The sequence below is a fragment of the Stylophora pistillata genome, chromosome 11 (assembly GCF_964205215.1).
Source record: "Stylophora pistillata chromosome 11, jaStyPist1.2, whole genome shotgun sequence".
NCBI lineage: Eukaryota > Metazoa > Cnidaria > Anthozoa > Scleractinia > Pocilloporidae > Stylophora > Stylophora pistillata.
This window is the reverse complement of record NC_142529.1, coordinates 23,534,895-23,744,894: the sequence shown is the minus strand read 5'-3', so window position 1 is coordinate 23,744,894 and position 210,000 is coordinate 23,534,895. Positions and strand designations below refer to the sequence as shown.

At 37.7% G+C, this 210,000-nt stretch overlaps 15 protein-coding genes, 6 long non-coding RNA genes and 2 pseudogenes across 25 annotated transcripts; 10 read left to right on the top strand and 13 right to left on the bottom strand.

The window, feature by feature from the left end:
- Positions 1-2,592: 2,592 nt before the first annotated feature.
- LOC111347674 (uncharacterized) lies at positions 2,593-7,047 on the bottom strand. Its single transcript, XM_088738066.1, has 6 exons — positions 6,904-7,047; positions 6,374-6,451; positions 5,776-5,931; positions 4,833-4,934; positions 4,431-4,722; positions 2,593-3,645 (listed from the first exon to the last, which is right to left on the bottom strand). Exons 1-6 carry the CDS (start codon positions 6,904-6,906, stop codon positions 3,467-3,469), a joined length of 810 nt encoding a protein of 269 aa, XP_088594192.1. The 5' UTR covers positions 6,907-7,047; the 3' UTR covers positions 2,593-3,466.
- An 8,476-nt stretch (positions 7,048-15,523) lies between these two features.
- On the top strand, positions 15,524-19,015 carry LOC148720709 (uncharacterized). 2 transcript variants are annotated; one of them, XM_088739505.1, is made up of 5 exons: positions 15,524-15,640; positions 15,902-16,094; positions 16,911-17,183; positions 17,644-17,716; positions 18,231-19,015. In XM_088739505.1, exons 1-5 carry the CDS (start codon positions 15,599-15,601, stop codon positions 18,616-18,618), a joined length of 969 nt encoding a protein of 322 aa, XP_088595631.1. In that variant the 5' UTR covers positions 15,524-15,598; the 3' UTR covers positions 18,619-19,015. The 2 variants fall into 2 exon arrangements, with proteins under 2 accessions (XP_088595631.1, XP_088595632.1); XM_088739506.1 differs by lacking the exon at positions 15,524-15,640 and adding an exon at positions 16,181-16,266 and having other exon boundaries at positions 15,806-16,094.
- An 8,494-nt stretch (positions 19,016-27,509) lies between these two features.
- Positions 27,510-31,795, bottom strand: LOC148720708 (uncharacterized). Its single transcript, XM_088739724.1, has 6 exons — positions 31,652-31,795; positions 31,121-31,198; positions 30,523-30,678; positions 29,579-29,680; positions 29,177-29,468; positions 27,510-28,391 (listed from the first exon to the last, which is right to left on the bottom strand). Exons 1-6 carry the CDS (start codon positions 31,652-31,654, stop codon positions 28,213-28,215), a joined length of 810 nt encoding a protein of 269 aa, XP_088595850.1. The 5' UTR covers positions 31,655-31,795; the 3' UTR covers positions 27,510-28,212.
- Positions 31,796-36,863: 5,068 nt separating this feature from the next.
- On the top strand, positions 36,864-42,429 carry LOC111342910 (uncharacterized). The gene is made up of 4 exons (XR_015993372.1): positions 36,864-37,003; positions 38,699-38,775; positions 39,223-39,376; positions 39,871-42,429. It is a non-coding gene; the product is annotated as an uncharacterized LOC111342910 (long non-coding RNA).
- Positions 42,430-44,542: 2,113 nt separating this feature from the next.
- On the bottom strand, positions 44,543-48,373 carry LOC111342907 (uncharacterized). Its single transcript, XM_022950032.2, has 6 exons — positions 48,255-48,373; positions 47,525-47,602; positions 46,517-46,672; positions 46,187-46,288; positions 45,675-45,966; positions 44,543-45,329 (listed from the first exon to the last, which is right to left on the bottom strand). Exons 1-6 carry the CDS (start codon positions 48,255-48,257, stop codon positions 45,127-45,129), a joined length of 834 nt encoding a protein of 277 aa, XP_022805767.2. The 5' UTR covers positions 48,258-48,373; the 3' UTR covers positions 44,543-45,126.
- Positions 48,374-67,374: 19,001 nt separating this feature from the next.
- Positions 67,375-71,801, bottom strand: LOC111342898 (uncharacterized). The gene is made up of 6 exons (XM_022950024.2): positions 71,647-71,801; positions 70,912-70,989; positions 69,770-69,925; positions 69,440-69,541; positions 68,940-69,219; positions 67,375-68,584 (listed from the first exon to the last, which is right to left on the bottom strand). The coding sequence occupies exons 1-6, from the start codon at positions 71,647-71,649 to the stop codon at positions 68,382-68,384; spliced, it is 822 nt and encodes a 273-aa protein (XP_022805759.2). The 5' UTR covers positions 71,650-71,801; the 3' UTR covers positions 67,375-68,381.
- Positions 71,802-78,183: 6,382 nt separating this feature from the next.
- LOC148720707 (uncharacterized) lies at positions 78,184-89,122 on the bottom strand. 2 transcript variants are annotated; one of them, XR_015993330.1, is made up of 6 exons: positions 88,996-89,122; positions 88,142-88,219; positions 85,258-85,307; positions 84,589-85,038; positions 82,590-82,697; positions 78,184-78,360 (listed from the first exon to the last, which is right to left on the bottom strand). It is a non-coding gene; the product is annotated as an uncharacterized LOC148720707 (long non-coding RNA). The 2 variants fall into 2 exon arrangements; XR_015993329.1 differs by lacking the exon at positions 88,996-89,122 and having other exon boundaries at positions 88,142-88,864.
- On the top strand, positions 80,688-83,412 carry LOC111319478 (uncharacterized). Its single transcript, XM_088739101.1, has 4 exons — positions 80,688-81,146; positions 81,492-81,569; positions 81,967-82,306; positions 83,192-83,412. The coding sequence occupies exons 1-3, from the start codon at positions 81,025-81,027 to the stop codon at positions 82,298-82,300; spliced, it is 534 nt and encodes a 177-aa protein (XP_088595227.1). The 5' UTR covers positions 80,688-81,024; the 3' UTR covers positions 82,301-82,306; positions 83,192-83,412.
- Positions 89,123-94,304: 5,182 nt separating the features above from the next.
- LOC111342906 (uncharacterized) lies at positions 94,305-96,664 on the bottom strand. Its single transcript, XM_022950031.2, has 4 exons — positions 96,500-96,664; positions 96,075-96,152; positions 95,368-95,646; positions 94,305-94,518 (listed from the first exon to the last, which is right to left on the bottom strand). The coding sequence occupies exons 1-3, from the start codon at positions 96,619-96,621 to the stop codon at positions 95,388-95,390; spliced, it is 459 nt and encodes a 152-aa protein (XP_022805766.2). The 5' UTR covers positions 96,622-96,664; the 3' UTR covers positions 94,305-94,518; positions 95,368-95,387.
- A 2,120-nt stretch (positions 96,665-98,784) lies between these two features.
- On the top strand, positions 98,785-101,435 carry LOC148720706 (uncharacterized). The gene is made up of 3 exons (XR_015993306.1): positions 98,785-99,163; positions 100,469-100,537; positions 101,420-101,435. It is a non-coding gene; the product is annotated as an uncharacterized LOC148720706 (long non-coding RNA).
- A 9,234-nt stretch (positions 101,436-110,669) lies between these two features.
- On the top strand, positions 110,670-113,424 carry LOC111342897 (uncharacterized). Of its 2 annotated transcripts, none has more exons than XM_088738975.1 (4): positions 110,670-111,381; positions 111,890-111,967; positions 112,287-112,549; positions 112,934-113,424. In XM_088738975.1, the coding sequence occupies exons 1-3, from the start codon at positions 111,260-111,262 to the stop codon at positions 112,513-112,515; spliced, it is 429 nt and encodes a 142-aa protein (XP_088595101.1). In that variant the 5' UTR covers positions 110,670-111,259; the 3' UTR covers positions 112,516-112,549; positions 112,934-113,424. The 2 variants fall into 2 exon arrangements, with proteins under 2 accessions (XP_088595101.1, XP_022805758.1); XM_022950023.2 differs by lacking the exon at positions 112,934-113,424 and adding an exon at positions 112,718-112,867 and having other exon boundaries at positions 110,733-111,381.
- A 12,632-nt stretch (positions 113,425-126,056) lies between these two features.
- LOC148720705 (uncharacterized) lies at positions 126,057-127,316 on the bottom strand. Its single transcript, XM_088737664.1, has one exon. The coding sequence runs from the start codon at positions 127,314-127,316 to the stop codon at positions 126,057-126,059; it is 1,260 nt and encodes a 419-aa protein (XP_088593790.1).
- LOC148720704 (uncharacterized) lies at positions 127,316-128,303 on the bottom strand (annotated as a pseudogene).
- A 4,060-nt stretch (positions 128,304-132,363) lies between these two features.
- Positions 132,364-134,423, top strand: LOC148720703 (uncharacterized). Its single transcript, XR_015993393.1, has 2 exons — positions 132,364-132,600; positions 132,732-134,423. It is a non-coding gene; the product is annotated as an uncharacterized LOC148720703 (long non-coding RNA).
- A 2,351-nt stretch (positions 134,424-136,774) lies between these two features.
- LOC111342908 (uncharacterized) lies at positions 136,775-138,506 on the top strand. Its single transcript, XM_022950033.2, has 4 exons — positions 136,775-136,983; positions 137,195-137,272; positions 137,900-138,186; positions 138,333-138,506. Exons 1-3 carry the CDS (start codon positions 136,862-136,864, stop codon positions 138,150-138,152), a joined length of 453 nt encoding a protein of 150 aa, XP_022805768.1. The 5' UTR covers positions 136,775-136,861; the 3' UTR covers positions 138,153-138,186; positions 138,333-138,506.
- Positions 138,507-146,574: 8,068 nt separating this feature from the next.
- On the top strand, positions 146,575-152,059 carry LOC111342905 (uncharacterized). 2 transcript variants are annotated; one of them, XM_022950030.2, is made up of 4 exons: positions 146,575-146,817; positions 147,318-147,395; positions 147,633-147,943; positions 150,722-152,059. In XM_022950030.2, exons 1-3 carry the CDS (start codon positions 146,696-146,698, stop codon positions 147,898-147,900), a joined length of 468 nt encoding a protein of 155 aa, XP_022805765.1. In that variant the 5' UTR covers positions 146,575-146,695; the 3' UTR covers positions 147,901-147,943; positions 150,722-152,059. The 2 variants fall into 2 exon arrangements, with proteins under 2 accessions (XP_022805765.1, XP_022805764.1); XM_022950029.2 differs by lacking the exon at positions 150,722-152,059 and adding an exon at positions 148,124-148,474 and having other exon boundaries at positions 146,601-146,817.
- An 18,393-nt stretch (positions 152,060-170,452) lies between these two features.
- Positions 170,453-171,787, bottom strand: LOC148720702 (uncharacterized). The gene is given in 3 exon segments (XM_088738979.1): positions 170,453-170,735; positions 171,022-171,099; positions 171,575-171,787. Coding segments are annotated over 3 exon segments (411 nt in total). The 5' UTR covers positions 171,697-171,787; the 3' UTR covers positions 170,453-170,524.
- Positions 171,788-177,615: 5,828 nt separating this feature from the next.
- LOC148720701 (uncharacterized) lies at positions 177,616-179,974 on the bottom strand. Its single transcript, XM_088738978.1, has 5 exons — positions 179,793-179,974; positions 179,240-179,317; positions 178,803-178,880; positions 177,970-178,385; positions 177,616-177,782 (listed from the first exon to the last, which is right to left on the bottom strand). Exons 1-4 carry the CDS (start codon positions 179,912-179,914, stop codon positions 178,013-178,015), a joined length of 651 nt encoding a protein of 216 aa, XP_088595104.1. The 5' UTR covers positions 179,915-179,974; the 3' UTR covers positions 177,616-177,782; positions 177,970-178,012.
- Positions 179,975-182,758: 2,784 nt separating this feature from the next.
- Positions 182,759-183,594, bottom strand: LOC148720700 (uncharacterized). The gene is made up of 2 exons (XR_015992974.1): positions 183,463-183,594; positions 182,759-182,911 (listed from the first exon to the last, which is right to left on the bottom strand). It is a non-coding gene; the product is annotated as an uncharacterized LOC148720700 (long non-coding RNA).
- A 3,356-nt stretch (positions 183,595-186,950) lies between these two features.
- On the bottom strand, positions 186,951-191,005 carry LOC148720699 (uncharacterized). The gene is made up of 2 exons (XM_088739490.1): positions 190,372-191,005; positions 186,951-189,347 (listed from the first exon to the last, which is right to left on the bottom strand). Exons 1-2 carry the CDS (start codon positions 190,462-190,464, stop codon positions 186,960-186,962), a joined length of 2,481 nt encoding a protein of 826 aa, XP_088595616.1. The 5' UTR covers positions 190,465-191,005; the 3' UTR covers positions 186,951-186,959.
- Positions 191,006-196,369: 5,364 nt separating this feature from the next.
- On the top strand, positions 196,370-197,326 carry LOC148720698 (uncharacterized). The gene is made up of 2 exons (XR_015993100.1): positions 196,370-196,477; positions 197,172-197,326. It is a non-coding gene; the product is annotated as an uncharacterized LOC148720698 (long non-coding RNA).
- A 2,741-nt stretch (positions 197,327-200,067) lies between these two features.
- Positions 200,068-202,402, top strand: LOC111342903 (uncharacterized). Its single transcript, XM_088739725.1, has 5 exons — positions 200,068-200,231; positions 200,689-200,766; positions 201,127-201,204; positions 201,624-202,048; positions 202,234-202,402. Exons 1-4 carry the CDS (start codon positions 200,110-200,112, stop codon positions 202,003-202,005), a joined length of 660 nt encoding a protein of 219 aa, XP_088595851.1. The 5' UTR covers positions 200,068-200,109; the 3' UTR covers positions 202,006-202,048; positions 202,234-202,402.
- Positions 202,403-203,021: 619 nt separating this feature from the next.
- LOC148720697 (uncharacterized) lies at positions 203,022-206,186 on the bottom strand (annotated as a pseudogene).
- Positions 206,187-210,000: the final 3,814 nt, after the last annotated feature.

Below are 210,000 nucleotides of genomic sequence, written 5' to 3'. Positions count from 1 at the left end.
TTTTCACTTCTTTTAAAATTAACACATGTTCAGTGTCAAAGATCGTACTACTGATGCTCTAAAATCCATGGTAGTTTATCAATTTTCTTGTGCGGGATGTAATTCCCGTTGTATTGGCGAAGCTATTTGCCACTTCTTTACTAGGATAAAGGAGAACACGGAAAGCGATAAAAAATCGCATATTTTTAAGCATTTCAATATATCTCCTTCATGTAAGAACAAATACTCCCTTTTCTTGCTTTAGTATTCTGGATTCTGCTAACAACGCTATTGATTTAAAACTCAAAGCTTCTTATATTAATAAGATCAGACTTGAACCTAGTCTCCCTCGCAGCGGTTTTTTTTTTTGGATGTCACGCAACACTCCCCCAAAAGAACGGCTGCTGACAACCAAACTACATTCCTTTCTCATTGTTCTTTCGGTTTGGTCGCGGTCTATTGAACAGACCAATCACATACCAGAAAATCTGAATGACGTAAGGTTTCACGCGAAAATGTGGATGTGGCAGATGATCTAGCTATCATGTCGGGAGAAACACTGAAGAAATTTGTCGATGAGAGCTCGAAATGTTTCGCATGTTCATCGTTGTGCCCTGGTAAAGATAGAGTATATAATTTGGGAAAACTTCTCACAATTTGGTTGAAATTATAGAATCTACGCTTAACATAAACGTCAACTGCTATGCCAACGACACGAACGCTAGATTGTTTGAGCGGTTGTTAAAGTTTCAGCGAGCAACTGAGAAAGAAGAAGCTAAAAACTGAACTGAAACTCTTTATTCGTACTATTTCAAGAGGTTGCTACAGATTATAAAAGTCAGAATATATAGGAAACAATAAATTACATCAATAATCAAAAGGAAATGCAAGACGCCTTTCAATCTAGGCCAAGGGCTAAACGCTTGCTTCGACATACAGATGGAGATCAGGAGGAAAAAAGCGCGTGCTTGCAAACCGGGCGAAGCTTCGAGAACACTGCAATTTAGGCCGGCCAACGTCTCCTACACTACTTGTACTTCTTCATTTGCCAGTCCGCTGCTAGCTGGAGCGAGCCCGATTAGTTATGTTTGTGGCTTCTTATCACCGGTACAGGAAATCGGCCCGAATCATCGAGTGTTTCCGCACGTTGGTACAACGCAACAACAATAACAATAATATGACCACTTTCATCGGTAACATGGTCAAACACGAGCGGGAGTGCTTGATATATTAACGATTTCCCGGATCCTGTAGGCAACTTAACAAAAAAATCTTCTTTCTCGACTAAAATCTTTTAATTGCAAGCTTCTGGTGAGCATTAAGCTCGAAAATTTTGAACTTTGACGATGCTTTGCGAAAAGCTCCTTCAAGCACCGCCATTTGTCTTGTGTTTTCCACATGAGGATCGCGATAGAAAACGATATCTGATAGGACGAGTCTCAAAAGGTGAGTCTGGTTCGAAAAGGTTCCTGAAAATGGAACCCGAGCTGTGATTGGCCAATTCAGAGAAAGGAATGTAGTTCGGTTGTCAGCAGCCGTTCTTTTGGGGGAGCGTTGCGTGACATCCAAAAAAAAAACGGCTGCGAGGGAGACTAACCTGAACCCTGAACGTAACAAACAATTACAGCATTATAACACTTTTCTAGTGTTTTAGTTCACACCTTTGATGTTTGGTGTCAAGTTGTAATTAGTACCCGCTTTTGTATTACATCATACTGTAAATATTTTATTCATCTACTTGACTGTTACATAATTACTCACGTTCTGTTGCTCATTGATTGAAGATGGCATAAGCATGCCGAAACATGTCTCTCAAAAAAGTTGTCTATTTCTTACAACTTTATTTCTATTGTGCACATATCCTAAGCTCATGATATCTGTGTCCTCCAGGAAGCAGGCGACGAGAATTGAAAAAGTTGCTAATGTCCTGTATAGAATCTTCCCTCGATAGATCACAAAATTCTTCAACACTGATTTCATTAGTTGCCAATACAATTAAGTCAGACGAGAATACCGCAAATCAGATACGGTGAACCAAAATTTATAACCCTTTTAGTAACACCAGCATTGTGAATAAATGTTGATGATTATCGGAGTGGACTTTTTATCAGATTGTAGGAGTATTTTGTACTACCAACAAAGGTCTTTATTTTGTTTTTTCAAGCGGTACGCTTAAACTCAAGATAAAAATTGAGGATATTTAGAAGATGGTTAGATATCTGTAGCAAATATCAAGAAATTCATGTTTATTCCGATCCGAAAGAAGGTTACAACAGTGACTAAAAAACGAACAACGAAACTGCGAGGTTAATAGTTAGATGATGCAATAGAAGAGCAGGTGTAAATCCCTAGAGAGTGTCACATGATCTTATCTAACGAATACCCTCAATGAATGATATTCAAAACTATTTAAAACTGGACTGTTATCACGAAAGACCGAGAACGTCTTCGTGGGAGCGGTAGTTACCAAAAATTTTTGGAAACGGGCACCTGCCCATTCTACCGAGACCCCGATATTGTGATTCCATGTGTTAGGTTCCATTCTTCCCCATAACCTCTCGACCAATCAAATGAAAGACAAAAAAAAAAACAAAACAATCACGACTAATCCCCCACTTTTCTCTGCGCGCTCCGTGTATTTTGGTTTGCATTTAAAGTATGACACTTGAGCGAAAAATTCTCTCACGAAGGAAACAGAAAAATATTTTTACTATAGATAATCGCAATGAAGCTAGAATAAAAACTGAAAAACGAAAAGTAGATATTCTGACTCTCGCAGGTGCGTTGTGTTTCAACCAAGTGCCTTTATTTCCAACTAAAAGCTCTTCTAGTTACATCTACAGTTTATACTACCAAATCTAAATTGTGTGGCTTATAAAATATGGTGCGATTAAGCCAGTGGACTTAGTTTATTTGTCTAAGTACTAATTCAGCTTTCTGCGGAGTAGCTCTCTAAACGCCAGGTATTAAAAACGCTCCACCGCAAGAAGAACCGTGCTAATGGACATTAATATTTCAGTATCCTTATCGTTATCATTTTAACTTCAGCTAAGATGTAAAAACCTCAAATACAATTAAGGACACTTTCCATCTTACTAAAATTTCTGATTAAGCGAATTGAAATTCAAGCACAACATGTTCCTTATCCAGAACCATTTCTACGACATGATCTCTATTCCTAGTGTCCTATTAACTTTCTCGAAAGCTGAGGTACGTTATCGATTGGTTTACTGATATCTTATATGGAAGCCAGTTTTCCAAGTACCAACAACATATAAAACTAAACATGTTAAAAATTTGCCGAAAAATGATGTTTGTAGTTGGATCTCACGTTTTAAATCTGGATGAAAAAAAAATAATCTGCTTTAGATCATAGGATTTCAAACTGGAACTGAATTTTAGCTCAAAAGAAAGCGCCACTGGATTAAGCTCTCATTGAAAAAAAGATTACTATTACATTTTGACACTTGGTTCGAGAGAGAAGAGTCTATCCTCTTCGTGTCACCCATCTACAAACTCTGCGACAGATCGGCCGTCGGACATTATGGCATACACGACGCCAACGGCGGTTCCTTAACACACGTCTGCAAATCCGTCGGGTTACCCAATTACATACCCGGTTACAAACCCAGCGTCTGACTCTACGTCCGATTTGGCGTCTCTCACCTAATAAACACGAGGGGAAATGTAATTAGTGCAAAAATCACGTTCCGTACATCTTACTTGAGTTCTAGTTGTGCGTTGATCAATTCAATACTTCATCACCACCCCCATCCCCCTCCATCCCCCGGGCATTTGTACTTTAGCAAGATTGGCGAATTCAGTTTTTTAATGAAGGATTCACTAAAAAAAAAACTAAACTACGTGTATTCCTAATAAAAGTCTTGACACATCAGCATGAAATTCTCCACCAAGGTAATGTTTAAACTCTCCCCCCTAAAAGGGCCTTTTGTGTCAAATACCTGTGTCCGAATTAGTGTCTATATAAATCATGTATGAGCGCATGAATTGTCCCCAGGATACTATATGGCATACCAGCCTATGGTTAGCACACATCCTCATTTCGCACTTTTCACAATTGTTCAAAAACGAAGTTGCCTTAGAATCTCAAAGTCTAGAAACCAAATGGGAGCGTATGAGGGACCAATATGGCTAATTCCAAGCGGAAAACATGGCCCACCTCGCTTGCTGGAGAGTAAATCAGGACACATTTTTCAATACATGTTACCTGCACGCAGAGCCAGTCATCAGTTTCATTAGGTAACTTATTATTTTATCTGTCATGTCAGCGAGGAATAATATTGGAGAGATGATTCTTCCTTTTAACCAATTTTTTCTCTTGATTTGCGGTATTTTGTCTAAGAAAAGGACAAGAGATGCTATATCCACGTCCCACCATTAGCCTGGCCTCGATCCCTTACCCTACCAAAAAATTATTAAGTATAACTTACGTGCGTTAGCAATGTCATCTAGGTCGCTTATTTCAGGGAAATCATCGGCCCCCTCGTCAATGACTCCATCAACATCCTCATCATATTCCACATCAGCTTCCATTTCATTTGGGTTCATAGCTTCCTCGTCATTTACGTTCATAGCTCTGCTTACGACCACATAACTTGGCAGATTGGCACACAAATCCGCCATTTCATCACTCAGCACTGAACGATCATCAAGAAGTCCCACAACCTTCATTTGCACTTCAACTGAAGTAGTTGGTAAGTCTTCGCCTGTTCCAGGAGTTTGCTGAGTATATAATGAAACAAGCTTATGAGAATTAGGAATCACACACGCCAAAAAAATTTTAAGGCTGACGGTAAGAGAGCCAGGGTGAGAGCGTAGCTAATCTCACTTACCGTCTCTAAAGCTTCCTTTAAAACAGCGGGTGTGGGAGTTTCATGGACTGAACTCGCCATATAGCACGCCTTATCTTCTGCCATATGAATCATTGTCATTTGCTGCATGAAAAATAGATCCAGCTTTAGTCACAACTTTAAGGAAAAGCAAACACTAAAGAGGACACAGATGCAATGAACTGAGAAACTTAACATGATAAAGATGTATGGATATGGCGCAATATCCGAATTACTATGCTCTAATGCGTTTTACAACATATAGTGGGATCTGTACCAGACTGCATCGAGAAGTTTACAATGGCTTTTTTTTCAAAGAAAGTTTTGTAGGTACTCCCAATTTAAAATAGGCCATAACATCGGGAGCTATGTTCCCTACTCTTTGCGAGAGGTGCGTTGTCCTTTTACGTTACTTGCTAACCAGTGCAGAGAAAATGCAGGAGACGGTGACCAAAGTTTTCTCGTCCTTATTTGAGTAGACTAGAACGTCTAAACATTTGCAGATGTCGCAGCAAAGGCAGGATATTCTCCTCAGTTAACTTAAGACTCTTAGTGTGGAACGGGATAGTAACAAGAGCCCTTGACCTGCTGCACGGCAGTCCAGTGCTCCACAACCTGAACTAACCAGGTGGCTATTAATGTCATTGGAAGAAGTAGAGATACAGGTATATTGCCATACTTTTAAAAAATAGTAACAGTAATCTGGTACAAATAGGGAGAGCTAAAAAAAACACATGATGGGTACAGCAAAGAAGTCCTTAGACAACTTATCGGTGGAAAGGTTTTCAGAGAATGAGTTCAGTATTATTAGAATGAAACGCGGTGCATAATTATATGAACAGGGTACGAACAGGAAATGCCGACGGAAATTCAAACCTCTCTTACTCCCTTTCACCAAATTTACCCAAACCTGGGATTTAATTCACCAAATACAACTAAAAATTACTCTTTTGAAATCGTAGATTATATCTCCTGCTGATTCATCAGACGATGTCTTCGATACGTGGAAAGTCTCCGTTCCCTTTGTGATGTCGATTGCGATCTCTTCCTTAAATGTTTTTCCGCCTTCCGACAACTCCAATGAATACTTACTCACAGAGCTCTGAGAACAAAGAGGATTTCATTTAAAAACAGGACGATTCACTTCGACATATCAAAAATAGATGTCCAGTTCTGCTACCTTTAGTCAAAAACCAAAAATAAAAGGTTCATAGGAAGATTGACGACACTTACTCAAAAACTGTTTTTTTTTTCAGCATCATATTTACTAAACTATGGAAAACAGAAACTGAACTTGGAACGACCGATCTTTATTCAAAAGGAAAAACCACGTATGAAATAGCCCAATGTTAACGTAGTAAATTTTTAACTCCTCAGCACCAAAGACTCTGCCGACTGGTGACCACACATTTTTTTGGTAGGCTCTTCGAGAGAATTTCAACTTGAATTAAGACCATGTTCATGCTCTCTTTGATAATTATCATTGTCTTTGTGCCTGACAAAGTATTTTAACTGCAAGGATATCATATCACATGATCACTTACCTTCTCCTCTGATATGAAAAAGGTTGAGTGAATAGATACGACCAGCAAGGCAAGACACGAAAACAACAACTTGAATTTCTGTGCAAAAACAGCTAGTCAGTAAATGAACGCAAATTTCGTTGAGGGTTTATGAAATGCTACTTTTACAGCAATATGTTTTGTTTCTTGATGATATTTTAGCGATTGTTTCATGAAATGATCCTCGAACTCCCAAAAATACTCGAGGTTATCATACGCAGGCTTGTCGTTGTGGCAAGTTGCTAAACCAAAAATACAAAGGCGACCTCAAACAAAATTCCTTAGGATCAGAGATTATTTCAAGGATCTTATACTTGCTTCGTCTAACATGAAACGTCCAAAAGAAGGAGCTATGCGTGCATTTCATAGAGCTCACTTAAAAGTTCAGCACTTACGAAAAAGTAACTTGGACTCAAAATTCCCTTTGAGATTTTCTCCAGAAAAAAGGGAACATGTTTGATGTTTTTTGATTTTCAAACAATGTTGTAAAATGAAAGTTTAAATCAACCTACCATTCTAGCTTTCCAAGGTGTTCTATTCTCTAAACGATCAAGTCTCTCTGAGTTTTTCTTCAATTTGAAGATCCAATCTAGAACTCTGTGAAAAAGTCTAGTAAACCACTCCTTTTATATCACGTGCTAGTGATGATTGCAGGCCAAAAAATAACTCATTGCGTGAGTCATTTTAGTTGACAATATAAGGAAGCATCTCCTTATCTATTTCATCCGTTTCAGACAAGATACTGATAGTGGTTTTTTAACTTCCTCTTAAGCTAACATCGGCTAAAGTTTATTGATACGTTGATACAAATTTTGTTAAGAAGTAATATACTTTTTCAGTGTCCTTTGGTACAGCTTTATAAACAATCAAATATGTCCTTTCTTCTATATCAACCTTAAAATGCTCTTTCATCTTGATATAAATTTTAAAGTGGACTGTTATCGTATTGGACATGAGGTTTAAAGGCTTTGTAATAATACTTTGGTAATATCAACCGATGTGCCCCCTTGTTAGCTGTTTTTTTTCCTTCTTTTTTTTGGTGACGTGGTGCTTTTAGACCAATCTTACTTAGCAAAACAATATTCGATGGATTACAACCTTCCAGATGTTACGACGTAATGAAACTAGGAGAGAAAAGTTCTCGCGAGTCATTTGGTGTTGATCTTGTTTTCTCCTCTTAAACTGAAGTAAAGGTATTCATCCGTAGCTAAATGTCATATTCTTCCAAATTGTCTTGGTACATACTGTATATGAAAAAAGCTCTTTCAGATGTGATGTACATTATCCAGGGAGAGGATGAGGGTAATGTTCCTTTTATAGATCAATTAATCAATATCAATCGATGTTTTATTTAGACAGGTAACGTCTAAGAGCTGTACAAGCTCGATCAAAATACGTACGTGAATTCTTAAAATATAAAGATTTACGTAATTTACATATTTGAACAATTTATAGCTAAAGAAAATTTGCTATAATCTGATACGTATTTTAAAATCTTGTTAAAATAATGGTGGAACAAAATGAGAAAATAGTGAAAAGTCTAATGTTATAAGTTTACTCTTAAAATAAGCGATGTTGATGGCCTCTTTCCGCCAGACTGTTTCAGTGCATCATACTGAGATCACCAAGTTCTCAACAGCACTAATTTAGATGCAACTACAACTCAGTTAGAAGGAAAAACTGCAAATCAGATATAGTGAACCAAAATTGAAAACTTACACTATTAATAAATACTTGATGAATATCAGAGTGGACTTTTTATCAGATTATTACGGTATTTCAAGTGGTAATCTGAAAATCAATACAGATTTAACCTCGAAAAACTTTCTTTTCATAGCGGAAGGTAAAGTAATTGGCCGAAAGTCTCAATATATTGTTGAGTATCGGGTAATGTAAACTGACAGACCTATTATCCAGAGAAACCTATGGTAGAAGGAGAAATTGCAAATCAATTATGAAGTGGAACGAAGAAAACTGGAACATCCGCGCTGCCGTTTATATTACCAATTGTAAATGGAGAGCTGGTGGAAAGTACTGGAGTGTGTTAATAAGATTTTACAGAAGTGTGCGGTTCGATAATCTAAGTGGTAAACTGAAAGGCAATACACTGTTGCTGAAAAAACTTCCCGGTAATGTCAAACCATGAACAATTCCCGCATTAAAGAGGCGGCTAAAATCTCTTCGAGATGAACGGACCTTTTCACACGTATCTGGAAATTGTTTGTGATTGGTAAACATTTATGATAATTTATATAGATATCTCGGCTCCTTTTCATAGCTTTTTTTTTTTTTTTTGGAGAGTCCAGTATTTTCTTCGACAATTCTTCTTGGTTCTACGCCAACTTTATGAGGAATATTTGCTGACTGATCAACCCATTGATGAGAAATAATTGTGTTTTTTTTTTCTTTTCTGGAAATCACAACTTAAAACTGTCCCTAAATACCATTAGATATCTTCGAATGACAAACGTCTTCTTCAAAAGCCAAATATTAGAACTCTAGTCACTCTCGGTGACCGCTCGTTTGAGGTCGCGGTACCCAAACTTTGGAACAGTTCACTAGCGAATATCTTAAGTTCCGCTATTGTAAACTATTTCAAACACTTGCTGAAAATTTTGCCTATTCATCAGGATAAAGAGGGATATGGCTCATATGGTCGCCATTAGCAAAGTTATAGCTTTTTAATTTTTTTTTTTTTAACTTTTTTCACTTTTTCAGACTTTGATAATTTTCATTGTTATTATGTTTACCGTAATCTTATTTAATTTACTAATCATTTCCAAGATTTGTTTATATATTGTGAACCTTGATTGTCTCTGGTGAACATATTCATATTGTTATGAAGTATTTAGCTGGTTCCATATAAGTTAGTCATTCGTTTAAATATATTTACTGCAGGAATTCCAAGTCCGAAATTATTTAGGTTTTATTTGTCACGATGGGTCTCTAAATTATGCCATTCTTGTCTAACGTCTATTATCCATTAGTGAACGTGCTTAGTTTGTCTTCTGAACTTGCCTTGATCATGAAGCCAAACGAAAGTTGTTGTTTTTGCTTACACAGTCAAAGACTGGTTCAGATTATTGGAAGGTAAACTATGTTGCCGTCCATTTGTGTGCTTCTCGAAAAATAGGTCTGCGTTAACAATGTGATAAAAAATGTTTAGTCCTCCAAGGTCAGTTGGCCAGCCTGCTTACTCGTGCCTACCGAATATGCAAGCATGTACATTAGAGTTTTACTTTGTTGTCGGTGAGCATCAAAGAAGAATGAGAATCAATGTCTGAGAGTCTAAGAGAGTAGTCAACCAGAGTTAGAATTAGAAGACAAGAGTTACCCAGATTGAAGAGGCTTTGGTGTAAGAAAGATTATCTTTTAGATTTAAAAAGACTAAGAAAACACTGGTCGGGAATCTTTGGTGCCTTTGGTGAAAGCGTGTCGTAGAAATGCTTTTAAAACACTGCAGTTGATTTAATTTAGTAATTCTTTCACTATACGTAGATTTTAACAGTATTTCAACTATTATTTAGTTTCACAACACTAACTAAAGAACTATGATACAAAATTCATATACTAGAACAAAGCTTAGGCATAATCTGATAACAAAAAACTTTTCCGATATTAAATCAACTGACTCTCATTTTAGAGAATACAACAGACCATTGCAAGCTTAAAAATAATTATCGTTATTATTTCTTTGCGTTAATCTCAGCTGCCCCTTGCTGTAATTAGCAAAACATAAATTTTCGACTCCTCTTCGCCCGACGAAGAGTGGCAGGGTGGCCGTCTAAACTTCAAAATCAATTGCACCAGTTTTTTGTTGTTGTAAGGGTTAAAAAAAGAAAGGATGCGAAAGATTGCCTTCATTAATAACGTGGAAATTAATAAGAACAACACTTGACAAACTGGAAGTTTAAATTGGTGTTTTCTTAATAATTATGCTCTAATGCGCTTAACAACACTTTGTGGGGGACTTTGGCCAGACTGCATTGAGCTGTTTAAAGAAATTTGTGGCGACGAGGCCATGCCACAACACCACGAGCCACGCTCCCTACTCTTCGCGAGAAGTGCGTGAGCTATTTAACAACCTCTGCTGCAGGAGACGGGACTTACGGTTAATCGTCCTTTCCTGAGGAGACTAGAATGTCTGACCATTTTTTTTTGATGTCACTACGAAGGCAGCACATTTCTCGTCTATTATTTTAAGACTTTGAGTGTTGTATCGGTCTGGGGCTAACACCTTTGATCCTCCGCATGGCATTTCGGCGCTCTACAACCTGAGCTAACCAAGTAGTTACCATCGTCATTAGAGGAAGTAGAAATCGTTTCTCACACAGACTTATAACGGAGTTCACAGAGCGAGCAGAGTCCCATGCTTATAAAAAGGTATGAATTTAGCGTAAAGAAACGAATAACGAGCGGCCAAAGAACTACTCTAACAACCTACTGGTGAACAGCAGTAGATAAATATGTGAATAGGGTACGAACAGGAAATGCCGACGGAAATTCAAACCTGTCTTTCTCGCCTTCATCGCCTCTACCAACCCCTGCGATCGTATTCAAAAAATGCGACTAAATATTTACCCTTTTGAAATCGTAGATTATATTTCCTTCTGATTCATTAGGCGATGTCTTCGGTACTTGGAAAGTCTCTGTTCCCTTTGTAGTGTCGATTGTTATCTCTTCCTTGAATTTTTTTCCGCCTTCCGACAACTCCAATGAATATTTACTCACTGAGCCCTAAGAACAAAGAAGATTTCATTTCAAAACTGGAGAATTTACTTCGACGTACATGTATTTAAATGGTTCTAATTTCGCTTGCGAAATAAGCACATTAAATACCCTTGGTGATTTTACGCATAGTAAGCTTTACACGTGATATATGATGCATCTACTTTCTAGGAACTATACAGCTTTTGTGCACCATTGGAAAACACCCAACAACATTATAAGGACATCTCAAGTGCTTATTTTGACGAACAAATATGTTCAAATTGACTTTAAAAGTTCACAGCGGTTCGAGGCGCAGTCGATTGTGTCACTATACACACTGTTTGTTACTGTGCTGACCAACAGTAACATAGAATCTATTTATCTTATATGATTAAATATAAGATCATAGCCAAGAACCATTCTAAATTGATATATCATTCAGCTTATCCTATGATTTTATCTCAATTACCTTTTCCTTTGCGACAGATGCCGATAAGGTGAACTGAACGATGACAGTCAGAAGAGCAAAGCTCGAGAAGAACAACTTGATTCTCTGGTTGACGAAAGAAGATAAAGTTTGAACTACGGCGAGTCATAATTTTGGACTAACCAGCGCTAGCCGGTATTCCTCTCTAGCTCGCAAGTCATATAACACATAAGGACGTAATGAATTACCAAAGCAAAATAAAATGATTTTATGCTCCCCAAAACGCGCAGCTAGAGTGATTCAAACTAAAAAACCTTCGCAAAATCGCGAATTTGAAATCATGGGAGGGTTACAGGGTTAAAACGAATTAATGAATTAATTAACGTTTATATAGCGCAAATTAACATGTGGATATGATCAAATGTGCCTTACAATACTGCGCGGGGGACTTTACCAGACTGCCAGTGGCAGTTTACAATCAACAAAGGCAAATTTGTTGGGGCAGATCCCATCACAGTAATCTCGTGATGTGCGTTCTTTAACGTCCCCTACCTAATCAAGTTATCTTATTAAAGATGCAGGAGACCGGACCTACGGTTTATTCGTCCTTATCCGAGAAGACTAGCTAGAATGTCTATCCATTTCTTGATATTGTAGAAAGGTAGCACATTCTCCTCAGTTATTTTGAGACCATGAGTGTTGAATTGGTCCGGCCGGGGACCGAACCCTCGACCTCCCGCACAACAGTCCAGCGGTCTAACCAATTGAGCTAACCGGGAGGCGGTAAAAACACCCCTACTAGACGACAGCGGCTTATAATATCAGAGAAAGAACTGGTTCATTCAAATTCATTCAAAACATATCCCGCACAACAGTCCAGCGGTCTAACCAATTGAGCTAACCGGGAGGCGGTAAAAACACCCCTACTAGGCGACAGCGGCTTATAATATCAGAGAAAGAACTGGTTCATTCAAATTCATTCAAAACATATTAAAAACATTCTAGAGTGATCCTCCTCCGGTCTATCGATAAAGACAAATTCATATGAAGTAAAACTCCTGCCATCTCGATAAAGTTTCCTGTTGACTTAAGGCCGTGTCTCGCGGTTTCTTAAAGGATATACTAGCGTAGAAACTGTATGAATCGCAGTGTATAACTTATCCTTTTATATCATCCGTATCTAACAAACATCGTGACAAAATGATAGAAGTTGAACCATGTTTCAGCACTTTGGAATGTGCTTATTGCTGAAGGCTGGTATGGGATGGCTTAACAGTTCCTTTGCGGAAAAATCTTGCTGGAGTTAATACGGCCGGAACTTCTACTGGTCACTATGTCTCTTAACTTGGGCGACATTATCTCTCATACTCTCCAAGCTTGTCCTAAGAAAGACAAAAAGGCTAAAAATGGTGTTCAAAAACCGAAGTCTCTGCAGAGAGCATCCTGAAATTGAAGCGCCGTTTTCCTGAATTCGTAAAACGGGCGCAAAGGTCAGACACGCGCAGGTTCCCTTTGTGGATAATAACAAGTTTAGTATTTCAGGAAGAAACATGATGGGGACGTGTCCACTCTCTGTCGCTTTTGCAGTAAGTATGAGAAAAGGACCCTGTAATGTCAAGTCGTCTGTCAGTTTTTAGCTGAAAGGCCTGATCTTCTACAAACCTTTCCTCCGAATTTGGCAAGTTATTGTCCGAATCACTTACCATGAAAGACATAAACATGACCTGACTGATTATGAAATTTGTTGCATTTGTGTTCGGAATTTTTTCCCCTAAATCATGTGTTTTGTGAACGTATCTAAGTTCTGGTTTTCTTATTTTCCATTTAACCCGCGTTGTAATTCACCGAAAGTATGGGGAAGCGTCTTTATTTTGAACGGCTTTGGCCAAGAACGCGAGGAAAACGCGTAAGAGATTTAAGTCTTGTTGCTGAATAGTTGAGAGTAGCGTGACAAATTTTTCCTCACGAACTTAGCAATACCGACACGTAATAAACCCGTTTGCAATTTTTTTTTAATGAGTAGCATTACGTTTGTTATTGTTCTTACGAGGAGCTTGTAAGTGATTTTAGAACAGTTGCCGAATACGCTTAACGAGTTAAGGAAAACGGTGTTTACATTCTGAAAAGTGCTTATCGAAAATTTCTACAATCGATGGCCAGTTCTAAATCCCCTTGATTGACTATAAACAGGGTTTGAGCGATACTACTGAAAACAACATCAACAAAGACAAATGATAAATAAAATCTTCCTCAACTGCAGCCGAAAAAGAAAACAACAACAAAAGAATCAGGTTTTGTAAACTTTGATTAATTTCCATTGACGAACTTATAGAAAACATAACATTTTCTCTAACTACCTCTGCATCACTTTACATTATATTTTAACGGAGGCTGAGGAATTTTTAAGTTCTAGAATTACGATTACTTTCCACAGCATAAAACAAAAAAAAAAAAAGAAAAAAAAGAAACTGTTATATCGGTTGTCCCAAGTTCTTCATCAGCATTTGATAGGTGCCGGGTATTCATCTAGACCTACTAGAGATGAGAAAAAAAAATCAATCATAAGAATCGACGAGGGTCACTCTTAACTTTTTACACCCTCACATTAGTATGTATATTCTCCATACTGTTTTCTTTACATTCATCGACGTGCTGACAAGGAGAATATGAATGACAACAAGAAGCTGGCACGTCCCATTTCTTATCTTTTATTTTTTGCACTCATCTTCGCCAGGCATTTGATCAGTGAAATGGTCTTCATTCACCGCGAAATCTACGACGAAAACGACGAATTATGAAAACACGACGACCACAGCGAAAAGGACGGCTAAATGGACTCCGAAAACGAGGTCGAATGACCACACGTCTGAGCCTGAAGGGTCTAAAGCGGCTTAAAGGGTCAGCTGACTTTTCCATTGCTCTTATGTCATCTCGTCGCCATCATCGTCATTGTCAAATGCTCTCTCGTCTAATTCCTCGTCTCCGGCTGCCATATCGTTTTCACCGAGTGAGAGAGAAAGAATTCCAAGAGATAATCATTAAAGAACTGTTTGTTTATTTATTCTATTATCTATTTATCTGCGATAAATAAAGTTGCTGGCCCAGTTCAGCTTTTTTAAAGCTAGTTTAATGGGGACTCGTATAAATAAAAACAATGATCGATCACAATACCGAGAGCTAAGTTCGGGGCCTACGATTTATCGTCCTTATCCAAGAAAACTCAAACATCTAGCCATTTGCGGATGTCTTGACCCTGAGTGTTAATTGGTTAATTGAATTTCATATTTTCACAATTTTTTCCCACGTAGAACATTTGACTGCGCTTTTCCAAAACTGTCAGTCTTGCGTCAGTAATCAGAATAATTGTATCCACTTTAACGTAACTTCTGGGAATTTCCTTATCATCGTCCTTTGGGTCTTTTCTTTTCATTAAAGTTTTTAGTTTCTTTCATTTATCAGTGGCTCTAAAGAGAGTATACCCTCGAGAGTTTGTTAAAAAATAGATTAAAAGATGTTTTGTTACCTTTAGGATGAGCATCTAAAGGGATCCTCTTAAAGCCTCGTCCGTCACATAATGATGCTAGCTTATATACACGTAGTTTGAATAGAAACAGTATTTTTTAATCTAATTTTGTTGAAAGCAATTTGATTAATACATATTATTCCCATATCAGTGGTTTTAAAGAGTGTATACTCTCGAAATCCTATAAAAATAGAAAACGCTTGTTGAGGAAAACACCTGTTAGTCTTAAAGATATTAGGTCCCCTTAAATGTTCGTCCTTCGTGTGTTAGTTTTATCAGAAAAACCATACAGTTTGAGAATATTTACCATCGTCAATTCCCAATTATTTCTATAGCTTTTCCTCAAGGTATAAATAAGTTTTTTACGTATTGCAGATAGTTACGCTTATTCTTTAATTTCAGTTTACTAAAAAGGATTTAATTACTACATGCCATGTCCATATCAGTGGCTTTAAAGAATGTATACCCTCGAAAATATGTTTAATAAATAGTGCCATTTGTTTCAAACACTTACCTTAATTCGATCATCGATTGTTGTGAACAGGGCATGAGATCTGAGTTTAAAGAAATATTGATTGATGCTTTTTCAGTGAGTATTTGAAAGTTTGATTCCCTTGTTTGCAAACCTGCATGCATCATTCTTTCCTCTAATAAGAGGCCAAACCTATGAAGTACAGTACTGGTCTCTCGAGATGGTGGTAACTTACTCTTGAGCGGCCTACTGGATAACAGTAGTGAGTCATATGTCCTGCACTAACTCTGTCTTTCATAAAGATTAACAAACTATCCCTCTTATATTTGTAAAACTTGTTAACAGTCACACATGTATCACTTTATTCTTAACTTGTAGGAAACAAAGAGATTTTCTACACTTAGCACAGTTCACAAACGATGCCCCCCTGGTCCAACTGTGATGTACTTTGCCGGGGGATACTTGAGAAGATCTCTTGATGTTTTGGAATGTTTTGATCCTCAGACACTAAAATGGACCATTCTCTCCCCATTGTCTGTGCCAAAGAGTGGTCTTGGGGCTGCTTATGTTGGTATGGTAATGATTATCCAAAATGACTAGCTACCATCGAATCCTCCATTATTATTAAAATGAAGGTGAGGCTCATTTGTCTTGAAGGACAAAGAGAAAAATCATCCACAAGGATTCAAATCTCAGACTGATGAATGTTTTGTGGTCCAATGCTATTCCTTTGAGCCGCATTGGTGAGTTAGGTCATGTATCAGCAATTCATCTGCATCACTAATTCTAGAATGGAGAAATGATATCTTGGTCACTCTTGGAAGTGGAAGGGCTAACTGTCAGGTTAACCTTGATTGCATTAAGCTACAGAGCCTTAAGCTCTGCCAGCTAAGCCTTGACCACCCATTTAGGTCACAAGAATCAAGGAAATGATCACCAACTAAGTTCTTGATTGTTAAACAAGTTCTCCTAGCCAGCACCTCAGGAAATGTATAGAGAGCAGTGTGGAGAATATACATACAGATGTAAAGGGTGTAAAGAGTTTTATCAAAAACTGGATCATTGGATAATGCAATTCAAGACTTTTTATTGGCTTAGCCATTATGGTATATGAGCCAATATACCATCATCTACAAATATGGTAAGCCCACGTGTCGGGTCAAGATTAAAAGGGTGCTAAAAAATTTAAGATTTGGTAAGGTTTGTCGTGGGGACGTTTTTAATAAAACAATTATTCCACTCGCCCTTGTTGGATATGAGATCATTATAGCCAACTCGGCGCTACGCACCCCGTTGCCTATCTATCATCTCATATCCAACAAGCGTGAGTGGAATAATTGTTAATTATAATTCAATTTTGTATGAAGACTTATCCTCCAATCTACAGATAACATGCTGTTTATAATTGATGGTCGTAACAACACTTCATCTGGGAACATAGACACATCTTCTGTAGACAGGTATGATCCTCTGCGAGATGAGTGGAAGTCTATGGCACCCCTCAGTGTAGCACGCAACAGGTTGGGTGTGGCTGTCATTGATGACTGTATTTATGCAGTCGGTGGAGGAAATGGGAACACATTTCACACATCAATGGAGAGATATGACCCAAAACAAGATGAAAGGACAACAGTTACGCCACTTAACTTTCCTAGAATAGGTAGGTTTTACATATACTTTGCAGAGATGCTGTTCCAAGCTGAAATTGCTCGGGTTACCAGTTTTACCAGTTGGTGAGCGGGAAAAAAACTGTTGCTCAAAATTAACAGCTTAAGTCACCAATTTGGCCACCTGTGTTCAAAAGTCACTAATTTGGTCACCTGTGTTCAACATTTTTGGATACAACACGATACATATCCATGCTTCATTGTAATCATTTTCACTTTTTTTTCTGGCTGAGATTTCAACCATTTCAATTCATTGAAAGTATAGCTTGGAGACCTGTTAAAACACTGCCGCAGCGTTAGTTTTGTTTAGTCCAGTCGCCATATTATCAAATATGTTTTCATTTCCAGTCCTTTTCTATGAAGGGGTCATGTGTTTGAGCTGTTTTTTTTTCGCACAATGTAGTTGCAGTAATGATGCTGTATTGTTTGATATTTGTTAAATTTTTTTCCAAGGTGTAGCTGTTGCTGTACTTGACAGAAAGCTTTACGCAGCCGGAGGATTTGATGGAAGACACAGACTTAGGAGGTTAGTGAATGTAAAGAGATGTTTGAGTGAGATGCTGTTTTTCACGTAGTTTGCTCAGAGGAAGTGTTTGCTTCAGTGAAAGATGTTGTTAGTCAGTGAATGACACTAGTGTACTCAAATGCTCCTAAGGAGAGTCAAAAAGAAGACCTTCTGATCAGTACTTCAGATGCTCTATGTGTTCTTTTTTCTTTTTGTTTTGACTGACTTCTGCTGCTTTTTGCGACTGCATCGCCAACGTTGTCAAAAAATTACGAACTTTTTAAGCCCACTCCACGACTCCCCTCTCTCCTACGCCACCTTCTGATGTGAAAAAGTAATTACTATAACTATTTTGAAAACTATGATTCTGATGTGCTTCAAGACTTACTAAGCCGCGGCTGTAAAGCTGCTCTCTCGGAGGATCTTTTCTACCCATCCATCAACGCCCCCTCCCTCCCCTCCCCCTCTCCCCCTCCCCCCTCTCCAACACCGTTCATATTAATAAGGGAAAATGTTTCCCTGAATTTCATTTCAGCGCTGAATGTTATGACGTGGATACTGATCTGTGGAAACTAGTGTCACCGCTAGTCGAGCGTCGTAGCGGCGCAGGCGCGGCCTCGTTGAATGGCTTCGTGTATGCCATCGGCGGATATGACGGCGAAACACAATTAAACAGTGTTGAACGTTATAGCCCAGCTTCGGACACATGGATAACGGTTTCGCCTCTAATACACAGGAGAAGTGCACTTAGTGCCACTGTTTTGTGTGGGAAACTTTACGTAGTCGGAGGTTACGCTGGAGAAGGGTTTTTGAACACTCTCGAGGAATACATCCCTGAACAAGATTGCTGGAAGTTGGTTAGCAGTATGAACCTGGGACGTAGCGGAGCGGGAATTGCAGTAGGTTGGAAACCTGCCACCTAGAGCCCTTTATGATTGAGGTTCAAAAAGTAACTAATTATTATATAGGTTATGCTTTTTCCCGCGCTGTGATTGGCTTAGAAAACTCGTGCCAACCTCTCAACCAATCAGATGCGACATTAAAACCAATCGCGACGCGGTCGCTTGCGTTTCCCCGCGCAAAGTGCTGATGGTATGTGTTCATTTTGCGTTCTCATTGGCTCCCTTTGACTGAGGCATTGTCCATTGAGTATCGAATCCCGGTTAGCAATGGGTTTCTTTCTACCCCATGACCCCTCGACTAATCAAATGCAAGACAAGAACACATTCGCGACTCATCAGTCAATTTCTCTAACCAAGGAAACAGAAAAATATTTTCACTATAACTGATCGCAATAAAGCCAGAATAAATACTGAAAAACAAGCGTGGACATCCTTACTCACATTTGCGTTGTATTTTAACCAACTGCCTCTATTTCCAACGAAAAGTTCCTATTCTTAGATGGACAATTTATGCTACCAAATCTAATTTATGTGGCTTATGAAACACGATGCAAACTGGCCATCGGACCTCGTTTCTTTGTCAAAGTGCTTGATATTCAGCTTTCTTTGGTGTAGCTCTCTAAACGTCAGTTGTTTAAAACGCTCCGCCGCAAGAAAAACCGTGTATATTATCAAGCCAATATTTCAGTATCTTTATCGTTATTATTTCATCTTCAGCTAAGATGTAAAAACTTCAAATACACACAAGGACGCTTTCCATCTTGCGAAAATTTCAGATTTAGGCAATTGAAATCCAAGCACAACATGTTCCACAAAACATCAACTTTTGGCAGTATTTCTTTTGGTCGTTAGTGTGAGCGGAAATTCTAGAATAATTTCCACCAATGACTTCTAATTTACTGCTAACTTCATCGAAAGCTGAGTTATCGACTGGTTGACTGCAATCTTAGATGGAAGCAACTTTTCGTGGTATTAATGTATGAGAATGAACATGCAGATAATGTGCAGCAAAATATGTTTGTAGTTGGATTTCACGTTGAAGCCTGAAAATCGATCCACGAGTCTGGATAAAAGAAAAGCTGTTTAACGCTATTTCAAACCAGAACTGAATTTTCGCTCAAAGGAAAGCGCCACTGTCACATACCCATCAAAATTTTTACACTTGGCACTTGGTTGGGGACAGGAGAGTTAACCCACTTCGTATAAATCAGTTACAAACATTTCTACAGGCCCGTCGTCCAACGGTTTTGCAAACCTGAATCCAACGGCCCTTCCTAAACACACGGGGGCAAACCCGTTGTGTTACCCAATGACACACGCGGCGACAAATCCACTTTCTAACTGCACGCGAAATTTGGCGTTTCTCACTACGAAACACGAAAAACAAAATAAAATTAGTGTAAAAGTTGCTTTCCGTTTTGCGTACATCTCCCTTGAGTCTCAGTTAAGCGCCCATCAATTTGGAGAATCATCCCCAGACCCCCTCCCTATCCCTCCGCATTTTAACTTGTTAAGATTAGTTCATCTTTGCTTGCCGAGAAGTAAATCAGGACACAAAGTTTGATTTATGTTACCTGCACGCAGAGCTAATCAAGTCGTAAGGTACCTCATTGTTTTATCTGTGATGTAAACAAGGAATAATATTGGAGATTTTTAGCCAATTTTTTTCCTAATATGCGTTATTTTTTCCAAAAAAAGAAGAAAAAAAAAACAGGAGTTGCCATTACAACATTCCACACTTAGCCTTACCTCGACCGCTTACACTACCCCCCAGAAAACACCTCTTATTCAATACGACTTACGTGCGTCAGGAATGTCATATAGGTCGGTTATTTCAGGGAAATCCCTGGCTTCCTACGCGACGACTTCATCAGCATCTTCATTAGACTCCACATAAGCCTCCTCGTCATTTGCGTCGATAGGCACACAAATCCGCCACTTCAGCGCTCAGCACTGAACGATCGTCGAGCAGTCCCACAACCTTCATTTGTATTTCAGATGAAGTAGTTGTTAAGTCTTTACCTGTTTAAGGATTTTCCTGGTTATATAATTAAACACAGTGATGAGAATTAGGTATCACGTGCGTGAAAAAATCGCAAGGCTGACGGTAGGAGAGTCGAGCTGTGGAAGCAATTCAGTCTCACTTAACCGTCTCTACAGCTTCCTTTAAAACGGCGGGTGCGACAGTTTCATCTACTGAACTTGCCATCTAGCAAGCCTTTTCTACCGGTCACGGATGAATCATTGTCACTCACTTGCTGCATGTAAAATAAATCCAACTTCAGTCAAAATTTAAGGGAAAAGCAAACAGCAAAGTGAACACAGATACTAACTGAGACACTTGACGCCCTGGAAGTTTAAATTGATTAAACTTATATTAACATGAATTAAACTCGTATCACTAGAAGAAGTGACGGCGATAACAGTACTTTTACATGCGGCATTCTCTAAATGAATGTGCCCTAATGCGCTTAACAACACTTTGGGAGACTTTGGCCAGACTGCATTGAGCTATTTAAGGAACTTTATGGCGACGAGGCCATGCCATAACACCAAGCCATGTTCCCTACTCTTCGCAATCGAAATGCGTGGGTTATTTAACGACCTCTGCTGCAGGAAACGGGACCTACGGTTAATCGTCTTTTCCTGAGGAGAAAAGGATGTTTGACCATTGTTTCGATGTCACTGCGAAGGCAGCACATTTCTCCTCCATTATTTCAAGACTTTGAGTGTTGTATCGGTCTGGGACTCAAACCCTTGACCTCCCGCATGGCATTTTGGCGCTCCACAACCTGAGCTAACCAGTAGTTATCATCGTCATTAGAAGAAGTAGAAATCTTTTCTCACACAGACTTATAGCGGAGTTTACAGAGTGAGCGGAGCTCCACACTTATAAAAAGGTATGAATTCAGCATAAAGAAACCAATAATAAGCGGGCAAAGAACTACTTTAAGAACCTATTGGTAAAAAGCAGAACATAAATATGTGAACAGGGTACGTACAAGAAATGCCGACGGAAATTCAAACTTCCCTTTCTCGCCTTCATCGCCTCTACCAACCCCTGCGATCGTATTCAACAAATACGACCAAGTATTTACCCTTTTGAAATCGTAGATTATATTTCCTGCTGATTCATTAGGCGATGTCTTTGATACCTGGAAAGTCTCTGTTCCCTTTGCAGTGTCGATTGCGATCTCTTCCTTGAATTCTTTTCCGCCTTCTGACAACTACAGTGAATATTTACTTACAGAGCTCTAAGAACAAAGGCGATTTCATTTCAAAATACGAGAATTTACGTCGACGTACATGTATCTAAATGGTTCTAATTACGCCAGTGTAAAATCAAAAACCAAGAATGGTTGGCCACTCTGACTTAGAAATTCTAGTTATTGTTGAGGTAACGTTTGCTGCACTCAAAAAGAAACAAAAACTTAACTTGCGAACGATCTTTATTAATCTTTAGTGGTTCTTCAAGAGAACTTGGAGTTAAATCAGGACCCTGTTGATGTTTTCTTTCTAAATTATCATTTTCTTCCTTCCAGTCAATGTATTATTTGAATTACTAGGAAATGATATCAAGTGATCTCTCACCTTCTTTTCTGATATCAAAGTGGAAGACTGGACAAGTACGACCAGCAGGGCAAGACACAAAAACAACAAGTTGAATTTCTGTGAAAGGGTGAGCAAGTCAGTAAATTAACGCGAATTTCGTTAATGGCATATGAAGTGCTATTTTCAAAGCAACATGTTCGTTTCTTGGCTGTATTTCAGCGATCATTTAAACTCCCGTATATCCTTTGGCAAAAAACATTCCGGCAAGGTTGCTTCTGCGTAGCTCTGTCGTTGTTGCAAGTTTCCAAACGCGAAATAACTGTATTCCGTGTTCTTATCATACCTTGCTAAAGCAACTTTCATCATTTGAATTAAAGATTATTTCAACATTCTTATACAAACTTCGATTGAAGTGTTCTGTTTTAAAATGGAGCTATGCACGCATATAATGGCACTCGCACAATCCTATTTGGTTGATGTTTCTCATGATGTAAAAAAGCCTTATAAGATTTTCTCTAGAATAAAGGATGCATAGTAGATATTCTTTGTTATTCAGAATCAAGTGAAACGGGAAGTTGAAATTAACCTACCATTTTGCCTTTCCAAAGTGTCCACTTCGTTTAACGGTTAATTCCTTTTGAGTTCTTCAATCTGCAAATCCAAACTGGACCTGTGTAAAAAAGTCTAGTAAAAGTCTAGGGATTTGGATCCAGTTTCAATAGATGGTAAACACATGAAATTGGTTAAACAAACCAAACTCTAGGATGTTACCATCTCCGAAGATTTTAAATGGAACGCTCACATAACTGAGATTACCAAGAAAGCAGCAAAGAGAACCTATTTCCTTGTTCAGCTAAAAAGAGCTCACGTTCCACCAAAAGACCTTTGCCTCTTTTATACGGCATGTGTACGATCCGTAATCGATTATGCAGCACAATTTTTTCATTACTCTCTCCCTGAATACTTCCATCAGGAACTAGAACGTATTCAGGAAAGATCCATGAGAAGCATCTGTCCTGGTATGCAGTACGAACAGGCCTTAGGTATTATGAATCTTCCAACTGTGAAAGACCACCATGAAAATATGTGTACAGCAACATTTCGCAATATAATGAACGATCCTCAGCACAAATTAAGTAAACTTTTACCACCCCGCTATGTAAGCTCTCATAGGTTAAAGTACGAGCGTTCCTTTGCTTTGCCACTTTGCAAGACAAATAGACTTAAAAACAGTTTTTTTATTGCTTCGGCCGGAATAGTCAACAGCCACAAATAATGTACAAGTTCCCCTTACGATCAACTACGCACTTTTTCGATAATAAGATGTATACATGTACATACTAATTTTTATTTTATATCTGTGAATACGCAATTCAGTTTATGCTGCTAAACCACTCCTTTTTATATCATGTGTTAGTGATGATCACAGCCAAAAATAACTCATTGCATGTCATATTTTTATTGACCGTATCGCTTTAATTGTGCATGTTTTATCATTTTCCAACAAGATATTGAAACTGGTTTTGATGCGTCTGCTTTAGCTTACATCACAGGCTGCCCAAGCTCTCTTTGAGAACCACACAGGGAACACAATTTGCATATCGATTTATAAGCATTTGTATGGGATTTTCAACAAGATATCCATGGAGATAGTTAAAAGTGAAAATACTAAATAAAAATGGCTTACCTTATTCCATACGTGTGTTGTTTGCTCCTGGTGTCGTTATTTTACTGATTTAACTTGATTTAAGCGTTTTTTTTTTTTAAATCAATGATTCAATATGACAAGCTTGGATATTTTACGCGGATTCAATGAAACTTGGAACAAAGATCTCGTGAGTAGTTTGGTGTTGATTTTATTTGACATCCTAAACTGAACTAAAGGCATTTATTCTGCACTGAATGTCATATTCTTCCAAGTTTTTGGTGCAAGTTAGTCACAACAAATAAAGATATAAATTTCGAACTGATGATGATAACTTTATTTCTATAAGGTCGTAGTAGTAGCATGTATGATAAATATTGTAAGAAACAGACAAGTTTTTTGAGAGACATGTTTCGACATGCTTATGCCATCTTCAATCAATGAGTAAGAAAGATCTTAAAAAAGTTTCTTAAGATCTGAAGAAGATCTTAAGAAACTTTCCCACACTTTAAAACGTAATTCTTTTCCTTCGCATATTATTCAAAGAACTTTCAAGAAACAGTAAATTACATCAATAACTAAAAGGAAATGCAAGACGCCTTTCAATCTAGGCCAAGGGCTAAACGCTTGCTTCGACCTACTGATGGAGATCAGGAGGAAAAAAGCGCGTGCTTGCAAACCGGGCGAAGCTTCGAGAACACTGCAATTTAGGTCGGCCAACGTCTCCTACACTACTTGTACTTCTTCATTTGCCAGTCCGCTGCTAGGTGGAGCGAGCCTGATTTGTTATGTTCGTGGCTTCTTATCACCGGTACAGGAAATCGGCCCGAATTATCGAGTGTTTCCGCACGTTGGTACAACGCAACAACAATAGAGAGCTTTAGATTCGAGTGCGAGAACGAGTACGAGTACGAGTTTTAACCGCGCGAGATCTGGCACTAGTATCTCGTACTCGTAGTCGTGCTGACGGAAAATGTAACTTTAGATTGTAAACAAATGTATCGATCCGAGTGCGAGGGCTTTACTGTAACAATCTCACCATGTTTAGCCAAAAAATTATCCTAGAAGCATCCGTTTACCTCCTTAGAGATGAAGAGATCGACAAAGAAGATTTCCTGGCGATTTATGAAATCACAACGATGAGAAGGCAACATCCTTACAAGCAGTATGAAAGGATTGACGATGTTTTTGACGCCATTTCTCCTGAAGAGTTTGCAGCCGAGCTCAGGTTTGACATCACAGGATTGTCTCTCCCTCTTCGGGCATTAGCAATTCCAGAAATGTTTACTTGTGCCAATAGCACGGTATGTTCAGGAACGAAAGGACTGTTGATTTTATTGAAACTTTTTTCTTACCCATGTCGTCCCTCGCATATGATTCCTCGCTTTGGTCGTTCAATGCCCAATATGACAATAATTAATGAGAAGCTAATAAAATGTTTCAGTGTTCAAGGTTTTATCATAGTGTTCGGCGATTTTCGTCCAAGATATACCTCTCTCTTTTAAGTCTGGTCAGTACTTGTGAGGCTCTTCAACCAGTACTTCTCTGAGAAGCATAGTTTTGTCTTTCTTTTCCAAATAAAAAGTTCTTGTTTCGCCATCGCTACGAATTGAAGAAAGTCGGGAAAGTGTCAACCACATCACAACAATTCACTGTTTATATCTCTCATGCATGGTTTCAAAGGGTGAAAGTGCTTTTAAGGCCCTCATTTTTCAATTTAAATTTATTCGACTGCGATATGTTGTTTGCGTGTGTAGACCTCAGAATTTCGTGAAAATAGGTCGACCAAAAAGTATGAAAAACGAATGGAATCAGGGTTTGTGATAACATTCAATTCGATAAAACCTCTGTATACGGCTTTAAGTTTCCTTTTACTGACTTAGAAAAAGACTAGGATAAGTTTAAAATACAAAATACTCACCTTTCGAAACTCGTTCTCTGGAGGACGACTTCTGATCAAAGTCTCGTTGTCGACGAGCGGCGGACGACGAGTTTCCCGCTCCCGTGACAGTGTCACGGAGAACTACGCATGCGCAATGTGAGCACGCTAGTAAACTCGTACTCGTACTCGTTCTCGTACTCGAATCTAAAGCTCTCTAATAACAATAATATGACCACTTTCATCGGTAACATGGTCAAACACGAGCGGGAGTGCTTGATATATTAACGATTTCCCGGATCCTGTAGGCAACTTAACAAAAAAATCTTCTTTCTCGACTAAAATCTTTTAATTGCAAGCTTCTGGTGAGCATTAAGCTCGAAAATTTTGAACTTTGACGATGCTTTGCGAAAAGCTCCTTCAAGCACCGCCATTTGTCTTGTGTTTTCCACATGAGGATCGCGATAGAAAACGATATCTGATAGGACGAGTCTCAAAAGGTGAGTCTGGTTCGAAAAGGTTCCTGAAAATGGAACCCGAGCTGTGATTGGCCAATTCAGAGAAAGGAATGTAGTTCGGTTGTCAGCAGCCGTTCATTTGGGGGAGCGTTGCGTGACATCCAAAAAAAAAACGGCTGCGAGGGAGACTAACCTGAACCCTGAACTTAACAAACAATTACAGCATTATAACACTTTTCTAGTGTTTTAGTTCACACCTTTGATGTTTGGTGTCAAGTTGTAATTAGTACCCGCTTTTGTATTACATCATACTGTAAATATTTTATTCATCTACTTGACTGTTACATAATTACTCACGTTCTGTTGCTCATTGATTGAAGATGGCATAAGCATGCCGAAACATGTCTCTCAAAAAAGTTGTCTATTTCTTACAACTTTATTTCTGTTGTGCACATATCCTAAGCTCATGATATCTGTGTCCTCCAGGAAGTAGGTGACGAGAATTGAAAAAGTTGCTAATGTCCTGTATAGAATCTTCCCTCGATAGATCACAAAATTCTTCAACACTGATTTCATTAGTTGCCAATACAATTAAGTGAGACGAGAATACCGCAAATCAGATACGGTGAACCAAAATTTATAACCCTTTTAGTAACACCACCATTGTGAATAAATGTTGATTAATATTGGAGTGGACTTTTTATCAGATTGTAGGAGTATTTTGTACTACCAATAAGGTCTTTATTTTGTTTTTTCAAGCGGTACGCTTAAACTCAAGATAAAAATTGAGGATATTTAGAAGATGGTTAGATATCTGTAGCAAATATCAAGAAACTCATGTTCATTCCGATCCGAAAGAAGGTTACAACAGTGACTAAAAAACGAACAACGAAACTACGAGGCTAATAGTTAGATGATGCAATAGAAGAGCAGGTGTAAATCCCTAGAGAGTGTCACATGATCTTATCTAACGAATACCCTCAATGAATGATATTCAAAACTATTTAAAACTGGACTGTTATCACGAAAGACCGAGAACGTCTTCGTGGGAGCGGTAGTTACCAACAGTTTTGGGAAACGGGCACCTGCCCATTCTACCGAGACCCCGATATTGTTATTCCATGTGTTAGGTTCCATTCTTCCCCATAACCTCTCGACCAATCAAATGCAAGACAAAAACAAAACAAAACAATCACGACTAATCCCCCACTTTTCTCTGCGCGGTCCGTGTATTTTGGTTTGCATTTAAAGTATGACACTTGAGCGAAAAATTCTCTCACGAAGGAAACAGAAAAATATTTTTACTATAGATAACCGCAATGAAGCTAGAATAAAAACTGAAAAACGAAAAGTAGATATTCTGACTCTCGCAGGTGCGTTGTGTTTCAACCAAGTGCCTTTATTTCCAACTAAAAGCTCTTCTAGTTACATCTACAATTTATGCTACCAAATCTAAATTGTGTGGCTTATAAAATATGGTGCGATTAAGCCAGTGGACTTAGTTTATTTGTCTAAGTACTAATTCAGCTTTCTGCGGAGTAGCTCTCTAAACGCCAGGTATTAAAAACGCTCCACCGCAAGAAGAACCGTGCTAATGGACATTAATATTTCAGTATCCTTATCGTTATCATTTTAACTTCAGCTAAGATGTAAAAACCTCAAATACAATTAAGGACACTTTCCATCTTACTAAAATTTCTGATTAAGCGAATTGAAATTCAAGCACAACATGTTCCTTATCCAGAACCATTTCTACGACATGATCTCTATTCCTAGTGTCCTATTAACTTTCTCGAAAGCTGAGGTACGTTATCGATTGGTTTACTGATATCTTATATGGAAGCCAGTTTTCCAAGTACTAACAACATATAAAACTAAACATGTTAAAAATTTGCCGAAAAATGATGTTTGTAGTTGGATCTCACGTTTTAAATCTGGATGAAAAAAAAATAATCTGCTTTAGATCATAGGATTTCAAACTGGAACTGAATTTTAGCTCAAAAGAAAGCGCCACTGGATTAAGCTCTCATTGAAAAAAAGATTACTATTACATTTTGACACTTGGTTCGAGAGAGAAGAGTCTATCCTCTTCGTGTCACCCATCTACAACCTCTGCGACAGATCGGCCGTCGGACATTATGGCATACACGACGCCAACGGCGGTTCCTTAACACACGTCTGCAAATCCGTCGGGTTACCCAATTACATACCCGGTTACAAACCCAGCGTCTGACTCTACGTCCGATTTGGCGTCTCTCACCTAATAAACACGAGGGGAAATGTAATTAGTGCAAAAATCACGTTCCGTACATCTTACTTGAGTTCTAGTTGTGCGTTGATCAATTCAATACTTCATCACCACCCCCATCCCCCTCCATCCCCCGGGCATTTGTACTTTAGCAAGATTGGCGAATTCAGTTTTTTAATGAAGGATTCACTAAAAAAAAAATTAAACTACGTGTATTCCTAATAAAAGTCTTGACACATCAGCATGAAATTCTCCACCAAGGTAATGTTTAAACTCTCCCCCCTAAAAGGGCCTTTTGTGTCAAATACCTGTGTCCGAATTAGTGTCTATATAAATCATGTATGAGCGCATGAATTGTCCCCAGGATACTATATGGCATACCAGCCTATGGTTAGCACACATCCTCATTTCGCACTTTTCACAATTGTTCAAAAACGAAGTTGCCTTAGAATCTCAAAGTCTAGAAACCAAATGGGAGCGTATGAGGGACCAATATGGCTAATTCCAAGCGGAAAACATGGCCCACCTCGCTTGCTGGAGAGTAAATCAGGACACATTTTTCAATACATGTTACCTGCACGCAGAGCCAGTCATCAGTTTCATTAGGTAACTTATTATTTTATCTGTCATGTCAGCGAGGAATAATATTGGAGAGATGATTCTTCCTTTTAACCAATTTTTTCTCTTGATTTGCGGTATTTTGTCTAAGAAAAGGACAAGAGATGCTATATCCACGTCCCACCATTAGCCTGGCCTCGATCCCTTACCCTACCAAAAAATTATTAAGTATAACTTACGTGCGTCAGCAATGTCATCTAGGTCGCTTATTTCAGGGAAATCATCGGCCCCCTCGTCAATGACTCCATCAACATCCTCATCATTTTCCACATCAGCTTCCATTTCATTTGGGTTCATAGCTTCCTCGTCATTTACGTTCATAGCTCTGCTTACGACCACATAACTTGGCAGATTGGCACACAAATCCGCCATTTCATCACTCAGCACTGAACGATCATCAAGAAGTCCCACAACCTTCATTTGCACTTCAACTGAAGTAGTTGGTAAGTCTTCGCCTGTTCCAGGAGTTTGCTGAGTATATAATGAAACAAGCTTATGAAAATTAGGAATCACACACGCCAAAAAAATTTTAAGGCTGACGGTAAGAGAGCCAGGGTGAGAGCGTAGCTAATCTCACTTACCGTCTCTAAAGCTTCCTTTAAAACAGCGGGTGTGGGAGTTTCATGGACTGAACTCGCCATATAGCACGCCTTATCTTCTGCCATATGAATCATTGTCATTTGCTGCATGAAAAATAGATCCAGCTTTAGTCACAACTTTAAGGAAAAGCAAACACTAAAGAGGACACAGATGCAATGAACTGAGAAACTTAACATGATAAAGATGTATTGATATGGCGCAATATCCGAATTACTATGCTCTAATGCGTTTTACAACATATAGTGGGATCTGTACCAGACTGCATCGAGAAGTTTACAATGGCTTTTTTTTTCAAAGAAAGTTTTGTAGGTACTCCCAATTTAAAATAGGCCATAACATCGGGAGCTATGTTCCCTACTCTTTGCGAGAGGTGCGTTGTCCTTTTACGTTACTTGCTAACCAGTGCAGAGAAAATGCAGGAGACGGTGACCAAAGTTTTCTCGTCCTTATTTGAGTAGACTAGAACGTCTAAACATTTGCAGATGTCGCAGCAAAGGCAGGATATTCTCCTCAGTTAACTTAAGACTCTTAGTGTGGAACGGGATAGTAACAAGAGCCCTTGACCTGCTGCACGGCAGTCCAGTGCTCCACAACCTGAACTAACCAGGTGGCTATTAATGTCATTGGAAGAAGTAGAGATACAGGTATATTGCCATACTTTTAAAAAATAGTAACAGTAATCTGGTACAAATAGGGAGAGCTAAAAAAAACACATGATGGGTACAGCAAAGAAGTCCTTAGACAACTTATCGGTGGAAAGGTTTTCAGAGAATGAGTTCAGTATTATTAGAATGAAACGCGGTGCATAATTATATGAACAGGGTACGAACAGGAAATGCCGACGGAAATTCAAACCTCTCTTACTCCCTTTCACCAAATTTACCCAAACCTGGGATTTAATTCACCAAATACAACTAAAAATTACTCTTTTGAAATCGTAGATTATATCTCCTGCTGATTCATCAGACGATGTCTTCGATACGTGGAAAGTCTCCGTTCCCTTTGTGATGTCGATTGCGATCTCTTCCTTAAATGTTTTTCCGCCTTCCGACAACTCCAATGAATACTTACTCACAGAGCTCTGAGAACAAAGAGGATTTCATTTAAAAACAGGACGATTCACTTCGACATATCAAAAATAGATGTCCAGTTCTGCTACCTTTAGTCAAAAACCAAAAATAAAAGGTTCATAGGAAGATTGACGACACTTACTCAAAAACTGTTTTTTTTTTCAGCATCATATTTACTAAACTATGGAAAACAGAAACTGAACTTGGAACGACCGATCTTTATTCAAAAGGAAAAACCACGTATGAAATAGCCCAATGTTAACGTAGTAAATTTTTAACTCCTCAGCACCCAAGACTCTGCCGACTGGTGACCACACATTTTTTTGGTAGGCTCTTCGAGAGAATTTCAAGTTGAATTAAGACCATGTTCATGCTCTCTTTGATAATTATCATTGTCTTTGTGCCTGACAAAGTATTTTAACTGCAAGGATATCATATCACATGATCACTTACCTTCTCCTCTGATATGAAAAAGGTTGAGTGAATAGATACGACCAGCAAGGCAAGACACGAAAACAACAACTTGAATTTCTGTGCAAAAACAGCTAGTCAGTAAATGAACGCAAATTTCGTTGAGGGTTTATGAAATGCTACTTTTACAGCAATATGTTTTGTTTCTTGATGATATTTTAGCGATTGTTTCATGAAATGATCCTCGAACTCCCAAAAATACTCGAGGTTACTCATACGCAGGCTTGTCGTTGTGGCAAGTTGCTAAACCAAAAATACAAAGGCGACCTTAAACAAAATTCCTTAGGATCAGAGATTATTTCAAGGCTCTTATACTTGCTTCGTCTAACATGAAACGTCCAAAAGAAGGAGCTATGCGTGCATTTCATAGAGCTCACTTAAAAGTTCAGCACTTACGAAAAAGTAACTTGGACTCAAAATTCCCTTTGAGATTTTCTCCAGAAAAAAGGGGACATGTTTGATGTTTTTTGATTTTCAAACAATGTTGTAAAATGAAAGTTTAAATCAACCTACCATTCTAGCTTTCCAAGGTGTTCTATTCTCTAAACGATCAAGTCTCTCTGAGTTTTTCTTCAATTTGAAGATCCAATCTAGAACTCTGTGAAAAAGTCTAGTAAACCACTCCTTTTATATCACGTGCTAGTGATGATTGCAGGCCAAAAAATAACTCATTGCGTGAGTCATTTTAGTTGACAATATAAGGAAGCATCTCCTTATCTATTTCATCCGTTTCAGACAAGATATTGATAGTGGTTTTTTAACTTCCTCTTAAGCTAACATCGGCTAAAGTTTATTGATACGTTGATACAAATTTTGTTAAGAAGTAATATACTTTTTCAGTGTCCTTTGGTACAGCTTTATAAACAATCAAATATATCCTTTCTTCTATATCAACCTTAAAATGCTCTTTCATCTTGATATAAATTTTAAAGTGGACTGTTATCGTATTGGACATGAGGTTTAAAGGCTTTGTAATAATACTTTGGTAATATCAACCGATGTGCCCCCTTGTTAGCTGTTTTTTTTCCTTCTTTTTTTTGGTGACGTGGTGCTTTTAGACCAATCTTACTTAGCAAAACAATATTCGATGGATTACAACCTTCCAGATGTTACGACGTAATGAAACTAGGAGAGAAAAGTTCTCGCGAGTCATTTGGTGTTGATCTTGTTTTCTCCTCTTAAACTGAAGTAAAGGTATTCATCCGTAGTTAAATGTCATATTCTTCCAAATTGTCTTGGTACCTACTGTATATGAAAAAAGCTCTTTCAGATGTGATGTACATTATCCAGGGAGAGGATGAGGGTAATGTTCCTTTTATAGATCAATTAATCAATATCAATCGATGTTTTATTTAGACAGGTAACGTCTAAGAGCTGTACAAGCTCGATCAAAATACGTACGTGAATTCTTAAAATATAAAGATTTACGTAATTTACATATTTGAACAATTTATAGCTAATGAAAATTTGCTATAATCTGATACGTATTTTAAAATCTTGTTAAAATAATGGTGGAACAAAATGAGCAAATAGTGAAAAGTCTAATGTTATAAGTTTACTCTTAAAATAAGCGATGTTGATGGCCTCTTTCCGCCAGACTGTTTCAGTGCATCATACTGAGATCACCAAGTTCTCAACAGCACTAATTTAGATGCAACTACAACTCAGTTAGAAGGAAAAACTGCAAATCAGATATAGTGAACCAAAATTGAAAACTTACACTATTGATAAATACTTGATGAATATCAGAGTGGACTTTTTATCAGATTATTACGGTATTTCAAGTGGTAATCTGAAAATCAATACAGATTTAACCTCGAAAAACTTTCTTTTCATAGCGGAAGGTAAAGTAATTGGCCGAAAGTCTCAATATATTGTTGAGTATCGGGTAATGTAAACTGACAGACCTATTATCCAGAGAAACCTATGGTAGAAGGAGAAATTGCAAATCAATTATGAAGTGGAACGAAGAAAACTGGAACATCCGCGCTGCCGTTTATATTACCAATTGTAAATGGAGAGCTGGTGGAAAGTACTGGAGTGTGTTAATAAGATTTTACAGAAGTGTGCGGTTCGATAATCTAAGTGGTAAACTGAAAGGCAATACACTGTTGCTGAAAAAACTTCCCGATAATGTCAAACCATGAACAATTCCCGCATTAAAGAGGCGGCTAAAATCTCTTCGAGATGAACGGACCTTTTCACACGTATCTGGAAATTGTTTGTGATTGGTAAACATTTATGATAATTTATATAGATATCTCGGCTCCTTTTCATAGCTTTTTTTTTTTTTTTTGGAGAGTCCAGTATTTTCTTCGACAATTCTTCTTGGTTCTACGCCAACTTTATGAGGAATATTTGCTGACTGATCAACCCATTGATGAGAAATAATTGTGTTTTTTTTTTCTTTTCTGGAAATCACAACTTAAAACTGTCCCTAAATACCATTAGATATCTTCGAATGACAAACGTCTTCTTCAACAGCCAAATATTAGAACTCTAGTCACTCTCGGTGACCGCTCGTTTGAGGTCGCGGTACCCAAACTTTGGAACAGTTCACTAGCGAATATCTTAAGTTCCGCTATTGTAAACTATTTCAAACACTTGCTGAAAATTTTGCCTATTCATCAGGATAAAGAGGGATATGGCTCATATGGTCGCCATTAGCAAAGTTATAGCTTTTTAATTTTTTTTTTTTTAACTTTTTTCACTTTTTCAGACTTTGATAATTTTCATTGTTATTATGTTTACCGTAATCTTATTTAATTTACTAATCATTTCCAAGATTTGTTTATACATTGTGAACCTTGATTGTCTCTGGTGAACATATTCATATTGTTATGAAGTATTTAGCTGGTTGCATATAAGTTAGTCATTCGTTTAAATATATTTACTTCAGGAATTCCAAGTCCGAAATTATTTAGGTTTTATTTGTCACGATGGGTCTCTAAATTATGTCATTCTTGTCTAACGTCTATTATCCATTAGTGAACGTGCTTAGTTTGTCTTCTGAACTTGCCTTGATCATGAAGCCAAACGAAAGTTGTTGTTTTTGCTTACATAGTCAAAGACTGGTTCGGATTATTGGAAGGTAAACTATGTTGCCGTCCATTTGTGTGCTTCTTGAAAAATAGGTCTGCGTTAACAATGTGATAAAAAATGTTTAGTCCTCCAAGGTCAGTTGGCCAGCCTGCTTACTCGTGCCTACTGAATATGCAAGCATGTACGTTAGAGTTTACTTTGTTGCCAGTGAGCATCAAAGAAGAGTGAGAATCAATGTCTGAGAGTCTAAGAGAGTAGTCAACCAGAGTTAGAATTAGAAGACTAGAGTTACCCAGATTGAAGAGACTTTGGTGTAAGAAAGATTATCTTTTAGATTTAAAAAGACTAAGAAAACACTGGTCGGGAATCTTTGGTGCCTTTGGTGAAAGCGTGTCGTAGAAATGCTTTTAAAACACTGCAGTTGATTTAATTTAGTAATTCTTTCTCTATACGTAGATTTTAACAGTATTTCAACTATTATTTAGTTTCACAACACTAACTAAAGAACTATGATACAAACTTCATATACTAGAACAAAGCTTAGGCATAATCTGATAACAAAAAACTTATCCGATATTAAATCAACTGACTCTCATTTTAGAGAATACAACAGACCATTGCAAGCTTAAAAATAATTATCGTTATTATTTCTTTGCGTTAATCCCAGCTGCCCCTTGCTGTAATTAGCAAAACATAAATTTTCGACTCCTCTTCGCCCGACGAAGAGTGGCAGGGTGGCCGTCTGAACTTCAGAATCAATTGCACCAGTTTTTTGTTGTTGTAAGGGTTAAAAAAAGAAAGGATGCGAAAGATTGCCTTCATTAATAACGTGGAAATTAATAAGAACAATTACGTATTCAGCTTAAATTGAATAAACCCAACCTATATTGCTTTTGTTACATATTGTTGGGTTGCAATGACGTAAAAACGTCTACAACACGCTTTAACAAATGCACCAAAGACTCTCCACCTGTATATTCTCCGTCTTTATTAATCTAAAACATAATCTTTCTCGCATCAAAGTCTCTTCAATCTGGGTATAACCCTGATGTTCTGATGCTAACTCTACACTCTTAGACCCTCACACATTGATTCTCACTGGCAACTAAGTAACCTCTGAAGTACATACTTAATTATTCATCATTGGTTGGCACGAAGGAGCAGGCTGGCCAAATGACCTTGGAAGATTAAACATTTTTTGTCAGATCGTTAACCCAAACCTTTTTACGAGAATCTCACCAATGACGAACGACGTACTTAATCTTTCCGAACACCCGAATCAGTCAATGACTGTCTTGATTTCAGTGTGCCACTAGAAGAACGGGAAAAAAAGCCTTGTTTAGTGGCACATAATATTCCTATAATCTGACGAAAAGTCCTTTCCAATATTCATCAAGTGTTTATTTGTAGTATTGGGGTTGTGAAGAGTTCTAAATTTTGGTTCACTATTGCAGTTCTCCCCTTGAACCGAAGTGTTTTCGCTACTAAACTAGTGCTTAGAATGTGACGATCTATCCAATAAAACTTCCTACAGGTAGTTGAAAGCTTTTGAAATTCTCCTCACCCTCTGGTTGTATAATGTATATCATATTTGAAAGAACTTCATTTGTTGCATACAATCTATACCAAAACAATTTGCAAGCATATGACATTCCGAGGGATAAAAAAATGTATTACATCCATTTTGATATCCCTTGTGATCCTTGCATTCTGATTGTCTCTCGCCGGTGTGATTTTTTTTCTCAAGCTATACCATTTCAAGATCTAAATCTTTTCCAGCCAGTGAGACAAGAACCCGATGGAATTTCGAGGCTTGTTTAAAGAGTTCAGTCAAAATGTAGGGAAAAGAGGGACAATGTTTGAGCTTTTTACAAACCAGCTCAACATAATGGATCAATGAAATACTTGTACAGACTAAAAGACTTGTATTGAGCGACTGAATTTTTTATTTCAAAATAGATGTAACAAAGTGGTACTCGAACTTCGTGTCGTGCAATTTTGGTTTGAAATCATACTTGCGATTTCAAATCAAACTCTCGCTGCACGCTTGATTGATTTTGGAACAACGATATGATAACAGATCAAATTGCACTCCACTCAGTACAATTAACATTAATTATTTCAGTTTAGGAGCTTAAAATAACACTAACATCCTCAAATATCAAGGGTTATAATCCACTAATTATTTTTCTGAAGCACGGTTGGTCTAAACGTACCACACGTGCCGAATATAGGACTGGGGAACATCCGGTGATAATAACCAAGTATGATTACGCAGTTTTCAAACCTCACGTCCATAGCAGTTTTCAAACCTCACGATAGCAGTTTACATTTAAAATTCAATTCAATGGGAGAGAGCATTTTGAGGTTGTCACAGAAGAAGAGAAATATCTGTTTATTTAATTTATTCAGAGAACACTAAAATATGAACATCCCACGCAGTAGATGGTACTCGGTTATCGTTTATGTAATTAGGAACAAATGCATTATTATTCAACGAGAAATATATATACCACCGTATCGATATATTTTAGCCGATGTTAGTTCAAGAGGACGCTCAAAAACCAGTATCAATTTCTCGTCTGAAACAGATGAAATATTACGTCCGAAAAAGATGGTATAGATTAAGCACTTCTTTCTTATATTGTCAATAAGAATGATAAACGCAATGGGTTATTTTTGGCCTGATATCACCACTGACACATGATTTAAAAGGGGTAGTTTGCCAGACTTTTTCAGATAGTTCCAATTTGGATTTGCAAATGGGAGAACTCAGAGAGACTTAACTGTTTAAAGAAGTGGATTCTTTGAGAAGCTAAAATGGTAGGTTGATTTTAACTTCCATTTTAGTAATATATGTAGATATCAAATAATATCAAACATGTCCTCTTTCTTCTGGAGAAAATCAAAATGCTTTTTCTTCAATGCAGTTACATTTTTAAAAATCATTGGTTACACTTAAAAAAAAGTAATGAATTCTTCATTCTTACACTATTATGGTGTTATAAGCTGGGTTACTGCTTAAAGCAACACAGTATCTTGGATATTCGTTGTAATAGAGATAAGAAATTATGGCAAAGGATCTCTTCCACCAACACTGCGTTGAGCGATCTCTTACCTCCCCAGAGAACACGGCAGTTGAGAACTAGGTCGCATAATTATATTTTGCCTAAGATCCAGACAAGCCGTTTTAAATCGTATCAAGAAAAGTGGCTCAAATTTGATAACAATAGGCTTTGTTAGACGGCGAGAAATGACCCTATATGGCCATTTTTGAACAATGGCGCAACAGCTTCAGAACACACGAGGGATTTGTCGAAGCTTCCGATTAGCATACGAGCGGGAAATTTAAACGCTCGGAAGACTAGACTTTAGTTTAGAACTATGACGACTTTAGTTTAGAACTATGACAGTTTCTGGACAAAGATTTATATGGGGAGAGGTGGTCTGAATGAGACACAACGTAATTTGAATTCTCGATGTGTGCATTGCTACATTAGCGGTCAATTTTTTCCTGGGGTAGACCACTGAGAGTTGACTCGACGAGACAAATTTACATACGTATGATGCACGATCCTCGCAGGAGGATCGTGCATCATACGTATCTAATACCGCAGTTCAAAATATATGAACTTCAAATATACATTGTATCAGACAAATCTACGCTACCCACTTCCCCGAAGCGGCTAAGTCAGCGTTTAATTTTCCCTTGGGGTACTCCGGTGACAATTTATCTGTCGTGTGCAAATATGCGCTACCTACTCTTCCAAAATAGCTAAATTGTGATGCCAAAAATTTTTTTCCGATTAGTCACGAACTTTTTCTCGTCGCTTCGGCTAAAGTCCCTCAGCGCTACAAAGAACAAAAGGACTATTGTTTACTACTTAATGTGTGAATTTGAGCCGGAACAATAGACCATTTCTTGATACGATCAGTTTTTATTAATAGATGTCTTTTCAATAGTAATTAATACCTTTTCTTTTTTCTTATTCATTTTATTCATGTTATTCATGTTAATTGTAGCACGTCTGTTTGCACAATGATTCTTAATAAAGACCTTTATTATTATAAATATTATCGATTATTTCGCTGCGAAATTTTAGTGTAAGAACTTCAGAAATTATCGACTAGAATTTCCCAAACTTTTCGCTGAGAAGGACAAGTCCGCATGTGTTTGCTTCACGAAAATTGTAACGAGAAACCAACTGGATTTTCATTTAGATATAAGCTTTTAACCAATCAGAGTGCGCGTCGAGTCTAAGTTATGTCATAAAGTCGTCTATGTTTATAATAGGTATGTTATAAAAGGCAGAGCACATTATTTGGGGTTTAGTACTTGCCACAACGAAAGACCTGCATATCATATGAGCAGTCTCGGGTGTTTTTGGGAGTTAATGGATCATTTCATGAAAAAATCGCAGAATATCACCTAGAAACAAACACATTACTGTGATATTAGGGTTTCTTATACCCTGAACGAAATTAGCCTTTATTTAATGACTTGTTGTTTTATCACAGAAATTCAAGGTGTTGTTTTCATGCCTTGCCCTGCTGGTCATATCATCCACTCAACCTCTTTGATATCACAGAACAAGGTAAGTGTTCCTTTGATATGACATCCCAGCAGTAAATATACATTGTCGGGCAGAAACACAACAAGAATTAAGAAAGAGGACATTAACGAGGTCTTAAATTAACTTCAAATTCTCTCGAAGAGAAAACTAAAAAAAATGTATGGTCACCAGTCAGCAGAATCCTGGATGCTGAGGGGTTAGAAATGTATTGCCTTAACATTGGCCTGTTTTACATATGGTTGTTCCTTTTGAATAAAGATCGTTTGTTAAAAGTTCAGTTTCTGTATTGTCATAGTTTGGTAATTGTTGCGTTGACAAACAACATAATTTTTAACTCAGTGCCATCAATCTTCTTTTCAACCTTTTATGTTTGGTTTTCGACTAACGATAGCGGAACTGGATCCATCTACCTGTATGTACGTCGAAGTAAATCTTCCTGTTTTCAAATGAAATCCTCCTTGTTCCTAGAGCTCTGTGAGTAAGTATTCATTGAAGCTGTCGGAAGGCGGAAAAATTCAAGGAAGAGATCACAATCGATACTACAAGGGGAACGGAGACTCTCCACGTACCGAGGACATCGTCTAATGAATCAGCCGGCGATATAATTTACGATTTCAAAAGGGTAATTATTTTGTTCGTATTTGTTGAATGAACCACCTTTACCTACCCAGGGGTAGGTAAAGGTGGTGAATGGGAGGTTTAAATTTCCGTCGGCACTTCCTCTTCGTACCGTGTTATGTACTGCGTTTCATCCCAATAGTACTGAATCATTCTCTAAATACCTTTCCATTTTGCAAACAGCAAAATACCTATCGCATTTTGCAAACAGCAGCGCCAAAAACTAATAAGTGACCTTGTTAGACTCTACAACTGATTCCTTGATCACAAAACGAATCCTTCACTAAATTTTTTTCTTGCGTGGGGCATTTGAACGCAATTTTGACCCAGAATGGTGGGAATATGAACCAACCAGTCTTCCTGAGGTTCAAATGCACAGGGGACGGGGGGGGGGGGGGAACTGGTGAGGTTTTCAATTCATCTACGCTCAACTAAAACTCAAGTTAGATGTACGGGACGTGATTTTTACACTAATTATATTTCTTTCGTGGTTATTAGGTGAGAGTTGCCAAATCGGGCGTAGAATCAGACGCTGGATTTGTAACCGGGTATGTAGGTGGGTAACCCGACGGATTTGCAGACGTGTGTTTAGGAACCGCCGTTGGCGTCGTGTATGCCATAATGTCCGATGGCCGATCTGTCGCAGAGTTTGTAGATGGGTTACATGGAGAGGATAAACTCTTCTGTCTCGAACTGAGTTTCCCAGTGTCTTAACTTTTTTTATAATGAGAGCTTAATCCAGTGGCGCTTTCCTTTGAGCTAAAATTCAGTTCCATTTTGAAATCCCATGAGGTTGAAAAGATAATAATGTGCATTTGGCTTAATAATATACACGGATCTTTCTGCCAGAGAGCGTTCCAAACACCTGGCATTTCGAGAGCTACGCCAAAGTAAGCTGAATAAGAACTTTGAATAGGATAGGAGGACCAATGTCCAAATCGCACCGTATGAAGCTCTGCAGCAAAAGGATACGTGCCTATTAATATTGAAAGGCAAAATGGACATAATCATTTCATTATCATTATTATATTTATGAAAATTATCAAATTCAACTTCAGTCAAGATGTAAAAACTTCAAATACCATCAAGGGCCCTTTCCATTTTCAACCAACTTAATTGCAAACACAGCATGTTCCCCAGTAAAAATGAACCTTTGTACCTTAACTTCCTAATTGTTTGTAATGACATTCCAATTCCATTGCCCTAATACATTATATACTTCTCTGATACCACAACTTCTACCTCAACATAAATCAAGTATCCATGCTTTAAATACTTCCCAATTACCGTTTCATCTTGCAAAATAAGCAGAGCAAATTTCTTATCGCGAATTTTGTCACGATTAAAACAAACCTGCGTGTTTTTGTGAGCCACAATTCAGTCGGATTTCACTGAACAATACACTGAATGTTAAAATTACCAACTTCAAGTAAGTGTAAAATTCGACCAGCCGAACTATTTCAGTATGTGGAATTTTGCAGATTTTGAACTTTGATGATTTGTGAATTTTGAAGTCTTGACATTTTGACAGCCTTTAATCAGTCTTGTTCAGCGAATCACATTATTTGAATCATTCTAACAAGGATTCTGATTTGCATATAGTAGCCTGTTTTATAAGAGTATAGAGCATGCTGACTACACTTTTGTTCTCTTTGGAAATAATTTTTTTCCGTCACCTTTGATCATCACCATTTTTACCTGCCTAGACCCCATACCTCTGTTGGACATAAGTAAGCCTCCAAGTTGACTCAATCACCACACCATTTATCTGATTATTATCGCCAAACTAGTTTCCTTAACTCTTTCTTTTGTGCTCCTGTGACCCCCTATGAAGTTCAACTCGAAATTCTGTCTATTCCGAACAACAAAGCACATGAACTGTACTCGTGTCCAACTCGTATTCTGAAATCCGCTAGTAGTATTCTTTTTTTTTCTTTAAGCAAATATATTTAATACTTCAATTGAGCTTGGGAGTTATCCTACCAAACTTAAATATGCAAAGGTAATTCCAATATACGAAGATGGTGACGAGATAGACCCTAATAATTACCAACCCATCTCACTTCTCTCAGACTTTAATAGAATCTTTGAAAGATTGATGTATGTACCTCTCAAATCTTACTTAAGTAAGGCAGATATTCTTGTTCCATCTCAATATGGCTTTAGAGAGAAACACTCCACCCGGCATGCGACGCTAGACATTATCAACACTATTCAAAACAACATGGACAATAAGTTGTATACCTGTGGCATCTTTATAGACTTAAAGAAGGCAATGGACACAGTGAATCATGAAATTCTTCTGCAGAAATTATATCATTACGGAATAAGAGGAATAGTTAACAACTGGTTCTCTTCTAATCTTAAATTGCGTTCGCAGACAACTAACTTTGGCCCCTATATTTCTGAAAAGGCTCCGATTGATGGCGGCGTTACCCAAGGCTCTTTTCTGGGGCCTTTACTGTTTTTGTTGTATATAAATGATATTACAAATTGTTCAGAGAAGTTCAAGTTTTATTTATTTGCCGATGACACCAGTATTTTATATGGTAGAAAACCCTAAATCCCTAGAATTAGAAGTAAACGTTGAGCTAACCAAGCCTCGTGGATGGCTGACAGCAAACAAATGAACTCTAAATGCTAAAAAATCTAATTATGCGATATTTCGAAGTTATAGAAAGAAGCTATCTTTCCAACCGACGATAAATATTTTTGACATCGATAAAATGTCATATTCACCATTAGAATGCAAGGATTATTAGAATGCAAGGATCATGTAAAACATCTTGGTATACTCATTGACAAGAATCTTAACTGGAAAACTCATATTGATCTCATTGCTCTAAAAATTACCAAAACCATTGCAATTGGTATGATAACTAAACTGAGACACTTTGTGCCCCTTTCTATCATTGTCAAGTTAAATCATTCTCTTATTCTCCCCTACCTTACTTATGGAATTAGCTGTTGGGTCAAGCGTCACAGTCAACTTTGGATAAGCTTCTTCTCCTTCAGAAGCGGGTTATTCGTTTTATAAACTTTTCTCCAAAGAGTGAACATGCTATTCCTTTTTTTGCTAATCTTAATATCCTGCCTGTTCATTTTATTTATGTCGAATCTGTTTCTTTTTTAAATGTATGATATTCAAAATAAACAAGCTCCTCCCCGTATTCAAAATCTATTTACCTTGGTCTAAGATATACATTCCTACAACACCAGATCAACAACTACCAACAAGGTTTATGTCATGTCTTCTTAGGAATTCTTTTTCCCACTTTGGCGTGTAGCTATGGAATGCCTTACCTGACAGTATTAAAATATCTGCCTATAGAAATTTATCTAAAAAAACAAAGACATCAAATACTTATTAATATCTTCAAACAACAGAACTTGTATCTTACACAATCTTTAATTCTTGAAATAGTTAAAAATTTGTAAACCCCATCAATCCTCTAGCTACGACCAGTGTAGCGAAGTCTCTTTCTATTTTCCTGTTATTATTATCAGTAAATTATTTTGCTTTTTTGATTTTAATTTATTATTTATTGCAATTTGAACTACTGTTTTCTTAGTGTAATCTGAACTGCTGCCAATTCGAAATCTTTGTAAGTACCTAGTGATAAGCCTAACTTAATTATACCTACCCGCCTCGACTAGTTTTTAACTAATTGTGGGTAGGCACTTCTCAAATTGTAATTGTAAAATTGTAAATTGCATGTCAATAATCAAATTGTAAATCATAGTGTTTGTTTTTGATGGCGGTAATACTACGATGATCAAAGAAATCTTCCACTGATAACTGTAAGAGTTGTTTGTCAATTCTTGGTTGAGCAAAAAACTTGTTGAAAACAACACTGGGATCTGGTACAACCTCATCGTTTTCAATTACGGGTGAATATTAAGGTTAACGTTCATGCTAAATCCGCTCTTATTTGGTATTAAAGGCTTCATCAACTTCCAGAATTGAGCATTGGATGTTGTTTTTGATGATGCTGTGTCGTTGCAAAATTGTTTTAGCGATTTTCTTTTCAAGTTAGTCACCACGTTACGTTAAATTCTAGAATTGGACCAATTTTCATCTGTGGGAAAGCGACGATATTTCTTCTGAAGGTGATTGCGTACCCGGATTTGCTTTTGAATGTTGGGGTTAATCCATGGAAGTTGGTTACTTCTTTGTCGTATAGATTTTAGTGAAGTGTGGATGTCGACAACTTGATCGTAAAGAGACGACCAGTGAGACCAGATATCATCAATGTTATCGTAGACGTACGAGCTGTCCCACGGGACTTTATGTAAATCAGAGAGAAAGGCCTGTAAGTTCACGTTCTTGAGTGAACGAAAGTCTATCGTTCTTGCTTTAGGTTTTGGTTGTTTTTGTCTTCTGATAATGAAGATTAAATCGTGATCACTTATGCCAAGTTCATGACGCGTGCACTGTAAGTACCACCTGTTGTCCCACACTAAGTCTTAGAAAAGTTTTCTAAGGCTTTGTATGGGACAATGAGAGGTACTTACAGTGCACACGTTTTCCGCTCTGTTATGTAAGGTGCCACTTTTAAGAAGTCTCTCGGGATGTGAAGCAAGAGCGACGTCCAATTGCGTTTTAGAATGATTTTTTGTTCTTGTCGCTTGTTGAATAGTGCTAGTTAAGCAGAATTGTCTCGCAACATTTGTGAGTCCTTTGTTTGGGCCATTTTGGTTTTCAGGAGTATCAAGCAAATTCGTATTAAAATCGCCCACAAATATAATTTCCTTGCGTTTTGTATACATCTTTTCTGCAGGTATAGAATCCCAAATCATGCACTTGTTAAGTGAACGGTAGCAGGCACATAAAATAAACTAGGTATTACCACAGCGTTTCACATCTAGGTACTGATTGATTCCATTCCTGGTTCCGGGTTTTTTCTGTCGGTAAACGACGATGTTCGATCTGATGTAAATTAATAGGCCCCCTACACCTTTCTCTCTGTCCCTTCATAACAATAGCAGATTCCATACTAAATGTGGTTCATCGAAGAAAGATTACAAATACCCCAAAAGTAACGAAAAGCAAAGTCTTATTTTTTTCGCCAGTGAATCAAACGGCAGGAAAATGACAAACCATTTAGGTGCAAGGCTTGGGGCGTCTCGAAAATCAGACCTATCATTGTAATTGAAAAATATATAGCGATTCGGTTTATGATTCGCCTTTATTCTCTAACACGGTACCCAGTCCCTTACATGCTGCAATTACACTATTCACTTTTCATAAACTCCTGCCTGGCTTGAAGTTAAGATTTTATTTTGAAGCCAGTTTAACACACTATCTTTAATTTACTTTTAGACCTTTCCTTATAACTAGAAGCTTGAAAGCAATCTTTTAACCCTTTAAGTCACAGGATTTGATTGTAAATTCTTCCCTCTAGCAGCTCCGCATTTCCTTGTGAATTAGTTATGAAAATTTTATACTGGATCAATATAACAAGTTCTAACTGATAATTTTGAGTTTTCTCATCACCTGTTTGCTGGATAATATATGGATATTATGGGGAGTTGAAGGGTTAATAGCGTTGTAGCAAAATCAATTCTTCTATCTGGGACCATTAGATTGGAGGAACGAAAAAGCTAAACAAATGAAAATGTTTAATTTCAACCGGGAAGTTATGACTAAATTGGAAAGAGCCTTGGGATAAGCTAACTGGTTAAAGTTCCATTGAATTAGTGTAAAGCAGTTCTCAACGCTTGTTTTAACATATAAGTGATGAATAGACCAGTTTATCCAACCAGCCATCTGCAAACACGCTTGCATCCTCTTTTCCGGAACTTTAAGCACCTCCTCCTCAACCTGTTGAACAAGTCGGGAACCCTTCTACAAATCCGTCTTGTAGCCCATTTACACACTCTTTTACAAGCCCTTTTTTTGAGTTTGCGTAGGAATCCCTTCCGTCTTAGCTTGCGGAAAAAAGCTCGTTTTACACCTTGTACAAAGAAAAAGAAAAAATGTCACCAGCGAAAAGAACACAAAACGAAAATTATCCTGAAGTTTCTGAAATTGTATGGGAGGCGTGGTGGCCTGGTTATTAGTGCACTGGACTCCCGATCGAAAGGTATGAGTTCCAAACCTGTCCTAGTCATAGCGTTGGGTTTACGTCCACCTTACGTTGTCGCTTTTTCTTCTTTTTCCGAATCATTAACATTTTGCCTAAAAAGTAAGGAGGGGACATCTTAAATCCATCTCACCCCACCCTACTTCGTGTACTTATTCTACTAGGTGCGTCAAAGATGACAAAAGTCTGTGACACGGCTAACTCTGTAACACTTACGTGTGTAAGGATTGTCAATTGTGTCAACTATTTCGGGTTCATCGTTGGCGTCTTCAACAATGTACTCATCAGCTTCCATATCAGCCTCCATATCATCTTCCACAACCGTTTCCTCGTCAGCTTCCTCGTCATCGAGGATCACAGCGCCATTGGTGACGATATAGATTGGTAGATTGACACACAGTTCTGACATTTCAGCACTCAGCGCTGAACGGTCTTCAAGCTCTCCCGCTACCATCATTTGGGTTTCAGTTGAAGAAGTTGCTAACTCTTCGCTCGTTCCGGGAGATTTCTAACAATAACGTAGTAATACACAGATATGAAAATCGGAAATCGAGCACGCGAGAGTCTAAGAATCTAAGGCAGTCTTAGTGGTAGTAATTCAGTCATTAGCATTTTAGCATCGAGGGAAGGGTTTTACGAGAACCCCAACGAACACAAGGGAAATCTCGGATTCGTAAAATTGGAGATTCTAAAACGCATTTGCACTTTGGGTTTGAGAGTACACTCACCATTTCTAAAGCTTCCTTTAAATCGGCAGGTGTGAGAGTTTCATCGATTGAATTAGCGATATAGCATGCCTTTTCTGCTGGCAAACGAACCATTGTCACTTTCTGCATGAAGGAAAAAAAAAAGAACATCACTGAAAGCCTTAAGGCAAAATAAAAGGCTAACTTTCACTTCTATAGGGCCGAAAGTGAAGCCATTAAGTTGCATTGGGTGATTTATAGGAAAGGCAAGGTATTTTCCAGGATGGCCTCTTCATCTGGCACAAAACTGCCTCGTGCCTTCCCCCCCTAAAAAAACAATCAAACAAACAAACAGATCACATCGATGTTTACCCTTTTAAAATCGTAGATTATATCTCCTGCTGATTCATTAGGCGATGTCTTCGGTACGTGGAAAGTCTCTGTCTCCTTTATGGTGTCAATTTCAATCTGTTCGCCAAAAGTTTTTCCACCACTTGACAGCTCCAGAGAATATTTAGTCACAGCACTCTAGGAAGAGCAACGTTATTATAAAAGCGTGAATACACATTTTCCTTTTTTTCCGGAAATTTAGATTGATGAAAGTTCTGTATCCAACAAACTTCGAAACCGGAAATGCAATTAAAAATCATATATATTTAGTAACAGGGTTCATTTTTCAGGGAGTGCGCGTGGAAGAAAATATTCTTCTGTTCAAGACCTTTGAGGAGCCTTTAGGAAGACAAAAGCTCATCATCGCCTATGATGTCTAAGGGTATCCTAGGATATCCAATTCACACGTTCTCTAGAGAATGGTTTTATGGATAACAACATCGTAAGTGTTAAGTATTTAAAAAGCTTTTTGTTTACATGCAAATTTTTTGGATCATCGATAGTAGGTTTTCAGGATGAATTTGTTTACATAGACTATACAACTAAAGTGGAACCTTTTTTCTTAAAAGAAATCTCCACTAGTGGAATAAATTGTTGTCAGATTATCAAAAATCATTTGTCACATTTTAATATGTAAACAAAATAATTCCATGTGCGAAAAACCGTAACGTGTATTGGCATTGTGAACCTGGAATTCCACGCGTTCTACTGTGTTGGATCGCGTGAAGTTTTACTGTTGCTACTTAATTAACCGCATGCATGATTCCCTTACAACTCTCATGAACGGAAAAGCCATTCGTGGAGATATATGTGGCAAACGAACGTCGTCACAGATCCAAAATGGCGCATATAGGAAAATTCAAATACCAACACCGATGGTATCTGTCTGCGGTTTTCATGTAAATTCTGGTTCTTGTTCTTAGTACTAAAAGGTATTTTCATATGTTTTACCTCCTTGAGTAACAAATCAAAATATGATCTTGTTCTTACCTTTCTCTCCGCAATTAAGGACATGGATTGGACAGTGATGGTCAGCAGAGAGAGACACGAAAGTAACAGCTGTAATTTCTGGTGTAAAAAGATGGGCAACAGCAAATTAGTGAATGAAGGAAGGCAAATAATGTCGATGCTTTCTAAATAGCACCATTCCTATGAGCTCACTCCTGCTTGAATTTCGGGAACTTTTTCACTCGAAGTACTTTTAATATGTTCTCCCTGGCTCCTAGATGAGAAAACCAAGGTCACTAACTGGCTTTCATCATCCCCCAGTGATAAAAAAAACAAAAAACAAACAAACTGTGTCTGAATGTTAGCTTGCAGTAATGTACAGAAAACAAACGAACAGGCCTTTCTTCTCTTCTAATGTAGGCGAAGGAACAATTTTGGAAACGCGAATTTAGCCAGTACTCGAAAATATAATTGTCATGCTATTATAGCAATGATATGAGTATCTACAAGCTACTGCTGCTCAGCTTCTAAACAAGCACAGAACCCTACCTTTTATATATAAAAATTTACGTTCTTCTAAGATATACAACCAATAGGCGGAGTTGAAAAAAATCTCAGGGTAGGTACTCTTCAGAAGGATGGCATTAAGTCCGGGTTTACTGTAGGGCTTTGGAGAAATGGGAACGTGATTCGGAGTTCTAGATAGGAACAGAATATGGACTGGAATCCTGGAATCGAACAGAGAGGGTTTCAGGAAATATCAGTTACTTACCATCTTGTACTTTACAAGGAGTGGAGTTCTTGTTGAGTCTTAGCCCGCTTTATGTAAGTTCTTCCTTGATCTGTATAACTTCTGTCAGACAGTGAGAAAAACTGACTCTTTTATACCATTTATGGATTGTTTCTACCACCTATATCATGACGGAAAAGTTGGTCAGAGTTGTCTTTAAGGTGTTTCAGCTCTGACATCAAATTGAATGAGGATGTTGGAAGAATATTGTTCTGTTGCCTAAATATTTTTAAGGACACGATTTCTTTGACGCATTTTTTTAACAAACGAGTAGGTTTTTACCTTGATTGAAATACCAGTCTAAATACTTTAATACCACTCCGAAAACCACCATATTCTAAAAATATCATGAATACATTTTTAGAGACAGGTTGCTATTTTTATATCGTGATCTAAAGTTTTCGTGAAATAATCACAGTTGCAAGACAGATTTGCCATTTTCTTAATGCAATGTCCAAATCTGTAGAATGTATGACATAATTTGGTCAAGCTGAAATTAAACACATTTGCATAGATCGCTGTCTTACCATTCAAGTGCTGAACTTTTTCCAACCCAGAACCACTTTGTGTTTTCTGATGGCCGATATTTTTTTTGAACTAGTATTGAAAAAAAAAATGGTCGAAAAGAACTCCGACTACCATACAGCTACGTATAAACTCGCTTGTTTTCATAAAAATTAACATTTTCATCGGTAATTCTTTCTTATATTCTGGGGAAAAAGCAGCAGGCTATCAAGGATCTCACTGTGTTAAATGCGTATTGCCGATATATCAATAATATCTAAATAGACAGGTCTACCGTCTCGTACTTCGTGTCAAATTGTTTCTTCCCAAAACATTACCGAATTTACCACTTTCTCCTTTGAAACATTTAGACATTTAAGTGTACTATATTCTTCATTGACACTACTTTGGCTTAGCTATAACATATTCTCAAACTGTTGGCACATTTCAGCCTCAGGTTTTTAAAGTGAAAAGACTTTTATAAAATTTGATGATTGCGCCTAACAAATTCTTGTTTTGAAATTATATTTTTCCTTCGCCGGGAAGGCTCTTTCTGCGTAAGTTCGTTGAAAATAAAACTACAACGTAAATGATTACGTAAACAGAGATCTGCTGATATTTCAACTTCATTTTTGATATCTGGTAGTTCGGTGAAGTGCAATATGCAATATTGAAAAGATCTCCGAGGAACTAGGTTCTTGTTTTAATTCACATTAAAATCTGAAGTTAACGCATTCGGAGTTGCTGTCGTAGAGTTGTCGTTCAGATTTACTCCTGAAAACTTGTTTTTGGGAACATCATTTTTAAAAGGACCTAGACACCTAAATTGAAATTTGTATTTGTAAGAAAGACGAATTAAGTGGATCCTGAAAATACATTGTAATTGATAATTAATTTAATTTGCCAGCAGTTAAACCAATACAGGACTTACTGATGTCAACAGGTCACAACTTGATATGGTTTATCACGATCACGTTGATAAGGAACCCATTCGCCGTTTGCGTATATTTCCAAACAAATGCCCTTTGGTTTGACGAATTTCCTGATATTTTTTCCAAATGAATGTCTTATTGTTTGTTTATGCTTTTTTGACAATAAAAAAAGTTTGTTTATCGTATCTCGAATGAGACAATATTGTTTTAATTAATCACTGATTCATTTCACCAACAATCTCTAACCGCGATCTTTTTATTTTTATTTCGCTGGGTATTTTTGACTCTACGCACTTTGTGACTGGTTCCTACAGGTGATATTTAAGGGATGTCGTATAAGTAGCATCAATGACAATTTTCTCTCTTTTTCTCACTCTCTACTCTCTTGTGGGAAACGAGAATAAAAGGCCCACACTCTCTAAGTATTTTGTCCAGATTTAATCGTCTCTCTCCCAGAGACTGAAAAATACAGTTCCGCAGTAAAACCTCACTCATCAAAAAACCTTACTATTACGGTTCTAAATACCTCGAACGGAGGTATTTAGAACTGCACCAATGCCTCTTAACTTCTTTCCCTGATTTGTCTCGAAAATAAAACTTGCGTCTTTTTCTTGCAGAAGAAAGTTGATCTAGTCGCCGCGTTTTCCCGCCCTTCAAGAGATAAATTTATTCTAAGTACCTTGACCCTCTTTTATGGCCATGTTTATTCAAATTTGCCGTCGTGAGTACTTTGGAGATTTTTAAGACTCTAAATTGAAAACTGTTTTATTTGAAGTTCTATTTAGTATCAGCGGCGCATCCTTGAAAGTATCCCCCCTCCGTTACTGCTGTTATGGGGAACTTGCAAGTAATTTCAGAACAGTTGTCGTATACACTCAAAAAGTTTAGGAAAACAATGTTTACATTCTGAAAAACACTTTTCGAAAATTCCTGTAGTCGATGAACCGTTCAGAAATTTTTGACGGGATGGACTAGAAACAGGGTTGGAGCGATATCACTGAAAACCAAATCAGCAAAGAAAAAAAATCTACCTCCACAGCCCAAGAAACAAGTCAAACTGAAAAGAAAGAAAGGTACGAAATACAAGAAAAAAATGATCAGGTATTTGTAAGCTTTGATTCATTTTTATATTATATATTTAGCTTCGCCTAATTATCCCAGGCAGGGAGACCACTACAGCTTTAGCCAATTACAGCAGATCCCGCGTTAATGACAAGGCCACAATCAGTAGCTGGATGTCGCATTTTGTTTTTCCGCTCACCTTCACTATCACGTAAATGGTCTTCGTTAAACGCGAAAACGACGAATTATACGATGACCTTTGCGAATTAAGCGACGAAAACGAGGCGAAGGCGTCTGGGCCGTTCTGCATATTGTCTAAATTCTTTTCTACTAAGTAAGCTCCAAAAAAAAAGCTTTTAAGATAGATATGTGTGGGTATGCCAGCTGGCTGAGCTCGGTAGATGAAATAGTTGTTGTTAAAACACTTACCTAAACAACTCCACAAGACTTTTAAAATGAACGTCAGTGTACTTAGTGCTTCCGATGAACTGATTAAACCTATGACTACGTTTGCCAAAACAATTAAGAACTTTCGTCTAAAGCAAGGTCAGTAGACAAACTAAGCACTTCCACTTATAGAAGTTAGACAAAACCGTCACTATTTGGAAACTCAACAAGATAGCTTACTTCAAAGTAAATTCGGACTTTGAATTCATGCATTGCAACCAAATTATAACTATAAAAGAATGACTAAATCATACTTAACAGACTAACTAATCGAAAGTGACTGACCAACTAAACTAACAAAATTCACTTCGTAACAGTTTAGATGTAGGTTCAGTGCTTGGATTTCATTTTTACGTTTTAGAAGAGGAGGTGTAAATTCTTGTATGGCTTCTGAACGGTACCTCTTCTTAAAAGCGAGTAGATGTATGTTTGTCTCACCGACAGATAAATAAAATATTCCTCGATATCATTTCTGAAATTTAAAACCACTGATCATATGGGCTTGGTATGTGCTAATCAAATCTATTTTAATGAAATGAAATTGAAGTAAGTGTTGCCATCTGCGAAAAAAAGAAATGCTAATAAATACAAAAATCGAACCTTAAGGAAAAGCTATAATGGAAATGATAAAGAATTTCAACGAGTAAACACAATCAAACTATATGGTTTCTCTAATAACATCATTACACGGCAGAAGAGCGTCAGTAGGGACTCAGGGCGATTTTCATCAGTCTTTAATAGCAACAAGTGTATCCCTTTGACTATTTTTACCGATTTTCGGCGGTAAACAATTCCTGATCGGATATCGAGTGATATGGGGATCTGAATACAGGCATTGCATTCCCGACAAGACAGTACGTATTTCCTATTTCAAAGTATTTATGCGTTATACAACTGTGAGCTTAACAGTGTTGCTGCGCAACCCCTGTGTTGCAAAACAAATTTCCTCAATTTCAATAAGCTGCTTACTTTCAAAAAATACATAAAAAAATGTATTGCCTGTAAATGGATGAATAACAATCAAATGTATTTAAACATATACTTAGAATTATAAAAAATAAATCTCAGAATGAGTGTTTTCTTTTTCTTAAAATCATTCTCTCTACAAAATAATTAATGAATCTCATGTGTAATTTTACTGTCGGAAACACAAATTGTTAGTTGGCTTATGAAGCGAACATCTTCTCTAGTGAGTGGGAGTATGTTTGTCTCACCGATAGAAAACAGAATCTTTCTCAAAGTCAAACGTGGTCTTTAAAGCCTCTGATATGGCCATGATGGTGTTAACCAAATGTTTTTAAATGAAATAAAATTATAATAAAGCAAACAAAAGGAGAAACATAAACCTTAACCTTTAGGAATTCATATGGAAATCATTTTGAATTCAAACAAACAAATATTTTAAGCCATATAGCTCATCTGATAACACGCATCGTTACAGGAAAGACAAACCCTTAGGGAGAACATTAAGGTAACAAGTGCATTCTGTAATCTAATTATTTTACAGATTTTCTTGGGTTTACATTCTTTAAAGCCCCTGATTTTCTAAATATGTGTTAAGCTACATAGGGCATTCTTGAGTTTATTTTTCACAGATTTTCAAGGGTCTACATTGCATGATCGGATATTGGGTGACATGGGGTTCTCAACACAAGGCAGCAATACGTATTTCCTATTTCAAAGTAATTTACACTCCATCCAAATTTGTTGTTATGCAACCAATGCTTATAAAACAAATTTGCTCAAATCTTTCATGGCTGGCCTGCTTATCTTTGCTATATGCAGAAAAAAGGGTATCCTGCTGAATAGATGAAAAAGAGAAAATCCATGAGTTTTACAATCATTTAACTCGTCAAAGCTGTAGAGTCCAACAACCAGAAACGTAAATTGCAGAATATGTGCTTCTTCCTTCTAAAAATCCGGTTTTCAAAAAAACATATATATGATTGTGAGTATTATCAAACTGTATGGTTTATCTGTTAAAATCATTACACGACGGACCCGATATCTTTAAGGAGGCTGGATATAGTTTTTTACTTTTCTGATGCAAGATATTTAAACTAAAATTACGAAGCTTAGCTTTAACGAATCGCGATCACATTTTCCCCTGAAATAAAAATATTATTGAAGAATCAGTTTGTTATAAATATATTGAAAAATTCATTGCCATGGCAACGTTGCTGGGTTGCAATGCTGGTTCCAAAATTAGCCTTGACGAATTTTTTTAAAAACTGGACGGTGAATTTATTTTAGATTTTGCATGCGTCCTTTGACTGTCTTGGTCTACTTGATTGTTAAGTTTAAAATAATTCTGTCAGAAAGTTTAAGGAAAAGATGCCTATTTTAGAATTCATCGTTAACTTTTTTTTCCTCTGACAGAATTTTTTCGAATTTTAGCAAAACATGCACAGAGTCGTTCAAAGTTAACATGCAAAAAATTTAAAAAATTCACAGAGCGGAATTGGAAATACGTCAGTCTAAAGTTTCAAAAGTCCGAAAATTTCGACTCGACAAGATGGGAAATTGCGTATGCGCAACATTTGTGTCACGCCACGATACTTGCTACGGAAGCCACGGGGTTTTAATAATAATAATAATAATAATAAAGGTCCTTATTAAGAATTATTGTGCGAACAGACGTGCAACAATTAACATGAATAGAAAGAATAAGGAAAAAGAAAAGGTATTAATTACTATTGAAAAGACAGCAATTAATAAAAATTGATTTAAAACGGCTTGTCTGAACCTTAGGTAGAATATAAATATTTATTATAAAAAGCACACCACCAGATCTCAATAGCATAAATAAAAACTGAAAGAATCAAACTTTGAAAAAGTAAGTCCAAATTCTCAATAGAGTAGCCATAATATTTACATATTCTTAAAATATACAACCTACTGCTAGCCTTACTAGGTAGATAATCAATATGAGTGTCCCAATTAACCATCGGCACTTGCTTAAAGGTAACACCTAATAGTTTCAGTTTTTCTTTCCTTCTTATGATCTCGAGTGGTTCAGGAGGCGTCTTGGAAGTCTTTCCTCGTAAAAGAAATTCCCATGTTTTCGTCAAGTTCACTTTCATGTAGTTCTTCTCGGACCATTCAATAAAGGATAGGACTTCCGTTTCGTATTCATCTAAGCCTACATTTGCCTCGATTGGTAAACTAATAGTTATATCATCAGCAAATTTAACTAGAAGATTCTTATCGGTTTTTAACAGCTTTGATATCGTTAATAAAAATCGAAAATAAGACCGGCCCAGGACTGTACCTTGAGGAACACCCCTATTTATAGAAACATATTCAGTACTATGACCATCGACAACAACTCTCTGCTTTCTATGATTTAAAAAACTAATAAACCAATTAATAATATATGGATTAATGTTAACTTGCTTTAATTTACTACAGAGGGAATTGTGGGATACAGAGTCGAAGGCCTTACTAAAGTCAAGTGAAAATATTCTGAAAAAATCGGCGTTACCATCAAGCCACTTTAACCATGTGTGTTGGCATTTAATTAATGCCATAGTAGAGTTATGGCCACCACGATAGGCAAACTGATCTAAATCATTATAATCATTGCAAACACTGGAAAGTTCAGACCTATAGACCAATCGTTCAAAAAGTGTCATGATAATAGCAGTAATAGAAATTGGCCGAAGCTGGGTGCAGCAAGTCAATGGAGACTCCTTAGGTATAGGCTTGATGTGTGTGCCATCTTCTAAGAGGATGGTACTTTATGTTGTTGCAGCGAGCTGTTAAACACATTGGTGACAACAGGGGCAAGCTCATGGGGAAATTATCTAAAAAGCCAGCATGGGAGCTCATCCGGGCCACAAGCAGTCCTCTTAAGCTTAGAAAGAAAGTGTGTGACAAGGTGAAGAGGTATTGTAGGTATCCTCGCATCATCAGGAAAATCAATTGGTGTAGAGGCTATATATTCAGGATCAGAGTTTATGCTACAAAAATATTTATTAATGATGTCTGGATGAATAACTTAGCTGATCAACTGGAGCTGAGTGTCTCTTCCAGTAATTTTATTGACAGTGGACCACCAAGCATGAGAACCCCTACCGGACATACAAGAATCCTGCTTGACAGCTTGTCGTTGATTTTCCCTTATAAGATGGTTGATTCTGTCCTCAAGGCCAACAGGGAGCGGCTTAGATCTCTTTCGCAACCTGTTCCTAAATTTCAAAAGTGTTTAACCAATGGTGAAATGAAAGGAGGATCACTTGAGGATATACGAACAGAAATCAGCGGGAAGCACTCGTTAAACATGGTCCAAAGGGTATTAGATAACCCATCACACTTCAATTCACAGTCAGTAACAGAAAAAAACCGCCTGCCAATCATGGCTTTCAAGCAGATAGGTCATATGAATTTTCCTATGTTCTCTAACATCTCTAAACTGTATGCTGCTACGTTTAGCCTTAGCAGATGTTCATGGATATGCAATAACCATGTCGTGGTCTGACCTAATAGCACTTTCAAAGACCTTGACCTTCTCCCACAGATAAGGAGTATTGGTAATAAAAACATCCAAGATATTTTCTCCTCTGGTCGGCTTTTTAACAATCTGAGACAGCGAAGCATGAACTAGTAAATCCTTGAATTTTAGCTGGTTAACATCCCCGGCAATAATGATTTTGCACTTTGGATCCACAGTCATTAAATGTTTACAAGATGTCGTCAGAAAATCCAACAGTTCCTCTTGATCATACGAGGATTCATCAAGATGGTAAACAACACATGCATAATAGACAGAATTAGGAGTCGAAACCCTCAGCCATAAACATTCAAAATCACTGGAAAGAGGACCATCGTTTTATTCGCCGAACGTCCTTCGCGCTCTTCCAAAGATATTTAATTTGCTAAGAGAGGTTTACCTTCTGGGTGGATTGCGCCTGGAAATGGCAGCTGCTCTATTTGCCTTCAAAGTGCTGGATTATTTTGTGCAAAGTGTCAGGATGTTTTGTTCCTCGTGGAGCTGATCGACGCGATGTGGTTGGCGATTTCCTAAGAATAGCGACAAGTGCTTCCTTCTCACCGTTGTTGTGAAGATCTTTTATTAAATGATGACTTATTTAAAATAAGTCATCGTAACACAGGCCGCTTTCTGCAATTTTCTGAATGATGTTTTCTTTGACGAGGAGCCCGTTATCGTCCTGTGAATAGGGCTTGTCGTTGAAAGTTTGTATGCGTTCGTGGGGTCCGTCAAGAAATGCCATGTCTACGAAAGCGAAGGAGGTGGATTTCACATTGCTGTTTTTTATAATATTAGCGCTTGTTAGCTGCTACGGGGATTCAAAGCATCGTGTACGTTGAAATCTTCATAAAAAACAGCTTGATACACAGAAGGGAGATTGCTTTTACATGGTTTTCCGTCAGGATCGAGAAGAGCGTTACCACCATTGGCGAGTGTTTTGATGAGTGGAAGGCTATCGGCGAAAAACACTTTCTTCGACGATCATGTTTCTTTATTTGAATTTCCAGCACATCGTAGGAGTGAAGGAGTGTCGAACACAGAAGAATTATAGCCAATTAAAACGGTGTGACAATGCGTACTGCTAGAGAGGAAAGTGGTAAAAGATTGAAGACATTCGCTCAGGAGTGTACTGGAACATTCTCTTTGAGCAAAGTTCTCTCACTATTCACAGTTTTGACAGTGACTTGTTTACATGAGAAGCGTAGCTGCTGATTTATTGCCTTCCGATCTCGGCTCTCTTTCCGTCAGCCTTACAATTTTTTTGTGTGATTCCTAATTCTCATCACTTTGTTTCATTATATAATCAGCAAACTCCTGGAACAGGTGAAGACTTACCAACTACTTCAGCTGAAATAAAAATGAAGGTTGTGGGACTGCTTGATGATCGTTCAGTGTTGAGTGCTGAAATGGCGGATTTGTGTGCCAATCTGTCAATCTATGTGGTCGTAAGCTGAGCTACGAACCCAAATGACGAAGAAGCTGATGTACATTTTGATGAAGATGTTGATAAAGTCGTTGACGAGGAAGCAAATCATTTCCCTTAAATAAGCGACCTACATGACATGGCAGACGCATGTAAGTCGTATTGAATAGGACTTGCAAACACTGGTTTTTTTTTATTTACCAAAATACCGCAACGTATATGTGCACGATCCTTCGCAGTAAAGCACTATTTAAGCAATAGTGAAAATCAGACCTGAAAAAAATTCAGGCCTGTACGGGATTCGAACCACTGACCTCTGCGATACTAGTGCAGCGCTCTACCAATTGAGCTAACAAGCCAACTGGGAGCAGGCCATCAAATTAATTCGACATAAACCCGTAGATGATAAATCAAACAACAAACATATGAAATACATATATATGATCTGCGGTTATGAAACGTATATGTGCACGATCCTTCGCAGTAAAGCACTATTTAAGCAATAGTGAAAATCAGACCTGAAAAAAATTCAGGCCTGTACGCAGTAAAGCACTATCGCAGTAAAGCACTATTGCTTAAATAGTGCTTTACTGCGAAGGATCGTGCACATATACGTTTCATAACCGCAGATCATATATATGTATTTCATATGTTTGTTGTTTGATTTATCATCTACGGGTTTATGTCGAATTAATTTGATGGCCTGCTCTTGTTAGCTCAATTGGTAGAGCGCTGCACTAGTATCGCAGAGGTCAGTGGTTCGAATCCCGTACAGGCCTGAATTTTTTTCAGGTCTGATTTTCACTATTGCTTAAATAGTGCTTTACTGCGAAGGATCGTGCACATACACGTTTCATAACCGCAGTTCTGTGACGAATCCGCGCCACAAAGGTGGGTGCCCCCTAACACAAACAAAACACAGAACATAAACGAGTCCGAGAACACACGCCACAATACAACTAAACGTAGGCCTAGAGATATTTATTATGCTAATAAAACAATAAAGCGACTAACAATAACGATAATACAATGATCTAATTAATTTACAGGAATACGCTAACTTAAACTACAGTACACTAAAACTATTTACAAGATTATTACTATTAAGATAAAAAAAGGTTTTTTTTTTTTTTTAGTTCAGTTCGGTTGGGTTTCACCTTACGCCCGCGTCCGTGTTCTTCTCTTGTCCACAAATCACCACGCTCCACCAACAAACAGTGCCCTGCCAAAACCAAACTCCCGTTTCTCCAACCAGGTTCCTGTCTCACCAGTTCTCAACTTTGCTCGTTTCCTTCGTTTCAACTTTGCTTCGTCTTCTGACAGCTTTGCAGTTTTCAACTTTTTACTTCTTGTAACTTGACTCGCTCAGACTTGTTATTGAATTAGTTACTATCTCTTCTTCCTTTAACTCACAGTCTGGTAGATTCTTTGCACACCCGTTCCCCCGCGAATGGTTTTCTACCGTGAAATGGAACGATTGTTCTGAATGAATTTCTCAGAAATGATACTGTGCCGAGTCTCCGTTGACTCAAATTTTTCCACGCTCTTCGCTCGTAACTCACAAACCTTCACCTCACTTCTTCAAAAAAAACCACACCGTACCAAACCACCCAAATCCTTAAATACACATGGACGCAAGGTGCCCGAAAAGAATGAAGAAAACTATTTGATATACACAATAAAGGTTAATTACACAACAGTTTACACAAGTGAAGAATAAAAATTACGTAACAGATACAAATAATCACGAACTACACTGATCTTAAGAGAATAAAAAAAATAATTTACATTTAATAAATAAATTCCTAACACTTCCATGACAAGTTCATATATATGTATTTCATATGTTTGTTGTTTGATTTATCATCTACGGGTTTATGTCGAATTAATTTGATGGCCTGCTCCCAGTTGGCTTGTTAGCTCAATTGGTAGAGCGCTGCACTAGTATCGCAGAGGTCAGTGGTTCGAATCCCGTACAGGCCTGAATTTTTTTCAGGTCTGATTTTCACTATTGCTTAAATAGTGCTTTACTGCGAAGGATCGTGCACATATACGTTTCATAACCGCAGTTCATATCTATGTATTTCATATGTTTGTTGTTTGAAAATACCGCAAATCAGGAGGCAAAAAATGTTGAAAGGAAAAATTAGGAATTATTCCTTGTTTACAGCATAGCTAAAACAATAAGGTAACAGATAACATGATTGGCCTAGCGTGCAAGTTACATGAATCGAACTGTGTTCTGATTTACTTTCCACCAAGCAAGATGGGCCATTTTTCCAGCTTAAGATTGACCGCCTCGGTCCCTCAATAAGAAAAATGTGCTCCTAGCTGATTTCTAGACTGGGAAACTTTATGGCGGCTTCGTTTGTGTACCATTGTGGAAAGTGTGAACTGCCCTTGTATGCTTACCACGCAATAGCGTACCATGCAGTATCCTCGGGAGAATTCATGCGGTCATACATGATTTATGTAGACCCTATGCGGACAACCACGGGCATTAGACGCAAAAGGTCTTTTCGGGGAATTCAAACCTTGCCTGGACGGGGAATATAAAACTGAAGGGGTAAGACTTTCCAGAGGACTAAACGTGCTTTAGTTTTGTTGTAGTTCAAAGGAGTTGAAAAGAGTTCTTTTGGCCAGCAAATGGCTTAGAACGAGAAGTTTTATATCGCATTTTGCGAAAATCAGCGTCAAAAACTAATAAGTGACGTGACGTTGCTAGATTCTACAACTGATTCGTTGAACACAAAACGAATCCTTGACTAAATTTTTTTCTTGAGTGGGGCATTTGAACGCAATTTTGACCCAGAAAGGTGGGGATATGAACCAACTAGTCTTCCTAAAGTTCAAACGCACAGGGGACGGGGGAGGGGTGGTGGTGAGGTATTCAATTGATCTACGCTCTAGTTAGATGTACGGGACGTGATTTTTACACTAATTATATTTCTTTCGTGGTCATTAGGTGAGAGGCGCCAAATCGGGCGTAGAATCAGACGCTAGGTTTGTAACCGGGTATGTAGGTGGGTAACCCGACGGATTTGCAGACGTGTGTTTAGGAACCGCCGTTGGCGTCGTGTATGCCATAATTTCTGACAGCCGATCTGTCGCAGAGTTTGTAGATGGGTGACACGAAGAGGAAAAACTCTTCTGTCTCGAACCGAGTTTACCAGTGTCTTAACTTTTTTTAAAGGAGAGCTTAATCCAGTGGCGCTTTCCTTTGAGTTAAAATTAAATTCTATTTTGAAATCCCGGTGCACGAGGTTAAAAGGATAATGATAACGTCGGATCGTTCTGGTGCAGAGCGTTCCAAACACCTGGTATTTTGAGAGCTATGCCAAAGTAAGCTGAATAAGAAATTTGAAGGGGATAGGAGGTCCGATGGCAAATCGCATTGTATTTTATAAGGCACTTAATTTAGATTTGGTAGCACAAATTGTCGATGTAACTAGAAGAAATTTTTTGAAATAAAAGCACTTGGTTAAAGTACAACAAACTTGTGAGAGTCACTACATCTATCCTTTTTTCAGCTTTTGGTCCGGATTCGTCGCCAATATCTATAGATAAAAAATTTTTATGTTTCCCTTGGTAGAAAAATTTCGCTCCAGTAGCATAAATGCAAACTAAAGTAGATGCAACGCGCGTGAAAAAGTGAGCGACTAGTCGCGATGGTTTTTTTTTGTATTGCATTTGACAGGTCGAGAGGCCACTCTCTATTTGAAATAGAAAGTTGAATTTTTGTTGTGAGAATACACTGACTGTTGTTTTTGTATGTATGATTTATTTAGTGTTAGACTGGGATGCAGCACATTATGTAGACTATTTATAGCATTTTGTAATACGGTCATTTTATTTTATTTTATCTTATTTTCGTTGTAAACTATTCAAGCAGTAGCAAAAAAAAAAAGAAAAAAAAAAAAACCTGGAAAAACATATAGGCTTGTACGGGATTTGAACCCATGACCTGAGCGATACCGTTTGCAGTGCTCCACCAACTGAGCTAACAATCGAGGTGGAAGCTCCTAATTTCGGTTGGTCCGTTGTAAGCTCATGAGTGAAAAATTGCTTACTTAAGATTAGAAAATATTACATGTTTTCTATTTCAAAGTAATATACACTCCGTCCCCCAATCGTTAGTTTAAATTTGTTGCCGCACAACCCGTGTTAAGAAAGCAAATCTGCCCAAATCTTTGATGAGCCATTCACTTTCGATACATACACAAAACATGTATCACCGCTGAAAAGATAAATAAAAAAAATCTATGCGAAAGCCTTTTTACTCCAAAATCAAATGATTATAAATCTTTTTACAGATTCTCGAAGGTCAACTTTCCATGATGAAATATCGGGTGAAATGAGGATCGCGACAAAAAATAGAATGAACGACTGTGAATATCTGAATACCATACATAAGTGGTATACTGAAACAAGTTTCCTCTTGTGCGTATTGCATATAACTGCTTATCCAGCTAAGTAGAACATGGTCGAATTTGTATTAGAATTCACATTATTTCAGCTTTTCATTACAGTTACATTTCATTATCGTCAAGTATTTATTTTTACGCGTTTCCATCAGTGAAAGGAAAGAAACTAAAAACCTCAAAGGAAAGCTTTAAAAAAAAAATCAGGAAGTTAACCGAGTAAATACCCACAAACTACGTGTTTTATCTACTAACACCATTACACGACAGGCAAGCATTCTTGTGTCTATTTTTACAGATTCTCAAGGGTCTGCATTCCATGATCGGATAAAGGGTCGCATGGGGATCTGAAGAAAAAATCAGTTTTAATATCACCAAAGAGTGGGATGCATAAAAGCAATGCTTTTTGGGGGCTTCTTGATTGGAGAAATTTAGTTGGACAAAGAATTTTCACTTATATCCGGATATTGTTTGAGAGACGAAAAATTTTCTAATAATTTGCGATTAAGATATATTTACTACGATTCATAATAATTTCGGGATCAAACCAGGTGTTTCCTTAATCAATTCTTGGTTTCTATGCCAAAACTATGAGAGTATTTACCAGCTGATCACCCCAATTATAGGGAAATATTTGGAGTGACCCTTTTTTTTCGCAGTTCTCGTGTCCACAATATAAGTGACGGCAATCTTTCTCACTCTCTCTATTTTAACTATTACAAGAAAAACTTTGGTCCAGTCGATTTAAGACCGGGCTGTGCTGATCACGAATTATATTTTTGTAGGTGCGTTACTTAAGCGTGACTGCATTCCTCCATCGTGACTTGTATACGGGATTTTTTAAGAGGTTAATCCTCTTATTTTGCAACGGAATAAAGGCCTGTTGGAAAATTAGTCAGTTTCATGAAACAGAGGAGTCGTGGAACTCAGTACGGCGTGCGTCTGCAGCTTAGTTATACGGCATCCCAGGTGATCTTCATGTTCCTGTGCATTCGGCTGTCTTTCATCGATCCATAAAACATACGCCTTGAGCAGTTTGTTTTCTAAATGGCGTGTAATATAGCTTGCGTTTATTTACGAGCCAAAATTCTTCCAGATTTCACAGAACTGAGTATTAAGACTAAAAAAATTAAAGGCTAGTCTTAAATTAATCGACCTGCTTAACTATTTCAGTTTGTGAAGTATTGCAGATTCTGAAATTGATGGTTTGTGAACTTTGATGGTTTGACATTTTGACAGCTTTAGTCCTGTTCAACCAATCCGATTATTTGAACCATTCTAACAAGGGATCTGATTGTAACGTGTTTTGTGAGAGTTTACAAAAAAATGAACATAGTGCACATCCTCTGATTGGTCAATTTAGTCTCCAAGCGGATGCTTTACCAGGTTATACAGCCAGCATATAACCAGTTATGTCATGAAAGCAATATCATGTTTTTTTTTCTCCCGGGCTCTATTTAACAATTATTCGCCGAAGGCGAGGTGAATATCGTCGAATAATCCCCAAGACGAAGTCGAGGGATTATTCGACAATATTCACCGAACCTGAGGCGAATAATTGTTTTAGTATAATTTCAGAGCTGAACAACAGGGACATTTCTAAAATTACACCATTTAGTAACATTTATTAACATTTTAGTTTAACATTTTATATAAACCGCGTGGAGCGGTTTATATAGCGGCATATAAGGAACCACTCGACCAATCAGATTGCTGGAAACTCTTTGTTTAGCTCTGAAATTAGACTAAAACGTGATAAAGCTACTTGGGATGCTGAGCAAACACTCTCAGAAACACTCAGAAAGCTTATAAATCCCTCGCCCTCCGCTTAGGAAGCGGCTAAAGCGCTCAAGGAGTAGGGGAAAACGCTCAACTATATCTCGTGTTTCTCCCTACACTTTTTTCGTACTTTAGCCGCTTCCTGCGTGCGCAGAGGAGAAACAAAGCACAGCCTAGGCTTCTCTATTGTTAATTATCTCGAGCAACTTTATTTTATTTGAGTGGAATTCCAGACGGGAGGAAAACTCTCGAATAGAGAAAACCAGAAAAACTAAATCATAAAGAGAAACAGACTGAAAAGAAGTCACCTTAACCACAACCAAAAGGAAAAAAGGTCAACAAAGTCACAAAAAAACAATAGCAGAGCTTGGTCTATGAACTTGATTTATTTTTATCAGTTCGACGCCGACTTAGAGAAAATCACAAAATGTGTGTTGACTATTTCTGCATTACTTCATTCCCATTGTATTTTAACAGCAGCTGGACTCATACGTTCTACAAGTATCTCAATATTCTTAAGCGTAAACTGCTGTTTATCGCTGTTCCCAGTTCTCTAGATTGGCATTCATCAAGACCTGTCAAGGAAGAGAAAAGACAAACAGAAGTTCTAATGATGGTTATACAGTATGTATATTCTCCATACTGTTCTCTACACATTTCCTAAGGAGAATTTGTTTAACAATCAAGAGCTTCTTTAGTTGGCGATAATTCTCTTTATTCTCGTGGCCTTTATAACTGATTCAGGGTTGATATTGTAAGGAGAATTTAGATGCTAGTCACTCTTAGAGGTGGTCAAAGATCAGTTCACGTGTGCCCTCATGGCTCATTTTAGTGCAGCTTAACTGGTGTCTATGCGACGAATGCTCAAAGCGTTTAAGATACTTTTTCTTTTGTGATTAGAAGTTACAAAGCTCGTCACGCAAAGCGCGACTGCAAAGATGACCACCATGATGTTGTCCCATGAGATTGTCTTTTTTTAAAGGCCTTTATAATTTTTTTTAGTTCAGGAGGGAATGATGATGAAACGAAGGATGATCAAAACGAAGGATTACCAGGTATGTTCCTTTCAATTCTAATTTACTTATTTTCAAAAGAATATCTTCTTTAACTCAAAAAAGAAAAAAAAAGTGAGTATTAAGTAATTTCAGTAACGCAAACCAGCAGATTAAAAACAAAACAAATTGAACTACAAACGCTTTTCGCAGATCAATTTGTGAATGTGACGCATTTTCTAGATCATGGGATCATGGCGTAAGAGCGTGCGTGATTGCGTAAAATGTCACTTTGCCTTTGCTAATATCACTAAAAGAGACAAAACCAGCTGCACATCCCATTTCTTATTTCCACTCACCTTCACTTAAGGTGGCTCGTACCGGTTTTCATCTTTTTTATGGTTTGTAACTTTGAAAGAATACAACAGAAAGACTAACCAAGGCCAGTTGAACACTTTTACGGGATTGAATTATATAATAATTGGTTATCCCAAAATAGGTGTCATTTCGTCCCCAGCAGTTTCCATGGCAACGCTTTCATAAGCGTATTAAGACGCATTTTTTAGCTTGTGGCTTCAATAATTCGAAAACTAACCCGGTGACCCCGTGATTTTTTTCAGTGATTGCTTTTGGCACTTGAAAAGGAAAATGCACAAAGTTTTTTAAAAAATTCTACGGAGCGGAATTTCAGAAAAGCTAGGAAAAGGCAATTTTCACACATCGCAAATTTCCTTCCGTAGAATTTTCTATTTTTTTTCTGATGATTCCTTTCGACGTTATTATCATATTGGAACAATAAAAAGAAGGGGTCACCGGACTTGTTTTCATGCAATAGCTTTCGTGAGCTTAGCAATTTCCACGCGCGTTCTCGCGCATTTAAAAATCTGGATTCTATAAGATCGATATTTGCTCATGATCTGTTTTAGCTACCGCTGACAATTGCGTGTGCTCGCGTGAGCACCTACGATCTGATGCTTACAGATGTTTACTGCTAAGAAAATCATTAAACAGCCGTCAAAGACAGTCTCCCATGCTCATCTTAAAAATCCTACACATGACTTCTGGCTATATCATATTATTTTCCTTGAAGTTTCAAAGTCTTCTTCAACTTCAGGTAGATTATCCTTCACTTGAGTTCTTGTTTTTTCGCCGTCGCAAGATTTCATATCGGTTGAATATTTCTTTTAAATGTGAAGTGAAGCAACCTTTACTTCTCCGAAAATAGTCCTCTTTATTTTAGTTTCTATCTCCTGCATTCACTGTGGCCGCTCAACACATCAATTACACGCTCTTAGGAAAACTTCTCACATAAGTAGAAAAAAATCCTTGCGCCGCCATCTTTGTTTTAAATTTTCGTCTTTTAATCTCGCGTTTCTTTCGCACGTTTCTCTCGCGCGTGACGCAAGAGCTACCTGTTCCCCGCGCGAGGAAACTGGTACGAGCCACCTTAAATGATCTTCGTTAACGGCGTTTACCGCGAGGATTTTAGCGTCCACGTCCACGTGCACGTCCACGTGCACGTCCACGTGCACGTCCACGTCCACGTCCACGTTCACGTCCACGTCCACGTCCACGTCCACCTTAACGGCGTTTACTGCGAGGATTTCAGCGTCCACGTCCACCTCCACCTCCACCTCCACCTCCACCTCCACCTCCACCTCCACCTCCACCTCTACTTCCACCTCCACCTCCACTTCCAAGGGGGTCAGCTGACTTTTTTATTGTTCCTACGTCATCGTCTTCGCTAACTTCATTGTCGAATGCTCTTTTGTCAAACTGCGCGTATTCGGTTGCCATACCGTTTTCACTAAGTGAAAGAAAGAGGATTGCAAAAGATAACCATGAACGAATAAGTTGTTTATTAAAGCTGATTTAAACGGGGACCTTCGTCGCATAGACGCCTGTTAGGCTGTACTAAAATGAGCTCTGAGACCACAGGTGAATCTTTTGACCACCTCAAAGAGTGACTAGCATCTTAATTCTCCTTACAAAATCACCCCTGAATCAGTCATAAAGGTCACGAGAATAAAGAGAATTATCGCCGACTAAAGAAGCTTTTGATTGTTAAACAAATTCTCCTTATCAGCACCTTAGGAAATGTGTAGAGAAAAGTATGGAGAATATACATACTGATGTTAGGATGTTAACTGTTAAGAGTGACCATCATTAGAACTTCTGTTTGACTTTTCGCTTCCTTAACAGGTCTTGATGGATGCTAGCCTTGAAAATGCATAAATGGAGAACTTGGGACAGCGATAAAAACAGCTCTTTACGCTAAAGAACATTGGGATACTCCTAAAACGCATAAGTCCTCAGCTGCTGTTATAATATAATGGGAATGAAGTCAGGCAAAAATGGTTAACGAAACTTTTGTGATTTGCTTTAAGTTGGTGTCGAGCTGATAAAAATAGATCAAGTTCACAAACACTTGGCTCTGCTGCTATTGTTTTCTTGTGACTTTGCTCAGGTTTTTTTCTTTTTGGTTGTAGCTGAGGTAAATTCGTGTTAGTCTGTTTCGCTTTATAATTTTGTTGTTTTGACTTTCTCTTTTCGAGAGTTTTTCTCCAGTTTGGGATTCCACTTGAATAAAGTAAGGTTGCTCGGGATAATTTACAAATAGAGAAGCCTTGCTGTGCTCTGTTCGCTTGTAAAGCACAAATGAAGCAGCTAAAGTACAAAAGAAGTGAAGGGAGAAACACGAGATGTAGTTTTCTCTACACTTCTTGAGTGCTCTAGCTTCTGTTTCGTCAAATTTACTTATTTTCCCACAGGTCGCTACTCCGATGCCAAATGAATTTTTCCTTCAGTTGGCTTTGATGTTTTTTTTCCCAAAACGCTGGTACACTGATAGAAAGCGGTGTCGGGTTCTGACGAAGGGCTACCGCTCGAAATATCAGGTGGTAAAACCAAATTATCTTGTTATACCACCCACCGACGCAGCACCATAGAAACTTTATAAGCATACTCTTATCATTTGAAAGTCGGGTTTGTAACTCAGTACTGGAAAAGCAAAACACCACAGAACATAATCAAACAATGCACTACAGGCATGCAGTTAATTCGACACAACGAAGTTTCTTTATTAATATTATGCCCTTAGACTCTTTAGGATACATCTACATCAAGTGCTACCGAACAAGTTGACCCATTTGTGCGAACCAAAGAAGGACCACCGCTTTTAAAAAAGCAAAAAAAAAACCAAAAGCAAAGTCTTACTTTTGTCAATGAATGGAATGGCAAGAAAATAACAAACAATTGGGCGCGAGGCTTGGGGCGACTCGAAAACCGGACCTATCATTGTAATTGAAAAATACATAGCGATTCGGTCTATGATTCGCCTTTATTCTTGAACACGATACCCAGTCCCTTACATGCTGTACTTACACTGTTCGCTCCTCATAGACTCCTATTGCCTAGCTTGAAGCTAGGATTTAATTTTGAAGCCAGTTCAACACATTATCTGTAATTTACTTTTAGACCATTCTATGTGATAAAAAGCTTGAGAGCAATCTTAAGTCCCAGGATCTGATTGTAAAGTCTCCCCTCTAGCAGCTCCACATTTCCTCGTGAATTAGTTAAGATAACAGCTTCTACCTAATAATTTGGGTACTCTCATTACATCTTTGCAGGATAACGTATGGATATTATAAAGAGAAGTTACTACCGAAGACAACATAGCGGCGAATGGTGGAAAAGGAGAGAACGGCGCAGGCTGGAAAACATGGAGTGCTGTACACCATGCAGCTACAGACCGAACACAGTGGAGGAGAGACGTCCAAACCTTATGTGCTTCCTGGCACAGAGAGATAAGGTACGTAACAATCACTTGAGAGTTTAAGGGTTAATAGCGTTGCAGCAAAATCGATTCTTCCATCTGGGAGCATTACTTTGGAGGGACGAAAAGGCTATATAAATGAAAATGTTTGATTTCAACCCGGAAGTTATGACTAAATTGGAAAGAGTCTCGGGATAGGCTAACTGGTTAAAGTACCATTGAATTATTTAGTAAAGCACTCCTCAATGCTTGTGTTAAGATAAAAGTGGAAAATAGACCAGTTTATCCAACCAGCCATCTGCAAACACGCTTGCATCCTCGTTTCCGGAACTTTAAGCACCTCCTCCGCAACCTGTTGAACCTGAAGGGAACCCTCCTGCAAATCCGTTTTGTAGCCCATTTACACACTCTTTTACAAGCCCTTTTTTTGAGCTTGCGTAAGAATCCCTTCCGTCTTAGCTTGCGGAAGAAAGCTCGTTTCACACCTTGTACAAAGAATACGAAAAAATGTCATCAGTGAAAAGAACACAAAATGCAAATTATCCTGGAGTGTCTGAGATTGTATGGGAGGTGCGGTGGCCTGGTTATTAGTGCGCTGGACTCCCCCACTAGAGGTTTGGGTTCCAACCTTTCCAAGTCATAGTGTTAGGTTCTTGGGCAAAATACGTCCATCTTACGTTGTCGCTTTTTTTTTCTCTTTCCGAATCATTAGCATTTTGCCTAAAGAGTGAGGAAGGGGGATCTTAAATCCATCTCACCCCACCCTGCTTCGTGTACTTATGTTATTAGATGCGTTAAAGATGACAAAGTCTGTGACACGGCTAACTCTGTAACACCTACGTGCGTAAGGATTGTCGACTGTGTCAACTCTTTCGAGTTCATCGCTGGCGTCTTTATCAACGTGCTCGTCAGCTTCCACATCTGCTTCCATATCATCTTCCACAACTGTTTCCTCGTCATTAAGGATCACAGCGCCATTGGTGACGATATAGATTGGTAGATTGACACACAGTTCTGCCATTTCAGCACTCAGCGCTGAACGGTCTTCAAGCTCTCCCACTACCGTCATTTGGGTTTCAGTGGAAGAAGTTGCTAACTCTTCGCTCGTTCCGGGAGATTTCTAACAATAACGTAGTAATACACAGATGTGAAAGTGGAAAATCGAGCACGCAAAAGTCTAAGAATTTAAGGCAGTCTTAGTGGTATTATTTCAGTCATTAGCATTCTAGCATCGAAGCTAGGGCTTTACAAGAACCCCAACGAAAACAAGGGAAATCTCGTATTCGTAAAATTGGAGATTATAAAACACATTTGCACTTTGGGTTTTAGAGTACACTCACCATTTCTAAAGCTTCCTTTAAATCGGCAGGTGTGAGAGGTTCATCGATTGAATTAGCCATATAGCATGCCTTTTCTGCTGGCAAGCGAGCCATTGTCACTTGCTGCATGAAGAAAAAATAAAGAGAATATCGCTGAAAGCCTTATAGCAAAATAAAAGGCTAGCTTTCACTTCTATAGGGCGGAAAGTGAAGCCACCAAGTTGCATTGGGTGATTTATAGGAAAGGCGAGGTAGTTTCCAGGATGGCCTCTTAATCTGGCACAAAACTGCCTCGTGCCTACCCTCCTAAAAAATGAAACAAACAAACAAACAAATCATATCGATATTTACCCTTTTAAAATCGTAGATTATATCTCCTGCTGATTCATTAGGCGATGTCTTCGGTACGTGGAAAGTCTCTGTCCCCTTTATGGTGTCAATTTCGATCTGTTCGCCAAACGTTTTTCCACCACTTGACAGCTCCAGAGAATATTTAGTCACAGAACTCTAAAAAGAGCAACATTATACTAAAAGCGTGAATACACATTTTCCCTTTTTTTTTGAAACTTAGATTGCTAAAAGTTCTGTATCCAACGAATTTGAAACCGGAAACTCAATTAAAAACCATACAATTTTAGTAACAGGGTTCACTTTTCAGGGAGTGCGCGTGGAAGAAAATTCCTCTGTTCAAGACCTTTGACAGGAGCTCATCATCGCCTGTGATGTCTAAGGGTATCCTAGGATATCCAATTCACGCGTTCTCGACAGAACGGTTTTTATGGATAAGAACATGGTAGGTGTTAAATATTCTAAAAGCTTTTTGTTTATATGCAAACTTTTTGGATCATTGACGGTAGGTTCTCAGGATGAATTTGTTTACATAGACCATACAACCAAATGGGGACCTTCTTTCCTAAGAGAAATCTCTACTAGTGAAGTAAATAGTCCATTTTACAGTTATGTGCTTGGTTGCCAAGCCTTTTAACGGGAGTGAGGTTAGGAGTGACCTTGTTATCATACAAACCTCGCTGCCTTTCAAATGGAAATTACTTTGTTATCATGCTAACTAGATACAGGTCTCTATCACGACAACGTCACCTTCAGCCTCACTCCAAATCAAAGGCTTGGCAACTAAGTACACAACTGTAAAATGGCCCAAAATACTTTTTTGTGCGAAAAACCGCAACATGTATTGGATCTATAAACCTGGAATTCCGCGTGTTCTACTGTGTTGGATCGTATAAAGCATTCCTGTTGCTACTTAACCGCATGCATGATTGCCTTGAATGAAAAAGCTATTCGTGGATGATCTAGTGGCAAATGAACGTCGTCACAGACCCAAAATGGCGCATATAGGAAAATTCAAACACCAACATCGATGGTATCTGTATGCGGTTTTCATGTAAATTCTGGTTCTTGTTCATAGTACTGCAAGGTATTTTCATATGTTTTACGTCCTTCAGTAACAAATCAAAATATGATCTTGTTCTTACCTTTCTCTCCGCAATAAGGGAAACGGATTGGACAGTGATGGTCAGCAGAGAAAGACACGAAAATAACAGCTTTAATTTCTGGTGTAAAAAGATGGGCAACAGCAAATTAGCGAATGAAGGAAGGCAAATAATGTCGATGCTTTCTAAATAGCACCATTTCTATGAGCTCACTCCTGCTTAATTTCGGGAACTTTTTCACTCAAAGTACTTTTAATATGTTCTGTCTGACTCCCAGATGAGAAAACCAAGGTTACTAACTGGCTTCCATCATCCCCCAGTGATAAAAAATAATAAAAAAAAAAAAAACTGTCTAAATGTTAGCTTGCAGTAATGTACAGAAAACAAACAAACAGGCCTTTCTTCTCTTCTAATGTAGGCGAAGGAACAACTTTGGAAACGCGAATTTAGCCAGTACTCGAAAATATAATTGTCATGCTATTATATCAATGATATGAGTATCTACAAGGTACTGCTGCTCTGCCCCTAAACGAGCACAGAACCCTCCTTTTTATCCAGAAATTTACGTTCTCATAAGATGTACAACCACTAGGCAAAGTTAAAAAAAAAAAAATCTCAGGGTAGGCACTATTCAGAAAAATGACATTAAGTTCAGGATTTGGGGCTTTGGAGAAATGGGAACGAGAATCGGAGTTCCAGATAGGAACAGGACATGGACTCATGGACTGAAATCCAGGAATCGAACATAGAAGGTTTCAGGAAATATCAATCACTTACCATCTTGTACTTTACAAGCGGAGTGGAGTTCTTGTTGAGTCTTAGCCCGCTTGATGCAATTACTTCCTTGGTCTGTACTCGTCTGATAACTTCTGTCAGACAGTGAGAAAAACTGATCCTTTTATACCATTTATGGATTGTTTCTACCACCTATATCATGACGAAAAAGTTGGTCAGAATTGTTTTTAAGGTGTTTCAGGTCTGATATCAAACTGAATGAAGCTGTTGAAAGAATATTGTTCTGTCGCCTAAATATTTTTGAAGACACGATTTCTTTGACGTAATTTTTTGGCAAAAGCGTGGGTACGTTTTTTACTTGATTGAAACCTCCCAGTCTAAATACTGGAATACCACTCCGGTAAACCACCATATTCTAAAAATATAATAACGTTTTAGAGACACGTTGCTATTTATACATTGTAATCTCAAGTTTTCGTGAAATAATCACAGTTACAAAGACAGACTTGCTATTCTCATAATGCAATGTCCAAATCTGTGGAATGTGTGAGATAATTTGGTTAAGCTCAAATTAAGGAAGTTTGCGTAGATCGCCTTCTTACCTTTCAAGTGCTGAACTTTTCCCAACCCAGAACTACTATGTATTTTCTGATAGCTGATATTTTTAAAGTTAGTATTGAAGAAAAAATGGTCGAGAACAACACCCATTAACCATACAGCTGCGTATAAACTCGCTCGTAAAAGTGGTCGAAAACAACACCGATTTACCATACAGCTACTTATAAACTCGCTCGTTTTCATAAAAGTGAACATTTTCATCCGTGATTATGTCTGATATTCTGGGGAAAAAAAGCAGACCATAAAGGCTTTCGCTGTGTTGAATGCATATTGCCGATATAATAATAATAATAATAATAATAATAATAATAATAATAATATCTAAATTGATAGGTCTACTGTCTCGTAAGCGGTTTCAATTTGTTTTCTTCCCAAAACATTACCGAATTTACCTATTTTTCCATAAAACATTTTTTAGACATTTAATTGTATTTTATTCTTCATTGACACTACTTCAGCTCTAGCTGTAACATATTCTGAAAGTTTTGGCCAATTTCAGTCCCAGCATTTTAAAGTGAAAAGACTTTTAAAAAATTTAAAGATTGCGCTGAACAAATTGTTGTTTTGAAATAATATTTTTCCTCCGGGATGGCTTTCTTTCTACGTAAGTTAGCTGAAAATAAAATTAAAACGTAAATAATTACGTAAACAGAGATTTGCTGATGATTTCAACTTTATTTCTGATATCTGGTGCTTAGGTGAAGCGCAATATTGAAAAGATCTCCGAAGAACTAAATTCTTGTTTTAATTCACATTGAAATCTGAAATAACGCATTGGATTATTATCGCAGAGTTGTCGTTCAGATTTACTCCTGAAAACTTTTTTTTGGGGAACACCACATTTAAAAAGGACCCAGAATCCTAAATTGAAATTTATTTTTGGAAGAAAGACGTATTAAGTGGATACTTAAAATATATTGTAACTGATAATTCATTTGATATGTCAGCAATTCAACCAATACAGGACTTATTGATGTCAACAAGCGACAGCTTGGTATGGCTTACACGATCACGTAGATAAGGAACCCACCGCGCCGTTTGCGTATATTTGCAAACAAATGCCCTTTGGTTTGACGAATTCCCTGCTTTTTTTTTTTCAAAATAGAAGGTAAAAATGTCTTATGTTTGTTCATGCTTTCTTGACAATTAATTAAAAGTAATTTTGTTTATCATATGTCGAATGAGATTATATTGTATCAGTTAATCACTGATTCATTTCACCAACAATCTCTGACCGTAATCTGTATTTATTTATCTATTTATCTATTTTTTCATTTTGCTAGGTATTTTTGTCTCTACACGCTTTTTGATCGGTTCTTACCGGTGATATTTAAGGAAAGTCGTATAAATAACATCAACATCACACACATACACATACACAGACACACATACACATAAACACACACACACACACACACACACACACACATTCACACTCACACACACACAGACACTCATAGGTATACATGTTGAGAAAGGAAATTCTGATAATCCAAAGCAGTGTTTGTTTATCCCGTAATGGCATATCATGTGAAAAAGTTGTAAGTGTCAACACTAGCTTTCCCACGACTTGCATGCAACTTTTCTACTCCAACCACATTTGACGTTAATTTAGCAAACAGGAAATCTTAATTTAAACTTCTTAACTACGACGAAATACATCCCAAATATTCAAAAAAAATACATCCCTGATATTCCAAAAAATACATTGATGATCACGGAAAATATTGCGGTCTAGAAGAGACAATAAACGTTGCAGGGAGAACAATAAATCTTGCCTTATGACAGACATTTTTAGCCAAAAAGGTTTCCTAATTAATCAAATGGCAAAATGCTCTCTTTGTGAAGAAAAGTTTTTTTACTGTAATTTTTCATAATATGCCGATCACACACCTGTTAAGATATTTCAGCCAGGAAAAGTTTTGTTTTAAATCACACGGCGGCGAGAGGCCATCGTGAAATGTTTGTAAGATTTTTGTCGCTTCTGTGGTTGATCACGATATGAACCAAAAAATAAACATTTTGAGTTTTGTCTCGCACAAATTAATTCGTTTCAAAAGGTATTATTCTTTCTTTAGTGTGTAATGCGCCCAATGATCTCTACTGCGAATGTCGAACTACGAAGATGCCTCGAAACAACCAATACGTAACTTCGGGTCAGAATCGGATAAAGTTCGAGGAAGTACGGTAAGAAAAGTTGAATTAAAGGGATACTACTCAAAATGTACATCTCCATTGAATTATGTTATTGTTTGAGAGAACAACTAATTTTCCTTAAAAGAAGGGTTAAAGACAACCGTGATCACTGAGTATGTAGAGTTCACCTCGAACTGAAGTATTTAGAATTGTACCAATGACTTTTCACTTCTTTTCCTGATTTGTCTCGAAGATAAAACGTCCGTCTTCTTCTTGCGGAATAACCGCCTCCCGGTTAGCTCAATGGATAGAGCACTGGACTGTTGTGCGGGAGGTCGAAGGTTCGAGCCCCGGCCGGACCAACACTCAGGGTCTTAACATAATTGAGAAGAATTTGCTACCTTTTTATAACATCAAGAAATGGTTAGATATTCTAGTCTTCTCGGATAGGGACGAATAAATGGAGGTCCCGTCTCCTGTAGGGTTGGGGTAGGAGACGTTAATTTCCCACACACGAGATTACTGTGTGATGGATGTCCTCCCCTGGGGTGGGGTGGGATGGGTGGGTTATTGGGCGCACTTAATTTGGAGCCTCGCTCTGTTGTGCGACCACTCTAGTGAAGGTGATTAAAATGAAGCCGCCGCATTTTCCCGCTCTTCAGGAGATCAACTTACTCTAAGTACCTTGACCCTCCTTTATGGCCATGTTTGCTCAAATTTGCCGTCGGGAGTACTTTGGTGATTTTTAAGACTTTAAATTGAAAACTATTTTATTTGAAGTTCTATTTAGTATCCGTGCAACCTGTACATGGGGAAGAAAGGCATTCTAAGCACCACATGGCAATCTGCGGTCTTTCCTTACACTTAGGTAGCACGGAAAGCCGCAAAACTCTTAAATAAAAGCTCATCTTTTAAACCGGCACTCTAAATTCCTCAGGTATCAACAAACGCTTTTCATTCCACTAATTTATTCGTGTTTTTCTCGTTGCCATGTTCCCACCAATAACGTAGCTCCATTTTCTGCCTTTAAAAGCACACACAACCCACCATTCCTCCATTCGCTCCGACGAAGGGCTAACGCTCGAAACGTCAGCTTTTATAACCGTAACGGTGGCCAATTTACCATTTCAACTTTGTTGATATATTCAAATTATTTCGTTACCCCCACCGACGCAGCCCCAAACAGTTTCTTTAGAAACTATTAGCCTTTATAACGTCATCCCTTACTAAAAAATTCAAGAAAAGCTACCGCAATTTACTTTTCATGGTCATAACTTTTGTTTTTTTAGTCAATTGACTTTCTAACTTGTGGTGAGGGTGTCAGACAGACTGACTAACTGACTGGCTGACTGGCCAACTAGCTAGTTGACTAACTGTCTGACTAACAAATTGATTGATTGATAGACTGACAGACTAACTGAGCAATTGATAAACGCACAGAATGACAGACTGACTGGTTGACTGACTCACTGACTCCCTGACTGACTGGGGGAGGTATTTGGATCAAATTATGCCGGGCATGGGCCACTGGCCGCTCAGAACCCCTGCACCATTACAGTCTATTCTGTGGCCAATTATAGACCCCATCTCAGTCTCTTGGGCAAACGCAACAGCTTTTTAGGCGCGAATATTTCCATTTTTAAATCCCTACATACAGGGCTTGAAATTGAGAAAAATTCCAAGTAACTTTTTGGCGACTATCAGAGAAAAAACGTTCGCCAAATGGAAAATGCAGTCGCCAGATAGTACAAGAACAGAAAATCAGATTAGAGCCTTCTTTAATTGGCATTGTTGTTCGGCTTCTGGTAGATTGTAGCTGCGGTTGTGGGATGGTGTGTCACGAAAACTCAGACCGCAGACGCCGAAAACTCAGACCCCTCGAAACTTCAAGAGATAAACTTGACCCATGATCACTCCTGGTAATGCCACGTATATTTTGACCTTTAGGGTCGTGATCCAACAAGCAGCAAAAACAAGGCCACAAGTTGCACGTTTCGCGTAATTGTCCGATCGTTGAGGATTAAAACATTTTAGAGTGACGCAAGACTTCAATTAGCTTAGAACAGTTCGAGGGGTGTGAGTTTTCGTAACACCGATAACTCCGACCCCTCGAAGTGCTCTCCAAACTTCCCAAGTGATCCATAAATCGACAGTGCACAGCTAAAAGCATGAACCAATTGTTTCACAACAGAGCCGGTAGAATTTTGCAACAAATCCGACGCGAAAGACGGACAACAATATCAAGAGTGATTGTTCAGTGAAGCGAATCCTGACGACGCTGATGCCGACTCCTCTTTCCCATTGTTTTTCTCTTTTTCTGCCTCATTTAAGAACTCTAGCCCAAGGGTGGCAAAATTGTCTTCGTTTTGGGACTGGTGGGCTGAGTCTCTGTTTGTATCCATTACTATCGCGAAATATTTTAGAATTTGAACAGAACGACAACAAGGATCTGTGCGACGAAGTACAAAAAAGTAAACAAACGTCCCTATCGGTTCTTCAGAATCACGCCACATTTAATACTTTAGTGTTAGAGCGAGCGCATTTGATCCAGTTAATTGTGAATGAAAAGCTCAAAATCAATGGGAAAAATGGAGGAAATCTAAGCTAAATAAAGTCTTGTGTCACTCTAAAATGTTTTAATACTCAATGATCGGACAATTTTGCGAAACGTGCAACTTGCGGCCTTGTTTTTGCTGCTTGTTGGATCAGGACCCAAAAGGTCAAAATATACGCGACATTACCAGGAGTGATCATGGGTAGAGTTTATCTCTTGGATTTTCGAGGGGTATGAGTTTTCGGGGTCTGAGGTCTGAGTTTTCGGGGTCTGAGTTTTCGTAACACCCGTTGTGGGATAGACCGAAATACTCGATCTTGAATGACTTAAAACATGAAACACAAAGAAAGAAACTTGGAAAGACTTTTGCATGATAATCTCACCTTAAGCAGTAAGCGAAAAAAGTAATAAGAACATTTCAGGGTTACTTTAACAGGAAAAATCTGTCACATCGCATGCAAAAAATCGTACGATACGAAGGCATCAAGCATTTATCAAACATGGCAGAGATATATTTAGTACCAGACCTCCTGTTCTCCATGTAAATCCGCTGGTCAGATTAAGCTGATTTTTTAGAGCGTGTTTTCGCGGAAAAATTAATCACTTTTGAACTGAGGCCGGAATTCCAGGATTTTTTGCTTGTTTTGTTTGTTTTAGTTTTCACAGGAAATTGATAACAAAATCAACAGTTGGTTCATAGAGAAAAACGAATACCAGATTTCAGGCCTTTTTAATATTCCAAATTGATTCATAGTCGCCAAAGTGGCGACTAAACTCGAATTTTTAGTCGCCAAGTTAAAAAAGTTTTAGTCGCATTGGCGACTGTATCGGTCGCAATTTCGAGCCCTGACCTACCAGAATTTTTTTACCCAAAAATCTGGATAATAAGCGACTCTATTCTAGCAACTTGAAAATGCGATCCCGGCGATCATAGTCAATCCAGTCATGAAAATGCGAGCCCATCGAAGCGGCGCATCCCCGTCAATCTCCCCTGTTGTTGTTGTTATAGGAAACTTATAAGTGATTTCATAGCAGTTTTCGTATACACTCCAAAAATTTAGGAAAACGATGTTTACATTCTAAAACACTTTTCGAAAATGCCTGTTATCGATGACCAGTTCAGCAATTTTTGATCGACAAGAAACATGGATGGAGTGATATCACTGAAAACCAAATCAACAAAGAAAAAAATCTACCTCAACAACAGCCCAAGAAGCAAATCAAACTTAAAACAAAAAAGGTAAGAAATACAAGAATGAAAGGGTCAGGTATTTATAAGCTTTGATTCATTTTTATTGATGCGAACGAGTAAGGATTCACAACTTTTTCTTCAACTATTTCTGCATTTATTCCCTCTAAATTTTAACACCAGCCGAGGAGTTTATATTAAGTTAAAAAAGTATGACAAGCTGTCTTGTCATGAGTTATCCATAGTTCTCCATGCATAGCTGCCAGGGAAGAGAAAAATCACACATATAAGTACTAATGAGGGTCATCCTTAACCCTGTACACCGCTAACATTATTCATATGCGGATTCTCCATACTTTACACATTTGCTGAGGTGCTGAATGACAAGGGGAGTTTGTTTCAGGAGCTGTATGTCGCATTTTTTGTCATTTCTTTTCCCACTCACCTTCACCATCACGTAAATGGGCTTCATTAACCGCGAAATCGACCACGAAAACGACGAATCCTACGACGACCGCGGCGAAGTAAGCGACGAAAACGAGGCCGAATGCATCTGCGCCGTTCTGCATATTGTCTACATTCTCCCCTTGTAAGTAAGCTCCAAATCAGCTTTTAAGATAGATGTGTGTGGGTGTGGCAACCAGCTGATCTTGGCAGATTAAACATTTGTTGCTAAAACACTTACCCAAAAAACTCCAAAGACTTTTGAAATGAACGTCAATGTACTTATTGCTTCCCATAAACTGATTCAACCTTTGACTACGTTTGCCAAACAATTAAGATAAGATCTTTCGTCCAAAGCAAAGTCAGTAGATAGACTAAGGACATCCATTTATGGAAGTTAGACAGGACCAATCATAAAAAAATGACTAAATCATACCGAACGACTAATTAATCGAAACTGACTGACTAACTAAACCAATTAAATTCACTTCATAAGAGAAGAACATTAAGAGGGACGTCTCAGTTCGAATTTCCTCGGTCTTTAAGAGCAACAAGTGTATCCCTTAGACCATTTTTTACCGATTTTCGGCGGTAAGCATTCCATGATCAGATATCGAGTGATATGGGGTTTGTATACAGGCATTGCATGCCAAGAAGACAGTACGTATTTCCTAATTCAAAGTATTTATGCCTTATAAAACTGTGAGGTTAATATTGTTGCTGTGCAACCGGTGTTTGTAAAACAAATTTCCTCCATTTTAATAAGCTGCTTACCTCACAAAATACATAAAAACAGGTATACGTATCGTCTGTAAATGGATGAATAGCAATGAAATGTACTTAACATATACTTGAAATTATGAAAACGTTAATTTCAGAATGAGTGTTTTCTTAAAATCATTTTTTCTCCAAAACAATAAGATAAAGTTACTTGCTTGCAACTCACGAGTAATTTTACTATAGGAAACACAAATTGCTATTTGACTTCTGAGGCGAACATCTCTTCTAGTGAGTGGGTGTATGTTTGTCTTACCGATAGGAAACAAAATCTTTCTTAAAGTCAACCGTGGTCTTTTAAGCCTCTGATATGGCCATGATGGTGTTAATCACATGTTTTTCAATGAAATAAAATTGTAGTAAAGTAAGCAAAATGAAAAAAAAAAAAAAAAACCTTCAACCCGAAGGAATTCTTATGGAAATCATTTTGAATTCAAACGAGCAAATATTTCATCTGATCACACGCATCATTACGCAAAGACGAACACTTAGGGAAAACATCAAGGCTTTTTTTACAGATTTTCTTCGGTTTACAACATTTAAAGTGGAGGTGCGGTAGCCTCATGGTTGGTGCGCTCGACTCCGGATCGAGTGGTCCAGGTTCGAGCCCCGGCCGGGACATTGTGTTGTGTTCTTAGGCAGGACACTTTACTCTCACAGTGCCTCTCTTCACCCAGGTGTATAAATGGGTACCGGCAATTTAATGCTGGGGGTAACCCTGCGATGGACTGGCATCCCATCCAGGGGGAAGTAGAAATACTCCTAGTCGCTTCATGCTACAGAAACCGGAGTTAAGCACCGGCCTAATGGGCCACTAGGCTCGTAAACAGACTTTACCCTTTTTACCTTTATAATATTTAAAGCCCCTGATATGTGCCAAACATGTGGTAAATAGGGCATTCTTGAGTTTATTTTTAGCTTTATTTGTAGCTTTAGCTACAATGGCGCCACATTATGGAACAGTTTACCACGCGATATAAGGAACGCAGAGTCTCTAGGGTTATTTAAACGTAAGATCAATGACATTCTTTAAGTCTAACGCACGGCATTCACGAAAAACAGCTTTAGTGTTATAGTATGTAGTTTTAATTTTAAATATCTTAGCGTATGTGATATGTATTTTTATAGGCTGATGAATTGATCATGTCTAAATAAAGATTACAATGCAATACAATTTCAGTCAAGGGTATACATTGCATGATTAGATATTGGAAGTAATATATATTTCCTATTCCAACCCATACTTAGAAAACAAATTTTCTCTAAGCTTTCATGGCTGGCCTGCTAATCTTCGCCGTTTACAGAAAAAAAGTGTCGCTGGTGAATAGATGAATGAAAGAAAATCCATGAGTTTTACAATCATTTAACTCAGTTATCAAAGCCACAAAGTTGAACAACCAAAACGTAAATTATAGAATAAGTGCTTCTTCTTTCTTCGTATCCGGTTTTCAAAAAAACCATATGACTGTAAATATTATCAAACTGTATGGTTTATCTGCTAAAATCATTAGATGGCGGACCCAATATTTAAGTCTATTTTTTGCAGATTTCTGAGGTTCTATACTTCATGACCAGATATCGTGTGAAATAAGGATCGCACCCAAGATTTTGATTTTAATATCACCCAGAATGGGATAGATAAAAGTAGTGAGCTTTGGTGCTTCTTGCAGTTGAGAAGTGAAGTTCCAACGGAGAGGTCAAAATGAAGACATCTCTTATTTTGGCTTTGTTTGGCTTTGTGCTCGCTGTTGGCTTTTCAGTCGCAGTACCTGAAAATGAGTTGGCCGACATAGCAGATGAATTTGAAGCAGAAAAACTTCCGGGGTAAGCTGGATCAAGAAAAATAAGTATAAATGTTAGACAGAGCAACAAAGTAGACTTCATAAAGATGCCACATTTCTGAGTTTCTCCTGTTTCTCCGAGAAGAAGAATACAAAACTGAATTGTTATGGAAACTTGCAATTTCTTGGAAGACAATCTATTTAGCTAACGTAGGGGGAGCTGAGATTTACAAGTTATTTTGTCTAAAAAAAATTCTGGAATCAAAATTTGTTATTAAGTATATTATTATCTTTCTGCCGGTGGATTATGCTTTAAACATTTTGGCAACTTAAGAGTTTAGCAGCGCAGATAGTTTTATGATTTTTTATTTTTTTGTTTATATTTCAGCGGATACGACATGAAAGCGAACGGTGGAGAGTTCGACGAGGAAGACCTAGAGGACGAGGATATGGCAATCCCTGCAATGTACGTCGAGGAAGAGAAAATTATTCTGATTACTAAAGCAAGACTGACAGTCTTGGAAGCTTGCACAGTCCAGCAAATGTTCCGAGTCGGAAGTCTCGGCGGAAATTTTAAATTAGTGAGTTTTAACACTCAGTGTCTCGAGATAACTGAGGAGAACTTGCTGCCTTTGTTGTGACACCTGCAACTGGTTAGACGTAATAGCCTTCTCGGATAAGGATGATAAAACGTCTCCTAAGTCTTCTCTGTAATGGTCAGCAAGGGCTTACACATTTCTCGCCATGGTGGGGAACGTAGCTCTTTGTTATTGATTATGCAGGTCCCCATTTAAACCAGCTTTGATAAACATTTATGAAATTCGCTCACGGTTATCTATTGCAATCTCTTCTCTTTCGTTTAGTAAAAGCGATATGGCAATCAAAGACGAGCAGTTTGACGAAAAAGCATTCGACAAAGACGATGATGGAGACGAAGTTAATGACGAAGATGACGTAAGCGCAGTAGAAAAGTCAGCTGAGCCCAATTGCTTTAGACGTATTAGACGCGGAATTTTGTCGTCCATTTCGTCGTCCATTTCGTCGTCCATCTCGTCGTCCATTTCGCCGTCCATTTCGTCGTCCATTTCGTCGTCCATTTTTTCGTCCATGTTGTCGTCCATTTCGTCGTCCATTTCGTCGTCCATTTCGTCGTCCATTTCGTCGTGCATTTCGTCGCGGTTAACGAAGACCATTTAAGCGAAGGTGAGTGGAAATAAGAAACCGGACGTGCAGCTGGTTTTGTCTCCTTTAGTGATGTTAGTAAGGGCAAAGTGACAATATACGCACGTACTCACGTTCTTACTCCATGATTCAATGATCTAGAAAGTGCATCACAAATGCGAGTTGATCTCCAAAAAAATTCTGTTATTTCTATTATTAGGCTAGTTTGCGTTACTGAAATTACTTAATACTCACTTTTTTCTTGTTTGAATTAAAAGAAGTGTTCTTCTGAAAATAAGTAAAATATAATTGGAAATAAATGTACCTGGTAATCCTTCGTTTTTATAATTGTTCGTTCCATCATCGTTCCTTTCTGAAGTAAAAATATAAAGGCCTTCAAAGAGAACGGAACCTTTGCATCTTTGTTGTACAGCTATTCGAAGACAAAATATGTGATAAAACAGTGTATTACTTAAGCGGATAAGTAACTAACTGGAAAACGCAGGAAAATTTCATAGGAAAACATTATGGTGGTCTTCTTTGCAGTCACGCTTTGAGAGACTGACTTAAAGAACTTCTTTCTGGGAGACTAACGGAATTGTAACTCCAAACCACAAAAGAAAAAAGTATCTTAAAGGCTTTGAGCATTCGTTGTATAGACATCGGTTAAGCTGCACTAAAATGAGCTAAGGCCACACGTGAATCTCGCTACAATATCCGTCCCCTGAATCAGTCATAAAGGATACGAGCGCAAAGAGAATTATCACCAACTAAAGAAGCTCTTGATTGTTAAACAAATTCTCCTTGTCAGCACCTCAAGAAATATGTAGAGGGCAGCATGGAGAATATAAATACTAATGTTCGGGTATTACGGGTTAAGAGTGACCATCTTCAGAACTTATGTTTGATTTTTGTCTTCCTTGACAGGTTCTGATGAAATATCAACCTTGAAAATGCATGATTGGAGAACTTGGGACAGCGATAAAACAGCTCTTTACGCTGAGGAATATTGCGATACTTCTAGGGTGCAAAAGTCCAGCTGCTGTTAAATTATAATGTGAAGGGAGTAATGCAAAAATAGCTAACGAAAATTGTTTGATTTGTTACAAGTTTGCGTCGATCTGATAAAAACAAACCAAGTTCACAAATACCTGGTTCTCTTGTTACTGTTTTTCTTGTGACTTTGTTCCCTTCAAGTTCTTTGTGTTCTTTTGGACGGTAGTTGAGATAATTTCGTTTTTAGTCTGTTTCGCTTTATGATTTAGTTTTTCTAATTCTCTCTATTCAAGAGTTTTTCTCCATTCTGGAATTCCACTAGAATGAAATAAGATTGCTCGGGATAATTAGGGACTTTAAGCAAACCACGACGGCGAAGGCAACGAGAACATGGAAAAACAATAGATGTAATTGGTAAAACAATAGCCCAGTACGTGCGTTTTAAAGCTTTGAACATTTCTTAGCCGTCCTATTCAAAACAAAAACGTGAAATCACTAAAATCTACGTCGCCTGCGAACCGAAACCGCGGCGGCAAATTAATAGGGAGCTTTAGCAACGACGACGGCGACGGCAACGAGAACGGCAGAAAACAATAGGCTTAATGAGCAAAAACAATCGCCTTGCTCGTGTGTTTAACATTTTGGTACATTTCTGTGCCGTTTTCGGCAAAACAACAACGTGAAATAACCAAACTTTATGATTTCTCGAGAACGTGAGCGCATGACGGTTAATTTTTCTTTCTTTCTGCTTACTTTAACGCTGTTCGTAGTGATATAGTCCCTGAATCGAATAGTTCGCCTGCATTTTCCAAGTGAAACACATCGGAATAACCTCGAAAGAGTTACAAAAACGAAAAGTTAGATTTCGACACGACGTTTTTGGTTGCCGTCGCCGTCGTCTTTGCTAAAGCTCCCTATTTTAATTTACATTTGGAACTCAGCGCTACTTTTATGTGTTATGTTGAGTTTGAGGTCTGGCACCCTATGAGACGGTAAACACATGCACTATTTTCGAAATTCTAACTTAAGCCCTTTCTATCAAGACACGCATACATCATTTAGATTTGCACGACAACTGCTGTTATTTGTTTCTTGTTGAAATTAAGAGACAACATTATGTAACTGTCTACATTGCAAGGGTGTCTCATGTGACACCTATTTCAGCCTAAAAAACCCACAATGATTCCCGATTTCCATTGCAGTGAACCGTTTATATAATAAGAAATCCAAAAATCCAGCATTCTGCTCCAAGAGCAACCCTGAAAAAGTGCCTATCTTTTAAGATCAAAACTTGCTCAAGAAATCAAAATTTTGCATTCAAAACACACCTCATGGCCAGATCTTGCTGTTTGACTGGAAAATGCCTTCTCACTTTATCCGCTAGACCTTGTTCCTCCGTTTGACGAAAGCTAGTGTCCCAAACACAACCTTTGGCTCGTTTATGACCGAAAACAATTCTGGGAAATTCCACCACAACTCGAGAAGGGAAAACCTCACATTTCCATTTTATTAGAATCGTGTTCGGGTCCCCCAGTCCTGCCAGCAAAATATCACATCCATCGAGACTTTTACCTCTTAAAACTGGCCCTGAAAGCCTTGGTAGGTCCTAGTAGCCATCTACAGATGGGCCAGAGAGACGACTTCACTTGTGAACTCGCCAAACTTGCACGAAAACAATTTAGCGCTCCAGTCTGCATGAAACCACCTCTCACCTCTGTTTTCTTTCAGAGGCTTGCCTCTACCCACATTCCGGCTTAATGATGCTGTCCTGAGGGCTTCTGTAGAGAGAAAATGTCTCGAAAAACACTAATAAACACGAGAAAACGAAACGATTTCAGCGCATCCAAACACGAGCGGTTGATCTGGGCCCATGGTGTCACAAAACCGCAAATATTGTAATGGATACTTCATATAACGACATACAAAGTGAGCCTAAGTTTTATTTGGTCAAATTATAAGGTTTTGTCTGCCGGGACAGGGTTAAAGTAGAAACTCACTTTTTAATCGATGTCTTCCGTGGCGTTGCCGTCATGACTGCTTACAGTCCCTATTAACAAATAGAGAAGGCTTGGTTGTGCTCTGTTTTGTTGTACTAAGCAATGAGTAAGCGGCTTAAGTACGGAGAAAGTGTAGGGAGAAACACAAGTTGTAGTGTTTCTCCCTACTTCTAGCTCTAGCCGCTTCCTTAGCCGAGGGAGAGTGATTTATAAGCTTTCTGAGCGTTGCTGAGAGTGTTACCCAACTTTCCAAACGGCTTTATCACGCTATAGAGCCCGCAAAAAAAGACAAAAAAACAAAAAAAACAAATACTGCTTTTATGACATAAAAAACACAGAAACATGAAGATTGCTCGAGATGCCTTAATACTAGGCAGCAGGCGCTCGACATACTGAATCCATGACTCCTCTGTTTCTTCAAATTCACTTATTTTCCCATAGGTTGCCATTCCGACGCAAAATTACAGATTTATCCTCGTCACTTAAATGTCAACACCCCACTGTAAAAAACCCAATAACAAGTCACGATGGAGGAGTGCAGTCACGCAAAGTCGCGCACCTACAAAAGCTTAAAATACCAAAGGTTTTTGTTTTTTGTTTTGTTAATTGTTTGTTTGTTTGTTTGTTTTTTTAATAAACCGGTTTTGAATCAACTGGACCAAAGTTTTACTTGTAATAGTTAAAACAGAAAGAATGAGAAAGATTGTCGGCATTGGTATTCTGGACACGAGAACAGCAAAAAAAAAGTCAAATATTTCCTCATAACTTGGTTCATCAGTTGGTAATAACTCTCATAGTTTTGGCATAGAAATGGTGAGGAAACACTTGGTTTGGCCCCCAAAAAGCTATGAATCGTGGTAAATATATCTAAATTCTAAATTATCAGAAGCTTCTACATTTTTCAAATAATATCCGGATATAAGTAAAAAGTCTATGTCCAACTAAATTTCTAGCTGCCCCTTTGACGTATGAACAGTCCATGGTTCGACATAATCACGAAACTTTCGTCTATATATTGCGTTTAACAAGAACAAGAAAACCAATGCTGACTACAACAATACTCTAAAGTGGAAATTAGAACTCACACGAAAAATCAATTTCAATATCTGTTCATTTTTCGGTTGATCAGTCGCTAGTTGTATCCAAAGTCTTAGAATTAATTTTGTTGCCTCTTTGAAGCGTGCTAGTTTATGGTCCGACATCATCATGAAACTTTCACACGTGTAGTGTGGTGGGGAGGGGGACTAACTAACCGAGTTATCACAGTTTGATCGTCGCTTCTGACATCTTGTCATAGAGACGAAAGTCTCAGTTCACGTTGTGATGTAATAGCTATTGCCATTTCAAAATCAAAAAACAATAAAAATTAAGAGGAGGACGTAACGTTTAGAGTTTGCTTCTCCTGTATTCTTGCTTGCATTTCACCTGAATGACCCTGAATCGCTTTCTTTGCAGGAGATTTTCGACAGCTACAGCTTACCAGACACGGAACGGATTTCCAAATTCACCAGAAGTAATGCTGTTTTTTTTCCAGCACGAGTACAAATTTACGTTTCCTTTCCTCCGAAATTTTCTTTTAAGCATTGGTGGATGTTAAATGGAAATTTCTTAACGCTGCTACTTAAGCGTTTTTGACTAATAATACCCAGTAATTAACAACAAACTATCGCCTTATTTATTTCTGCTCCCGCTTCCCGCCCCATGTTCTTCCGGGCTCCCACCCCCCTGCCACTTGCTTGAAATTCCTACATAGCTCCTAACGCGAACTTCTCCTTCAGTGAGGGGGTATACGTGTTTAACACCGATATAAAAACATAATTTTTATATTATAAAAAAATAAATTTTATATCGGTCTATAAAATATGTGCATGCATGGTACGTGTTCATCAAATCGTTTTTGATACTAAGAATATATGGTTTCGCAGTTCATGGGTCATAGGTTCGAAGCTTAAAGGTCTATTCCCAGTTGGCTTGTTAGCTCAATTGGTAAGAGCGCTGCACTAGTATCGCAGAGGTCAGTGGTTCGAATCCCGTACAGGCCTGGTTTTTTTCAGGTCTGATTTTCGCTATTGCTTAAATAGCGCTATCTACTGCGAGGATCGTGCATCATACGTATTAATTTGCATTTGTAAACAAAACCTTTTTCATTGGTTTTTATCGATAAACTGCTGGTTACCATTACCTTTAAACACGGCCAAACCAAATTTAGTCGCTTTCTGTGTTTTCAGGGACTGCTTCGTCGTTATTTGAGTGATTTCTTCGCTTGTCACGGATGCAAACCGGCACGCCATTTTTTCCCAAGTTGCTCGGAGGTAAATAGTAAAGGATATTTGGAGTTTGACTAGCCAATCAGAGCGCGCCTTCAACGCTATCCACTGTTTTAGTATATACTAATTAACAATTATTCCTCGAGCGCGCGTTGGATATGAGATAATGGATAGCCAACGCGGCGCGTAGCGCAGAGTTGGCTATAATCATCACATATCCTAGAAGCGCGAGTGGAATAATTGTTTTATTAAAAAAAAAAAAAAACGCCCCCAAGATATTATACAATTCTTCTCGACTTAATTTTATGGAAAGAAACCGGATGTTACATGAACAGATAGTAGATTATGGGTATATTGGCTCATATCCCAAATTAAGTAAGCCAATAAAAAGTCTAAAATTGCATTATCCAATAATCCACACTTAATAATAATATGTGTTAAACATGTCCAAGACTAGACCACAACACCAGGAGCTACGTTCCCTAATATTTACGATGACTGCGTGAGTTTCTTCAACGTCCCCAGATACCCAGGGACAGGTTTCCATGATACAGGAAACGGGAACCACCTTTAGCGTGAGTATCCGAGAAGAATAGCTAACCATTTCCTCAACGTACCTTCTGGGGATTATCTCATCATCGTCCTCTAGGTCTTCCTCGTCGAACTCTCCATCGCTCACTGTCGGGTAATCTTCACTGAAAATATTAGTAAAAATAAAAGAAAATCTTTGCTACAGCGACGTATTTTAAACATTCAAAAATTCAATGTTTTAAAAAGAACAATATTCAAATTTTCTTTTACACCAATTAGTCCGACAAATTCCCGATTGAGTTACGCTGTGCTCATCATTTGCAGTACAGCCAGTTCAGAATTTTGAATTACTTTGAAGCATGATTCACTGTCAGAAATATAATTCATTTATAAACTTATATTTAATCCCATAATTTTTTAGACAAGAACCATTGCCACACAAACCGATGACATATTGGAAGAAAAATACATTTTCAAAAATCTAACAAGAAAGCTATTAATAAGCTGGATTGTCCAAATTGGCAGAAGATGGAGTTATACTGTTCTCATTATTTCCCTTGCAACATCTCAGGATTGCCAGTTGGTTTGAACCAAAGTTTACTTACACGAGAATAACTCATTTATAAACTTAACTTTTGATTCAATGATTTTTAACCAGGAGCCTTTAATAAGTAAGTTGTTCAAATATGCTGAGGATCAAGTTACATTGCTTTTGAAGGACAGATTGGTGGAAAGTGGGAAAATGGAAATGGATCTAGTTTTTGGTTCCCGTTACTAGCTCAATGAATTGTCATCGAAGGAATGTCCTGATCCCGCCGCAATCTAATTTTCTTTCTTCTTCCTAGCGAAACAGGAGGAGCTCCGCAGATGTGGCACCCTTCTGAAGTCCATTTTGTTCATCTTCTTATCATTAATAACTGTTTTTCTTTATCCAACTTACCCTCGAAGATTTTCTGCTTCAAATTCGTGTGCCATTTCAGCCTACTCATTTAAGTAACTGCGACTGGAAAGCTAAAAGCGAGTACAAAGCCAAACAATGTGGCAGCTTTGTGAAGTCCATTTTGTTGATCACTGGTTTTATGGTTTTATATCACCCTGTATCTAATCATGGAATGCAGACCCTTGAAAATCTGTAAAAATTCGATTCAGGCGTGCTCGTTTGTCGTATATTGATACTATCAGATAAACCTTGTAGTTTGAGAATACTCACTAACCTAAGTTCGTAATCATTTTTAAAGGTTTCCTTTGGAGTTTTACTTTATTTCATTTTACTGATAGAAACATGTGAGAGTAAATACTTGTCTATAATGAAATGTGATGGTAAGGAAAAGCTACAATAGTGTGAATTCCACTATAAATTCGACCATGTCCTACCTAGCTGGATAAGTAGTTATTGGATTTGTGCAAGGGGATTAAGATAGTTCAAAATTGCTTCAGTGTACCAATTATATATGATATTCAGATATTCACAGTGGTTCATTCTATTTTTCGTCGCAATCCTCATTTCACCCAATATTTCATCAAGGAAAGTTGACCTTCGAGAATCTGTAAAAAATGGACTGAAGAATCTGTTTAGTTAAACTTAGTCCTTGACGTTTTTCCTTTGTTTTTGTTTTTTTTTTGTTGCGTTACGTTTCGGTACATATACACGAGGTAGAGTTTGGTCACGTGTTTTTTGGACTGTAGCTTCTCACACGTGTTCTTATCGACGAGCTTTTGCGGGCTTTAAACTCTTCTTTTAATCGTTTGGTTCGCCCAAAATGTAAGTAGGAATTCGATTGATGCTTGTTTTAGGAATTCATTTTGTTTATTCGTCTTGTTGTTTGTTTTCTTTCTCAGTTTTCACCGTCTTGTAACCGTTTTCATGACGCGTTCATACTATCAATTGTGATGGTCGAAAGTTAAAGGAATATTACGGATAACGCGCCAAAGTTTTGTGTTATCCCCAACATAGTGAAAAATTGTTTGTCCTACCAAGAGTAATTTGTTGAAGATAGTCCCTTTACCCGAATTTATTGAGGAATGATCGCTTCAAAGTAATCAAAGTAAGTAATCAAAAGTTTAATGTCTTTACGTGGGGCATGGTTACCCATATAACCCGAGCCAGAGGCTCATGTATGGAACGCAAGACAACAGCCCACCCCTCGGGAGGACATCCATCAAATAGTAATCTCGTGCAAATGGCATAAGCACCGAAAGAGCTCAAGTCTTGCCAAATGTGCTACCAGTAACTGTCACCACAGAGAATGGTGCTTCCCTTTCTACCTATGCGTTTTTGGACAACGGCTGTGCCGACACTCTCATTGATAGTGAACTTGCTGATCAGCTTAATCTGGAAGGACCTTTAGAACAAATTGGTATCAAGACGATAAGGAACAAAGAGGAACTGATAGAAAGTAAATGTGTGTCATTCACCCTAAGTCCTGTGGAAGGGTGTGGCCGCGATATCGATGTCAATTAAGCCTGTGTCCTGATTCTAATAATTTGTCAAAATGGAAATGTGAGGTGTTCCCTTCTGGAGTTGTGGTGGAATTTCACAGAATTCTTTGTGGTCATAAACGAGGCAAAGGTTCTGTTTGCGACACTAACTTTTGTCAAACGGAGGAACAAGGGCTAGCGGATAAAGTGAGAAGGCACTTTGCAGCCAAACAGCAAGATCTGGCCCTGAGGTGTATTATTAATGCAAACTTCTTGTTTTAGTATTCTGGATTCTGCCAACAACTCAATTGATTTAAAACTCAAAGAAGCCTTTTATATAAATAAGATCAAACCTGAACTTAACAAACAACTACAGCATTATAACACTTTTCTAGCGTTCTAGTTTACACCTTTGATGTTTAATGTCACGTTGTAATTAGTACACTATATAATTGTTCACATTCAGTTACTCATTGACTGAAGATGGCATATGCATGCCGAAACATGTCTTACAAAAAAGTTGTCTACTTCCTACAACATGATTGTAAATATTATCAAACTGTATGGTTTATCTGCTAAAATCGTTATACAACGGACTTAATATCTTTAGGCCTTAAAAGTGTATACTTTAGTTTACTTTTACAGATTTCCGAGGGTGTATATTTTATGATCACATATCGTGTGAAATGAGGATCGCACCCAAAATATAAATTGTAATATCACCCAGAATGGGATACATAAAAGCAGTGAGCTTTAGGGCTTGTTGCAGTTGAGAACCGAAGTTCCAACGGAGAGGTCAAACTGAAGAAATCTCTTGTTTTGGCTTTGTTTGGCTTTATACTAGCTGTTAGCTTTTCAGTCGCGGTAACTGAAAATGAATTGGCCGATAGAGGAGATGAATTTGAAGCAGAAAAACTTCGGGGGTAAGTTGGATAAAGAAAAATAACTATTGATGATAAATAAAGCAACAAAGTGGAATTCATAAAGGTGCCACATTTTCTGAGTTTCTGCTGTTTCTCCGGGAAGAAGAATAGGAAAATGGATTATTGTGAGAACTGGCAGTTCCACGGTAGACAATCTCTTCAGCTAGCGTAGGGGGGAGCTGAGAATTATAAAACATTTTCTCTAAAGAAATTCTGGAATCAAAAGTTAACTCAAGTCTTAAGATAGATTTTTATTTTTCTGAAAGTGAATTGTGCTTTGAACTTTGTGGCAACTTTATAGTGTAGCTGTAGAAATGGTTTTATTTCTTTTTCGTTTAAGTTTCAGTGGATACGACATGAAAGCGAACGATGGAGAGTTCGACGAGGAAGACCTAGAGGACGAGGATATGGCAATCCCTACAAGGTACGTCGAGGAAGAGAAAATTATTCTGATTACTAAAGCAAGACTGACAGTCTTGGAAACTTGCGCAGACAAAAGTTCTGAATGGGAAGTCTCAGCCAAAACTTTGAATTAGTGAATTTAACTTACCAACCAACACTCAGTTTCTCGAGATAACTGAGGAAAATTTGTTGCATTTGTTGTGACATCTGCAAATGGTTAGACGTTCTAGTCTTCTCGGATAGGGATGATAAAACGTCTCCCGAGTCTTCTTTGTAATGGTTAGCAGGGATTTGTAACGTAGCTCCCAGTGTTGTGGTTATTGATTACGCAGGTCCCCATTTAAACTAGCTTTGATAAACATCCATGCAATTCGTTCACGGTTATCTTTTGCAATCTTTTTTCTACACCCTGTGAAAGCGATATGGCAACCGAAGACGAGCAGTTTGACGAAAGAGCATTCGACAATGACGACGATGGAGACGAAATTAGTGACGAAGATGACGTAAGAGCGATAGAAAAGTCAGCTGGCCCCATTCACCTTAGACGCTTTAGACGCAGAATAGGGCGTAGAGTCAGACGCATTAATTATTCTTCGTATTCGTCGTGTTCGTCGTCCAATTCGTGGTCTAATTCGTCGTGTTCGTCGCGGTTAACGAAGACCATTTAAGTGAAGGCGAGTTCAAATAAGAGATAGGGCGTGCAGCTGGTTTTGTCTCTTTTAGTGTTACTAGCAAGGGCAAAGCGACAACATATGCACGCACCCAAGTTCTTACGCCATGATCCCATGATATAGAAAATGCATCACATTTACAAGTCGATGCAAAAAGCATTAAAGTGTTAGCAGTAATAGTTAAAATAGAAAGAATGAGGAAGATCGTTGTCATTAATTTTGTGGACACGAGAACGGCAACAAAAAAAAGTCAAATATCCTCACAACTGGGTTAATCAGTTCGTGATAAACTTTCGTCTATTGCGTTTAACAACAGGAAAACCAATTAATACTCACTACAGCAATACTCTATGGTGGAAATTAGAACTTACATAAAAAAATCAACTCCAATTTCTCCTCATTCTTAGGTTGATCAGTTGCTAATAATACCCAAAGTCTTGGAATTGACCCAGGAATTGGAATTAATTTCGTTGTCTCTTTGATGTGTGATGTTTCATAGTTCGACATTGTCATGAAACTATGGAAAATTTCCGACCACTGGAAATTGGTTCAAAAATAAATCTTGCCTTAAGCTTGGCATGTGAATAAGGAAACCACTTTTGTTCCGATGATAGGCAATGGTTTCCTTATTCACATGCCAAGCTTAAGGCAAGATTTATTTTTGAACCAATTTCCAGTGGTCGGAAATTACAGAGACACGCTCTTAAATGCAATAGACGTAAGTTTCATGATAATGTCGAACCATTAACTATTCAAACGTCAAAGAGGCAGCAACAATTTTTATCGGACATAGACTTTTCACTAATATCCGGATATTGTTTGAGAAATATAGAAGTTTCTGATAAATTACAATTTAGATATATTTACCACGATTCATAGCTATTGGGGGACCAAACCAGGTGTTTTCTTCACCAATTCTTGGTTTCTATCCCAAAATTAATAAACCAGGAGAGTAATTACCGACTGATCAACCCAGTCATGAGGAAATATTAGACTTTTTTTTTCGCTGTTTTTGTGTCCACAATATCAATGACGACAACCTTTCTCATTCTTTCTATTTTAACTAATATAACTAAAACTTTGGTCCAGTTGATTCAGAAACCTGTGCTATCAGCTTTTGTAGGTGCGTGACTTTCCGTGACTGCATTCCTCCATCGTGACTGGTATATATATATATATATATATATATATCTAAGGGATTTTTACAGTGGGGTTTTGCTGAGTGACGAGTATAAACCGGTAATTTCGCATCGGAATGGCACCCTGTGTGAAAATAAGTGAATTTGGCGAAACAAGGGAGTCGTGGATTCAGTATATCGAGCGCCTACAGCCCAGTTTTACGGCATCCCGAGCAATCTTCATGTTCCTGTGTTACTTTTGTCCTAAAAGCAATATCATTTATTTTTTTCGGACTCTACAGCGTGATAAAGCCATTTAAAATGCTGGGATAACACCCTCAGAAACTCTCAGAAAGCTTATAAATTGAAACACTCGCCTTGGGCTTAGGAAGCGGCTAGAGCACTCAAGCACTAGGGAGAAACACTTCCCCACATCTCGTGTTCCTCCCTACACTTCTTTTGTACTTAAGCCGGCGTTTCCTCCGCGCTTTACAACAGAACAGAGCACAGCCAAGGCTTCTCTGTTTGTTAATTATCTCGAGCAACCTTATTTCATTCTAGTGAAATTCCAGCATGGGAAAAAACTCTCGAATAGAGAGAACCAAAAAAACTAAATCAAAAAGAGAAACTGACTAAAAAGAAGTTACCTCGACTGAAACAAACAAACAAAAAAAAATTGAAGTGAACAAATCAAAGAAAAACAACAACAGAGCCAGGTATTTGTGAACTTGGTTTATTTTTATCAAATCCACGCGAGCTTAAAGCAAATCACAATTTTTTCGTCGGCTATTATTTCCCTTCAATTATATTTTGACAGCAGCTGGACTTTTGCATTCTAGAAGTATCACAATATTCTTTAGCGTAAAGAGCTGTTTTACCGCTGTCCCAAGTTCTCCATTCATGCATTTTGACGGTTAGCATTCATCAAGGCCTGTGGAGGAAGAGAATAATCAAACAACAGTTGCAATAATGGTCACTCGTTAACCCTTAACACCCAACATCAATATTTATACTCTCCATGCTGTCCATCATGACGCATTTCCTAAGGTGCTGACAAGGACAATTTGTTTAACAATGAAGAGCTTCTTTAGTCGGTGATAACTCTCTTTATTCTCGTGACCTTTATAACTGACTCAGGGGTGATATTGTAAGGAGAGTTTAGATTCTAGTCACTCTTCGAGGTGGTCAAAAGATTCACGTGTGGCGTCAAAGCCCATTTTAGTGCAGCTTGACCGGTGTCTGTGCGACGAATGCTCAAAGCCTTTAAGATATTATTTTTCTTTCGTGGTTAAGAGTTACAATTCCGTTAATCTCCTACATAGCTGTCATTTAATTTAGTCACGCAAAGCGCGACTGCAAGGAAGAACACCATGATGTTGTCCTGTGAAATTTTTCTGCCTTTGCCAGTTTGTTACTTATCCGCTTAAGTAATATGCAGTTTTATTATATATTTTATCTTCCAATAGCTGTACAACAAAGATGCAAAGGGTCTCTTCATTTTGAAGACCTTTACAATTTTACTTCAGGAAGGAATGATGAAGAAACGATCTAAACAAGAAAAAAGTAAGTATTAAGTAATTTCAGGAACGCAACTTAGCCGATTAATTAAAATAACAGACGCTTTTCGCAGATCAACTTGTAAATGTGATGCATTTTCTAGATCATGGGATCTTGGCGTAAGAATTTGGGTATGTGCGTATATTCTCAGTTGCTTTGCCCTTGCTAACATCACTAAAAGAGACAAAACCAGCTGCACGTCCTATTTCTTATTTCCACTCACCTTCACTTAAATGGTCTTTGTTAACCGCGAAAAGGACGAAATCGACGACGAACACGACGAATTATGCGACGAACACGACGAAATGGCCGAGGACGACGACGACGAATAAGACGTCTGACTCTACGTCCCAATCTGCGTGTAACGCGTCTAAAGCGAATGGGGTCAGCTGACTTTTCTACTGCGCTTACGTCATCTTCGTCACTAACGTCGTCTCCATCATCGTCATTGTCGAATGCTCTTTCGTCAAACTGCTCGTCTTCGGTTACCATATCATTTTCACTGGGTGAAAGAAAAAAGATTGCAAAAGATAACCGTCAACGAATTGCATGGATATTTATCAAAGCTGGTTTAAATGGGGGCCTGCATAATCAATAACAAAGTCAGACCACAATACAACACCGGGAGTTATGTTCCCCATCATGGCAAGAAATGTGTAGGTTCTTGCTAACCATTACAGAGAAGACTCAGGAGAAGTTTTATCATCCTTATCCGAGAAGACTACAACATCTAACCATTTGCAGATGTCACAACAAATGCAACAAATTCTCCTCAGTTATCTGGAGAAACTGAGTGTTGATTGACTAGTTAAAATTCACTAATTTTAAATTTTCGCTGAGACTTCCCACTCGGAACATTTGACTGTGCAAGTTTCCAACACTGTCAGTCTTGCTAAAGTAATCAGAATAATTTTCTCTTCCACGACGTACATTGCAGGGATTACCATATCCTCGTCCTCTAGGTCTTCCTCGTCGAACTCTCCCTCGTTCGCTTTCATGTCGTATCCGCTAAAGCATAAATGAAAAAAAGAAAGATCATAAAACCATTTATACTGCTTCACTCTAAAGTTGCCAAAAAGTTTAAAGCATAATTCACTTTCAGAAGAATAACAATTTATTTAAAAACTTAAATTTTGATTCCAGAATATTTTTAGACAAACTGTTTTATAAATCTCAGCTTCCCCTATGCTAGCTAAATAAATTGTCTTCCAAGGAATTGCCAGGTCTCACCACAATCTAGTTTGCTATTCTTCTTCGCGGAGAAACAGGAGAAACTCGGAAAATGTGGCATCTTAATGAAATCTACTTTGTTGTTCTATGTATCATTTATAGCTAATTTTCGTGATCCTACTTACCCCCGAAGTTTTTCTGCTTCAAATTCATCTGCTATCTCGGCAAACTCATTTTCAGGTACCGCGACTGACAAGCCAACAGCGAGTACAAAGGCAAACAAAGCCAAAGTAAGAGATGTCTTCATTTTGACCTCTCCGTTGGAACTTTACCTCTAAAATGCAAGAAGCCCCAAAGCTCACTGCTTTTATGTGCCCCATTCTGGGTGATATTAAAATCTTTATTTTGAGTCCGATCCTCATTTCACTCGATATCTGATCATGAAGTGTAGACCCTCAGAAATTTGTAAAAAATAGACTAAAGTATACACTTGTAATGCTTAAAGATATTGGGTCCGTTGTGTAATGATTTTAAGAGACAGACCATATAGTTTGATATTATATGCAATCTTAAATTTTTTTTTTGAAAACAATTTTTTAAGAATGAAGAAGCACTTACTCTGCAATTTACAATATTGGTCAACTTTGCAGCTTTGTCGAGTTAAATAGTTGTAAAACTCATGAATTTCTATTATTCATCTATTCAGCAGCGATACTTTTTTCTATATATAGCAAAGATAAGCATGGGTTGTACAACAACAAATTTGAATGGAATGTAAATTACTATGAAATAGGAAATGCGTATTTCTTCCTTGTATTGAGATCCCCATATCTCCCGATATCTGATCATGCGAAGTAGACCCTTGACAATCTGTAAAATATAAACTCAAGAATGCCCTATTTACCTTAACACATATTGGCACAGATCAGAGGCTTTAACGAATGGAAACCGAAGAAAATCTGTTAAAAAAAAAAAAATTAGAATATACTTGTTACTTTGATGTTCTCCCTAAATGTTCGTCTTTCCTGTAACGAAGCGTGTTATGAGATGAGTTATATGGCTTAAAATATTTACTCATTTGAATTCAAAATGATTTCCATATGAATTCTTTAAGGTTTAAGTTTTTTTCATTTTGCTTATTTTACTACAATTTTATTTCATTAACAAACAGTCGATTAACAACGTCATGGCCATTTCAGAGGCTTTAAAGACCATAATTGACTTTAGGAAAGATTTTGTTTTCCATCGGTGAGACAAACACTTTACACCCACTCACTAGAGGAGGTGTTCGCTCCAGAAGCCAAATAACAATTTGTGTTTCTTCCAGTCAAATTTCACCTGAGATGACTTTGAAATAGGCAATACTCGATATTGAATCAGAGAATGCATACCGCTGAAAATTGGTGAAAAAATAGTCTAAGGGATATGAATAAAGGCTGATAGTTTCTAAAGAAACTGTTTGGGGCTGCGTCGGTGGGGATAACGAAATAATTTGAATATATCAACAAAATTGAAATGGTAAGTTGGCCACCGTTACGATGATAAAAGCTGACGTTTCGGGCGTTAGCCCTTCGTCGGAGCGAATGGCTAACGCTCGAAACGAAGGGCTAACGCTCTAAACGTCAGCTTTTATAATCGCAACGGTGGCCAATTTACCATTTCAACTTTGTTGATATATTCAGTCTAAGGGATACACTTGTTGCTCTTAAAGACTCACGAAAATCGCACCGAGTCGTCCCATTTAATGTTCTTCTGTCGTGTATTGATGTTATCGGAGAAACCAACTAGATTGATTGTGTTAACCCTTTGAAGTTCTTTATCTTCTCCAGAATAGCTTTTCCTTAATGTTCAATTTTTGTTTATATTATAATTTTTTGTTTTTGCAGATGACAACGCTTACTGCAATTTCATTTCATTAAAATAGATTTGATTAGCATATACCATGCCCATATGATCAGTGGATTTTAAATCTCAGAAATGATATAAAGGAATATTTTATGTATCTGTCGGTGAGACAAACATACACCTACTGGCTTAAGATGTACGCTTCAGAAGCCATATGAGAATTTGCACTTCCTCTTCTAACACGTAAAAATGAAATTCAAGCACTGAACTTGCGTTTAAACTGTTATGAAGGGAATCTAGCTAATTTAGTTGGTCAGTCAGTTTAGATTAGTTAGTCTTTTCAGTAGGATTTAGTAATTCTTTTATAGTTAGAATTTGGTTGCTATGCATAAATTGAAAGTCCGAAGTTACTTAGGAGTGAGCTATAGTGATGAGTTTCCAAGTTGCGACGGTCTTGTCTTCCATAAGTGGAAGTACTTAGTTTGTCTTCTGACCTTGCTTCGGACGGAAGTTCTTAATTTTTTTGGCAAACGCAGTCAGAAGTTGAATCAGTTCATCGGAAGCACTGAGTAGATCGACGTACATTTCAAAAGTATTGTGGAGTTGTTTAGGTAAGTGTTTTAACAACAAATGTTTCATCTGCCAAGATCGGCCAGCTGGCATACCCACACATATCTATCTTAAAAGCTTTTTATGGAGCTTTCTTAGTAGAGAAGAATGTAGACAATACACAGAAGAGTAGAGACACAATTTCGTAGTTGAAGCGAGTGTTTAGCAGCATTATTCATTGAGAAACATGTAGTGAGAACCAAAGTGTGAGTGTCTAGGAGATTGACCAGAGTTACACAGAATGGGGTGAAGTTGGATCTTGGTAAAATTGTGTTTTGGAGAACCGTCAAATTCGAGAGTCCCTCGGTACCCGACATTTGGATAACGTACTAAAAAATAACCTACATCTTTTTCCTTCCTTTCATCTCTTGGCAGTCTGTTGGAGCATTTAGAAGGTAAACAAAAAGGCATTTTTAGCTTAAAAATATTATTTTTTTACGCCAACAAAAGCAGCAGCTGTTTTTTTTTTGTACCGTTTAGATTTGGTGGCATCTATGTTCAGATCATTACCAAATTTAATTGCAATTTTCGAACGATTAGGTTACCCCTGGAATCTCAACACGGAGGAGGTAAGGTTTTATTGCAACAAATCTAAACTCGCGCTAGAGAAGGTTTAACTATCCTTAACTATATAATAACTAGGTTGGAAAAAGTGCGATTCGAACAAACATCGTGGAGGTGTTCAAAATGGTGGATGTAAGTAAAGTTTGGGGGAACATGAAAATTGGCTGACTACCCAGCCACGTATTGTGCTTCCTTATATGACACTTTATGAAGTATTGGTGTAGAATTTCTTATCAGATGGTAGGAATGATGTTCACGCAAATAAATGGTTGTATTTTGGCTATCTAAGGGACATATAGAACGACTGTAAATACATGAATATGATATATTTGAAGTGCAGCTTAAAGAATAAAAGTGATCATCGCAGTTATGAACAATTTTCGAGCAGAAGAGAGAAGAGAAAAAAAAACCTGAAAAAATTTATTAAGCTTGTACAGGATTTAAACCCATGACCTCTGCGATACCGGTGCACTGCTCCACCAACAAGCGAACTGAGAGCTGCTCCTTTTGTTGGCCCATTGTAAACACGTGAGTGAAATATTGCACTTGATAGTTAAGACTAGAAAGCAATGCATCTTTTCCATTTCAAAGTAATTTACACTCCATCCCCCAATTGTTAGTTTAAATTTGTTGCCGCACAACCTATTTTTACAAAAAATGTGCTCAATTCTTTAATGAGCCATTTACTTTTGGTACATACAGAAAACGATATGTCACTACTGAAAAGAAAGATGAAGAAAAATCCATGCGTTTTATAATCATTTAACTTATCAAAGCTGCATAGTTAAACATATGTATTCCCTTCTGGGTGATATTAAAATCTATTTTTTGGGCTTGATCCTCATTTCACACGATGTCTGATGATAAAATCTAGACCCTCAGAAATCTGTAAAAAATAGACTTAAGTATACACTTGTAAGGCTTAAAGATATTGGGTCTGTCGTGTAATACTTTAAACAGATAAACCATACAGTTTGATTATATTTACAATCATATATTTTTTTTTGAAAACCGGATTTTGAGAAATAGGAAGCACTTATTCTGCAATTAACGTCTTTGTTTGTTCATTTTTGCAGCTTTGATCAGTTAAATGATTGTAAAACTCATGAATTTTCTTTTATTCGTCTATTCAACAGCGATACTTTTTTTCTATATATAGCGAAGATTAGCAGGCCAGCTATGAAAGATTTGAGAAAATTTGTTTTGTAAGTATGGGTTGTACAACAACAAATTTGGATGGAATGAAAATTACTTTGGAATAGGAAATACGTATTGCTTCCTTGTATTGAGATCCCCTCATCACCCGATATCTGATCATGCAATGTAGACCCTTGAAAATCTGTAAAAAATAAACTCAAGAATGCCCTATTTAGCTTAACACATATTTGATTCATATAAGGGCTTTGAAGAAAGTAAACCCAAGAAAATCTGTGAAAAAAATGGAAACACTTATTACCTTAATGTTCTCCATAAACGTTCGTCTTTCCTGTAATGATGCATGTTATCAGATGAACTATAGGGCTTAAGATATTTGCTCGTTTTTTCTTTCATTTTGCTCGCATTGCTGTAATTGTGTTTCATTAAAAGCATTTGATAAACACCACCATGGCCATATCAGAGGCTTTAAACTGACCACGACTGACTTCAAGAAATATTTTGTTTTTCTTCAGTGAGACAAACATACAACCACTCACTAGAGCAAATGTTCGCTTCTGAAACCAAATAACAATTTGTGTTTCTTACAATAAAATTACACATGAGAGGACTTTGAAATACGCGATATGTACTGTCTTCTCGCGCATGCAACGCCTGTATTCAGATCCCCATATCACTCAATATCTGATCAGGGAATGTATACCGCTGAAAATCGGTAAAAACATAGTCTAAGGGATACACTTGTTGCTCTTAAAGACAGATGAAAAATCGCACTAAGTCGTCTCACTCAATGTTCTTCTGTCGCGTAATGGTGCTATCAGAGAAACCATATAGATTGATTGTGTTTACTCGTTGAAATTCTTTATCTTTTTCAGAATAGCTTTTCCTTAAGGTTCAATTTTTGTTTTTATTATCATTTTTTGTTTTTGTAGATGACAACACTTACTTCAATTTCATTTCATTAAAATTGATTTGATTAGCACATAACATGCCCATAAGGTCAGTACGTGGTTTTTAAATTTCAGAAATAATATCAAGGAATATCATATTTAGCTTTCGGTGAGACAAACATACACCTACTCGCTTAAGAAAAGCGCACTTGCCATTGTTTTTCCGAACCGATAGACGACAAGTGGTGACAGTCCAAAGTTCCCTGTCAGACCCTTTTGATGTTGCTTGTGGTGTGCCGCAAGGTTCAATCCTTGGACCATTGTTGTTTGTGCTGTTCATCAATGATTTACCTACTGCTATCAGAAAATGTAATGTATTATTATACGCTGATGATGCTGTTGTTTTTGCAGCCCGTAAGGACATAAAAATCTTGGAGGAAATTTTGAATGCAGAACTAGATGAGGTGAATAAATGGAATCTCAGTAATTTTCTTTTTATCAACAAAAGAAAAACAGAGTTTCTAATTTTTGGAACTAATGCTAGGCTTTCTAAGGCTACTGACACAGTAGTTGTCAAAATAGGGGATTGTGAAATAAATAGAGTTTATGATTTTAAGTATTTAGGCATCGTTTTTGACGATGGTCTTACGTGGAAAGACCATGTTCGTTATGTTATTTCTAAGGTTGGTAAAAGAGTTGGTGCCTTAGGGCGCCTTAGAAGGAATATCACTATACATGCAGCTTTTGAGATGTATGATTAATTAATTTTGCCCATTTTTGATTATTGCGATGTTGTTTGGTCCAGCTGCAATAATGCAGATATGGAAAGTCTTAAATCTTTGTAAAGGCAGGTCTCGAAAATTATAGTTAAATCTAAATGGGGTAAAACATCCACCGACTATCTTAATTTTCAGAGTTTAGAAGATCGCCGTAACACTTATATTTTAGGTTTAGTGAAGAGGTGTTTAAATAATAATGTACCACAGTTTTTAAAAAAGTTTTTTTAAGTTGAATAAGGAAGTCATTTCAAGAGAAAAAAGAAGCAATTTTATATACTTACCTTCAGTAAGAACTGAGACCGCCAAGAAAATTTTTTATTATAATGGCTCAGTTGTGTATAATAATTATTTATTAAATAAGAATCAGTTTTAATTGTTATAATGTACTATTTTAATCTTAGTTACTTAGTTTCTTATTATTTATTTTTAAAACTTTTTGTTAGTTTTTCATTTAGGGCTCCTATTGATAACAGATATAACTTTAAGTATTCTGAAGGGATTACCGTGGTTAAAGAAAGGTTTACTACTACTACAAACCTTGCATATGCAGATGCGCTAGCTGCGTCTCGGATCGCCACGCGTGCGGATAGGCGCGAAGAAGCTTGTAAGAAGCTTTTACGTACCCTGACACCATCAAACCCTGTTTTCAATATTATCAAAAGCCGCCTCGCTCAACCAAGTAACAAATACAATCTCAGGTCTTCTTCTACTAGTTATGTGAAAAGCACAAAAACTGATTATGACCGTTTTGGAAAGTTTGTAACGAACAATTTTGCCACTTATTTAAAGCAAAATGTATAAAAATCCATTATTTACTATTGCTTTTTTTAAGCTTACTTCCATGTATACAATTTGCTGACTATACCTGTAGTTCAGATTTTCTGCAAGGGGTATAAATAAACAAACATTGACATCAAGAAGATGTACGCTTCAGAAGCCATCTAAGAATTTGCACTTCCTCTTCTCTGAAAACGTAGAAATGAAATTCAAGCATTGAACCTGCGTTTGAACTGTTAGGAAGTGAATTTAGTTAGTTTAGTTGATCAATCAGTTTCGATTTGTTCGTCTGTTCAGTATGATTTAGTCTTTCTTTTATAATTAGAATTTGGTTGCCATGCATGAATTCAAAGTCCAAAGTTATTTAGGTGTAAGCTATCGTGATGAGTGTCCGAGTTGTGACGGTCTTGTCTAACGTCCATAAGTGGAAGTACTTAGTTTGTCTTCTGACCTTGCTTTGGACGAAAGTTCTTAGTTGTTTTGGCAAACGTACTCAGAGGTTGAGTCAGTTCATCGGAAGCACTAAGTTACATTGACGTTCATTTCAAAAGTCTTGTGGAGTTGTTTAGGTAAGTGTTCAATTAACAAATATTTTATCTGCCAAGATCAGCCAGCTGGCATACCCACACATATCTATATCAAAAGCTCTTTTAGGAGCTTCATTTCTTAGCAATCTATTGGAGCATTTAGAAGCTAAACAAAGAGGCGTTTTTTTTTTTTAATTAAAAACATGACTTTTTGCGTTAACAAGAGCAGCAGCTGTTTTTTGTACCGTTTCGATTTGCGCTAGCGACTAGGATACTTATTTTTCTTCAAAATGGTGGCATCTATGTAAGTTCAGATCATTGCCACATTTAATTGCAATATCATTATCGAACGGTTAGGTTACCTTTGGAATATCAACATGCAGTAGGTAAGGAAGGTTTCACTGCAACAAATCTAAACTCGCAGTTAACAAGATTGAACTATCCTTAGCAATAGCTAGGTTGGAAAAAGTACGATTCGAACAAACCTCGAGGAGGTGTTAAAAATGGCGGATGTGAACAAAGTTTGGGAGGAGTATGAGGAATGCCTAATCATACAGCTACATTTTGCCCTCTCTTATATGGCCCTGGATAAACTGTTGGAAAAGATTTCCTATCAGATGGCAGGAATAATTTGCACGCAAATAAATGGTTGCATTTTGGTTACCTAAGTTGTATACTGAACGATTCTTAGACGTTTGTTGTGTAGTATCGCCGAGTATTTTTACGAGTTGTGGCGTATTTTGACGAGCCCGTAGGGCGACTCAGAATACAAATAACGAGTAAAAATATTCAGTGATACGAAACACCAAAACGTCTAATCCAACACGCCAAATTTTTATTTCAGTGCGGGCGAAATTCTCGGAAATTTATTTACGGGGAGTGCGTGACATAAGTATGCGAAGCTGCACGAAATTGGCGCGTTGTCGTGTTGCTGTTTCTATTTTCTTCAATAATTCATGAAATTTCATTGTCATCTAACTGTTTTCGTTCGATTTATCTAATAACCTTGAATCAATATTCGCCGGCCATTCCAACTCTTCGTCTCCAAGGAAATAATTTAAATTGTCCGCCATTTTTTTTTTGGAACTTTTTTTTTTTAGCCTCCAAGTAGTCGCTTGCGCAATGCGAGAAAGCCTGTCCAACCGGTTCTCTGGAGTACAAATACCACTTGATATTTGTACTCGTCTTGGGCGTTATTTGTACTCTACGGAGTGTGGCAGGATAATAAATGTATCTTATTAGACGTTTTGTTGTGTAGTATCGCTGAGTATTTTTACGAGTTGTGTCGTATTTTGACGAGCCCGTAGGGCTCGTCAAAATACAAATAACGAGTAAAAATACTCATCGATACTACACAACAAAACGTCTAATAAGCAATTTATTATCCAACACGCCAAACTGTTGTTTCTGCGGGCGAATTTCGCGGATATTTATTTACGGGGAGTGCTTGACAGAAGTATGCAAAGCGGAACGGAATCCGCGCGTTGTTGTGTTACTGTTTCTATTTTCTTCATTAAAAGAAGAAATTTCCTGGTCGTCGAGCTGTATTTCTTCCTTCCATTCATCAAATGAACTTGGTGTTTCGTTTAGTAAATAGGCGTTGCCTTTGATGGCAGATATAATTTAATTAACACAACTCGTGATTGACATTAATTCCTCACAATGATTTAAAGTGTTAGCTTGTCGTGATTTAAACCAGTTTTTCAGAAGAATCAGTAAGAGAGAGATGTCGATTTTTGTATCTGTTCGCTTACCCGAATCTGCTAACCTGAAGTGAGAAACCTGTTTTTACGACCCGCCAAAGAAGTAAGTTTCCAGTCATGTTTTCTTGAATTTTGCCATGAGATTAAGACTAAATTTACGTTTTCTGATTTCGAATTACAAATGTATTTCTCTTAGATCGAATAATCATTAAAGTTTGGATAATATTAAACGGTTTGTGGTGGTCGTCTGAGCTGACCAGTTCCGAGTTAGGAAACACTTGGATCTATATTTGCCAGCCATTCTGACTCTTCTTCGTCGAAAATATGATTGAAATTGTCCGCCACTTTTTTTTCCGTAACTACAATCCAATTCTTCGCTTGCCGCGGCGATGCGAGAAAACCAGTTTAACCGGTACTACAATAGACGAGTACAAATACCGCGTGATATTTGTAGTCGTCTATGGCGTTATTCGTACTCGTCTAGGTGTAGTTGGATAATAAATGAATATATAATGTATTTGAGCTGCAGATTAATAAATGAAGATGATTGTCGTCGTTATGAACACTATTTAAGCAGTAGCGAAAATCTGCCTGAAAAAAACAATTTAGGCTTGTGCGGAATTTGAACCCATGACCTCTGCGATACCGGTGCAGTGCTCCAACAACTGAACTAACAAGCGAACTGGGCGCTGGTCATTTTGTTGGTCCGTTATAAACACGTGAGTCAAATAATTGCATACTTAAGACAAGAACACGAAACGAATTTCCTATTTCAAAGTAATTTACACTCCATTCCCCAATGGTTAGTTTAAATTGGTTGCCGCACAACCCGAGTTTACAAAACAAATGTGCTCAAATCTTTGATAAGCCATTTACTTTTGATACATATAGAAGACAATATATCACTGCTGAAAAGATAGATAAAAGAAAATCCATGCGTTTCAAAATCATTGAACTTATCAAAGCTGTATAGTTAAACAAACGTAAAGGTAAATTGCGGAATGAGTGCTTTTTTCCCTCAAACTCCATTTTAATCAGGACCATATGGTTGAAAATATAATTAAATTAATTATATGGTTTGTCTGGTAATATCATTACACGACGGACCCAATATCTTTACGTCTAACAAATGTATTCTGATGTCTTTCTATTTTACTATTTTTTTTTTTTTGTTACAGATTCCCGACTGAAGGCCAAATTTCCCTGATCAAATATCGGGTGAAATGAGGATCGCGACAAAAACTGAATGAATGACTGTGAAGACCTGAATATCTTATATAAGTGGTATACCAAAACAAAATTGATCTATCTTGATCTTCTTGTACGTATTGCATAACTGCTTATCCAGCTAAGTAGGACATGGTCGAATTTATAAGAATTCACATTATTTTGGCTTTTCATTATCGTTACACTTCATTATCGTCAAGTATTTATAATCTCGTGTTTCTATCAGTAATATTGAAATAAACTAAGAACCTCAAAGGAAAGCCTCAAAAATAATTAGGAATTTAAGAGAGTTATTATTTTCAAACTAGATGGCTGAAAATGTCTGTCATGAGGCAAGATGGCAAGATATATTGTTCTTACCACAGGAGGCCCACACAAGCGACACGCCGCTTGTGTGGGCCCCCTGTGTTCTCACTACATATCTTATTAACCAAGCGCGAGGGCCGTACTGGGAGAATATCGGCCCGAGGTCTTGACAGTATGGACCGAGCGCAGCGAGGTCTATACAAAAAAGACCTAGGGTCGATATTCTTCCAGTACGGTCCCAAGCAAGCTTGGTTAATAAGAGATTTATTATACGACTGAAGTTCAAAGGGACACAAGTGCGGTATCATGATTCGGGACCATTCGGGACAGTGCCCGGTCCAATACTTAGAGAATGTTGGGCCGGAAATAGAGCAATTTGATTGGTTGATTTTAGTTATTGGCCCTCTGACTGCCCGAGTCGTGTAATAAAATGTATTATCGTCTCTTCTAAAGCGCAAATATTTTCCGTGATCATTGATGTATTGTTTCCTCACGTAACGTCAAATGCTGTTGAAGTAGAAAAGGTGGACGCAAGTCGTGGAAAAGCTAGTGTGACGCAACTTTTTGACATTAGCTGGCATTTTATTAAACAAACACTGCTCTGGATTTTAGAATTTCCTTTCTTAATATATATATATATATATAGTGTACTCTAGTTTGAGCACTCTGGCATGGCTTAGACGATACCACAAAGGTTGGATCGTTTGGGGTGACCATATTGGTTCTCCTCCATCCTAGCATTAGCACTGCACTGATGAGGCCCAGAAGGCCGAAACAGTACTGTCTGCAGTTAGTTATATATATATATATATATATATACATACATCCGTGTGTCTATGTGTGTGTGTGTGTAGAGAGAAAGAGGAAAAAATTGCCACTGATGTTATCTACACGACTTTCCTTGAATATATCACCAGTAAGAACCAATCAAATAGCGTCCAGAGTCAAAAATACCATAGCCAAATAAAAAAAGAAAAAGATTGCGGTTAGAGATTGTTGATGAAAAGAATCCGTGTATAACTAAAACGATAGTCTCGTTCGAGATATGATAAACTATCACCTCCACACAAATGAATTAAGTATGTTAAACTTTTTTATATGTCAAGAAGACATGAACAACAAAAGACATTTTCATATTTTATTTGGAAAAAAAAAATCAGGAGATTCGTTTAACCAAAGGGCATTTGCTTGCAAATACATGTATACGCAAAAGGCGAAATGGGTTTCTTGCCTACGTGATCCGGCATGATAAACCATATAAAGCTGTAACCTGTTGACATCAATAGGTCCTGTATTGGTTTAATAGCTGGCATATTAAATCAATTATCAATTACAATATATTTTTAACGTCTCTTCAATACATTTTTCTAGCAAACAGAATTATCAATTTAGGTGTCTACGTCATTTTAAAAGTAGTTTTCCTAAGTGGTTCAGATTCCCATATCATCCGATATCTGATCAAGGAATGTCTACCGCCGAAAATTTGTAAAAACTAGAATGACTGAAAGATACACTTGACGCAGTCTTAAAGACAATTATCAAAATCGTAATGAATCTTCCTAGTAAATGTTCTTCTGTTGGGTACTGATGTGATCAGAAAAACCTTATAGTTTGATAGTGTTTACTCGTTGAATTTCATCTTTTTTTGTTTGGAGATGGCAACACCTACTTCAATTTCATTTCATTAAAATAGATCTAATTGGCAGTGGTTTTAAAGTTCGCGAATGGCATCAAGAAATATTTTTTCTATCTTTCGGTGAGACAAATATTCAGTCACTTGCACGGTTCAGAAGCCATATACACCGAATGCAAATATGGCGTCCAATTTGAATTGCCATTGTTCTAGACTGACTAGCGTCGTCTTCACGTGGAAACTCAAAAGGATTATTACATGTGAGAGGGGCTAGTCATTCCAGAACAATGGCATTTCAAATTGGACGCCATATTTGCATTCGGTGTATAAGAATTTGCATTTCCCCTTCCAAAAAGTAAACATGAAATTCAAGGACTGAACCTACGTTTAAACTGTCGTGAATTATTTTGTTTACGTGAAGGTGTAGTCTGATCGTCCGGGTGAGTGTAGTCTTGAGAAGGACTGCTGTCGGTGGTAGTGACTGACGTTTCGACAACCTGTGCAGAAGTCATCATCAGAGTCAAGTGAATGATTGTTGTCAGTAGAATGTTCTTATTCCAGTTCGTGTGAAGTGATCGGTTGGTTTTGCCGTGATGTTATTGGCTGTAAGACTCAAGTGACGTTTAGTTTAGTTGGTCAGTCAGTTTCGATTAGTTAGTCAGTTTGATATGACTTAGTCCGCATTCTTTAAAAATTACAGTTTAAAGACTATACATGAATTCGAAGTCCGAAGTTATTTAGGTGTACGCTGTATTTTCATGGGTATTTTGAGGGGTGGAGAGATAGACATTTTTATCCAACAAAAGGGACGTTATTTAGTTTAGTTGGTCAGTCAGTTTCGTTTAGTTAGTTCAGTATGACCTAGTCCGCATCCTTTGATAATTAGAATTGAAAGACTATACATGAATTCAAAGTCCGGAGTTATTTAGGTGTACGCTGTCGTGATGAGTTTCCGAATTGTGACAGTCTTAATTCTGGCTACTAAGTTTTCTTCAAAATGGCCGCATCTATATTCGAATCATTACCATATTTAGAAGCAATTTTCGAACGGCTAGGTTAACCCTGACTTGCGTAAGCTCACGAAAAGAGCATTTAAAAGCAAAATTCAGAAGTTGCTTTTGACTATACTTGGGATTGACGACTATTATGTTGACGCCCATTCACTAATATTGAAATTCAATACCAATGATTATCGGAAATTATAACTGTAGTGCTTCACTCACATCCGTTTATATATCACAATTTTCTCCTCTCTACTTTCCAGTCTGCTCTACATGAGTTTGATTATTATGCCTTGTTTTAACTCATTAGTAATATTATAGTATTTAATTTGTCTGACAACTGTACTTATCTTTTAGCTTATAATGTAGTAAACTGATGCATGGCTTATAACCCCAATAATATTGTAGTAATGAATACTCTTTCGTTTATTGTAAAATCTCTTTAGTTTATTGTGGTAATTAAACTTCTTTAGCTTGCAATGTGTAGTATTTACTTATTTAATTATTACTAATACCCGCCAAGACTACCTAATGCTATATGCGGGTTGTGTAAATTTGCTTGTAATGTTCTATAAAATAATGATAAACAAAAAAAAAAAAAAACCTTTAGAATCTCAACGCGCAGTTAGTAGGGTTTCACTGCAACAAAACCTTTGGAATCTCAACTCGCAGTTAGTAGGGTTTCGCTGCAACAAATCTAAACTCGCACTAAACAAGGTCCAACTTTCCCTGACTATAAATAGTTAGTTTGGAAAAAGTGCGATTCGAGCAAAGATCGGACGTCGGATGTAAATAAAGTTTGGGAAGAGCATGAGGAGTGGCTGATTACACAGCCACATTTTGGCTCCCTTATATGGCACTTGATAAAGTATTTGGAGCAGATTTCTTATCAGATGGTAGGAATAATGTGCCACAAATAAATGTTTGTATTTTGGTTATCTAAGTGATATACTGAACGACTGTGTTTCTATGAATGTATCATGTATTTGAACTGGGGATGAATAAACCAAGATGATCATCGTAGCTCTGATACTATTTAAGCAGTAGCGAAAATCAGCCTGAAAAAAATTTAGGGTTGTACGGGATATGAACCCATGACCTCTGCGATAACGATGCATTGCTCTACCATCTGAGCTAACAATCGATCCAGGAACTGAGTATTTTTGTTGCTTTGATATTACTTCAAAACCATATAATTGGTAATATTACCAAATTACTGTGTATGGTTTATCTTTTAAAATCATTACACGACGGACTCAATACAAGATCTTTAAGTTTAACAAGCGTATTTTAGGTTATTTCTTTACAGATTCTCGAGGGTCAACCTTCCAAGATGAGGTATTGGGTGAAATGAGGATCGTGACAAACAAAATAGAATGAACGACTGCGAATATCTAAATATCATGTAAAGTGGTATACTGAAACAACGTTGATCTATCTTGATCCTTCTGTACAAATTGTGAATATCTGAATATCATAGATAAGTAGTATACCGAAACAATTTTGATCTATCCTGATCTTCTAGTACATATTGTATAACTGCGTATCCAGCTAAGTAGGACATGTTAGAATTCATGTTAGAATTCACATCATTTTAGTTTTTCATCACCATTACTTTTCGTCATCGCCGAGAATTTATTTTCACGTGTTTCTATCAGTAAAACGAAAGCTTTAAAAATAATTGGAATTTAAGCGCGTAAATATCTCAAACTACGTGGTTTGTCTAACAACATCAATACACGACAGACGAGTATTCTTGAGTCTATTTTTGACAGATTTTAAGGGTTTGCATTCCATGATCGGATACGGGGAGATATGGGGATCTGAAAGAAAAATCAATTCTAATATCACCCAGAATGGGACGTATAAAAGCAATGATTTTGGGGGCTTTCTCCATTGAAGAAGTCAATTTCCAACTGAGAAGTCAAAATGAAGACCTTTACTTTTTTGGCTTTGTTTGGCTTTGTACTGGCTGTTGGCTTTTCAGTCGCAGTAACTGAAAGAGAGTTGGCTGACATAGCAGATGAATTTGAAGCAGAAAAACTTCGAGGGTAAGTTGAATAAACAAAAACAACTATAAGTAATGAATAAAGCAACAAAATGGACTTCACAAAGGTGTCACATCAACGAGGTTCCTCCTGTTTCTCCAGGAAAATGAAAATAATACTAGATTGTGCCGGGATCAGGAAATTACTCCGATATCAATCCATTGAACTAGCGTCGGGAACTAAAAATTAGACCTATCTCCATTTCCCACTTTTTTTGTGCATCTTTGGACAACTCACTCTATAAACACCGGTTAATTAAAAATCATGTAATCAAACGGTTAAGTTTAAAATGAATTGTTTTTGTGTAAGTGGACTTTGTTTCATACTAATTGGATTGTTGCAATGGAAATAATAAGAACACTGTAACTCGATCCTCGGCTGCATTTGAACAAGTACGCTTATCTACAGCTTTCTTGTTAGACTTTGAAAATGCTTTTTGTTTTAATATGTTAGTAGTTTTGAATTGTGCCGCAGCGGCAATGATTTTACTTTGCATCTTAAATGTTTTTAGTGAAGAATACATGACAGAGAACGATGGAGAGTTCGATGAGGAAGACCTAGAGGACGATGATGAGGCAATTTCCAGAAGGTACGGTGAGGAAATGGTCTGACTTGCTTCTCGGATAACGGTGCTAAACCGTAGGCTCTCTCCCCTGCATCGTCTCTGTGCTGGTGATCAGGGGACGTCAAAGAACCCCAGGCACTTCTCGCAAAGTGTTGGGAAGGTAGCTCCCAGTGTTGTAGTTTGACCTTGTTAATGTTAATCAGGCCTCGATTTAAACCAGCTTAAATGCTGAACTGAGTCAGCCTGTCCAAATATCACACACAAATAGATATAAATAAATGAACAAATAAAGCACCAGTTCGTCCACGATTATCTTTTATAATTCCTATTTTCTCATTCTCAGTAAAAACGATATGGTAACTGAACACGAGGAGTTTGAAGAAGGAGCATTCGACAATGATGATGACAGAGACGAAGTTAGTGACGAAGATGACGTAGGAGTAATAGAAAAATCAGCTGATCCTTTTCGCTTTAGACGCCGGTTCAGACGGCTTAGACGGCTTAGACGGCTTAGAAGGTTCAGAGGGCGTACAGGCATTCGACCTCGGTTTCGTCGTAGATTTCGCGGTTAACGAAAATGACGGAATGAACAAAGGTCTGGTGAAGGTGAGTGGAATAGAAGAATTAAAGAAAAAGGAATGGCTGATTTTTTGCGCAGATTCTCCTTCTTAGTTTCTTGGAAAAGTATAGAAAAAATACGTATTGATTTCAGAGTGTAAAGTATAAAGAGTGACCCTCATCAGTAGCCATGTTTGATTTTTCTCTTCCCTGTAGGTCTTGATCAATACCCTGCTTGAAAATGCAAGGAGATCTTAAGACCACTCGTGATAAGACAGCTTGTTCTACTTCTGAAATATAATGAGAAGAAAAAGTTGTGATTTGCTTCAAATTCGCGTCAATGAAAATAAAGAACGTTCACCAATACCTGGCTGTATTGTTTTTGTTTGCTTTTTGTTATTGTTTTCGTTTGATTTACTTTTTGGGTTGTAGTTGAGGTAAAATTTTGCTGCGCAGCGAGCGTAGCGAGTGAGCAGGATCATAATCAGGATTGGAAAAGAATATAGGGGATGAAAATTCTCGAGTTCATCACTGTTTTAACCAGAGTGCAGTGTGCCACGATTGTCGTCTTTAGTGTACTGCGTTACATAGCATTAATACTGTAAGGACATTTCCTATATGTACTTTCCTAAGTAAAGACAAGTGAACTAATCGCGAGTATTGTATGATACATCTACTATCTTGATCACCGAATAAAGGACAGTCGAATTAGAGCAATGAAACGAGCCACTTGATCAATGAATAACTCTACCTTGCGTAAGTTGACACGCCGGTAAGACGGAAAGCAGAAGGCAGTGGACTGTGTGACTCTTGCCATTCGCTAACGATATAAAATCTTCTGTCTCAAAATGAAGCTTGTATTAGAATATCTCTTAATGACTTTCCTATGTGATGTGATAATAAATGTTAGTTTTAAGATGTCATTTCCCCCTCTGTATGTTATTGAGGTTTGGCAAAGCGGGATTAGATTGTGTTACTTAAATGAGGTAATATATTTCTTCTGTGTGCGCGCTATTTTCTCTGTTTTTAGTATGATTTCTCTCCCGCAGTAAATAACCTCAGAAATATGTTTCTCACTGTAAGTCTTGGAACACGCAGGTAGATGAATCACTGCGTAAATTATGTCAATATCAACGGAATGTGGAGCAGAATGTTCTCGCTGCAGTGTTTATTAGTCGGTCGACCGACTGTAGGCTAGGTTTACCCCCGGATTTCTCCACAAAGCTCAGTGACGCGCAATGGGGAATAGTGCAGACACGTAATAACGGCGCAACCTTCTTTCCACGATGTCGAAGATTGCGGATATGTGTGTCGTCTTTTTTACGCTCAAACATACAGACCCACACACCGTTCGCGGTAGACCCACTCTTAAAGATGTCGTGTGTAATGTGCTTTTATTTCGAAGCTGGTCGTTCGGCAAACTCAAAATAGCAAAAGAATCAGATGATTTAGCGAAGGTCTCGATGACAAAAGAACATTTGCTGATAAAACCAAGGTGCCTCAGGAGCAAACTCTAGGAAACGAAAACAGTGATGCCATGTTGGACTTTCATCAGAGTGAGGATAGACGCAATCGCTATATTTATGTGACCTTTAGCGTTATTTTTAAGCTTAAATTTGTTGTTTTTTTCCTCAAACAGAGTACATTATCAGCTGTTATCTTTCTATTTGTCCCATTAGTTTTGTCGCTTTTGTGCGTATGTTATATTCGCATATTGTTGCGCAGGAATTTCTGTTTGATACCAAATAATGTGGTGTCGGATATGATGATGTATTGGACAAAGTAACGCTATGCATACAACAAAAGTGTGATGAATCAGCGTTGTGTATACAAAAAAAAATTATGTTGCAAATGATATAACATAATTATGCAAAATAATTCAGTTCTCTTTATCTGATGTTTGTTAATCGTTGTAATATTAATAATGGTGATCGAGTACCATGTGCGAGGACGATTCGATCCTGATCCTACTCTAACAATTAAGGCACCATATAGTCAAAGTTATATTATGTACTTTGGTGAAAATGCTGGAAAACAATGTGTTGCTACGAGTTTGATTGCTTTGATTTATAATAAGATAACAGGAATGCATACCTGTAGTGACCTGGTACAAATTTTGGAGATGGGTAATCAATTGTATTCAACAGTGTCACAATGTACAGGGCAGATGTATTTAGTGCAAACAGAATCACCATCAATGATTGCTTTGTCTGAGAAAAATTACCAGCTTAATTGTAGTGAAAGCTACACTGGTAATCTACATCATTGGGATTCAATAATTGAGGGACATCAGTATAGTATGTGTATAGACAGGGCTTTTGAATCACTCTTGTTTCAAAATTACTCTTCATTTATTCTGACAATAGAATGTATTGGTGTTAGTATCTATCATACTGATAATGGGAGTTATAAGATATTTTATTCTCATGCAAGGGGAGAATATGGTAGAAGCCCTCCCTCAGGTACATTTGTACTGTTAGAAGTACCATCTATTCAGGGCATAGTGCAGTATTTCCAGACTATACACTCCCTCAGTGACAATTATGAACTCAGAGGAGTGCAGATTAGTACATGTGAAATAACTGCAGTGAACAGTTTGAGAGAAGAACACAACTGCTCTTGTCAGTAAACAATACTCTGCAGTAGGGCTTTATACATGTGTTAGTCAGTATCAAAGCCTTGTAGTTATTGGAATTCCAGAACCCTATGTTGCATAGCTGACCAAGGAAATAAATTCTATCGTAAGATGGGCATCAACATGCGTCTAAAAAGGGCAGATTTGTACATGAGTCTTGATGTTGTTGAATTGAGGTATCAGTCCAAAATAATCAATTAATTCGTTTAACCAAAAGGCATTTGCGTATGATGCACGATCCTCGCAGTAGTGAGCGCTATTTGTGCAATAGCGAAAATCAGACCTGAAAAAAATCAGGCCTGTACGGGATTCGAACCACTGACCTCTGCGATACTATTGCAGCGCTCTACCAATTGAGCTAACAAGCCAACTGGGAGCAGGCCGTTAAGTTGATTCGTAATAATCACTAGTAATAACCTCTGCACTAATATCGCAGAAGTCAGTGGTTCGAATCCCGTACAGGCCTGATTTTTTTCAGGTCTGATTTTCGCTATTGCACAAATAGCGCTCACTACTGCGAGGATCGTGTATCATACGTATCTATAACCGCAGTTCAAACTATATGAACTTCATATATTAACCGTAACCAAAAGGCATAGAGTCCTAAAGTGCTTACGTCACGTTTCCATAGCACCGGAATTCTGTGGTCTAAACAAACCAATATGGCGTCCCTAGCGTGACACATTGTCGTTGACCTCGAGCACTTCAAGAGCTATAATAGCGCATTTTATCCTCCAATAATAGAAATAAGATAAAGAGAATCAAGATAACCGTTGGCCTTACTATTGAAGAGTATAATAAGCGGACAAAAGCACCTGGTGAGCAATAATTCGAGTCAAAACGCCACAGAGACGAAGTTTGCGATGGGCCAGTGTTTTCATCCAGATTGCAATCACACATCTGAAAGCCACTGCTGCTGATTCTTTTCGTTTCCAGACCAGAAAAAACATAAAACACTCTACGATCTCTACGATAAGTGGATATCATTTGTAAGGTGAGTATTTTTCGAATAATATATATTTCGATGCTGTACCATCGATTAGAAATAGCTGTTTTTTTTTTTATCTCAAACTGATTCACGATTAGCTGTTTCTCTTTCTTGTCTTATTTGTTTTCTCGCGGCTTTGCCTTTCCTTGTCTTCAGTCTTGATCTAAGATTATTTAGTTACTAAAAAACTATATGATAGTTGTGAGTATCAAAGCTTTTACACTAACTAGTATTAAGTAACAAGCTCAGAGAAATACTCGCTTCGCATTCACGTCTTAGACTACAAGGTTAAGCATGTAACCAACTAAACTTTGGGTTTTTTAAGCGCAAGTATAGTAACTGCTTCTGTCTTTTTCTGTTATAGGAGAGGAGATAGAAAGCCCAGCAAACATTCGCGACTTTGCAGTTGTCACTTTAAAGATGGGCGAAAAGAAAATATGCCTACCATCAGTGACAGAAACAGGCACAAGCTGTTTGATAGTTTGCACTTGCTGCCAGGTACAGGACCAACACCTCCCAGTACACCTACCCCCAAGAAAAAACGGAAAGTGTCTGCCGAGCCCACGAAATTACCAATTGTAGCATCTGTACTTGAAGAGATTAAAGAGAACTCTGAACCATGTTCCACTGAATGCTCACAAGAGGAAAAGACAAGTTCCAAAGAAGCTCTGCTGTCAATAGAGCTTGACATGACTTCAAAAGAACTTGCTAAACACAAGGAAATGTCAAGTTACTATAGTGCACACTACTCTGCTAAGAGCTTGAGCCCTGAGGTGATACGGATGGAGACAGGTCTACCCACTAAGGATGTTTTTGATATTGTTGTGGGATATGTTTCAAGATTCAAGGGTGAAATAAACTATTATGCTGGATGGAAGGTTGAGGCGATCACACTTGAGGACCAGATATTTATCACTCTGATGAAACTGAAACAAAATTATACCAATCTACATTCAGCCCAGTTGTTTTCATGCAGTGTTGCAACTGTTGCTAACATAGTACTAACTTTTGTCCATGATCTGCATCCTCTCCTGTTCAAAGACATCATGACAACCGTGCCATCTAGAGAAAAGAACAAGATGTGTTTGCCATCCTCTTTCACTGAGTACAGCAGTTGCCGCATTTTGATTGATTGTACAGACATTGAAATTGCTGCACCTAAGCTCAAGTCCCAGCAGAATGCTACATATTCCAGCTACAGGGGAATGAACTCTTTCAAAGTCATTATAGGGGTTGCCCCAAATGGAGTTATAACCTATGTTAGTGATCTTTTTCCCGGCTCAGTCAGTGACAAGGTCATGGTTAAAGAGTCTGGGTTTTGTAAACATTTGAGTGCTGGTGATCTTGTTCTGGCAGACAAAGGTTTTCTCATCAGCGATGTAGTTCCAAGAGGTGTTTCAGTGAACATACCACCATTTCTCAACAATGGAAAGTTTACAGAGAGTGAGGCAAGGGCGACAAAATCAATAGCTCGATGTCGCATCCACGTAGAGCGTGCAAATGCAAGACTTAAGAGTTTTCGCATCCTTGGCTTCATCCCAGCATTTTTGAGGTGCCATGCTGACAAGCTATGCCAACTGTGCTCAGCTCTTGTTAATTTGCAGTATCCATTGATCAAGGATGGCTGCGAAGACTTTGAATTTGACTGAATAGCACTTTTTTTCAACTAAATTATAGTACAATGAGTTTTTAATATTATTTTTGTATTACTAGAAGCCCCACTGTAACAGATCAAATGGTATTGACATAGCTTTGGTCAAAAATATGATGTGGTCAGTTTTACATTTTTCTGATATTCATCACCTTTATGTTCATTAATACAAACTACTATGTGTTCTGTGAAAATAGATTATAATGAAATCCAGTGACATTCTTAAATTGTCATTTCAACTAAATCCAGGTCAGGGGCATGTGACCAGTATGGAATTCTTTTGTCCAGTAGTTCCAAGTGTGAAAGTCGTGCTGGCTTAAAGGTTTTACTTTTGTGTCTGTCAAGCTGGGAGCCTGAGTCCAGGTGTATAAAACTAAAGCCACACTTAAATTAGCTTAATGGATGGTGAGAGGTAGTCAGAAAAAATAACCTGTGTCTGCATGGATTTTGTTTTGGCTCCCTCCCCTTCCCTTTGCATTGCTATGCAAGCCTACTTAAGCGTGGCATAAGTTTTATGCACCTGGGCCCTGTTGAATAACCAGGATAAGTGTTACCAGCTACCAGTAGCCATTGGTTGCAAAAAAAAAATTGTTTAAGCTTGTTTTCAGGAAGAATGTAATTTATTATTAAGTTACCATGCTAAATGGAAAAATGTGGGTTCTTTATCTTGTGTCTCTATCTGAGTGTAGAATATGTAATGTTATATTAAGAAATTAATGTATGAAATTTAAATTAAGATACCTTTTAACATTAGCTATTGCCTATTTACATTAGCTCCCATTCCCCCCCCCCCCCCACTCTGATTATGTCCAGCATCTGTGCACCACTTTTCAAAGTTCTCCCTCGGTAATCTTTGGGAATAGTTGATGAAAGTAAAAATCACTCAAGATAGTAATATTGTGCTCCCAAGATTCATCTCGTTCAATCTTGATAACTACACTATCCTTTGTGGTCCATACAACAAAGTAGCAGAATTTGCGCTTTGTCAGGAACATCTGGCCTTGACAGTGATGCCAGTAAACATGTGTGGTAGACAGCGTATAATTCCCTTCCTTCTCCTCCAAGTAAAAGTCTTTGTGCCCACAAGCTTCCTTGATTGTTGCATTTCGATGTGTGTAGGGGCACTTACACTCAATCACCGAGTCGTCTCCCACAAGTCCATCAGGGAAAGCACCCAGAACTCCCGACTCGTGTAGTCAAAGGCCGGTCTGTACAGGTGTAAAGTTTGTGATGTTGGTGAAGGATTTCAGGGCCTCAGTCTCATTGTTCTGTCCCCATGCAATTGCTTTAACTCCACTCAAGTTGTATTCCCCAAGTAGTCGCTTGATAAGAGACGGTGTAACTCATTTTGCCTGGAGGACGGAGCCAAAATTACTGGCAGTCAGGCGGCCTCTACGAGCTTGGTGCCATGCAGGGCTGTTTCGCTGGCCAGCTGTGAGGGTGCTCACAACATTTATGGTTCTCTCCTCTACTTTGGCATTCTCAATCAAGTACTCTAATTGTTTTTCCTTCGTAGATGCCATAAGGAAACCTTCTGAGTAAATGATATCTTCAATCGTCTTGATCGGGAGAGGGGTAGCAGGTTGTGGTTCGGGACTCAAGATCCAGCAGGTCCCTGTAAATTTGCCATAGCGCTTTAGTTCGCTGTACAGCCACATCCGATCTTCTCGGCTAGGATCGCGCGCCAAAGGGCTGTAATCCTTCTTCTTCGGTGGCGCTGGAAACATCTGGCTTGCAGACTGTACGCTTTCTGCCTTTCGCTTTCGTTTCCATTAGCATTCCAGGTCCGTCCTGCTAAGGTTATGGATGCCATAAATAAATATGGCTGCCGCGTGACTGCACTTGAACTCGCCGCGAGGACACTCGCATTCTGTGTTTTTTTATTTCAAGGTTTTCATCGAGATAAATCTGATAAAAAGATAATTCGAAACAGACACGTAAGTTGCAATATATATTCCGCAATATAAACGTTAAATTGGAGGTGAAATTGGGGTTGGGAGTTCTTCGAATTGAACATACGTGTTGTGATCCCAAATTGGCAACTTACTGTGACTTTGTAGTCCTTATTTTTCATGCTTGCTTGGACTTCACCTTTGATGACTCCCCTGGAATAAATAAAGCTTTGGACATGGTCGGATTTGAAGTGGTTTTCTCCGCGATCAAGCGATTTCCGCTCTCCAGAAAAGAAAGAAACGAGTGAGCATATCGGTAAAGACGCCATGTTTGAAGTATGAGTTTAAACTGTTTAGACCAGAAAAAAATGCTGTCATGGCAACGTGACGTCACACTTTAGGACTCAATTTGTTTGCAAATATACGTAATCGGCATTGTGGGTTCCTTACCTACGTGATAAACTATATCAAACTATAACCTTTCGACATCATAAGTCCTGTATTGGCTTAATGCTGGCATTTTAAATAAATTATAGATTCCATTATATTTTCAGCATCCACTTCATACACCTTTCTTGCAAATAGAATTCTTAATTTAAGTGTCTGCGTACTTTTAAAAAGTGGTGTTCCCAAATAAAAGCTCGAAGGAGTAAATCTGAACAACTCTACAACAATGAACCAAATTCGTTTACTTCAGGTTTGGTATGAATTAAAATGACAACTTAATTAAAACAGGGCAAATAATTCACCTTCTCCGCCACGAATGAAACATTTTGGATAAAACACACTATGAACTGCACCTCGACGAACTTGATTTACGTAATAACATGCGCAGGATGTGGACATAATTATATAGGAGAAACGAATGATGTCCTGAGAAATAGAGTGACAGTTCATAAACAACAAATTAGAGACCCACACACACGTATCCTGGGAATCAGCAAGCATATTAATTGATGAATGTGCTGCGGGATTGACCCCCCAGTTCACTATCTTTCCGTTTTACAAGATTCTTAGCCCCTCCGAGGTCATGAGAAAGAACAAAGAGAAGTATAAAGCCGTTCCTAATGATTTAAAATTACGCTAAATGCTCGCGCTCGCTTCGAATTACAATAGCCATTATTATTGTAAATTACAATTAGATCTGTGATCTAATAAGTCAATAAAAACACTTTGCAGTATGCCTGAAGAGCCACAACAGTGGTGAAACGCGTAGCGCAATGAAAAAAGTCTAAGGGAGACACTTGTTGCTCTTAAAGACTGATGAAAATCGCACTGAATCGTCCCACTTAATTTTCTTATGTCGCGTAATGATGTTACGAGAGAAACCACATAAATTGATTGTGTTAGAGTGGGCCTCTTGTACAGTTTCTTTTACTCTGATGACGAAGTCAGACGTGGGGTCGCTGGCCACATGTTTATATACCTTGTTACCGTTTTCATCAGTACCATTTAGTTGCTTGTAAGCTTCTGTTAGATAGTCCCTTTTGTTTTGCACTACTACTGCTGCGCCTTTGTCAGCTTGGAAAATAACAATACCACTATCACGTTTAAGCGATTTAATAGCTTCGCGTTCTAGCCTAGTGATGTTAGAGCGTTGCGCGTTGTGGGGCGCGTGTTGCAAGATGGCACGTTCTACTCCATTTAAAAAGCAGTCTAAGGCCAGATCTCTGCCCGGAGATGGCGTCCAATTCAATGGTTTCTTGTAGGTGTTGTCATCGTCAAGCTCTGTGTTACTATTGTCGTCATTATCAAAGTATTCCCTTAAGCGCATTCGGCGACCACATTGTTTGATGTCAGTAATGAGTTTAGTTTTGTTTACATTTGTCGGCGTAGGGACAAATTTCAGACCTTTACTCAAGATCCTGAGTTCGTGCTCCGATAATGTGCGGTCCGAGAGATTGATAACATTTTCGAAGTTGTTATAATTAGCTCGTGGTTTCGTGCTGCGTCTGCCACGGTGGGTCCGTCTGTGATGTTTATGATCTGGTGAATGGGCTGAATTCACAGGTGTGAATTGGCCGGATGCAATTACAGGATTATTACCCTGGTTGTCACGTCCAGTTGTGTTGTTGATCTGACTAAAGGACGAGTTTGGAGGTGTGTGGTGTACATCATGCAATCTACTAGAGTGGGTTCTGCGTTTAACTTGATGATTTCCATGCATCAGTGGAGTAGATTTTTTACGGTTTAGCTGTGCTTTTTTCGGTCCTGGGCGATTGTCCGGGTTCAAGTCCTACCTACAGGGACATGTCGCTGTATCCTTAAGCAAGATGCTTTACCCACTTTGCTTCGTCTCTCGGATAAGACGTAAAGCCGGAGGTCCCGTCTCTTAAGGGTAATGGGTAAGAGACGTTAATTTCCCACGCACGAGATTACTGTGTGCTGGATGTCCTCCCCTGGGGTGGGTTGGGTGGGAAAACAGCAGGTCCACATCAGCTTAATAGTTGCCAATAAATTCAACCTGCTTAAACAAATAAATCAAATAAAAAAAATAAAATAAAATAAATAAAAATTGTGTGATGTTGAGGCCGGTGAAGGTGACATAAATGAATAGGCATCCTGAGGTCGATAATCATTACATATAGGTGTGGGCAATGAAGGTGTTTTGTGTTTACTTACTTTAGACTTTTGCAGGGCAATGTTTTGGTGAAGTTTCTCTTGTTTTCTTGAGGTCAAGAATCGATGAGTATTCTCATTTTGAAACTGAAGCCAGTGTTTAAGTACTTCAAGTTGTGACGTTGACAATTTTTCGGTTAGGATATTTTCTTTACTCTCGATTTGATTTCACAGTGTCACGCTTTTAGCTTTGTGTGATTTAACGAGGAGGTCAATTAAACGGTTTGAGCATTTCTTAGTAGCGTCATTCCATTGATCTAGGAGGTCTGTAGATCCGACTAGTGGTGTTAATTTTACAGTTAGACCCGGTGGTATGATGTCATGGCTCTTGTACAGTAAGAGAAAATGTTGATGGAGCTCACTCAAAATTGATTTTGTGTGTAGCCGATATCTATATATTTATATATGCAGCAACAGCTGACTTGACACTTTTCACACTGCATAAACCATGTTAATTAGCATTTAGTGTAATATATAAGCGATGGTATCGCATTATTCTGCTATTAAAATCCCCTGATGAGTGGGCAACCACGAAACAGGTCTGTAGGGATGTATATTTAGTTGTTTTTTTCCGACTTCCACACATTATGTATATCTATATATATGTATATAAATAGAATAATTGTTTGAAAAAAAAATTTGCCCTGAGCGGGATTTGAACCCACGTCCCCCTGTTACTAGTCAGGTGTAATGGCTACTACACTACCAGGACAACCATGCTGGCAACACGGCAATCGAAGATGTGATTTAGGTGATCGGAGACGTGGTCTATTTAAGTATGATTATTCGGGTTGTACAGGGTCAGGGTTTTCCTCGTATACAGAATATTTTCAAATTGAAATTAGCCTGTATCCGTAATTGGATCCTCCTTTGTCATCCGCTAAGTTGACTCCGGTCGTGTATCTTTAATAGATCCTTAGTTGGGTTATATATGGGGTTATAGGCTTCCCCTGCCGTGTCACCTTTAAAATTAAGTTTCCCGGGAGACCACGTCTCCGATCACGTAAATCACATCTTCGATTGCCGTGTTGCCAGCAAGGTTGTCCTGATAGCGTAGTGATCTTCACACCTGACTAGTTACAGGGGGACGTGGGTTCAAATCCCGCTCAGGGCAAATTTTCTTTTCAAACATTTATTCTATTTAAGTATGATTATTTGGGGTGTACAGGGTCAGGGTTTCCCTCGTATACAGAATACATATATGTATATCTATATATTCATACATCGGTTCTCCCCCATCCTAGCATCCGCACTGACGAGGCCGAGAAAGCCGAAACAGTACTGTCTGCAGTTAGATATAGCTCTTTGACATATAAAGCTCTGATTTCATATCCAAATTGAGCACTGTGGGATAAGTCATCGCCGCTAGCATTGTGCATAGCTCACTAGGCTCTTTTAGCTGAATAACTGAAAAATTCTTCTTCATATGCAGAACACGGACGGGCACCCTAAACAAAAGGAACGAAATGGCGAGTGCGTGCCTGCACTCAACTTAATATGTGTTAAGGCATGCTTAAACCACCATCTTAAAAAGGATCGTTAGTCAAACCAGTATTTTATGCACCTGATGAGAGAGGACTTTTTAACCCTTTCGAAACAGATTTGTAGTGCAAAGTTTTTTAATTTTTATTTCCCTATACAATTGTTTACAAAGCTCCATGATTGTAGAGCACTCTCCGATTCGACGATAAGGTTTTTTAAGTTTATATATATATATATATGTTTGTGAAGGAAAGACAAAAATAAACTACACTTTCATCTCGACAAGCCTGTTTCGTGGTTGCCCACTCATCAGGGGGCCACTCATCATCCTGTGTGTGTATATATATATATATATATATCTATTATATATATATATATATATATATATATATATATATATATATATATATATATATATATATATAATATATATCTTATTAGACGTTTTGTTGTGTAGTATCGCTGAGTATTTTTACGAGTTGTGCAATCACTATTTTACGAGCCCGTAGGGCGAATCAAAATACAAATAACGAGTAAAAATACCCAGCGATACGACACACAAAAACGTCTAACAAGGTGTTTATTATCCAATACGCCAAATTGGTATTTCAGTGCGGGCGAAATTCGCAGATATTTATTTACGGGGAGTGCGTGACATAAGTATGCGAAGCTGAACGAATTTGGCGCGTTGTTGTGTTGCTGTTTTTATTTTCTTCAATAATTGATGAAATTTCATTGTCGTCTAACTGTTTTCGTTCGATTTATCTAATAAACTTGGATCAATATTCGCCAGCCATTCCAACTCTTCGTCTTAAGGGAAATAATTTAAATTGTCCGCCATTTTTTTTTTTTTTAATTTTATTTTGTAACCTCTAATTAGTCACTTGCGCAATGCGAGAAAACCTGTCCAACCGGTTATTTGGAGTACAAATACCGGTTAGCTCAATTGGTTAGAGCACCGGATTGTGTTGTGTGGGAGGCCGAGGGTTCGAGCCCCGGCCGGACCAACATTCATGGTCTTAATATAAGTGAAGAGAATTTGCTACCTTTCTATGATATCAAGAAATGGATAGATATTCTAGTCTTCTCGGAAAAGGACGAATAAAGTGTAGGCCCCGTCTCCTGCAGGGTTAAGGGTAGGAGACGTTTATTTCCCACGCATGAGATTACTGTGTGCTGGACGTCCTCCCCTGGGGTGGGAGGGGTGGGTGTTGCTCGGTATATTAGCATGTATTGCCAGGGGCCTAATCAGAAGCAACAACCCAAGTTGAAATAAAGTTACCTACCTACCGCAGGATGTTTGTACTCGTCTTTGGCGTTACAGGTACTCTATGGAGTGCGGCAGGACAATAAATGAATATATCATGTATTTGAACTGCAGATTAATAAATGAAGATGATCATTGCAGTTATGAACACTATTTAAGGTGGCTCACAATAGTTTTTAGGTTTTCGAGCACTTTTACATTTGAGGGATTCAATAAAACAAAATGATAATTTTTCTTACACTTTCTTGGTAACAGTTACTAGCTCAATCATCAGTGAACCAAAACATAATCACGTGGCGTCATCAGCTGTTACCATAGCAACAGCATATGGTTGTAAATAAGAGCCATCATGGAGCTTCTAACGCTAATAGCGCAAAAATTAACTCGGTGACCCCTATTTTTCTTAATTTTATCCAATTTTACATGGAAGTGGAAGCAATCATAGAGAGTTTAAAAAAAATCTCTGGAGCAGATTTTATGTAATTGCTAAAAACCGTAATTTTTGATTGGCTATAAATCCGGTCCAGAGAATTTTTTTAAATTTTACCAGTACTTTTCTCTTAGTCCACACTACCCAATTTTAAAGTAAAATAGTGGGGTCACCGGACTTGTTTTTTAAATAACTCACTTTGCGTCTAAAGAAAATCCACGCGCGTCTCGCGCGTTTCCAAAATCTGGCCTTTACAAGATCCCGCTTTTCGCATGCGCATACGTTGTCCGCTGGTCAAAACCTTGATTTGTTTCGAAGAGTCACTCGCTCGATTTTCGGTCGATTTCATCAGCTTAATTAGTCGTTAAAGTGGACCTGTAAATTATTTTTCAAGTGCCGTTAACAACCTTGCTTCGTTGCTACGTTTTGGAGAATTTCGGTCATTTAAATCTGGCTAATGTTACGCGAGGTACGTACATTGTCATCAAGCACCTCCAGAGGCACAACACGTGCTGGCCAGTTTCTGCAGTTTAAATGTGGTTAAATGGAAACACATGAAGTTACAATTTACCAACAATGGAACCAAAGGAACTATTCTTCTTTCGGAAATGTTTCCTGAAAGTGGTTTGCAATGGCATCGAGAATACGCTTTGTTCGAGTGACACGAGGTTTCCTCGCTGTGTTTTGGGAAGGAGGCATGCTGAGGATCGCAAGCAGCCCCTTTGTTCCGAACTTTAAATATAACTCTTTGAGATGTGAATAGGAAAGCCCACTTCCTGCAATCTTCTGAGCCATTAATTGTTTTATTGCACCACTGTCGTCCCTGGGGTCGAAAAGTCTTCCGCTGAATGTCTGAAGAATTTCATGGCGTCGATCCAAATACGTCATGCTGGCAATTGCTTGTTCAACACCAATAACTCCAGAACAATTCACGAGTTTTTCCTTGTTCAGTTGAAGTGTAGAATGAAACAGAATTTTTTCAAGTGCCTTAACGTCCTCCAAGGCATCGTGGGCTTCAAATTCTTCATTAAAGAGATGTGAGTAAAGTGCTGATTGGTTTGATTTGCAAGATGCCGATTCATTGAGTTGCAATGCCGGGTGTTTATCTTTCAAAAGATGTTTGACAAGGATTTGACTGTTGCCAAAATAAACATTCAGGTTGCTTAGTTTGCTGCGAAAATTTTCGTCGCTTCTCTGGAGAAGTTTTGGAGTGTCAAATGTTGATGAATTATGACCTATTAGAACTATACAAGGTTCCTTCTGGGATGAACATTTTACTTGACTAAGAAAGGTGTGAAACTCCTGAAGCGCTTTATCAAGAGAGACAGTTTCCACCGGTTGGTTTTCTTTCAATAATTTTCTGATTCCATTGATATTTTGAAAAGATAGTTTGTTCACTCGTGAAGCTCCAGTACTCACATTTCCTGTTGGTAGAATGTACTTTGAAAACGCTTGAAATTCATGAATGGCGGACAGCTGACAGAGTTCTGCATTTTTCCCGGTGCAGGTAGTCTCAGTGTCAAAAACAACAAAAGTGTAAGTTTGGTTTGGATCATAAGTCAGATTTGGCAGATCAGGTTGAGCATAGTAGGATGGTACTAGTTTTTCATACTCATGAAGCTCATTATCAGAAATGTTTCCCAAAAGATGTTCAGTGTGAGTGTGAGTTCTTGGTGAAGGCTGATTGACACTTGTATCCAGATTCAAAGCAACTGCAGTTTCATAAGTTTTCCCCTCCTTAGCTTCTTTTTGACTATTTTGACTGGATTTCTGACCCCGTAATTGATTTCTCCTATACTTGAAATTTTTTGTAGCCTTCCGGTTTTTGTCACTTAACACTTTTTTGTCCATCAGATCTTTATGTGATGTACAAAAATAACCAGGTTCGATATTCAGTATCTCTGATGCTGCACTTACATAGCCATAGCCAAGATTTCTTTGGGCCACACCACAGGCTACTCTAAAGTCATTGCTTACACTTCCTCCGTAATACCGGGGTTTTGGGGTTTTTTGTTGCTATGGTATTATTTAGACTTTCATTCCGTTGAAAGTTGGCACATGGGGAAAGCTTCTTGACAACAGTATCAGTGGCATATTCTGAAAAGATGTTGGTTAGGGCATTTTTCAGGGGCTCACCATGTAAATTCTTGCCGTTAGGTAGTTCTGTGTGCTTGTATCCCTCAGGACATTTTTTGAAACCACGCCAGGATATATTGCATGAACTGTGTTCCCCAAATGAATGTGGTACTATGGAGTTGATACTTGATTTTAAAAATTCTGGATTTCCAGCATTCTGAGTTACAGCATAACTGAAGCATTTTGCATAGTAACTTATTACTTTGTTACTTAGTGTTGAACAGTGCGGATTTTTGAAGCGATCTTTCAGATTGTAAAGACGAGTAGTGAGAGAACGTTTGGTATGTATTGTGTCTGACCACTTTTCAACCTTGTATGGCACTTTGTTTAAAATATCAGCAATAGTGGTACTATCATCATCCCCAACATATGTACTGAATTGGGTTCCACTGTTAAGGGCATTAGTCCAGAGCTCAACTGCTACATCACTCTCCATGGACTTCGAGGACCCTACATGGTTTTTTCTACAGTCGTGTGTTTTGGCCACTTTTCCTGATTTTTTGCTGGATTCACATACTCTGCAGGCTTTACATCTCGTTGCATAAGACAGAACCTTTCCCGTTTTTAAACCCATTGATGCTCCGTGACCAGTGTGTGAGTTGTGCCCTTTGCCTCTTTTCGTCCAAACCATGTCGTACGAGACTGCAATTGCCGGCATACTATCTACTTCCCCCTGATTGTTAGATTTTTCTGCGTTTTCCTTTTCCTGTTCTAAATACACATCACAACTTCCTTTTGCTACCTTTTCAATGCTGTTAACTATTTCCCTTTCTCGCATTTTGAACAGTTGGCTTTTCATTGTTGGAATGTTTAAAGTAGCCAGAAAATTGTTCAGTTGTGTTTGTCCAACTCCAATATGAAGGAAGCCAAGAACTGCTCTAGAATTAATGTCACTGGCTTTTGGCCCTCTGCCACCTGTTCTGTGATGATTAGATGTATGAACATTGTTTATTTTTCCACACTTGGAACATTGAATGTTGAAGACACTACTTAGCCCACTTCTTGTTTCACCAACCATGTTGTACAAAGACAGTGGACCTGGAAACCAAATTTGTTTGTTTGTCATTTCACTTTCATTTGGTTTAATTAGTTTTATTGGAGGCAGGATAAAACAGTAGACTGGTTCAGACTGGTTAATAAGTCTGATTTGAATAACAAATCTTAACTAAATTAGGAGGAGAGAGATCATGAGAAATGTCTAATCCCACACCTAAAAAAGACCATTCAATATAGAGTGTTAAAAGGTTCATACACTTAACGAGTTTTGCCACACATTTGTCAAAAATTTGAAACGAGTAGCAAACAAATTTCGAAGTATTTCTTTTGCACCTTGACAATAAGGCATATGATTACATTTTTAAAATGACTATGCTGTACAATATTCTCTTACAATAATTTGATAAGTTAATTTTTAGTTTTCTATTGTTTGAAATCATTCTTTTGAATCTAAGAAAAGGTAAATACAACTTTAAAGCCAAAGAAAAATAGTATTTCTCTGACTTCAGTGGTCATTTGTTTACATATAGTTATTCTTGTTCTTGATGAAATACAAAAGGGGGGACTTGTTTATTGTGCTCTGATGAAAGAAATATTGAATGTGCACTCTGGAAAGGAAGCTGACTGTATTATAGTTTTTCTCCAAGCAGTAAATATTTAATACAGTAATTGTTCATAAAGCCTCATAATGGTTGCAGAAGGAAAACAACTTGTACAACAACTTCTGTACATGCAGAACTCAATATTTATGCTAACAGTTTATTCCTTGGCCTATTTTTACAATTGAAAAAGTCCACAAAGTCTTCCTCACCTGCTTGACAATGTAAACAAGACTTGAGGTCATTTTTTAGCACTTCCATGCTGACGGTTCGTGTGCCTGATAACATTTGAGCGTCCTCTTCCTCTATGTTTTGCTATGAATAGAGAATGATTAGTTTTGAAATCCTCGAAAGAAACGGCGATATCTTCAATTTTATTTGTTACAATTTACTGGTCCAAAAAAGAACTTACCTGTTTTGACCTAGTCACTGTTTTCCTGGGGGGGCTCAATGTCCTCTTCCTCCATATCATTTTGTTTTTCCTGAGATTTTTTCTCACTTACCATTGCAAGGTTTTTCAACACGCTCAAGCGTCTTTTCGTCGCAAAACGACCTTTATGGCGACCAGAATTGGCACAGACAGAGTTTTCGTCATTTTCTCCGGCATAGACCACCGATGGATTAAGTAAACTAAAGCCACATATAAAGCCGCCCCAGGAAAGATAAAGGAGTAAAAGTGTGCTTGGTTTGGTCTCGAGAATTTCGGAGTCCACTTCAGGGTCTTCACAATCGATCGCAGCGCGTACATAAAAACTATTAAATTTTCTTCTCGGCACAACATATGCCGATCGGCCAGCAATATTTTCTTTAGCTAATAGTACAAATAAATACTTTTGGCGGCTAAAAGTTTCGTAAAAATGCGATTTACCCTGAATACTAGACGTGAATAGAGTTCGGCAAAAAAAATTACGCGCCGCCATGTTTGCTTACCTCCTCCATGGCTTTTTAAAATCCCGCGAGTGACGCGCGTGATTCGCACAGCTAGAACCCAGTCCTAAAACTATTGTGAGCCACCTTAAGCGGTAGCGAAAATATGCCTGAAAAAAAAAAAAACAATTTAGGTTTGTACGGAATTTGAACCCATGACCTCCGCGATACACTCCATCTCCCAATTGTTAGTTTAAATTCGTTGCCGCACAACCCGAGTTTACAAAACAAATGTTGTATAAGCCATTTAATTTTGATACATACAGAAAACAATTTATCACTGCTAAAAAGATAGATAAGAGAAAATACATGCGTTTCAAAATTATTTAACTTATCAAAGCTGCATAGTTAAACTAACGTTGAGGTAAATTGCAGAATGGGTGTTTTTTTTTCTCAAAATCCATTCAAATTCAGAACCATAAGATTGAAGTATAATCAAATTATATGGTTTATCTGATAATATCATTACATGATGGACCCAATATCTTTAAGTCCAACAAATGTATTCTGAAATCTTTCGATTTTCTTTTTACAGATTTCTGACAAAAGGCCAATTTTCCAGGATCAAATATCGGGTGAAATGAGGATCGCGACGAAAAACTGAATGAACGACTGTGAATATCTGAATATCATATATAAGTGGTATACCTAAACAATTTTGATCTATCTTAATCTTCGTGCACGTATTGGATAACTGCTTATCCAGCTAAGTAGGACATGGTCGAATTTATAGTACAATTCACATTATTTTGGCTTTTCATTATCATTACACTTCATTATCGTCAAGTATTTATAATCACGTGTTTCTATCAGTAAATTTGAAAATTGTTAAATTTGAAATTTGGTAGATTTTGCATTGAGTCTTAGTTTACTGTATAAAGTATAAAGTAACGCTCAACGCAAAATCTCCCAATTCGCTCAAATTTGCCATTTAGTACCACAGAAACGACAATACACAGAAGTGAGGTAGGTTTACATTTATTTTGTGCCTTAACATAGACATTCCTTGATATAAGTTTACGATGTCACGATTCTTCAATATTCTCCCATACATTTCTTTATATTTCGAACAAACGACCAGACACGTCGCTTGTGTTGGCCCCCTTTGTTCTCACTGCAATGTATCATCGTCTCTTCTAAACCGCAAATATTTTCCGTCATCATGGATGTATGTTTTTCGAATATCAGGGATTTATTATCCAAATACACTTCGTAGAGTACAAATAACGCCATAGACGAGTACAAATATCACGCGGTATTTCTACTGTAGAGTAGCGGTTAAACAGGTTTTCTCGCATCGCGCAAGCGAAGAATTACAAAAAAAAAAAAAAAGAAAATGGCGGACAATTTGAATCATATTTCTGACGACGAAGAGTCAGAATGGCTGGCAAATATACGTCCAAGTTTATTAGATTAATCGAACGAAGAAAAACAGCTAGACGACCTTGAAATGTCTTCATTTATTGAAGTAAAAAGAAACAGCAACACGACAACGCGCCAATTCCGTTCCGCTTCGCATACTTCTGTCACGCACTCCCAGTAAATAAATATCCGCGAAATTCGCCCGCACTGAAATTACAGTTTGGCGTGTTGGATAATAAATAACTTATTAGACGTTTTGTTGTTTAGTATCGCTTAGTACTTTTACTCGTTATTTGGATTTTGACTCGCCCTACAGGCTCTTCAAAATACGGCACAACTCGCAAAAATACTCCGCGATGCTACACAACAAAACGTCTGATAGTATAGCAAAATTCACTGCCTGACGAGTGAATTCCACGTTAAATTTCACGCGAAAAACCGATATCGCACGAATCGCGAAGCGATGAGTGCGATATCGATTTTTTTAAGTGAAATTTAACGTGGAATTGACGAGTCAGGTAGTGAATTTTTCTTGAATCGCATAACAGAATAAAAATAAGAAAACAAGAAATTAAAACGACAACGTTATTGTTTGTTTTTATTCCGTACACGCGCCCTTAAGAAGGCCATTTTAAAGTCAACTGTCAGAGCTGTCATCGTTAAGGGAATGGAAAGCAAGGTAAGTCGCTCACGTTTGAACCGTCGACAATTTTAATTGTACCTCGTGAATTTTTCTTGCATCACATAGCTAAAGCCACCAAATCACTTCGCGAAACCAGATGTTTTGTATTTTTGTGCGCCACGCCAGCGCGCAAACGATGGAAACCCTTTCAAAGTCAGGTGCCAATATCTAGCGAATAGAGGGAACAAGATATTTTTAGAATGAAAACCACTTTTATTTCAAAGTCGTGGAGAAAGCGGTGCCTCACATTTTACAATCTTCACTAAAAAAAACTAAAATTACACAATACGGAGTTATTTAAGACAGAGATTTGCCTGCTACCACTCAACTTGGCAGAACGTGGCGCCGACAATCAACAACTGAATGGTCAAATCCTCAAGCGAAATGAAAATTTCAAGCGTTCCGGTATCAAAGCAAGATCTACAAAAAACCGGTAAGTGCTTTACAGTTGTGAAAAAAAGTGTATTCAAAATATAATGATTAAGACTGGAATTTCTTGGTAAACTCTGGCGAAAAACAGTTCAGTCAAAAGTCACAATTTTAACTGTTTTTCTTTCATCGCAGGGAGTCGCTCGTTGGTGTCAATGCTGGACTGAAAGTTTATGGAAATATTTACTGGAGAGTTATTAAAAGTTACTCCAGTAAACATTCCGCCAACTGCTCTTGCCATCAGGTAACTAGAACGACTGGCATTGCTGTCAAGGTCACTAGCAGCTGCTCTGTTGCTTGGCGTGGCTGACCTATTGAGAACAATCTCCCGTAAAGCATGACTTGAATAGCCGTAGGTAGTTGTCGTGCTTGCCGTGGGTTGAAACCGGCGAACTTATTCGACATTCGCCGCTGTTTTTCCAGAGGATTATGGCTGTATCTGGATATGGATTCCGGATTGGAGAGGCCAGTGAGCTCTGATATCTCCACTGGGTCGAAATCATCACTGAGCGCTTGGATGACAGTTTTGCGACCACTCGAATTTGCGAATTTGCCGTCTAGTGTTTTTTGAAACCATGTTGTATCTAAAAGAGGCCAGTTCGTCGTCTGTATAGGCTACAGTGGTTTGGATTTCGGGAAGAGATGCTCGACCCTTTTCTGCATTGATACCTGTTTTGGTTTTCTTTCGTAACGTTTGTTTGGTTTTCCTCGGCGAGAACTGTCGTTTGGCTTTCTTCCCTCGTCTCTGGCATTTTGATTTTTTGCTATACGTTTTCTCGTACTTTAGAGCGTGAGTGGTTTCCTCCAATTTTCTAAAAATTTCAATTTCAATTCAAAACTTGGAAGACAGTCGTTTTCTATAAATTTTTTCATATTTGTTCATATTTTCGTAGCACTAGTTGTATTTACGTTAATTACATTCGTAACAATAATTCTTGCTCGCGACTCACGTCAGCGATATCGCTTTATGATATCGCTTTATGCGTCAGTGCGATTTCACGCTAAGTACCCTCTCTTCCGGTTGACGTATTGACCAATCAGAGCGCGCGTTTACTTTAAGCTATGCGATTCGATATATGTATTACGTGGTAGTTAAGAAGTTTAAATTAAGATTTCCTGTTTCCTCACGTAACGTCGAATGCGGTTGGGGCAGAAAAGGTGCACGCAAGTCGTGGAAAAGCTAGTGTGACACTTACAACTTTTTGACATGATCTGCCATTTTATTAAACAAACACTGCTCCTTTCTTAATATATGTATATATATGTGTGTGTCTGTTTGTAGAGAGAAAGAGAAAAAAATTGCCACTGATGTTATTTACACGACTTTCCTTGAATATATCACCGGTAAGAACCAATCAAAAGGCACCTAGAGTCAAAAATATCATAGCGGAAAAAAAAAAAGAAAAATATTGCGGTTAGAGATTTTTGATGAAAATAATTAGTTTTTAGCTAGTAAAAACAATATCGTCTCGTTTGGGGTATGATAAACTATCACCTCCACACAAATTAATTAAGAATGTTAAACAAACTTTTTTATTTAACAAGAAAACATGAACAGACAAAAGACATTTTTATCTTTTACTTGGAAAAAGAAAAAACAGGAAATTCGTTTAACCAAACGGCATTTGCTTGCAAACATACGCAAACGGCGCTATAGGTTCCTAGCCTACGTGATCCGGCATGATAAACCGTATCAAGCTGTAACCTATTGACATCAATAAGTCTTGTATTGGATTAATTCGTGGCATATCAAATCAATTATCAATTACAATACATTTTCAACATCTCTTTAATACATCATTCTAGCAAATAGAATTATCAATTTAAGTGTCTTAGTCCTTCAGTTAAAAATGGTTTTCCCAAGTGGTTCAGAACCCCACGTCAACCAATATCTGATCAAGGAATGTCTACCGCCAAAAATGTGTAAAAATAGAATGGCTGAAAGATACACTTGACGTTCTTAAAGAGTTATCAAAATCGAAGTGAATCGTCCTAGTAAATATTCTTCTGTTGTGTATAGATGTCATCGGTAAAAAACTTAAAGTTTTATAGCGTTTACTCGTTGAATTTCTTCTTTTTTTTGTTTGGAAATGGCAATACTTCAATTTATTTCATTAAATTAGATTTAATTAGCATATACCCTGCCATATAATCAGTGGTTTTAAAGTTCGCGAATGACATCAAGAAATATTTCATCTATCTGTTTGTGAGACAAAGATAAAATCACTTTCACGGTTCAGAAGTCATCTAAGAATTTGCTCTTCCCCTTCTAAAAAGTAAACATGAAATTCAAGGACTTAACCTGCGTTTAAACTGTCATAACTATTTTATATAGTTTGGTTGGTCAGTCAGTTTCGATTAGTTAGTCAGTTCGATATGACTTATTCCGCATTCTTTGATAATTACAGTTTGAAGACTATACATAAATTCAACTTCCGAAGTTATTTAGGTGTACGCTGTATTTTGATGGGTATTTTGAGGGGTGGAAACATTATTATCCAACAAAAGCGATGCTATTTAGTTTAGTTGGTCAGTCAGTTTCAGTTAGTTCAGTATGACTCAGTCCGCATTCTTTGATAATTAGAATTTAAAGACTATACATGAATTCAAAGTCCGAAGTTATTTAAGTACACGCTGTCGTGATGAGTTTCCGAATTATGAATCTTAATTCTGGCTACTGAGTTTTCTTCAAAATGGCCGCATCTATGTTCATATCATTACCACATTTAGAAGCAATTTTCCAACGGTTAGATTACATTTGGAATCTCAACACGCAGTTAGTAGGTTTCACGGCAACAAATCTAAACTCGCACTAAACAAGGCCTAATTTTCCCTAGCTATAATTAGTTTGGAAAAAGTGCGATTCGAGCACGGCCCAAAAATCGGATGCTGGATGTAAATAAAGTTTGGGAAGAGCACGAGGAGTCGCTGATTACACAGCCACATATTGTGCTCTCTTATGTTGCAAATTGATAAAGTATTGGAAATTCCTTATCAGATGGTAGGAATAATGTGTACGCAAATGAATGGTCGTATTTTGGTTATCTAAGTGATATACTGAACGACTGTGATTATATGAATATATCATGTATTTGAACTGCATATGAATAAACGAAGAGGATCATTGCAGTTATGAACACTATTTGAGCAATAGCAAAAATAAGCCTAAAAAATAAATTAGGCTTCTACGAAATTTGAACCCATGACCACTGCGATAACGGTGCAGTGCTTTACCAACTGAGCTAACAATCAATCTAGGAACTGGGTATTTTCGTTGCTTTGTTAGAAACACGTGAGTGAGAAAATTGCATACTCAAGGAAACAAGACATATTTTCTATTTCAAGTAATTTACACTCCATCACCCAATTTTTAGTTTAATTGTGTTGTCATATAACTCGTGATTACAAAAAAACTCCTAAAATCTTTAATGAGCCCTTTACTTTCGATACATACAGAAAACATGTATAACTGCTGCACAGATGAATAAAAGAAAATCCCTGAGTTTTGAAATCATTTAACTTAATATTAAAGTTACATAGTTTAACGTACAAGAACGTCAATTGCAGAATGGGTGCTTTTTTTTCTTAAAATCCATATTACTTCAAAACCATATGATTGTTAATATTGTCAAACTACTGTTTATGGTTTATCTTTTAAAATCATTGCACAACGGACTCAATACAAGATCTTTAAGTTTAACAAACGTATTTTAGTCTATTTATTACAGATTCTCGAGGGTCAACCTTCCAAGATCAGATTTTGGATGAAATGAGGATCGTGACAAACAAAATAGTAGGAACGACTGTGAATATCTTAATATCATGTATAAGTGGCATACTGAAACAATCTTGATCCAGCTTAATCCTTCTGCACAAATTGCATAACTATCCAGCTAAGTAGGACATGTTAGAGTAAATCATTTTAGTTTTTCATTACCATTACTTTTCGTTATCGCCGAGCATTTAATTTCACGTGTTTCTACCAATAAAATGAAAGCTTTAAAAATAATTGGAATTTAAGTGAGTAAATATCTCAAACTACGTAATTTGTCTAATAACATCAATATACGACAGACGAGTACTCTTGAGTCTATTTTTTTATAGATCTTTAAGGGTTTGCATTCCAAGATCAGATACTGGGGGATATAGGGATCTGAACGAAATATAAATTTTGATATCACCCAGAATGGATGCATAAAAGCAGTGATTTTGGGGGGCTTTCTTCATTGGAGAAGTCAATTGCAACTTCCAACTGAGAAGTCAAAATGAAGACCTTTATCTTTTTGGCTTTCTTTGGCCTTGTACTCGTTGAGGGCTTTTCATTGGCAGTAACTGAAAATGAGTTCGCCAAAATAGGAGATGAATTTGAAGCAGAAAAACCTCGAGGGTTAGTTGGATAAAGAAAAATAACTATAAGTGGTGGAATGGAAACAATGAGAACACTGCAACTCGATCCTCGGCTGCATTTGAACAATTAAGCTTATTTACTGCTTTCTTATGATTAGACTTTTGAAAATGTTTTTTTCTTTTAATATGTTAGCAGTTTTGAATTGTGTCGCAGTGGCAAGGATTTTACTTTGTATTTTAAATGTTTTCAGTGAAGAATACATAACAGGGAACGACGGAGAGTTCGATGAGGAAGACCTAGAGGACGATGATAAGGCAATGTCCAGAAGGTACTTTGAGGAAATGGTTAGACTTCTTGGATGACGGCACTAAACCGTATGCTCCCTCTCCTGCATGATATTGTGGTCTAGCTTTGTTAATTCAGATACAATGAAGATATGAAAGTTAATATATTTTGAACTGCGGTATTAGATACGTATGATGCACGATCTTCGCAGTAGAGAGCGCTATTTATGCAATAGCGAAAATCAGACCTGAAAAAAAATAGCGCTCTCTACTGTGAAGATCGTGCATCATACGTATCTAATACCGCAATTCAAAATATATGAACTTTCATATATTCATGGTATCTGATTTATCATCACGGGTTTATTACGAATCAACTTAACGGCCAGCTCCCAGTCGGCTTGTTAGTTCATTTGGTAGAGCGCTGCACTAGTATCGCAGAGGCCAGTGGTTCGAATCCCGTACAGGCCTGATTTTTTTCAGGTCTGATTTTCGCTATTGCATAAATAGCGCTCTCTACTGTGAAGATCGTGCATCATACGTAGCTTTATTAATGTTTATCAGGCCTCCATTTAAGCCAGCTTAAATGCTGAGTCGAGTCAGCCTCTCTACATATGAAAAATAAATAAACAAATAAATGAATAAATACAGTTATTTTTTCTTGCTCTAAGTAAAAACGATATGGTAAACGAAGAAGAGGAGTTTGACGAAGGAGCATTCGACAATGATGATGATAGAGACGAAGTTAGTGACGAAGATGACGTAGGAGCAATAGAAAAGTCAGCTGACCCTTTTGGCTTTAGACGCCGGCTCACACGGCGTAGACGGTTCAGAGGGCGTAGACGGTTCAGAGGGCGTGTACGGCCCAGACGGCCCAGACGCGTACGCATTCGACCTAGGATTCGTCGTAGGTTTCGCGGTTGACGAAGATGATGGAATGAACAAAGGCCTGATGAAGGTGAGTGGAATAGAAAAATATAAGAAAAAGAGGATTGCTGTCTACAGCTCCAAATTGTATAGACAATATACATATTGATTTCATAGTGTAAAGGATAAAAGGTGACCATCATCAGAAGCCATGTTTAAATTTTCTCTTCCCTACAGGTCTTGATGAATGCCCAACTTAAAAAGGCATGGAGAACTTAGGACCAATCATGATAAGACAGCTTGTTCTACTTCTAAAATATAATGGGAAGAATAAGTCTTGATTTGCTTTAAGTTCGCGTCGATGAAAATAAAGACAGTTCACTAACACCTGGCTCTGTTGTTTTTGTTTAACGGTTTGATTATTTTTTTCGTTTGGTTTAATTTTTTGGTTATAGTTGAGGTGGATTTTTGCTGCGCAATGAGCATAGTGAGCGAGCAGCATCATAATCAGGATTGGAAAAGAATATGGGGGATGCGAATTCTCGAGTTCATCACTTTTTACCAGAATGCACTGTATCTTTTAACCAGAGTGCACTGCGCGATGATTGTCGTGTTTAGTGTATTGCATAGATAGCGCTATTGCATAGATAGCGCTCTCTACTGCGAGGATCGTGCATCATACGTATCTAATACCGCGGTTCAAAATATATGAACTTCATATATTCATTGTATTTGATTTATCATCACGGGTTTATTACGAATCAACTTAACGGCCTGCTCCCAGTTGGCTTGTTAGCTCAATTGGTAGAGCGCTTCACTAATATCGCAGAGGTCAGTGGTTCGAATCCCGCACAGGCCTGATTTTTTTCAGGTCTGATTTTCGCTATTTCGTAGTTAGCGCTCTCTACTGCGAGGATCGTGCATCATTCGTATCTAATACCGCAGTTCAAAATATATGAACTACATATATTCATTGTATTAGTGTATTGCGTTACACAGTGTTACTACTGCAAGGGCATTCTTATCTGTACTTAATCATGTTGTTAATCTACTTTCCTAAGTAAAGGCAAATTAACTAGTCGAGAGTATTTTATGGTAAATCTATTATCTTGATCATTGAATGAAGGACAGTCGAATTAGAGCAATAAAAGGAGTCACTTGCTCAATCTACCTTGAGTAAGTCGACACACTGGTAAGGCGGAAAGCAAATGGCAGTTGAGCGATGTGTTCATTTCGCCTCTGCAACTCCTGCCATTCGCTAGCGATTTAAAATTTTCAGCCTAAGAATTAAGCTCGTATTAGGACATATCTTGATGACTTTCCTTCCTAATGTAATAATAAGGGTTAGTTTTAAGATGTCATTTCCCCATGTGTATGTTCTGGAAGTTTGGCAATGCCGGATGAGATTGTGTAACAAAAAGCAATATTTTTCTTTTGTGCACGCGCTATTTTCTCTGTTTTAATATACTTTCTCTTCCGGAGAATATAACTTCCGGTTAGCTCAAATGGTTAGAGCGCCGGATTGCGTTGTGCGGGAGGTCGCGGCCGGACCGATACTCATGGTCTTAAAATAAGTGAGAGGAATTTGCTACCTTTCTATAATCAAAAATGGATAGATATTCTAGTCTTCTCGGATAAGGACGAATAAACCGTAGGCCCCGTCTCCTGCAGGGTTAGGGGTAGAAGACGTTAATTTCCCACGCACGAGATTACTGTGTAGTGGATGTCCTCCCCTGGGGTAGGATTGGTGGGAATTGGCCCTGAAAAGCCCCCATGGTGAGTAGTCAACTAACGAATGTATGTATGTAACTTCAGAGATGTGTTTCTCAATGTAAGTCTTGGAAAGCGCAGGTAGATGAATCACTACGTAACTTATGTCAATGTCAACAGCCGCAGCATTACTATCTTTCAGATATACTAGTTTCTATTTTCTCTTTTAATGATCTGGTTTTCAATGATATTGCTTAAACTCTGTTTCTAGTCCATCAAAATTGCTGAACTGTTTCAGAAATTTTCGAAAAGCAGTTTCAAGAACGAAAACACCGTTTTCCTAAACTCGTTCTAAAATCATTGGCAAGCTCTCTGTAAGAATAAGAATATCCTCACAAGAATAGCCCCTTTTTTGGGATTCTGGAGGTAAGAAAATTTCTGGTGCGTAGGGATTAAAAAATGGGAGGATTTGCACAGGTTAAAAATTTGTTACGAATGCCTTTTGAGACAAATTATTTTGTGTCTAACAACACCAAAGATATAATGTTTTCAGTTCTTACCGCGACAATGGAGAACACGGTAAACATCTCACATTCACAATCATTTCACGCTGGCCTCTCACCGACGCGTGAATAAAAACAAAACTTTTCCTTGCAGAATCGTCGTCATAAGTCTGATTGGTGCATCATGAAACCTAAGAAACATTTCTCTTCGAAGAGAGAGCATTTCACCGTTGGAATCAGCGAGTTACACCCAGTAAAATATATAATATTTCTAAAATTTCTTCAGATCTTTCCGTAGCGCTACACCATATCTTTCCTCTGCTATAAACGTCTTTCATGAGGCAAGCTATATTTTTCTCGCTGCAGTTCTCTTCTCAACGAAATACATTTTCCATGATCATCAACGTGTTTTTTCATGAATATCAGGGATTTATTTCGTACAAGTTGAGAAGTTTAAATTTAGATTTCCTATTTCCTTGTATCTGTTTATTTTAAGACCTCAATTAACGTCAATTACGTTTGGCGCAGAAAAGTGGAACACACAAATCGTGGGCAAGTGTGACACGTTATTACGTGATCTGCCAGCACTAAATGGACAAGCAATTTCCTATAGAATCTCCTTTCTTCAGTGCTTATTTATTACTAGGGATTTCCGAAGGAAACGCCCGAGTTAAAAGTTCGGCTTAATTTTTTGTTTGTTTGTTTTGTTTTTTTTTGCGCGCAGTCACAATACGCAGTTCTGCTACAGCGCATGCGTGAAGTGTAACCGCATGCGTAGAATGAACCCAACAGCGCATGGTTTTAAGCAATGGCTGCCTTCGTGGACAATTCATTGCTTTATGTACGCGAAAGAAATTCGATGGCTATTACGCTCAATATACATACAAAGTGACACACAGTTCGCGGTAGACCCACACAAAAACTCGTGGAGCGTTTTGGAAACAGGTGGGTCCGCGAACTTTACGAGAGATCAATTTACGAGCGATACTTAACGAGTGAGCCCTCTATCGAGGAATATCGAGCGAAACGTACTATATCAAACGCGTCATGTCATATTATGTTTACATGTAAATACAGCCGTGTATTTATACGTGATCGAGAACCAGTAGAATACCAGAAGCTACTCTGAAACGTAGCAGAAGAAAAGGCAGAAAACTGAAGGAATTTGTTTGAGTGTATTCGTCCAAGCGTACCGAAGTCCTCTTGGCTACGTCGCTATGTGAAGGTTAGAAGAGTTACAGAGAATGTTTGTATGCTTAATACGAAGAGGGTGAGATTAAATAAAGTTCCACAACATGAGGAGAAGTATTTTTTGAATTCTGTGAGGTTATATCAGAGGATAATTAAATTGAAGCATAAAGCAAGTCGGTATTTCTCAATGTTTTTTTGTCATCGACCCATGTGTCTTCATAAGGGTAAGACACACGCATCAAACTATTGTAAATTTCAACTGAGTTCGGATATAGAGAAAAACATTGGTCCTACTCCAATTAATTTTTGCATTGACCCTAGCAAAACAATAATGGCACCACATAGCCAAGCTAATAAGTTGGTATTTGGACAAAATTCAGGACAACAATGTGTTGCAATGATTTTATGCTCTTTGATTTACAATAACAAACAAGGAATCAATTCTGTTAATGATCTTGTGTCGATAATGAATATTGGAAATAAGTCGAATTCAAGTTCACAGATATATCCACACTTTTAAATGTGTTCGAGACTGACTATGAACTTTAATTCATCAAGAAGCTACAATAGAAGGAAATAATTTGGATATATCAACAAAGTTGAAATGGTAAATTGGCCACCGTAACGATTACAAAAGCTAACGTTTCGAGCGTTAGCCCTTCGAGTGTTAGCGTTAGCTCGAAACGTCAGCTTTTGTAATAGTTACGGTGGCCAATTTACCATTTCAACTTTGTTGATATATCCAAATTATTTCGTTACTCCCACCGACGCAGCCCCAAACAGTTTCTTTCGAAACTATCAGCCTCTCTACAATAGAAGGATATCAGTACTATACCTCCTTAGATGGAGCCTTTCAATCACTTATATCCAAAAATATCAACAATTTTGCCTTGACAATGGGGTGTACTGCAGTTGCTATCTATTGTAAAGGTAACATGGGCTTGAAAATATTTGATTATCATGCAAGGCCGGGTTATTTAAGGTAGAACTGAGCTTTCCTTAAGTTACTTTTGTGCTACTTGAAGTATCATCACTGAATAGCTTAGTACATTATGTTCAGAGTATACATAAAAATGATATATTTGAGTTGAAAGGCGTTAAAATTAGTAAAATTCAAAATAGTACCTTTTTCAGTGTCATGCCTGTGAAACCAGAAAGTTCAAGGTGAGTTGTGCTGTGGCTGTCTATTCACTCTGCTACTCCATAATAAAATCATGCAGTTATTGGAATTTAAACACCTTTTCTAATATTATCCAGTGTGGCAAAAGATTATATGAAAATTCATCTTTAAACAAGTATTTACTAGCAGATGATTTGCCAAAAACTGTTGATGTTTGTGGAACTGGTGAGTTTAGATCCAAAAAGTGATTACAGTGAAGAAATATTGTCTGATTCGTTTGACAGCAAATCAATTCTCGAAAATCTTGTAAGAACTAATAGTGAATGCAGAGGGTTTTGATGTGATTTTCAGTTTTTTGTATGACGTATTTTGAAACCCACAAAGAGGTCAAAATATGTGTATTCCCTGTTGGTATTTAATGAATGTCAAATGCCCCTTGTTTAATATACTAAAACTGTAAATAGCACTGCTTCTCTTGTTGTGGCCATCAGCAATATTCAATATTCAGAGATTTTCTTTTAAAAACACTATGAATTATTGAACAGTGATATTGCTTCAATCTACTGATTTCTGACAACTTCCCTTGGGTGAACATTTGGCAACAAACTGTGACTCGGTACCAGTAATAGATAAAAAATTCCCTTATCCTTGCAGTTAAAGGCAAATACATTACCTACTTAGGGTTCGTAAAAGCCTTGAAAATCCTTGAAAATGCTTGAATTTAAAAATAAAAAAAATTCAAGGCCTTGAAAGTACTTGAATTTGAGGACTAGACCTTGATTTTTGAAATGCTTTTTTCTTAGCAATTTTCAAGTTGAAAATTACAGTACTTTCATGGAAAAACTGAGAGATAATATTAAATAATTTTAAAATTGCTTATGCAAACCTTTCCAAAAGTGGTCCTTTGATTTGCTAAAAAACTTCGCCTTCAAAGTCATTGAAAAGTCCTTGAATTTCAACCTTTGGCATCGGTTGGAACCTACTCCTATATGGTAATATATTATTTTGACTGTTGTCTAGTACCATAACAACTTTTATTACACTCCAGCAGACAAAAATAAACACAAGTAGACTTATTCATGACCGGCAATAACGAAATTGCTTGACGCCAGTAACGATGGCAGTCCCCTGAAGATAAATCCAGATGTGCGATATTGAAAGCCCGAGTTCGCGCAACTATGCGTCTAGTTTATATAAAGAAAGACAAAATTGCCACTGACGTTATTTTGGCGACTGTCTTTCATGGGCCACTCTTAACCAGTGTGCTTTGCGCGCCATTGTTATTGTTATTACCCGGGAACTCGATACTTTTTCTCACATACCGAACGGAAACTGCAAAGAATACCACAATGGCATTGCAACAATATGAATAACGTATTATCACTGAGACAAAAATAGAAGAATTTGTAAGACAGACATTCTGTCAAGAGAAAGTATTATCTTGATTCTGTACTTGTACCACGATACAATCACTATTCATGGTTAAAATATCAGACTCAGAAATTATATTCTTTAACACAAAAGTGTACGAAAGTGAGAGATTTAACAGTGAATCGACCCTTGACGGACAAACGCATTACAAAGAGACGAAGACATTGCAATGAATTTTTATTCGTACCATTCATCAGACGCGAAGAAAGGATTCGTAAAAGGAAAAGCACAACGGCTTCTACGAATAAATTCGTCACTCTCCACGTCCAATAAGACTCGCAATGTTCAAAATATGCATAAAGAATATGGGATTTCAAGATGAAATTTAAGAGTAATGTATCTCTAAATTTGTCTAACCGCGAGTGAAAGGTTACTCGAAAACCTTGCACAGGATTAGGCTCGAGATCGATTGTAAACGTTCCCCCGTCCGTCGGTCAGAGAGGAGATGATTTGACTGTCCACGGAAATGCTGTGTGGCAGGGCCTTTGTAACCTCTATGCTCGTTTTCTTTCCAAATCCCATGCTTTTCAGTTTTGAATTGACCTGGTCAGCCGTGTAATACGACGGCTTTTCACTCAGGTACTGAGAACGAGTGAAACTTTCTGTTGTACTATCCAACGAACTGCCGTGAAGCAGGGGCTCTGCGAAATCACTTTTTGTCTTCTCTCCAAATTTAAAAGCTTCCTTTCGTTCATTCCCCGTTTTTAAGGTGGATTTACCAAGCCATGTGATATTGCGGCTCTCCTTCCTTATCGGACGACCACTTTTCGTTGGCGTCAATGTCGCTAACAACGAGTGAGCACTACAAACAAAAATAAAAGCACAACAACAACAAGCATAACAACAAAAAGAGACTTCAAAAAAATAAATGGTGAAATTCGTACGACCAACCACCTTCCCCGCAATGTATCTTGCGGCTCTTTAAATATATCATAGACAATAACCAATCGAAGGAAAGAAAAATTTGCAGTTGGACAGATTGTTAAGGAAATGAAATATTGTTACACTAAAACAATATTGTCTAGCCAATATATACCTCCACAAACATGAATTTCAAATGTTGAAAAAAGCCTTTTATTTTTTAATAAAATAAAACATGAACATAGTAAAGACATTTTTTTCTTTTAATTTGAAAAAATTTCAACAAATTCGTTTAACCGAAGGGCATTTGTAGATAGTAGATAGCGCTATTGCATAAATAGCGCTATCTCTTGCGAGGATCTTGCATCATACGAAGGGCATTTGTCTGCAAAACACGTAGTCGGCACCGTGGGTTCCTTACCTACGTGATAAACCATATCAAGCCGTAACCTTCTGACATCATAAGTCCTGTATTGGTTTAATTGCAGGTATATTAAATCAATTATCAATTACAGTATATTTTCAGGATCCAATTAATACATCTTTCTTGCAAATAGAGTTCTCATTTTAGGTGTCTGCGTACTTTTAAAAAGTGGTTATCCCAAATAAAGGTTCTCAGGAGTAAATCTTAACGACGACTCTACGACAATAAACCAAATTCGTTTACTTCAGATTTGATGTGAATTAAAGCGAGAACTGAATTCCCCGGAGATTTTTTTAATATTGCACTTCACTTTAGCACCAACATCAATAAGGAAGAAGAAATTGTCAGCGAATCTCTGTTTACTTAATTATTCACGATTTAATTTTGATTTGTAAAGAACTTGAAACTCAAGCAAATAACTTTTTATCATTTCCATTACAGCTTTTCCTAAGGCTAGACATTTGTATGAATTTTTTTTTTTTGGCAGATGGCAACACTTTCGTCAATTTCCTTTCATTAAAATAGATTCAATTCACACATACCATGCCCATAAAATCAGTGGTTTTAAAGTTCACGAACGATATCAAGAAGTATTTTATCTGCCTGTCGGTGAAACAAACATACTCCCACTCGCTTAAAGAAAGACGTTCGCTTCAAAAACAATATTAGAATTTGCACTTCCCATATGACCCGTATGCAGTATTGTTTTGGACAGGTAGAAGTTTCTGAGAATTTGTAAATATACATTTCTTATTAAACTCCTACAAAGAAAAATAATATTACATTTAGTTCAGACTTGGTTTATTTTTCCATCGAAATTGGGGATCTTTAAATATTTAGAACTTTGGGGATCTTAGAGGGTCCTTCAATATATATCTTGGGAACAATTTGGACTGTTCTTCTCTTTTACAGATTTTGCAGGGTTTCTCTAGAACTACTGATATGGGCATTATATGTGTTCATGGAATTTTCAATGAACTTAAATTTAATGATATCTGTTTCCTCAAAGAGATTCTTTGGAGATAATTGGGGATTTAAAAGAGGAAATATTATCAAACTATAAATCTATAACTATAAACTATTCTCAAATTATATTTTTTTATCTTATGATATCATTACAGGACAGGCGAACATTTTGGAGGGTTCATTGACATTTTTACCTTTAGGATAAATAGTGCCGTTCTTTGGTCTATTTTTAAAAAAAGATCTTCAAGGGTCTGCATTCCATGATCAGACATGGGGTGATATAGGGATCTAAATGAAAAATCAATTTTAATATCACCCAGACTTGGTTGCATAAAAGCAGTGGTTTTGGGAGCTTTCTTCATTGGAGAAGTCAAGTTCTTACGGGGAAGTCAAAATGAAGACATCTGTTGTTTTGGCTTTATTTGGCTTTGTACTCGCTGTTGGCTTTTCAGTTGCAGAAACTGAAAATGAGTCGACCAAAATGGCAGACGAATTTGAAATAGAAAAATCCCAAGGGTAAGTTAGATAAAGAAAAAAACAACTATAAATGAAATAATAAATCGAGCAACCAAATAGACTTCAAAACGGTGCTACATTTATGGAATTTCACTTGTTTCTCCAGGAAGAAGAATAGAATACTAGATTGTGACGAGATCAGGAAATTCTACCGATGACAATTCATTGAGCAAGCGTCGGGAACTTATCTTTAATTGAGGAAGCGTCGGGAACTTATCTTTACTTCCCATTTTTCACCACTATGTCCTTCGAAAGCAACGTAACTTAATCATTTTGCGTATTTGGAGGACTAACTCTTTAAAAACCTGCTTTTTAAAAATCATTTAATCAAAAGTTACTTTATAATGAATTATTTGCTTTGCTTAGTTATATTTGACGATTCTGAAAGAATGCCATGGAAATAGTGATAACAATGTAATTCGATCCTCGGCCTCATTTGAACAATTATTTTGTTGTGTCGCAGTGGCAATAGTTTTGTTTTGCATTTTAAATGTTTTTAGTGAAGAATACATGACAGAGAACGATGGAGAGTTCGACAAGGAAGACCCAGAGGACAAGGATATGGCTATCCTTATAAGGTAAGTCGAGGAAGATAAAATTATTCTGATTACTTAAGACGTTTCTTGCATCTTCTCTGTACTGATTAGCAGGGGGAAGTTAAAGGACCCACACACTTCTCTCCGAGAGTGGGGATCGTAGCTCCCGGTGTTGTGATCTGACCATGTTATAGATTATACAGGTCTCCATTTAAACCAGCTTTTTAAACAACCAATTCGCTCACGGTTATCTTTAACAATTTTTTTTCCTGCATTCAGTGAAAACAACGTGGTAGCCGCAAATAAGGAGTTTGACGAAGGAGCATTCGACAATGACGATGATGGAGACGAAATCAGTGACGCAGACGACGTAGGAGCAATAAAAAAGTCAGCTGACCCTTTTCGCTATAAACGCCGGTTCAGATCGTACAGACCGTACAGACCGTACAGACCGTATAGACCGTACAGACCGTACAGACCGTACAGACTGTACAGACCGTTCAGACACGGCGTTCGACCTCGTTTTCGTCCTAGATTTCGCGGTTAACGAAGACCATTTCAGTGATGGAATATGCAAACTTTTGGTGAAGGTAAGTGACAAAAAATAATAATAATGGTGCGTGCAGCTCCTGATTGAAGCACAAATTCTCCTTCTAGGGTTCATGAAAATGAATAGAGAAGAGTATGGGGAATCTGCATACTGACGTCAAAGTTTAAAAGGATAAGTGACCCTCATCAGTACTTATATCTGATTTTTCTCTTCCCTGAAGGTCTTGATGAATACCCAACTCGATAATGCATGGAGAACTTAGCACAACTCATGATGAGACAGCTTCCTCTACTTCTAAAATATATTGGGGAGAAAAAGTTGTCATTTGCTTCAAGTTCGCGTTGATAAAAATTAAGATAGTTTACTATACTTGGCTCTATTGCCGTTTTTTTGTTTTCCTTGAGATTTTATTTTTCAGTTTCATTTGCTTATTAAGTTGTAGTTAAGGTAGATTTTTTTAAGTTATATCAGCCAAGTTGAAATTGTAAATTGGCCACCGTGAAGAGTTAAAAAGCTGATTTCCATATGCTGCCTAGAATGATAAGATAGATTAAAGTGTCTAGCGACTGGTTTTGATGCGTCATTGTCATTCCTCTCTACGTCGTGAAAGTGTTCTCGGAATCGGTCACCTAGTCGTCTTCCTGTTTCGCCGATGTATATCTTTTTACAATAAGTGCAAGTTATGCAATGGATGACATTGGCAAAGGTGCACGTGAAGTGATCAGTAATTTTCAATGGATCGTTTGGGTCCCGATATTTTTTCAGGTTGTGAATGAAGGGACAAGCTCTGTACCGTGAACGAGCGCATTTAAAATTGCCAGGTTGGTCATTAGTTTGGAATAAATTTCTGACCAAAAAGTTTCCTATGTTTTTGTCACGTTTGAATGAAATAAGTGGACGTTGCGAAAAGGTAGTACCAGTCTCTGGATCGTTTTGAAGTAATTTAAAAGCTTTTAAGAATAATGGATTTAATTGAGTGGTTATGAGGGCGGAATGTGAGAGTGAACGGATTGCGGTCGGAATTTTCCTTCTGTAACGTTTCTGTCGATCAATAAGTTGGCCGCAGAGGTGGCCCGCTTTAACGACTAAAACTGGGTAGCCTCGTTTTTAGAAAAACCGGCACAATGACTCTGATTTGTCGAAAAAATCAGAGTAATCACTACATAAGCAACGAAGTCTTAGAAACTGAGAAAAAGGAATGAAATTCTTAATAGCGCCGATATGATCGTCAATGTAACGACCGTGGGTTTGGGGCCGTTGTATTGGCTGAAAAATTGATGTGCGACAAAACCTACAAAAAGAGTAGCATAACTGGGTCCCATTTTGGTATCCGTGGCTACATCATTAGTTTGTTTGAGAAAATTGTCCTCGAATGAAACACAATTGAGTGTAAGCATTAGTTCGGCTAGGTGAAGTAGTGTTTCAGATCTAGGTTCCTTAAGAGTGCGTTGATAAAAAAGAAACAAATTCTCTAGGGCCAGAAGACCTTCGCCATTGGGAATGACGTTATATCCATAGTGAAAAGAGGTTTGTTTTGGCCAAGGAAATTAAAGTCGCAAAAAATTTGAAGAGCATGTGGGCTGTCTTTAATGTATGATAGTAAAGTTTTGTCGATGGAGCCATAATTTTGTCTAAATAGCTGGAAATAAGTTCGTTAAGACAACTGTGGGCCGAGACGATGGGCCGACCAGGTTGTTAGGTTTGAGAATTTTAAGATCTTTTGCAGTGGCTGGCAGTTCCTGTTTAGCTATGAGTTCGTTAATTGTATTTTTGACAATGTTTTGACTAATAAAAGTGAGATCTTTGTCAACCTTTTGATAAAAAGAGGTATCACAGAGTTGTCGCGAAGCTTCTTTTTAACAGAGGTCGGTCCGCCAAACAACTACCGCACCGCCCTTATCGGCCGCTTTGATAAAAATGTCTTTGGTTTTTTTTTAGGCTTTTAAGCACCTACCACTCTTCAGAAGAAAGATTGGAAAATTTCGTATCTCGATTAAATTTGTTTGTCAATATCGTTACAATACTTTTTGATGAAAAAATCTAATGATCCAAACTGGCCCTCTGGGGAAGTCCATTTAGACTTTTGAATCTGATGTGTTTCGAATGTGTCTGTGTTCGAGGTGTTAGAATCATCCTCTTTGTAATGAAAAAAGGATTTCAATTGAACGCTGTGAAGGAATATTTCTACGTCTTGTTGAACTAAGGATTCGTCCGTTGTTTTAGAAATGGGAAAAAAATTTAAGCCCCTGCTGAGGAGGGATTTTTCTAAATCGGAAAGTAAAAGATTTTCCGGATTGGTAAAGCGGGTCACCACCGTGCCCAACTTATTGATCGACTGCTAGACTACAAACGTCAAAGAAGGAAAATTCCGACCGCATTCCGTTCACTCTCACGTTTCACCCTCACAGCCACTCAGTCAAATCCATTATTCTTAAAACCTTTAAACTACTTCAAAACGATCCAGAGACTGGCACTGTGTTCGAGGTGTTAGAATCATCCTCTTTGTAATGAAAAAAAGGCTTTCAATTGAACGCTGTGAAGGAATTTTTCTTCGTCTTGTTTAACTAAGAGTTCAGATACCCTGATTGCAAAGGTAGAGGTCTTGAGACAAAGAGCAGGAAGTTAGACACAAATACTGAACTCGTGGCTTTAATTACAGTTTGTAGACACTCACTACACCTCGGTATTATGGCTAGGATGGTGCAAACAAGTGTGCCAACAATTTCTAAAGCCTTTACTGGATGGGCTATATTCTTATCAACAGTATTTGAATGTCTTGATCTCAAACCATTACCTGGGTTTGTCATACCTTCCACAGGAATTTTATGATGCTGGTTATGTGGAAACAGAGGCTCTAGGAGATGCGACAGAAACTTGGATAACTCAGTCAGAGAATTATGATACAAATAATATCACCTTCAGCTCATATAAAAACCACACGACTGGGAAGACATCTGTTTGGATTTATCCCCATAGTGGTCTTCTCCATTGCAGTGACACTTACCCTGGAACAATATCTGATAAAGACATCACTGAACGATGAAGTGCTTGACAAAGTGAACAAAGGAAAAATCATTCTAACTGACAAAGGATTTGACATTGCAAACCTGTGCCACCATAAGGGACTACTACATAATCGCCCTCCGTTAAAGTTTCATTCCCAGTATGACATCAGCAAAAATGTTGACATTGCAACACTGAAGATATACAACGAAAATTTCATTGGACGAATGAGAGACTGGACCATCTTGAATACCTGTTGGCCCACGAATCGAATTGATATACTAGGTTACTACTTTAAAATCTTTGTGCATGTTGTAAACACCTTGAAAAGTCCTGTTGGCCCAAAAGGGATTGTTCAGAAATCTGTATGTAATTAATACAAAGAACTGAGATGATCTGACTTGAATGAATCATACATGTATTTAGCAGCTAAATGTAAAGTAGTGAATCATTTTTAAGTCCATTAAGCATGGCTTTTGTTTACAACACTGGCAATATTGATATTGCTACTGTTCTGGTTGACAATTTGATTCTAAACATGGCCATGCTTTTGTAAAATGCAGTCTAGATGTTTAAATGATCAGTTCAATCCCTGGCATTGTTATGTGTTACTCTTTGTGAAAAATAACTTGTTTGACAGTTTTTGACATTGCATTAGTCCCTGATCAGAGTGGCCTCAAACTTTCAAATGTTGGCACTTGTCCAAGTACCTGCTTACCAAGTTTTTCAGAAGATTGTGTTCCTCATGTGGCCAGTATGTAACAATTTTCTTCTCCAAAATGTGGTCAAGCATGTCCTTACAAACATCAATCACAAGGTTGTCACGTTTGAAAAAAAAAAAAAAACACATTAGCTATGTTTTTCTCAGAAAGATAAGATTCTAGAAAGGTAATGTTTACATCGGTACAAGCCACCTGGAAGTTAGACTGAAGGATATGGGGACCAGTAACATTGTCTAAGGGCACAAGACTGTTGAGAGCTCTGGTTTTCACTTCAAGCAAAAGAGTTTGCCCAATGCCATCTGGACTTGCTCCATACCTTCAATCAGTAGGATGAAAGAAAAAGCCACTTATTCTCACTGGAGCACCTGCAATGTAAGCATTCCTTATTACTCTGGATTCATGAAAATTACTGATATTCTTTCATATTGTCATTTGTCTTGTATTCAGTTTCTCCTATGGGTTAAATGGCTGACAAAAGCACTAACAAAGTATCTTGGCCCGGTGGGTCTCATTCTTTTTGAGGGGGGGGGGGGGCAGGGGGGATGGCATGCCTCCCCGGACACCCCTTGATCTGCTACTGTCTTTAATTTATTGCATTCACTTAAAAAAGTTTACGAACCTGAAATTTCTTCAAACAACTTCACTGCTTGTTCTTCAAATTGTATCCCTCTAGTAAAGTTCTTGAATTTCTTTGGTGAAACTTTGTTTTCATCAATTTTATTATGAACACAGAACCATGCATGCTCAAACTCCTTTTGACCATGAAAACACAACAGATAGGGAGTCTTGCTAGCAGTTATAATTCCTACTCTCAAAGCATGCCATTGTGTTGATCCTTGTTTGACTGAGACATAGTTGAATCCACTGGGTTCTAACTTGTTGTACCTTGGCAGTGATACTGTTATTTTGGATTCCTTTGTGTCTTGTATTAAATCTAGCAAATGCTTAAACTCTTTCTGTTGGTGTTCATACATTAGCATTTGAGTCCGATCTTTTTGGTGAACTGTGTGTTACAAGGATCGGAATTGTCTAGAAAGTTCGCGAAGGTCAGTGTCACGCAATGTGTTGTTTCGAGAAGGATCATCGCCTTTACAAAAGTAACTTCTCCATTCTCATGAACTTTAACTGTCTTTATCTTCCACGAGTTAAAGATTCTCTGGGCCTTGCGATATTATCCTTTGCGACCTTGTCTCTTGAATCCAGTGTATTGACTTGTGGTTGTCGCGTCTACTAGGGGAAAAAGCGATTGGTCTGTACTCCATACAGACGAAGGTGGAGGTATTTTAGTTGGATCCATACTTGTTTTGAAAAACATAAATCTTTTTTACCCCTTTAAGTTTCTTTTCTAACAGATTGTTGTCACTGGCAAACGCAAGCAGCCGATCGAGAAGTTCCTTCTTCGTTCCGGCAACCTTCAGTTTCATCTCTGTCAACACAGATTTTAAATCTCCTACGCTCCATTCAGCTAAATTAGTGTACTTCAATTTCACTGCTAAACTATCTGGCCCCTTTGATTCAACTTTCTTGGAGGTATTCATGTCTGCAAACATAAGTTTTCTTCGGATACGAAACTTCCCGCTCTTATATACACAGAATAACTTTTAACTTTCCCGGCAATTTTGTCCGGCGTTGGCAAAATTCGCCCCAGTCTCTCACGATATGAAAGTCGACAATGGCTTAGACGATACCACAAAGGTTGGGTCGTTTGGGGTGACAGTCTCGATTCTCCCCCATCCTAGCATCAGCACTGCACTGGTGAGGCCCAGAAGGCCGAAACAGTACTGTCTGCAGAATTACACATGAGATCCTGTCTTCGTGGATTACGAAGGTTTGGAAGAGTTTTTTCCACCTGAAGTATTTAAAAAAGGAGAATTGGCCAAAGAGAAAGTTCATACAGGTAGAAAATGGCGTGCTGGAGAACTGAGAGGAAAAAGTAATGAAGACCTTCATAAATTATGGTATGTTTTACTATAGGAAAGAAACATGCTTATGACTTTAAAGCATGAAGCAAAAAGACAGAGTTATCCAATGCCCTCTCCTACAAGAACCCACAAGGTTCAGAAGTCAATGGCTGAAATAAAACAGGTGCTTTCTGAGCGGGAAAAAGCAGTGAAAAGCTTAGAAAATGAATCCTGGCCATTTGATGCAATTCCAGAAGACATACCACCTACTGCCATGGAAGAGGCCAAGGCAGAATTTTCTAATAATAAGAAAGATTACCGGGATTTGGTTAGAATTCTCAAACAGAGAATCAAAGTTACTCGATAAAAATGACCTGTTCTTCTTTTAAAACTGTAGAAAGAACAACCAGGGCTTGAGATGTATAGGTGCATTTGATTTCAAAGTATAACACAAACAGGCCAAGTTCAAAAGTATATTGAATTGTCTGTTTTACTTCTGTCTTGAGAAAAAAGAAGAAAACTTGCATTACAGGGTCTGTTGACTTCAAACATTTCCATCTTTGGACACACATTATAAAAATGGTAGCTGATTTCTGTTTCTCCTTTGCAATGTGGCGTTAATTCATGTCATACATGACATTGCAGCAAAATTTGCCATAGTTTCGGTAGACATAGACCCAGCTTTTAAATTGACAGCTAGAACTTTACTGCTGGTATGCATGGTATAAGCTAAAAGCAGGGTAATGAATATTTTCAGGCTCTGAGTACAAATGTTGCAAGTCAAAGCTAAAAAGGAGTATTTTTTGGAACTGAGGTGAATTAAAAATTTGCAACAAAAAAATTCTAACAATTTTTTAATTAAATTTTCAAAGTTATCACAGACTGGCTAAAGCGAGAAAAGAGTCATCTAGAGTCAATATTTTGTTCCATCTTGTCTTACCGTTAGTATCTTTTGTGTTTGGATTCTTGTATCTTAGAATTTAATTTACAACGATTGATGCAGGTAGATATAACCAGTGGAAAATTGTAATGTTATTCTACATGAAAGACATGTAGTTAGAACATTATTACAATAATGTACAATGTCATAAATTAAACTGTTAAAATTTGAAAAAAAAAGTACTGTCTGCAGTTATATATGGTTTGAACCCGGGGGTAACATGTGAAGGTGTAGTCTGATCGTCCGGGTGAGTGGAGTCCTGAGAAGGACTGTTGTCGGTGGCAGTGACTGACGTTTCGACAACCTGTGCGGAAGTCATCATCAGAGTCAAGTGAATGATTGTTGTCAGTAGAATGTTCCTATTCCAGTTCGTGTGAAATGATCGGTTGGTTTTGCCGTGATGTTATTGGCTGTAAGACTCAAGTGACGTACGTCGATCGTGATTGGTCTGTTTCGGTCTGTCGGTAAAGCTAGGTTGTTCTTTTTCGGTCGTTTGTGATGTTTATGTCGTGAATGAGTCGTTTGTATGGGGCGGGTAGTTGTTGACATCTGTTTAGGGGAGTCTGTTCTAAGTTAGTAAACCAGCTTTCCAGAGTCAGTCGTTGAAAATAGTCAGTGCTGTAGGTTAGGCATTGCGCAGAGTCCCAGTCAATGTTGTGGTTGGTAAGTCGATGATGTTCAGCAATGTGATTGCTGACATCACCTTGCCTCGTCGCCCGTCTGTGTTCAGTCAGTCTTGTTGTGAGGTTTCTGCCAGTCTCACCGATGTAGGAGGCTTGGCAGTCGGAACAATTGATCTTATAAATCGTTCTCTGTCTGTTCCTCGGTTCGTTTTTGTCTTTAACGTTGGTTAGTAACTGACGTAGTTTGGTGATGGGTTTGTGGGCGACGCGGATATTGAAGGGTAGTAAGATGCGCGAGATGTTTTCAGACATACCTTTTATGTACGGTATGATTGCTGTAGTCGTAGGGGTTGCGGTGTCGTTTGTTTCGGTAGTGGTAGTGGGTCGGTGAGTGTTTCGTCGGATGAAGTCGTCGTTGTAGTTGTTCTTCGTAAAAACACGGTGAAGGTATTTGTTCTCGTCGGATAAACTAAACAGATGTCTCCCCTAAACAGATGTCAACAACTACCCGCCCCATACAAACGACTCATTCACGACATAAACATCACAAACGACCGAAAAAGAACAACCTAGCTTTACCGACAGACCGAAACAGACCAATCACGATCGACTTACGTCACTTGAGTCTTACAGCCAATAACATCACGGCAAAACCAACCGATCATTTCACACGAACTGGAATAGGAACATTCTACTGACAACAACCATTCACTTGACTCTGATGATGACTTCCGCACAGGTTGTCGAAACGTCAGTCACTGCCACCGACAACAGTCCTTCTCAGGACTACACTCACCCGGACGATCAGACTACACCTTAGTTGAAGCTCATCACCTTAGTTGTGATTTGAGCACTCTCGCATGGCAACGTGTCTGCACTTGGTCCCACAAGTGTAGCGCCCAGGCAATGGTTTATTCCAGAGCTTGGCCCAGTGTCTGCACTGCACTGATGAGACCCACATAGGTCGAAACAGTGTGCACTGTCTGCAGTTATATATATATATATATATATATATATATATATATATATATATATATATAGATATAAATTACACCACAAAAATTACACCATTCACTCTAGACTTTCCTGTGATTCTAAAAAATGTGATTTATTTTGCTTCTTGTAAGAAATGTCGCCTGCAATACGTGGGATCTACTACTACCGACTTTAAAGTTAGATTTCGAGACCACAAATCTGCTATGCTCACAAACAAAACAACTTGTGAAGTAGCGATACACTTTAACAAAACCCCACACACCCTGGACGATTTTTCGTTCCAATGCATTGACCAGGTACAGGCCCCTAGCGGCACTAAAGAGATCGATAGGATTTTAATCATAAAATAGGCTTATTGGAGTGCTCAGTTGTTCTTTTTGGCACCCCATGGTTTGAATAAAAGAAAGGAATTTCATTCGAAAAATAGAATTTGCTCTAATTAATTTCCATCTCACATTAGGTGCTACTAATTGATCGTTCAAAGGTCCTTTTCTTGGATTTTGTCGGCCTTTTAGGTGTACATTGGACTCAGAGGACTGCCAAGGGATCTTATTATGATTAGTATCATTTAAGGCCCCCCCCCCCCCCAGGGATTTTGTTGCTAATTTCGAGCTCCAAAGGCCTTGTTTTGGGATTTTGTAATGGTTTACAGTTGTAGTTAAAAATGGTCCTCCTTTTTTTGCATTGCTTCTTTGCAATTGGTTACGCCACTCATTTTAATATATTTAGTATTCTTATCTCTTAGTTTTAGGGTTTGTCTCTTGTATTTTTTCCATTGCTTTCTTTGTACTTAGGTTTTTTGTTATCTTTTTATTAGCACCAGTACATTAGTCGTTATCTGTAATTACGTAATCATTAGCACTTCGATCTTATTTAATGCTCTTTTTTTTTTTCAAAAAGTTGTAAATAACTGAAGAAGGTCTCTGACCGAAACGTTTTTTAATAAAAAAATTTATATTTTTGACGCCAGAAGTTGTCCATCCTCGCAATTTTTAAACTTTCTACGTTCGTGTTTGCTGTGAGGTTTGGACTGCGAATCTTTATTGATCCTCCTGGCGCAGTCCACCTTTGTTGGCCTGAGAGTTCCACTAACGACTTCCTAGCATTAGCACTGCACTGATGAGGCCCAGAAGGCCGAAACAGTACTGTCTGCAGTTAGTTATATATATATATATATATATATATATATATATATATATATATATATATATATAGTATATATTCTGTATACCAGGGAAACCCTAGCCCTGTACACCCCAAGTAATCATACTCAATAGAATAAATGTTTGAAAAGAAAATTTGCCCGACCGGATTTGAACCCACGTCCCCCTGTTACTAGTCAGGTGTGATGACCACTACACTATCAGGACAACCATGCTGGTAACACGGCAATCGCAGATGTGATTTACGTCATCGGAGACGTGGTCTCCCGGAAACTTAATTTTCAAGGTGACCGGGTATGGGAAGCCTATAAACCCATATGAAACCCAACTAAGGATCTATTAAAGATAGACAACCGAAGTCAACTTAGCGGATAACAAATGAGGATCCAATTACGGATACAGGCTAATTTCAATTAAATAAGTTCTGTATACGAGGGTTAGGGTTTAGGAATAAATAAGTAGATACTACACATTGCAAGCTAAAGAAGTTTCATTACCACAATAAACTAAAGAGATTTTACAACAAACTAAACAGATTTCATTACTACAATATTATTGGAGTTATAAGCCATGCATTAGTTTCCTACATTATAAGATAAAAGATACGTACAGTTGTCATACAAATTAAATACAATAAAATTACTAGTGAGTTAAAACAAGACATAATACAGGCAGAGCAGACTGGAAAGTAGAGAGGGGAGAATTGTGATATATATACGGATGTGAGCGAAGTACAACAGTTATAATTTTCAATAATCATTGGTATTGAATTTCAATATTAGTGAATGGGCGTCAACATAATAGTCCTCAATCCCAAGTATAGTCAAAAGCAACTTATGAATTTTCCTTTTAAATGCTCTTTTCGTGGGCTTACGCAAGTCAGGGTTTAGACAGTTCCATAACCTCGAACCAAACGCAGAGAATGACTTAAATTTCACATGCAATCTAGATTTCTGTACATGATAAAAATTCTCCGTGGAAGAAAAACGCATGTTATGTGTATGGACATCACATGAATTAATAAAAGTTCGCGAATATTCCTTGGTCTAGAGCTAGAAGAAACGTCATGCATTATTGCAGAAATTGTTTCAAAATAGAGCATATTAATGGTAGGAAACTCGAAGTCATAAAAAGAGGGATAGCTTGAGATATTTTGCTGGACAAGAAAATCAATCGGAGTACACGCTTTTGTAAGGTGAGAATCTTTTTAAAATCACTCTGAGCTGCCTGGCCCCAAGCAGCTATACCGTAGAGCGTGTAGGGAAAAATCAGCGAACGGTAAATTTGAAGAACGGTATTTAAAGGTACATGATGTCTAAGCCTTGCAATTATACCGACTAGTTTGCTAATCTTCAAAGCAATATGATCAATATGAGGCCTTCAGGTTAAGTTCTTGTCAATTAGTACACCCATCCCCAAGAATTTTACATAATCTCACGGCATTCAAGAAGTGTGAATCCATTGTTGTTGTTATCCGAATTCTGATACATAGCTGATGATTAATTCTTTTCTTTTTTTGCTGGCCAAAAAACGACAAAATTTTGATTTGTTCCCGTTAATGGTTAGTTTATCAGCATTAAGCCGATCATAAACATTTTTCAGCTCATTATTAACTACGGTTTCCAGGGATTTCAAGTCTTTGTCAGCATATGATAGGTTTGTGTCATCAGCAAACAGATAAAAACCAAGTTTATTGCTAAAAAGATGAATGTCATTAATATATATCAAGAAAAGTAAGGGGCCTATCACAGATCCTTGTGGAACTCCAGGTACCGAGTTTTTATTAGATGAAATATAGTCATTATCAATATGCGTTCAAGTTTGCGTTCGATTAGTCAAGTACGACGAGAACCATTCATGTACAATACCTCTTATCCCATAATGGTGCAATTTATCTAGCAGGATAGTGTGATTGACAGTATCAAGCGCTTTTTTTAAAATGGAGAAAAATACCACATGTGAACATTTTCTTGTCCATATTAGTTTGTACTGTATTCACTATTTCCAAAATTGCATGCTGAGTGGAAAATTTCTCTCTGATGCCATACTGGCTTCAAATAATAGTTCATTATATTCGATGTATGAATTCAATCGTTTGTACATAATTTTTTCAAATATTTTATTGAAGACGGAGAGTAGTGAAATAGGACAGTAGTTGCTAAGGTCGGAACATAGATCTTCGTAAAAGATATACTTAAGTATACACCTGTAAGTTTAAAAGATATTGGAGTCCGTCGTGTAATGATAATTTCATGATATTTTACCTTCAAATGGTTTTGAAGCAAAACGGATTTTATACACATTCTGCAATTTAAGTTTTGGTACGTTTAACTGTGCAGCTGTGATAAGTTAAATTATTTCAAAACTCCTGGATATTCTTGTATTTATTTATTCACTTGCGATACCTTTTTAACTCGTGAATTGCGCGCACGCGCAAGAGCGAGTTGTAGGCATGATGTGATGAATGGCGCTCGCTCGCTCGGTTGGTTGATTCCTGTAATATTTTTTCTATTTTAGGTTTTTGAATACATTTAATAGTTTTTGGCGAGAGATAAACAAACGAAGTGGCGACCTTTGTTGCTAAGAATAGTCTTGGGGTGAAAAAGAAGCCAATGATAATCTTGAAATAGAAAAAAGTATACGTTTTTCATTTATGAATTAAAGTTTTTCCAATCTCCGAATACACTTCTATTTCTTGCAGCGTATATTTCATTTGTGGCGTCAATACTTCTATTTTTGAATGTATAAATCCAGGAGAAGGATTATTGTGTCCGAAAAAGAAAAAAACAGAAAAAAAAGAAAGGAAGTTAAGCAAAACGCAAAATATACTCGTGTGCGGCGGATTTGAACCATCGACGTCGCTTCTCTGAGAGCGATATCTACAGCATTGCTTTTTACCGATCTTTTGGTTATTTCAACCGCGGGCTCAAACGGCTCGAGTCTGCTCGCCGATAGGGTTCGATATTGAAGTGTCGCTCACGAGCAACTGCTCGTAAAGTGACTCGTTTAAGGCTTGTTTCATATTCTTGGAGATGTATCGACGTTGGAAAGTGGTTTACAAGTGGGAACTGCAGTGAAATAGGCTCAAGTGAAAAAGTTCAATCAATAGATATATATGCTGTTTCTTTTATGGTGTAACTCGCACTGTGTATGCGCATGTTATTAGTGTGAATATCCTTGTACTTGTTTTCATCCTCGGGCTAATAATTATCTCAAAAGTGCGAAACAGGGTTCAAGCGCGGTAGTCAGTGGCAACACAAGCATACGTATATACATAACAAGCTAATGCGCAGGTGGGCACGACTGCAACACAAACATGAGCACAAGCGCTCAGTCGATGTTATGTTAAATAGGGACATGGTTGGTATAAGCAGTATAGTGCTTATAGAGGTAGTATAGAGGGCATCATTGTAAAAGATCAATGCGAGTTAGCTGAGCAATTAGTGAACTATTTCACCACAGCTGCTGTTAGCATTGTAGGAGACAATGCTATTTGCATCACAGAAGAGAACCATGACAACCATGGCAGCGTTAAAGCTCTAAGAGAAGCATACCAAGGAACGCACTTCGAGTTCAATCGCGTCAGCAAGGATCAAGTGCAAAAGGCGCTTGAGAATATCAACCCCAATAAGTCCTGTGGGTGGGACCCCGGAACACCGACTAAACTCCTTAAGAACGTGGCCTGTGGAATTGCCCCATCGCTAATGACTCTCTACAACAGCTGTATCGAGCTGGAGCGATGGCCTTGTGCGTGGAAAATGGGAGAGTGGACGCCAGTGTTTAAAAAAGGTGACAGACAACTGGCGAAGAAGTATCGTCCCATCACGTCCCTTGTTACCGTAAATAAGACATTTGAGCATATGCTCAGTAAGCAAATCACCGGGCACTATGATCCAACTCTCTATCAGAGAATGACAGCTTATAGAAGACATCATAGCTGTCAGACCACTCTACTTAGACTCGTGGAAGACTGGAAATCAGCTTTTGACAGAAAGGAACTGGTGTACATACTGTCTACTGACTTGAGTAAAGCCTTTGACTCTCTTAGCCATTCTCTAATCGTAAAGAAACTCGAGGCCTATGGCATTGGACAAAATTCTCTCAACCTTCTTAGATCATACTTTGACAATAGGCTCAATAGAGTGAAAATAAAAGGAGTGACAAGTGACTGGAAAAGGATGGTGCTTGGCTGCCCGCAAGGCTCGTCCTTTGGCCCCCTTCTGTGGAATTTGTTCCAAAATGATACGTCATTTCATATAAATAATGCTAATTTGAGCATTTATGCCGACGACCATCAGATGTATGTCACGGGGAAGAAGCATGACGTTGTCGCGCAAAGTATAAAGATACATGGAGAGAAAGCTCTATCCTGGTAAAAGAACAACTATCTCTCAACCAACCCAGAAAAGTTCCAGCTATTAACGATCAACCCGAGAAATGTTGACAAAGACAACGATAATCAAAATTTTTCTGTTGATGGTCATACTATTAACAGAATGGAGGAAATACGGCTTCTAGGAGTTAAAATAGATGAAAAATTGAGTTTTACTAGTCATATCAGTGATCTATGCTCTAAGGCCAGTCAAAAAGTAGGGGTCCTAGTGCGGCTGCGCAATTTGATACCCTGTAATGCTAAACTATTACTTTACAGGTCTTCAATTCTGCCCCATCTAACCTACTGTCATCTAGTATTGCACTTTTGTAATGCATCGGATCGGAGAAAGCTTGAGCGGATTCAGGAACGAGCACTTAGGGCGATGTACAAAACTAGATCAGCGTCCTATCAAGAACTGCTATGTCGCGCCAAACTACCGACGTTGAACTATCGGCGCCTACAAGACATTGCCACTTTGATGTTTAAAGTTAAGCACAGTCTCGTACCTGAGAATATTTCTGACTTATTTAATATAAAGAACGCTCAATATAATTTACGGAACAGTGACTTTGAACTGCCAAGATTCGAAATTGTAAGATTTGGTGGGAATTCTATTAAATATATGGGACCTCTCATCTGGTCGAAGTTACCAAGACACCTAAGAACGATAGAAACTCTAAATTCGTTCAAGAAGAACATAAGAAAAGTCGACCTTTCAACTCTCGTTGAAATTTAAAACTTAACTAAATAACTTTAGCTTATAGCTAAAAACATAGACACTTAAATAAAGTTTTTTTTTTTTTCATCCATTCTTGCTGATTGCCTGAATGTCTTTTGCTTATGTTTATCCTTACGCTAGCGCCAACCAAGTCCCTGTCTGAGAAAGTGTTCCAAGGGCCAGAAGTAGTGGTCAACCGATTCGGCTGAAACTTGGCACAAAAGTTGAGTGCGATAAGATATTTCAAAAGCCACTTTAGGTCACTTCTCTGACTGTGTGTTCTGGAGTTTCAGGGGGGGGGGTCCCATTTGTGGCCTGGGGAGCACCAAAAATTCATCCTTCTAGTTGGCATTTTGAAAGTGCTATAAAACTCCATTGGTAAATTGTGCTGCCAAACGAATTTGACCATGAACACTACCATAGTGGAACTTTTACTTCATAACTATAACTTTGTTATCAAGTTGTTAGACAGAGAGGAGCCTGGGGCTAAAGTTAGGTAAAATTTGAGGTCAAGATCATTACCCAAAGTTGCCATTTTTCAAAAAAACCTTTACACTTCCCTGCCTTCTTGCATAACTTTCATACCAAATCCAGTATGTACTTTAGTGACCCTTTTATCAATATCAGTTGAGAAAAATTTGGCTTATTAAGGTTTGTTAGTTTTTGGCACAAATTCTCCATGCCCTTCTAAGGCCAAGCAAAATGGAGTTTTGAGGAGAATTCATACTATAAACAGACCAAATTCTTGACATAAGTCCTTAATTTTGTATTAGGTGAGTAAAAATGAAACAACAAAGCCAAATCAGTGTCATTATCTAGAAACACCTCGACTCATAGCTTACAAATGCACTAAGAAGGCCTCTGATTAGCACTAAAAACACCTAGCGGTTTAGCAAAATAAAGTAAAGTAATAAATGAAAACCATGTACCCATCATAGAGCACAAATGATGATGTTGTGACCTAGATATGACAGTATCTTTTAAAGATGTTTGAATTTTCTCTGATCTATGTTTTTTAGGACATATTTCCATACGTATCAGACTCCAAGCATGCAGTCTCTATATTTTGTCAGGCCGTTTTTTACTTGAAAATAAAGTGACCTTAACCCGGCCTTAGCCATTAAGCTAAGAATAAAACGATCGTTGAAAGATGATTTACGTCTCACCTTTGAATAGGCTGAATAGCTCTCCCAAATAATCATCACTAAGCGAGCATGACCATGCATACATAAGCTTAGGTGCCGCAGTGAGCTCCGTCCAAGTGACTTGGATCCAACGGAGATTTTAAGTACTTTAGAACTGAATAAATAGAACTATCCAACAAAAAAGGAATCCACAGTCAGAAGAGCTGGATGACGAAAAATTATTTTTGCTGTTTAAATGAAGTATTCCACACAAGACATGAGATGATGCCAATACGGCCTGCCATTTTGGAAGTGACAGTATTAGGACTGAACCGAGTCTCCCTCCTTCCCCCTATTCAAGCGAAAATTTTTGTGTCCTTATCAGTTATTAAAAGTGTAGCGATAAGAGGTTTCAGGAGAATTTTACGATGGCGCTTTCTTTCTTTGGAGGGGCTAATGATCAGTGCGGAGCCGTGTCATGGGCTCTGAACGAAACAGGAATGAATCCTTTGTTGTCTCGCGATAATGACATGACTGCTTGGTTAAAACACAAGTATTAGGGGTCAGGTGCCTACGGGCGAGAGGAGGACCGGGTGATACCAAAGCTACAAGTACAGGTAATTCAAAATACAAGAAAGGGCTCATACACGCGCATAAACGTAGCAGATGGCTTTTCAAGCGTCACTCTCGCTAAGAGCAGTCCTCTCAGCTTCCCGTCCAAAAAAAAATTAATTTTTTTCCCTATGAAGAGGGTTTAGGACACATGTTTCAGAAATAGTTTGGTTGTTTTCCAATTCTCTTTTGTATGGAGATTTCAACTTCCGCGAAATCTCTGCCGAGGAAAGATTAGTCAAAGTGTTGCATAAGCAAAAACTCAGTCAACTACTGTCATCGTGCGAGTTTTTTGACGTTGAAATTATAAGTAGCGCTTATCCTAAGCCTTCTTATCATGAACCTCTTCAACAGTTAGCAAATTCCTCTGATTACAGAAAGTGATGGTCGACAAACCTGCGTTACTCAAAACTCAGTGAAGGTTGGGTGACTCCTCGTCTTGGTCCAGTCCTCTCACTCTCACATCCAATATGGTGGGCTAGTCGATATAATAACAATCCCATCTCAAGGTGCTTAGTGGCATGTTTCACATAAACTGCAACACAAAATATTTGTTATCCAGCTCTTCTAACTGTGGTTCCTTATTTACTGTCGGATGATTTCATTTATTAAGCTCTAACGTACCAGAGAAATCGGATGGATCACAAGTCGTCTGGACGCTACTCCCTACAGCTTGTATGTATCATCCTGCTCTTTTACTGATGCCATCATGCGTATTTACTAGAGCTAGTAAGGCTATCAAAAGCTAACCCATAGATCTTCTTTTAACGGTCGTTTTCGTTAAGCTCACCTCATATTGCATCAACAAATGGGTCCGACAAAATATAGAGACTTTGCATGCTTGTGAGTATAGTATGTATGGAAATATGACCTGAAAAATGTAAATCAGAGGAAATTCAAGCATCTCTAAAAAAAGATTGTCATATCTAGGCGAGGACATCATCACTTGTGCTCTATGATATGTACGGTTTTCAAAGAAAAAAAATACCCTTATTTGCTGAACCCGGGTGTATGTAGTGCTAATCAGAGGCCTTCTTGAAGCATTTGTAAGCTATAAGTCGAGGTATTTCTAGATAATGACACTGGATTGTCTTTAGTGTTTCATTTTCACCCGCCAAACACAAAACAAAGGCCTTATGTCAAGAATTTGGTCTGTCAATAGTATGAATTATGATCAAAACTCCATTTTGCTTGGCCTTAGAGGGGCATGGAGAGTTTGTACCAAAAACCTAAGAAACCTGAATAAGCCAAATTTTTCTCACCTGATTTTGACAAATGGGTCACTAAAGTACATACTAGATTTGGTATGAAAGTTATACAAAAAGGCAGATGAGTGTAATGGTTATTTGAAAAATGGCAATTTGGGGTAATACTTTTGACCTCAAATTTGACCTAACTATTGCCCCAGGCCCCTCTCTGTCTATCCACTTGAGAGCAAAGTTATATTTATGAAGTAAAAGGTCCACTATAGTAGAGTTTATGGTCACATTCGTTTGACAGCACAATTTACCAATGGAGTTTTATAGCACTTTCAAAATGCCAACTAGAAGGATGATGAATTTTTGGTGCTCCACAGGCCACAAATGGGATCCCCCCTGAAACTCCAGAACAAACAGTCAGAGAAGCAGAGAAGTGAGCCAAAGTGGCTTTTGAAATATCTTATCACACTCAACTTTTGTGCCAAGTTTCAGTCGAATCGGCTGACCACCACTTCTGGCCCCTGGAACACTTTCTCAGACAGGGACACTTAACTAGACAGTATAAGTATAAAAAGAAGGCAACGTTTTGATAATCTTATGCTTATATGCTTATCCTTATGTCCGAGCGTTCCATCCAGCGCATAAGCTTTTACATGCCTATCCCTATGCTTGCATCGCAAGTAAATACTGAGCTCAATATTGGAACTATAGTTTTATTATGAAGAAAACAGCACCCTTTTGAACTTTCTTTCCACAAACTTTTACAGTAAAATCTGGAAATGACACTGATTGTCACACACTAAATCCTAATCAGGGCATATTTTCTGTCTGTGAGGCCTAATTTAATTTCACATCATATTCCTCAAAATGTTCATTTACCAGTCTAACGATTCATACCTTAGTATGGAAATCAAACAACCATTTCTATTGACAATACAATTTACATTGGCTTATCCAATTCACGAGTTGGCTCACAGAGCCTTTGATTTCTGTATATAACGAAGATAAGTAGGCGTGCCATGAAAGATTGAACAACACGGGTTGCACAGCAACAATATTAAACGGACACCTACTTTATAGAGCGTAGATACTTTGAAATAGGAAATACGAACCATCTTCTAGAGTATCTTCTATAGTCTTTTTGTAGATTTCATCTTTGTCAGTTTGACGATAAACATACATAAACCACTTCTAACGGAGAAAAGCCTTTTACAGTTACATGGGAGACAGTCATATTTGATCACGTTACTTAAGTTTTTTTTCCCTTGACCAAACTGCGCGCGAGAACAACACGCACGCGAGCCAGCCGAAAAGTGTACAGAGAAATTCTTTCCAATCCACACGCACAGAAGAAGTCTGTCTTGTGTCTATTGACTGCTTACGTGCTTACCAGTTACACAATTCGAGGTAAAGTAAGGGAAATGTTTCGATAAAAGCGGAAAGTATGGGCCTACTTGGCCAGAGAATCCTTCCAATGTTGTTTCGCTCCTAACTTCGAAGCATGGAAACTAGTTAGTGGCGCAAAGGTTAATGGGAGAATTAAAATGGTCAGTTATCAGCTTGGAGAATTTCGTCGTGACTCGTTAGTTTCTGGACAGTTGTAAGGTAACAATGAATGCTTTTAAACCTGTAACACTGTCACCAGGCTAAAACTAAAACTTGTCTATTTGTTTTTTTAGGTGAAACACTGTAAGTTAGAAACAAGTGAATGCTTGGAAGGTCCTGCCGATCCAATCAATAGTGGAAAAAGACCTTTAAAAAAGATTACATTTCCTATAACTGGGACGTCGAAGTTTTCTGCGGCCAGAAAAGTATTTGGAGAGACTGGAAAGGAAGTATATTTACGAATGACCTTAGCACACGGTTCTCAGTATGGTATTGGGATTTATTACACGACTCGGGCAGTCAGAGGGCCAATAACTAAAATCAACCAATCAAAATGCTCTATTGCCGGTCAATATTCTCTCAGTATTGGACCGGGCTCTGTCCCGAATAGTCCTGAATGATACTGCACTTGGGTCCCTTTGAACTTCAGTCGTATAATAAATCTCTTATTAACCAAGCTTGCTCGGGACCGTATTGGAAGAATATCGGCCCTCGGTCTTTTTTGTACGGACCTCGCTGCGCTCGGTCCGCACTGTCAAGATCTCGGGCTGATATTCTCCCAGTACGGCCCTCGCACTTGTTAATAAGATATATGTTTTGTCTTACTGCGGTAGGAGAACAACAAATTGGTTGGGTCCCTGAAAAGGAACGAGCAATTTTGAACGCTGTTGGAAGGTATGCGACTTGCCAAACTTCTATGTCCAAATTGACAAGTGGTAAAGATATGGAAGACAAGTTGACCAAGATAACAATATTCATAATTTGTGAGGCTTTGTGAAATTACAATCAAGTTATTTTTAATTAAGTATGTGAAAAATTTATTGATAGTTTCATGTGAATCATGTCTCTTTTCTTAAATTAAAAATGTCTGTTTTTATGTGTATATTTTTGATATGTTTGTTTGATGCCGTACGGGGAAGCGTTAGAGCGGGCCTGTTTGACTTTTATCAGGGAACATCACGAAGACATTACAAAGTCATTATTTAAATCAATCAGCGAGAATCAGAACAGTAAACTACATTACTTAATTCTTGAAGCCCCTATCCCTCATAATAATTTAAGGCGCCAAAGAATGTACACTGTACCAGCAGCCAAGACAAAGTGTTTTGCTAATTCCTTTTTCGTGAAGGATAGGCTGTAGAGAACTTTTAACAGCACTTTAAGTCATCACATTTTATATTTGGATAGTAGTAGTTTGTAAAAAAAAATTGCGCAATTCGGTATTTTACTGCAATGTGATTTTAATAAACCAGTCTATCTATCTATCTATCTATCTATCTATCTATCTATCTATCTATCTATCTATCTGATGTTGGGAAAATAACCCAACAATAACCCTTGTGGTAATTCTGTCTGATTGTCATATAACATCATAATGGATGCCCTCGGGGGATGGTCACAGGAGCTGGATGTCATTATGGTGGGAGGCAGAAGCACAGACGTACTGCGAGAGATGTAGAGGGCAGTGCTCTCGGGAACGTTGAATATTTCCTGGACTTTCGAGGTGGCAGTTTGAGTTACTGTTAGCAGGAGGACCGTATACCCAACGTAAAGGCTTTTTAGGATTACTTAATGTATATTTAATTTTCACTCCATGGCTCACAGGTTACGGTTTTCGCCCTGTGTTGCTTGATTAGAATGAAGCATTCAGTTGAATTTTCTGCGAAGTAATAATAATAATAATAATAATAATAATAATAATGCATTTTATTTATATAAGGCTCATGTCCTGAGCTCATGGCGCTTTACAACACTGTGCGGGGGCCTTTACGAGACTGCTGAGCAGTTTACAATCAATTAAAGGCGAATTTAACAGATGCGTCCTCCCCCAAATTCCCAGTAAACAGGCCAGACCACGTCACAGCAATCTCGTAAATGGGTTGTTTAACGTCCACTGCCTAAGCAAATGCACTAATTCTAAGATGCAAGAGACGGGACCTACAGTTCATTCGTCGTCATCTGAGAAGACTAGAATGTCTATCCATTTCTTGATGTTAAAGAAAGATGGCACATTCTCCTCAATTATTTTAAGACGTTGAGTGTTGGTCCAGCCGTGGCTTGAACCCTCGACCTCCCGGAGAACAGTCCAGCGCTCAACCAATTGAATTGACCGGAAGGCGGTTAAGCACTAGTTCGGCTAGAGGAAGTAGTGTTTCAGATCTAGGTTCTTAAACAGTGCGTCGATTAAAAAAATGTTTGAGGGCCAGAAGACCTTCGCTATTGGGAATGACAGCATAAAGAGACGTAATATCAATAGTGAAAAGAGGTTTGCCTTGGTCAAGGAGATTAAAGTCGCGAAAGCCATATTGGCTGTCCTTGATATATGATGGTAAATTTTTGACGATGGGAGCTATAACTTTGTCTAAATAGCTGGAAGTAAGTTCGGTGGACAACTTTAAGTCGAGACAATGGGCCGATCTGGGTTGTTAGGTTTGTGAATTTTTAGGTAAAAAGTAAATACAAGAAGTTCTAGAAATGGTCATGATGAAATCTTCTGCAGTGGCCGGAAATTCTTGTTTACCTATGTATTCGTTAATCATCGTATTTTTTACAGTGTTTTGATGAATAGCCCTGCGACCTTTGTCAACCTTTTGATAAAAAGAGGACTCAGAGAGTTGCTGCAAAGCTTCTTTTCAAGAGAGGTCAGTCCACCAAATAACTACCCTACCGCCTTTGTCGGCCGCTTTGAGAACAATTTCTATGTTTTTTTCTAGGCTTTTAGTGCCGACCACTCTTCAGAGGAAAGATTGGAAAACTTTGTGTTACGATTGAATTTGTTTGTCAATATCGTGGCCACGTTTTCTGATAAAAAATCTAAGGATGTAAACTGGCTCTCTGGGGAATTCCACTTAGACTTTCGAATCTGATGTGTTTCGAAAGTATCTTTATTCGAGGTGTTAGAATTATCCTCTTTGTCATGAAAAAGGCTTTTAATTGAGCACGGCGAAGAGATTTTTCTACGTCTTGTTTAACTAATAATTCGTCGGTTGTTTTAGGAATGGGAACAAAATTTAAGCCCTTACTGAGGACGGATTTCTCTGAATCGGAAAGTAAAAGATTTTCTGGAATGGTAACTCCACTTTCTGCATATAAATGCACACACAATCCACAATTCCTCTGTTCGCATTGACCAATGGCTAACGCTCGAAACGTCAGCTTTTTAAATCTTTACTATGGCCGATTTATAATTTTAACTTAGTTGATATAACAAAAACAATACAGCCAGGTATTAGTGAACTTTCTTTATTTTTACCACGCGAAGTTAAAAGTAAATTACAACTTTTTCTTTCAGTATTTCAGCATTACTTTCCATTTTATTTAAAAAATAGAACAAGCTGTCTTGTCATGAGTTGTCCTAAGTTCCCCAATGCATTTTCAAGTTGGACATTCATCAAGACCTGCAGGGAAGAGAAAAATCATGGCTACTGATAAAGGTGACTCTTTATCCTTTACACTCTTAAATCAGCTCTATATATATTTTCCATACCCTTCTTTATACATCTCCAAGAACTTAAGAAGGAGCAAGAACTTAAGAAGGAGAAATTGTATAATAACTAGGAGCTACACGTACCATTCCTTTTCTTTTTGTCCACTCAACTTCACCAGGCGTTTGTTCGTTCCATCACTGAACTGGTCTTCGTTAAGCGCGAAATCTGCGATGACGATAAGGTCGAAAGCGTCTGCGCGGTCTGTACAGTCTGTACGGTCTATACCTACGTCTATAACGAAAGGGGTCAGCTGATTTTTCTATTGCTCTTACGTCATCTTTGTCACTAATTTCGCCTCCATCATCGTCATTGTCGAATGCTCCTTCGTCAAACTCCTTATTTTCGGTTGCCACGTCGTTTTCACTGAGTGTAGGAACAAAATTGCAAAAGATAGCCGTCGACGAATTGGTTGTTTATAAAGCTGCTCTAAATGGGGACCTGTATAGTATATAACATGGTCAGACCACGACACCGGGAACTACGATTCCCAATCTCGGCGAGAAGTGTGTAAGGTTCTTTAACATCTCCCTACTAATCAGTACAGAGAAGATGCAGGAAACGTCTTATAACCTTATCCGAGAAGGCTACAACGTCTAACTATTTGCAGACGTTATACGAGAAGCAAGTCTAACCATTTCAGTCGACGTACCTTCTGGGAATTGCCGTCTCATAGTCCTCTAGGTCTTCTGCATCGAGCTATTAATCATTCTCTATCAAGTATTCTTCACTAAAAACATTTAAAATGCAAAAACAAACCCATTGCCACTGCGACACAATAATTAATTGTTCAAATGAGGCCGAGGGTCGAGTTTCACCGTTCTCACTATTTCCATTGAAACCTTTCAGGACCGTCAAACAGAATGAAGCAAAGCAAGTAATTCATTTATAAACTTAACTTTAAATTCCATTATTTTTAAAGAGCAGGTTTTTTGAAAAGTAAGTCTTTCAAGTATGCTAGATGATTAAGTTACGTTGCGTTCGAAGGACATAGTGCTGAAAAACGGAAATTAACGATAAGCCTAATTTTTAGTTCTCGACGCTAGCTCAATCAATTGTCATTGGTAGAATTTCCTAATCATACAGTATTCTTTTCTTTTTCCTGGAGAAACAGGAGAAACTCCGTAAATGTAGCGCCTTTATGAAGTCTATTTTATTGCTCTTTTAATGATTTAATTTATAGTTATTTTCTTTATGCAACTTACTCTCGACGTTTTTCTGCTTCAAATTCGTCTGCCATTTTGGTCAAAGGATTTTCAGCTACTGCAACTGAAAAGCCGACAGCGAGCACAAAGCCAAATAAAGCCAAACTAACAGATGTCTTCATTTTGACTTCCCAGTTGGAACTTGACCTCTCCAATGAAGAAAGCCCTGATTCTGGATGATATTAAAATTCATATTTCATTCAGATCCACATATCACCCGGTATCTGGTCATGGAATACAGACCCTTAAAAATCTTGTATTAAAAATAGAGTAAATAATGCACTATTCACCCTAAAGGTAAATATATTAATGGACCCTCCAAAATGTTCGTCTGTCATAATATCATCAGATAAACCATATATTTTGAGAATATTTACACTTTTAAGTTCTTAATTATCTCCAAAAATTCTATTTGAGGTTTTAGTTTATTTTATTTTACTGCTAGAAACACTTATACTTAAATATCAGGAAGACATTTCATACTTCCCGCTAATTCAAAGTGATTACACCATGTATACCAAGTGTGAACTGAATTTTGTTGCTGTGCAACACGTGTTTGCAAAACAAATTTTCTCAATTCTAGTGAGCTGCTTACCTTCACCATATACATAACACAGATATCGCTAGTGAATGACCGAATGAGCTTTAAACTTATCTAACTTATCAGACTACAAAGTTAGAAGTATAGAGATGTAGATTTATGACTGAGTGTTAAAAAGTTACTTGCTTGAAATTCATGTTCTTTACAAATCAAAATTAAAAGGTGACTAATTACGTGAACAGAGATTTGCTGATAATTTCTTCTTCAAACAACAAATATATATGAAATACATATATATGAACTATCCTTCGCAGTAAAGCACTATTTAAGCAATAGTGAAAATCAGACCTGAAAAAAATTGAGGCCTGTACGGGATTCGAACCACTGACCTCTGCGATACTAGTGCAGCGCTCTACCAATTGAGCTAACAAGCCAACTGGGAGCAGGCCATCGAATTAATTTGATGGCCTGCTCCCAGTTGGCTTGTTAGCTCAATTGGTAGAGCGCTGCACTAGTATCGCAGAGGTCAGTGGTTCGAATCCCGTGCAGGCCTGAATTTTTTTCAGGTCTGATTTTCACTATTGCTTAAATAGTGCTTTACTGCGAAGGATCGTGCACATATAAATTTCTTCTTTCTTTTTGACACTGGTGTTTAAGTAAAGTACAAGATTAAAAAGATCTGCGCGGAATTAAGTTCTCGCTTTAATTCACATCAAATCTGAAGTAAACGAGTTTGTTTTATTGTCGTAGAGTTGTCGTTCAGATTAACTCCTGACAACTTTAATATTAGAGGAATCTGATGTTTTCAAAAGTCTCTTTGTTCGAGGTGTTATAGTCTTCCTCTTTGCCATGAAAAAAAGGCTTAATTAAACGTCGTGAGGGATCTTTTCTACGTCTTGTTTAACTGAGAATTCGTCCGTTGTTTTAGAAATGGGAACAAAATTTAAGCCCCTGCTGAGGACGGATTTTTTCAAATCGGGAAGATAAAGATTTTCTGGAATGGTACAGTTTTGAGGCTTTCTGGTGATGAGTGGCTAGTATTTTGGGGACCGATAAGTTGGTCAAGTTTTTGGACCTTAATTTGGTTCAAATGGTTAGAAAGTTTGGACTTAGTTTCCTGAATTTTGGCACGGATGGATTGTCTTAAAACGGCTGGACAGATTTTAGTAAGTTCAGAGCCCCAATCGCTAGAATTTGTTCGTTGAGGTGATTACATTTTTAACATATATCGCTGATGGTGGGTCTCATGATGTTGCATAAACTGAGAGAATCTTGAGCGAACTGGATTAGGTGACGACATTGATTAGTAAAAGAAGATGCATGAAAATTGGAGCGAAAACCTTCAGGAATAACTTCAGAATGAAGGCAACGGCCAATAAAATTGATGTGGCTACAAAACCTAATTTTAGTGAAAGTGAGAATAGTTGAACGGAATGCTAGATCTTGACTAATAGGGGGAAAAGGAAAAAGATAATTTACTTTTGCCTGGCGGCGTAGCTCCTTTGTAACAAAGTCCCAGTTAAACAAGAAGTAGAAAAGTTTCTTCGCCGCGTTCAATTAAAAGCCTTTCTTCATGACAAGTGCCACTTTTATTGGCTACAGATATCCACATCCAGATACGTAGGTCCCGGTGTGGTTGGATAGGGTTTAGTTGTTTATTAATTTCCTAGTTGGTTGATCCCACTAATTCCTGTTGCATGGGTCTGTTAGACAAATCTTAGCGTTAATCTTGACACGCGATTTCACTAGCAATTATCTAGTTAATTACATCATTGTTTGTCATTCGTTCTACGCATTCTTTGTCAATATATCCGGTTGCATTCTACCGGTCTCTATTAGTGGTAAGGAAACAATAACTCACTTAGCGCGCCGCTAATCATACGAAATATAACAAAACAAGCAAAATCCTAATAATGGATGTAAACGTTCTATAACATTCCTGACAAAGAGGATGATTCTAACATCTCGAACAAAGACACTTTCGAAACGCTTCAGATTCAAAGTGTAAATGTACACCCTAGAGGGCCAGTTCGCAAGTGTAACTACCATTCCAGAAAATCTTTCAATTTCCAATTCAGAAAAATTCGTTCTCGGCAAGGGCTTAGATTTTGTTCCTATTTCTAAAACAACGGACGAATTCTCAGTTAAACAAGGCGTAAAAAAATTATTTCGCAGCTTTCAGTTAAAATTAAAGCCCTTTTTTCATGACAAAGAGGATGATTCTCATACCTCCAACAAAGATACTTTCAAAACACTTCTGATTCGTTTATTTGCCACATTGCAGAATTAAGTGGGTCAAAGGGCTATAAATTAATAATCAACAAATAATTAACACTACTACTACTATGGAGGCAATAAAAATATCATAAGTAATTATTTACTTTTTCACATACTAGTAAATGAAATAAAGAAACCTGAACGCTGGGTCCGGCAACATTTCCTATAAGCGTAAACAACATTTCTATTGTTGTCGCTGGCCCGCAAGTTGTAACTATGACCACTAGATGCCGTTCTCGGCTTGAGGAAGTTAATAGCGTGGTCTTTTTGCGTCATCTTCGGAATATATTTGCAGCAAAGCTGAGTTCTTCTTTCTTTCAAGCTGTTAAAGTTGATAGTATTAAGGGCATCTAAGTAGCTACGGAACTGGTAAATACTATGAAGTGCCCTTTTTTAATTGACTCCAGTTTATTTGAAAGAATTTCAGGAATGTCTTGCCAGACTTGAACGTCATATTCCAGTATAGGTCTTATTGTTGTCACCTAAGAACCCTCAGGGAATAAAGGCGTTTAGAAGCTTTTTGATATATTATAATCAATATGCTCGTTCCACTTTAAGTCACTACTGATTATAATACCGGGTAATTATAAGTTGTTACACATTCGACGGTTTTGTTACCAAGGACAATTGGTCTTGTAGCAAAATTATCATTTTACATGAAGTTGATTCACATTTCTTTGCATTTTGTCGGGTTTAATTTCATGTTATGTTAGATAGAGAACTTGTGAATATCATTGACAGCTACACTTAGTAAGCTTATACCGTTTCTTGGCAGAAGTTCTAATGCCATGGTTTTATCGACAAATTTGATCCTCAAATGCCATTCAAGCAAAAGATTGTTGGTCTTTACAACAAACAAAATACATACCCAGTTTCGTCCCTTGTGGGATAACTCCCCTAGGTGACTTCCAATCATAGAGCGAGTTACCAATCCTTACAGCCTGTGATCTCCCAGTCAGGAAGGCACTAATCCAGTTAATTAAGACAGTGTTTATATCGAAAGATGCCAACTCTCTGAGAAGAGTTGAATGGTCAATCAGGTGACCACCTCCCGGTTAGCTCAATGGATAGAGCGCTGGACTGTTGGATAGAGCGCTGGACTGTTGGATAGAGCGCTGGCCTACTGCGCGCAAAACCTATCGTGACTTTGGTGAGGGTGCATGTCAGAGAGATAGGTCTCAAGCCAGATTGAATTTCCTGAATTTCTTTCAAAAAATGTGGCAACGATACCGACAAACTTAAATTCAATCGGAGCACCAAATTTTGCAATCTTTCTATTGAAGAGTAGTAGGCACTGAAAAGCCTTTAAAAAAAAGGCAAAAACATTGTCGTTAAAGCGGCCGACAAGGGCGGCGCGGTAGTTTTAGCGACAACAAAAAAAAGTTTTGCGACAACTCTCTGACACCTCTTTTCATTAAGAGGTCAACAAAGATCTCACTTGCATTAGTCAAAACACTGTCAAAAATACGATTAATGAACTCATAGCTAAACAAGAATTGCCCGCCACTGAAAAAATCTCATCATTACCACTCCTAGAAATTGTATCATACCAGTTTTTACCTAAAAAAACTCACAAAGCTGACAACCCCGGTCGGTTCGTTGTCTCGGCTTACAGCTATCCTACCGAGCTTATTTCGAGCTATTAGACAAAATTATGGCTCCCATCTTCACAACTTTACCATCATATATCAAAGACAGCCAACACGCTCGTCAAATTTTTCGCCACTTTAATTTCCTTGGCCAAGAAAAACTTCTTTTCACTATAGACATTATATCGCTTTATACTGTCATTCCTAATGGCCCTCAAACTACATTTTTGATCAACGCACCGTTAGGGAACCTAGATCTGAAACACTACTTCGCCCAGCCAAACTAGAGCTTACACTCAATTTTTTTTATAATTAGGGGACAACTTTTTAAAAAAACTAATGGCATAGCCGTGGGTACCAAAATGGGACCCAGCTATGCCAATCTTTTTGTAGGTTTTGTCTACCACCAATTATTCAGCCAATACAACGGCTCAAAACCTGAACTCTACGGTCGCTACAATTGACGAATGTATCGGTGCTACGCCTTCTACCTGAGAGTAGCTAACTCCATTTATAACCGCAATCATCGGTTTCAATAGAAGGCAACGCTTTATGCACTACTGCGTATTACAAACCTGCAGACTCACATAGTTACTTGCTGTATTTGTGTTCGCATCCATCTCATGTCAAGAGTTCCATTCCCTTTTGTCAGTTTCTAAGACTTCGTCGTTTATGTAGAGATGACTCTGAGTTTTTCAAAAAATCAGAGTCAATATGCCAGTTTTTCGAAAAACGTGTTTACCCTGTTTCTGTCGTTAAAGCGCATTACCACTGCGCCTAACTTATTGATCGACAGTCAGCACTACTAACGTCACAGAAGGAAAGTTCCGACCGCATTTCGTTCACTCTCACGTTTCACCCTCACAACAACTCAGTTAAATCCATTATTCTTAAAAAAAAACATTCGATTACTTCATAATGATTCTGAGACTTTCACTATCTTTTCACATCGTCCACTTATTTCATTCAAACTTGACAAAAACATAGGCAGGTTTTTGGTAAACGTTCATTCCAAACTGAACTAATGAGCAACCCGGCACTTTTGAATGCGCTCGCGTACGATGAAAAGCTTGTCCTTTCATTCACAACGCTGAGAAGAAATCGGGACCCAAACGATCCATTAAGATTACTAATCACGAATTCACAATGTAGAGAGGAATGACTATGACTCATCAAAACTAGTCGCCAGACACTTTACTCTACCTAATCATTCAAAACAGCTGATGGCAATCTGCGGTCTTTCTTTACATTTAGGTAGCTCGGAAAGCCGCAAAACTCTTGAACAAAAGTTTATCTTTCAAATCGGCACTTTTAATCCCGTAGGTATCAACGAACGCTTTTCATTCTACTAATTTATTTATGTTTTTAGTCGTCACCATGTTCCCGCCAATAGTCGTAGCTCCACTTTCTGCAGTATAAACGCGCACACAACCCACAATTCCTCCATTCGCTCTGACGAAGGGCTAACCCCAACTTTTTAACTCACACAGGTGGCCAATTTACGATTTCAACTTAGCTGATATAACTAAAACAAATTTGCCTCAACAACAAGTTACTAAGCAAATCAAACTGGAAACAAAATCTCAAGGAAAACAAAAAGAAAAATAAATAAATAAATAAAATAGAGCCAGGTATTAACGAACTTCCTTTATTTTTATGACGCGAACTTAAAGCAAATTACAACTCTTTCTTTCAATATTTCTGCATTACTTCCCATTTCAGTTTAACAATAGAACAAGCTGTCTTGTCCTGAGTTGTCCTAAGGTATCCATGCATTTTTAAGTTGCGTATTAATCAAGACCTGCAGAGAAGAGAAAAATCAAACATGGCTACTGATGAAGGTCACTCTTTATCCTTTACACTATAAAAACAGTTCTATGTATATTCATCACGCCCTTCTCTATACATCTCCAAGAACCTCTGAGCGACAACTTGCGTAACAGTTAGTAGCTACACGTACTATCCCATTTGGTTTTTTTTCCACTCACCTTCACCAGGCGTTTGTTCATTCCATCACTAAATTGGTCTTCATTAATCGCGAGATTTACGTCTACGATAGCGTCTGCGCAGTTTGTACGGTTTGTACGGTTTGTACGGTTTGTACGGTTTGTACGGCTTGTACGGTTTGTACGGTTTGTACGGTTTGTACGGTTTGTACGGTTTGTACGGTTTGTACGGTATGTACGGTTTTTTCGGTTTGTACGGTTTGTACGGTTTGTACGGTTTTTTCGGCTTGTACGGTTTGTACGGTTTGTACTTTTTGTACTGGCGTATATAGGGAGAGGGATCAGCTGACTTTTCTATTGCTACTACTTCATCTTCGTCACTCATTTCGCCTCCATCATCGTCATTGTCGAATGCTCCTTCGTCAAAATCCTTATTTTCGGTTGCCACGTCGTTTTTACTGAGTGCAGGAAAAATTGCAAAAGATAACCGTCAACGAATTGCTTGTTTATAAGGCTGCTCTAAATGGGGACCTGATTAATCTATAACATAGTCAGACCACAACACCGGGAGCTACGATCCCTATTCTTGGCGAGAAGTGTGTGGGTCCTTTAATATCGCATTGCTAATCAGTACAGAGAAGATGTAGGAAACATCTCATCACCTTATTTTAGAAGACTGGAACGTCTAACCATATGCAGATGTCACAGCAAAGGCAGTGAACTCTTTTCAGTTATCATGAGAGCATGGGTGTTGCTTGGCTAATTAAATTTCACAAATTCAAAATTTTCCCACTCTGTACATTTGACTGCGGAAGTTTTCAAAACTATAAGTCTTGCTTAAGTAATCAGAATAATTTTAATCTTACTCAACGTACCTTGTAAGGATTGCCATATCCGCGTCCTCCAGATCTTCCTCGTTGAACTCTGCATCGTTCGCTCTCATGTCGTATCCCCTGAAACATAAAGGACAAAAATCATGAAACCATTTCCACTGCTTTTTTCTGACTTTCTATTTCCTGATTTTTAACAACTGAAACTTTCATAAATCTCAGTTACTCCAAGCCAAAAGAATTCCAAGAGCTAATCGTAAACGAACTGGTTCTTTATTTGTTCATTTATTTGTTATTTTAAAATGGAGACCTGAATAAATACGAACAAGGTCAGACCACAACAACGGGAGATATGTTCCCTAGTCTTAGCGAAAACTGCGTGAGGTTCTTTAACTTCCCTTGAGGAGAGAAGATGCAGGAGACGGGGCGTACGGTTTAGGATCGTTATACGAGAAGCAAGTCTAACTTTGTCCCCGACGTACCTCTTAAGAATTGCCTCATCGTCGTCCTCAAGGTCTTCCGCATCAAACTCTCCATCATTCTCTATCATGTATTCTTCGCTAAAAACATTTAAAATGCAAAACAAACCCATTGCCACTGCGACACAATAAATAATTGTTCAAATGAGGCCGAGGATCGAGTTTCAATGTTCTCATCACTATTTCCATTGAAACCTTTCAAAATCGTCAAACACAATGAAGCAAAGCAAATAATTCATTTCTAAAATTAACTTTGGATTCCATGGTTTTTAAAGAGCAAGTTCTTAAAAGGTGAGTCTTGGAAATATGCCAGATGATTAACTTACGTTGCGTTCGAAGGACATAGTAGTGAAAAATGAGAAATAAAGATGGGTCTTATTTTTAGTTCCCGACACTAGCTCAATGAATCGTCATTGGTAAAATTTCCTTATCATCATGTATTCCTTTCTTTTTCCTGGTGAAACAGGAGAAACTCCGTAGATGTATCGCCTTTATAAAGTCTATTTTGCTGCTCTTTCATGATTTGATTTATAGTTATTTTCTCCATCCAACTCACCCTCTAGCTTTTTCTGCTTCAAATGCGTCTGCCATTTCGGTCAACGCATTTTCAGTTGCTGCGACTGAAAAGCCGACAGCGAGCACAAAGCCAAATAAAGCCAAACTAACAGTTGTCTTCATTTTGACTTCCCCGTTAGAACTTGACTTCTCCAATAAAGAAAGCCCCAAAATTACTGCTTTTATGCACCCGATTCTGGGTGATATTAGAATTCATTTTTCGTTCAGATCTCTATATCACCCTGTATCTGATCATGGAATGCAGACCCTTGAAAATCTTTAATCAAAAATAGGCTAAAGAATGCACTATTCACCCTAAAAGTAAAAATATTGATGAATCCTCTCAAAATGTTCGTCTGTCATGTAATGTCATCAGATAAACCATATAGTTTGAGAATAATATTATTCTATATCCCCAATTATCTCTAAATAATTTCTTTGAGGTGTAGTTTATTTAATTTTACTGCTAGAAACACTTATACTTAAATATCAGGAAGACAGTTCATACTTTCTATTTGAAAGAGATTGTGCCATGTATACCAAGTGTGAACCGAATATTGGTGCTGTGCAACCCGTGTTAGCAAAACAAATGTTCTCAATTTCAATGAGCTGGTCACTATATACTAAAACAGATATCGCCAGCGAATGAGCGAATGAGCTTTAAATTTTATTTAACTTATCAGAGATGCATAGTTTTAAGTATAAAAATGTAAATTTATGAATCAGTGTTATCTTTTTTTTAAAGTTTCTTGTTTGAATTTCAAGTTCTTTACAAATCAAAATTCAGTAAAGATGAAACAATTTTTAGTGAAACGTGAATAATTGCGTTGAAAGCGACTCCCTGATAATTCAAGTCTTCTGCCTTTTTTATATTGATGCTTAAGTAAATTGCAACATCAAAAAGATCTCCAAAGAATTAAGTTCTCGTTTTAATTCGCATCAAGTCTAAAGTAAGGGAATTTGGTTCATTTTCGTAGACCTCTCGTTCTGATTTACTCCTGAGAACTTCTATTTGGGAAAACCACTTTTTAAAAGTACTCAGACACATAAATTGAAAACTCTATTTCCAAGAAAGATATGTTAGGTGGATGCTGAAAATATAATGTAATTGATAATTCATTTCATATGCCAGAAACTAAAACAATACAGGACTTATGATATCAAAAGGTTCCAACTAGCCGTGGTTTATCACGTCTGCAGTCAAATTCCTTTTGGTTACACAAATTTAGTGATTTTTTTTTTAGTTAAAAGTTAGAAATGTCTTTTATTTGTTCATGTTTAATTTTATTGAAAAATAAAAAGCTCTCTCAATATTTTAAATTCATGTTTGTTAAGGTTATCGTACTTTATCATGTTTTTCGCGAGACAATATTGTTTCAGCCCGACAATGTTTCATTTCATCAATAATCTGCCAGACTGCAAATTATTTTTTCCTTCGATTGGTTATTATTTATGATATATTTGAAGACAGTCGCAAAAATAACCTCAGTGGCAATTTACTCTTTCTTTATATTGATAGATAAGTAAGAAATGAGTTTCTGTATTATTGTTTTTCCATTGTGTGATGGCAGATCACGTTATAAAGTCGGAAGCGTCACACTTGCCGACTACTTGAGTGTTCCACATTTGTGCTCCAATCGCAATTCATGTTAATTGAGGAATTAAAATAAATCCCTGATACTCATCGAAAAAAACACGTTGATGATCATGGAAAATATATGCGGTTGAGACGAGACGAATAAACACTACAGCGAGAACAAAATAGCTTTCCTTATGAAAGACATGGTGTTTTTAGACCCAAAATAATTAGTTTCAAAAGGCATCCGTGACAAATTTTAAACCGCAAGTCTTCCCTTTTTTAATCCCTGCGTACAAGAATTTTCTTTCTTCCATAATCCTAAAAAGAGCGTTATTCTTGTGAGGTTGTTCTTAATCTTACAGGCAGCTTGCAAGTGATATCGGAACGAGTTTAGAAAAACCGTGTTTTCTTTCTTAAAACTGCTTCTCGGAAAATTTCCGTAATCGATGACCAGTTCAGCAGTTTTGGATGGAGTAGAAACAGAGTTTGAGCGATATCATTAAAGGCCAGATCAATAGAAGAGATAAATAGAGACTAGTGTATCTTAAAAATAGTAAAGCTGCGGCACACTCTGTTGATATTGACAAAATTTACGCAGTGATTCATCCACCTGCTTTTTCCAAAACTTACATTGAGAAATATATCTCCAAAGATATTTTCTGCGCGAGACAAAGTATACTAAAAACAGTAACAATCTAATTCGGCTTTGCTTAACCTCAAGAACATACAGATGGGGAAATGACATTCAAACTGATCTTTATTATTACATCACAAAGCAAATTCATCGAGAGATATCCTAATACAATTTTCATTTTGAGGCAGAAGATTTTAAAGCGCTGGCGAATGGCAGGAGTCGCACAGGCGCCATGAACACCATCGGTGAACTGCCTTTTGCTTTCCGGCTTACCGGCGTGCCAAGTCGTTCTGATATCACTTGCAAGCTCCCTGTAAGATTAAGAACAACCTCGCAAGAATAACGCTATTTTTAAGATTCTGGAAGAGAAAAAATTCTTGTAGGTAGGGATTAAGGTAGAGTTATTCAATTATCAAGTAACTCCTTTCATTGCTCTAATTCGACTGTCGTTCATTCAGTGATCAAGATTGTAGATTTACCATACAATACCCGCGATTAGTGAATTAGCCTTTACTTAGGAAAGTAGATTAACAACACGATTGCGTACATAGAGGAAATGTCCTTGCAGAAGTAGCGCTATGTATGATAAATTTGAGAATTAGCATTCCCTATATTTTTTCCAATCCTGATTATGAGGCTGCTGGCTCACTAAGCTCGCTGTGCAGTAAAAATGTACCTCAGCTATGACCCAAAAAGTAAATCAAACTGAAAAAAATATCAAGAAAATCAAAGACAATAGAGCCAGGTATTAGCAAAGTTTAAATTCTTTACTTTTATTGACGCAAACTTGAAGCAAATCACAACTTTTTCTCCCTATTTTATTTTAATTAAAAGTGGAATAAGCTGTCTTATCATGAGTTGTCCTATGATCTCTCCATGCATTTTCGATTTGGGCATTCATCAAGACCTGCAGGGAAGAGAAAAATCAAACATGGCTACTGATGAAGGTCACTCTTTATCCTTTACACTCTAAAATCAGCCACATGAATATTTTCCATTCCCTTCTCTATACATTTCCAAGAAACTAAGAAGGGGATTTTGAGAAAAAATTAGGAGCTGCACGTGCCCTTCCTTTTCTTACATCATCATCATTGTCGAATGCTCCTTCTACAAACTCCTCGTGTTCATTTACCGTATCGTTTTTACTGAGAGCAAGACAAAAGGAATTACAAAAGATAATGATGGACGAACTGGTGCTTTATTTGTTCATTTATTTATTTATTTGTAATATGTAGACAGGTTAACTCAATTCAGCATTTAAGCTGGTTTTAGTGGAGGCCTGACAAACATTAACAAGGCCAGGCCATAACACTGGGAGCTACCTTCCCTACTCTTTACGAGAAGTGCGTGGGGTTCTTTGATGTTCCCTGATCACAAGCACAGAGACAATCCAGGAGAGAGACTCTGCGGTTTGGCACCGTTATCCGAGAGGCAAGGCTAATCATTTCTTCAACGTACCTTCTGGAAATTGCCTTATCCTCGTCGTCTAGATCTTCCTCCTCGAATTCTCCTTTGTTCTCTGTCATGTATTCTTCACTAAAAACATTTAAAATGCAAAGTAAAATCATTGCCGCTGCGACACAATTCAAAACTGCTAACGTATTGAGAGAAAAAAACATTTTCAAAACTCTAAAAAGAAAAATGTTAATAAGCTTAATTGTTCGAATGAGGCAAAGGATCGAGGTACAGCGTTCTCATTATTTCCATGGCAATATTTAAATTGATATAAACAAAGTCCACTTACACTTTGATTTGAATGAAATGAAATTGAATCAGTGTCGCCATCTCCAAACGAAAAAAAAAACAACAACAACAAGAAATTCAACGAGTAAACATTATCAAACTAAAAGGTTTTTTATATCAATACACAATAGAATGGCATTTGCTAGACGATTCATTACAATTTTGCTAAGGAAATTAGTTGTTTTCTCTAATAATAACATAATTCAATGGAGACGCAAAACGTAGATTTTGAGTAGCGTCACTTTAATCTAACTTTTCTCAAAGTATTTCCTCGAACCTCAGCCGATTCCGACCCGAGGTTACTTATTGATTGTTTCGGGGCATCTTCGTAGCTCGACATTCGCATTAGAGATTATTGAACACATCGCACTAAAGAAAGAAGAATGTCTTTTGAAACAAATTATTTTGTGGACGCAAAACTCGAAATATTTTTTCAGTTCATGCCGTGATCAACTACAAAAGGCGACCAACATCTTATAATCATTTCACGATGGCCTCTCGCCGACGCGTGATTTAACACAAAACTTTTCCTTGCAGAAATATCTTAACAGGTGTGTGATGGGCGTATCATGAAAAGATACAGTAAGTAAACATTTCTTCACAGAGAGAGCATTTTACCTTTTAATTAATCAGTAAATTTCCTCGGCTAAAATGAAAATGTCTGTCATAAGGCAAGATATATTGTTCTCAATGCAATGTTTTATCGTCTCTTTTATACCACAAATATTTTCCGTGATCATTAGTGTATTTTTTCGAATATGAGGAATATCTTTCGTAGTACCTAAGAAGTTTCAATGAAGATTTCCTGTTTCCTCACTTTAACGTCAAATGTAGGTGGAACAAAATTGCACACAACTCGTGGGAAAGAAAGTTAGTGTGACGCTTGCAACTTTTTGACGTGATCTGCCATTACTTAATAAACGAACACTGCTCTGAGTTATTTAATTTTCTTTCAGCTTAATATGGAGAGAGAGAGAGAGAGAGAGAGAGAGAGAGAGAGAGAGAGATTGATGGGCACTTTGGTAACCTAAAATAGGGCACTTCGGTACCTTAAGGGCACTTTCGTAACGTGGTGTAGGGCACTTTAGTAACTTTAAGGCACTTTGGTAACGTGAAATAGGGCACTTCGGTACCTTCAGGGCACTTTCGTAACGTGGTGTAGGGCACTTTAGTAACTTTAAGGCACTTTGGTAACGTGAAATAGGGCACTTCTGCAACGTGATTATTATCAGACGAAATCTAAATTTTTTGATGTTACACAGGTTGTTTGGTTTTCAAAATAGTGGATTGCCGTATGAAATTTTACAGCTGGACAAAGACATTCCATTTTTAACTAATTTAACCAAAAATTGCTGCAGAATATAGGAAAGATATCTGTTTACAAACAAGCCTTTTGTTATTTTAATGTACCAGCCACGGAAGCAAAAGAACCTCGCTTCAAGAGCTAACAAGCATCTGGTTAGCACGTTAACATCAATAGGAGACATCAGGGATACCTCTCTATTAATGTTAGCAGTGGGATGCAACCAAAAAACAGTTCTGACTCAATTCTTGTTTTGTGATATGTCACAGAAAAATGCAACCTTTTAATCCGAGTCTTATTCAAACGAAGGAGCGCCGGAAGCTCAATGGTCGCCAGCGTTTTATCTATGGCAAAGATAATTTCCAGACCGATCCCAAGTTATGGAACCAGTTTAAATCTTATTTAATTGTACGCATTTTTGTCCTATAATTAGACGGGTTCCGAAAAAAAATATCACAGTTGTACCATCGCACCCCTCTTCACGGACGCCCCCTCGTTATAAGGGACAGGTTTTGTTGTCCCGGGGAAATGTCCTCATATTGTCTTTACATTTAACCCGCGTACTATGGACACATTTAACACGGACAGAGGATACCTTTATTCTTCAGTGAACTGATTCTCATAAGCTTACTTCGTCAACATGGGCTCACCTCTGCTGTGCACTGTAATATCCTTTATTTTTGTTTTAAATGTAGGTAACATTACGTCCGTGTTTACAACACTGTTTTTTAAAAGGCTCTTGAACAATTCCTTCTGTTCCTTAACTAAGTAACCTTCACAAGAAAATGAAAAGAGACTTTTTGAACATTTAAACTGCAAATGTCAACCGTAACCAGCTAAAAGGCTCTTGAACAATTCGTCCCATTCCTGGACTACTTAGCCATAACAAGAAAACGAAAAGCGACACTGACAAAATTTAACTTGAAAACGTCAACCTGAACCTTAAGCACCTAAAAAACAATCCCTTAAAATATACTGTATCAATTGAAGGGTTTTTTCAACAATTAGTTTTGTTTCTGGACTACCTATTAACCTAAACATGATTTTAATAAAATCATTTATTAATAACGTAAGTAAAGCAGCCCTTTCTTTTTAGCCCTCAATGGTTATTATGGGCAGCCTGTGCTCTCTCTATACTTAATAGTATTTTTTAGAATAATATAAATCAATGTGGAGTCCAAATGAAGTTGTTGTTGTTGTAAACAAGAAAATGAAAAGCTCCATTTTGAAAAATTTAAACTGGCAATATTAACCTTAACCTTTTGACGCGTAAATTAGAGGACTCGGTGGGGTGCTTCCCAAAAACACATAATGATCCCAACATTTTTACGCGCTTGGGAAGTAATGGTGTCACAAGAGAATCGAGTGCACCTATTTGACGACTAAGAGTTCACACCATTAGTGAAAAGTGGACAGTCAGACCTGTCTATTCGACAATTACACGTTTAACCAGAACTGTCCAACCAATTACTGAGTCAATTGTGAGAAGTATCAATGGCTGTAAAAGGTTTTAGCAAAAACTCTCGACACAGCTTATTTTACATGATTTAAAAATAACTGGCCATGGTCCGACCGGGCAATTTTGGTAAGCACCCTAAATCAACGCATGAGTGTCGCTGGGCTTTCTATTTTCGTGTGCCTCTCAGTAGCATGTAAACTCTGAAACTTGTGCAAAGGGTTGCATTTTTAGGCTGCAGTCAAACATCTTATTAAATAATAATTCCCAAAAGTCAATCTCGTCAGTTCAAGGTCCAAGCTCTAAAGATAATGATAGCAGCACAAAGATAAATTAATGCTACTTTTTGGAAAGTTAATTTTCAAATTTTATCACCTAGTTAATATATGTATTGATAATGAAAGGTGCGGGAAAATTGAAAGTTCCAGACATGCAAGTTCCTTAACTTTAGTTTCACGTTTGCTTACAAAGCCGCCTTTCATATTTGAGGCGGTTAACAAGTTGATTGATGGTAAACTTGTTGAGAAGCTCCTTCCCTTCTTCTTGTCTTTCAAGACATTTCTTAATTTCAGGCTTTGAAATAACACCTCCCCTTACCATACCACCACACACCCGCAAAAGGAACTTTTTGTCTTCATCACTGAAAATACATCGGCTAAGGTAGCTTGAATTTGACGGCCCAACAACGTCTGATGAGCTGCATGTATTGTATTCATCACAAGCTTCAAAGAAGCGGCCCATTTTATCGGAAAGAGTTTCTGTCTGGACAGGAAGCCTAGTTGTAGGCATACTACATGTACCTGCAGCTTCTTCATCCGCGAGATCACTGTTCCGCCATTCACTTCTAATTCTGTCGAGCACTCTCTTGTCATTCAGTTGCATTAGTGTGGGATGGTCTCGTATTTTATTCCTGACAACTTCTATCGTGATACACTTCTCTTTAATTTCCTCTGAAAAGAGATCTTTCATGGCGTTTACATCCTCTTCCCTCCATGACAGACGATCCCTTTTGAAACTCGTTTGGGACAAGCTCTTGGTAGCTGTTGCTGGTGTTTTAGGTTGTGACACAGGTTCCTGGGTTTCTCTCATGATGGAGGTAAGGTTATTGGCTGCTTCGATACACGCTTCTTCTTTTTCACGAAGGCGATAGAACCTTTCTGCTGTGGATGTTTTGTGGCCCATCAGATCAGCCAGGTCATCTCTCAAGTCTTTGTGATCCTCATGCACCTTTGTCACGGTCGATTTCCGAAATATTGTGGAGCAAACATGTCCCTCCATCCCTGCCTTCTGCCATGCAGCATCTATGGCGGTTGATATCTGTCCCGATTGTAACTTTACTCCATTCCATGACAAGAAAACAGACGATGACGTGTCGCTGTCCTTCTGCACAAGACTCCGCACTTCATTGACATAGACTTTGAGATATGAGAATAAAGTTGGCGACAACACAACACGGGCGGGTCCATGTGTGTCTGCTGTCTTGTGATCTTTTACTTTTATCAACACGCTTTCTTGACTGGTCTTCTTGGCTTTCAGGAACTCATCCATGGTCATGTTGGCTAATACGCCAGACCTATGAGCATTTGCAATTGTCATTTCAGTTAGAATGAAATTTCTTATAAGAGTGTACATAGACTGATTTACTTGAATTGAATGTGCTCCACTCAGTTGGCCAATATAAGCAACTGCAGTTCTTGCTGATTCACTATTCTCGAACTGCGACACCATTTCTGGTGTAACCAACTTTTGAAGGTCTTCATTTTGTTTTTCCAAATGTCTGCGGTTACTATCCTTTTTGTAGGAGGATGACCATAGACGCGCTTTTTCTTCAATTTTTTCGATCGTGGCTACATCAACCGTTACACTTGATGGTTCCTCTGTTTTTACAAAGGAGCAAAAGTTCCTAAGACTTAATAAGTGAGCTTTCACGGTATCTGGCTTGTACATTTTCTCTGCATAATCTACCAGAAACTTGTCCCGAATCAAATTTTTGTTAAAGAGAGAGGACAACCTTTTCTCTGGGTCAATTATGACAAGTATCTTGCGAACTTGCGAGGAATGCTGCTTGGCCATTTTTCTATCCCTCCTTCCACCATCTGCTGTTTGTAACCACTGACAAAAAGCTCTGAAAATTTCTTCTTCGTCCTCTCCATCATTATCTTCTACGAACTCCACTTCGTTTTCTTCATGCAACTGTACATCCAAATCTATCATTTCCCTATGTTCTGTGTTGTTCGGCATGGCTGCATATTCCACTTCTGGGTTGTCTAAATCTGCATTCAAAGGGGTCCAAGTCTTGAGGGAGCGCGCTTGTCGTAAAACTTGTTTGTAGCGAACAGAACCCTTTTTTATGTCCTTGTGGACTTGCTGAATGTGGTTAGGGAGGCGCTTGACCACAGAATGGCATCCCGCAATAGGACAGGGTCTGTGGCGGTGATAATCCTTCTTCTTCTGCTGTACAGACACTTCTGGCTGCACAGGCTTTGGAAAAAAACTTTTTCTTACCCCAAAACTAGAGGTCGCGTTCTTTGCTCTTTCCCTTCTCCATTTATGGACTTCTCTTAAATGCCGCGGAAGATGGATGACTTTCGACTTGCAGCCTTTTAATGGACATCTACGTGCAATTCTTTTCGCTGGTGTTTTAACTTTTTCCTCGACTACACCATGTATTTGATTCTCTCTATTTTCTTCGACGTTGCCCCATCCATCAGTACTTGAAGACTCCTCGGAAGCTTCCGAACAACTAGATGGAGCGTACATATCCTCATCACTTAAATCTTCCCCACTGTAGTCAGCTTGAGCCGCCCAGTCACTATAGAGGTCTTTGAGGTGTTTCCTGTGCTGCAGTACAGAAGGCAATGAATTAAAATGTATTAAAAATCCAAGTTAAATGATAAGTGCAGCTGCCGGTATACAAAGACTAAGATTACACTTTGTCCATACACACTGTTATACGGCTTGCTGTGAACTGCACAACGCAATATGTTGTAAACTGAGCAACGCAATATACGCAAGTATGAACAACGTAACGCAACGCAAGAGACCAAAAGTTGTGAACTGTACAACATACACAATATCTTTTAAACTGCGCACTATACGCAATATCCTGCAACCCCCTTTTTTTGTTTGTGTTGGAGCCTTCTGGGCCACTGTAGTATTGGCTTCCTAAAAGAAGAAGATAGCTAAAAAGACTAGCAAGCCAAGTTACAAGAAATAAATAATTACAATATTTGGGCCGGAAGACACATAAACATCTTTTACCTCCGACCGTTGACCACACATGGTTGGGGTTGTTATAGTTCTAGTTTATTACATATGAGTATGTTGTCCTTAGTTAAAACTAATTCATTGCTCACATTGCTTATACTGCCTTGCTCAGTTTACAGTGTATTGCGTTGCATTGTTTACAACAAGCCTAGCAACTGTCTTTTTTCCTTTTTCACAAGTGTAATTTAAAAATTACACCTTGTAAAAGCTTTATTGAATTCATACAAGGTTCTGGGCTTTGAAAATAATAATTCTGTCCACCGAAGTTGATACATTGTAATGTTGTGATATATTGGCCTCTTGTTTATGGCAAAGACTCACATTTGTGATAAAATAAGTTGAAACAATGGCGTGAAGCAGATCAATCATCTTTGACATTGGTCAGGTGATCTTATTTTATAAGTAATTTACTTCATTAGTTTTGAGAAGTTGGACTTGATGTAATTTAATATCATTACCACTTCAGTCAGTTGACTAGTCAGTATTTTTCAAAACCCGTTAATATTTGCCTCAAAGTTTATTTACATGGTTTGACAACATACATGTATTGTCATACATGGTACATTAATAATGTTTATGATAATAGTGAGTCACTCACCTTTTCAATAAGGTTTTGGTCCCCTCTCATCATAGCCTTGGCTAAATTAGATTTGACCTCTTGTATTTGTAAGAGCAAATTTTCACTGGCCATGATACAGGAAATTAAGAAGACCAAGCCTGTAAAAGATAGTTTAAATGCAAGTGAATCCAAGCATGTTAAATTGAACCCATTTTGTGTTCAAATAAATAAAATGGTAAACTAATATTATTAAGCTTGATAGTGTATGAGAAAGGTGGGGACAAAGAAGAAATGTAGAGTTACCAATGAGAAGCCACCCAAAAGCCAGCAAAATTATGATGATTTTATTCACTGAATAACCTTGTATATGACATGATGATTGAAACATCTCTCTCACAATTTACAATCTTTTTTTCTTCTGTTAGGGTGTTACAAGATAAGATAAGCAGTAGCTTCTTTTGTTTTAGGGCTAGGGGTATTGTTTATGTTCAAGGATATATTGTTTTCTTTTCCAGTTTGAAAAGCTGCTGCCTTTCCCCGAGTAGTCGATTGTGCTTGATGTTTGTCAATAATTGTCTTTGTTTAGTTGAATATGTTGATAAAAGTTGATATTTGCATTTGGTGTGCCAAATATAATGAATATGGTGAGAATATGGTGAGTTCAGAAGGGGAAATTGGCACAAAAAAGACAGATCTCCAGATCTAAAATCTTCAGAGGTTGGCACCTCTGTGAATTGTTTCACTTGTTTTAGGAGTGATTTACAATGTATGCATACCTATAAATAATGCTTTTTAACAAGTCACATTTCACAGGCCAAAATACAGGTCAGAGGGTGAAGCTCTGATCGCTAACTAAAATGTATTTTAGACAGAAGGAAGAACTCTTTGACTCAGTTACTAATCCACAAAACAGTGATCTGTAGTCTTAACCTGTAAAATGTGACCTGTAAAAGAAACCTCTTTTGTACACTGCACAAAAAGTTGTGCATGCATTAGTTTGTAACTCGAATTTTACGGTTTTAAGCAATAAGCGTTTATCCTACAAGCCTATTTATATAATAAGGGTATACTGCTAAGATATTTACCTTGTATCAGCGAGTTTTGGCTCCTCAAATACGGTAAAATATTGATGTACACGAAATGTCACAAAATCTCCAAACACGTGATTCTGCTGCAGTTACCCATTCAAGTATGAGTACCGATGTGTCATCAGCTATGATTTCAAGCCGAAGGCACCCCAGCGCTAGGGAGGGGATACTTTTTAAGGAGGGCGAATGTTCGTCTCCTCCTTTAGCTCAGATGAAATTCCAGATTTGGTATCACAAGGTTGTTCAGTTTGTTTACGGCAGAATCCCAACCTTCTCACTCATATAGGTATTATGTTCAGTTGTGTGTGACAAAGGGAGGGCCAGAACTGGGCTAATTCAGGTATCACTTGGGGATGTAGGCAAAGAAATGGATCAGGGTCGTAACAAGGTATATTTTTTCATAACTGATCCTGTATTTTTGCCCCAAATTTTGATCCCTGATCACAAAAACGTTGAGAATTTTAATCCCTGATGACAAAAACATTTGGGAATTTTGATCTCTGATCCCAAAAACGTTCACAATTTTGATCCCTGATTCCACAAAAAAAACTGCTGATCCCGATCCCAAGTGTTGTGATCCCAGATCCCGGGGCTGTGACCCCTGATCCCACCCCTAAGCCGTTGATCCCTGATCTCATATACCTTGTTACGACCCTGAATGGATAGCTTGTATTAATTGCTTGTCTGTTTGATCATGGTGTCAGTCTGTTCCAGTTTCTGTTCCAGTTTCTGTTCCAGTTTCTGTTCCAGTTTCTGTTCCAGTTTCTACCCCTCCGGCCTCATTCTATATTTTTCGCGCTTGCTTTCCTTTTTGCTCCTTCCTACTATAATGACTTATTTAAGGGAGGGGTGAAACTGCCCAGATTGGGCTGTTTTAGGAATTTTATTCTGATACTTACCCACGAGTTTCCAGGCTCCACCTCTTTCGTAGAGTTCACATGGAATTCTTCCCCGGGAATGGAGCACTGACCAAAAGCCGGCAAGTAGGCTGGTTGTAGTATTGTTGACAATACCATGTAAATACGTTATAAATATATATAGGCAGCTGAATGACAGTTCGACAGCAGATAAATACCAGACAACATTAATCAGCATACTTTTGAGGAAACTGCCGTCTTATACCAATCCGTTGGCTTTTCACAGGGTATCATGAACTCAATTTGTGCTGCTTTTCAGTCCGATCGGAAAATGGCGGCTGCGAATCAAGCGTAACCTCTTATTACGCATTTTAGTACAACTGATAGACTGACCGTCATGTCAACCACCCCCACCCACCCCACTTGGGCATACCCCTATGAAGACTGTCATCAAATAAAAGAACAATAATTCACATGAGTTAAACGGGGTTTTTTTGATAGAAACACAAATAACATGAATTGTTTTATTCGTTGGAAAGCCACCAGCAGAGTTATCAACGGTTTATGTGGCATACGTTGATCGTTACAAAAGTGCCCTAATCCTCGTTGCAAATATCTATCACTCCTTCTCGCCAACGGAAAAAACATTTGGTAACACAAGTGCTGTGGAATAAAAGCTTGTTTTTCAATAAATAACTCAGGCACATAACGTTTATTCAAGGGCTTTAGGTAATTTGTTATCATTCAAAATTAGTACAATAGGGCACTTATGTCACCCGGCAAAGTCTCTTCCCTTCAAACTTCCAAAATTTCCCCGAAAAAAATTTTTCTTTAAGTTTTTTTGTGTGCCACAATTAGGCAAAATAATGTTGTTTTCATATAAACTGTTTTAAACCTCAATCGCTACAAGTTAGGTGAGAATTTGACTTTAGAGCAGCAAAGTTGAGTTTTAAAATGTTGAAAGGTTTCGAAGTGAGCTCTTGTCTATGACAAAACATACAATCTTACTAAATTTTTTTGGGCTGTGAATTGCTCCCAAAATATTTAGTTGTGGAAAGTGAGTGAATGCCCAAAATATGCTAAATGGGTCGGATATCTATCTCATCAATGAAAATTTGAGTTGAAATGCAATTAAAAAGTACTTTCCACGGAGTAGGGAAGTTTCGTAACCTTTGAAACGTTTAAAAATTTGTAAAAAATTGTTTTTGATACGGTTGACCGCAAAATTCTAACAGAGTGTTGTAGATTCTGCATAAAAGCGTTTGAACTACTCAGGACGATGTAATCATGTTATTTACGCAAGATATCCGAAAGAGACTTGAAGTTACCAAAAATGCCCTATTTTCAATCTGCAGAGAGAGAGAGAGAGAGAGAGAGAGAGAGAGAGAGAGAGAGAGGGAGGGAGAGAGAGACAGAGACAGAGAGAGAGAGTGAGAGAGAGAGTGAGAGAGAAAACAAGAGAGAGAGAGAGAAAGAGAGAGAGAAACAGTTGTCATTGATGCTATTTATAAGACTTCTCTTTTATTCATCTATTCAGCAATGATACATGTACAGTGATAAATTACTTTGAAATAGCAAATATGAATTGTTTCCTTGAGTATGCAACCTTCTCGCTAACGTGTTTATAACAAAGCAACCAAAATGACCCAGATTATTAGCTCAGTTTGTAGAGCACTACGCTGGTATCGCAAAGGTCGTGGGCTCAAATCTCGTAAGAGCCTAAATACTTATTTTCAGGCTTATTTTCGCTACTGCTTAAATAGTGTTCATAACTACGATGATCATCTTTATTTATTAATCTGACGTTCAAATACAGGATATATTTATATGATCATAGTCGTTAGGTATATCACTTAGATAACCAAAATACAACTATTTATTTGCGTGCACATTATTCCTACCATCTGATAAGAAATATTGGACCAATACTTTATTTTAAGAGAGCACAATATGTGGCTGTGTAATTAGCCACTCCTTGTGCTCTCCCCAAACTGTATTTACGTTTGCTATTCGATTTTTGCTCGACTCGCGCGTTTCCAAACTAATTATAGCCAGGGAAAGCTAAACCTTGTTTACTGCGAGTTCAGATTTGTTGCAGTGAAACCCTACTAACTGCGTGTTGAGATTCCAAAGGTAACCTAACCGTTCGAAAACTACTACTAAATGTGGTAATGATTCGAAAATAGATGTGACTATTTTGAAGAAAACCTAGTGGCCAGGCTATTGGTGTAAACCTCAATATTAATTTTAGTACTGTTTGCAAACGGTACAAAGACAGCTGCTGCTCTTGTTAACGCAAAAATAGTCATATTTTAAGTTAAAAAGGCTCCTTTGTTTAGCTCAAACAGATTTTCAAGAAATGAAAGAGGAAAGTTTAAGAAGTAAGACTGAAAATAGCGACTTCTTAATAATCGCGGAAAATATTTGTGGTATAGAAGAGACGATGAAACATTGCAGTGAGAACAATATATCTTGCCTCGTAACAGACATTTTCATTTCAGTCAAGGAAATTTGCTGATTAATTAATTAAAAGGTAAAATGCTCTCTCTATGAAGAAATGTTTTCCTACTGTATGATTTCATAATACGCCGATCACACACCTGTTAAGATATTTCTACAAGGAAAAGTTTAGTTTGTTTTAAATCACGCGTCGTTGAGAGGCCATCGTGAAATGATTGTAAGATGTCGCTCGCCTTCTGTGGCTGATCATGGTATGAACTGAAAAAATATTTGAATTTTGTGTCCAAAAAACTAATTCGTTTCAAAAGGCATTCTTCTTTCTTTAGTGTGATGTGCTCAATAATCTTTAACGTGAATGTCGGGCTTCGAAGACGCCCCGAAACAACCAATAAATAACCTCGGGTCAGAATCGGATGAGGTTCGAGGAAATACGGTAAGAAGAGTTAGATTAAGGTGACGCTACTCAAAATGTACCTTTTGCGTCTCCATTGAATTATGTTATTATTAGAGAAGGCAACTAATTTTCCTTAGCAAAATCGCAATGAATCGTCCTAGCAAATGTTCTTCTGTTGTGTATTGATGTTGAAAACTATATAGTTTGATAGTGTTTACTCATTGAATTTCTTCTTGGTTTTTTCGTTTGGAGATGGCGACACTTAATTCCATTTCATTTTAATAAAAATAAATTTTATTAGCATATGCCATGCCCATATGATCAGTGGTTTTAAATATCACGTATGATATCAAAAAATATTTCATGTATCTGTCGGTGAGGCAACATACACCAACTCGCCTAAGAGAGCGTACACTTCAGGAGCCATAGAAGAATTTGCACTTCCTTCTAAACCGTAAAAATGAAATTCAAGCCCTAAACCTAAGTTAAAACTGTTTTGACGTAATTTTAGTTAGTTTAGTTGGTCAGTCAGTTTCGATTAGATAGTCTGATCAGTATAATTTAATCAGTCTTTTATGATTAGAATTTGGTTTCTATGCATGAATTCAAAGTCCGTAGTTATTTAGGAGTAAGCTGTAGGGATGAGTTTCCGAATTGTGACAGTTTTGTCTGAAATCCATTAGTGGGCCAGAGTGCTTAACTTGTCTACTGACCTTGCTTTGGACGAAAGTTCTCAATTGCTTTGTCTAATGCTGTCAGAGGTAAATTCAGTTTATCGAAAGCACTAAGTACATTGATTTTCATTTCAAAAGTCTCGTGGAGTCGTCTAGGTTAGTATTCTAACAAGAAATCTTCAATGCTCAATCAGAGGATCCATTGAGCTTGCGTCGGGAACTAAGAATTAGACCTATCTCCATTTTACCATTGATCTTCGGCATATTTGGACAACTCACTCTATAAACATCTGCTTGTTAAAAATCATGGAACCAAAAGTTAAGTTTATAAATGAATTATTTTTGTGTAAATGGACTTTGCTGATACTAATTGAAATGTTGCAATGGAAATAATGAGAACGCTGTAACTCGATCCTCGGCCTCATTTAATCATATCTGCATGGGAAAGGCGCGTTATAAATTTTTAATTATTATCATTATCAATATTAAGCTTATTGACAGCTTTCTTTTTAGACTTTTATAAATGTTTTTCTCTTTCGATATGTTAGCAGTTTTGAATTGTGTGACAGCGACAATAATTTTACTTTGCATTTTAAATATTTTTAGTGAAGAATACATGACAGAGAACGACGAAGAGTTCGATGGGGAAGACCTAGAGGTAATTTTCAGAAGGTACGTTGCGGAAATGGTTAGACTTGCTTCTCGGCTAACGGTGCTAAACCCTAGGCTCTCTCCTGAATTGTCTCTGTGCTGGTGATTAAACAATTCCACGCACTTCTCGCAAAGAGAGGCGTCCATTTAAACCAGCTTAAATGCTGAACTGAGTCAGCCCGTCTACATATCACAAATTAATAAATATATAAATGAACAAATAAAATACCAGTTTGTCCACGATTATCTTTTGCAATTCCTTTTTTCTTGCTCTCAGTAAAAACGATGTGGTCACTGAACACGAGGTGTTTGACTAAGGAGCATTCGACAATGATCATGATAGAGACAACGTTAGTGACGAAGATGTTGTAGGAGCAATAGAAAAGTTAGCAGACCCTTTCCGCTTTAGACGCCGGTTCAGACAGCGTTGACGGTTAAGACGGGGCAAAGCATTCAACCTCGGTTTTGTCGTAGGTTTCGCGGTGAACGAAGATGTTAGAATAAACAGAGGTTTGGTGAAGGTAACTGGAATGGAAAAATAAATAAAAAGGAATGCCACTTGCAGCTCCTGATGTTTGCCCAAATTCCCCTTCTTAGTTTTTTGGAAATGTATAGGGAAGGGTATGGAAAATATACATGGTGCTGACTTTAGAGTGTAAAGGATAAAGAGTGACCTTCATCAGTAGCCATGTGTGATTTTTTTTCTTCCCTGCAGGTCTCGATGAATATCCAACTCGAAAATGTATGGAGAGATCTTAGGACAACTCATGCTGAGACAGCTTGTTCCACTTCTAAAATAAAACGGGGAGAAAAAGTTGTGATTTCCTATAAGTTCAAGTCAATAAAAGTAAAGAATTCAAAGTTCACTTATACCTGGCTCTATTGTTTTTGTTCTTCTTGATATTTTTTTCATTTTGATTTTTTTTCTTTTGGGTCATAGTTGAGGTAGATTTTTTTGCTGCGCAGCGAGCGTAGCGAGCGAACTGCTTCACAATCAGGATTGGAAAAGAATATAGGGAAAGCGGATTCTCCAATTCTCGAAAGGAAAAGGCAGTTGACCGATGGTGTGTGTAGCGCCTGTGCGACTCCTGCCTTTCGCTAGCGCTTTAAAATTTTCTGCATCAAAATTAAAATTTAATAAAGGCTGATAGTTTCTAAAGAAACTATTTGGGGCTGCGTCGGTGGGAGTAACGAAATAATTTGGATATATCAACAAAGTTGAAATGGTAAATTGGCCACCGTAATGATTACAAAAGCTGACGTTTCAAGCGCTAGCCCTTCGTCGGAGCGATATGTAGACGGGCTGATATGTAGACGTTCGCTCCGACGAACGGCTAACGCTCGAAACGTCAGCTTTTGTAATCATTACGGTGGCCAATTTACTATTTCAACTTTGTTGATATATCAAAATTAAAATTGTATTAGGATATCTCTTAATGACTTTCCAATGTGATATGATAATAAGGGTTAGTTTTAAGATGTCATTTCCCAATCTGAATGTTCTTGAGGTTAAGCAAAGCCGGATTGGATCGTTACTGTCTTTAGTATACTTTCTCTCCCGCAGACAATAACTTTAGAGATATATTTCTCAATGTAAGTTTTGGAAAAAACAGATGGATGAATCACTGTGTAAATTTTGTCAATGTCGAAAGAGTGTGCCGCAGCTTTACTTTTTTTAGACACATTAGTTTCTACTTATTTCTTCTATTGATCTGGTTTTGACTGATATGGCTCAAACTCTGTTTCCAGTCCATCAAAAATTGCTGAACTGGTCATCGATCACAAAAATTTCGAAAAGCAGTTTTAAGAACGAAAACACCGTTTTCCTAACCTCGTTCTGATATCACTTTGAAGCATCCTGTAAGATTAAGAACATTCTCACATGAATGATTAGGATTCTAGGGGAAAGAAAATTCTTATCCGTAGGGAATAAAAAATGGGAAGATATGCGGTTAAAAATGTGGTACGAATGTCTTTTGAAACAAATTATTTTGGGTCTAACAACACATGTCTCTCATGACACAAGCTAGTTTGTTCTGGCTGCAGTGTTTATCTGTCTCTTCTCAACCGAATATATTTTCCATGATCATCAACGTATTATTTCCATGAATATCAGAAATTTATTTCGTAGAAGTTGAGAAGTTTAAATTTTAATATCTTGTTTCCGTGCATCTGTTTATTTTAAGTCCTCGATTAACATCAATTGCGATTGGAGGAGAAAAGTGGAACACTAAAGTCGTCGGCAAGTGCGGGTGACACTTTCGACTTTATAACGTGATCTGCCATACCTCAATGAACAAACAATGATATAGAATCTCCTTTCTTACCATATTTATTTAAAGAAAGAGGAAATTGACACTAAGGTTATTGTTGCGACTGTCTCTAAATATATCATAGATAATGACGAATCAAAGGAAAAAATAATTTGCAGTCTGGCAAATTGTTGATGAAATGAAGCGTTGACAGGCTGAAACAGTATTGTCTCGCCAAAAACATGATAAAGTACAATTACCTCCATAAAAAAAAAAGTTAAAATATTGAAAAACCTTTTTTTTTTTCATTAAAATTAAACATGAACAAACAAAGACGTTTTCATCTTTTAACTGGAAAAAAAAATCAGTAAATTTGTTTAACCAAAGGGAATTTGACTGCAAACGTGATAAACCATATCGAGCTGTATCCTTTTGACATCGTAAGTCCTGTATTGGTTTGATTGCTGGCATATTAAATGAATTACCAATTACGTTATATTTTCAGCATCCACGTAATACATCTTTCTTGGATATAGAGTTCTCAATTTAGGTGTCTGCGTACTTTTAAAAAGTGGTTTTCCCAAATAAAAGTTCTCAGGAGGAAATCTGAACGATAACTCTACAACGGTGAACCAAATTCCTTTACTTCATACTTGATGTGAATTAAAGCGAGACCTTAATTCCTTGGAGATCTCTTTGATATTCCACTTCACATAAGCACCAACATCAAAAAGGCAGAAGAAATTATCAGCGAGTCTCTGTTAACGTAATTATTCACGTTTTAATTTTAATTTGTAATGAACTTGAAATTCAGTATACTTCTAACTATGCAGCTATGATAAGTTAAACAAATTTAAAGTTCATTCGCTAGTTCACTGGTGATATCTGTCTTATTATATGGTGAAAGTAACCAGCTCATTCAAATTTAGAACATTTGTTTTTCTAACACGGGCTGCAGAGCAACAATATTCAGTTCACACTTGGTATACATGGCATAATCACTTTGAAACAAGAAATATGAACCGTCTTCCTGATATTTAACTATAAGTGTTTCTAGCAGTAAAATAAAATAAACTAAAACCTCAAAGAAATTATTTGGAGAGAATTAGGGATTTAAAGTAATAAATATTCTCAAACTATATGGTTTATCTGATGATATTACATAACAGACGAACATTTTGGCGGGTCCATTAATATTTTTACCTTTAGGGTGAATAGTGCATTCTTAGTCTATTTTTAATTAAAGGATTTCAAGAGTCTGTATTCCATGATCAGATACAGGGTGATATGGGGATCTGAACGAAAAATGAATTTTAATATCACCCAGAATCGGATGCATAAAAGCAGTGATTTTGGGGGCTTTCTTTATTGGAGAAGTCAAGTTCTAACGGGGAAGTCAAAATGAAGACAACTGTTAGTTTGGCTTTATTTGCCTTTGTGCTCGCTGTCGGCTTTTCAGTCGCAACAACTGAGAATGCGTTGACCAAAATGGCAGATGCATCTGAAGCAGAAAAACCTCGAGGGTAAGTTGGATGAAGAAAATAACTATAAATCAAATTATGAAAAGAACAACAAAATAGGCTTTATAAAGGCGATACATCTACAGAGTTTCTCCTGTTTCTCCAGGAAAAAGAAAGGAATACTAGATGATAAGGAAATTCTACCAATGACGATTCATTGGGCTAGCGTCGGGAACTAAAAATTAGACATCTTTACTTCCCATTTTTCACCACTGAGTCCTTCGAACGCAACTTAATTCAATCATCAGGCATTTGCAAGACTCACTTGCTCTTTAAAAACCATGGAATCAAAAGTTAACTTTGTAAATGAATTATTTGCTTTGCTTCATTCTGCTTGACGATTCTGAAAGGTTTCAATGGAATTAGTGAGAACTGTGAAACTCGAACCTCGGCCTCATTTAACAATTAATTATTATGTCGCAGTGGCAATGGTTTTGTTTTGCATTTTAAATGTTTTTAGTGAAGAATACTTGATAGAGAATGATGGAGAGCTCGTTGCGGAAGACCTAGAGGACGACGATGAAGCAATTCCTAGAAGGTACGTGGAGGAAATGGTTAGACTTGGTTCTCGTATAACAATCCTAAACCGTACGCCCCGTCTCCTGCATCTTCTCTGCACAAGGGACGTTAAAGAACCTCACGCAGTTCTCGTTAAGAGTAGGAAACATATCTCCCAGTGTTGTGGTCTAACCTTGGTTATGTTTATACAAGTCGCCATTTTAAAATAACAAATAAATGAACAAATAAAGAACCAGTTCGTTCACGATTAGCTTTTGGAATTATCTTAGCGTGGGGTAATTGAGATTTATAAAAGACTTTGATAAAAATCAGGAAATAGAAAGTCAGAAAAAAAGTAGTGGTAATGGTTTCATGATTTTTTTTTTCCTTTATGTCTCAGGGGATACGACATGAGAGCGAACAATGGAGAGTTCGACGAGGAAGACCTGCAGGACGCGGATATGGCAATCCTTACAAGGTACGTTGAGTAAGATTAAAATACTTCTGATTACTTAGGCAAGACTTATAGTTTTGAAAACTTCCACAGTCAAATGTTCACAGTGGGAAAATTTTACTTTTGTGAAATTTAATCTGCCAAGCAACAATCAGGCTCTTAAGATAGCTGAAAAGAATTCGCTGCCTTTGCTGTAACATCTGCAAGTGGTTATACGTTCCAGTCTTCTCAGATAAGGTGATAAGATGTTTCCTGCATCTTCTCTGTACTGATTAGCACGGCGATATTAAAGGACCCACACACTTCTCGCCAAGAATGGGGATCGTAGCTCCCAGTGTTGTGGTCTCACCATGTTATAGATTATAGAGGTCCCCATTTAGAGCAGTTTTATAAACAAACAATTCGTTGACGGTTATCTTTTGCAATTTTTTTCCTGCACTCAGTGAAAACGACGTGGCAACCGAAAATAAGGAGTTTGACGAAGGAGCATTCGACAGTGACGATGATGGAGGCGAAATGAGTGACGAAGATGAAGTAGTACCAATAGAAAAGTCAGCTGACCCCTCTCCCTATAGACGCCAGTATAAACCGTACAAACCGTACAAACCGTACAAACCGTACAAACCATACAAGCCGAAAAAACCGTACAAACCGCACAAACCGTACAAACCGAAAAAACCCTACAAACCGTACAAACCCTACAAACCCTACAAACCCTACAAACCCTACAAACCCTACAAACCCTACAAACCTTACAAACCGTACAAACCCTACAAACCGTACAAACCGCGCAGACGCTATCGTAGACGTAAATATCGCGATTAACGAAGACCAATTCAGTGGTGGAATGAACAAACGCCTGGTGAAGGTGAGTGGAAAAAAAAAATCAATGGTACTTGTAGCTCTTAATTACGTTACACACGTTCTCCTTCTTAGATTCTTGAAGATGTATAGAGAAGGGTATGGAAAATATACATAGAGCTCATTTTAGAGTGTAAAGGATAAAGAGTGACCTTCATCAGTAGCCATGTTTGATTTTTCTCTTCTCTGCAGGTTTGGATGAATACGTAACTTAAAAATGCATGGAGAACTTAGGACAACTCAGGACAAGACAGCTTGCTCTAATTTTAAAATAAAACGGGAAGTAATGCAGAAACTTTGAAAGAAAAAGTTGTAATTTGCCTCAAGTTCGAGTCATAAAAATAAAGGAGGTTCATTAAGACCTGGCTGTATTTTTTTTTTTTTGTTTGTTTGTTTTCCTGAGAGATTTTTTTTCAGTTTGATTTGCTTATTAAGTTTTAGTTGAGGTAGATTTTTTTTAGTTAGATCAACTAAGTTGAAATTGTAGATTGGCCAAAAGTGGAGCTACGCTATTGGTGGGAACATGGTGACGAGTAAAAACAAGAATAAATTAGTAGAATGAAAAACGTTCGTTGATACCTACTGAATTAAGAGTGCCGATTTGAAAGATAAACTTTAGTCGAAGAGTTTTGCGGCTTTCCGAGCCACCTAAATGTAAGGAAAGACCGCCGATTTCCATATGCTGCTTTGAATGATTAGGTAGATTAAAGTGTCTAACGACTGGTTTTGATGCGTCATTGTCATTCCTGTTTCGGCGATGTATATCTTTTTGCAATAAGTGCGAGTTAGGCAATAGATGACATTGGCATGACATTGGCGGAGGTGCACGTGAAGTGATTAGTAATCTTAATTAATCGTTTGGGTCCCGATATTTTCTCAGCATTGCGAATGGAAGAACAAGTTTTGCATCGTGCACGAGCGCATTCAAAAGTGTTGGTCATTTGTTTGGAATGAACTTTGGCCGAAAACTTGTCTATGTTTTAGTCACGTTTGAATAAAATAAGTGGATGATGCGAAGGGCTAGTGCCAGTATCTGTACCATTTTGAGGTAATTGAAAGTTTTTTAAGAATAATGGATTTAACTGAGTGGTTGTGAGGGTGAAACGTGAGAGTGAAAGGAATGCGGTCGGAATTATCCTTCTGTGACGTTTGTAGTGCTGACTGTCGGTCAATAAGTTGGGCGCAGTTGTGACCCGCTTTAACAACAGAAACAGCCTAAACTCGTTTTTCGAAAAACTGGCATATTGACTCTCATTTGTCGAAAAAATCAGAGTCTACTCCACATAAACGACGAAGTCTTAGAAACTGATAAAAGGGAATTGAGTTCTTGACATGAGATGGGTGCAAAGATGAATACAGCAAGGAACTGTATAAGTCTGTAGGTGTGTAACACACACCAGTGCATAAAGTGTTGCCTTCAATTGAAACTTTTATGTCTTAACAAGATACAGAATTTTTGCAAACTTCTTAAGTGTATTTTAGAGCCGGGTGAAAGCAATTGACTGCGGTTATATATTGAGTTAGCTCCTCTCTGGTGGATGAGGTAGCGCCAATACAGTCGTCAAAGTAGCGACCGTAGAGTTCAGGTTTGGAGCCATTGTATTGGCTGAAAAACTGGTAATCGACAAAACCTACAAAAAGAATGACATAGCTTGGTCCCATTTTGGTACCCATGGCTATGCCATTAGTTTGTTTGAAAACTTGTCCCCGAATGAAAAATAATTGAGTTTAAGCACTAGTTCAGCTAGGGGAAGCAGTGTTTCAGATTTGTGTTTCCTAACGGTGCGTTGATAAAAAAAAATGTGTGAGGGCCAGGAGATCACTGTAATTGGGAATGACAGAATGAAGAGATAAAATATCCATAGCGAAGAGAATTTTTTCTTGGCCAAAGAAATTAAAGTGGCGAAAAATTTGAAGAGTGTATTAGCTGTCTTTGATATATGATGGTAAAGTTTTGAATATGGGAGCCATAATTTTGTCTAGATAGCTGGAAACAAGCTCGGTAGGATATCAAATATAATCATGAAAATAAAATTTAGGCTTGTACGGGATTTGAGCCCATGACCTCTGCGAAACCGGTGCAGTGCTATACCAACTGAGCTAACAATCGAACCGGGAACTGGGTCATTTTGTTAGTTTGTTGGAAACACTAGACTGAGAAAATTGCACACTCGAGGATACAATACGTATTTTCTATATGAAAGCAATTTATCAACCTACATGTATAACTGCTGAATAGATGAATAAAAGAAAATCCCTGAGTTTTGAAACCATTTAATTAATCAAAGCTGCATCAAACTTACAGAAACGTAAATTGTAGAATGGGTGCTTTTTCTCATAATCCCTTTTACTCCACAACCATATGATTGTAAATATCGTCAAACTTTATGGTTTATCTGGTAAAAATCATTACACGACGGACCCAATGTCTTTAAGTCTAACAAACGTGTTTTTAAGTCTCTTTTACAGATTCTCGAAGGTCAACTTTCCATAAGCAAATATCGGGTTAAATGAGGATCGGGACGAAAAATAGAATGAACGACTGCGAACATCTTAATATCATATATAAGTGGCATATTGAAACAATTTTGATATATCTTAATCCTCTTGTACGTATTTCATAACTGCTTATCCAGCTAAGTAGGACGTGGTCGAGTTTATATTAGAATTCACATTATTTTGGCTTTTTATTAGCATTACATTTCATTATCGTTAAGTATTTATCACCTCGTGTTTCTATCAGTAAAAGTGAAATGAACTAAGAACCTTAAAAAAGGAAAGCTTAAAAATCATTAGGAATTTAAGCGAGTAAAAATTCTCAAACTACGTGCCGGGTTAAGTTAGAAAGTCAATTGATTAAAAAACAAAAGCCATTACGCTGAAAAGAAAATTGCGGTAGCTTTTCTAGAATTTTGAGAAATGGATGACAGTATAGTTCTCTGAAGAAGAAAATAGCCTTTCTTCTATAATTATGTGCAGGCCGCGCACATACTAAATAGAACTTTTGATAAAACAGTGTTCAACTGAGCGTGAGTACGGTTGTCTTTCACCCTTCCTACAAGGAAAACGAATCGTTCTCTCTAATATTGACATAATTCAATGGAGATGCAAAAGGTACATTTTGAGTAGCATCACTTTAATCTAACTTTTCCACAGTATTTCCTCAAACTTCATCCGATTCTGACCCGAGGTTGCTTATTGGTTTTTTCGGGGTATCTTCGTAGTTCGACTTTCGCACCAGAGATTATTGGGCGCATCATATACTGAAGAAAGAAGAATGCCTTTTAAAAAAAAAAAAAAAATTTTGTGCGGAACAAAATTCAAAATATGATTTCTTTTTTCAGTTCATACCGTGATCAACCACAGATGGCGACTTATGTCTTATAATCATTTTACGGTGGCCTTTCACCGACGCGTGGTTTATAACAACACCTTTCCTTGCAGAAATATCTTAACAGATGTGTGATCGGCGTATTGTGAAAAATTACAGTAAAAAAATACTCTCCTTCACAAAGAGAGTATTTTACTATTTAATTAATCAGCAAATGTCCTTGGCTGAAAATGTCTGTCAGAAGGGACGGCGAGATACATTGTTTTCACTGCAACGTTTTATCATCTATCTCTTCTCAACCGCAAATATTTTCCGTGATCATTGATGTATTTTTTTTCCAATATCAGGGATGTATCTCGTAGTAGTTAAGAGGTGTAAATTAATATTTCCTGTTCCTTCAAATGCGGTTGGAGCAGAAAAGTTGCTCACAAGTCGTTGAAAAGCTTGTGTGACACAAACTTTTGACATGATCTGCTGTACCTAATAAACAAACACTGCCCTGGATTATAGAATTTCCTTTCTTAATATTTTACATATGTGTATCTCTGTTTGTGTGTGTGTGTGTGTGTGTGTGTGTGTGTGTGTGTGTGTGTGTGTGTGTGTGTGTGTGTGTGTGTCTATCACCTCCACACAAATAAATCAAAAATTAAAAAAAAAAAACTTCTTTAATTGTTAAAAAAACACAAACAACACTGAAGACATTTTTACCTTTTATTTGGAAAAAAAAAATCAGGAACTTCGTTCAACCATAGGGCATTTGCTTGCAAATATACCCAAACGGTACTATGGGTTCCTTACCTGAGTGATCCGACATGATAAGCCATATCAAGCTGTAAGCGGTTGACATCAATAAGTCACGGTATTGGTTTCATTTCTGGCATATTAAATTAATCATCAATTAGACTATATTCCCACTATTCACTTGATACATCTTTTTAGCAAAGAGAATCATCAGTTTAAGTCTCTGTATCCTTTTAAAAGTGGTGTTCCCAAAAAGAAAAGGTTTCCAGGAATAAATTTGAACGACAACTCTACGAAAATAAACCAAAATCGTTTACTTCAGATTTTTACGTGACTTAAAACGAAAACTTAACTCCCCGGATGTCTCTTAAATATTCCATTTCCCCGAAACACCAAATACTTTGAAATAGGAAATATGTTCTGTCTTCTCGAGTATGCAATGCATGTACTCAGATCCCCACATCACCCATATCACCCAATATCTGATCAAGTGTCTACCGCCGAAAATCAATACAAAATAGAATGACTCAGAGAAACAGTTGATCCTCTTAAAGACTTATCAAAATCGCATTGAATCGTCCGAGTAATGTTCTGTTCTGCTCCGATGTCATCACAAAAACCATATATTTTGATAGTGTTTACTTGTTGAACTTCTTCTTATTTTTTTCTTTGAAGGTGGCAACACTTCAATTTCATTCCGTTCAAATAGAATTGATTACCATATACCACGCCCATGTAGTCAGTGGTTTTAAAGTTCACGAATGATAATAAGAAACATTTTATCTATCTGTGTGACAGACATAAACCCACTCGCTTAAAGAAGATGTACGTTTTGCACTTCCTCTTCTAAAAATTAAACATGAAATTCAAAGCCTGAACCTGCGTTTAAACTATCATGAGTTGTTTTATTTAGTTAAGTTGGTCAGTAAGTTTCGATGAGGTAGTCAGTACAGTATGACTTAGTCCGCATTCTTTGTTAATTAGAATTTGAAGGCTATATATGAATTCAAAGTCCAAAGTTATTTTGGTGTACGCTGTCGTAACGAGTTTCCGAATTGTGACAGTCTTGATATCTAACTTCTGTAAGTAGACCTGCTTAATTTGTCTACTGACCCTGCTTCGGACGAAACTTCTTAATTCTTTTGGCTAACTCAGTCAAAGGTTGGATCAGTTAATCGGAAGCACTAAGTACTTCAATGCTCATTTCGAAAGTCTCGTGAAATGTTTTGACGAGTTAGTGTTTTAACAACAAATGTTTAATTTCCCAAGGTCATACAGCTGACACGCCCACTCATACCCATCAGTAGCGAATATATAAGGACGTTCTTGAGAGCTTACTTAGAAGAGAAGAATATAGACAATATAAATATGCAAAAGAGTAGAGAAATAATTCCGTGGTTGAAACGAGTTTTTAGCAGCACGAGTTGCTGAGAAGCATTTAGTGAGAATCAAAGTATGGGAGGCTAACAGAATAACCACAGTTACACAGAATTGAGTGAAGTTGGATATTAGTAGAATTTTTTACTGATGATTGGAGTAATTAAAAGAGAGAAGACAGAGAGAGTTCGAGAGTCCCTTGATGCCCGACATTTAATAGCGTAATAAAACTCTTTTGAAACTTGTCTTAAAAAATACTCTACATTCGACTCAAGAAGTCGCCATTTTCAGTTTTACTCTTTACACCTTCCACTTTCATTTCTTGACAATCTGTTTGAGCTAAACAAAGGGGCCTTTTTAACTTAAAAAACATGACTCTTTTTGCGTTAACAAGAGCAGCAGCTGTATTTGTACCGTTTGCTAAACTGTACTAAAAATGATATTGAGGTTTGCATCAACAGCCTGGCTACTAAGTTGTCTTCAAAATAGTCACATCTATTTACGAATCACTAGCACATTTAGCAGCAGTTTTCGAACGGTTAGGTCACCTTTGGAATCTCAACACGCAGTTAGTAGGGTTTTACTGCAACAAATCTGAACTCGCAGTAAACAAGGTTTAGCTTTCCCTGGCTATAATTAGTTTGGAAAAAGTGCGAGTCGGGCAAAAATCGAAAAGCGAACGTAAATAAAGTTTGGAAAGAGCATGAGGAGTGACTAATTAAAAAGCCACATATTGTGCTCTCTTATGATAAAGTATTGGTGCAATATTTCCTATCAGATGGTAGGAATAATGTGCATGCAAATGAATGATTGTATTTTGGTTGTCTAAGTGATATACCTAACAACTGTGATTATATGAATATATCCTGTATTTGAACTGCAGAGTAATAAAATGAAGATGATCATCGTAGTTATGAACACTATTTAAGCAGTAGTGAAAATAAGCCTGGAAAAAAATTTAGGCTCGTACGGGATTTGAGCCCACGATCTCTGCGATACCGGTGTAGTGCTCTACCAACTGAGCTAACAATCTGGGTCTTTTTTATTGCTTTGTTATAAACACGTTAGCGAGAAGATTGCATACTTAAGGAGATAATACATATTTTCTATTTCAAAGTAGTTTATCACTGTATATGTATCACTGCTGAATAGATGAATAAAAGAGAAGTCGGCTTATAAATAGCATCAATAGCAATTGTTTCTCCCTCCCTTTCTCGCTCCCTCTCTCCAGATTCATAGCTGAGTATCTGCTACCTTCTCTCCTCTTCTTTTTTAGATATAAAAATTTCCAATATTTTCCCCTTTTTGCAGTGGAATATATCAGTCTATTTTTCACTTATAATACTTCTATTCAAAGTTACCGACCAATACGGAATCTTTAGTCAGTATATCAATCTAAACACGACCAACGTAACAAATAATCAATCTTTGGTAGACGCATCGAAAAATATCGAAAATAAAAAAATTTCACTGACTTTCAAGGTCTTCAAGTTCTTTTTTATTGCCGTAAAACCCTTCTGGGATCTGGAATATTTTACTTTCCACACCATCTTACTTTTAGAACAAAACTGCGTTCCCACATACAGTATCAACTCGACTTAACAAGTCAAAATTTTTTGAGAAGGTCAATTATCTTTTTTCGTTATAAAATCATTATATTTTACTTTAAATTCGTTTCTTCGGTAGGAAAGTTCTGCGATTGTGAAAGATAACATGTTAAACCTTTTTTTTTTAACTATATGTCACAATTAAACGATTTTATTGCACAAAAACCATTCCGTAGCAAATACCCATTTAACGTAGCAAGTACCCACTTTATGTAGCAAATACCCATTTCTACTTCATTTGCTCTAGAGAAACATTCTCTTTTAGTAAAAGATTAAGTTTTAAGGAACTATCTGGGTATTGCTTAAGAACAATCTATCCCTCTGTATTTTTCAATTTAAAATATAACACGCTTTACGGACAAAAAAAGTGTACACGGGCATTTTTGTGAGAAATAGTTTCATTTCCAAATGGCTGAAATATTAAGCAATCAAAAGTGTTGTGGAAAGGAATTTTTTATGTTTATGTAGGTTAAATCATGATAGCATCTTAATTTTATAAACGCTGCACTTTACATAGGTAGTTTGAATGAATACGAGCGCTTATGGAGGTGTTACTTTAGATAGCATAACATGCATCAGCAATCAATCCTTATTCAAATCTGAAAGGGACAAACATTTTTCCAGTGTTCCCCTTGTTCTGCTTTTACTGCATTTATAACTCTGTTGGAATGTGAACCTTATTCTCTTTTCTATTGTAGGCCTAATGTTAACTTATATTAACTAATTGAGTTTTAAATCGCGCAAAGCTTTGTTACAATGTAATCTTAGTTTTGATTCATGTTTAAACTTAGTTCAGTTTTAAATGCCCGTACGACTCTATTCATGCAGGTTTAGTTGCATTTCTGTAAAAGCCATTGTTCTGTTTTATATGCGCGAAAATAACTAGCATTGTGATCTTAGCCT

Bases quoted from the DNA above. Each gene is read 5' to 3' on its own strand.
- LOC111342903 (XM_088739725.1), top strand. From the start codon at position 200,110: ATGAAGACAACTGTTAGTTTGGCTTTATTTGCCTTTGTGCTCGCTGTC. The intron at 200,232-200,688 runs GTAAGTTGGATG...AAATGTTTTTAG, and splicing joins GAAGCAGAAAAACCTCGAGG to TGAAGAATACTTGATAGAGA. The intron at 200,767-201,126 runs GTACGTGGAGGA...TTTATGTCTCAG, and splicing joins GATGAAGCAATTCCTAGAAG to GGGATACGACATGAGAGCGA.
- LOC111319478 (XM_088739101.1), top strand. From the start codon at position 81,025: ATGAAGACATCTCTTATTTTGGCTTTGTTTGGCTTTGTGCTCGCTGTT. The intron at 81,147-81,491 runs GTAAGCTGGATC...TTTATATTTCAG, and splicing joins GAAGCAGAAAAACTTCCGGG to CGGATACGACATGAAAGCGA. The intron at 81,570-81,966 runs GTACGTCGAGGA...TCTTTCGTTTAG, and splicing joins GATATGGCAATCCCTGCAAT to TAAAAGCGATATGGCAATCA.
- LOC148720709 (XM_088739505.1), top strand. From the start codon at position 15,599: ATGAGATCTGAGTTTAAAGAAATATTGATTGATGCTTTTTCA. The intron at 15,641-15,901 runs GTGAGTATTTGA...CTTAACTTGTAG, and splicing joins TATTGATTGATGCTTTTTCA to GAAACAAAGAGATTTTCTAC. The intron at 16,095-16,910 runs GTATGGTAATGA...TCCAATCTACAG, and splicing joins TCTTGGGGCTGCTTATGTTG to ATAACATGCTGTTTATAATT.
- LOC111342908 (XM_022950033.2), top strand. From the start codon at position 136,862: ATGAAGACCTTTATCTTTTTGGCTTTCTTTGGCCTTGTACTCGTTGAG. The intron at 136,984-137,194 runs GTTAGTTGGATA...AAATGTTTTCAG, and splicing joins GAAGCAGAAAAACCTCGAGG to TGAAGAATACATAACAGGGA. The intron at 137,273-137,899 runs GTACTTTGAGGA...TCTTGCTCTAAG, and splicing joins GATAAGGCAATGTCCAGAAG to TAAAAACGATATGGTAAACG.
- LOC111342906 (XM_022950031.2), bottom strand. From the start codon at position 96,621: ATGAAGACATCTCTTACTTTGGCTTTGTTTGCCTTTGTACTCGCTGTT. The intron at 96,153-96,499 runs GTAAGTAGGATC...TTTATGCTTTAG, and splicing joins GAAGCAGAAAAACTTCGGGG to CGGATACGACATGAAAGCGA. The intron at 95,647-96,074 runs GTACGTCGTGGA...TCTTTCACCCAG, and splicing joins GATATGGTAATCCCTGCAAT to TGAAAATGATATGGTAACCG.
- LOC148720708 (XM_088739724.1), bottom strand. The intron at 30,679-31,120 runs GTAAGTGATCAT...CTTTGTTCTCAG, and splicing joins TTTTCATATCAGAGGAGAAG to AGCTCTGTGAGTAAGTATTC. The intron at 29,681-30,522 runs GTAATTTTTAGT...TTTTTCATGCAG, and splicing joins TAATCTACGATTTCAAAAGA to CAAATGACAATGATTCATAT.
- LOC111342897 (XM_088738975.1), top strand. From the start codon at position 111,260: ATGAAGACCTTTACTTTTTTGGCTTTGTTTGGCTTTGTACTGGCTGTT. The intron at 111,382-111,889 runs GTAAGTTGAATA...AAATGTTTTTAG, and splicing joins GAAGCAGAAAAACTTCGAGG to TGAAGAATACATGACAGAGA. The intron at 111,968-112,286 runs GTACGGTGAGGA...TCTCATTCTCAG, and splicing joins GATGAGGCAATTTCCAGAAG to TAAAAACGATATGGTAACTG.
- LOC111342905 (XM_022950030.2), top strand. From the start codon at position 146,696: ATGAAGACATCTGTTGTTTTGGCTTTATTTGGCTTTGTACTCGCTGTT. The intron at 146,818-147,317 runs GTAAGTTAGATA...AAATGTTTTTAG, and splicing joins GAAATAGAAAAATCCCAAGG to TGAAGAATACATGACAGAGA. The intron at 147,396-147,632 runs GTAAGTCGAGGA...TCCTGCATTCAG, and splicing joins GATATGGCTATCCTTATAAG to TGAAAACAACGTGGTAGCCG.
- LOC148720701 (XM_088738978.1), bottom strand. From the start codon at position 179,914: ATGAAGACAACTGTTAGTTTGGCTTTATTTGGCTTTGTGCTCGCTGTC. The intron at 179,318-179,792 runs GTGAGTTGGATG...AAATGTTTTTAG, and splicing joins GAAGCAGAAAAAGCTAGAGG to CGAAGAATACATGATAGAGA. The intron at 178,881-179,239 runs GTACGTCGGGGA...TTTATGTTTCAG, and splicing joins GATGAGGCAATTCTTAAGAG to GGGATACGACATGAGAGCGA.
- LOC148720699 (XM_088739490.1), bottom strand. From the start codon at position 190,464: ATGGCCAGTGAAAATTTGCTCTTACAAATACAAGAGGTCAAATCTAAT. The intron at 189,348-190,371 runs GTGAGTGACTCA...TCTGTACTGCAG, and splicing joins ACCAAAACCTTATTGAAAAG to CACAGGAAACACCTCAAAGA.
- LOC148720705 (XM_088737664.1), bottom strand. From the start codon at position 127,316: ATGGACAAAAAAGTGTTAAGTGACAAAAACCGGAAGGCTACAAAAAAT.
- LOC111342898 (XM_022950024.2), bottom strand. The intron at 69,926-70,911 runs GTAAGAACAAGA...TGCTCTTTTTAG, and splicing joins CCCTTATTGCGGAGAGAAAG to AGTTCTGTGACTAAATATTC. The intron at 68,585-68,939 runs GTAGGTGTTACA...TCTTTGTACAAG, and splicing joins AGTCGACAATCCTTACGCAC to GTGTGAAACGAGCTTTCTTC.
- LOC111347674 (XM_088738066.1), bottom strand. The intron at 5,932-6,373 runs GTAAGTGATCAT...CTTTGTTCTCAG, and splicing joins TTTTCATATCAGAGGAGAAG to AGCTCTGTGAGTAAGTATTC. The intron at 4,935-5,775 runs GTAATTTTTAGT...TTTTTCATGCAG, and splicing joins TAATCTACGATTTCAAAAGA to CAAATGACAATGATTCATAT.
- LOC111342907 (XM_022950032.2), bottom strand. The intron at 46,673-47,524 runs GTAAGAACAAGA...TGCTCTTCCTAG, and splicing joins CCTTAATTGCGGAGAGAAAG to AGTGCTGTGACTAAATATTC. The intron at 45,330-45,674 runs GTAAGTGTTACA...TCTTTGTACAAG, and splicing joins AATTGACAATCCTTACACAC to GTGTAAAACGAGCTTTTTTC.